Consider the following 243504-nt stretch of genomic DNA (forward strand, 5'->3'; position numbering starts at 1 on the left):
TGTTTTTTTCTCAAAAACTGCCACCGTTCATCATAGTAGTGGGAACTTGTAGAATATTTTTGGTTATTCACAAAGTTATTTGAAATACTACTTATTGTCACTTTTACCTTTGAATTAAAGCCATCACATATTGATTGTTGCTTCCCCTCCCCCCAAACAGCATGGGCGGAGATACGGGGGGTGTACCGCATCTAATGTATATATGGAAAAAAAAATTCAATTCTATACTACAAGTTTTACTCTATACTACCAGTAGTTCCCACTACTATGATAAACGGTGGCAGAGTTTTTGAGAAAAAACTTTTTGTTTGATTCTTATAAGTGGAAATCTGATTTTTATAACCGATTTTTTAAAACAGCATTTGGTTTTCGTTTTGCGGATTTGATTTTTATAAGCTGTGGATACTGTTTACAAACTTATTTATTTTCCGATATGTATATAGGAATTGACATCATCATCATCATGCCCCCCCAGCAATAATGACCGTGCCCCCCCCCCCAAGACTCCCAAGTCTATCCCCGCCTATGCCAAACAGTAACAATTACGGATTTGTAGTAAAGTGCCTTCCTTCCATGAATGACAAAACTTATCCGCTAGAGATTTACGATTTAAAAAAGAAAAAAACGGAGGTGTTTTGTCAAAGAGGTTACTGATAAGTGAATCTATCTACAGCAGTGTTTCCCAAAGTGGGCAATATCGCCCCCTGTAGGCGACAGAAAGTTCCAGGGTGGTAGAAGCTACGGGTATAATATAGGATCTTATAGGTTGGCTTGAGTTGAGGGGGGGGGGGTGGCGATGAGAGAGTGATCGAATCAATATTCTGAAGTGGACGATGGAACAAAAAATTTGGGAACCTCTGATCTACTTTCGCTTTCGGACAACACAGTCATGGGTCATGTCATGCCCCCCCCCCCCCCCACCCACATTCTGGAGCAGAACCCCTAGGGTGGAATCTTTGGTAAGTCCCGGTTCTGACTTTTCAATGGTCCCTCTGGAGTGAATTTATAGCGTGAAAAAAAAAATGACGAGAATCTCATCCCGGCTCCCAGGGTAGAGCCCTGTTATCCCCACCCTTGACAGAAAGAGAGTGTGTGTGCGTGCGGGAAGGGGGGGGCATGAAAATTGTGCAGTAGTAGTACAGTTACTGTGTAACATTTTAGCCAGTCTACATTGACAACGAACGATGTCTAAGGACAATGATATGCTATACATGTTTAAACTAATTTAAAATTTTATAAATTAAAAATAGTCAATAATAAATTAGGTTTTTTCGGATTTTATTTTAAAACATCACAATCTCACCCGAAGCCCCCCCCCTCCCCCCCTCGCGATGAAATATAGTCACCAAGCCATCATGAACTTTTTTTTTGTATCATGCATTTTCTCTTTTTTTGACTACGATTTGTAGCAGCTTTTTCATCGCCCATTCAGCAATTTAGCAATAATTAATTTATCCGAAATTGCGTCTTTTTTTTGGCTACAATTAGCGACATCCCGTCATTGCGATCACAATTTCCAATATTTTTTGTCGACGTGACTCGGTTATCCTAACAACAAAGGTATATAATTTTCTATTTTAACCAATAATGAAATTTCTAAATAAATCGCAACAATTTAATATCATTTTTCATTCTGTTTGAATGAAATAATCAGTTTTGCCTGCGGACCACCAATGTCATCGTCGCGGTCCAGAGTTAGTCCGCGGACCATAGATTGAGAAACGCAGCTCTAAACTAAAGAATGAGACGGAGAAAAATGATGAAAAAAAGTATGAAAATTAATCCATTAGTTCTGACTTAGGCCTGTAAAAAGTTAATGGACTGAAGAAGGAAAGAGTGAGGGAGGTTGTGAGAAATTGTAAGTGAATCTAAACGTAATCAAAATAGATTGAAAAGGTGTAAAATCAATGAATTTCTCACTTGAGTTACTTTTTACAACTTTTTTTTTGAAGCGAAATTCATGGTCCACGTAACTGGGAGATTTACAAGGCTCGGTGTCTAAGGAGCGATGAATTTTATTATTTTGCATTTCTTACATTATAAATTTAATTAAAAATCAGTATATCGGGCAAAAGAACTGAGGACTTTATGTATTTTTAAAATACGTGGGATTCTGGAAAAACGAAACCAATAAAGTAGAGCATAATTTTCTTTTAGTGAAATGTGGATATTATAGGACCCTCCGTCACAATTTGTTTTTTTACGCCGTTAAACATTTATCGTCTTCTTTTTCAATTGAAAAAAGTGTTAGGTATCAAAATAATCCTCAATTTGAATTTGAATCACATTGTCAAGTAAGAATATTTCTGTATGAATATCAGATACGAATATTTCTTTATATAGAGTTTTTGCAACAAATAATTTCAGAATTAGTGAAGAAATAACTAATAAATTGATGAGAGAAATAATTTCGTATTTTCTGACAGAAATTATTTCACAATCAATAAAAGAACAATTTCGTAATTATTGAAAGAAATTATTTCAAGACATATTGAGAAGGAAAATAATTTCACAATTACACCTAAATTGTGAAATTACAGAATGATCTAAACTGATTCCAGATTAAAATTAATCTCAGAATTAATAAATTTAATCAGTAATTGATCAAAAACTTTTCCGGAATTAGTGTTAAAAATGTTTCCAGAACTAATCAAAATTGATAGTTAATAAAAGAAATAATTTTAGAATAAATAAAAGTCTTCAATTAGTTTTGTCCCTTTTTAACTCGAGAACTCAAACCTCTTCTTGAACATTACAAGGGGGCGCCAAAATGCGCACTTGAGTGCGCACAACCAAACATCTAGTTGCAGCCCTGTTTCCACCAAGTATCCCTGCGCACAGATATTGCAGAGCTGTGGTCCTAAGGGGCACACTTGCAATTTTTTCAATGAGAAGCGGGCAAAAAAAGTCCAAATTTATTGCCGAATGCTTTTAATGGTAAAATATATAGTATTTTAGTAGTAATTCTTAGGCGCCAATAAACCTGGCTTGAGCCGGACAGGAGAAATCTGATGCTCCGGGAGCTTCACCACTGAGTTCACTCTTTCTCTGTGTAAAATAACGGCAGGGATTGTCAAAATATATCCTGGCCCCGGGCAACAGAGTAAAATTTTGTTTCCAATCGCGGCCAATCTCGCGAATCCCGGGGGAAACGGGAAAACCCGTTTCAGAGGGCTGCAAAGCCGTGTTTGCACCGGGCCGCAAAATACTTTAGCCCTTCACTGCTCGGGGCCCATCGATGACCCGCGGGCTTCGTTGTAAGTTTCTATTTTACCCTCCGTGTCTGAAAGGTTGGAGATCCCTGCTGTAGTGTAATACAATATTCTCCAAAAAAAGAAGATATAGAAAGCGCGTTATATATAGCGAAGGAGAAACAGATATGTCACAAAAAGCGCAATTAAAAGTAACATTAAAAGTCGATAGAAAGAGATCGGCAAGATGTCCGACAAGGAAAACCTTAAGCCGTCGTATATTCGACTCGGTGTGGCACCGATATTCTTTGTAGAATTTTAAGTTTCAGCAGCTGAGAGAAGTGGGAATTCGAAGGAGAAAAAAAAAAGACCCACCTGTTTCCGCAGGAAGCGAAAGAGACCAAAAGGAGATGGATGTGCAAAAAGGAAATGCATTTTACCTTTAAAGGAAAAAATATATATAAAAAAAAGTAAGTATACCTCTCTTTATTTTCGAGTTTTACCCCCTGGTTTACCCTCTTTTTAGAGTTGGTTGCCCCACTATCCCAGTTCTCTCATTTCTTTTCCCCCTTTCAAGTTTTCTCATTCTTATTTTAGGTTTTGTACCCACCAAGGGTATGTACAGTGTGTGTGTGTGTATTTTATTCTTTTCCTCGTGGATGCGTCTTGTGATTGCGTCCAAATAAATAGAGAAGAAAAATTCTATTTCTTTTGATGGATCTTTTTTTTTTTTTACTGTTCTTGATCAATTTCCTCGTTGGGTTCATTCACTGGAAACAGTGTATCAAAAAATGTTATCTTTTAAGATTTTATAACCTTTCTATATCATATGAAGCAGCGGGAATGGAACATTTAAATTTACTGCTGAATTCCTGCGATACACAGGCGGCTAACGAAGATGATTCGTACGGAAATTATGTTCGTTAGCCGAAACTCAGTTCCCCACAGGTTTCTATGTAAAATCGTTTAATTCGTTCCGGATGCCACCTTAAATTTGAAGATAAATTTGATAAAAGTTTATTTAAACGATTCATCATGTTATATATAGGGTTTTTAGTTTTTATTTTATCACTGTATGTACAGTTTTTAGGTATTATAATTAGCTTTTTAATTGGGGGTTGCTCTATATATATTTTAGAAATATATGACATCCATATTGGTACGGGCATCTTTTTCTCAGCCGACTCATTGGGCATTTTGCCTGCTGGGGCCTTGTATTTGTATTTGTGAAACCCTAAGAACATTATAAAAATCTCAAGAACTAACCAAAGGCTGGGATGAACGGCTTCAGACAACACAAAGGAGCATGGAAAGATGCGTGTTAGGCATGACCCCCCACAAGGGGTGGGCTGGCAAGGCTCCAGCCCTAGGGTCCGGGACGATTTTCATTATTTTTTTGTTTTTTCACGCTGTAAATACATCATAAGAGGGCCCGTGAAAGTCTGGTCCGGGGGCCCGCAAAAGATCCCAGCCTAGGGCCCTACTCCAGGATGTGGGGGTCATGATGTTAGGCATCACAAGGAGAGACAGAAAACGAATCACTTGGATAATAAGCCACACAAAGGTATGCGATATCATAGAAAGAATTAAACGTTTAAAATGGGAACGAGCTGGACATATATTGCAAGAAGACGAAACAACAGATGGACCACAAGTATTCTGGATTGGTATCCCCGTGGTGTTAAATGTCCGAAAAGGCATTCCTTAACAACAAGGCCGTAGCGAGGGGGGACTTGGGGGGTCTGGTCCTCCCCCGAAATGTGATAAAATGACCGAAAAAAGAGGAAAAAGATGGCCAAATCTATTGTTCTGTCACTTTGGTTCCCCCCCCCCCCCGAAATGAAAGTGATCCTCCCCCGAACGAAATTTCTGGCTACGAGCCTGCCAAATAAGATGGGTCAACGAGATCCAAAAAGTGACTGGAGTCAACTGAATGGCAAAAGCATCCGACACAATAAAATGGAAAAATTTAGAGGAGACCTTCATCCATCAGGGGATTGAAAATGGATGTTGATGACACAAAGTTTTTACTTGGAACATATACAGTGTCATCTTCTTCCATACCTTCAGAATCTTTCAAGGTAAGCTTGTCAGAAGCCGAATCTTCACCAGAAGCTGGCCTCTGTCTCTTTTCTGGAGGAGAATTTAAAAATCTGTCAATTGAACTTCTCTATTTTTTTTCTAATGTTTTGGAGTTGCGCACTCTTCTCCAATCAAGTCACACAGTCTGCTCATTTCATTGAGCACTGTCCAGCAGAAGTACAGCCTTTAAGGGCACGTTTTTTCTCTCTAAAAATACGTTTCACTTGAGTCCGAACATAACCCTACATACTGCAGCAGGGCTAATAGGCGGAGATAGACTTCAAAGGCTGGGGGGGGGGGGACAGGATGATGATGTCAATTCATGTATATGCATATACAGATCAATCGTCTCATTGATGCTGGGGAGGGGGGACGATGTGTCTCCCATGAACCTCCTCCGTATATCCACCAATGGCCTCTAGGCTAGGATCTTTGGTGGGATCTTGATCAGATTTTTGACGGGTCGTTCAAATCCACTAACAGTCTGGGGCTCTTGCTTCTTCTGATTCACAGGGACTTCTCACTGTAGTGAATTTGTAGTGGGGGAAAATAAAAAAGATAAGAATCATCCCGAACTAGGGCCCCTGTCAGCCCCACCCTTGTGATAGCTATGGGTCCGAACACTTCCATGACCAAATTTGTGAATAAGCTTATTGCACAAACGAAAACATTATCACCTGGAATGACCAGACTCATCAGTTCGATGCTAAAAGCCTTGCCACTGCAATGAAAGCTCAAGTTTCGACTTTAAAAAAAAGAATCCTAGAGCCTCTTCAGCCACCTCGTTGGGAATTTTGCCTGTTGTGGCGTTGTATTTGTATTTGTATAATGAAAATTCAAAATTAATGAGAGAAAAAATCCCAGAATTGATGAAAATTAGAATTAGTAAGCGATTTCAATCTTGTAATTCATCGTCATGAATCTGAATAAAGCTGGGATTACACTATAAAAGTTTGATAAAAGATTTTTTTCCAAAACTAAGTGCAATTTCAGCTTAAAAACAGACAGTTTTTATTTATACGCGAAATTCACCAACAATTAGTCACCAGTGAGTGAGTGAACGTATGAATGACCAAGTGACAACCTTCTCAAGGGCGTGGCTAACAGGGCTCCAGCCTCTGTTTCATTAATTCAGAATTTTCTTCAATCCTGGAACTTTTTTCCCCATTAATTCTTAATTTCGATCTATTATTAATTCTGAATTTTATTCATTTACAGAATTTTTTCTTCCATTCATTCTGATTTTGCATTTATATGCTGGAATTTTTTTCTTTCATTAATTCTGAATTTTCTCCAAGTCTAGAATTCTTTTCTTCCGTTGATTCTGGATTCATTGATATACTGAATGAACGCCAGAACTTTGCCACTGGACTTATCCCATTGCCGAGATCTCTTCCAGCCGAGCTTCGTGAGGAAGAGTCCGGAACCCTCTATTTTTTAAGTAAAAAGAATAAGAAAAAAAAAACTAACAAACATACGCAATTTTTACAACATATTTTCCCCGGACAATTGGGTACTTGGTATAATTTGGGATAATTTGGTACAATTGTTGTATTGCGATTAACAAATTTTGTGATTATTGCAAACGAGATGGGGTTGGGAGTTGGAGAAAAGTTCCGGGGTTTCGTTAAGAAGGATGAATGTACATATATATTGGAATGAAGGCACATTTTAGAAGTTATTGGAGGGGCCCATGCCGTCTCATCAGTTATCTTACACTTATCATATTATAAGCATTGATATACTGGAATTTTTTCTTCCGTTAATTCTGAATTTTCTTCAATTCCAGAATTTTTTCTTCCTTTAATTCTGAATTTGCGTTCGTGCTGGAATTTTTCTCCTTCCGTTATATAATTCTGAATTTTCTTCAATTCTAGAATTTTTTCTTCCGTTAATTCTGAGTTTGCGTTTGTGCTGGAATTTTTTCTTCCGTTAATTATGAATTTGCATTGATGCAGGAATTTTTTCCTTCCGTTAATTCTGAATTTCCGTTGAGATATTGAAATTTTTTCTTTCGTTAATTATGAATTTTCCCGGGACAATTACAATAATTTTTTTGGTCACTCATTCGCTCACGTGCTCACTCATTTGCTCATCTGTTCACTCACTCGCTCATCTGTGCATTCAGTTGGTTATCTGGTTGATCACTTGCCCATCTGGTTGATCACTTGCCCATCTGGTTGATCACTTGCCCATCTGGTTGATCACTTGCCCATCTGGTTGATCACTTGCCCATCTGGTTGATCACTTGCCCATCTGGTTGATCACTTGCCCATCTGGTTGATCACTTGCCCATCTGTTTGCTCCTTGCTCACTCATTTGCTCATCCGCTCACTAACTCCCTGACTCACTCACCTGCTTTTATCCACTCACACATTAAGTCACTGCCACTTTGTCGATGAATTGTTTGTCGGTGAATTTTCCTAGTGATGAAATGTCATGTCAGTGAATTTTCTTTTCGGTGAATTGTTTGCGATGAATTTTCCCCCACACCGTTTTTTTTCGGTTTCAAAGAATCGATATTTGCGGACACAGATCTAACTGGATACTTCTCATAAGAAGTAGGAGAGAATAATTTAGAGAGAGAGAGAGAGAGAGAGAGAAAGAGGGGAGAGTGTCCGTCTTAGCAACTGATGAAACGGATACGATACTTTGATAGAGATTGGTGATCACGTAACACGAGAGCCAAACTACCCAGTGGTGAAATGTTTTGTTTTCCCGTATCAAGTGTCACAGAATGAGACATAGCAACCGCTTCATAAGTCAAAATATGTAGTATAATGGATGTTCTCTATCCAAGTCTTCTAACAAAAGTAAAATATCAGTGATTAAAGCATTATATAATGAACTATTATTAAAAAGTATTTGTGACAAATAATCCAACTTAGCCTGATTGTAACAATATTTGCATAAATGGCTCTGTCTACATCAGCGATGTTTAACCTCTTTCAACCGTGATCCAAAATCACCACAAAGATCAGCTTTGTGACTTACAGGACTATTTGTTTTTCGATATTAGTAAAACCAATGACGTAATAAGTGCATTTATCACAGGACTGTAAGTGGATTCGTACGACTCGTCTAGGAAGCCTCTGCGGATCAAGTTTGGGACGTGACCCATAGCTCAAATAATCCCGGATTTAACTGGATTTGGACGACACATTTTGGAAGCCCTTCTAAATCTAGTTTGGGTCGTGATCCATAGCTTGGAGTTATGTGGATTTGGACGACCCACCTCGGAATCTCTTGCGAATCAAATTTGGGTATCAATAACTCAAAAAATCCTTGACTGTAAGTAGATTCGTGCAACCTCTCTCGTAAGCTTCTGCGAATCAGAATTGACGGGACCCATAGTTCAAGAGTCCCTGGCTGTTAGAGGATTCGTACAACTCATGTTGGAAGCTCCTGCGAATCAAATTTGGGTCGTGACCCCACAGCTCTAAACCCTTTACTGTAAGTGGATTCGTAAGACCCATCGGCGAAGCCCCTGAGAATCAAGTTTGGATAGTGAACCATTGCATGAAAATCCCTAGCAGTGTGAGGATTTGTACGAACCATCTCGGAAGCCTCTGCAAATCAAGTTTAGGTCGTGACCCATGGCTTAAGGATTTCTGGCTGAAAGTGGATTCGTACGACCCATCTCGGAAGTCCCTGTGAATTAGAAGAAGCAAGAACCATAGCTCGAGAGCCCCTGGATACTAGTGGATTTGAACGATCCATCTCCAAAACTCCTGTGACCAACATTTGGGTCGTGACCCATAGCCCCCTGGTCTATATGTTGAGCATTATGAGAAGAATATAAGTTAGGTCTCTCTTGAATAAGTGTCGCGATGTCCACACAGAACACTATCGATGAAAGATTGAAATTCATAAAAGGGGTCGTGAAGTGCTTGTTGAAGGTCACCGACGAAGAACGGCTCGAGGCGATATGCTCTGGAAAATATGCGAAGTTATTGACCGACGGATTTCTAGATGCGACTGGGATAGCCGTCGTTCTCATCTCCGAACGATCGAATGGTTCGCTGTTCGTCACGACTGACGTCGATCATCAGACCGTTCAAAATCAGTCTCAGAAATCATCAGCTTTCTTTTTGAAAGTCAACGAGGATGGGCCGATCGATTCGGTGAAGAAACTGACCGAATCAATTATGTGTGGAAATCTTTTAGGCGATGCTCTGCAGCAATGTAAAGTCTTTTTGCAGCAGGTAAGCACTTATAAGATTATCAGAGACTCAATGACAGTATCTGCCCGCACCGGGCAAAGAAATGCGCTTGAGGGGCACCTTAGCAGAGCCGCCGTTAGCGGGGTGTGCGACAGGTACGGTCGCGTCGGAGCCTGCGCTTTGTGAGGCCCTGCACTCACGGTAAATTATTGGAGACTTTCACCAATTCTTAGATTATTTCTTGCATTAATTCAGAATTTTCGCCAATTCTGGAATTTTTTACACCGTTAATTCTGAATTTTCATCGATTCTGAAATCTGTGTTCCTTTCATTAATTCTTAAATTACAAAGGCATTACAATTTAACTAATATTATTGCTCATAAAACATTTATTAATATCCTATTATATTGATTTTTCTTATGCGGTGCATTAATCAAAAACCAGTCAACAATGTCAGTAGAAGAATCACAAAAGTTGCGTTTTTAATTTGATAGGTGGCAGCAGAAGTTCCATTTCCATGATGTTTCCTACACGTAATATAATACTGTACCGTAAACTTATTTTCAATATTCTACAGAACGCATATTTATGCTAATAACGCTTTATTTTTACCCGTTATTGGTTGTGGACAAAAGTAACTAAGAAAAGGGTCGCAAGGTGAAGTCTTCAAAAAGTTTTGAATAAATTATCACTGATTCTCCTCATTTTAAATATTCCCAAAAATATTTAAAGAATTCGATGGAGTTATTGTGGGCCACTCAAAAAAAAAAAGTAAATATTAATACTTTGAACGCCAACATAAGGGGCCGTTCAAGTATTACGTAAGCAAATTTTTAGCCATTTTTGAAAAAAAAACCCACTGTTTTTATAACTTACTAGCTATAATACCCGGCGTTGCCCGGGTACAAAAATGGAAAAAGAAAACATGCTACGAACTTGTATAACGACAAAAATGAAAGAAAAACATTTTGCAACTTGCATAATTACAAAAATTAATAAGGGAACATGTTTCGAACTTGCACAATTGCCAAAATGGTAGAGGAATGCGGATTTGTATAATTACAAAAATGCGGGAGATAAATCTGGATGATCGATATAGATTATACCCTGTAATCTAAATAATAAGGATTTTGGCCAAATGCGCCTAGTTATAATACCCGGCGCTGCCCGGGTTTTCTTTCATGAGGTTTTTTTGGATCACGTGATACCTCCCTCTTTCTTTGAGGGACATACAAACCGTTTTCAAGTTGAACCAATATGGCGACTTCCTACGCGACTTCCTGGGCTTCGTATATCTCTAAGCGAACTCAATATTTCCAAAATCGAGTATTGAATACAATTTTTAAAATTATTAATGTGACAGAAAACAACACAAAATTTCCGCATTTCTACATTAAAATCGGCAATTTTAACACTGATTTCTATGGGGCATCATCCTTTGCCTTAGGGACCGTTCAAGTATTACGTAAGCAAATTTTTAGCCATTTTTGACCCCCTCCCTTCTTCTTCTGGAGTCTGGTTCATAACTTTTATGTGAAAAAAATTTATTATTACTGTTTCTAAGTTGTTTAGTGCTATCCAAAGTGTGGACTGAGTTTTTTTTCTTTTAAAAGGCACTATCTCGTAAACTATCTTCAAGAAGGGTGTTGCGATTTCAAGTATTAGTGACAAGAAAGTTTTCCTCTTTGAAAGGCTCGCCGGGTTTTGGGATTTTTAAGGATCCTCGGAACACCAGTTTAAAACACATGACCTAGAGTGTGTGAGCATGGGAGTAATCTACAGATCGTGGGACCAGGTCAATGACTGACCAAAAACGAGTATCCTTGAGAGCGAAGGACCAGGTAGGTGAGCGACCAAAAGAATAACCAAGGGTGGGGGTCATGCACGTGTGGGACCAAAACAGGGTTCAAGCAAGTGAATGGCCAAAAAAGTAACCTATAGAGTGTTTGAGCATGTGAATGGCCAAAAGAGTGTGTGAGCATGTGAATGACCGAAACAGTGACCTATAGAGTGTGTGAGCATGTGAATGACCAAAACAGTGACCTATAGAGTGTGTGAGCATGTGAATGACCAAAACAGTGACCTATAGAGTGTGTGAGCATGTGAATGATCAAAACAGTGACCTATAGAGTGTGTGAGCATGTGAATGGCCAAAAGAGTGCGTGAGCATGTGAATGACCAAAAGAGTGACCTATAGAGTGTGTGAGCGTGGAATGGCCAAAAGAGTGTGTGAGCATGTGAATGACTAAAAGAGTATGTGAGCATGTGAATGACCAAAAGTGTGACCTAGACAGTGTGTGAGCATGGGGGCCATGTATTAAGTTTATATAGATCAAGGGACCAGGTCGATGACTAACCAAAAGTGTGCTCTTGAGAGCGTGAGACTAGGTCGGTGAGTGACCAAACGAGTGACCTAAAATGTGTGTGCAAGCATGTGAGTGATCAAAAAATGTGACCTAGAGTGTGTACAAGCATGTGGAGCGGCCAAAACAGTGAGCAAGTGAATGACAAAAGAATAATCTAGAGAGCGAGGGACTACAGATCGTGGGACCAAGTCAATGACTGACCAAAAACGAGTGCCCTTGAGAGCGAGAGACCAGTTAGATGAGCGACCAAAAGAATGACCAAGGGTGGGGTCATTCACGTGTGTGACCAAAACAGGGTTCAAGCAATTGAATGGCCAAAAGAGTGACCTATAGAGTGTGTGAGCATGTGAATGACAAAACGAGTGACCTATAGAGTGAGTGAACATGTGAATGGCCAAAAGAGTGTGTGAGCATGTTACTAGGTCGGTGAGCGACCAAAAGAGTGGCCTACAGAGTGTACGAGCATATTAATGGCAAAATGGGAGAATGGCAGCAGAATTGGTGTAGCCCACAGGTAGCAAAACCATAAATCCGCCTTTGATGGAACCTCTGTACACTTGGCAATGAGATCTGGTTAAAATTTTCGAGATTAAGCATGCAGATTGGTAGGCAAGCATTTCTAGCCAAATAGAGGGGTCTCAGAAAAATCACTTAGCTCGGGAGCCTGTGATGCCCTAAAGACGTAGGATAGACGTTGTATACGCAGAGCCATCTTAAGAGCATCATGGGCCCAAGGACCAAGTGTTTTTTTGAGGCCCTACCTGGCCAATTCTCGAAAACTTCACCTATTTCTCGTTTTTCTGAGGCCCCCGGGCCGTGCCTGGGTTGGACCCATGCGTTAAGACGACAAGGTGTATACTCAAGCTGTATTTACCATTTATTTGTAGCCATCAATTAATAAGGTAATTTCTTTAAATCAAATGTTAAAAAAATCGTAGAAATTATTTTCCATTTTTACCAAGTAAAGAATCATTTTTTCATCAGTAAGAATAATTATGGAAATTCTTCCATTATTCCCACATCACCGTCTAATAGAAAACTATCTCTTAAATCACATGAAAACTTATTGTCAAGTGCTCCCACTGTCGTAAAATTATATTTTCCTGTAATTTTTAGGGCTTGCTGCAGGCCGTGAGTGATCCCGATTTCCTTCGAGATGCTAGACTGAGCCGCCTTATGAAAGAGCTTCAGCCGCAATTGCGTTCGCTGAACAGCCTCGTAGACATTGTTTCTGCAGAGATCACCGGAAGAACGGTCCTGCCAATGCCCGTTCTGTCACAGCCACCGATGACAAACAAGTAAAAAATAAATTTATATAATTCACAATTTTACTATAATGCCACGTCGGCCAACTTCAAGATTTCGGGATTCCACTCAATTCTAGAAACCCTCTGAGCCCAATTTAAATAGGCTACATATTTTCTAACTAACGTATATCAATAAAAACTTTCAATAATTTCGGGCCCCTGTTTGATTTGGAACCATTTTCTCTGGACACCATTGGATAACCCATTAAGACGCCACTGGTTTTAAGAAATAAAAAGAGATCGAAGATAACGCTTTTTCTGCTTTTCAGAGCCGCAACTGGACACGAAAGTTTACTAGGTCCCAGACGGGCAGGAGCATTCATTTCGGCATTCTTTCAATTATGTTGAACAAAAGAAGGAAAATTGTGAACTCACCGCCCCAATTGTTTAGAGCTAGGGGCGAAAATCCAGGACTCGGTCGATTGCCCTCAGTCTGATTTTCGTCATTGTAGGTGATGGGGATATCGAAACTTCTCAAACATGTTATTCAAGCAACCGGTAATCGTATGTAAGAAAATAAGTGCAATTTGGAAAGAGTGAAAGAAATTGGAGATGAACAAAAGTGCGTAGAATTGCGCGTAACCAGAAAAAAAATGTAGTGACCTCTGCTGCTGACTTGAAACATTAATTTCTGAACTGATGCATATTATAGGAATATGTTTATCTCTTCTTTTGGAGAAATTTATGTTGTAAGTTTTGATGAAATATTATATATGAATCACAGTTGAGCTCAATTATTGGGAAATTTAATGCAGACAAATATTGGTTACTGCTTTTTTTATTTTAATTGTATACTGTGGTAGACAAATTTTGTTCTTTTTTTTTTACAGCAATTTCAGTTTCGATTGTTTTGCGGGGAAAGATAAAGTAGTTTCGTTTTTTAGCGTCATCTGTCTTTGATTTTGGAGATATTTTCTGATTTCACACGAATGTATTTCGGTCATATTTTTTCCCCATTTTTTATCGTTTTTTTTTATTCGGGAAATTAATTTCTCAATAATTTACAGAATACTTGATCATTTTTATAAGTTGTGCCCTTTTATAAAATAATCGGATACAGTGAAATATCGGTTAATACGATGCTTCGTCTGCCTTCATGAGCCTGTGCCATTGAAATAAACGTTACAAAAACGTGATACTAGTTGCAAAGTGCAGTACTTTTGTAATGCTTATTTATTATGTTTTTATTTATTTTATTTACTATGCTTATTCGGAACGTAGGAAACTGGGTTGCGCAAATCTATTGCCTGGGGCCAGATCTATTGCCTAAATCTATCTAGTGTGCCGAGGGCATGTAAAAATTTTGACGGTAAACATTTTGTTTTATATGTCTATATCATGGGCGGAGATATGTTTTTATTTGTTTTTATTACACCCCCCCCCCAGCTTCAAAGGTGGAGTCGACTGATCTAATGTATATATGTACATATGAATTGACATCATCATCGTATCCCCCCCCCCCCAGGAATAATGAACGTGCTTCCCCAGACTTGCAAGTCTATCTTCTCTCCTATGATGCCCACACCAGTGATTTTCAAACTTTTGTCGCAGGCGGCTGCCTTGTCCAATTCGTAATTCGTATTAATTAATATCTCCAGCTCACCACGACGCTCCTCACAAAGGTTTGTGGCACCCCTAGGAGAAGCAACGCACATTTTGAGAAACACTGACCTATACGTTCACTTCTTATGTGATGAATAAATTTTTCATATACATATTGAATATATGTATTCGTCACAATCTTTAACCCTCAGAGTGCTTCCATCATATACAGACGATATAGTATCCCGCTCAATCATTCTCTGTGATGTTTCGAATTTTTTCTTAAAGATGAAATTCTTTAAATGACGTATATACATATATAAGACGTACTTATAGTGTTTATGTCTAGTTTTTATTATTGTTATTATTTCTCTATTCTCTGACAGGTCTGCTTGTACTGTGTGGGAGCCTCCCACTGGGAGGATGCACATCAGTGGCGCCGACATGCAGGGCCGTCTTAAGAGCATCGTGGGCCCTTAGGCCAAGTGTTATTATTAATTATATATATATATATATATATAAATAAAAATAATGTAATAAATTATAAAACAATATTAAATTATCGAAAAATTCAACTACTCATTTTTCTGAGGCACCCGGGTGGGCCCATGCGTTAAGACGGCACTGACCCTAGCTTGAACTATAATAGTAAAATCGGTATTCCCACTGTTTGATTTAAATTGTTGGTGCTGCCATCTAGTCTCAAAATTAGAGATTACTAGAGCCGGGAAGTTCAGGCATTAAAAATGGTCGAAATAGGCAGGCAAAAAGGCACTAAAAATGCCTAAAATAGCCACTTAAAAATGCTATCAGGAATAGGTCAATTCTAGGGCCGCCATTACCAGACCCAGAGTCGGTAGAGAAAATGATCTGTGGGGCTCACTCGAATTGCGAATAATTCTCGTTTATTTGTTGTATTATTTGGAATAATCATTATCATTTCTGTAGTTGAAACATGGCTATCTTGTTCTATTTTTGTAAAAAGAAAAAAAAACATTTTTTTGATATTACCACGCATGCGGGACTCCGAGCGCGAGGCCTTGTGTGACCGCATCTGTCACACACCCCCTGAGGGCGACTCTTGTCAATTTAATCGAATACTAAATATTCATGTTTAATAAATAGCCACGATTCTTTTCAGAGCATTTATGGTGCAAAAAATAAAATCAAAACAACATGGGCCTCAGAACCTGTCTGCTCCTACCCCGCCTGTGGGGGATTTCTAATTTTCCTGTGCTTTTCTAACACAAGCTGCGTTCATCTGAAACAAAACCCACTCTCGTCTAACACCATCCAATCAAAGCAAAGTTAATACATGCCAACACCAATCTCTCAGATCACTTGGTTGCGTCTAAATGGGACTGGAAGGGGGGTGAGGTTGGTCGACAATTAATACTTAGTGTTGGAAAATTTTAAAAAGAGCAATTCTTTTGGAGTTCTCAATGCCCAAAATATCCATATTTTACAGATTATGGCGTCTGAAATTCACTAGTAAACTTAGAACTATGTTAAAATGGACATTTCTGGCACGAAAAAAAAAAGGAATTTTTACCAAAAAAGTTTGTAAATAGGGGAAAAAAGGCATTTATGGCATTTTGCCTGAACTTCCGGGCTCTGGAGATGACTAATACAGAACCAGGGAAGAAGCAGACTAGAAATAAAGTGTGAATTTCCACTGTTCTAATACACTGTTTTTGCTGTCAAAAGGAAGAGGACTAAAACCGTGATAATGAATTTCGAATCAAGAAGAGGCAATTTTTATTCAGCGTAGTTCCCCACGAGAAAATCCCACAGACTGAACTGAATGGCAAGCGCAATTCTTTCTGAGGAGCATAAGGAGCCATCAAAATCAAAGCACCTAGAATGAAGCAGACGACAGCGCAAGTTTTCGTTCACAACAGCTCCCTACGATCCAAAGACCACAAACTGAACTGGATAGCAAGTTCGGTTCTTTTCTAAGAGCATAAGGAGCTGTCAAAAAAAAAACACCTAGAATCACTGAGCTATAAGTAAACTTACTTTAAAAGAGCTTTACTTAAAGCTCAGTGCCTAGAATGAAGCAGACGACAGCGCAAGTTTTCGTCCACAACAGCTTCCTACGATGTATTAATAAACACAAGATTATTTTTTTTTCAACTTATTTTAGTGGGACCGTCAGGAAATTTTTGGGGCACCTGCTCCGGTTCACCACTTAGTGTTTGCAAAGTACTGTTCTTTCTTAAGTATACTTTATTTTTTAATTAATTACTGAAAATTTTTCAAATTTCATCCCTGTCCAGGGTCGTTTAGTTCGGGAACGAGAAAATAATTTTCGGAACTCCTTCCCTGAAGGACCACTGGGGGCTCCTGGTGGGCTCCTCAGTAGCTTCCACACTTTTCTGGTCAATCTTATGGTCGTTCACTGACCTGGTCACTCCTATGCTTACAAACTCTCAAGATCAATCTTTTTGGTCAATCACTGCTCTGGTACTTACATTATGTAATGTACATAGATCACACTAATGTAGTACATAATGCACATAGATCAGTCGGCTACGTATGCAGAATTTTTTCGAGGGAGGGCTTTTCAATTTTTTCCTTCTAAAGTGTGTGGGGGGGTAGTCCCTGGTTTAGAACCAGGGCCGTCTTAAGAGCACCATGGGCCCCCCGGGCCAAGTGATTTTTCTAAGGCCCTACCTGGCAAATTTTCGAAAAATTCAACTACTCATTTTTTGAGACCCTTTCTCGAGACCCCATTCTCGAGGCCCTCGGGTTGCGTTCGGGTGGACCTATGTGTTAAGGCGGTACTGCCGACATGGAGAAAACATTGGGAGGGCTGAAAGTTGCTAGTCGTTTCGTATACGCGGGACTCAAGCGCGTACGGAGAAGAGGGAGGGTGCATTGCATTTTTTTTCAGAAATTATTGGGAAGGGAGGGGGGCTCAGTCCCATTACAAAATTTATAGGAGGGGGAACGCAAATGGCCTCAGCTCCTACGTTCCAGCACCTATGTTGCATATGGGATTGAGTAGTAGTAGAGTGAGTAGAGTAGACTCCAATCACTAGCGTGTAAGTGATTTTTGGTTCAAACCCAGATTCTCTATCTGTATCACGAATCTGTATTGAATTTGCCATGTCTGAGTTTGCCATCTATCTTTCACAAAAGAAAACTGAAAAAAAGAGTTTTTTTTACACTCCCGCAGAGAGAGAAGCATTTTTTGTGACGCATCTCCCGCAGCCGCAGCCAATGGGTTAAAGGTGATATTTTCGGAATGAGGAGAAGCACTGATTTCTACTTGAATGATTTTTCAAAAAGACTTCCCGCCGCTTTTCTTTGCAATTTCATTGCATATTATTTTGTCTCAATGGATTATTTTCCGGCTCATGGTTGTGAGCTAATTCCTAATTGAAAATTTATTTTACCATTCTCTCATCGGCGTGAACTTTCCAACATCTCCAACTAACGCATTCGTTCGTTTTGCGATATTTGTTAATTTGTTGTTAAAAAAACAGAGCATCAATTTATTTTTTCTGCTGAAAACGAACTTCATACCCATAGAAATGAAGATAAATAAAACTTAGTGATACGACTCATCATCATCATCATTAATCGACTCATTTTTTCTTTAAAACGATTCAGCGTGAGGTAATTTCTGCATAGTTTTGTCATTGCACCAAGAATCAATGATGCATTATGCAATCCATCATCATCATATCTATTTCGCATTAATATGGTAAAATGTAACATATTAAGCCGGGTTTTCCTAGGAATAGATGTTTTGCACCGCGTGAACCGAACAGTATAATTTCACGTCGGCAGCAACGTGTTACATAATCACGCTACGCGTTTGTGTTTTCCTAGCGGGGCGCATCAGATCATGGCGGCTATATTATAGTATATGGCTTCAGCATCAGCTCTGTCGTCTGCATGCTCCGGTTTTAAGGGAAAGGAAAGGAAACACACAAGAGTGAAGAGAACATCGGCAAAACCGCGCGGCGTACAACGCATTTCACTCCTCCACAAGCAGTCAGCCAATCACGCCCGACGTAAAGCGCTGCCTTGAGGCGTATTGCGCTCTGTAGGAAAACTGCTGCTGCAGTTTTGCTGCTTTTCTTGTTGGTGAGTGGACGGCGTGTCGCACTGGGCGAATCACGTTGCGCGCGGCACAGGAAACCTGCTCTGAAAACCCGGCTTTAATGCGTTTGTGTGCGGATAGGTGTCGTAAAATGTAAGACACCTCCTGAAGCGTATTTTAAAACGATATGCATTTTTTCAAAAGTTGCTTCGCTGCCCTCTCGGAAGGGATAGTTGGCCCGCGGGACAGAGTTTGTGTACCCATGCCGCCCCCACATCCTGGCCAGGATTTTTCATGGCTCTGCTCAAGATTTTTTATGGCACTTAAACAAGATTTTTTGCGGGGCCCTCTAAAGTGTAGTATAAAAAAATATAAATCCCGGGCCCCGGGACCAGAGCCCATATAGCCCTCCCTATGTGGGAGGGAGAGGCTCATGCACGGGACTACAACTTGGGAAGGCAGGAGGTGTCTAATGCAGTGGACGCTGGATCAGGTGACTGAGTTAACTTTTTTTCTCGCCAAAAATTATGGAGAATCGGAAGCCAAAACACACCCTAGCCACGGGCAATAAAGCAAATTTTCTTAATCAGTAGCTGCCGCAGTGCTGTCTTAACACATGGGCTTACCTGGAGGTTTCAGAGAAATGAGTATGTTCAATTTTTCAACAATAATTTGCCAGGTAGGGCCTCAGAGAAATCACTTGGTCCGGGATCCCACGATGCCCTGAAGACGCCCCTCCCCGAATACAGAATAAAAATTATTAAAGCTAACGAATCCTCGTTGTCCAGGGCCGCAACAACCAGATGCTTATCGTCATCCAGGGAAAGCACGCATTTTGGCGTCCCTTTGTAACATTGAAGGTAAGGTTTGAGAATGAAATTTGTGCCCCCTCTGGTCCAGCGCCCGGGGCACGAGACCCGCCTGCTCCCCCCTAGTTGCGGCCCTGTTGGAAGAGAGGTTAAAAGATAAAATTTGTCCCCCCTCCTGGTCCGGTGCTCGGAGCACCAGACCCGTCTGCACCCTCAAATTTGCGGTGCTGCCCATGGGCAGGGTGGGGGGCTGACAGGGCTCCAGCATCAGACTATTCTTATCATTTTTTCACATTATAAATTCATTGTAGAAGGGGCCCGTAAAAGTCATGTGGACAGGCCCGTTGCCGGAAATTTCGTTCGGAGGGGGACCAAAGTGATAAAACAATAGTTTGGCCTCTTTTGTTCCCTTTTTTCGCCCCCTCCCCCCACCACGGCCTTGCACGTGGACCCCCCTAAAATTTCCAAAACGTTCGTGATGAGCTGCTCCGAAGCTTATGTCTTCAAATACAAGATAGATGTCAATGCAATTGACAATGACATTGGGAGGAAAAACAAATGAGTCTGAGATGCGGAAATTTTGTTTCTATCAACTAACTTGATTAACTAATTACTTTCGGATTTATTTCACGTGATACTCACAAAATTTGCAGTAAGGATTTATTAATGCTGATGACGAGAGGCGGGAAGTCCACCGGAAAACCACGATGCCGACACTTGCATGATTTTCAGTGCGGCGCCCGTTTTGTATGTAAACAAATGCTCAGTGCCAAAAAATGCGTGAGACGCGATGAAATACCAATGTCAACTACACGACAAACAAGTAGAAAAAAAATTGATTATAATTTTCAGATTATGCCTATCAGTTAAATTGAACCTAAATTTGCTTTTTAAGTATTTTATTACATTAAGGGGGTCACACATTTTGCATCTTCTCCCTTTTGTTGAAAGCTGGCATAAAGCCTAGACGGGCACTGGTCCCCATGTAGAAGACTTAGCAGATCCCCAGAGGAATACGCAGGGCCTCTAGGTTGGGAATTTGTGCGGGCCCTACAAACCAGACTTTCTAGGCCCTTATAAGTAGCTGAACTAAAGCCTCGTAGACAGGTGCTGGTTTCCCATCTAGGACATCCTCCTTCAGAGGAGTATGCAGGTCCTCAAACCAGATTTTTTAAGGGAATTTTATGATTAAGCTGGGGCCAAATCCTCCTAGGATAGTACTGGTCCCTATCCAGGAGACTTAGCAGATCCCCCAGAGGAATACGCAGGTCCCCCGAACCATACTTTTTAAGAGGTCCCCTGTAAGTAAGTTGTGCCAAAATCTCCTAAACTGGTCCCTATATAGGAGACTTTGCAAACCCCCAGATCTAAGCCTAAGGAGCCCTGTGTACTAACAGGGCTCCTTAGACTTTGAATTTTTAGCACGGCCCAAAACCAGACTTCTAAAGGGCCTTTCTAAGTGAACTGGGCCAAAGCCTCCTATGCTGGTACTGGTCCTTATCTAGAAGACCTCAGAAATCTCCAGAGAAGTATGCAGGGGCTCCGAACCAGACTTTTTAAGGGCCCTGTAAGTAATCTGGGCCAAAGCCTTCTACACTGGTACATTTCTGAGATAATTAGTAGACCCCCCTCCCCCAAAAGCATATGCAGGACCCCCTAGGCAGGGATTTTTTGGTGCGGCCCTCTAATCAAGACTTTTAAGGGTCCCTATAAGTAAGCTGGTCCAAAGCCTCTTGAGCTGGTATTTATTCCTTTCTAGGAGACTTTGCAAACCCTAGAGGAATATACACACAGGGTCCTAGGTTGAGATTTTTTTGGTAGAGCCCCTATAAGTTAGCTGTGCCAACACCTCATAGACAGGTACTGGTCCCTATCTAGGAGGCTTAGTAGACCCCCCAAAGGAGTTGCAGGGCAGAGAGTTGCATGCAGTTCCCCCAAGGCTGAGATTTTTCTAGTGGGCCCCAAACTAGACTTTCTAAGCAACATTTTTTTTAATTCACCAAAAAAAAACAAAAAAACTCTAGCATGATAAGTATTTTAGTGCATACGGCATCTTTTTATGTCAATTAATTGATTTGTTATTAACTTTTAAAATGTGTCTAGAACTTCTCATCCACCCAGTATAATTGTTTGAAAAAAAGCTTTATTTACGTTGGTTGAAAATTAAAATTTAAGAGTTTCCAACATAAATCAATTATTTTTATATTTTATTTGTTGCAGAGAAGAATGGCTGAAAACAACACAAGAAAATATAGAAATGTTTGCAGTCTTCTGGGAAAGCCAATTGACGGAATCCCTCTCCATAGCGATACTGAAAGAATATTCGATCCAACTTGAACCTAAAGAAATTTTTTCATTTTGGACGTCTCGCTTAAAATCTTTGATATCCATTAAAAATCAAGTAATAAATTTATTCCCCCTCAGTATCAATTTGACATTTTAAATACATGAAACATGTGTATGGCTAGTGTATAGTTTTTAAAACCAGTATTTCTTTTCTTTTTTTTAATTTTTCAGCTTGTTAGAGAAAATATGAGAACAATACTTGATATCTTGAAAAGGCGAAAAAGTCACTGTTATCAATCACTGGAAAGCCTAATCATTAGAATCAAGGATGGTAAGATTTTTTTAAAAGTTTTTCTTGAATCTAGATGGTCATCTAGAACAGGGGTTTGCCAACCTTTCCATACAGGAGTGGTATGTAAAGCCTCTACACCATGCCACAGCACGGATTAAATAAGGAAGGCAGGGTCATGTCTCTAGTGGTGTAGATGGTAACATGCTTGCCTGGTATGCAAGAGGGCTTGGGTTTGAAGTCCCAGCAGGAACAAGATTACTTGTCTTTCCAAGTTCACCTCGGCATAATACCCAGAAAATATCTGTTTCCTTGAATTGGTACATGTTGGAATGTGTGTGTACATGTAATGAACTTGACGTGAAATTTGTTTCTGTGTAATGTTTGTTATAAGTAGTGTTGCCACCTGCCATCAATCTTTTAACTATGAGCGAAGTGCAATGATTAAATAATTGTACCGTTGTGGGCTTGTTTCTCTCTGTGGCAAGACTTTTTCACGGGAAGATCGGTTCTGATCATTTGATCATTTTTGTCACACCATGGTCATTTTCTGCACACGAGGGCTAATTAGACCGGGACCTACAATTTATCGCCGATTCCGAACGGCAGGCTTGTTTTTTGTATACTCATCGAGAGGTTGGTGCGCTAACCCCTCGATGTGGGACTCCCAGCGATAGCAATTTTTTGCTGCGGTCAAGTCGACGTTTCTTGTTGTACCCCTGTGTCAGGAAAGTTTTCTGACAAAGACGAACCGGGTATCGAACTCGCGACACCTCTAAACATCCTTTGGTACTTTAGGCGAGCATATTATCGACCAGGCTACCGCACCCTAAGATCGGTTCTGCCTTTTTGTCTACTTTACATAGGTGGGCAAAGAGGAGGAAATAGTAGCGATCACTCCCCCCCCCCCCTCATTGGAAAATTATATTATTGGCTTATTATATACGAGACAGCGGATGCAGACATTTGCCCCTCAAATCACACATCCTCTGTGATTTGCCTAGCCCATTCAAGAATCTTGTACCTGCTTACGCTACTGAACCTCAATTTTGTATGGTAGGTCTTATTTACCGGTCAACTGGTCAATTTCTCCTTTTTTAAAGAGTTTGAAGCTAATAATAAATATTTTCCTGGTTGAAATTTTTTATGAATACATTGAAACTCTCTTCACCATGTTCTTAACACTGTATTTTTAAATCATCAAAAAAGAATTATAATTGATATAATTACTAATTATAGTTTTCAAGAATTTAAATAATTACACAGAAAAATGTAACAACAGCATATGTTGTCATAGCCAGATGACTGGTTAACAATAACCATGAGATAAAATTTAAAAAAAAATGAAGAAAAGTTATGAGATAAGCCGGGCCATCATAATAGCCCTATCGTACCGCTTCCTTTGTGCAGAATGAGATACTGAGTCCCTATATAGCTTGAAGTATCTCCCTACTGATTACTATATACTTACTTTCTAATACTGGTTTGAGAACTAGCTTCTCACTGTGCAGGTCTGGGTTTGAATCCTAGTTCGGGCATGGATGTTTACTAACACTAACAAGTTCCCTGGACGGATCATGCTGATCCCTTGGGAGTACGTGAAAAAAAATTTAAGAAAAAAAAAAAAAATCATAGTATCAATCTTATTAGCATGCGGTCCCATATGCACTTGAGGCCTCTGGACTTGTGCATTAGCGCCCTGGAGATAACATTTGTCCAATGTGGTTTTTGTTTTGAAAACAAAGATGTGAAGAAAGCATCAGAAGAGAAGGTACAGGGGGGGGGGGGAGGGGATATATATATATATATTTCAACATAGTGTATGTAAAATGAATCTTCTATTGATGCACATACGTAATTTTCATTATTGAAATTGATTGTGATTCAAAACCAAAGCATGTTTGCTCAGAAAAAGATGACAAAACAAAGGTGAAACAAGAAGGTAGTTGAAACATTATGGGGAGGGGGGGTTATATATCCCGTAAAAGTGAGACAGAAGGTCTGCATATTGAGTATTACAGAGGTGGCATGTGCATCAAAAATGTTCTGAAAAGGTTGGCCAACCCCCTGTTCTAGAATAATGTTCTTCAACCTTTCTACAACTGGGGACAGGTGAAAATAGTTGAATGATTTCACAGAGCAGCTGAAATGGTAGAAACAGTTTGCGGATCAACAAAAAAATGAAAAAAAAATAAGGGAAACAATTGTTCGGCAAAAAAAAAAAAAACAAAAAACAAACAGAACAAGTGACATAAATGGTATTTTTTAAATTTACGTCAGCGTGCACACCAACATTGTGTTATTCCCCTTTGCCATAATAAAAAAAGAATAAATATATTTTTTTAAATTGCAGGTACAGAAGAAGCAAAATTGATTTGTAAGGAGTTAATTTATCCAATGAAGTTACTGGAGAATATCGACAGCAAAGATGTACCTCGAATGGACAAACTGATGCCCTTGCTGATAGGTGGTATTGCACACTTTTGGACATTTTGTCAAGCACGTGGATGCCTTTCTTCTGAATACATGACAGTGGCTCTCTTGAATTCCATTTCAAACCTGTTCATAAGATTGGTACTTTTCTTTTTCTTATGAGAAATACAGTAAAAGTCTGATATAACTGTATAACTTATAACAAGAATCTTGCTATAACAAATGATTTGCAAATGATTGGTAAAAGCATAATGTTAAAGATAGAAAATATTCGGTTATAATGAGTTGAAAATTAGAAAGCTTTCGCTATAATATCAAAAAAATTCTTGAAAAACCTGTTTTTCTTTTATCAAAAACATAAACTGAGGATGACACTCATTATTGAAAGTTACTCCTCATAAAAATTACTCCTATGTACTTCTGATTACTAAGACTGGACATAAAAAAAGTCACATTTTCAATCCCCAATTTCTATTTGTAGGCTTTTCCACTATACACATGGGATATATGATGAATATATACAACTTTTTTCTCTCCCAGTGACTAAGTTACCATGGATCAATGTCTAGGCTTATTTGGCTGGCACTTGCAGTATATAAAATCATGTGACGATTGGTGTTTTTACGGATTCTTCATGGCACCAGTGTGATGATGGTTGTTTTTCACGGCACCAATTATGCTGTGGTGCAAAATTGTTGAGTACTATTTAAGTTGACAGTACCCCAAGAAAAAAAACTTTTGGCCTGGTGATCATATTAGTGGGGTACCATTTTTGAGTTGTTACCATGTCCACAACAACCCTTTGTGTGTCTGTGAGTAATTCTCCTGAATAAATATGTACTACAGCATTTTAACCCAAACAATTAAGTCACAAAGAAAAAGGAATATATCAACACACAGAGTCTCAAAATTATTTAACTCTGGATTAACAAAAATGTTTGTTTCCCTTATTAAAAAAAAAACATCGACTCAGAATATACAAAAGGCGAAAAATCGGATTTTCAAGTATAAAAAAAATATATACAACAGATTACGAACAGTGAGAGAGAAAGAGAAAAAAAAAGAAAAGGAATCTTATCTTCCTTTTACACGTACCGAACGCGTTCGTGTGGGAACAAGAAAAACTGACTCATCAAGATGGCGATAATATCTTTGATTATCAGTGGATCATTAGGTGTGTCTCTGTCACAAAAGAAAGAATATATTATTCAAAAGAACACACATTTTCTCATTCAATTTAACTTGGAATTTCCCAAAATTTTACAGGAAGATTCAGAAAAATTCGAGGAATTTGTTATTGAGTTCAAAAGATTGAGATGTCAAAGCAAAGCATTCAATAATTTAGATTTTCCGACAAACACATACAGTGTGATGCATAAAGAGTGTGTGTCCACTCTATACAAACGATCTGTGGTTCAGATCTTGGGCATTTTATGAATATCAGATGGAATGATAACACAAGAAGAAAGGAACTAGACAACCACGAGATTCGGCTCAGCTTTCCACAATAATATAAAGACAGAAGCTCAAATATTTTCCACGCGACAAACACAATTATATTTACATTTAGCAAATTTCACTTATTTGACATGACAATTCTGGGTTGAAAATATGTCAGGCTTATTTGTCAAGGGGGGGAAAGTGTCCTACTTTTCCCACCGTGACAACTGTTATCTAAAGGGCATTTTAATGCAGATAAAGCAACAATTTTTAACAGTTTATAACTTTTTTTTTATTTGGGTCGTATGGAAACAACTTGTGTTCCACAGAGTATGCTACGAGGCTTACAAACGTAACTAACAAACATGTGATTCAGAGAAGCTCTTAGAATTACAAAACAATACAGGTTAAACAATACAACATACATTTTAAAACAATACAGGTAATACAAAAGAAAATCAAATCAACATGTACAATAACAACAAACAGATGCATTGAAAGCATAATGTGGCACCAGTGGATGCCATAAGATAGGAATCTTCAACCTCTTTCAGTCGCAAGCATTGTCTGTATCTATCATCAAAAGAAAAATTTTTCGGAAGTTCCACATACGAATGCAAGAAAAATCAGGATGATTTCAATCTTAAAATGCAATTTGTATAAAATATTTGATTGGAATGTTGATCAAGTGCTCGCGGGCATGAAATCGGACACGAGCATTTAGCACTCTGGGTGTTTCAGGGAACACAGTGATGCTCACATGCAATGGGTTGAAGATGCCTGCCATAAGGTATCAATGCAAATATTAAAAAAAGAAAAATTTTACACAATACATACATTAATAGATAAATATATGACCACACATATACATGAAAACAGTGAGTAAAGATTAAATTCAATAATAATGAGTAATAAGAAAAGAAAAAATATTAATTATAATAAAAAATGTAATTAATATTATTAAAAAATCAAAAAACAGCACTTGCAAAGAAAATGAAAATGTACACATGTACACACTGTATATACAAGTAATAAAACAGTAATTATTTTGCAAAGACAATTTCTACATGTAATTTTAGAATGTGAAGGAATTCCTTTGATCGGACTAAATTGGACAATACAGGTGGCCAAGAAATTGACAGTTTCGTACGTTCTCTTTTGAGATGAACCCTCTCCTTTGTCAGATTTTTGCATGACAGAAATCTGTAAAAAATAATAATTTATAACTTGACAGAGCAAAGAAAGAGGAAAGAATCCCTTATAATGAGAAATCTGTTATATCAAAAAATTTCTTCATGATAGTGAGTTGACATTATCACAGACTTTTACTATACATTGTTTTTGGAAAATTATTCATTTATGATTTATAAAAGTTATTTTCTGTTGTTTTTTTTTTCAAACCACCAGAGCCAGCAATATCTGAATGGCGCAACATTATTCAGGGAAGATTTTGATGATGGTAGACAAAAGATTTATATAGTATTTCAAGGTATAAGAGTAATGACTGCATGTTATCAAAGGTACAAGCATGAAGATGTGGTACTCAAAGGTTCAAACAAGCATATGAAACCTTGGAAATTTGATGATGAGCGTTTCCTCTGGAGGCTCAAGGCTTACTATTATAGGTTGTTTGAGATAAAGGTTAACATGAATTTTCTTAATAAAATCAAATTTTCAAATTTAGTGAATTATGTTGTGTGTATAATTTGTATATGGGTATGCAGTAAGTCAATGGTGGCTCCTAGTGGCATCAGGTTGTTGTATTGATGAGTGCCCATTCAGTGCTTTGAAATAATTCATTTCTAGATCATTCTATCAGGGCTTCACAAATCCCAGGCAGTAGGTTGTCAAAACAACTAGAAAATAGTCATTGGCCCCTTAAATTTTCTTTATTTATAACCATTTCTCTTGAGCAAAAAAATTTGCTTGTCTCTCCTAAGAAATTTGGCTGGTGTCTAAACATTTTTTTATTTGTCAAGTTCTGTATTCTGGGGAGCTGCAGATAAAAAATAATGAGGCCAAGGGCATAATGAGGGTGGGAAAAGTTTGGGAACCACTGCTGTAGATGATAATTGCTCTGACAATTCAAAAATATCCATAGTATTCACTGGATTTTCTAACATTAACTTGCTGAGGGGTTGATGGTTATAAATGTAAAATCAAGAAGCATAGTTTAAAAACAAAAAGAAGATAAATTTAATATAGTAAAACACATAAATACAGTTTCTTGTTGAAAAAGTACAGAGTATACATATTGCAAGCTAATTTCTGCCAAGTATGTATTTTGAGTTACTTTCTGATCAGTACGTATTGCGAATTTTAAATGCTGGTGGGTGACATTTACTGATAATTTAGATGCTGAATGGCATGACATTGATGTTTTTTTATGTATCAATACAAGATGGATCCTCATGAGCTACTGATTTGTTGCTTGTCTCATAACTTGTGGTCCTGTCCACATTACTCAGGAGCTTACCAAATCACTCAAGGATAACATGTAGCACACATAAAAAGGCCAAATATAACCAAGAATGGACCCCCCTCCAGCTCATAGATATTTGATATCTACCTGTTTGTGTGGGAAGAAATAGGACAATTCCTGCAGTTTAAATTTATTTTTTTCCATTCTCTGAACAAAATTTTGTGTTTAACATATTTATAATTTTACAACAGAACAACATAAAAATGTTTTTTGTTTTCATTCTATTAATGAAAAAATTATATATAAATTATTCCCCCCCCCCCCCCAGAAAATATTTCAGACTGCCATGCAGTTTTCTCAATTGGAAAGTATTGAAGTTGGAGGTATTAGAGGAGATGTAGCAAAACAACGCATACATAAAATCCTCGGTGACTTTCGTGAATTGCTTGCACTCTTTGATAGAGCATCTTATGACATTCTCATGCCAGAAGCTCAAGTATGTAACTTAATAATGTATGAAATTGCTTGGTTTTCACAGATAAAATTTTTATTTTTATGCTTTTGAAAATTGGATTTATTTATTTTTTGTTATTCAGTAATGCTATTCATATTTATATTCATGTGTGAACCGTGCTTCTAGAATTTTATTTGCATCAATTTAAAATTTCATTGATGTAAAAAAAGCCTTTTTTGTTAACATTTAACATTATTTACTTTTGTTAAATTTCTGAAAACCACAAATTTTTAGAATTTTTTGTAGAAGGCCAAGGATGATGTCATTGATGTGTAAAGTTTAAAATAAAAATATTTCTTTTTACAAAAAATTAGCAGCATAAAGTCTTTTCACTTGAAAAAATAAGTTTTTTTAATCATTAACATAGAGCTGGTGTTGCCTTGAATGACAAATATCCAAACTGCTAAGCATAATCGACCTCATCAATACTTGATAACTTGTCTCACAAATATCTTTCTTTCTTATTCAAAAATAGTTTTCTTACCTACAGTTAACATCTCATTCATGTAAAATGGCTGGACAAATCTAAAAAAAACTAGGCGCTAGAACAATTTTTTAGGCACCCAAAAATTTTCACCTGAAGATAAAGGTCCAAAATAATGCTTCTTTTGACTTCAAGGCAAAGTGACCCTCTTTCATGTTGGCAGATATGCTGCTATAAATTCCAAACATTTTGTGCTGCTCTCAGCCTGCAGTTTATTAACTATACAAAGAAAATAATAGGCACCAATACCAAATTTTTAGTTGCCATGGCGACTTGGCATCTGGGATTTGTCCAGCCCTGGTGTAAATTTTACATCTCGAAGATGTCAACTATTTCTGTTGACAAAATGTTAAATGAATATTGAGATATACTATTGTTCTTTTACATAGAAAAACCATTAACTATTAAACTGTGGCAGCACAAATAATCTGGATAGATACTTTTTTCAATTATTCAACCACTTGATTGCATTTTCCCCAAGATGCTTTGATATGATTTGATGCAATTTACAAGACTATCGCTTAATGTATTTAGAATTATTGAAAAAAAAATTTTCTTATTTTTTAGGAGTTCAGGAAAGACCTTCTTAAATATAACCAAAAAGTACATGAGCTGGAGTATTATGTGGTGTCTGTAATTATAATGGCTGTGCAAAGCTGTCATACTTCAGGGTCTATGGTTCAAGTGAGATATGATTTAAGATACCTCTAGCTGTGTTGGAAATTTCATTTGATGATTCAATTTATCCTATCGACTTCTTTTGCAATAATTGTTATAATTCAATAAGTTATTTTGACCATTTTTTTTACCCGGCTTCATGTTTTAGTATTGAGCTGTTATTAAATTTTTTGGAAAAAAAAAAAATTTCATTCTCCCATGCAACATAATTTCAAAATAGATTTGCGGTATCAATAAGAACAAAAACTTGCAAATATTCACTGTTAAAGAGAAAAACACCTGTAAAGTGCTACTAATTAATTCATTAAGGAAGAAAGAAAATTTTTACTAGCTTATGTGTAATTTTTACTTAGATTCTAATATCACAAACATTAGTAAATAAAAAATTAAATATTATAAGTTGTTGATTAGCAAGCAAAGGTTATAAATATTATAGCCTGATGACAGTTTTGAATCTATATATTATTCCAACACCTTTACTTATATGAATAGAATAGTTTGACGATAGGCATCACATGTATGAGTATATCTAGTGGCATTGATTTGTTGTCTGTCCATATTATTTTCTCTTATTTCTCTTTTTTTTTTTAATTTCAGGTTTTGAAGTTATTTTCCTTCATGTTGGTACGAGAAACAGTCTGTAAGGAAGTTATTAGAATGACAGAAGAATTGATATTTTCAACTGCAAAAGCAGAAATTAATAAAGTTTTGAAAACCTTCAATGATGAAATATCCAACATGAAGGATCCTTTATTAGAGTCCCACACTTTGCAAGTTTACAAAACCCTTCCTGCAGCTTCAGCGTTAATGTTTTGGGCCAATGACTTAATTCAGATTTCCATGAAACCTGTAAATGATGTTCTGCCTGTTCTTGAATTGTAAGAGTGCTTTGTTTTATTATTAAGAAAGTTATCTCTCTCTCACTCTCAATTATTTCTCTCTCTCTAAAAGACAGTCGTCTATGCAATTATATTACTCTCTGGTTCCGATGCACTTTGCATACTATTCTTAGTGTTAATATATTCCATTCATAATGATATGTTTCTCTCAGTCCCTTGAGTATCGTTATGTAGGTATTTCACTGTAATTAACATTTTTTGATAACGAAAAGAAATGTGCATTGTTTTACTAAAAGTCAAATGTTTTGCATAAAAGACAAGCATTTCTCTGTTTGGAAATCATTAAAATAGTTGATACAGTAAAATACAGATAGATATAGTTACACTTGTGAAGAAAGGTTTTAGTTAAAGGTTTAGTTTTGGTTCGCTGAACATTTTGTTTTTAAAGTATTTTTTTTATGTGGGAAAATATTTAATATGTATATATAGAAAAATGTATATTATGAAAATTAAATTTTTTTTGTCGAAACTCACCAATATCAGCACCATAGGCAGCTGTAATATGCAGTGTAGTGAAAAAACATTGTAAAAGTTTCATGTTTAAAATGAAATCCTGCTAACAGATTAATATGTGAACTAGAAAGAAAGAGCAAAAATATGAAAATTTGAATAGGAATTCAAAAATGAAAAAAGTTATTGCCAATGTCTGGGTACACCATGAAATTGGCTTAACACAGAACGTTTCTGGGAGCATTTCTTGGCCTCCATAGCCTAAATAAATGCTCGAGCATTTATTTAGGTTAGACATTGGCTATAACTTTTTTCATTTTTGAATTCCCATTTGAATTTTCATATTTTTGCTCTTTCTTTCCAGTTCACATATTAATTTGTTTGCAGTATTTCATTTTAAGCATGAAACTTTCACAATATATATATATATATATATTTATTTATTAATAATCTATGTAAGTACTTTTTTAATTAAAATTATAATTTTATTAATTTTTTTGTTACTGATAATTATGAAAAATTCTGTAAAGATTTTCATTCATACAATGTTTATAATTTATTTTTTTTTAACTTATGCATTTAGGTTCCACAATCCTGAAAGATTCAAAGTTTTAAAGGAAAAGCAAAACAAAGTTGAAAATAGTATTTTAAGGTTCGATTGAAGCCATTTTGTGTAATCAAGACATGGAAAAACTATTTATTGATGCAGTTATTAACAATATGCTTAAAATTCTGTATGACCCATCATTTTTTTATTATTGCGTTTTGTGCATTTATTTCTGCTGGAGTTTTCTTGATTTCTTTGCGAAGTCCTTATGCAAATATGTCAAGCAAATGTACAATTAAATGCATTTGTTGATATAATCCTCCAAGCAGGATATGAGACTTAATGTTACAATACGCCAGTTGGCATTTGTCAATTCTATTCTTTTAAGTAAAATGATTGCGCAAATCGAGAATCACTTGTCAACAACTGAACTTTTACATTAGGCTTCTTCTTCTACAAAAGAATATAATCGTCTGATGTTATACATGATATAACTTAGTCAAGTCTTATCTCATGCATAAGGAACTATACTTAATCCAATTATATGTCACTGAATTTGGTTCAAGTTGAACACAATAAAGAATTCTTATTCCTAAAAAAATCATTCAAATTTTGATAAATTTTATTAATTTTTTTAAGATCTTTTTCTTTTATATGACCGTATACAGCAAAACCTCTTTTTTTGCAGTCACCAGCAGGACAAAGAAATTTTCCATAAAACTTTTTATGGAATCAAAGGGGTGATCTTTAATCAGGGATTTGAAACACATACTTTTATTAAACAGTGAAAAACATTATTTGACCATAAAAGAAGTATGTGTGCATCTGAGGGGTGTCCGTTAAGAGGGGTTTGAAATGCATACTTTTATTATACAAGGGAAAAATGTTATTTTACTGTAAAAGAGGTGTTTTTGTTAAGAGGGGGTTTGAAATGAATACTTTTATTATACAAGGGAAAAATATTATTTGGCCATAAAAGAAATGTGTCCGCATCTGAGGGGTTTTACTGTACATCATTCATAGGGTGACTGCATACTGTATGACTTGTATTTTATGGTAAATAATTATTTATATTTGGCTATTTCATTATTTTAGTAAAAAGGTCTTTTTGTGAAGTTTTTAGAAAGCTAATTTCAGTTTATTAAATATTTGTTAATCTTAAAGAAAATTGTGTGTAAATTAAATGTCCGTCTGTTAAAAATATAGTCACCCTAGTTATTTGTCTTTTCATATATTTTCTTATTTTTTGGTGATTTCTTTAGAAGATTTTTTTAGGAAAGTAAATAAAATTACGAGTTCTATGTTGTACTAGGTTTGTAGACAGAGTTTTCAGAGAGTGGATAAAGTCAATTTCTAGTTTGATTTGTGAAATCGAAAATGAAAACTTGGTCATCAGAAGTAAGGAAAGAGAGGAAATCAAAATTGGTTTTGATTATAATCAGGTATTTTTTCTACAATTTGATATACAGTATTGCTATGTCATACACCAATAACATGCCAAGTTACTTCTCTTTAAATTAGGGGTTCTTAACCAGGGGTCTAAGGACCTGAAATCGGGAAGCTTTTTCTTGGGTTCCCTAGAAAACTTTCATGGGCTTTCATTGGTTGAAAAAAAAACTAATTTATTTTACGTAATATGCAGAATATTATTTCCAAAAACAGTATGTGGTCTTTATTTTAATGGCAATGGTTCTCAAACTTTTGTTACCCACAGCTCCCTTGCACAATTCATAATTAATCTACGATTTCCCAGAAACCTTATCAACTAATCCTAGAATAGTTCAGTAGATATTTTCACTCATAAAAGAACCACTTCAGAACATAAATAAACACACAGATCAATATCTCCAGCTTGCCACAATGCCCCTGTCAAAGGTTGACAATGCCCCAAGGAGCAGCAATGCACATTTGGAGAAACACTGGCGTAAGGGTTTGTGCACCACAAAAGGTTAAAAACCCCTAATTTGAATACATGCTTATTTTGAATCTTCAAATGACAAAGTTATATGACAGAAATTCAATTTTTTCCCCCCTTTTAGATTCATGAACTAGTTCAAAATATATCCACAATGGTTAGATTCAAAGAAACGACAGATATACCTTGTGATGCAATCAATATTTTCAAGATGCAGAACCAGTTATTGGTATTGAGAAATATGTTACAAATCATAGTGAAGCAATACAACTCTGTTAAGCAACTTCTGCTTGTTGTTGAATATCCATTAATTCAACCTTACATAGAAAAAGTGGATGAACATTTAAAGCCTATGGAGAAAGATCTAAGCTGGAAATGTCCAAGTAAATATATTTGAACTCTGTCTCCCTTAATAGTGATAGTGAAAATCATCAGCATCTGTTAAAGTGAACCCAATCTCAATTTTAAATGATGTAACCGTGTAAATGCAAGTCCTCGCAATTATTCATATGCAAATTTTACCTTTCAACTATATAGTATTTAGCTTTTTTTTTCACAGAGTACAGTCGATGTTCGTTTTTATTTGAAGAAATTCTTTAAGTCAAAATACAAATATAATTTTTTTTCAAATTCTAATTCACTTCCATTCTTTGCTAGAAAGTTGCCAGAATTTTATAGCATGCACTACTATAGGTTTTAGTTTTAAATTTTTTTAGGGGATGGATTAAAGTTCTAATCTCTGGCAATCCCCCCTTAGTTCAAATAATCATTACAAATTTTTCCATTCAATTTCAAAATAACCCATATAGATTTCATTGAGTGCTAAAATCGGTAGAATTTTATTGTTTACAGTTTATATTATTTTCAACCCTTTGACTGTACAATGTTTCTTCCGTACTACCTTTACAATCATAATCATATCAACTATGATGGTCATCACCTAAATGTTTTTTCATAACTATAATTTTCATCCTTTTATGACTCTAAAACTGTATTTCATAAGCTATACAACAGTCAGCATGTATATTATTCTAAATTTTTTCAATAGATATCATGGATTCTCTAGAAGAGCTAACCACCATGGTGAATTCTATGAATTTGCTTGCATCTAAAACAAAAAAGAACTTGAGAAAAATACAGTCTATCACAAACATGTGGAGCAGAAGACTTGTATTTGACTCTAATGACAGTGGTGGAAAATATTCAAAACATGTCTCACCTTTGCATGCAAAAATCTCAAAGAACACACTGATAGAGATAGAGAAAGATGCTCAGCATATTCATGTCTTGATAGAGGTGAGCGTAGAATTAGCGGGTATTTAATTTTATATTTTCACAATTCATAGATAAAGCTATGGTATTGATTATGGGGAAAAAGTAAAACAATATTCAACTAACTCTATTTGAACTAACAGGAATATAAACTACTTGTATATTCACATTTAGTATGGCAAATTAATTTACTGTTTTTTCTTAGTTCATGAGATTATTATTAGTTCGGATCAGAGGGTTGGCAAGTTTATGCCATAGCCGAAAACACAGGAGACAATAATAACACAGGAGTATACCATTGATTAGCAATGAACATAGAGCAGTGTTTACCATCTATCATTTACCCAAGTATCCCCTTGGTCATACACATTGAAACCAAAAACCTAGAATCTGTCACAATAAGGGTCAATGAATAAGCTCACAGGGTATTGTAATTCTCAATTTTTTAAGATTTTTGTTGAATTTTTTTATATTGGGAATCTCTTTAATTAAAAGCAAACATTACAATTGTTATTCTTAACCTCAGATAATATAAGAACTGTTTATAAGGATTATATAAAAAAGGATAGCAAAATCTTAGTAAAACATAAGAAATTTTGCCATAGGCAAGGTAACAAAGCTACCACAGCCAGGATGAAAGCACATAGTAGAGAAACACAATTGTAAACCTTGTATTTGAGTTTTTGTAGTATTATCTTTTCCCTACTGCTCAAGTTGATAATCATCACAACCAAAATTTAAATTCACCACATCACAAAAAATTATGTTGTTTAAAACTTTGAATATCTTACGCACAAAAGAACTGAGAATGAAAAGATAAAAAGTAAAGCTTTTTTTGGCATTTAACTTTTTGTTTATTAAGGAAATGAACTTGTTGAAAACATGCTTAAACAGTTTATTTCGAAATATGCACCACTTACACAACAATCTCCTGCAAGTGATATACCTCTTCAATACAGAGTGTTGCCTTGAAATTACGACAAACTCAGAGGGGTGATATTAAATAAAGAGGAACAAAAATTGCCATAGAGTATGTACCACAAACCATGTTTAGTTGGTGAAAATTGCAAAAATACTTATAAAAGGTGTGATGTCAAGTGGGACGAAAAGGCCAAATAATATGTAGAAAAAATATTATTTGACAGCATGATTACAACACAGCCTGTGGTGTACAATAATAAGTACAAAATCTCCTGTAATCATTTCTCTTCATCTGCTTTCTGAAATTGAGCTGTGCTGCACAGGCTGTATTGTAATCATGCCAAGGCCATAACTAGAGGGAGGCGGGGGGGGGGGGGTTGGTGGCAACTGCCTCAGGCGACAAAATTTGGGGCGGCAGTTTTAGGTGGGAACAAAGAACACCATTACAAAATTATCTAACTTGAAGCTGTGGGGGGGGGGAAATAAAATAATGTTCGCCCTGAGCGACTAAATCATGTTTCCCCCATTCGGCAAAAATCATAGTTATGGCCCTGAATCATGCTGTCAAGTAAATAATTTTTGTACTTATTTATTTTAACTTTTTGTACTTTTTTAACTTTTTGTACTTATTTAACTTTTTGTACTTATTTATTTTAACTTTTTGTACTTATTTATTTTAACTTTTTGTACTTATTTAACTTTTTGTACTTATTTAACTTTTTGTACTTATTTATTTTAACTTTTTGTACTTATTTATTTTAACTTTTTGTACTTATTTATTTTAACTTTTTGTACTTATTTATTTTAACTTTTTGTACTTATTTATTTTAACTTTTTGTACTTATTTATTTTAACTTTTTGTACTTATTTATTTTAACTTTTTGTACTTATTTATTTTAACTTTTTGTACTTATTTATTTTAACTTTTTGTACTTATTTATTTTAACTTTTTGTACTTATTTATTTTAACTTTTTGTACTTATTTTTTTAATTAGTATTGTACTTTATTTTGTACACCACCCAAGCTCTGTTGTAATACAATCATGCTGTCAAATAAATGTTTTTTCTATTTATTGTTGGCTTTTTTGTTCCACTTGACATCACACCCTTCATAAGTATTTTTGCGATTTTCACCTGAATGTGGTTTGTGATACACGTTCTATGGCAATTTTTGTTCCTCTTGACGTCTAATATATCCCTTCTGAGTTTGTCTTCACTTCAAGGCAACATCCTGTATAAAATATTTAACTGTAGACGATGTTATATGATCACAATTTTTATTCCATATTCCTTATATGTATATGTGAAATATCATTGTCTGTGTTATTTTCACATAAATTAATAAATTTCCAGGTACAGCCATCCTCCAGAAATGCTTTGATACATCTCTGAGATTTGATATGGGTTTTTTCTTTTGATGTTCAATGTATATAATATTAATAGAAAAATTTAAAAAAAATGAATAGCGGAAATGGTATCCATAAGAATTGCAGCTTTTTTGATTGTAACTACATAAAATTCATAATGTAACATGTATTTTCAATTTTGTTTAAATTTTTGTTTTTTTCCCCCACTTTTTGCCACTGTTCCAGCAAAAGTTCTTTTTACTGGAAAAATCCAACCCTGCTTCAGATTATTATTAAAATTTTTTTAACTTTGCTTCTATTTCATGCGTGCATCCAGATAGTTGATCACTTTCACAAAATGATATTCTGTGATAATTTAGAGATATGTGCAGTCGAATCCTGTTAAGACTAGTCTTGACACAATCTTGAATCAAAAATATTCAGGTTTTCATATTGAAAATTGAATATGATCTATTGTTCTAAATATGTTTCTACCATTTTTATTTTCATTAAACAAAGGAGGATTGTCATTTGATGTGTCATTAATGATGTAATTTTTTTTTAAAAATGTGATTGGTTCTAGGAAAATCAAAATTTGTTTGATGCTGATATTGAAAGTGAAGGGTGGATTTCATATTTGAATTATGTTGATGAGCTGGTATGCATTTCACTTTATGAATTTGTGCGGCGAAATCTTCAATTTCTGTTGAAGCAAACTGAGACCAAGTTTCAACATGAGGTATAATGTTGATGATAACAATTTTATTAATAACATTGAACAACATTATAACAACATTTTTTTGCAGCACATGAAAAAATGTTGTCATGAATATTATACTAAGTAGTTTATAGGTGCTCATTTGAATGATCTATAAGTACATAAAACGATTATGATATGACAGAGAAAACTAAACAAATGAACTTAAATTGATGCTTTGATATTGTGTGATAACTATCTAGTGAGTCAGTAAGTGTGTGACACATGGTTTAATCTCTACACACAGGTTCCTTTTTCAGAGATGACTGTAGATATTGTGGATAGAAAACTGTGCCTTACCTGCTTCGGCAATGATCTGACAGAAAGTACCATAGATTGCTTCAAAAACAACTTCGATAGCATCATTATGAGCATATTTCAAGCTACCTCAAAAGTTGAAAGAATATCGAAACATAAGAATAAACATCAATATATGGTTGGTCAAAATCTCATTGGGATCCGTATTTTTAATTTTTCTGATTTTTTGTGTGTATTTTTTTTACATATATTTCAAAATATATGCTTCATTTTATTTGCCTGTGCAGACCTGTAATTATACTAGACCACGCAGGATTTTGACTTCTGTGCAGAATGACAAACTCTGTGCGAGAAAAATCATTTTGGCCTTGCATACACACTCAGCTTAGAGAAAACATTGACCATAATGAGGTTCTACTATTCTATGGCAGTTGAGAAATCCTATTTGATGTACAAATATAAACAAGGCCACAACAGGCAAAATGCCAATGAAGTGGCTGAGAAAAAGATGTCTATAACAAATATAGATGCCATATATTTCAAAAATACAGCAACCCAATTAAAAATACAATAATAAAAAATATATATATGATAAAATATAATACAATGGCGATAAAAAATACTTATATGGTTGTCGTATCTAAGTATGGATAGCTTCTTGATTCACCCCAACATGTTTATCATATTTCTTTTTAAGAATTAGCACAGCACAATAAAATGCAACACTTGTGATATATATTTTGCTTTGTTCCAAATTGTTGGGCTCATTTCCCAATAATCAATAAGCACTTTTGGAAACCTGCCCGAGTAAATTTCTGGAAGTAGAAAAACAAATCTTCTCTTACAGCAGCAGTCATAATGGTGACAACGGAACGAAACTGACGCTACAGCATCATCAGGGGCATTTTGAAGTAATTTATCATTGTTACAATTAGAAATGTTACCTGAAGGGAGGAGGGAAACCCAGTATTCCATAGTATCTGCCTAATCCATAATCCCTGCACTTCCTACATATATTTATTAAAGTGAGAGAGATATGTTGGAATTTTTATGATTTAGACTTTATCAGTAGAAAAGATTTTTATGGTATCACACTCAATCACATTTGCATGATTTTCACTCTGATCTTTTTCCTTCCTTTTAGCAAGAAATCTTGGAACTGGAAGACCTATGTGAAATGCACCAAGAGCTAAACAAGCGAGCATCTGAAACAGCTAAAACAGCTATTGAACATCTATTCAAGTTACACCAGTATTCATATTTATGGAAAGAAAGTCAGGAAAATGTAATGAAAGCCCTTGAGGAAAGCTCTAAGCAAGAAGTTGGTTACCTTTCAAAACTCAGCCAAATAAAGGAACAGGTGGGGAGAAAGTTTTTTTTCCCTTTTTATATTGTAGGAATAGCTATAAGTGTGAATATACAGTGCAGTGGTGCTTCAAAATTTGAATCTAATATATCGCTGAACTTGTTAATATCATTGTGAGTCAATGTCATTCATATAACTCACAAGCTATCCAAAAAAAAGTTAAATGCTCCATGAGCAATGCATCAATATTCTATACCAAAACTGTGCAAAAAATGTGTCTAAAAATAAATTTATTTATACCTCATCCTTTGTAATTTTGCCCTAGAAACATGTATCAACTTAATGGTATGTGTCTGAAAGAATTCAAAAGGATAAGGGGAACAAATGATACAGATTCAAATTTGGGCTACACATTGGTACAAGCTATATACTTTTTTTTTAAATTTAAGTCAGTATTTTCTCTTTCAGACTATACACAGGAAATTATAGTAAGTCAAACCAGTAATTTCATACATGTACTTGTTCAGTTCCAGGCAATTTCAAGTGTTGAATAGCTCAGGCATTAAATTTAGAGGCACCACTGTGAAAATTCAGGCATAAGATAGTCAGACCAACTTACAACAAAGTTAGAATAGTGAAACTATTCATTATATCCAAACTTCTTAATATCCATACTGGCCTGAAAATTCATGTGTTTAAGTGAAATAAAATGATTTAGATGCATCACATTTTTCAATAATCTGTGCATCCTTAGAATAAATAGAAATAAAACTAATATTATTTTAAAACAAGTTAAAAATGTAATTAAAATCTTGTATATTGAATCTATATCTATATATATAAAATTGATTTTCTGTGTGTGTGTGTTCTCTATACAAATCTACAATTTTAGATCGATCGTCGCCAAATTTTGCATATATACCAAATGGGACCCGACTTGAACGATAGGCTACTTTAAAATTTCGTCAGCCCAGGGCAAATGCCCCAAACGGGCAAAAAACTGTCGGACAACAATGGTTTTTGGGCCTCAACAATCACTTTCGGAACGTTTACTTTGGTTACCGTGGTTCCCTAGCAATGAGTTTCAGACGTGTATATGCCTTTACAATGGTTTGTCACTTCTTTAATGCTGCCAGTTATGTATAATAGTTTATGCCTTTATAATGGTTTGCCACATTTTCAATACTACTATAATGAGGTTTCTTGAATGACGTCATAATCATCATCAGCATCGCTTTGAGGGTCAGGAAAAGGGGGATCCTCATAGAAATCAGTGTTAAAATATCCGATTTTACTGTAGAAATGCGAAGATTTAATGAGGTTTTCTGCTGCATCTGTAATTTCAAAAATTGTGTTGAATTCTTGATTTTTTTTAAAAATATATAGAGTTCGCTTAGAGATACGAAGCCAGAAAATTGAATATGAAGCCATTAGCCGAACCTACTTTCGAGTTGGATATTCATGCAATAACACATTGATTTCAACTTTACATTTATTCTCAAGAATGAAAATTAATGTCTCTGCATTGTATTTTAGCATTCAACTGCATAAATTCATATAATTTAGGTTGTTTTAAAATTAATTATGGACCCGTAAAACAGGGCTGTCTTAAGAGCATCATGGGCTCCCTGGCCAGTTGGTTTTTCTGAGGTCCTACCAGGTAAATTCTAGAAAATTTCAACCAAATGTAATTTTTGTGAGACACCTCTTCTCTTGAGGCCCACGGGCCGTGCCCGGATGGGCCCATGCGTTAAGACAGCACTGCCGTAAAGTGCATCGCGCGCGAAGAAATTCCACAGCTTTAGCTAAGCATTTTTGGAAGCTTAAATAGGCAGATGGATAACCTGAAGTTCAGGGGGGGGGGGATAGAAATACCCAGCGCCCCTTGAAAAAGGAAGAAAAATATTTCCATTTCTTCGTTTCTTTAAATCCAGATTTGTTTATTTCATGAGTCACGCAGGAAGTCGCCATATTGGTTAACTTAGGTACGGTTTGTATGTCCCTCGAAGAAAGAGAGATCACGTGATATCCAAAAAGCCTCATTGAAGAAAGAAAACCCGGGCAGCGCCGGGTATTATAGCTAGTATATATATAAAATTGATTTTCTGTGTGTGTGTGTTCTCTATACAAATCTACAATTTTAGATCGATCGTCGCCAAATTTTGCATATATACCAAATGGGACCCGACTTGAACGATAGGCTACTTTAAAATTTCGTCAGACCAGGGCAAATGCCCCAAATGGGCAAAAAACTGTCCGGCAACAATGGTTTTTGGGCCTCAACAATCACTTTCCGAACGTTTACTTTGGTTACCGTGGTTCCCTAGCGATGAGTTTCAGACGTGTTTATGTCTTTACAATGGTTTGTCACTTCTTTAATGCTGCCAGTTATGTATAATAGTTTATGCCTTTATAATGGTTTGCTACATTTTCAATACTCTCAGCAATGAGCCTTTTTGAATACACGTTATAATCATCACCATCATCGCTTTCATGGTCAGGAAAAGGGTGATCCTCATAGAAATCGGTATTAAAATATCCGATTTAACTGCATAAATACGGAAATTTAGTGGGGGGGGGGGGGGTTCCTGCCACATAAATAATTTTAAAAATTAAATTGAATGCTCGATTTTCACTTGGAGATACGAAGCCCAGAAAATTAAAAATATGAATAATTTGCCGGATCTACTTTTGAGTTTGATATCCATGTAATAACATTGCTTTCAACTTTTTATTTATATCTTCTCAAGCATGAAAATTAAGTTCTCCGTATTGTCTTTTGATATTTATTTGCATAAATTCATATAGTTTAGGATGTTTTTAAAATTAGTTATGGGCCCCGTAAAGTGCATCCAAAAAAATTCCACAGCTTTAATTAAGCATTTTTGGAAGCTCAAACAGGCAGAAATAGATAACTTGAAGTTCAGGGGGAGGGGATCGAAATACCTTACACCCATAAAAAAAAGGGGGGGGGAACTATTCATTTATATGTTTCTTTAAATTTAGATTTGTTTCTTTCATGAGTCGTGCAGGACGTCGCCATATTGGTTAACTTAGACATGGTTTGCATGTCCCTCAAAGAAAGAGGGAGATATCGCATGATCCAAAAAGCCTCATTGAAGAAAACTCGGGCAGCGCCGGGTATTGTAGCTAGTATGTCATATAATTGAATTCGTCTACAAAAATATTTGCCATTGTTTTTTTTCCTTAATATCTTGTGGACATTAAATGTTTTGCTTTTTTTTTCAAATACAAAATCATTTTTGCCTAATAAGCATGCAAATGTAATGTCTTTTCCTTTACCAAAAGCCTGGTCACTGGAACATTTTTTCCTCATTCTTTTCCCGAACCATTTAAAAAAGAGCTGCTTTCACACCATATTTTCCTGCACACCATATTTTCCTGAGTCTTTCCTTTCTGATGATCCGCAACCTTTAAATTCCTCTCTGTTCGTCCTAACTGCTAATAAGAAACTTCTTTTTTATTATGACCTTTAACTGTATAGAAGAATAGTTTTTGAAGTAATGACACATCACTACTAAACCACACATGCAACTCATCTACATTCCTCTGCAGAACTTCAAACGAATTGGTACATGCTGGAATGTATGTGTCGTGAACATAACGCAAAGTTTGTTTCTGTGTAATGCTTGTTATGTATAGTGCTGCCATCTCTGGCATCAATTTTTCTAACTGTGAGTGAAGTGTTTTCATTGAATAATTGTATCGTTGTAGGCATGTTGCTCTCTGTGGCAATTATTTTTAACGTGAAGATCAGCTCACATTTGCTCCTCGAAGTTGGAAACATGATAACATCCCTATGACCAACTCCCAAATCTAGTTAAAAATTTACAAATGTGACCTGAAGGTGTCCTGTAAGTTGGATTCTTGGGAGGAAAATAACCTCAGGGTCTTCTTCCTAGTAAGGTTTTCTGCAAGCAAAATATAATATTACAGAGAAAAGTAAAAAAGAAGTGAAGCAAAGAAGCTTTTACAATACTCAAAAGAGCCTTACTAGAATGTCTTCCAGGTAATAAAAAAGGGGTATTATCTGTTGTACCTACTACTACTAAACCAGACATGCACCTCATCCATATTCCTCTGTGGAACCTCTAACGAATTGGTACGTGTTGGAATGTGTGTGTATGTAGAGTGAACCTTCTGTGAAGTTTGTTTGTGTAATGCTTGTTATGCATAGTGCTGCCATCTGCAATGAATTTTCTAAACTATGAGGTTTTTCTCAGCTCATAGTGTGTAAAGTGTAATGAATGAATAATTGTACCGTTGTAGGATTGTTGCTCTCTGCTGTGAGACATTTTAACAGGGAGATGGGCTCGCATTTGGGAACCGCAGAAAACAACTTCAGCCAACCACCACTGCTGTGACAGCGGGGTTTGAACCCAGATCCTCGCGATGTGAGTCCATCATTATGACTACTTGACTACCACAGCAGTATCTGTTGTACCTACATATTGTAGAGAGGTAAATTTACCGTAAGAAGATTTTTAAACACGATTACATAGAAATATGTGAAAATTCATGTTTACAAACCAGTTGAAAATTTGTTATGGACTTAGGTAAAATTGGTGTTCATTATAAGCAATCGAAATAGCGAAGACAAGAAATGGAAAAACTTGGAAAGACATGGAAAAACTTCATTATGTGTGAAAATTTGTAATATTCGTTTTTTTATGCGTGAGCCTGACTGTATATCAGATGTTACCTTTACTATGTATTTGGAAGGCATACTAGTTGAAGTTTATATTTTTAATTCAAAAAAATTGTATTTGTATCAATTTCAGATTTCTTCCTGTACCAATCTGTCATATCAACTCGATAGCTGTGTACCTTCATCAGTTGAAGTATGCAGCTGGTTATCAATTGACCAGAAGCCATTCAAAGCCACACTTCTAAATCTACTGAGGCAATGGATAGTATGTTTCAAAGAACACCTGGAGAAGTGTGTGACAGCAGAAATGCAAAAATTGAACTCTTTCATTTCCGAAAGTGAAAGAAACTTGAAGTTTCCAGGAAATGGTAATGCTTAAAGTTAGCTTCTGATTATAAAATTTTAATAATATTTGAATAACAAACTCTAACCCAATCAAATACAAGCCAATTTATATTTTTAAATGAAATCTATTCCTAACTCAGTCAATGAATGTAAAATATTTTCACCAGTGAAGCTTGTATTCATTTATGTTATAAACAAGGCTTATTAAGATTTTGTAAAAAATGGAAGTTGTTTAAACTAAGTTTGACTGGTTTATTTTCAAGACTTTTTGGGTATCATTTTGGCTGTTCTGTAGATGAGCTGTCAGGAGGATTTCATGAATCTCAATCTCTGGTTGACATGATGTCACATGTTCTTTCTGTCACTGAAAAAAAGATGACGCTGGATGAGACATGGAATAAGTTAACGGATGCCATTCAGCTTGCATGCGAGGAAAGCCATTCAAAACAGTTGAGGAAGGCATTGGTATTCACGATGTGATATTTTTCATTTACAACAAGTTTGTAGAAACAAATGAAAACAGAAAAATTAAAAATTCTTCTCATTGTAATCTTTGCATTAATTCGGTTTTTGAACAGTTAAACAATATATATTTGTTGATATGGCTGAAATATAAGCATGTATATTGATTAAAAAATCATGAGTGTATATCATACATTTTTAGCTTTAATTTGATCTAAAGTCTATAAAATTAGCTTTATTTCTCATTTACATAAAACCATTATTTAATGCATTATCACTTAGGATACATAATTTTTGTAATCATGAAATAGATACAAGATTTATTATTTTTGATTAACGAATGAAAAAATTTTATTTTTTCCACTTTTTTGTGTAAACGAGAAATCTGAAGGTAATAGGTTGTAATTTTGCTGAGCACTGAGAATTTTATGACTTTCAACTGAGTATAGTACTTTAATACTTGGCAATGTAATTAAACTATAAAAAGAATTGTGTCATTAGTTTGTTTGTTTTTGTGAATGAACGCAAAATTTTTGATCAAAATTTTTTTTATGAATGAATGCAAAATTATGTTTGAGAGTAAATGCAAAATTTCTGATGTAGAAATATTTTATTTGCAAAATTTATGTATCATCACCAAATACATAAAATGACCACTAGTTTAATTTATGGTTGAATTTGTATTGGAAAATTTTCATTTTCAATGTGTCTAATCTTTTTCTTTGTTAAATTACAGAAAGCTCTCCATGAAAGATGGGATGCATTAAAAAAAGAAGCTGAACAATGTCATTTACGAATGAGACCATTCTTGGTTCAAGAAGCTACAAATATCCGCAGTGAAATAGCAAAATTGAGTGAAAAGCAAACAGAGTTTCATCAAAAATTTATAAATTCTAACGCATTTGATAGGAAATGTTTGGATAGTATTAATCAAAAGATATCTGCCCTGGAAAGAGAACTTAATTTGCTGAGAACAGAGGCTGAAACATTAACATCTAGAGCTCATATTTTTGAGGTAAATAAATTTTTTGAACAAGAGCCATCTATTTAAATCAGGGGTTTCCAAACTGGGAGGCAGCAAAGTTTCCAAGCGTAAGAACTTCCAAATTTTTCAAAATATCCTTAAGTTCTTTTAGCAGTATTCCAATTGAAATGGGTTGTGTAGTCCAAATGCCACTTTCGGCATTTCATTACAGCTAAAAGTTTGAAAATCCTTGTTTTAGAATATCCATTTGAGACCGTATTAAGTGCACTTCAGATGATACTTTTGCTCTGCTGGTTTTTTTTTTTTTTTTGCATATACTAATGAAACTTTTTACGGATGCTTACTGCATAGCCAAAGTTGGTTTTCTGTGATTTTTCAACTTTGAATCGTGAATAGGGGCCAATTTCCACTTAAAAAAATTCCACCATAGAGAGCAACAGACCCTAAAATGGTACAAACATTTAATCATTATACTTCATGCTAATTTGAAGTATAGATGGTAGTTAATAATTATAAATTGTTAAATTAATTAAATTGTTAGTATAGATGGTACTAACATCACACACAAACATTTATGCACACACTGTTCGGCCACAATTGACTTCATCATGAAAGCTGAAGAGTTAAACTATTGTAAATTGCCAAGAAGGGCAGTAGAACGCGAGTGATGTTTCGCTCGAATGAAGAGAGTGTATAACCTTTTCATTTCGTTGTTGGGTGAATTAATATATTTTATTTAGCTCTTTTCTCTGGCTGGATGGAACCCCTTGTTGGGCTGTATTTGGTTTGTGGGCCAGAAGTTGTGCACCCCCAACTTAAAAGAAGCAGATACTTACTTCAACTACTTGATTGTACATGCACCTTGTACACATTCCTCTGCAGAATTTCTAACAAATCTGTATTTCTCAAAATATGTGTTCTGATTGTATATGTGGTTCTTAATGTATTAATGTTGTGAGAATTGCGTTTGTTCAGTGTTCTTGCTGATGCAGCCATCTGTCTAATATGCTTTGCAGTAAAGATAGTAAATTAAATTTTCATGTTATGTAAGTATCATGTAAGTCTTTCTGCTCTCTGCCGAGAGACTTTTTCATATAAAAATGCGGCTCACATTTGGCCTCAAAGTTGCAAATGCTTGTTATTCATATTTCATAATATAAATTATTTTTTCAAATTATATAAACACCTTCATATCAACTTTTCCTCAAGTTCTGTATTTTGCATTATTTAAAATTAAATTTTAAAACATTATTTCCTAGGTTCATATGCCCGAGTTCACTCTGATACGTCAGTGTGAAAATGAGCTGACTTTATTAAGTGAAGTGTGGAATTTTTATTTCAAAGTGCAGAAGGAAATGTCGGATTGGAAGATTTCAGTATGGACAGAACTTGACTTTGATGCATTAGAAATGCAGTGCAAATCGTGGATGCGAGATATCAAATCCTTGAACAAAGAAGTTAGAGGATGGGATTGCTTTATGTTTCTCCATGATGAGGTTCGTAACATGTTGGTTTCCTTGAGAGGCATCCAAAAGCTCAAGAACCCTTCTGTCTGTGAGAGACATTGGAAAATGCTGACAGAAGCTGCTGGGGTAATTTCTTGTTTTCTTCATTGTAAGTCATATTAACTGATGTGAATGCAACAAATAATTTTTCAATGATATCAGTCATACTAAACCATTTTGTTGGTGTGTGTATAATCACATCTTTTTAACTTACTGATATTTATAAGCCAGTATATTCTTTTTGCATTCAAACCACAGGTTACTTTGGAGATTTCATGCAATGAAGGTATGACACTCGACGAACTTCTTTGTTTGAAACTCCATAAATTTGAAGATCTTGTCGAAAGTATTGTGGAAAGGGCCGCCAAAGAAGCAGTCACAGAAAAGAGTTTAAACAAACTTGAATCTTTGTGGAACTGTTTGAAATTTGAAGCGAAAGTCAGCGCAGAGTCTGGTAGAAAAATGATAAAAATATCTGAGAGTTTTATTGAATCTTTGGAAGATGATCAGGTAATTTTTTTTCCCTGAAGCAAAATAAAATTTTTTGTTTCCATAAAAATTTTCAAAAATATGTAAGGTAATTTCAGTATTTTCTGTTGATTCTATCAGATATTAACTTCATTAAATCAGATAGAAAAATGATTTACAAAAAGGAAAAAAATTCTAAAGAGAAGGTTTTCTCTAAATTCATTTTTGCTCAACGTTTCCAGTGAAACCTGTCTATGATGGATATATAACCTGTCTTGAATGAAACCAAAAGATGAAATGGAATATTATTTTAGTCTCTCAACGTTCCATTTTATGAAGGTTCCACTGTATATGTAATGCACGATGGAATAACTTTCACTAATTTAGAAGAAATTTTTTTTTCAAATTTTTTTGTAATTCCGGTTTTATAAAAGTTACATACCCTATAATACTTACTTCAATTTAAAAGTTACGTTAATATAGTAATACATACTTACTATAATACTTACTTCAATTATAATACTTACTTCAATTATAATACTTACTTCAATTATAATACTTACTTCAATTATAATACTTACTTCAAAATAAAAGTTACATACCCCAATAGTTACTTCAGTTTAGTTTATATGCCATATAGTTATATATGTTACAGAACAAAAATCACACAAGTCTGGACACCACCACTAATTAACCATATATGCACCTCTCGAACATACATTCCTCTAAGGAATTTCTCATGAATTGGTGCATACCAGAACATTTGCTTGAACGTTTTGGCATACATGAACGTTACAACATGAAAGTATCATGTTGAAAGTCGGCCTGCTCTTTGCAAAGACTTTTTTAAATAGAGGACTGGCTTGCATCCATGCCTTGAAGTGGGAAAATTTCAGAAAACAAATTTCAGTTGACCACCACTGTGTCCCTAATGGGTAAGAACCTGAATCCTTGCAATGACAGTAGAGAATGATGCCCACACGACCGCGTAGTAGCAGTCTGAACACTATTTATTGGACTCCCACTTCACATATTGCCCAGACTTTATACATTGACCACCTAGCAAAATGATTTATCAGTCACTGGTAATTTTTTAAAGCGTCTGGACTAAGGCTGGACAAATCGCCAAAAAAATCTAGATATCAGAAAAAAATTTTAGGCACCAAAAACGTTTTCACCCGAAGAAAAAAGGTCTAAAATAATGCTTCCTTTGACTTTTTCAGGGCATAGTGACTCTCTTCCATATGTTGGCAGATATGCTGCTATAAATTCCAAACATTTTGAGCTGCTCTCAGCCTGTAATTTAATAACTACACAAAGAAAATTTTAGGTGCCAATACCAATTTTTTTAGTCACCATGGCGATTTGGTACCTGAGATTTGTCTAGACTTCTGGCATTGACCATAACATAGATATATACAGAGTGTCCCAAAATGGATTGACAAGTCTTAAGATAGAATAGCAAGCAAATGGTGATAGTTATTCAAGTCATTTTGCAGGAGATTAATGTGTGCTAGGAATTATTATCAGTATGATTCTTTGTGTCCAAACCGAATATCACTGATACGTGGCTCTTCCACATTTAAGGCTGTTAATAAGTGGAAAAAGTTTTGGAATCCCTATCACAATGTTCTTGAAATGTCCACCATTCCTGCCAATCACTTGTCGTGAGTGAAATGTGAAATTAGCTGACACTTACTGCAATATCGGTATTGGAATATTTTTACATTCATTACTTAACATTTGTGATGCAAGAGTGGTGGGATTCTGTTGATGAATTGAAAATTTTCATTCTCATCATTGCAGAAACTTCTCTGCTCAACAGTAAATTTGTATTTTGCTAATTCAGGTGAAGCTCCAAAACTTGCTGTGTTCAAAACATGTTGACCATTTCTTTGAGAAGCTGAATTATTGGCAAAATACACTTTCACAAGTGGAATCAGTGGTTTCAAAACTGATTGAAATTCAACGCTGTTGGTCTCAAGTTGAAATAATTTTCAGAGGCTCTGAGGACATTCAATCTCAGTTGCCTGATGATTGTAGAAGGTGAGTTAATTTCATCCTTCATTAATACAAAATATTAGATTGCTGGAATGAAATCATGAAATACTTCATAAATTTTTCAGTCTCTTTTGAATAAGAAAGCTTGTCTCTAAGTATGAAAAAATAATTTTTTTGCCACCTTAATTTGTGAAAACACATCCATAGTGAGTCATTTTTTGCACAATAAAGATATTTATCTAGAAATGTGAAATTTTTGTTTATTAGTTACAATCCATGTCGGAAGTCTATTATCTTTACAGAGTAGCTACTAGCTGGTCTGTCACTCCACGAAGTGTCTAAACTATGAGCTTGTAAGCAGATTAGGCCAGACACTTCACATAGACACTACTTCACCAAACACCAACTCTGGCCATATCGCTATACTGCAATTTACTGCCATTAGTGAGATGGGTTGGAAGTGAAGGCGCTGTCTATCGATGGTCGCCTCGAGTTCGTTAGGGAAAATATCTTATCGATATCCTCCCTTGGGTTTGAACCCGGGACCCTGACAACAACCTTCACGACGGTAGACGAGCATCTTACCACCATGTCACTCGGGCACTTCACATAGACACTGACACATGCAGGGAGGGGGGAGGGGTTGAGGTTCAACCTTCCCATGAGCTGAGATTGTACGTTATTTTGCAGTAAAATATATTACCATGGCCCCTTGAGAAAATCATACGTACACCTATGCAAAGAGGTGCCAGACTTTGAACTCGTACTGTAACATATGTATTTTTTATTTAAAAATATGTTAGGTATTTTATCACACAAGATGCAGAGTTATTTTCAAAACACACAGTAGCGGAATATGAAATAGATATGCTGGTATATTAAAGTTTAACTTTTTCCAGGACTATTTTTGTGTTAAAAGTGGAATAGGAAGATCTTTCTAAATTTCTTTTATTTGCCCTTTTTATAACTTAATTTTTTTCTTTTATAATATACGCTAGAACCCTGCGAATTTAAATCCAGTTGTTCAGAAAACTCACTCTATGCATGCGACTAAAAAATGTGAGTGAAAAATAATGTAAGAAAGCATCCACCCATATGCATCCAAGTATTTCTGTTGCCAATAAATTGTTTTCCAATAGATCATGCAAATAAATAAATAAATTTAAAAGAAATAAAAAAAAAAAATGAACATTCACACAAACTTGAAATAGCTTGAAAATTTTATGAATTTAGATAGACTTTTTCCCTTATGTTTAACTGAAAATCTGATTTCTTTTCTTCCCCTAAAGGTTTAATAAAGCTGATGCTGACTTTGAAAGCATAGTAGCAAGTATGAGTAGTAGTAATGAGACCATCATATCTCTGTCTTGTGAAAGTTCATATCGAGATAGGCTATGCCACTTGCATAACGAGTTAGAGATATGTGAGAAAGCTCTTGCCCAGTATGTGGAGAAAAAGAGAAGACTTTTTCCCAGATTTTATTTTGTGTCCACAGCTGATGTTCTCGATATATTGTCATGTGGCAAAGACCTGAAACAAGTAAATTTTTCCCCTATTTTTTCAAAATTTTAAACATTTCCATTTTTTCTATCGCATATTATGGGAGTTTATTACAGAACAATCAAAATTATATTTATTTGAACTATGTAATTCAATGTATTATTTTAAATACAGATTTTGATGCCTTACTCTGGATATATTTATGATTAAAAATGTCGATATACTTGAGTTCAAAGCTAGTCAGTTCAATTCGCAAAACAACTGAAACAAATGACAATTTGTATTGATAAAAATTTTGACAAATTATTTAATCAATTTTTTTCAGATAAGTTTGCGTTTGCCGAAACTCTATGACTCTATTACTGATCTTGTACTTGACGATGTTTCTGAAAATTCTTCCATGACTGTCATTAGCAAGGATGGTGAGAAATTGAAACTGATCAGCACTAGCAGTAACACATGCCTTCCTGTTGAAGAATGGTTAAATAATTTGCAAAACCTTATTTCTGATGCATTAAGAGCTTCTATGGCAGATGCAGTAGACACTTATGGAAACCAATCCAGGGAGAAATGGATAATCAGCTACCCTTCTCAAGTGGTGCAATGTGTGTCACAGATATGGTGGGTCATGGAAGTGAATTCTGCAATTCTTAGAGCCTGTCAAACACATAATGTCATTCCGTTGAAGGAGTACAGCAAAAAACAAGTCAGTATTGTCCAATGAGAAAGTTTTGAACTTATCATTCTTAGTTTGTAATATGGTGGAAGATAATTGCCAGTGACTGGTATCATAAAAGCTTTTATTGTATCTAGATTAGTTTTTTGTCCATGAACACTAATACAGTGAAACCTTGGTATAACACTATTCTGTGGGCCAAGAAAAAATATTGTCGTAGAGGGATTATCGTCATATCAAGAAGCAACACTATCATCACATGCTATGAAATTTATGCTGCTGTTGGCATATTTTATAAATTGGCATTGTTAATACCACCAGATCAGAGTTTTATTCGCTGGAAAAAAATTTGATTAGTTGATAAACGAAATTCATTAGATGTATTGTCCCTGTAAAGAAGTTTATTGTCATACACTTTAGTGTGCTACACAAAAATAGCAATACCGAAAACTATAAGTTAAGGCAAATTTAGTTATTCAAAGTTATAGGTAAATAATGCTTTTCAGTTATACACTTCTCTCATTTGTGCATCTTTTTTTCCTGTTCCCTTAACCCATTGACACCTGTTGGTAAGAAAATTTGCATTCGAAATTTTAATTTTTTCCTTTTGCCAGTAATTGGTGGGAGTGGTTCCACTTAGTGTTTTTATTCTTTCTAAAAATCAAAGTCATCTTTAATGGGTTAAACCGATGCATAAGTAAGAGATCACTGTAAAAATGTTGTAGTGATTTCAAAATCTCCTAAAAATATTGTTATATAGGAGTTTATCATAGTAAAGGATATCATTGTATCGAATAGAGTTTAACATTAGGCTATGATAAATTCCAAACAAGATTTGAAAAATATTGTTGTAGAGGGATTTATTGTTTGTCGAGTATTGCTGTAGCGAGGTTTCACTGTAATAAGTATTTTTATATTTAACTAGAGTATAGTTTAGATGTGCATCTAAAATTAAACTTCAATCTGAGTAACATATTTTCTTATTGAAGATTCCACATCTAAGCAGAGGTCAAACAATAATTTAACAAGTTTTATTTTACTTATTTTCCTGTTATGAATGGCTGTTTAGTCTGCAGAAGTAAGAGAAATTGAAATGGAGAAATCTTAAAAAATTATTTTACTGAATCTTTTACTATTTCAGGCTGAGCAATTAAACTGTCTCATAACCATGCTGCATGGAAACTTGATTCCTATGGATAGATGCAAGATTATGACTCTCTGTACACTTGATGTTCATTCGCGAGATGTTGTTATGCAACTGATTGCTCAAAGAGTTGTAAGAGAATCAGATTTCATCTGGCAATCTCAGCTGAAACCAAAGTGGCTATCTGAAAACCATGAATGTAAAATAGACATATGTGATGCGTCTTTTGATTATGGATATGAATATCTGGGAAATTCCACCAGACTTGTAATTACACCACTAACTGATAGGTTAGTATAGTTTATTCGGCATAATAAAAATGTATGATAAATCATTGTGAAGTGTCGGAATTTCATGAGCAAATGTTTCATAAGCCACTGAATCATATCATTTGGGTATAGGTTCAACCCTTTAATTGTGTTATTAATCAGAAATTGCTTGTTTTTTAGCCTTTGTATTAATATTTTATATTCCATTTTATTAAAGGCATTATTAGAAACTAACATTAAAACATTAAACATTAAAACCTATATTAAGTTGCCTTTCATATTTTCAATGTATTGCCTTTTTCTCCTGACTTGTGCAACATAGCAAAAAATTATTTTCTATCTAATAAAATTATTAATCTACAAAACTTTCGAAGAAAACGTAACTGGTTGAGTTAACTGGTCAGTGCTATTACATAGCTGCCAAGTCTCCCGAATTTTTCGGGAATCTCCCGATTTTTAGCTTCATCGCTCGACCTCCCGAAAAGTTCTTAAATCTCCCGAATTTTTACGAAAATCACAAAAATCCCTAATTGTCCCTAAAAATTTCCTACTTCATTAAAAAAAATCCCCGCTTATGAAAACAATCCCTAAGGAATTTCTTGTGGGGCATGAAGCCTCTTTTTTCCCTTTCGAAATGACGTCACACGTCGTAAATGGGGAAATTACCTTTTTAAAGAAGTTTTACAAACCCTCTGATGGTAACAAGAAAGTTGTTTGTCTTATCGTGCAGGGAAATGGCTTAGCAGCCAATAGTCCTGGATAATAATTGAAGATTATAGTGACGCGCATATGGTCAAAATTTCTTTTGTTGAAGTTACGTACGTGATAAGCAAAAACATATTTAATCAATTTTAAAGATATTTATTCCGATGAATTTCCTTTCATCAAACGTTCCAGAAGAGGGCCGCCTTTTCCTTTTTGTACAAGTTGTGTTACGGACATCATCAGTCGTGAACTGAAAAAAAAAAACATCAAGCAAGTGTCAGAAAAAGTCAGTGTTCTTCAAAAATTGGCGGTGTTTTCCTTCATCTTCCGATGATTTTGGGGTCATTCGCGCAGAATGTTTGGTCACAGCGTTTCTGATTGAACACAATATTTATTTTTACATCATTGAAGTTTTGGCCTCCGATTTCACTTGTTTTTTGCGTAGGAATTTTATTCCCAAGGGTTTAACTTCCATGTGTGTAAAATCCCTATTTTAATTTGACTTCAGTTTTTGAGTAGGGATTTTATTCCCTACGCTTTAACTTTTATGTTTGGAAAATCCCTATTTTATTTGGAAAAATCCCTATTATATTTATTAGTGAGTGGTTTTAGCATAAAATACGGGTTTGCGCGAAAATCTCCCGAATTTTCATTTTCAAAAGTTGGCAGCTATGCTATTATCATTCTATAAAAAAGCAGCTTATTCATTCCAGTGGCCTATTTTGCAATAGTCAGACAATAAATTTATGACACATAAAAATTTATGTTTGTTGGGTTTTCTGGGTATTAAAATGTGTCTATTCACTTAATATGTTATAGTTATTCAATACAAGGTGGTCAGATCAAATGTCCCTAATTTCAAACAGTGATTAAAAATCAGTAATTCCACTTAGGGTAATGATATTAGAAAAATTTGGCTGCTCACAGACATCCATTCCCGAGCCAGGATTCAAACCCAGACCTGCACAGTCAAAGACTAGTGTGCTAACAACTTGACTGTTAGGTGGCGATGTTGCTTTCGCTTAATATATTTTTCTCATCCTTTCCAACTTGTAAAGTGTAGAGACTGCTAAAAAAATAGGGACATTTGATTCAGACACCCTGTATATTAATTTATTCTAAGCAATATTTCACTTGTAGGTGTTTCATCACTTTGACACAATCATTGCATTTGAACATGGGCGGTGCTCCAACTGGTCCTGCTGGAACTGGTAAAACTGAAACAGTAAAAGACTTGGGTAAAGCATTAGGTATTCTGGTCTATGTATTTAATTGTTCTGAACAGATGGACTACAAATCCTGTGCTGCAATTTATAAAGGATTAGCACAAGCAGGTGCTTGGGGATGCTTTGATGAGTTCAACCGTATTGCAATAGAAGTGCTGTCTGTAGTAGCTGTTCAGGTGAGTTATTCATTTTTACTTCAAACAAATTAAGTTGTGGATAGTGATGCCATGTAAACCAAAGCTTAAAATCAAATACTGAAGCATGCAAAAATTTTTCTATGGTATAATTCAAATATTGTCAATACATATATCAATTGGTTTTAGATTGTATTTGCTTATCAAAAAACAATATACTTGTGTTTGTGTAAAAAGTATGACCGTTACCTGATTAGTGAAGTTAAACCATACCTATCTCACAATTATTAACTACATTGAGGAATTTTTTTCTTTGATTGCTTAAAAAGTCAAGGCTTGACAAATCCCAAGTACCGGGTTGCCATTGTAAATAAAAAAAATGGCATTGGTACCTAAAATTTAAATATGCATGGTTATTATATTGAAGTGCAAGTATAACAAAATTTTTGGAAATTATGTCATTCACCTTTTCCTGTGTTAGTAGACAAGCCAAATACCTGAAAAGTTGGGGAAAAAATCCATAATTTTTGGTATTTTTCCTCAAAAAAATAATATACCATATGGTTGGCTCTTAAGAACTGTAGCTAGTGCCTAAATTATTTTTTGATTTTCAAGCCCTGGCTTATACAATAAATCTGATTTTCATTTTTTTCTGTTTTAAGCTTATGATGTTTCACAAAGCTGTTGTGAATTGGCTTAACCCTTTAACTGCCATGGGCATATATATATATATATATATATATATATTATTTAATTACCCCTACTCTTTGCGATTGAAAAAGGTTGGCACTGGAGTGCAAATCATGTAAGATTTCATTGGCACTTAAGTGGTTAATGATTCATAATTTTAGATCTTCCTCAAAATGATTTTTAGTTCTTATATCTCTTCCATTTAAGAAATTTATGAATGTTAATGGCATCCTTTTAAGTTTCAGCAATCCCGCCTATTTTCAGTCATGTTTGAAATTTTTCAGTGAAAGTACACAAAAACGCATATCAAAATAAAATTAAGATTTTATAAATATCAGCATGTATAAAGTCCTTGAGTTAAAAAAATAAATCTGTCAGTTAATGCTGCTTGATTATAACATTAAAGAGCAAATTTCAATAGGTAAAAACTATTCAAGATGCTCTGAAGCAAGGCAAAAGGATTATTCATCATATTGGTGAAGAACAAGAAAGCATATTGAAACCTTCTGTTGGTGTTTTCATTACCATGAACCCAGGATACGCTGGTAGAACAGAACTACCAGAGAATTTGAAAGCTTTATTCAGGTAGCATGTTCTTTTAACCCTTTAACTGGTAATTGCCTGTTTTCTTCTTGTGCATGAAGCATGACATGGTGTGGAAAATTTATCAAATTTACGCAGGTTTTCCTTATGAATGTAGTTTTTTTTAGATTCGAGTTGGAATTTTAAAGAGTGTTTCTACATTGAAACAATTTTTATTAAATTTATATCATGCAATAGCTTTTATTTTTCTCTTGTTACAATAATTTGATTGACTCTTTCTAGACCATGTGCAATGGTAGTACCAGATTGCCAGCTTATCTCCGAAATTCTTCTGGTTGCTGAAGGTTTTTTAGAAGCAAAAACTTTGGGATGTAAATTGGCAATGTTATACTCTTTATGTCAGAGACTCTTGAGCAAAAGATCTCATTATGACTGGGGCTTAAGGGACATGAAAGCAGTGCTTTTAGTTGCAGGCTGTCTGAAGAGAGAAAGACCTAAAATTCCAGAAGAACTTGTGAGTCGATAATTTCAAACTTTACTTTTGGTTATGCCATTAAGTGCATCATTCTGATAAATTTGAAATTTCAAATCTTTAAACTGAAAATTCTATTAGTAAAAAGTAGTGAGATTTTTTAATGATTTTAATCCATTAATCAAATTTTCATAATTTTTTTTAAAGTAGCTATTCAAATTAATTTGATTTGGAAATCTGTGGAATATGCAGATTACACTGAGGAAAATAAAGGCCAGAAGTATCCCTTTCTTTCTGCTATGAATTAGTTCTGCAAAATAATCGTGTAAGATGAAATCTCTTAAAGCGAGTTGAATTTAACATGGGGGGGGGGGTGTTCTTCAGAATTATAAGAAAAAAATAAACCCACAACTTCTAGCAACAAAATTGATTTTTTAATGAATTGACTATTTAAACTCTTGGATAAATCTCGTGAATTTATGCTGATTAATTGATACTATCAATTTTAATTTTTGCTTCTATCTTCAGTACTTCTGATTGAATCTAGTGAGCGTGGATATTTTCTTTCCTGTAATGTATCTGGTATGATAACTGGCTGATAACTTTTTTAAATGAAATAGTCAGGATTCAGGTGAGAAGCAGCATTCTCGTGTCGTTATGGAAACTTCAGTACCAGGAGAATATGGAGAATATTGCCAGAGAATTCCGAATATTCAGTGCAAATGCGAAAATTCTAGTTTCATTACAATCTAGGATCTTTTTCTTTCGTTAAAATTCTATTAGAATTGTCAATGCTATCAAAAAAATGTTGATTAGTGAGATCTGGTGAATTAGATTTGAGCATTTGTCAGACTTATAATAAATCAGTCTCATATAAATCATGAAATCCAATGGATTTTGTCACTTTATCAACCTTTGACGTTTATCCCATTTTGTGATTTCTAAAATCAGTTTTTCAAAATCGTGTTATAGTGAAATCACACGAAGTGACAGATACCTGTAATTGAAAAATGTAGATCTAACAGAAGAGGCACCCCTAGAATCAAAAACACACAGAAGGTAGAAGCATGATTAGCTAGTAATACATTTAGTAAAAGATTAATATGCATTATAACACTTATGATGTTAAAGAAATAATATTTTTTCAATTTTTGTATGCTACTGTTAGGTATTAGTGGAAGCCCTCAGAGATTTCATTCTTCCAAAGCTTGTCATAGAAGATGTTCTTGTATTTCAAGGACTCCTATCGGATCTCTTTCCAGATGTTATTTGTACTTCCAAGAAAGTTACAGCTGGAAAAAAAGAATCAATTGAAAAAGCAGCTCATTTTCTTAATCTCCAACCTACAGAATCCTTTATTCTTAAAGTATAATTAATTAATTTTTTTGTATTTCTAACATGTAAAATGTTTTCCAGTCACCATATTTAACTCTTACTTATAAAGTAAAATGTAAATGTATTGTACCTGAAGCTAGGGTGAATAGACTTAATGAGACAAAACCGGGACATCTAGCCAAATTTTCTTTCCAAAAAAGTCTGGAGAAAGCAAAATTTTTAGAAATCATGTCATTGTGTATATGATGTAAGAGGTCATAAAATCTCAGAAAAGCCAAAAAAAGGAACATTATTTGGAATCTTTTCTCTGGAAAAAAAATACTTGGCTCCTAGAAATTTTGTTGCCACCTGAAGTTTTTCCTGATTTATCAAGCCCTGATATAATTTAAAAAAAAAACTTCCTTGAAGAGGAAAAAAAATTGAAAATTGACAAAACTGGGATTTATAATTACTGCAGCTTTCTGCATACAAAAAGAAAATTTTAGGTCAACAATTGCTAACTGGTCTGTAATGTACTTTTTTATATTTTTTCTTCACAATTTCAATTTTATGTCACTTTCAAAGTTTTAAGTAATGAAAGAATGTGGTGAACAAAAAAATTGCAAAAGGTGTCCAAATTTCACCATGTTGCAACTTTAATGTTTATTATGCTCTTTCACTACTTAAAACTTTGGAAATGACAAAATTGAAATTGTGGAGAAAAAATATGGCAGTTGCTTTCATTCAGTGAGTAATTAAGAATCATTAGACATCATTTATCTCTCATGGGCTACTTAATTCACAATTTGGAACTCCACAAGCCACTAATGTGTTTTTCTTTTAGAGGAAGATGTGAAAATCTGTTATACAAATTTTCATGAAAGTTTCACTTTATTACTATAAAATAGACTTGCTTACTTTACAAATATATCAGTGGGATATTTTTTTACCACTTCTTCAAAATGAGATTATGGATTTTTGGCTTTGGATTTACTACTGGCTTTTTACCCAAATTTGGATATATATATATATATAATGAAATTGTGTAGCAAACATAAAAGTTTCAAATAATATCCAAATTTCTCTGCAAACACAAAATGTTTGACAATATACAAAATAATCGTGCAAACCATCAATTATAGGTTAGTGAGCACCGACTTATGATATTTTTGTTTTTATATGACATATGTATATGTTTCTGAAATAAAAATTTTGTTTATCATGATTTCAAAAGAAATAAATTGTTGATAATATGTTTCCTTTTGCTAAGGTTTCCCAGTTACAAGATTTGCTTGCGATTCGCCATTCAGTCTTTATAATTGGTGAACCAGGTTCAGGAAAAACAAGTATTTGGAAAACTCTACTTCAATTTTATAATGATACCAGCAAAGAAACTAATTTGTCGTATGATTTAGATCCAAAAGCAGTCTCTTGTGATGAACTATATGGAATTGTAAACCCCTCAACGATGGAATGGAAAGATGGTTAGCAAACTAATAGAAATATATGACAAAGATATCATCAAATTTTTTTTATGCATGTCTGTTCTGAATGAAACAAAAATGAAACCAAGTTACACATGTTCCCTCCAATTAGGTCTGTTGTCTTCACTGTTAAGAAGCCTGGTTAACTCACCTGAGAGAGGAGTAAAGTGGTTAATCATGGATGGTGACATTGATCCTGTGTGGATAGAATCATTGAACAGCGTTATGGATGACAATAGAGTAAGATATTATATTTTTTTGCTAACAAAATATTTTTTGGATAATTTTGTTTTATTATAATGAAGTAGTACCATTTTTATCTCATCATAATATAACTCTTTGTATTTTCGCTTCAGAAATCTATACGGTTTTTTTTTAGTTTCTCAATGGCTGGCTATGCTTTCGTCATATCTCTTCAATTATACGTCGATAATAATTGATTTTTTTTCTGTTTATGAAGATTCATAACATAGTTGATGCTGGTTTTTACGAATTCATGTGGACTTGAAAAATAGTTAGTAAAATTGAAAGTTCATAAAGAACAAAGAGGTTAAAATCTTAATAAAAGAAAATATGTGTCATTTGAGTGCGAAGGACTAGTTCATAAAAACTTGTCGGGTTATAAATTGAAGTTTCATAAAAATTTAGCAGCTACTGTCGTACATGATGAAAAATCATTGGAATTTTTTTTTTAATTTGCCGTGCATTTCGACATACACTATGGCAGGGCTGTACAAATCTCAGGTGCCAGGTCACAATAGCAACTAAAAAATTGTTATTGGTGCCAAAAGGTTTCTTTGTGTAGTTGCTAACTTGCAGGCTGAGAGCAGCACAAAATGTTTGGCATTCGTAGCAGCATATCTTCCAACATGAAAGAGGGTCACTATGTCCTGGAAACAGCAAAAGAAGCATTATTCTAGACCTTTTTCTTCAGATAAAATTTTTGTGACTCCAAAAAAATTTTCCCGGTGCTATTTTTTTCAATTTATTCATTTAGTGTTAGATTTTAATTGTTAATTTTTCTCTTTTTTGAAAACTGGCCAGGCTATTTGTGCAATAATTCTATTTTCCTTCTGGAAATTACCAAAAGTGTGAAATACTAACAAAGTTGCTGATTACAGCCAAAAAATTTGTCAACTGTTGCTGAAATTTATCTAAAAATGGCCAATGGTGGGAACTGCAAGTTTCAATGAGTAAAAATGTAATTCACCAAAAAAAAAACCATGTGTTTGGCAAATGTGTGATATGGATATATTTATATGACTACAATTATTTATGATTGGTTATTATCATAATATAGGAATCGTGAAAAAATAATCTTGATTCTTGATTTCAAAAATTCAAATAAGCCTCGTTGAAAGTAAGGGGAAAAAAATGGAATGGCCAAAATTATGAGAATATCCTATAAAAAACAGGTCATGTGGTCACTCTACTCTTTTAAGTTTCTGGCCCACAGACTGGAAAGGTTATGCACCTCTGGTATGTACCAATTTTACTTTGTTCAACATTAATTAATTCCATTTTTTTTTTCGAATGAAGGTTTTGACCCTTGCAAGTGGTGAGAGGATTTCATTGACACCATCTATAAGATTAATTTTTGAAGCAAGTTCCCTCAATACTGCAACTCCAGCTACAGTTTCTAGAGGCGGTGTGCTTCACTTGAACTTGACAGATATAGGTTGGAATTCTTATGCTGTTTCATGGATTGAGCAAAAAGCTCTGCACACTGAGAAGAGTAATCTCATGCTTTTGTTTGACAAATATGTGCCACCTTGTCTTGAAGCTGTTTCAAAAAATTTCAAAACAGTCACATCATTATCTGATATATATTATGTACAAGTAGGTGTATAAATAAATCATATGTTTTTTTTAATGTAATATTTTAAAATGAGTACTACTCAAAATATATGATCAATGGTTAATTATGGTTCCTAGCATATGGTTATTTCATTAATTAAGGTTATTTGTATATGATTATTTCCAAAGCTTTATCTTTAGTATTCATAGAAGACTTCAAAATGTTACATCTGTGTTTCTCAATCAGTGTTACGTGTGCACTTTCCAGAGGCTCCGTGGCTGCTCGAGGAAAAAAGAAATGAATCAGTAAATTTGATGTTAAAAAAAGTCCTAGAGGGCTCCATCATAGAACTTATGTACTAAAAAGGGCTTCATGAGTCAATAAAGGTTGAGAACTGCTATTGTTTTGGTTACTCACATATTTGCACAGCTTCGTGGTCATTCTTTTGGCCACTCACTAACCCAGCCCTTCGCTTTTTAGGTCACTCCCCTGCTCACATACTCTCTAGGTCACTTTTGTTCAGTCATTAAACTGGTCCCTCACTCTCTGGGTCACTCTTTCAATCATTCACATGCTTGCACATTGTTTTCGTCACTCACATGCTTGCAAACTCTCTAGGTTAGGGGTTCTTAATTTGTGCTCCTTGTCTTTTTCCAAGGGGTTTGGCTGCAGCTTCAGGGCAATAAAATAAATCATTGGAACTGATTAATGAACTAAAAAATGAGGTCTACGGGGGCTCTGCTATAGAAATTATAGAGTAAAAAGAGGGTGAGAACTGCTGTGTTACATTATATGCAATAAAATTAAAATTTCATTGTGTGCATCAAGTAGATTTTTAATAGCATAAGCTATCACTGATACTATTCATTTCTTATTTTATGCATTTAGATTTTATTATTTTTCTTTTTTGTTCCAAGCTTCTGTGAAAAAATGCTTTGTAACGATACTGATCTTTGTTTTTAATTATTATTTAGTTTTAACCTGGAGTGCAGAACAACATGCAGTTGCCAGATATCTTAATTTATCATTGCCCTGAAAAATTATTCCGGGATACTTTGTGTTAATGGCAGTACTTCACATAACAAGCATTACACCGTAACAAACTTCACGTTAGGTTCACAAAACATTCTAATTCTTCACATTCTAACATGTTCCAATTTATTATAAATTTCACAGATGAATGTAGACAGGGTACACATTTGATGTAGTAGTAGTATATTTTGAAAAAATGTTCTGGTTTTTTCTTGCCTAATTGAAAGGTTTGAAGCCGGATTCACGCCTGCTCTGAGCTTACCTGTTCCAAAGCCAGTTTGTGAGGTTTGGCCAAGGTGATTTGACTCAGAGCAATATAGCGTTGTTAATGTGGAACTGGCTTTATGAAATCAAACTATTTTTTAATTTTCAGTAGTCAGAAATACTTTATGCATTTTTTGGTTTAAGCTTTCATAGCTGAATAAATAAATGTAACTTTTTGTCAAACATCTCAAAAAGCAACATCATTCCACTGTTGATCAACATCATTCCTCACAACAAATGTCAGGAAAATTATATTAAAAGTGATGGAGCTAAAAGCAATTTCAGCCATTCATCAAGAATATTTTATAATGTTTTTATGCTCAAGTTCCATTTTGTCAATGAGGCATTTTGTCCCCATTCTTGTGTATAGTTCTTAGTATGTGTGAATATTCTGAATATTCATGCATACTCGGAATGGGCATTTCAGTGCTTACAGATTTGTTAGAAATTCTTCAGAGGAATGTACATGTTACAGTAAATGTGATTATTACAGTCATTATACATAATCACCAACCATTTCGATAAGTTTGCGAATTTATCACATGTATGGGTGATTATGTGTGATTCTCAGCTTTTATTGTTAAATATGATAAATCACCAATGAATTACTTAAACTAACCGGACATTTTGCTCAAACTTTAGTCAAAGATGATGGATTCGATCACACAGTGATGTTAATTATGTTTCAAAATGTTGATAAATGTGAAGAAAGCTAACATTACTAGGCTAATAATGATTTCACAGAATTTTTTTTTGATAATGATTTATATGTGTTTATCCTTATAATATTTATTTTCATTTAAATAAATTTTTATGGCAAAATGTGCAGTGCACCCATCACGTACAGGAGATACTGATAAGTAGTATAATTTCCGCATGATTTCTTCCATATTTATCATACTCACCAACTTCACTCGGGAATTATGCATAATAGCCGGTAAAGTAAAAGTGATAAATGTGGGGAGATTTGTCAAACTTACCTCGACAATTTGTGATTATGCATAATAACAGGCAATTACAGGTAATCACCGATTTATCGCAATAGTGGTAATTGGCATTAATTGTTTTATTGAATACTGAAGTGCTTCCAAAATGCCAAAGAAAGAGGAGTTCTTTTAAGAAAAATATTCAGAAGTTTGGTGTTTCAGATTTGTCATACATTCTGGTTTGCTTTAATGACTTTAGGAATATTCCTTTATTCCAATTGTGCTCAGTTTCAAAATCTGGCAAACATATGCAGAATTTTTATAATAGCTAACTTTAAATACAGTATAAATATTAACATGTAACATTTTTAATGTTTTTTTCATTTGTATTCTCAGATGTTGTGTAGTCTTTTGGATTGCTTCCTGATCAAAGAGAATGTCCCTGAAAATTCATCAAAGGAGCTCTACGAATTGTATTTTTCTTTCTGCTGTGTCTGGGCTTTTGGATCATCACTTTGGCTACAGAATCAGAACTCGCTCTCTCAGAGAGAAGAGTTTTCTGCATGGTTCACTTCGGAATTCAAAACAATAAAGTTTCCTGTTTCTTCTGGCAGTGGTGTATTTGACTTTTACCCCAGCAGTAAAAAGTGGTGGCCTTGGAGTAAGAAAGTTCCAAAATTCGATGGCAACATTGATCTTCCACTACAAGTATTTTTGCAACTTTTAGTAGTTTTTTTTAGTTACAATTTTTATAAAAAAAAAATTAAATTTTTTAAAATTCCTATTTAATTTCATGCTGGTATTGTATTGGTTGATAAAAGTCTTACTTTAAAGATTAAAAGACTAATATGTGCTAACTAAAATTTTGATAAAAATATCATAAATTTAACAATGTACATACACTTTGTAATTTAAATGGTTATAAATTATTTTTTTGTAAATCACCGACTTCTCAGCAATATGTTTTGGTACATTTTCATCATAGATACAAGCATGAGAGTTTTGATTGAGCATTATTCAATAAATTGTGGTCCAATTTTTAGAGAACTTTTTTTAATCTTAGTGAGTTCATCACTGACCTCAACGATAATACGCACATAATCTTATTCTCAAAGTGAGAGTTGAACTTCCTGAGGTTAAAAATATAATATTTGAAGCAAGAAAAAAAAGCAACCCCCATGTGTGTGCATACAGGGACTGAAAGAGTCAAGAATTGATGAAGTCAACTGTAATTGCATAATTTTGAATTTTTTCTCCCAATTTCTATGTCACTGCAATATGCTTAGTTGATATAAGACATTGCTTGATCATAACTATTTCATTGCTTCATTTTAAAGGGTGTTTTTGTCCCGAATGAAGAAGAATTCAAGCTGGAATACTTCACAAAGCTTTTGATTGAATCTGGTAAATCTGTTATGTTGGTTGGTGCTGCTGGGTGCGGTAAAAGCTCTATTATAAGAAACACCATGTCTAAACTGGATATTGAGGATTTTCAGCATGCTTTTATTCCTGTCAATTACTACACAGACAATAAAGAAGTGCAGCACCTTTTAGAAAGATATTTAGAGAAAAAAGCTGGAAAACGATATGGTCCTAAAGGCCAAAGAAAGCTTATATACTGTATTGATGATTTCAATGTACCCCAAGTTAGTAATTTGTTTAATGAATAATTTCTCTATGCATTTAAGTACTGGCTTCTGTTTATGTGCTAAACTTTTATGTAACTACATTATGTGTCTTCATTATGTGTCTTCATGAATTTTTTAATACAGTGATACCTCGGCTAACGAAGATCATTTGTACCAGAATCACATTTGTTAGCTAGAATGTGATTTCTCATATATTTTTATGGACAGTTGTTTAATTTGTCCTAGGTACAAAGCTCAAAATTTGAGGATAAGTTTTATTAAACACTAAAGGGGCGAGGTAGTACAGGTCAATAAGATACTCACCTAAAGTACCAAAGGATGTTTAGAGGTGTTGCGAGTTCGATACCTGGTTCATCCTTGTCAGAAAAATTTCTGACACGGGTACAACAAAAATGGTGACGTGGTCGCAGAAAAAATTGCTACAAAAAAAAGGGAGTCCCCTATCAAGAGGTTAGCACACTAACCTCTCGATGAGTATAAATAACAAGCCTGCTGTTCGGAATCAGCAATAAATTGTAGGTCCCGGTCTAATTAGCCCTCGTGTGCAGAAAATAACCGTGGTGCAACAAAAATGATCAAATGGTTAAACACTAAAGAAGCACTGTAAAAAAAAAAAGATGCAAGCTAACCAAAGGTGGAAATGAACAGCTGCACAATCAGGTGGAGAATTTAAAGAAAGAAGAGAGAGAGATTTCTGAATATCTGTTTATTTTAAACTACTTACACCTCAACAACCTCATTCGAGTTTGTAAGTGTCCTCTTATGTGGTCAGCTCATTTCTGTATCTCATAATGTCGAGACTGTTCAGCTTGATGATAGGAGCAGGGTTCCCAGAATCTTGGAAAGTCAGGGAGAATCAGAGAAAGTCAGTGTAATGAAAAATAGTCAGGGTAAATATCAAATATTTGACAAAAGTCAAGGAAAATTTCTGTAAGGGAGGGGAGGGAACAAACTGTAAAAAAAAAAAATAAATTGAAATTTGGAAACTGTTAAGAATTTAAATTATATTTGTTCCAGAGTTTTTTGGTCGGAAGTTTTTGAGTTTTTGTCAGGGAAAATCAGGAAAATGATCCAACAGATTTTGCTGGGAACCCTGTAGAAGTATTACCATATGCACTGAAACCATTGAATTCCAGGCTCCTTTTTTTATGTATTTTCTCTTTGGCTCAATCTTCATTTAAATTGAAATGGTCCAAAAATTTTTTGAAAAAAAGTGGTGTTATACCTAGAAAAGATTCCGAGGTGGACATAAATTAATCAGGATCAAGTGAAAGCAATTCTGATGAGGATTGGTGCAAAATTTCAGCTAAAACATGTCAGTGTTATGTTAGAGCATGTACATCCATGTCAACAAAAACTTTTGTTAGCCAAGGTAGAAATATCACAGAAAAAGTCTTTGTTAGCCAAAAAATTTGTAAGTTGAGGCATCAATGTACATTAGAATCTCTACTTGAAGCTGTGGTCTGTAATGGTCAATTGATAAAAAAATTATAATTTGATTATTATGACAGAGTCAAAAAATTTTAAGCATTATGTCCCATTTGAAGTTGATGGAATTTGGTCTAATATTGTTATTACATTTTTCCTCATTTAGATAGACTCATACGGCACAGTTCAGATGTACACAATAATAAGACAACATCTTGATCACGGACATTGGTATGATAATCAGAAACTAGCATTAAAAGAAATACAGAACTGTCAATATGCTATATCATTCAATAACATAAAAGAATCTGATGCTTGTGATCGATTGAAGGTATGCTATTTGTTGGAATATTAGAAAACTTTCAGTTTTTCAGTTGAACTCTGTTAATACAATATTTTAAGAGAATATGCCAAAATTCTATTTTGTATAAAATTTTGTGTGCAAAAAGTCACTTTTTATTAAATGACACCTCACAACAGACTCCTCTCTCAACAGACCTCACACAAAATATTAAAAATGTTTTCAATTGCCTTTTTGATTTTGTTATCAGGCCTAAACAAAAAAAAAAAAAAAAATCTAAGTAAATATATTTTGCCTAAATCACCAATCTCAAATATTTCAGAAGCCAAGTGCATTTTCTTACCAGAGCTAGTAATTGCGCATACAAAATTTTAGGTGCCAATACCAATTTTTTTTATCGCCATGGCAAGCTGGTGCTTGAGATTTGTCAAGCCCTATTTGTTATAAAAGAATTAATTGTTACCCTACTTGGAAAAAAAAACCTCCATAAATTTGTAGTTTAAAAAAATCATATTTTAAATTGCTTAACCCTCTAGCTGCAGGCTACATGAATATTGTGCTTCACTTATTTTAGAAAATTTTGCAGTGTATGCTGTTATTCTATTCTATATACATAAGCAGATAAAAATACCCTGGGATTTTTTACAGAAAAATTCAAAAACTGCACGTACCTGGAAGGTTAAAATACTGATTAACATAAAATTTTATCTTTGCTTAAATCTTTAATATTTCTATTATATTATTTTCGAGATAAAAGAAAACAAATATTTTTAAAGTTTTTGAAAAGTCCTTTTTATTATCTTTTGCTTTTGTTGATTGCCTTCTTCACCTAAGAAAAATTGATCGTATGGAGTTCAGTTGTTTAAAATTTTCCTGAAAGAAGGCATTTACGCCCTACCCTCTCAAATGCTTTCAGTAGACTTTTCTATTTTCCAGAGGGAAAAAAATCCACATTGGAAAAAAATGGGTCACCTTTCAAAAATTTAAATCTTGTTTCTTGTGGTTCCCCTGTCCACTGTATTCTCTAAGTAATAGGCAATAAACAAATTACTTGGTTTCAAGACCTGACTTTGACTTGATGGGGCTCTGGGCAAAAGAGGTATTGGGGGCCCCCCTCGACTGTGGTCGAAGAGGTTTGGTATGTCAGCAAATACAGTCCATGTTGTTTGTAAACACATAAAAAAAAGGATATGGTGTGCTATTTTAAATGAAAAATGTAAGGTGAAGTTCTCCATGAAATACCTTACAATAAATGTTTTTTTCGCACTTTCCTATATGAGCAAAATCATTGATAATGTTATCGAAATCTAATTTTTGAGTTATCTCAGCTTCAGCACATAATAAAGCTGAAGACTACAGTTTTCCTTGTAAAAGACTTGAGTGAACTGATAATTTTATCCTTTTTAAGAAGAATGATCTTTCTCTAGAACAGTTTGATATTGGTGATGTTGTCAATGATGATTCAATGCTGTCTCAACATTTGGGGAAACATCTCTTCCAAACCTCTAGCATTATTTAAACCAACCTGACCAATGATGAAAATTGTTGCAGCTCGTTCTGAAAAAGTGTTCGCAAGATCAGATGCATAAAGTTTTGCATTGCACATATACAGAATCTTCATGAAGATTTGAGGATTTCATGTTGATCAAACATGCAAACTTTCTTGTAATCATTTCATAAATCATTTTACGGTCAAAAAGATGTGAAATACTGAGAAATCGAACAAAATACTGATACACATTGAAACATATTTTTGTCATGCAATTAATATTGCAATAGGTGCATTGTGCATGCTATTTAGACTCTGTTGCTGAGATTGGTATAATATTAAAATTGATATTCAACAGGGTTTGCTAATAATGAGTACTTTTAAAATAGTATATGATATGATTTAGGAAAAATTCTTTGATTTTCTAAAATTTATTTAAGTAAAATTTATAAAAATTTGGGTCAAATATGCACTATTATAAATTTGGAGCCCTCTTAAAACATGGTGCACTGGACAAATGCCCATGCGGAATCGGGCCCTGCTTGGATGTCTACTCTAAAATAGCTATCAACCTTCTTTATGCTTATTTTTATATCTGTCTATATTCATTCTAAATGTATGCCTTTGCTGTGACAATATGCTTGAAAGACAATTTCAGAAATGTGTTTATGCCATCTGCGATGATTATGCGACTTCAACAGATAGAAATGCTACCATTTTCCCGAGATATAGGCTTTGTGTCAAGATGAAAATGTTAAACATTTGATGTGGAGCAGTGTGTAAATAAAATATTTTAATATTAATGGATGTTGTAAATGTGAGCGAAAGTGTTATGACTTAGAGTGACAGTTTTATGACTCTGTGCTTCTTTCTTTTTCTTTTAAATTAAAATTATACCTCGCAGCTAATAGCAGTGTTCTCTGTTGTGATTTTTTATCATCAAGTTACAGGTTTCATTTGACAAAAAATATCAATTAAAAACTTTGATGTTTTGTTTTGAATCAGATGAATAGAATAATCAGTATATGTAAATAAACCCTTTTATATTTATTTATACACCTAGGCTCATTTATTTTAGAAGGAGAAAAGTGATATATTGCATCACTATTGTGTTTCTTATTTTATTTCAGAGACATTTCTGCATATTTTCTGTTCCTCAACCCACTAGCCAATCAATGGCAACAATCTTTGGAACACTCATGCAATCGCATCTTAATAGAATTCAAGAGCAGCAAGAACAAAAACATTATAAGGATTTGTATCGTATGAGTAGACTTATAACAACAGCTGCAGTTGCTCTTCATCAGAAAATATCAGCATTGTTCCTTACTACAGCGGCTAAGTTTCACTACACATTTGGACTTGGAGATTTGATGAATGTGGCAAAGGTTGTTGTTTTTTTGTGAATATGAATGTATAAATTTCTTTTTTTTTCCAGTTACGCAAAAAGTTGAAGTCCTGCTTAAACAAGTTTTATAAATATGATATTTCGTCGCGGCAAGGTGGAACTATTGATTTGTGGGCTTATTTATGCTTTGAAGGGGTTCTTTTACGTGGGGAAATAATGAAAAATACCCACCAAACTATTCTGAGGGGCTGCAGATGAACCATGAATCTGGTTAGGGAGCCATGGACGACTAAATTTTGAGAACCACTGCCTTAGCAGGTTGGTGGCCTGTAACCAAAACCATTAAATCTAACATCTACTGTCAATAGTCAGATTCTTTTTTTCATAGGGTACTGTCTTTGTGAAAAGGGTCATTAACATTTTGCAGGAAGTGAAATAGTCTAGTTAACTTGTCACAAAAGAAATGAAATGCCCAGTTTTAGTTTCATTATTATGTATTTTGTAAAAGTCCATTTTTCAGATTCAGAATTTTGTGAAGGGTCTGGTAAAACAAACCCAAATTTTGGCTGGACAGACCTCTGTAGACAGATTGAGAGTAAAACTGAAATTCATGTGACTATTATTTGTCAATCTCAAAAGCATTATCTTGCATCATGATTGCATCAGACCTCATGATGCTTTAACACTCTGCAAAAATTACTGGAATTTGGTTGGAAACTTCCATCCAATTCAATGATTCCCAGCCCTTCCTTATTCAGAATGCAGCTTCTTTTTTGAATTGCTACAAAATAGCTGTGATCTTCAAATTTTTTGGGTGATGAGAAAATGGCATAATAACAATCATTTGACTGCAACCCAGAGGAATTTTATTGGTGTAGAATTTGTTTATTGCCAGACATATATATTAAGATGCATACACAATTATGACATTCACTCACATACATATCTTTCTTTTCCACCTAAAAAATTTATGGAACTTTTACTTTTACTTGAGAAAAATTATCTTCAAAACTATTCGGTAATGAAGCAATTTCGAACCTATTTTTCTTGAAAAAAATTTATGTTGATGATGATAAATTACTGATTATGCAAAAGAAAAATTGTTGTTGTAGGGCATATTAATATGCAAACCAGATGATTTACAAAGTGATCAAGAATTTCTGAAATTATGGCTTCATGAGTCTTACAGAGCATACGGTGATAAAATGGCTGATAGAGAGGATATGGAGAAATTTAATAAATTATTACTCGATGTTCTGAAGCGAAACATGGTGAGAAAAAATTTTGATGGTTATTTTTCAGAGTTTGTGAAAAAAATGCAATTATAGCTTGCATACTAGAATGTCAAATTCAAAACAATTTTTATTCAAGGACTTTGATGAGCAGACTTCACATTCTCTTCTGGACAACGTACCAGTTTATTGCCATTTTGCTCAAGGTGTTGGAACATCCAGTTATCAACCAGTCACTTCCACAGTGCAGCTGCGAAAAGTTGCTCAGGATGCTTTGGATGCATATAATGATATTTATCCTCCCATGGATTTGATATTATTTGATGAGGCTCTAAATCATCTGTGAGTTTTTATTTCAATGACACATTATAAAAATTTTCATAATTACAATGATATACAAATTGGATTCAGAAGTGATGTAGAGTGAAAATCGTATGCTATTTTCTCTCCTTTGGATTGCACTCCACAACTTATTATGGGCACTGCTTATTCAAAAAGGAAAGACAATAACATGCAATGCAAATCCTACATCATTTCTGAGACACCCTATATAAGAACAGTAATTGATATAGTACAGGATGGTTATAATTAAACTGTCTTTACTCAGACCTATACAGAACATGTGGTTGATGCATGTTTTTGAAACTTTAGTATACACGTTATATGGACCATGGGGGGAAAAGAATATTTGCTATAAAAAAATAATGGTTCAAATTTTGACTACCATGTGAGAAAATGGCTCATGAAGAACAAACACAAATTGGAAATTCAAAACTTTATTTAATCACGGCATTTGTTCAGTGTGCATTACATTTGAAAAGGTTTCTCTGCAAAAGAGCATGCAAACCCTCAACACTATACTTACATAACACAAATATTAAGGCATTTGCTAATTTCACTTCCAGTAGTGAAGACAGGCGACATCACCATTAGAACAATAAACATGTATCTCAACATAACTAACAACATAAGTATGTTAGGGTCACATGCATACAACATTCAGCCAACACATTCTGGCATGTGCCAAATCTTTGGAAATTGTTCAGAGGAATGTTTATGAGGTGCATGTATGGTTAAGTGTAGTAGTAATTATATACTCCGGGATAAACTCTCTTCTCGTTTGAGATGTAGTAGCTGATCAAGAGATGCATGTATGAAAAATGTACTTGGTATTTGTTTAAAAAAATGGTGGGCTGTGTCTATGACACAGCCACAAATTTTCACCTGAATACATTCTTTGTACGTTGAATCCTGTGGTATGTACTGGCTTAAATATCTAACAGACAATACTATTGTCGTAATAATTTAAATGGCTTGCATTGCAAACATTTCAAAATATAGCATAAAATAATTTTGTTACACATGAGGGCTGTGTGCCCGGTGCCCAGACTGGAAGAGGTATTGAAACCAAAGTGATATCATTGCACTTGTTTTAATGAGATCTGCCCGCATATATCAAAAACACTGATATATTCTGAATACTTACTGAGATATGAGCATTTAAAGAATTTTGTTATGCAACCTCATGTGAATGCACCCAATATCATCAGCTGATTTAAACTTATTCACGTCGAAAATTCAGTTTGTATTATTACTACATCCTTTTATCTTTTTGGTAGTTAAAATAAAATTCAGTTTAGAAATTAATGCCCTTAATTTCGTAATAGATTTTTTTTTTAATTTGACTGAAAAACTTGAAAATTTGGGAAAGTTATTCAAATATTATAAACCTTTTAAAAGAGCTGAATCTGATGCATATTGAATTATGTAAAATTTTTTTCATGTATAAATCACAAGTACAAATATATTATTGCTTACTTTTTCCTTCTGTGGTGTATATGTTGCTGCCAAAGCCTGATACATCCCTATATATATATGGATCACTAAGATATCAATATTCACACACACAGATACCTTTGATTGTTGGGTTTGCCATAGCTAACCATAATCATTAATTATGGTTAATTATATCCATAATCATTAATTTGATTAATTATGGCTAATTATAAATGGCCATAATAATCACACAAAAAACATGTCAATGCGGTGATGACCCCGAATCATAGGGACCGATACAGGGATGTATCGGGATTGATATATAGGGGCCGGCAAAAGCCTGAATTTTGGGCATTGGTCAGGTCGACTGGGCTAGACCCATCACGAGTTGGCCAACTTCGGGCATTGGCGGTAACATATGTATGTATTTTTTCTTTTCCTTTCTTTGTTGTTTGCAGTTGCAGGATCAGCCGGATTCTAGAATTAGGACTTCATGCACTTTTTATTGGGGTTGGAGGATGTGGCAAACAATCACTGACATCTTTAGCTGCTTATTTGAGCAATCTGCAACTTTTCCAAATTTCATTGCACTCTGAGTATACTTTGCATGACTTCAAGGTAAAATACATTCTTAATTGGGATTTTACTCTAATTTTTATATATATATATAAAAATTTAGTTTCTGCTTCAGCCTCTTAACCCTTAAATGTATTATTTTTTTTCCAGATTATAATTTTTTTCATAGTTACTGACACATATAGAAAGCCAGGAAAATCATTTAAAAAAATCTATCTTGAATTGTACTGCTTATGCAGGGCCTTGAAGAAGCTATATGGAGCCTCAAAAATCGCCCAGAATATAAATTTATTGAAGTAATATTACTTTCCAGATATGTAACTACCTTTTTGTGATTCAAACAAATTGTAAGGAAACAAATGCAGGTTACAAACGTCAAGGTAAAAAAAAAAAAGAAATGCAAACAAAGCCATTTTAACAAATTAACGAAACCACAGCCACACATGCTCTGCAACAAACAAACAGTTCTTGTTATTAATTGGGGCATCTACCAGCCAATTTAAAATATAAAATAGAAAGAAAATTACCTCAGCAATAATGCGCCTATGTGCAAAGGCGATTCTGAATTTTTATCTTCAAACTGGCTGCAGCAATGAACGGTTAAAGGACCCTCTGCAAATATGCAAAACAATGAATTTAAGGGTCAACATCGGGACTCAGGGTTTCTGCTAATAACTACAGATTGATAACTATACCTGAAAAAAAAGTTAATATGATGAGACCACAGGCTCCATTTGATCGAATGACACAACTCAGTTTTTTTCCACTGAAATGGTTACAAAATGCTCAATCATGCAGGTTTTTTTCCCCATAGTGAAACAGGATTTTTTTTTTCTTTTAAGCCGAAATCCTGTAATTTTTTTTAAATTTAGCGATAGTGAGAAGTTAGAATGAAACTGTCTAATATTTCATGAATTACGATAATACTTTTTTTTTAATGTACGGTATGTTTTGCAGATCCCTTGAGAAAGTCAAGAAAAAACTGAAACTGGACAACTGAAAGAAACTAACCAAAAACTTGAAGTTTTTTTTTATCTTGCATTTATTTGCCTTCTATGTTGGAAGTACATCGCAAAAACAACATAACACATACATATGTCATAGTGGCTACTTCAGCCCAATTAGGGCCATGTAGTTTGGTTAAACTTTATCTTCAAAATACGCCAAAAATACACTTTCTACAAAAAAATTGATAACATAAGCCAGCCCTGATAACTAAAAACTAATTTTTTCCTATGTTATGTGATGTTGGTCCACTCCATACTTTGTAAAAGTAATTACAATACCCAAATGATAACATCCATGATTCCAATAAGCGGTATCTACTATATTTCAGAACTTGGAGAAACTTCTGCCTATTTCTATAATGCTGGGAATATTTTGAAGCAATGCGAAGCATGCTTTTACTAGCCTCTGAATTGTTAAGATACTTTGGTTTTCTGCTGTGCTGCAAAACTATTTATTTTTTAATTCAAATTCCAGTAGATCCCGCTTTGGATGCCCCTATTCTAGTTGTTTTCTCCAGTTTATAAACTTATTTTTTCCAGAGTCCCGATTTTGTTTCTCATGTTAAACCATTTCCTATTTATGACATTTTCCAACATAATACCTTTTTATTGCATGGTTACATAAATAAAATCTTAAGCAGGTTCCACTGTGTTAAGTTTATATTAATTCTTTTTTGGTGCATGCATAATCGCAATATTGTATATTCATATCTCAACTAATGACGGTGCTAAGGAAGGATTTAGTGGTTCAACCTATTTTTCTTTCAAAGCAATATGCAATAAAACTTCTTTATTAATAAATTAATAAAGATTATGAGAAACATGGCCAAGTGTTTTGCAAGATAAACAAAAGTTTTTAACAAATTTTGACTTTATAAACAAGCAATGTTTTGCAATGTGCGCAAAATGCAAAAATTTTAACTTTATAAATGAGAGATTTCTAGCAATACAATTTGTTATGCAGATCAAACCTCCTAGATGATAGGAGGTTTGTCCTCCTAGTCTCTTATAGACTAGTCATAGTACGTATTTGCATTGTCTGTTGAGTGTCATGAGATAACTTTCTAAAAAACCAACAGTTTGCTTTCTCTCACTGTGGGCAAGACCATGTTAACAAGTTCAAAGACCAAGGACTAAGAATTTTCTGAAGCTTTTTATGTTATTCTGATTCATAAAAGACCACATTAAAAAAAAATTGTATGTATAATGAATATTAATGAAAACCTTCAATAGTTAAAGAGCTCTTGTTTGATGCCGCTGACAAGAGTGGCATTCATATCACAAGCTCACAAAAGATTGTCTTACCCTTTCTTGTTGTGTGTTGATGCAAGCTCAGATTTCAAAGTGAAGCGAAGCCTTTTTTCTTTTGTATCATTTCAAAATTATTCAAGACTTCAATATACACTCCCGTCCATAAATTAAGGATAATTCAGAATCACACGGAAATCGAAGTCTAAAGTAAAAAATTCACCTGTAGAATTATCACACACATCTGCAAGAATGATATGCAAATTTCAGGAAGCCACCAGATGATGCCGATAGTACGTCACAATGACGAGAGTGTAAGAGGGGGGTATATAAGGAATGGTGGCAAAGAAGTAAAATTGTTCACAAGAGTTCTGTAAGGCGCTCAGTGCCATAAACGAATAGTTATGACACAGAGGACGCATGTGGATGATTTTTTACGTGGTAGAATTATCGGCCGCCTGGAATGTGGGCGTACTCAGATGGAAGTAGCCGAGGAACTTGGAATTGCCCAAAGTGTCATCTCTAGGCTTTGGCAACGATTCCAACATAACGGAAATGTCAGTAGACGTTACAGTACAGGTCGCCCACGAGTTACAACGCCGAATGAAGACCGGTATTTGGCAGTAACTGCCAAAAGAAGCAGACAAAGCACAGCATCCGACCTGTCTCGTCAGCTATCTGCAGCCACGGGTACCACAGTTTCAAGGCAAACCGTGTACAGACGTTTGGGAGATATTGGTCTATATGCTCGCAGGCCTGTCAGATGTGTTCCGCTCACGGCAACTCACTGTCAGCAGCAATTAGCCTGGATTAGAGAACATACAATGTGGACATTGTCACAGTGGGCTTGTGCGATGTTTTCTGACGAGTCCAGGTTTAGCTTGCAGTCTGATTCACGTCGGACTTTCATATGGAGAACGCCAGGTACCCGTTACCACCAAGACAACATCATTGAACGACACCGTTACGGTGGTGCAGCATTGCTCGTTTGGGGTGGAATTATACTGGGTTCCATAACAGATCTGCATGTTCAAACCGGAACCATGAAAGCCCAAATTTATCGGGACATCATTCTGGAACAACATGTATGTTTGTTTAGGGGTGCCATGGGCGCAGAATTTGTGTTTGTGGATGACAACTCCCGTCCTCACCGAGCAAACATCATAAACGAATGCCTTGAATCTGAGGATATAACCCGTATGGAGTGGCCAGCATTCTCACTTGACTTGAATCCGATAGAGCATGTGTGGGATATGCTTGGCCGACGAGTTGCAGCCTGTCAACCACCTCCTACATTTGCACCGGAACTTCAGAGAGCATTGCTTGGTGAGTGGAGTGATCTTCCCCAAGATCAGAGCGATAATTTGATACTCAGCATGCCTAGGCGTTGTACGGACTGTATTTCATCACATGGGAGACATACAATGTATTAACCATCATACCAACCATGTAATAGTAAGTTTTTGTAAAGGAGATATTTTTTACAATTGCTCCAGGGAGCAAAAATTGTAGTTTTTATGAATGGTATCATACATACACCATCGTTTTTGTTCTTTATCTTTTGTTTAATAAATGGGCTTTATGAATAAGTAACGTTTGTTTTGTTTCTGAATTTTTATTTGCCGGAGCTGGCATTATCCTTAATTTATGGACATGAGTGTAAACTAACTAAATATTCAATTGTATAAAATAAATCCACCTGCAATTTATCTTTGAAAAGAATCATGGTTTGCATAAGGATGATAGTTGTGGAATGAATCATTTGAATTTCTATTATTGCTTACAGAAAAGTTTTGATATACAAGTGTTTTGGATTACGAGCACGTTCAGGGAACAAATCATGCTTGTAAACCAAAGTTTCACAGTAAATGCTAACACTGTGGTTCCCAACTTTGAGGCGCAAATGCGAGCTGATCTCCCCATTAAAAAGTCTCGCCACAGAGAGCACACAACAGGCCTACAACAATACAATTATTCAATCATTATACTTCACACATAGTTAGAAAAAATTGATGGCAGATGGCAGCACTACAAATAACAAGCATTACACAGAAACAAACTTCATGTCAGGTTCACTACACATACACACACATTCCAACATGTACCAATTCGTTAGAAGTTCCACAGAGGAATATGGACGAGGTGCATGTCTGGTTCAGTAGTAGTAAATGCTAACAGGTTTTCAGTTCTCTGTGTGCCAATGTTTAATAAAGTTAAAACTTCCACTAATGCTTTTCAGTGAAATCATTTCAAGTTCATTCATTGAAAAAAAAAAACCCCAGAATATTCTAAATCTTTTTCTTTTTTCCCCTCATTCATTATTCATGGTTCTTTATAGTCTGTAATGATTTACAATGCAATTTTTATTTTGATGCTAGAATGATTTGGCCTCTCTATATCTGAAAGCTGGACTGAAAAACGTTGGAATTTTGTTCTTGGTGTCAGATGCTCATTTAATCGATGAAAACTTTCTCATCCCATTAAACAGTTTCCTAACTGCTGGTGAGATCTCTGATGTGTTTTCTGACTCTGATGTAGAAAACATAATTTCTTCTGTGAGATCTGAAGTTAAAGCTGCTGGAATTTTGGACACGAAAGATAACTGTTGGCAGTTCTTTGTTCATAAAGTCAAAGCAAAGTTAAAGGTGAGCACAGAGAATTCATGATTGACTTTTTACATTTTTATTTGAGCATTTACTAGTTCTCAATGAAAGAGAACAGAATAAAATTAAGTAATATTCAGTCACATAACACTTGTGGGTTTTTGAATGTATAGAAAGTTTTTTATAAAAATAAAACTTTTTTTTATGCATTTTTGTGATTTTAAAATTTTTGCTCCTTGCAAACATTGAACTAGGCAAACATGTAATTAAATGTGATTAAGCATTGTGATTATATTCTAATGCAATCACTACTTTTTTTTCAGATTGTGTTCAGCTTTTCACCAGCAGGACGAACATTATCCATTCGTTGTAACAGATTTCCTGGCATAATGACTTGTACTCACATGAACTGGTATCACTCTTGGACTGAGAAAGCGATGTTATCAGTTTCTAAAAAGTTTTTATCTGATATACCAATTTTAAAGGTAAATCATGGCACCATGATGTAAAATATATTTATCTTATGCAATGATAATCTCTGGAAATGTTTGAACTCTTTTGCCTAATTTGAACACATTTTCATGGCTAAGGGGCTGATAGTAATATAATATTGATTCAGGATTGAATATTTTTTTTAATTAAACCTTTATGTGCGGAGAGAATAACCTTATAAAGACTTATAAAATATTTGTTCAGAAATGCACACAGATGCAAATTGTCTGTATAAAATTGTCAATAACATTTTGTTATTTGAAGGCATTTCTATAGCAGAACCAGTAATTGGAAAAATATATCTGCAAAATTAACTTATTTTGATTGCCTTTATAATGCTCTATCTTTTATAGCTTTAAAAATAAATTATCTGCTCTTGTGTGACAAATTCAAAGCCACATTCTGTCCAATAACTTTTTGTGACATTCTGAATTTAAGCGATTCTAATTAATTAATTTTTTTGTGTACCAAAATAGCCAGCATGCTGGGGAATTTGAGCCACAAATTCTGGAAAATTTTTAAATATTTTTATTCTAAAAATCCATTTATTTGGCTGAATACATATTGGGATATAATGGAATTACCTTTTTAGCACAAATATTGTATATTTTTAACGAACATCATTGGATTTTTTTTTTGCTTCCTACATATTGGAATCCTTATTAACCTTTTACCAGCCAAATTGAAATTTAGATTAATTTTTATAGTTTTCCCCATTTATTTCCCGATTCTGATTCTTCAGTTTAGACATATCAATCAAAAAACTCATGAAGAAAGATTTTTCTTGTATTTTTTCTGCACTTGTCCATGTCCGTAGAACAAAATAAAACCATTAAAATTAAAAACAAAAAAATTAAATTTTATTCTTCCTTAAAAATAAGTTATTGAAAAAAATTGAATCGATAGCATGTGTTGAAATGATTGAAGTTTTTGTTTTGCAAATTTAGTTTGGAATCTTGCACCTTTAGGAAAAGAACAAATCAAGTGTTTTCATGTGCGAAAATTATTTTTTTCTGATTAATTAATCTGATGTTCCAAATTGGGAATATTGGCCATTAAAAGATTAAACCTTGCTTCCCCAAGCATGCCTGTAACAGGCCAGATCGCCAACATTCAAATAGCTGGTGTCCCTCGAGTTTTATGGCATGGGGAATACTGTATTTCTTTTTAATCAAGTTTAAAAATTAAATTGTGTTCCAGAATAATTTTTAATCCCATGTAATATAAAATTCTTAAAGAAAGTGTGATTGGTAAGTTAAACGCTGAACATTAAATTTTATTTCAGTGTAAGTGGCTTCCTTTTTTTTGTTCTTGAATGGAAACTACTTAAAGCTTCTGTACAAAGTGGCATATAAAAAGTCTCTGTATTTCTACAAGAAAAAAAACATTTTTTTGCGTATCTTCTTTCCAAAATTTGGATTTTTTGAGTCATTTGCTGTGGACACTCTTCTTCTATACTGATGCTTGTTGACTCATAAAATAAGAATAACGTGATGATCACATTATTATAAAATAGCCAAGAATATTTCTAACCAAAGAAATAAAAAACTTAATGATTTGTATTCATTTTGTATAACAAATTATAAACTACCAATATGTATTATATAGGCCTTTCCCCAAATTTTTGATAGGAACATTCAAAGGCATCTGTTTGCGAATTTATGACTTTTGCTTACACATCAGTACAAGAGATGAACAGTTTAATGCAAATTGAAGAAAAAAGAAATTTCGAAGTTACGCCAAGGTGTTTCTTGCAACATCTGAAGTTATACCAAAGTTTGTTGGCAAATAAGCATGAAAACTTACAGCAACGAGTTCACAGATTTCATAGCGGCCTGAAAAAACTTAAAGACACTAGCTTAGAGGCATGTTTTGGTTTTTGATACTTGAAAATTTTAAGCTTTTTAATTTCAATCTATGTTAGTTTGAACAGTATTATTATTGTTACTCAATCTATTTTAAGGTTGACAAATTGAAAGACAAGCTTGCTAAGCAAGAGATAGAACTGATGCAAAGAAAGAAAGACAGTGCCACCCTGCTGGAGACAATTCGCACTGAGACAGAGTTGGTCACTCAAGAGAGAGCGCTTGCTGCAGATGAAGAAGTCAAAGTGTCTGCAATAAATGAGCAGGTGTTGCAAAGAAGAAAAGACTGTGAAGATGACCTTTCTAAAGCCGAGCCAGCTTTATTAGCTGCAAAAGAAGCTTTAAATACACTAAATAAAGTATGGTGAAAATTTTTTAAACTTCAAGTGTGTGTAAATGGAGTAATATTTTAAAAGTTTAATGCAATCTTAAACAATTTAAATTAAATTTTGATTTAAATGTGTTTTACCATTTATAGGCCAATTTGACTGAGCTCAGAAGTTTTGGTGCTCCACCACCAGCAGTACGAAATGTAACAGCAGCCGTCTTGGTTCTATTAGCAGATGGAGGGAAAATACCTAGAGATCTTTCTTGGAGAACTGCAAAACTTATGATGGCTAAGCTAGATCAGTTCTTGGACCAGTTGATAAATTTTGACAAACAAAACATTCATGAGAATTGCATCAAGGCATTGCAAACATATTTGAAAAGCCCAGAGTTCAAGCCTGAAATTGTTGGTGCCAAATCTCAAGCCGCTGCTGGTTTGTGCTCTTGGGTGATAAACGTTCTGAAATATTATGAGGTTTGTGCTATTTTTTTTCCATAAAAGTATTGTATCTTACATTATCCTCATAGTGCTGCTGTAGTGGTCATAGTGATGGACTCGCATCGTAGGGACCCGGGTTCAAGCCCCACCACAGCCATGCCGTTAAAAAGTCTTGCCACAGAGAACAACAGGCTTACAAACAGTACAAGTATTCAGTCATTACACTTCACTTCTGGCATCACTGAAAAATCAGACACAACACTAGGTACACACATTTACACTTCTGGCACAACTCACTAGGTAATGCATTGCCATGGGGATAGACCTGAGTTGTGTTCGGTTTGAGAAAAAATTATCCTCATAGTTAGCCAGCAAATTTGGCAGCATGAAATCAAAAGTTATTTATTAAAAATTCTCGCACATTGTGTATGGTGGGATCTCTCATTTTCAGTTTCAACCTTCTTGTGGCATGACTTTCAGCTTCTGTCACAATCAGGGTTTGTTTGGTTTAAACCACATTGGTTTAAATCTTGGTTTTAACCAAGTGGTTTTTGTCAAAAAATCAAATAAAAGTTGCCTAAATATAATTTTTTTCCCTTGAAAAATATCATATTGGTTCATTATTAGCCAAAATGTTTCATTTTTGCCACATTTTATATCCTTGGGGTACATTCTGATGGTATATCTTAAATGACATAAGATTTTATGAGTGGTTTTTTTTCAAAAAGTCTCATAAAAGTGGCCAGAATAGACATATTTTTCATATGAAGCATCTTAGTTATTTAAAGTGAGAAATTTTGGCTTTTATATATATAATTCTTACAACATTTTCTAACCTTTGGCTACATTCTGATGCTCTATCTTTCGCAAATTCATGAATAAGGATTGTATCACACATCTAAATGTAGTGGTGTATTATCTCACAAGGTTTCTTTTTCCCTTCACAAAGAAGCAGCTACAGTAGTGACATCATCATGCTAGGGGCAGGTGGTCCTATAATCCAATAAAGACACCAACTGTCCTTAAAGGACAAAGACTAGTGTACTAGTAGTTACATTACCTCACATACATTTTCATTTTCTTTCCCATAAGAAGTAGCACATCTCCTACTGTATATCTCCCAGTCTTAATATTCAATAGTTGTTTTTTTTATACTTTCACGCACACACTGTTAAGCCCAGTTAATCAAGGTTTTACTGTATAGTAGTAACAGATTTATGAAAAATAATCAGCTATATACAGGGTGATTATAATTTAAGTTTTGATTCTCCTAAACTATACAATAAGTATTGATCAGAATGACTTGAAAATTTGCATGGATACTCCTGAAGCAATGGAAGTTTCTTTCGCAAAAGAAGAAAGTGCAAAATGTGCAAGTAGATGATGCTGTACTTGGCGAGCAGTATAATCTATTTTGTGCAACCACATCATTTCGGCACTTCCACAGCATCAGTGTGTGGATAGAACTTCTATCAAGATGCACATTGCAATACCAGCAAAGCAGCTGCTGAAGACCCATTTTGACAGGATGCACCTTAACCCTTGCAACTTCTGGCTGTGGGGGTACCTCAAAATGTTATAAACAGTGGTCAGATTGCAAACTTTGGTGAATTGCAATCTCCAGCACATTCCCTATATGTTAGAAGTTCCTCAGGAATATTAACGGGGGGAGGGGGGCGTTTGGTTTAATAATGCTGAATTACAAGCACATCCACATTATGACCATGGGGCATACTCCGATTCTGTTGTTGAACAAGAATTTTTGTGCTTTTAACCTTATAGCCAGAACACGTGGTGGACAACATATTTAACATTTCTTAAGTAAGTTGTAGTTATTTGTTCAATTACTTCATTTTTAATTGTGAAATGCTATAATTAAGGTATTCTGCCATGACTGGCTATCGTTTCCATTCTGCAAGCAAATTTCCCACATGTTGGATGATGTCATTAATTTTACATTTTTAAGTATTTTTTCCCCCTTTATCAAATAAAACTGAATTTTTTCAGGAATATTCATGTCAATTTTCGTCATTCTGACAATCGTTCTTTTTTTTACAGTGTTTTGAAATCAGAACCTTAGTTATAATCACCCTGTATATCGTAAATTATTGCTAATTAATCTGCATTATTTATGCTTCATTAAATACATTATATTCACCTAATTTTTATTACTTTTTGCAAAATAGCTTCCTAATTAAGTATACTGAAAGTAAATGGAGAAAAACCTTTATATATTACTAGCTACAATACCCGGCGCTGCCCGGGTTTTCTTCAATGAGGCTTTATGAACCACGTGATATCTCCCTCTTTCTTTGAGGGACATGCAAACCGTGTCTAAAGATAACCAATATGGCGACATCCTGCGCGACTCATAAAATAAACAAATCTAAATTTAAAGAAACATAGAAATGAATAGTCCCCTCCCCCTTTTTTTTTGATGGGTGCTAGGTATTTCGATTTCCTCCCCCTGAACTTCAAGTTATCCCCGTCTCTGCCTGTTTCAGCTTCCAAAAATGCTTAATTAAAGCTGTGAAATTTTTTTGGATGCACTTTACGGGGCCCATAACTAATTTTAAAAACATCCTAAACTATATGAATTTATGCAAATAAATATCAAAAGACAATACGGAGACATTAATTTTCATGCTTGAGAAGATATAAATAAAAAATTGAAATCAATGTTATTGCCTGGATATCCAACTCAAAAGTAGATCCAGCTAATTACTTCATACTTAATTTTCTGGGCTTCGTATCTCCAAGCGAATTCAATATTTCAAAAATCGAGAATTCAATTTAATTTTTAAAATTATTGATGTGGCAGGAACCCCCCCCCCCCACTAAATTTCCGTATTTATGCAGTTAAATCGGATATTTTAATACCGATTTCTATGAGGATCACCCTTTTCCTGACCATCAAAGCGATGATGGTGATGATTATAACGTCTATTCAAAAAGACTCATTGCTGAGAGTATTGAAAATGTGGCAAACCATTATAAAGGCATAAACTATTATACATAACTGGCAGCATTAAAGAAGTGACAAACCATTGTAAAGACATAAACACGTCTGAAACTCATCGCTAGGGAACCACGGTAACCAAAGTAAACGTTCGGAAAGTGATTGTTGAGGCCCAAAAACCATTGTTGCCGGACAGTTTTTTGCCCATTTGGGGCATTTGCCCTGGTCTGACGAAATTTTAAAGTAGCCTATCGTTCAAGTCGGGTCCCATTTGGTATATATGCAAAATTTGGCGACGATCGATCTAAAATTGTAGATTTGTATAGAGAACATACACACACACAGACAGAAAATCAATTTTATATATATAGATATGATTAATAATAACATTTAAAGAATTTTCGAACACACAGTAATCCATTGAGTTAAGCAAAAGTAATTAAATTGCAAAAGTTGGTTTTTGTTAAAATGTAATAAATATTTATTGATTAATTAGCATTGGAATAGTGTTAATTACATTAATAAACATTTTATTTTAGTTAATTATTAGAAGTTTGAATGATTTTTCAGGAATTTCATTGTTTTTAATGTTAATACTATTTAAAACAAAAAATCAGTTTAAACCAAAAAAACCTGGTTTAAACCAAAAAAATCAGGTTTTTTACCAACCCTGGTCACAATCCATTCTATATATTTTTATGTTATAATGCATGTATGCAATGCAGTACTTCAATTATTGAATATTATACCTAGAATCCCAAATCATTTTAAAAAGTTATCATTTCTATCCATCGAATTCGTGTAATTTTTTCACATGGTAAAAATGTGTTGCTGAAATAGTTTTTCGTGAATATCATCACCTCAAAAGCCATAAACTTTAAAGTGAACTTAAAGTTGACGGCTACGAAAATAAGCATTGAACTGCCTATGACCATTCATTTTAGAGTGGACACTTATGTGGCAATTTATTGTGTTTCTGCGAATTCCGCGACCTTATGCATTATGTGTGATGTCTTGCATGAGCAAATGTGTCCTATATAGCCTATAATATATTATCATTATATGAGTGCTATTATTTATGTGCAAACCGTAGGTTTATTGTGATGTTGAACCTAAGAGAAATGCATTAGCATGTGCGAATGCAGAGTACTTAGCCGCTAAAGAAAAATTGCAACATGTCCAAGAGAAAGTTCAAGTAAGTTTAAAAGAAAACAGTTGAAAATTCATGAGTAAATTTATTTCATATTACGTCCTCAAGAAAAATTATGCTTATAAAATTTAACTGTAAATATGAATCATGTTCTTTTTCCCCTCATCAGAAACTGGAAGAACGCTTGTCGATTCTAACATCTGAATATGACAAGGCAATTCTCGAAAAAGACAGCTGTGAAGCTGAAGCCCATCTGACAAGTTCAAATATTGAATTGGCAAAACGTCTGCTAATGGGGCTTTCATCAGAGCAAGAAAGATGGGGTCATTTGGCTAAGCTTTTTAGTGATAGGGAGAGCACGCTTGTTGGTGATGTTCTGCTCTCTTCTGCTTTTGTTTCATATTTAGGCCCTTTTCCTAAGCACTACAGGTGGCAGCTCTTGCAGAAAAGTTGGGTGAATTATCTACTGAGTAAGGTGGGCTTTCTCTCTGATACACACTACTATACATTCTGTTTGAGAATATTATGGTTTTAAGAATTTTTTTTTTTTTTTTTTGCAATTGCAAAAAAAAAAAATAATAATAATGTTTATGAGCATTTTATATGCTTTATTGTAACTAATTATAAATGTCCTTTTAAGCTGTTGTGAAAACTCCAAGCAATCAAAAAATTGAAAAAAAGTCTAAAAGTTTTGTGTGATGTAAATTTATCCTTTATTGCCCCAGGGAGAACTTCCTATCAATGTTGTGGAGAATGAATTCGATCCATTACCTTTGCTTCTTCATAATGAGGACTACACCATTGCATTGTGGAAACAATGGAATTTACCTGGAGACAGGAATTCACTTGAAAACGCTGCAATATTTGATGCTGCATGTGAGCACAGAAGATGGCCTTATGTAATTGATCCCCAAACTCAAGCAATATCTTGGGTAAAAAACATGTTCAAAAACAACCTTTTGGTTTGTAACTTGAACACAAAAGGGTAAGTTTAATCAAAACTATTGAAAACATTTTTTTTGATTGGTTTATGTATACTGTATGTCAAAGTGCCCAATGGAAAGAAAATTTTATTTTTTAAAATAATTTATTAATCAAATTTAATTAATCAGTTTAGGTCTATCTATACTAAGACGACAGGAGTCAAGTACAAATATGTAAACTTCAGGTCTTGATTTGAAAAAAAAAAATCATTAAAACCATTTAAAACCGCTAAACCTGAAAATCCACACATGTATTCCTCTGGAACAAAGATTAAAATTGATTGAAATTGACAAATAAAATCAATTGTTATAAATATTTATGGTAAGGAAAATTACCACACCTGTAAGAATGTGTTTTTTAAAATTTTAATATTAATTTTCTAACCAATCATTTTTTCGAAATCTTCTTAACCCTTCATGGTTTTACTGTATTAGAAATGCTGCAAGACAGATACTTTATTTTACTAATTCTCTATCTACAGGTATATAAATTTGCTTGAAGAAGCTGTTACCTCTGGACGAATTGTTCTCCTGGAAAATTTGAAGTCTGAGATCGACCCAGCTCTTCAACCATTCATAGTTTGTAGGCTTGTTAAGAAAGGGAAGTGAGTATTCAGTTGATAAACTACACATCTTCATTATTCAGTTTGGTTCAAAAAGAAAACTATATACTGTATATGGATAATTTATATAGATTTTATTATACAAAAGTCTGAAAAACTTTCAATCTGAATCATTAGTTATGATTAACTTTTTGTTTTCACTTATGCAAAGACAATAGAAACTCTCTATCCAGGAGTATTTTCTTTGAAAACCTCTCAAAGTGTATCTTGAAAGTCAAATCTCAGTGATAATGAATATTGCCCAAGTGGTGCAGAGGTATAAGTCTTCCACCATGAAGGTTACCATCAAAGTCCACAGGTTCTTATCCAGGGAAGAACATCTAAAACAAGTTCTTTACCTACCGAGCCCAGGGCAACCACTGATAGATGGCACCTTCATTTCTCACCCAACTCCACTGGTTGGAAATTGCCACATGGCAATATGACCGGAGTTGGTATGCGGTAAAGTAGTGATGGGGGAATAGAAACCTGAAAACTTCCTGTTTTTATTGAAACTTTTTTTGCAAAAGTTAAATCTAGATCCTTTTGCAGAAAAATTTTATTTTGGGTTTTTTTATAATGAAATTATTATTATTCCTCTTTTATTTGTTTTTTTCTGTAAAAACTCAAAAACTTTATCTTGAATCCCCACATATTTTCCTTATTATAGGGATGATCAATATTTTTGATACATTCATCCCTTTTAAAATATCTTTTAATGCAGGTTTTTGAAAGTAGGAGTCAAGGAGATTTCTTACAATCCAGAATTTCGTCTGTTACTGCATACGAGATTGAGTAACCCTTGTTTCTCCCTGGAACTTCAAGCTCAGACAACAGTTATAAACTTTTCTGTGACACCTGCAGGTTTAGAAGACCAGTTGTTAGCAGAAGTTGTTTTTGAAGAGCAACCAGAGCTAGAAAATGACAAGGTGACATATATTTTTAAGTTTCATAGACCTGTGTGCCTGTTCAGTTACACATTTCTATAATTTTATAGCATAGTTTTGTTTTAAAATCATGCTGGCATTTTCGTTTGAAAATACAGTAGACTCAATAACTTGGCTGTCCAGTAATCCAGTGTTTTTAGGCCAGTTTTCTTGGAGCATAGAATTTTTGACTGAATAGCATTCCATAAAACTTCCGCTACACATTCTTAAAGTAAGTTCCTGAACAAACCAGAAGATGTAGTTACTATAAACCTTTACACAGCTGCAATCCATAGAAAAAAGGTGTTCGCCTAATAATGACTTTATTGTCTCCTCTAAAGTTTGAAAACAACGTAGAAAATTGTTAGGCTTCAGGTGTTGGCTTCCTGACTTTTCCCTATTGATGTTAAGTTGGAATCAACATCTTATACACGTACATGCACATTCCAACATGTACCAATTCGTTAGACGTTCTGTTGATGAGGTGCATGTGTGGTTTAGTAGTGATGTTACCATCGCTTCAAAAATTATACTGTTATACAGTTAGAGTTAAAGGCCGTAAATGAAAAAGTGTTAGGTATTGAAATCGGTTCCTGGAAGTTTCCTATCTGCGGTTTTGAAAAACAGAGAAATTGAAATGTTTCAGATAGTGAACTGAGAATTCATTAGAAGTTCCGCAGAAGAATATGGACAAGGTGCACATGTGATTTAGTAGTAGTAGTAGTAGTATTGCAAGTTATGAAGATTTGTTTCCAGAAATTGAGTAATTTCTTAATATCTATAATAATATCCATATATAAGAACCCCCTATTTTTGGGACCAAATTTTTGGCAAAGAGGTTCCTTATAGACGTTAAAATATAGTAAATGGGCTTTTTCAATTAACTTTCAGTAATCCGGTTTGATATGTGTAAGATTAGCGAGAATCTGTTGTAGATCTTTATTTGGTCGGAAATTATACGAATTGGTGCAGTTAGAACTTATCTTATTACCTTATTCTTATTTCCACTTTCAAAATGCAATATGAAAGATCATGTGTAACAATGATAAACATTCCATATGACCTTTTCTCATTTTTGTCCTAAAAAATATATTAACTGCATATTGCATAAATTTTCACGTAACTTTGTGCTCAAGTTCATACGTATGAATTTTTATTCCCCAGATCAGTCTCAGTCGAAAACGTAATGAATATGCCATAACTTTGAGGAAATTGGAAGATAATGTGCTCACAAGGCTTTCACTTGCTGAAGGAGAGCTTGTTGGCGATGTGGACCTCATTGAAAATCTTGAAAAGACAAAGAAAACAGCCGAAGACATTCATCAGAAAGCGTTGGAAGCAACGAATACAGAAAATTTGATCAACAGAGCTCGTGAAGCTTACAGACCAGTTGCTGAAAGAACTGTACTATGCTATTTTGCTGTTAAAGCTTTGGAGAAGCTCAATCCAGTCTATTTATTTTCTTTGAAGGTTAGCTATTTTAAATGAAATATCAAACATGATGATGACCTATTAATAACATAAATTTGACAACAATCTTAGATTGTTGCGTAATCAGCTCGAAACTGTTGTGAGTCTAATTTGCTCTCGTGTGCATGAAAACAATAGTAGTAAGAGAAAAAGTTATTAAAACACAGTCACATATTGAATTTCTTAAATTATGCATTTTTCTTTTATTTCATCTATACATTTAAAAGATTAATTACAAAAAGCAAATAGGAAAGTAAAATATCAGTTTGTAGGTTTTTATCTATTGCTTCCGAGAGGTCGGGGATGAAGAGGACGAGTTGAGAGGTATTAGAGAGGGATTGTCTAAAGCTTTGTTGATGGAGTCTAAGTGGATTCTTTATTTATGCACTGTAGTATAGACCTTTTTCTTTCTGAGTTCACCTTGGCACAATACACAGAAACAAATCTTTCCTCCACACGTTGGGTTGAAAAAAAATCAAAAATCATTTCACCCTCACTAGTATCTTCTTAGTCTTGATAATTTGACTGTTTTTTGCAAGTTGTAAAATGCTCTTAGTGAGAGAATATGAATATATATATATATATATATATATATATATATATATATATATATTTTTTTTTTTTTTTTTTTTTTTTTTTTTTTTTTCTTTCTGTAGGCTTTTAAAGATGTATTTCATAGGGCAGTGGAATCCTGTGAGGTTTGCAATGAACAAGACAAGCGAATTAAATCATTGATTAGCCATATTACCGAATGCATCTATAAACACTTCAGGCGAAGTTTATTTGAAGAAGACAAGTTCATGTTTGCTTGTCACCTAACGTTGCAGGTAAGCAGAACTTTTTTGCCCTATTTATTTCAAGTGTATTCATAATATTATTCAGGTTACCACAGGTAATAAAGCAAAATTTTTTACCAAAGGTTTTCTAGAAAACGATTGCAGTGTTATGTATTGTGGCTGCTGTGCAATTGTACAGCTATCATGATGAACTCACATAGCAAGAATCTACGTTCAGACCCCTTTGGCAGCACAGCGTTGGTTGACTGAATTTGATTTTCTGAAGGAAGACAGATGGCAGCACCAATAGAACACAAAGCAGCCATAACTCTGACAACATAAATATTTCAAGGCCACACATACACTCAGAACACACATTTCGGCATGTACCAATTTGTTTCAAATTCCCCAAAGAAATGTTCATAATATGCATGTAAGCTTACGGGTTAAGTAGTGCACTACAGGCCGGTAGCCAGAAATTTTGTTTGGATGGGGGGGCTGATCAAAATTATAGAACAGTAGATTTATAGATTTGGCCATCTTTTTCGCTTTTTTTGGTCATTTTCTCACATTTTGGGGGGACCAGACCCTCCAATCTTTCCCCTCCCCTCGCTACGGCCTTGGTGCAATAGTCTTAATAATCCGAAGTGAACATGACCGAGACCACCTCAGATTATCTGAAAAGTAATGAAAAATGACATTATAAGAAGAGAAAGGGGAGGGAAAGTTATATACTATTACCTGTTCTGTCCTTAATTCAACTACTTAGTTCATTACACAGCTGCCAAGACCAATAACCTCTTTTTTAAGGGAGGCTGACAGGGGCTCCAGTCCTGGGGACTTGATATGAATGTCATTTTTTATTTTTTCAGACTAAATTTACTACAGAAGGGCAGGGCTGTTAAAAATTCTTATTTGGGGGGGGGGTTTATATTGAACGACATAGGGTAGGGATCAAGAGACCTTAAAACTGGAATTTCTGTCATTCCTATGAAGAATGAGAAAAAAGAAAACAAACTTGCTCTTGGGAGAAAAATGAGAGGTTTTGAGAAGGAGTTTCAAAAAATTTTAACATCTCAGACTGTCTAGAACCTCATTTCAAGACTCTACTTTAGTAGTGCAGAATATTTGTTTTTCACTAGAAGTGAATTTGCAGAAATAGCTGAAGAGCAGTAGTTCTCTTCTCATAGTGTGTGCCATGGCTTTCAGTAGTGTTATGGATGTTGATGATGTGCCTATTCAGTGGTTAGAAATGAATAAGTTGGGGCGTGGAGCCCAGGTTGATAAGACACTCGCCTAAAGTACCAAAGGATGTTTAGAGGTGTCATGAGTTCGATACCCGATTTGTCCTTGACAGAAAACTTTCCTGACACAGGGGTACAACAGAAAGGCAACATGACCGCAGAAAAAATTGCTACTGCAGGAAGTCCCCAATTGAGGGGTTAGTGCACCAACCTCTCAATGAGTATAAAAACAAGCCTGCCATTCGGAATCGGCAATAAATTGTAAGTTCCAGTCTAATTAGCCCTCGTGTGCAGAAAATGACCACGGTGCGACAAAAATTATCAATGATCAATGAATGAATAAGTTGATGGCAGCTCTAAAAAAATTATGCATAACACTAAATATGCACTCAACCTGTTTGGTACACATGCACGTCTTGCCCATGGTGATAGACCAGAGTTATACTCAGTTTGGGAAAAAAAGAAGAAAGTGGTTAGGAAAACCAGAGTTTACCTGATTTATACAGTCGATATGAATGCCATGGGTATATGAACACACTGACAAAAGGGAACAATGAATGGCAAAAGTGTGCAAATCACTGCCCTAAAGACATCTGGATTTTGCCCTAGCTGTTCATATCGGCTGTAATAATAGTTTGTGAAGGATATCCAAGATATACAATAGTGTCTCACAATTTGACACTAATTTGTTGCTAAATCATGTCAAATGACCAGACAATATTCTTCTACATTTGCTTACCCAGAAATTTTGTGAATGTACATGTGCAGTCCTGAGGAATGTAAATGCTAAAATTCCGGGATATCAAAGTGCGAGGTACCATTGTTTTTATTTGCCACAATATTAGGAACCTGAAACTGCCCAGTACGAGTTGTTTGTAATTGAAATCAATTTTTTTTTTTTTGCTGTTCTGATACCTTAGTTTGGTGATTTGGTTTCTGTTTGTTTTCAGATATTGCTGCAAAACAAAACAATAGCTTCATCAGAAGTTGAGTTTTTCCTCTGTCCTGCAATCATGGAATGTGTTTCTGAAAGTCCTGTAGATTTCATATCATCACAAGCATGGTCTGCGATCCGAGTAATACTGCCACCTTTTTTTTTTTTAACTTTTTTTACTTTTTAAAAAAATCTAGAATGTATTATTTTATATTGAATAATGATTTTCAACTTTGTCACTAAAAAATTATGTTTGTTTTATTGCTAGACATTAAATTCACTTGATGCATTCTGCGGGCTGGAACAAGACATACAAGCTTCTCCAAAGAGATGGAAAAAAATCATGGAATCATCTTTCCCAGAACGAGAGGCTCTTCCCCAAGAATGGAATGAGTCTCTGAACTCATTTCAAAGATTATGCATATTGAAATGTTTGCGACCTGATCGCATACTTTGTGCTCTCAGGTAATGGCTTTTTTTGGATATATCAATGTCTGTGATATAAATATTTTTTTCGTGATTGTGCCGTCGGCACTTGCTTTTACATTTTTACAAACTTGCATAGACTTTGAAAAATTAATTCAGTGACTGTTAATCTGGGGTCTGCAGAGAGATTTCATGAGAGAGAGGAGGGGTTTTGTGTGCTTGAATGAGAAAATAATTGACTCATTGTTGCATACTGAATGTTATTTTGTGAAGGAGGTCCATGGTCTTCAATTTTATAGGCACGGGGGATGTTCATGGACTTGAAATGTATATTCTATGAAATGAAAAATTCATTTATGTCTGTAAAATATTTACTAGTTGAGGATCTTTACAAATATCACCCTTAAATAATCCAGTGATACCCTATAGCAGTGTTTCCTCAACCTGACACGATAGACCATCCTTGAGGTGATAGGTGCTCAGAAATTCTTAGAGAGCCATAGGTAAAAATCAATTCAAAACAAGCCATGACATTCTGCTAAAAGGGAAGTGGACAGAGAGCTATGAAAAAAAAAAATTCAGATGTGAAGAAATAAAGCTTAATAAAGAGAAATATATTTAGGACAAACGTGACTACTTTCAGAATTCAGCAGAACTACCCATAGAACCAGGACAGTCTTATGCATATCCCAACACACACACGCACAGCTTGGGGCCTCATTATAATGAGATCCAATCCTATGTTTTTCAAGAAAAAGTAAATAAATTCATTTGAAGGCCAGGTACTTACTTTCAACCTAGTATGGAGGCCCTTGATGTTGTTAAGGTGACCCTGCCTAAAACCAAGGCCATCTTAATGCTGGGTCATGCCCTGATGGACCTGATGTGCATGAGGAGTATTTATGGTAAGATCTAGTGCTATGATTTTCTAGAGAAAGTAATATGTAAGATATTACTTCTAGTTAAGTACGGAGCACACATTTTGCCAAAGAAAGTATTATCACAAACATAATTTTACCTAAGGGGACAAGATAACTGTGTATAGAACCAAGGCAAGACCCCCCCCCCCACTGAATCTGGAAATCAAGCTAAATAATGAAATTTTTGTTCACTATAAATTTGCTCAAAAAATTATTCTGATAAGTAGGAAGGGTTCTGCTCCTAGATCAGTGTGAAGAGAGTGGAGGCTGTATAAGATGGACAAAGAAGAGGGGAAAAATGGTCCAAATGGAATTGATGGGCAGAAAAATGTTTAAAAAACCTGCTTTAAAATGCTGTGGTGAGCCCTTTAGTCACTTTTTTAGGGAATATGCTAAAGCAGTACATAAAAGAATGGAATTTCTTTCAATGAAAAAAAAAAAAAATCAATAGTCAATGCTTGTGCTGATGTTTGCTGTTATTGCAGAGGTTTCGTTCGTGATTGCTTGGGATCGGAATTTGTTTTGAATGCTCATTTCAATTTGAGCAGTATTTTGGGTGAGTGTAGCAACCAAACAGCTGTCTTGTTCTTCCAATGTGTGGGTACAGATTCACTGAAAGATCTAGAGCTCATTGGCAAGGAGACTGGACATACAGTCGAAGCAGGAAATTTTCACATAGTGTCTCTTGGACAAGGACAAGAAATCTTAGCTGAGTCTGCTGTACGTATGAGCATGACTAAAGGTCATTGGGTATTACTGCAGGTAATATATACATATATTCATAATTATTATTTTCATTTTCAAACAAAAAAATATTTTTTTAACCCTTCATGGTTCTGTGTGAATATACATGGCAAATACATGGTCAAAGTACCCATCATACTAACCACTTTTCCCAATTTTTTTAAGTATTCTAGAAAAAAACATTCTATAGAGTCATTTGAGTAAGAAATACAGCTATATAAGTGCTATACCTTTTTTTTTTTTATCTAGAAAGAGTTGATTCCTTGTCTGTGTAATGTTTTTGAGAACTGTTGAAATTTTGTGTTCATAGATTTATAAAATTGCACCAAATTCAGGAAATTGGAATTCAAGCTAACAACTATTCAACTTTGCTAAGCAAGATTTTATCAGTATCTATGATAAAATCTGTGCTGTTATCTATGATAATGGTAAGATCCATGATAACAGCATGGCTTGAAAAATCAAAAAAATTTCAGGCACCAGCCAACTTTCTTATGAGCCAAGAATGGTTTTTATCTTTAGAAAAACTCTCCTAAATAGTGTTTTTCCCCACTTTTTCTGGGACTATATCCTTTTCCCATGTTAAAAGACACTATCACATGAGAAATTAAAAATTTTTGTCTTATTCATAGACTCCAATTTAGCAATCACATGCTGAAAATTTTAGGCTCCAATTCCAATTTCATAATTTCTATAGCAACTTGGTGCGTCTCAAGCTCCGGATAACAGTAAAATAAAGGAAAACTGTTTATTTTACCCTTTATTGGTCATAATAACTGATTAATTAATCCACTCCAATTAATTAAATTGCTGTGTTGTTTCAATTTAAAAAAAAATATGCCAACAATATTTATTTCTGTATTTGTAAGAAAAACTTTTCAATATGTTTTTAAGGGGAGGGGGTGGGGGTGAACTCCATACAAGGTTAATATTGACATTTTTTTTATGGCAAATATAGGGTTTTGTCTTTTTCCTATTTCTTTTCTAGAACATTCATTTGGCATACAAATGGTTGACTGAACTGGAGAAACTTCTTGAAAAAATTTCCGAATGCTCAACATTGAATCCCTCTTTCCATATCTTCATGAGCATCGATCCTCCAGATACTCTGAGTCATTCCCATCAATTCATTATACCCATAGGGATTCTGGAATTGTCACTGAAAATAACATGTGAGCCTCCGAAAGGATTGAAGCAGAATCTGCACAGAGCACTGGAAAATTTCAGTCAAGTAAATTTCTCTCATTATTTTTGATATGTAAAAAACGTGTACATGCAATGTTTTATACTGTAAAAAGCATGACTGAATTTCAATCACTTCCAACAAATTCTTCAAGTAAATTGGCTGATGCAGTGCGTATCACAAAGTTATAAAAAACTGTAACATAGAGAAAAACTATGTCATTCTCTGCTATTCATCATACAAAGTGTAAAAGACTGGATACCAAATGGAGATGAAGACGGAGTTTCGAAAAAAAATTCATGGTGACTGAGATCTCAGTATCCTGCTTGCGATGTGTTTAGTTATACATTCTATCATGTGTCAAAACCGAATTACTTTTGAATGGGGAAAAAAATGTAGCTCACAAGCTTTTGCTGTTAAGCTGGGTTTTCCTAGGAATAGGTTTCTTGCGCCACGTGAACCGAATTAGACCATTTCGCTCCGGCAGAAACGTGTTACATAATTAAGCTACGCGTTTGTGTTTTCCTAGCATGGCACATCAGATTAGGGCGGCTATATTATAGTATATAGGCTTGGCATCAGCTACTGTCGTCTGCATGCTCTGGTTTGAAGGGAAGGGAAAGAAAACACATACGAGTGAAGAAAATATCGGCAAAACCTCAGCGCACGATGCATTTGACACCTCCAGAAGCAGTCGGCCAATCACGCCCGACGTAAAGCGCTGTCGTGAGGCATATTGCGCTCTGTAGGAAAACAGCCATGCTGCTTTTCTTATTGATGAGTGGACAGCGTGTCATGCACGGTCATTCACATTACATGCGGCACAGAAAACCTGCTCCTAGGAAAACCCGGCTCAAGTAACAAAAAAATAATGACTAAAAGAATGTTGATGCAACTTGTGAATTAAAATATTTTTGTTTCACAGAAATGGAGGTACCTATTTTTTTTGCAGCATACCCTTTGATTGTTCTCTGATTGTCATGAAAAAAAGTGCTTAGATTTAATTTTTGCAAAACTTGGAAACCCAAACACAGTATTTTAATTTTACATTCATTCATGTCTTTATTTTTCAGCCACCCTGTCTGGCAATTTTTCTGTTGTGGTTTTTTATTTTGTATTTATAAAAGCAAGAAAAACGATCAGCAATGTTTAAGAGAAAAAAAAAACTTCTATTTTTCAATGAATAGATCCATACAAAACTTAGCTGCATGGCTCATCAGGTTATAGGTCAACACTTTTCCCTGGGAGGGGGGGGGGGCATTTTTTCATAGCCTGGTCCCTTCATGCTCTGTGCGAGAAGCTACCTCATCTATGAATTTTTTTTACAATACGAGTTGATTTATGTATTGACATTTCTGGAAGTATTCATACTACAGTGAAACCTCGCTACAACAATACTCGACATAATGATAAGTCCCTCTACAATGATATATTTCTCAAGTCTTGTTTAGAAATGTGGAAATTCCATTGTTAAACTGCGACCTATAAAGATAATCTCTCTACAACTATATTTTTTCTTGGTTCACAGAGTATCGTTATATCTAGGTTTCACTGTATAGATATTGTTTCAATGTATTTTTTATAGGATATAGTTGAGTCATGCTCCAGAGAAGTCGAATTCAAGAGCCTTCTCTACTCACTATGTTTATTCCATGCTATGTGTGTCGAGCGAAATAAATTTGGATCACTAGGTTGGAATTCTCAATACCCTTTTGGAGAAAGTGATCTTATCATAAGGTATAAAATTGATTGAAGTATATATATTAATGTGTGTGTCAATTATCTTTCAACTGGCAATAAAAGATACATAGCAATTTATAATTTCCTTGAAATTTTATACAAAATTATAGAGACCATTTTTCTGTACATTCGTATACATACTAACTGATCAGTAATTTTTTTATTGTTATTTGACAGAAACATGACAAATTAGTACATTTATTTTATGAACTATCTTCAAAGACAAAAACAGTAACACAAAACAAAAACACATAAAAATAAACATAAATTAATAACATTCGTTCTGCGACCTCAAGGGACTACGGTGTCCTTCTAGCAGGTCTATAAGAATAGTCTATTATCTGTTAGTAAAATGGCAACTGTCATACATCGTTACATTTTTCAAACATTAGATAATTTATGATTCAGGTTTTTATGGAATTGATTTTATTTAATTTTTTTTTAAATATGACACAACGCTTTAGTTAATAGAAAGTTATATATACACATTTGCATTTTATCTTATTAGTGTGATCAATATTATATATGCATTTTTTTTTAAATCAATACATATATATATATATATATATTAATTTTCAAATGTTACTCATGCAAGAACATACAAAACAAAAACAATAAAGCACTGTGCATTGTTTGTAAAGATTGACTTCCATGTGTATAAAATGGTTAAAATTCCAAAATGTTAATTTCTTGCAACATAACAATATTCACAAAATAATTAGGGCCAAACAAAGTCATATACATGAATACTGTAAAAAAATTATCTTGTGAAGATAGTTTATAAAATAAATACAGATGCTTGAGACAGAAGCTTGATAAATTGATATAATGTATTAACATTATGTATTAATATGTATATCATAATGTATTAACATTATGTATTAATATGTATATCATAATGTATTAACATTATGTATTAATATGTATATCATAATGTATTAACATTATGTATTAATATGTATATCATAATGTATTAACATTATGTATTAATATGTATATCATAATGTATTAACATAATATCAATATAATGTATTAACATAATATCAGTATAATGTATTAACATAATATCAATATAATGTATTAACATAATATCAATATAATGTATTAACATAATATCAATATAATGTATTAACATAATATCAATATAATGTATTAACATAATATCAATATAATGTATTAACATTATATCAATTTATCGAACTTCTGTCTCAAGCATCTGTATTTATTTTATAAACTATCTTCTCAAGATAATTTTTTTACTATTATATCAGTGCAAATGTGATACGCAACTACCTTGAAAAAGACCTGAAGTCTAACCTGCCATTTGCTGACTTGATATATCTACTTGGTGAAGTTTTGTATGGGGGCCACATCACTGATAATCAAGATAGAAAAGTATGCACTGCATATTTGAGGAGATTTTTCTCGGAACAACAAGTAAGTACTTCTACAGTTCACATATGATTTCTGCTTCCCCATTATACTTATAAATTATGTTAATTTACTTCTCTCATTTCTGTTGAGATTGTTCATCTTTTTTTACGTGAAGTAACATGACACTTTTTCTTGTTTTAGTATGACTCAGATGCAAGTGTCTGCAATGAATTCGGGATACCTGCTTTCACTGAGTTCAGCAGATGTCATGATTACATTGATAAACATTTTCCAGAAGAAGAATCTCCCTCAATATTCGGCTTGAATGTCAATGCTGAATTTGGACATGTGGTTGATAGCTCTGCTCAACTGTTGCATTCATTACAAGAACTTCAGCCATTGACAGAGAAGAGATCAACATCGCACCAACTTCACGCTAGAGAAATTGGAATTGCAACACCTCCGATAACAGTTCTAGAAGAAAAGGTTTATAAAAGTTTTAAAATTTTTCAGTGTATGAATGCAACAAAAAGATTTTTGTATGCACTGTGTGTTTTCACTTTATACACTATTTCCAGTATCAATTACAGTAAAACTCCATCATAACAAGTGCTCACAATCGCTGTAGAATTGTCGATATGACAGACTTCTTTTCATAAACAAATTTGTATTTTTTGCTCTGTGGCGTTATAAATTGTAAAAAAATTCAAATGTCGTCTATTTTTGCATTATAAATGTCTTTTAGATAATTTTGTTTTAATATGAACAAATGAGAATATTTTTTTGGGTCTCTCAGAAGTTGATTCTCCAAGACTTTTTTGCATAGAATTTTGTATTCTCAAAATGATTTAGCCAATCAACTAAATAACTAAAATTCTCACTTCCATTTCTTCATAGACTTTTTTTTTACTGATAAGAAAGTTTTTTTTAACACAATTTATTCAGTCATTTGAAAACAACTTTTAATTGCAAGTTCCAGTTAAATGATCCCAGGCTGTAGTGTTTTAGTCACTGGAACAGAAAAAAGTTGAATAAAATTGTCACATAACCTATGTGTGCAGTCGAAAAGCCTAAAAATGTAAAGGGGAAGTAAAAACCTTACTTTTTTGGAATGTATTTTTTTGTTAGAAGTACCTGAGAGAGTGTGTGTGCGATTTTTACAAGGAGCATGTGTAATAATAAGAATAGTGATCCATCCTTTTAGTTCAGTTCTTTGGGGGGAAAGAAGGAAAAACTGAACTTTTTTGGAGAATTTTTTCGACATTATAGCAAAAGCTTCATAATTTATATGGAACTCATTATAACCGAACATTTTTTTAAAAAATCTTCAACATTAACTATTTGGCAATCATTATAGCCAGATTCTTGTTATAAACCCTGCTTGTTATATGGGGACTTTTACTGTGAGGTGTATTACAAAAGATACCATACTTATAGTTATGTATTATAACTGACCTTGGATTGTGCGCTGTATGTTCAAGTGCCATTAGTTGTGATCAGAGCAGTTATTGAAAGGGGATGCTGTTTCTTGAAGGAACACAGCCACTCGTTTTATTTTTTCCTGCATTGCAGTGTACTACTTTCGTCAGACGTTAATGAAAGCCGATCTCCCCTTTAAAAAGTCTCACCACAAAGATCAACAGGCCTATAACAATATAATTATTCAATCATACTTCTCTCATAGTTAGAAAACTGATGGCAGATGGCAGCACTGAACATAACAAGCCTCAGACACAAACAAACTTCACTTCAGGTTCGCAACATGTACTGTATAACTGCACATTTCCAATATGTATCAATTCGTTAAAAGTTCCATAGAGGAATATGAAGAAGGTGCATGTGTGGTTTAGTAGTGTACCTTTGTCTACATGGTTTGTCTTTATCAACAGCAGTCATTCCTTGAACACTTGTACCGCCGCTCACTTTGAGGACTTTTGACACTTTGCATAAGACCCGCCATCTAAAAATTATTCCTCGATTTAATGCAACAAAGCCCAAAGATTACTATATCTCAATGTTTAGCTGGTATATAGATTCACTATTAAATTATTAGCAAATTCATTGGGCCAGTGCTATAAAAATCACCCTTTATTTGTTTTTCCATGTCATGGTTCTGCAGTTTGAAAAAAAAAACTTTATTTAAATCGTCCATACATTTATTGAATTTTTTCATATTTGTTCAGTTCATTCAGTTTGAATGTTAAAGTATTTCTCTTTATGGACTTTTACAAAAATTAGGCTCAACAAGTTGCTGAAGACATCGAAGACAAGCTACCAGATCCTTTTCCTGTGGCAGATCTCTACGCAAAATGTGATTCCACTATACCATTTGTAGCTGTTGGCCTCCAGGAATGCTTAGTTTTCAATGACTTGCTGTTGACTATGCAAGAGTCATTAAGCCATTTTGGACGAGCTATCGTGGTAAAAAAGACAAATTTTTTAAAGGGAAACCTAATTAGAGTACTTTATCATTAAGGATTATTATTTAAATTAATGAAAAAAATTTTCATTCAAATTTTAGGGAGAAATACCACCTAGTTCCGAAACTGAAACTCTGAGTGAGGCATTTATATCTGACATGGTCCCAGAAACTTGGTCAGTGAAATCATACCCTGAAATCACTCCTCTTAGTGCCTGGCTTTCTCATTTTTTGAAACGTCATAAAGGTAAAAACAGCAGTATTTGAAGTAATGAAAACTAGATTTTTTATAATTGTGTATTTATTATAGGGCTGGTCCGATTAATAGATTAATCAGGTCAGTTAATCAATCGATTGTGAATCACAGTTAAAAATTTTAGTTCAGTTAATTGGCTCAATCAATCTGATCAAAATTTGATTAAAATTTTTATTAAAAGTTTAATTTGATTTATTCATCTAAACCAGGGTTTCCCAAACTTTTTTGTTTCAACTCTCCCTCCTTCAGAAATTATTTTCTCTCATTGCCTCCCCTCCTCTCCGCCAACTCAAGCTAACCCATACAGTCCAATGTTATACCTGTAGCTTCTATTCCCTCTTTTATCCTTCCATTGCCCACTTTGGGAAACACTGAACTGAACCGATCAGTGTCTCAAATCATGTTGCTATTCATGACATTTCAGATAAGTGACCATATTTAAAGATATCTGAATCAATATTTTGATCAAATGTTTCAACATGGGGAAATTGGAAGTTGATTCAATGAAAACTAGTGAAGATTTGAATTTGTTTCGTGGAAGTTTTGGAAGACGACAAAAATTTATTGTTTCCAATGTGTGAACAGCAATTTTCTATATTTTTAAACATCAGTTTCTCTACCCTAACAGTGCCATTTGAAATCAGTTTCAAAGGAAAAGTGGGAGAATGAAAATTGGAATTAGTTTCAAAACCAGTGACTAACCTAAAATAACTGATTTAGAAGGAAAAAAGAGACAAAAACAAAGTCAAGTAATTCCAGGATATGGCAGGTATTTTCAGCATATTAAACAGTGTCAAGCATGTGGCCTTCATTTCTTAGTGTATTTCTATATTTGTTTACGTCCATTCAGTGGGTGAAATGAATAGAATTTATTTTGCTATGAATACAAATTTTTAACTGGTTATTAAAAATATTTTAATTGATTTTAAAATCAGCCCTAATATTAATACATGTGATTTTGTGCATAATACAAGGTAGGCAAAAATTCCATGACACTTCAAAAATCAATGAAAAAACGAGCCAGTTTATATTATTAAAAGTGCGGTTTTTTTTAAACTGGAATACTTATCATGATATAGTTTTTTTTTTTTTGATAAAATAAAAAAAAGTTCAAAATTTCACTTGCAGAAGGCACTTTATCACGCAAAACTCGACATTACCTATAAAAATGTAAAAAAATACAGATACCCTGATTTAACAGACTCTGATTCACAAAATTTCTTGCTTTAATAACAATTTTTTTTCTGAAATTCTTGTGAAAATAGGAGTCAAACCCCTCTATTCAACAAATTATAAACCTCGATATATACATAATATTTTTTGAATTATCTGAAATTATTTTTCTTATTCCTCGTCACCCAAAACCACACTTGAAACATTTGACTTCCCAGAAATTGGCCTTCGGTCTTTAGAGATAAATAAAAAAGGGAGGGAACACAAAAATCTATTCCTTCTTGAGTTAAAGGGACGATAAAGAAATTCTCTCAGGATATGTGTGGTAAGATTTCAGCAATTCGGTATAACACCAATACCAAAAAACATTGTTCTGTCCACATGTTTAGATTTTCAGTAAAAAAGTAAAGTTACCTCAGGTTTGTGCTCTCTCTCTTGTGCTCGAAAAGTAAAAACTGGCGGGTCATATCTGAAGAGAAAACATTTTCAGATTGGCAAAATAATCACAATTTTGACTGAATTTCATAAAAACGTTGGACATATCAAACATACTTCTATCAAGCAATTTTTTCATGCATTCTGATTTTTTTTCTTACGTTTATGTATTTTTTTTCTTTTAATTGTTATCAAAAATAAGTTATAAAAGCAACCCCCAAAGTAAGATTTTATATCCTGGACAGATCTTATGGATCTCTTGGGAATACATGAGGATCACGTTATTATATTTAAAGAAGAAAAGTAGCTTTTCAAATTTTCAATTTCGAGTGTGTTTATGCTCTTAATCAATTTGACCCCTGTTTAACAATTTCCTTGATTTAACAAATAAAAGTGTCGATTTCTTCCAATTCATTAAATCGAGGTTTGACTGTAATGCATAATTAGTGTTTATTATGATCTGAGTTACATAAAATAAGAGCATCATTTGTAGATTGGCTATCATCTAAATGATACTAATTTCAACCCACATATCTGCTGACATTGATTGCGAAAAAGTCTAGATCACTTCTGTGATTCTTTTCTTTAGTTCCTTGATACTGGTTACATATGAGGCGCAAGAAAAAATCAAGGAGAGTTTAATTGAGGAGGTTATAACAGAGGTCCATGTCACCCAATCCATGAGCCATGATATTATTTATCTGTTGTACCATCTACACCATAGTTTCCCAACCTTTTTTTCCACGTTGCCCCCTTCAGAAATGTTTTTCTCCCATCATCCCCCCCCCCCCGAATGCAATCTAACCCATGGAATCCTATGTTATACTTGTAGCTTCTACCGCTGCCCTGGAACATTCTATCACCCCCAGGGAACGTTAATGCCCATGTTGGAAATCACTGATCTACACCATACTTACCAACTACTACAGATTTTCTGTAGTTTCTACGAACTTATACCATAAAATACAGAGCTACAGCATATCATGAAAAACTATGGAAATCTGTGTTATCGAAACTTCTTTTGTTCAAGGATTTCATTGCATTCCCTTATCCTATCGAGTGCAAAATGACATAACGGAAAGCCATTATCTCCAAAGAATAAATATCAAATTAATAACAAATCAACAATAAACTTAAAAAGGTGCGGTTTGCACTAAGATAACTTACCATTTTCTAGAATTTTTCAACTGTATCAGATAGTTCCATCCTATCACCTCACAATGACCGAATAACAAAAATGTGCGGTTTTATATCAAAGGAAAAACAATTGAACATTTAGCAATTAATTATGTGAGAAAGAAAATACAGTTTTCCTGTTTTACCAACACCCATTTACCATATGTGCTGTTCAACCAGACAGGAATGTATAGCCATACTAAATAACGTCTACATAATACCACCATACTTGTAAACTGGACTTTTTCCTCCAATGTGATCACATTAAGCACCGTGGACTGTATTTTATTAATTTTTTTTTAATTTCCAAGAAAAAGTCTACAGCATGATAAGTATTTTAGTGCAAACCACACTTTCCTATGTCGATTGGTTGATCTTCTAATTTTTTAAACGTGTAATGGACTTTTTGCCCATCCTGTTTATATACCCGTACCAAATTATTTTAGACTAAATTTTTCCATATATAGTCAAACCTCGTTAGTGCGTCATCCGGTTAACATGTCACTTCACTTAACGGGTCACTTTTTGGAAGTCCCAGTTGTCCTCAGGCAGGAATTGGCACAGCTATGGCTTGCTCCGTTTAACGAATCACTCCGCTTACTAAGTCATATTTTTTCTCTCTCAAGAGTGACTCATTAACAAGGTTTGACTGTAAATGTACAAAATATTGTTTAATTGATTCCATACTCTTACCGGAAATAGATGATCCATAGCATAATATCATGCATTCTATTTTTCATATATATAGCCTTACTCAACTGGATGGCTGTAGATTTTCAATTGCCTCCTACGATTTGGCTCGGTGGCCTGTTTAGCCCTCAGTCATTTCTAACTGCAGTTATTCAATGTGGGGCTCATTCTCAAAAGCTCAGTCTGGATAAATTTTCCCTTCAAGTTGAAGTAACGAAAAAATGTGTGGACGATATAACGAATGCTCCGAAAGAAGGCGCTTATATCACCGACCTTTTTATTGAAGTTAGTATTTAAGAATGCTATTTTTAAAAACTAAGGATCTTTTAATAGATCAAAAATATCAAATGAAATTCGGATGATACTGATTTAAATGTTTCTTGACTATTCTAGGGTGCTCAGTGGGAAGTTACAAAAGGATGTATCGTGGACTCTCAAAACAAAGAGCTTTATAACCCTATGCCAGTGATACATGTTAGGCCAATCTTGACGGATAAGTTGGATTCAAGAAAATGTTATCCATGTCCGGTTTATTCCACAAGGCAGCGTGGATCTACCTATGTGTGGGAATTCTTGCTACCAACAACAAACCATGTGGATAAATGGATAATTGCTGGTGTAGCGCTGCTACTTAATATTTGACATTATATTTTATATTGAATTGTTTTGTGAAAATTTACGTATTATGTAAATTTATATGAGAAAAAAAGAAAACGTTCTGAACATAATATATTAAATGTGATTATGAAAAAAAAAAATTCATATTATACCGCATTTCTTGGTCTGTCTGCGCATGGGCTTAAGCACAGTAACCAGAGTATAGAAGAACTGCATGTAATGTGGTGGTAAATTTTGGACGGAAACTTCTGTAGGCCTCTGTGAGGAATCAAATCACCATCCTCTCACAATTTGCAAGTAAATAAATGTGTCCCTTTGCAACCACTTGCTCAGATTATGAGAGGACAGTGATTCCATTCCTTGCAGAGGCCTGTGGAGTTTTCATTCCTGAATTTATCTATATATGTTTTGCATTCAGTTCTTGTATACTTTATGTGAATAGTGGAAAGGGATATGCACACACAAGCTGACCCAAATTGTTTGCACAGTATACCGAGTGCATAGGTAGCAGCACGTATGACATTTTATCGGTGAAGCATTGATCCTAGAGGTTTATTTCCAGTTAGAAAAAGTATCCAAATAATGTGTAGTACTCAGATATGCCATTCATGTTGCAAGGGGATGTCTAGTTATCAAACTAAAAATGTTAACTCTTTATACAGACATCCTGTGCTCAATAACCCAATCAGAAAGTTGTTGCCTGGTCTCTCATTTTCCAAATTTAAATATCTCTAAGAGTATTGCACTTGGAAACTTGGATTTTTTTTTTTTTGGCATCAGGAAAGACAGATCAACAACTTTGTAATTGAGTTCTTGAGCACAGGGTGTCCTTATATAAAGTTTTTTTTAATGTTTTAATAACTATACAACCCCTTCAAACATGAATACAATATCTGAGTACTTCACGTTATTTGAATACTTTTTCCAATTGAAGGTATACTTCTTGGATCAACGGTTTGCCAGTAAAATGTCATATGTCCTGTTACCTATGCACCCTGTATATACGACTGCTGACTTAAGAAACGTGCAGTAACTTGAAGGGTCGAATACATTGAAAAAAGAAAGAAATTGACTCTTTGCGTAGACTCAGTGTGCTAAGAGTTTCAGTTATTGAAATGTAGATCCCACTCTGAAAAGTGATTTGAGAAAAAATTTCATATTTTGAAATGCAATATTTATCAAGACACATGTAAATATGAAAAACGACTGTTTTTGCAACTTATCACTGTGTTGGCAAGTTTTCATTTGCTGAAAAGGTGCCATTTTCAGGAACTGTACACAAATAGGATGAGCTCAACCATTTTATTTTTTTTATTCACAATAAATACATTTTTTCACTATTACACTCATTGCCATAAAAAAATTTTCGCCCAGAAGAAGACAAAATTAAACGAAATTTTACACATGTAAGTACTACGTTGATATAAGTAAGTGATTAGAAAATCCAAGAAAAAGGATCATTTATTTCAGAAAAAAGTACAGATGAACAGAAGTTTTAGTACTCTGTTGGACCCCCCCTCTAGCGCGAATGCACGATGCGATACGAGCGGGCATTGAGGTATACAAGTTCCGTATGATGTCCCGAGACATCTCGTTCCACAGTTGCTGTAAATGCGCCTCTAGTTCGACCAACCTCGTAGGGTGTCCAACTTGTCGTCCCAAATGATCCCAGATATGCTCGATTGGTGACAAATCTGGGGATAGAGCAGGCCAGGGAAGGGTGGTAATGTGGCGGAGGCAGTCTTGTGACATCCTTGCTGTGTGTGGCCTAGCATTGCCTTGTTGAAAAATGGCTCCTGGGAGCCCTGCCATGAGTGGCAACACATGTGGCTGAAGGATGTTATGGACGTACCGCTGGGCTGTCATTGTGCCATGGATCAATATTACGGGTGACCGTGTATCGTAAGCAATGGCACCCCATACCATGACACCATCTGTGGGAGCGGTGTGTCGCTGTAAAGTGAAGGCAGGATTGAAGTTCACCACGGGGCCTCCACACACGAACACGATTGTCATCACTGCTCAAGTTGAATCTCGATTCGTCGCTGAAGACGACCTGGTTCCATTCCGTTGCAGTCCAATCCCGTCGTGCTCGACACCACTCCAAACGGAGGCGTTGGTGGGTGGGTGTCATTGGCAGCACACGTAATGGGCGCCGTGATACCAGATGTCCTTCAGCCAGGCGCCTTGCGATGGTTCGGGAAGACACAGGGGCCCGTAGTGAAGCTGCTGCCTGTGTCTGGATAGCGGCCAATGAGGCAGTTGGCTCTACGCGTGCGTTTCGGATGAAGTGACGGTCTTCTCGACGACTGGTCTGTCGAGGGCGTCCTGAACCTGGTCGCCGTGTAAATGACGTCTCTTCTGTCCACTGGTCGCAACACCTCCTCACAGTAAAATCAGAACGGCCTAGTTGACGAGCTACTCGCCGAGCTGACCACCCAGCTTCTATCATCCCGATGATTCTTCCCCTATCGAACTCAGACAACTGCTCATATGGTCTTCGACGGCGGCGTAACGGCATGTCTACCTCAGCATTTCCTTTGCAAACGATTAAATACACTCCAGCAAGCTCTGCTTATCTGTTTTATACTCCAAGGAGAACGAAGTTCAACGCCCTCTAGTGGCATTACGCAATGCGCAATCACGCTGCATTTCTAATCATTTGCATATCTGCCCGACATGTACCTTCAGGCCAACTTTCGTTTCGATCCCATAATTATTTATTGGTGCGCAAATTTTTATGGCAATGAGTGTATTTTGACAATTACAGAATTTTTACAGCTTTGAATTTTATTTACGTTTCCGCAATTTGTGAATGTCGCCCTCAAATGCTGAAAACTTTAAAGTCAAATATTTCCATTAATATTGCTTTTAAAAATATGCAATTTTTTGTAAATTATCTCTCAGAGTTGCATTTACATTTCTCTAATTGGAAGTTTTATTGCACAGGGTCTGCATAAAAAGTTTATAGTAAAAAATTATTACCATAAAAATACATATATACAGGGTGATTCAGAAAAGATGGGAAAAACTAAGGGGTGATAGTACGCATTAAAGAATGCATGGTCTAACACGAAACGCAAACGTGCTAGCGCGTTTCGAAACTGTCACTCTGCAAACGTTAGAACGCCATTCCTGTTGAAATTTATTGGGAGAAAAAGAACACACCATGCATAAAAATGTAACCAGGGGAAGAAGAAGAAACCGTATGCAAATCTGCATCACAGTGAATAAAAGGTGTGGACGCCAGCCCTGTGACGTCATCCCGTACGTTACAACTGTTAGAACGGTTGCACGCTGGAATGACTTCGCAGGGCTGGCGTCCGCCCCCTTTATTCACTGTGACGCAGATTTGCATACGGTTTTTTCTTCCCCAGGTTACATTTGCATGCATGTGGTGTAATAATGCGGGATCTACATTTTAACCCCCCTTTGCTTACAAGGTATTAACCGGAAATTCGGATGATTTCTATTTGACGAATGGGAGATAAATATGGTAACCTTGTCCTAACCTTACCGCACGTAAGAAAAAAAGAAAGAAGTTGAATTAGAAAAAAACAAATGAAAGGAAAACAGTATTAAGTACAGAAACAGATAAGAGAGAGGATACACAGATAAAAGAAAGAGTAGGTATACGAAGTAGATTTCTTTTTTCACCCTCACCCTACCTGCTCTCTTTTTCTCTTATCTGTGTACCGTAGAAGGATACATCATATATGTGGGGAAAAAAACCACAAATAATATTGTATAGTAGAAATAAAAGGAAAGTAAAAAGAAACAACACGCTTCGTTATATAGGATTTCCAACAGACTCGAGATGAAGAAGAGAGAGCGAGCTTGTTTCCGTTTATTTCGCAGGCATTTGGACGCAATATTACGTCCTTGATCGTGAAGTGGTTAATAATTGAAAGTTTTTGCACACGGGGATCGTATAGAAAGTTAATTTCTTTATTTTTTTATGTATAGGCTACAACCACTCAAAACAAATTTTGAGATTTTACTTTATTTGAAAACTTTTTGTCATTGATAGCACGTTTCATGTCAGCGGTTGCAGCAATATCTGCAGTGCAAACAATTTGGGACAGCCGGTATATCAGTCATTTTCTAGCATTTCGGGAAAGCGGAGCGGACCGACCCTCTGCACCACCACCCCCTATCGCTACGGCTTGACAGGAGACAGCCCCCTCGATAATACAAGCACTTCATCATAGCCCTGGATTGCAAATTCGTTAAATTTTGTTTCCAGTAAAATCGGACCCAAACGTAATGAAGGGAGGCAAAAAAAAAAAAAAAACTCGAAAAGGTTGAGATCAAAAAATGATGTTAAAGACTGAAGTTTTTTCAAGAAATTTTTCCCGCATTTTGGAGATTTAGAATTATCCAAAACAATTCATCAGCGTTTAGGTAAAAAAAATCCTGAAAATAACATTTTTCAGCTTTGCTTTATTCAAATTTACTATTCGAGCAGTGCCGATGTTACATACGCCAGTCAACTGTTTGCGTAATTGCTTCTTTCTATCCCCCTAATGATTTTACTCGTGGTTTACTCAGCTTTATACATCGAACACAAATAGGCTTTCCACGTACCTCACCCCCCCTCTCGCAATTTTTAGCTTTGAACTTCGTTATTTAGCCCTCCCCCATCTCGTTTTCGTATTGTTTACTCATACAGCAAACCCCAAAAAACCTTCCATAATGGAAGAGTGCAAAAAGGTAAAAAAATATATATACGGTTAGGATACGGAAAATTGCACCAACTAGATTGAATGGGATGATCACGTATTTTTCTGTTTTCATAGCCTTATTTCTATCGCTGGGATTCATATTGAATGCACGTTATTGTATGAATGGGCATTTCTTGTAAAAAGTCTGTTCGATCAAGTCGAGTTTTTCTTGAAAACAGTGAAATAATAAGGGACAAAAGGTGGCGACAAAGCAAAAGAGAAAAGAAACGTAAGTCTAAAGATATCCTTTTTGTATTATCATTCACGAAAAATATACTTTATTTGCCATTTTTTTCTGCCAATTATCCTGGAATATAGTCGAAAAGATCTGTAACAGCTGCCGGAGATTATGTTACATCGTTTCTGGAAGTTTGCATTTTGGCTTGCGGGAGGAGAGAATCGTTGTTGAAAATAATGTACTGTTTTAGGTCATCTACAGCATGACAACCCACGAGGGCTCAGAGCCGTCTTAAGAACTCATGCGTCCCCGTGCCAAATAATTTTTCTGAGGCCATACCAAACAAATTCTCGAGAACTTCAACCAGATCTCATTTTTGGGACGCCCCGAGGGCCTTAAAACGGCACTGCCGGGGCTTGCTCCTCATAAGACCAGGCCCTGGGCGAATGATTTTTTTTTTTTTGGAGGGGGGGGGGGCTCTTCTGTGCAGTCTTTTTTGAGGCGGAGGCATGTACAAGGGAAGAGTTCATGTGGGTTGTGCCTAAAATACAAATGGCAGCCAATTTTGGGTACTGGGCACGTGCCCGTTTGCCCATGCGAAAAACAGAGGCTGACAACCCCTCTTACCTACGGAATAGTAGAAAAGTTAGAGATCTACCATGGGACACGTACCTTCTCGGGGCCCACGGAGCAGACATGTTCTTGGGGGGACCCCTAAACAGGAAAAAATTATGCAAAATAAGTGTAAATTTTTTGAGAGGCCTTCCATTTGGCTCGGGGGGCCCCGTTGCCCGCCCAGCCTAGTTACGGCCCCGATGGGACCTACAAGATCAACTTAATACTTTGTTGTACTTTCCAAACTTTTGAATGAGTAGACTTACAAGGAAATCAATATAAGTGGCAGGCCCGTCGTTTTGGGGGGGGGGGGGGTAGGGGGAGCCATTGCCTCCCCCCCCCCCCGGTTTTTGAAAATACAATATAAAGTGTACAATACAAATATATATACATTGAGCACACGTGCTTTGCCTCCCCCCCGGGAAAAAGTTTGAAATGACGGCCCTGAGATAAGTGGGGTCGCTCTTGATATTGTCCATGAACGCATAAAAAATTCCTTGACCTAGGAGTCAGTCATGTGTTGGACCATGATCCGTTCTTCACATAACGCGTCTTCAACTTTTCAGACATTGTGTACCAAATTAAAATTTTTCATAGGGCCCGCGGGCTGACGAGTCATACTGCGGTACCGTTAAGAATTTTATTGTCCAGATCAATGCTCTTCAACGGTGGTCCGCTACTATATAGTGAAATGAGAAGAATGCTTTGCGAATTTCTTGCGAACGTTATAAGCGTGGATCCCGCTTATAACGTTCGAACGTTTTCTTAGAACGTTTTCTCGCTTATTTTTGTGTTCCCAACTTTTACTAGTACTGAGTGAAATTTCTCCCGTTTACGGTCTTTCCTCGCTTATAACGAGGGCCGTCTTAAGAGCGCCATGAGCCCCTGCCTTGGAAACTCCCCTAGAAATACCTGCTTACCAATTTACATACTTGGTATCAAAAATTGTACTCAGATCCCGTTTCGAATTCCCCGTGTGGGCCATTGCGTTAAGACGGCACTGCTAATTACTTTTTTGCGAAGGTTTATTTTTCTCTTTAAAAAAAGCCGTTATAGGGGGATCGACTGTGTGTAAAAAAAAAAAAACCCCTGTTCAGCCGTATCAGTAATATAAACCAAATTAAGAAATCGAATGGAAATGCTTTTATACCTCAGAAACAGTGGATGTCCAACTACGCAGAAAAAGGAATCTTGAACCTCAATTCGTATATTGGGTGCCGTATATTAGATTATAATGGCTCATGCCAACACCCCCATAGACCTTATCTATAAAGGGAAGGGGGTTTCTTATACCCCTTCTCCATCCATAGGCTAATACGGAGAGGCAGTATGGGTATCCCCCCCCCCCAAAAAAAAATTAGCATAAGTGGAGGTGGAAAATTCGCCCCCGTTCACTATTGATCCGCCCCTGTGTTCGAAGAGCCTGTATCCGCTTATATGCCCCCCCCCCCCACCATCCTTATTATAATCATTATATTTTCGTCCATATATTTTGCTTAAGGGCACCCCGTTAGCTAGCTTACTTGATTTGATAACTTCAGAGCAGTGATGGGCGAATGTGAAAGATGTTTGTCAATGATTTTCTTTTTTCTGAAAGATGTTAATACCGTCATCCGGACCTTCTTACTTTGCACCTTCAGGTTTGCCCCAATTCTGGAAAAAGGATTAAACGTCACCTAGTGGCTATTCTGATAAATATTTCCAAGATGTTTTGATTCTACGCGATATTAGAGACGTTATCGGTCACCTCATGTATTTCCGTTACTGGTGTATCCGTCATTTTGAATGTCGTTTGCTAAACATATTATTTGTGCTGCTCAATTTTAGCAGGAATTTCTGAAAGGGAAAGTTGAATTTTCAGTTACACAAAATGGCATCCGTAACTCAAATATATGAGTTGACCGATAACGTCTCTCTGTCTTGTCGGGCTGAATAAAAACTGGAAGTATTCAGCAGAATAGCCGCTCGGTATACGGTTGAGAACCCTTTTTTCAGCATTGGCGCAAAGTAACTACTGCAGGTGCAAAGTCGCCCCGGATTACGGTACGTCAGAACCATAAATGATGTCGCCTTGTACATTTTTGAATGAATTAGCATTATATTTGCTCTTCTTTCCGATATTATATAGAAGAGGAAATGCGTATGAATGTGTGTTACTTTAATAATACCTCTGCTGCCCCCTATGAAGTAAAACCAAAACCGTTTGTTATTAATTCTTCAACTAAAATTGACTGTTAAACCGGTGTGCAGAATGAAAGCGGCGTAAGATTTGTGTAGCAAAAAATACCGGTTGTTATGTTTTTCGCAGCAGCGCTTAAAAAACGGATTTTGCGTTTTGCGACAAACATAAAAACATATTTTGCTGCGAAAAACTACACTTGTGTGCAGCAGACAGTATTATACATTCCACATGTTGTTCATTTTTATGCTGCAAACCGTTTTAAAACCAACAGTCAGTTTCATTTGAAAAATTATAACACACAGTTCTGTTGTTATTCGATAGGTGGCAGCAGGGATCCCATCGCAGTGAGAATTTTCGCATGAATAATAGTAGATTTTTGGAGATACTATAAGCAGGAGGTTTGAAATTTTCCTTCTATTATTTTTTTTCCGCCGGTACACAAACTATTATAACCATGAGTGAATCATAAAATTAAAAAAAATCTAAATTTTTATACGGTCCCTTTCTTCTCTAACTTTGAATGAGAATGTTGTCACCCTGTCTATCCTGAGAGGCCAACAAAAAAAGTTCCAAGTTTTTAAGCGCAACATCCGCTGAGATTTTATTTATATTTATTCATACAATATTGTTGGACCGATCCCTGAGGGGGTACCAGGCATTACGGAGGCTGATGGGGAGTTATGATCTATATGAGCATATTTGAGTGGACGCCTGGAGCATTTGAGCATTTTTTAAATTGAAATCATGCGCCTACAACGAACGGTTGATGAGATAAAGACCGAATTAGGTTTTACAGGACACCCTGTATACATAGGGTTCTCAACCGGTGCTCCGTGGAGCCCCAAGGGCTCCGTGTGCGCCTCCAAGGGGCTCCGCGGCGACTCAAGGAAAATAAAATGAATCAGTAAATTTGATTGATAAGTAAATAAGAGAGCCCTACAAGGTTCTGCCATAAAAATTATGTACAAAAAAGGGTTCCCAGAGCCAAACAGGGCTCCGCCATAGAAATTATATAAGGAAAAGGGCTCCGCGAGTTAAAAAAAAAGGTTGAGAACCGCTGCTTTATATGATTGTTTTTAACACATCGCATTAACTTATTTATAAATTATCAATTATTGTTATTACTGTGGCACTTTAATCCGTAAGGTTTTTTATCGTATTGACGGTATGATTTATGTCACGGCCCGGTACAGGCCCGTCATTTGAGGCCCCGGCTTTTGAAAATACACTAAAAATGGTATATACAGTCAAACTTCGTTAATGAGTCACTGTTGGGAGAGCAAAAATATGACTTAGTAAGCGGAGTAAGCCATAGTTGTGCCAATTCCTGCCTGAGGACAATTGGGACTTCCAAAAAGTGACTCGGTAAGCGGAGTGACGTGTTAAATGGGTGACGCACTAACGAGGTTTGACTGTATATATACATACATTGAGTACATGTTCTCCCCCCGGCCCCGGAAAAAGTTGAAATGGCGGTCCTGGCCCGGTAGTCGAGAAACACGTCCTTAGGCTACTCAAAAAGTAATATCTTTAACCCTTTCAAACCCTTCTTGGACAAAATGAATTTCTTAAATTCAGAGAAATAAGTTCAGACTTAGAGGGTTGTGTAAGTTGTCAATATGAGTTAGAAATATGGTAAATATGAACTTTGGGGGCTTTCATCAGAGGGCAGCACTTGGAGTTGAACTTCCAGGGGGTTTTTAATATGACCTTCAAAGAGAAAGTGCCTCAGAAAAAAAAAAAAAGTGTGATTTATTAGATAAAATTTAGCAATAAAATCCTGGAAAAATTGTACGTGAATAGGAAAATACCCTGTGTCATCTTGGCCGAAGAGAAAAATTGAAAATCTGAAAGTAGCAACAATTGCCTGACATTTATGCTTTCTATGCATTTTTTTAGTATCAAAAACGCATGCGCATCTGGAAAATTCCGAAAAATGAATGCTCGGGTCTGAAAGGGTTAAAGATTTCTTGGAACGTATCAGACTCAGATGCATTCGAGCTCCCGACACTACACAAAGAGCACACTTTTTGTGTGCAGTTCAGGCGTGCCAACTTTTGAAATCCAGAAATCCGGAGATTCTCCCGAGGGAGGTACCCCCCCCCCCCCACGACACTCATGGACTCGATCAAAAGTTCTGCATTGCCCCTGAGAAGAATTTAATTGCATGTCAGTCTTTCCATGCAGAATAGAGAAATCACATCTACATACTGTTCATAAAGTATGTGTTTTCTTTTGTGGATGCTATCAGTGATTGATAATCTTGGGTATATGAGTTCTTAAAGGCTTTATATTTAGCTGTATATAGTTTAAAGTTTTATATTTTCTTTCCAAAGATGTTTAATCGGAAGAAACGACTTAAAAAAATTAAAACTACAAGGCTGCGGACGAAAAAATGTGTTTACCGCGCGGCTGTTAATGGAATACAATAACGATTATACAGGAATTTCGGCAACCAAGGGCTTCCCCCCGATAAATGATTGCCGATAAATGCTACGAAAACAAAGTCGCGTCTTTGCCAGTTGCTTAAATGCGGTCACAGAGACTTTTTTTACGGCTGTTCTCTCTCTCTATCTCGATGGAAATGACTACGGCTGTACTCTATGGGTGTTTACCCTAACGACGACGGTAATCGTTGACGCCACGACAACGTGAAAGCTCGCGTAAAATCTAATTTTCTGCCAAAATCCGGAGAAATTTTAACAAATCCGGAGAGCGGGAGGAAGGATGAAAAATCCGGAGTCTCCCGCCTAAATCGGGAGAGTTGGCAGGTCTGGTAGTTCTATTTTCCTTCAATGCAAATTCTAAAAAAAAAATCTCGGGAAGTTTTGTCCGAGTATACATAAAGAAAAGTACCATACCAAGGAACCAGAGTTCCTTGAAAATACCTGGCTAACTCACCCGACATCATTGAGCACAAAAGTGTAATTATTACCAATATTATCACTATAGCCACTCGCTGTTCCCTATCCTGTTTCCTGCTTCAACGATTTCCAACGGGACATCACTTGGAGCGGAAAACTGTTCTTTGCTAAAAGATGGGCGAGGAGCCCCCCTTTCCTTTATAAGTGTTTCCCCAAGGACGCACCACTCAACAAGGACTGTTGCCATTGTACAGATTATATAAGGTGGTAAGTTTCAAACTAATTGTCTAGCGACACGATCTACGGCAGTGTTTCTCAACCGCCGGGCCGCGAGTGATTAGCCGTTTCATTTTTCCTCATTCATTTTCCGTTGGTCGTGTGTTTGACCGGGCCTTCAACTCATAAAAATGAATGAAACCGGGCCGCGGGCTTGAAAAGGGTTGAGAACCACTGATCTACGGGCTCTCCCGAATTGTTTGCACAGCAGATATCTCTGCTATCGTTCACTTTAGAAACATACTTTCTATTACAAAAAGTTTTCAAATATCGAGCAGTTATTTAAAATCTCAAATTTGTTTAAAGGAGGCTGCATACACGTGGAAAAGTAACGAAATTAACTTTTTATACAGTCCCCCGACATGCCAAAACTTCCAAATATTGAAATGTAAATTCTGCTCCGAAAAGTAAATTGCAAAAAATTTCTTAATGCAATATTTATCGAGATATTGAATGGACAGGAGTCCCGTAAGTCCTAATTCGGTCTTTAATCTCATTAGCCGTTCGTCGTAGTTGCTTAAAAAAATGCTCAAAGGCGTTCAAAAATACGGTTTCCCCCATCTTCTTACTTCTGTTTAGAAAGTTGTTGCCCTTTCTCTCCTGAGAACAACAAAAATTATGTTTTGGAAACTTATCATTATGTTGGCAAGTTTTCATTGGCTCAAAAGTCGCCATTTTAGGACTGTACTCAAATACACACACACACAATGAAACGCTACCATTTTTTTTTTTTTAATATAATTACAGAATTTTTGCAACTTTGACTTTAAATTTACGTTTCGCGTTTTGTGAATCACACACTCAATCATTGGCAACGAATGCTGAAAACTTCCAAGTCAAATATCTCTGTCAATACTGCATTCAAAACTGCACATTTTTTTTTTTTTTGGAAATGACTTCTCAGAGCTGCATTTACATTTCACTAATTGGAAGTTTCAGCGCACGTAGGTGTTGTGACTCCAACGTGAAGCTCGTTTCTGCGAATTGCTTGTTATGTGTAGCGCTACCATCTGCCATCAATTCTAACTATGAATGAAGTGTAATGATCAGCGCCGTCTTAACGCATGGGCCCACCCGGGCACGGCCCGGGGGGCCTCAGAAAAATTAGAAGCAGTTGAATTTTTCAAGAATTTGTCAGGTAGGTCCTCACTGAGATCACTTGGCCCGGGGGCCATGATGCTCTTAAGACGGCCCTGGTAATGATTGAATAATCGTACCGTTGTAGAGAGAGGCCTGTTGCTCTCTGTGGCGAGACTTTTTAACGAGATCGGCTCGAAGTTTGGAACACCCTGCACGCTCAAAAATTTGATCCAATTCATATTTTCTAAGGGTGGCACATTGCTCAATTTTTAGTACACGATTGCAAATAAAATCATTGGAAAATAAATAAAAATTGAACGAGAGTTACGAACTTATTTTATTTCCACCACGTGCTTTTACCGAATTCTGTCAGAATTTAAAATCTGAAAAGAATGATTTTCATGTAAACTTTACATTTAGAAAAAATTCCTTCACGAACTGTTCGCAGACGACACATATTTCACTGGAATTTTTCTCATTAAGCCTAATTCACTGAGGATTTTCTTGGCTGTAACATCCACGCTCCAGAAATCGTGCTGCGTGTTGCGCCGCACCTGGAAACAAACACAAACAGTTTGCAAAACAAAGAAGAAGAAAAAACCTACTAAATTCAGAATACTCAGTTATCTAAATAATCTAGTACTTAGCCCATTCTAGCTTCAATTTCGCTAGTCATAACGTTTGTTTGAGCAACAAAAATAGGGACTACATTCAGAGAAAGTCTGAGAATCTTGGAAATCCGCGTTTTTTCCACTCGCTTTAAAATGCTGATGAGTGTTGTCTAGTCGTGTCATCTAAAAGAGATGTTTCCTCTAACATCTATCAGGGACTCACGATTTTTTCAGAGTGTTTTACGGTTAGAATTTAAAGCAACGCAATAGACGGCGCAGGCATGGTATCAAAGTCCAGACGCCAATTGATAGCCAGAGTTCTGCTTCTAGCTTCATGTGCTTGGGTGATTGTGATTTACTTGCTGATGTTCGAAACGCCTACGAAACACGACGAGTCTAATCAACAACGAGATCGGACCGATGCGAAACGTCTTGGAGTGTTCTTCAACTCCGATGGTGGTCATTTTCAGCGTATTTCTTTTTCGAGTGATCCGGATGGCCCCGGCGAGATGGGCAAACCGGTCCTGCTGGCCAATGTGACGGCCGTGGGAAGCGAATTAGTACGCGATGGGTGGAGGAAGTATCGCTTCAACAAGTTCGTGAGTGACTCTATATCGATCCGAAGAACTCTGCCGGACTATAGGTATAAAATATGTCGAGGGTTGAACTACCCGATTGCGAAATTACCTCAAACGAGTGTCATAATATGTTTTTACAACGAGGCTTTGAGCGTACTGCTCAGAACCGTGTACAGCGTGTTGAAGAGGTCTCCGGAAGACCTACTAAGGGAAGTGATTCTCGTCGATGACTTCTCCGACTCGTCTGAAACGTATCTGGCTTTACAGGAGTACACGAACCGAATACCCAAAGTCAAGGTCATCAGAGCCAATAGGAGGGAGGGCCTCATCAGGGCTAGACTTCTCGGCACATCCGTTGCTCGAGGTCCCGTCTTGACTTTCCTCGACTCTCACTGCGAATGCCTGGAAGGATGGCTGGAACCTTTGCTCCACCGGATTCACGAGAACAGGACGAACGTCGTTTGTCCGATAATCGACGTCATCGACGCCAATACCTTCGAGTACGTGCCTCGGACGAAGCGGCAGATCAACGTCGGTGGTTTCGACTGGGGTTTGAATTTCCGCTGGCACGCCATACCGAGAAGGATCTCGAAACTCAGGAAGGGGTTATGGACTCCGCTGGAATCTCCCACGATGGCGGGAGGTCTGTTCTCTATAGACAAAGGATTCTTCGAGTACCTGGGGACCTACGACGATCAGTTCGAGCTTTGGGGCGGCGAAAACTTCGAGCTGTCGTTCAAAACCTGGATGTGCGGAGGAAGGTTGGAAATAATTCCGTGCTCAAGGGTGGGACACGTCTTCCGCGAGAATACCCCCTACGATCTGCAGGAGGCGGCGAAAGCCCTCGACAGAAACCTGATGCGTTTGTCAAAAGTCTGGATGGACGACTACGCGAATTATTACTACGAGAGGATTGGTAGCGCTCACACGAACCTCGTCGACTTCGGAAATGTGTCGGCCAGGATCGAGCTCCGCAGAAAACTTCAGTGTAAAAACTTCAAGTGGTACTTGGAAAATGTGTATCCGGAAATGTTCATTCCGGGAGATGCCGTCGCTACCGGATTGATCCGTAGCCTCGATGCCAAGCAGCAGAAGAAATTCTTGTGCGTGGACAGTCCGACCAGGAGGAGAGACTACGGAAAACCCGTTCGTCTGCGGGCGTGCAATAAGCTGTCGGGCACGCAGTATTGGCAGCTCAGCCCACACGGGGAGATACGCAGAGACGACGTCTGCGTCGAATACAACGGCAAGGAAGTCGTTGTCAATGGATGCAGCGAGTCACATACCCGAGAGAGTTTGCTGTGGGTCTACCAGCCGAAAGCGAACAAGATTGTGCACAGCGGCGGGCTCTGCATGGTGGTGGCGACTGACAGAAAGGGTGTGTCCATGAAACAATGCATTGACGACTCTAAGCAGAAATGGTCGTTTCAGAACTACAAACCAATGAAGGTCAAGAAGACGCGCGCTTAACGCAGTTACGGTTAGCACGCATGTAGAAATTGGTGTTGTTGGGAAGAGGCTCACTTCTCTCTCTCTTCATCTGATACAGGCTGTCCCAAATTGCTTGGACAGCGGATATCTCTGCAACCGTTGACTTCAGAAAAATACTTTCAGTTACAAAGAAGTTTTCAAAAGACGTGTGCAGTTACTTAAAATGTTTCAAATTTTCCGGGGGGGGGGCATATGTGTGCATAAAAAGTAGAAAAATTAACTTTTTATGTAATTTAATAATCAAGACCCCCGTGTCTTGAAACTTCCAATTGGTGAAATGTAAATGCAGTTCTGAAATTTCATTTACCAAAAAAAAAAAAAAAAAAAATGTGCATACTTGGTTTATTAATCTGTACATCAGACGTGGTCCAGACACTCTGTCCCGTTACCCTGTTGGGTATTGCGACGTAACCTCGATAGGACTCGAACCTGCAATCCTCCGGTTTAGGAGAACGATGCCTTATTCATTAGGCCAGGAGGGTCATTCATTAATCTGGGTTCCTTAAATATCGAAATGGCTGTCTTAATGGGGCCCACTCGGGTGCGTTCCGTTGCCCCCAAGTTTGTAAAAGAGCTTTTAGATTATATTTCCCAAAAACTTTTTGTTCAATCTCCCCCTGAACCTTTTTTTTCTCATCGCCCCAACTCTCAAGCCAACCCATAGAATCCTATACTGGGATATAGCTTTTATCACCTTCCCAGATCATTCCGGGGAGCGGCGATGTTTCCCACTTTAGTTAACACTGTTCTAGATTATAAGATTTGTTAGCATGATTTTTGACAGTAATTACGTAAATTAGCGGGCTGATAATTCCAGCCACATGGGGGTTTCTGAACGTCACTTGCCCGGAGGCCCAACATGCTTATGAGAAGCCCCCCCCCCCCTCTCCTCCAATGGGCCTTATATTTATTTAGCAACCGTCTTTAGACCACTGAGGGTGGTCGTATCCGTTCTTGACTTTATACCACGAGACTAGATAGAGTTATGTGTTTCGTTGTATTTTTAGTGCTGTACACATATTGAATGGGAATGAGTGGTTATTGTACAGCCATATCAGCACACATACTGTAGAAATTTTAAATACCGTTTATAAGTTGAGTGTTTTGTTCCAGGTCGAAATGAAGGATCCAACAAATTGATGACTTCTTTCCCGAAACAAAAGCGTCACCACTATTCTTCCCCCCTCAGCCAACACTATCTGGCAGATGGCAGCACAAGCAAAATCTATGGCAGATGATGTTTCGAGAACAAAACTATGATCTTACAGCACGATTTGACATCAAAGACATTTCTGTCGGGATTAATATTCGAGTGCGACCAAAAGATACAACACAATTTCGGACTCTTTATGTGGATTACTGCATGACTTACCAACATGATTCGCCGGAGAAAAATCCGATTGTGCCAGTTTGTACTTCTTTCAGTGATATGTGTGTGGTTTGTCATTGTATGCGTCTTGTACCGTAGTCACAATCCTCATGGGTCTACTCCCATTCATCCTATTACGGGCAATCCAGTGACTAACCATGTTGGTCATGTCCTCACAGCATCAAACATTGGAACAAACAGCTTGATGATCAATGTGCAGTCACGGGGTATAACGGAAAATGTGTCTTCGAATGAGTTTGGACTTGGTCCAGGTGAAATGGGTCAGCCAGTAATAGTACGTCTAAGAAAAGGGCAGGAAGTTCTCGTCGAAGAAGGGTGGAAGAACTACGAATACAACCAGCTCGTGAGCGACAGTATTTCCGTTCACCGAACGTTGCGAGATCACAGGCACCACAAATGCCGGCAGATGGCGTACCCGACGGCCGAACTGCCGCCGACCAGCGTCATCATCTGCTTCTACAACGAGGCTTGGAGCGTACTCCTGAGGACTGTGCACAGCGTTCTGGACAGGTCACCGGAACACCTCATCACCGAAATCATCCTCGTCGACGATTTCTCCAGCCTCCCTCACTTGAACGAACCTCTCGACGATTACATGAAGGACTTTCCAAAGGTGAAGATTATCAGGTCGAAGAAACGGGAAGGTGTCGTTAGGGCACGGCTCCTAGGGATCGGCGTTGCCCGAGGCCAGGTGCTGACATTCCTGGACTCGCACTGTGAATGTTCCGAAGGATGGCTGGAACCGTTGCTGTACCGCATACACCAGAACAAAACGAACGTCGTTTGCCCCATCATAGACAATATACACCCCCAGACCTTCAGCTATCACCCTAATGGTCTCTATATTGGGATATTCGACTGGACCCTCAATTTCCGCTGGCTGCACGTGAACAATACGTTAACCGGATCCAGCAGTGACCCATCGTCTCCTATCGAAACGCCGGTCATGGCCGGCGGACTCTTTTCGATCGACAAGGATTACTTCCTTCGACTGGGTGGATACGACAGTGGGTTCGACCTTTGGGGAGGTGAGAATTTCGAACTTTCCTTCAAGACTTGGATGTGCGGTGGGAAGTTAGAGATCATACCTTGCTCACGCGTTGGGCACATATTTCGTGAGAAGCCTCCCTCAACATGGGCCGATAGGGCTGATCCGTTACGGAGGAACCTGCTGCGTTTAGCCAAAGTCTGGATGGACAGCTACGCCCGGTATTACCACGAAAGATTGGGACGGAAGATCGTGGACGCCATTGACTACGGTGACGTCACAAGCAGGATCGAGCTGAGAAAAAGACTGAACTGCAAGACTTTCAAGTGGTATCTGGATAACGTCTATCCGGATGTTTTCCTGCCGGAAAAGGCTCTCATCTCCGGATTCATCCGTAAAATCGACCCGGGTGCCGAACACTTATGTATCCAGGGTGATGATCGAACGGATCGTGGGCAGGTCCATCTCCACTCCTGTAATCCGAAGGAATACACACAGTTCTGGTTTCTGACCGAACGGCACGAAATACGCAGGGCCGACTCGTGTCTCGAATGCAGCCGCAGGGGACGTGTCGTAGTGCAGGATTGCTTCGCCAGGCTCAAACGGAATCAGATTTGGAATTATGATCCGGTGACGAACGCCATCCAGTTCAGTGGCAGCAGCTTGTGCATGACCATGGAATCGGACCGTCATACGATAAACATGAAATCGTGTTCTGGACGCTCAGAACAGAAATGGTCATTCCAGACTTATAGGTCACTGAGAGAACTTTAATGATTGTTTGTTCAGAGCCAACGCTTTGATTTACCCAAAGTGGCTCGATCTTTAATACAGCTTTGGTTTTACCTTTCAAAACTTGTGTCATAGACGGTTTGATATTATTCTCGAATTCTTACCAATCGAGTGAGATAACGGACGCGAATGCAGGGCAGTAGCCAGAAATTACTTTCGGGGGGGGCGATCAACTGTTATTTGTTATTTCGGGGGGGAGGGGAGAAATCAAAGTGATAGAACAATGGATTTAACCATCTTATTCCATGCACATGTTACGGTAAATGTGATAAATCCGGTTATAAAGCATAATCACCGAAAATTTTGTTAAGTTTGATAAATTTCCCTAAAACCCAAAGTGTCGTTGTATATATGATAAGTCGCACTAAATCCATCACATTTGCCGGTTATTATGCATAATCACCATTTCGTATTGGTAAATATGATAAATCGGATAAGATGTATGATTTAGATGATCATTAACCGTGATAAGATTTACTATTTAGATGACCGTACTTGTGAATCAGAGTCTGAACCGCGCGGACTAACGAATCTGTCCGAACATCCCCGAAACAATTCCTATTTGACAAATTCTGAAATCGGACCTCGATATAACGAACTCCTATTTAACAAATTTTACGATCGTAACCCGATATGACGAACTTTCATTCAATAAATTGTTCAATTTACCGAGTTTTTACAGGTTTTCGTGCTTACGCAATCGGACAACCCCTCTTACAAACTCTTACTTAACGAAATCTACAATCAGACCCCGATATATTCAGTTGAGAATTTCTTTTTCATATTTATTAACTCATCAATTGCATTACAGTACATTATACATAATCGCCGGTAAAAGTAGTAATGTTTTTAAGTAATTATCAAATTTACCAACGGCGCTACACGCGTTTGGGTTTTATGCATAATCGCCGGTAAAAGTGATAAATTTATCGACGCTCATTGAAAGTTTTTCGTTGATGTTTCCTTTTTTTTGGGGCAAAATTGGGACTTTTAATTCCGGGCATGTCGTTTTGTATCTTGATGAACCTAATAATCGAAATCAACATTCGTTTCAAACTTCATAGCAGATAACGATGGCATTACATTCATGAATGCGTAAACAATTGTTTCCAAAATAATAATAATAAACCTCCAATAACTGAATCACACATATAGCAAGAGATGCTCGTATACTGCACGTGCAGTTTGATTATAATTGAAGTTCCCGTACTGTGAGTAGTTTTTCCCCCCGAATACAGTCAGATTTTTAGGATATGTTAATGAGGCAATGGGGAAAGAGATTTATGGGGGTGGGGAACAGTTCAATTTTCGACCACCAGGGGAAAAGTGGCACTTTTTATTGCATTTTACATTTGCCCATGGTCCATATAGCGTATTTACCAAGTTTCAATGGAATGAATGCTCTAGAACGTTACATAGGTCAGTGTAGTGTCAGCATACTGACGGGTGCTACGTTGGTCTGAACAGCATCAGTGTACTGACACTGCTCCGATCTATGTAACGCCCGTTTTGGTAGAATTCGGTGTTCCATTGTAACTTGGTGAATACGCTATGGGGCCGACGCGAAGATGCAAAATGCCATAAAAAAAGTACCGCTTTTTCACCTGGTGGTAGAAAATTTAACTTTTTTTTAAATTTCATAAAATCTCTCTCACCCATTGTCTTGTAGAGCCTCAATGTTCTTATATGTATTATTATTATTATACTTTGCACATTGGCTCTCTCTTAACAAGCACGCTCCGGTCACGTGAAAGAATCTCAGTACATTCTGTACTGAAACACGAGATGATCACGTGACCACCATGTGTGTGAGAACATCAATTCAGCTCCAGCTCTCACACGAGATGCATCCACGTCGTCTTTCTCTCTCTTAATATATGTACCGTGTAAATAATAGTATCTTCTATGTAGCATCATAATTAAAGATAACGGATCTAAAACTACGTGTCTCATTCATACGGACTCAGATGCGCTACCGTCACCACTTAGCAAAGCAGTCTCATTAAAATATCCTAAAAATTTGGCTGTATTCGGATAAGCAGTTTTTTGAGGAAAAACTACTCACACAGAGTACGGGAACTTTAATTATAATGACCCTGTATACATCAATATATTTCTTTAATTTTGTCGAAAGCGTGCAATAAATAAGTAGGTTCCGTTATGGGAAAGAGCCATTTTTTTGGCTGTAAAAGTAAATTATTATGCATTTATATATATAATATATGAGAGTGTGTGTTGTTTGTATTGATCTTTTGTTTGAGAAATAAAATGGTCTTATTATAATTGTGGCCGGCACAAAAGTGACTATTACAAAAATTACTTCTACTTTTAAATGTACGGTAATTGAAAAGCGATTGAAGTTCAGCAGAAGCTCTTCATGGTTTGAAATCTAAAATTTCTATTGACCTAGTGGGTTAATTTCAATAACACATAAAAACGTTTAAATAAACAATTTATTTTCCCAATCTCTTTGGGAACTTTAATAGAAATTATACAGTACAGTATATCGAACCAATTTTTTTGCATTTGCAGGGGCGCACAACCTTTTCAGTCAGCGGGACGGATTATGCAGGCATTTCTGACGCTCGCGGGTCAGAAAATGGAACATACAATGTGAAAATACAGGGTGTCCTATAGGTGCTAATGCGGCCTTTATCTCATTAACTGTCAGTCGTAGAGGTGTATTCTCGGTTTAAAAAATGCTCAAAACAAGTTCAAAAATTTCCCTGTAACAGTTTTTAGTTTTTCGAGTGAAAATACAGTGTGTAATTTATACGGTTCCCTCGTCCTCTAACTTCCAATTAGAAAGTTGTTGCCCTGTACTTTCTGAGTCCAACGAAAAACCCAAGTTTCAAAGTGCTGATATATTCGAATTCAAAAAATCGGAGTAAAGTTAGAAGAGAACAGCGTAAATGAGGGAAAGGAGCGTTGTGTGTGTGCCCACGTTAGTTTTTTTGTTGTTCTTGCATAACTTTTCTCCGTGCAATAGCGAATATTGTACTTAACAGCTTGGATTTTTTTTTTTTTGATAGTCTCAAGAGAGACAGGGCAACAGCTTTGTAATTGGAAGTTAGCAGAGGTATAAAAATTTAGGGTTTTTATTTTGTGACACACTGTATTTTCACTCTCAAAACTGGTACGGAATAACTTTCGAACACATTTTTAGCGTTCTTTTAAAATTTAATACCTCTACGATGGATGGTTGATGAGATAAAGGCCGCATTAGCACTTACAGGGCACCCTGTATAATCTGTATTTTACGGGATATTCCTGTAATTTTGGCCGTAGCTACAATTTCGTAAAATGTCCAGTTTTTTTGCTTGTATTTTAACCCATACAGTGGCAATCCCGAGCTATCTCATCTTATTTGATCTACTTTATTTCGGCAATTCCAAAATATCTCGGGTTCTCTTACAACTCTCCCAAAACGTCAACCCTGAGTCCACATACTGTTGAAAGTTTTCTTCTCCTGATAACATGCTTACCTTCTCCCCATCGAGCTTATTTTACTGGGGGGAACATCCAGCAGCGTGACGGCAGCGACATCAAATGCCTGGCAATTTGCCCATAGAAATGTACAGTTCGGTCTCTAAATACTGCGTTGTAAAGATTAAAAAAAAAGATACAGAACTCATCTAAAGATGAAAAAAGATCAAATAATTTCTTTAATTAATGCTGAAAAATTTCTTTTATCAATTCTGGATTTTCCTCCATGAATTATTGAATTATTTCCTTTATTAATTATTATTTCTTTCATTACTTCTGGAGTATTTTCTTTCATTAACTCTGAAATTATCTCTTTTATTAATTCTGAAATTATCTCTTTTATTAATTCTGAAATTATCTCTTTCATTAATTCTGAAATTATCTCTTTCATTAATTCTGAACTTATCTCTTTCATTAACTCTGAAATTATCTCTTTCATTAACTCTGAAATTATCTCTTTCATTAATTCTGAAATTATCTCTTTCATTAATTCTGAAATTATCTCTTTCATTAATTCTGGAATTATCTCATCGATGCTGAAATTATTTCTTTCATTTATTGTTTTAAATTCCTGTGGATGCCATAAGAAAATAACGGGGGATTGTGTTTGTTTTCACCGAGTCACGTGATCTTCCGACGAAAGATGTGGTGGGTGGGGGGGACACCGTTCTCAGCACTGCCAAAGCGGAGACCGCTGACGTCATACTCTCCCCAGTAATATAAGCTCGATGCTTCTCCTCTGTTCCGTCGATCGACTGCCAGTGGGCGGAGTCAGCTTTTGTTCAAAGTTGTATAACGGGGTTGAGGAGGGGAAGAGAAGGGATGTGTTTTCCCCCTTTCCCTTTCGAGGTAGCATGCGATTATGCTTATAGCATTAATAACAGAAAAAACTATAGTTTTTTTCCCTCTTGCTTGTTTTTTTTATTATTACTATTTTGTGTTGCGGGGGGGGGGGGGGGGTGCAAAGCATTTGTCAGCTCACGTAATCAGAAAATTACGTTATTCTTCTTGGAAATATGTGGCAATTTCTAGAAGGTTTAGTGACTTCCACTGTGGCAGTTATAATGCAAATCAGGAAAATTTAAAATTTCAAAAACCGCTTGAAGCGTTAACGAAGCCGAAACTTGAATTTTTATTCTTCTGCTGAAATCAAGGCTTCAGATTATTTCCGTGACTTAGAAATTATATTATGATGTTTATGATTCCAATTATCACAATTAATTTTTGTCATCAATTATATTAATTTTACAATAATTTCGATGAATTTTAAATTTTTTCATTGAGACTTACAGTATTACCCTCTATTTCCCGTCATTGACGTTTTTGAGCAATTTTAGCAGTATTTGGCAACTTTACTTACCTTTGACAATTTCTTTGGCTGTAATTGGCCTTTTTCCGTCTCCAGCCTCTGACATTTTTTTTCTTTCGATAATTGTCGATGTCTAGCATGATCCTTATTTCCCGTATTTTTATTAAGGAAATATGGTAAACCATCCACCACTGGCTTTTCCATAGTAGACACGACCATACTTTTCAACAACTTACTTTACCAAAAACCTTTCGCGGGCCGGATGGAACCCTCTGGCAGGCCGCATTTGGCCCGCGGGTTGGAAATTGCGCACCCTATCTCTGAATGTTTCCACGTTTATCCATGACGTGATGAATTTTATTTAGCAAAAAAAGATATCATTTATTTCTTTCCTTTCGTTCAGTCTTCATAAGGGCTCACCTTTTTTGGGTATTCTATTTCAGGTGACTCGCCCCCACGAAAGAACATCATGTGATGGAGCAGTCGGAAATCGAATCACGAGATATCAGTGGCGTAATATACGGGTGATAGAAGCTACTTTAAACTGTCCGTTTGAATACAGTGAGCAGCTAAAGATCAAAATTTGTATAGAGCTGGTGCCGCGGTCAGCACTCGCAAACAACCAACAAGCATAACTAGAAGCCTGTATTCTGGTTTGGGATCAGGGATATGCTTCGAGGAAAATATTTCATAAGCAAAGGGTTCCTCTTCATCTCTGGAGCGTGGCTTTTAATAGCTCTAATGATGGGACATGACTATGAAGAGCTTTTCGGCCCCAGTCCATCCTTGGGGAAAATCATTTTCCAAGGAGTGCGAAGCACCGTCAGTCGTTTGGTGACGACGAACGCAACGAAAGCACCTATTCGTGCGAATAAGCTCAATAAGAGTCAAGTTGCAACTCCGTCAGCGCAGGGGCGAAAAGGCCCCGGAGAATTGGGAGATCCTGTAAGAGTTCTGCTCACCAAAGAGCAGGAGAAACTAGTAGCAGAAGGATTCAGAAATTATGAGTACAACCAGTTCGTCAGCGACATGATTTCCGTCCACAGAACTCTGCGAGACTATAGGAACAAACGCTGCCGGCAGATGGTGTACCCGACGGCTGAACTGCCACCGACCAGCGTCATCATCTGCTTCTACAACGAAGCTTGGAGCGTGCTCCTGAGGACGGTGCACAGCGTTCTTGACAGGTCGCCGGAACGCCTCATCACCGAAATAATACTCGTTGACGATTTCTCAAATCTCCCTCACTTGAAGGAACCTCTCGACGATTATATGAAGGACTTTCCCAAGGTGAAGATCATCAGGGCGAAGAAACGAGAAGGTCTCATAAGGGCGCGTCTTCTCGGGATCGACGTTGCCCGTGGTCCGGTGCTGACATTCCTGGATTCGCACTGCGAATGTTCCGCAGGTTGGCTGGAACCGTTACTATACCGCATCCACCAGAACAGAACTACAGTCGTTTGCCCCATCATAGATGTCATCGATTTCAAAACGTTCGCCTACCAACAGAGCTGGCAGTCTGCCGGGGTCTTCGATTGGACTCTCAATTTCCGGTGGGTGCTCGGACTGAACGGATCGAAGATCGATCGGTTCTTGCCCATGGAGACCCCTGTCATGGCTGGCGGTCTTTTCGCTATCGATAAGGAATTCTTCGAGAAATTAGGAACGTACGACCGCGAATTCGACATCTGGGGTGGCGAAAATTTAGAGCTGTCTTTCAAGGTTTGGATGTGCGGCGGAAAATTGGAACTCATTCCTTGTTCCCGAGTGGGACACGTTTTCCGGAGGAAAGCTCCCGATTCGTGGGACGACAGAGTGGTTCCACTGCGTAAGAACGTCCTGCGAGTGGCAAAGGTGTGGATGGACGAGTACGCGCAGTATTACTACGACAGAATCGGGATGGCGGAGATAAACGCGACGGACTGCGGTGACGTCACGAGCAGGATCGAGCTGAGAAAGAGCTTGAACTGCGAGAATTTCAAGTGGTACCTGGACAACGTTTATCCGGACGTCTTCCTGCCGGACCAGGCGATCGTCTCCGGAGTGATCAGGAAGATCGACTCGGGTAAACGAGGTTTGTGCATCCGGGGCGAAGATCGGGTGGATCTTCTCGGTAGACCGATCTATCTGCAAGCCTGTAACGGGAACGTGTACACTCAGCTATGGCAGCTGACGGCCCGCGACGAAATCCGCAGGGCCGACGCGTGTCTGGAGTACGACGGGAAGTCCGGAGTTTGGGTCGCCGACTGCTATCGCGAGCAGAAACAGAAACAGCAGTGGCGTTACGATCAACTGACGAGCGACATCGAGTACAAGGACAGCGGGTTGTGTTTGGAAATGGAAAAGGATATGCGTAGCGTCAGTTTGAGGAAGTGTTCCGGGGAACTGAAGCAGAAGTGGTCGTTTGAAGGACGCGATTTATCGAAATTCAAAAAGGCCTGAGTAATGTACCCGCGAGGATGTTTCAGAAAGGATTCCCTTCCCTCCCCCCCCCCCATTTTGAAACGACACAACCTGGAAACTGTGATAAAAAAGATGAAACAAGTAGTTCTTTTAATGGGCAGGACAAGAATTTCAATTAAACCGGTTTGTGAAATTAGTTGCAATCTTGGTTAATAGATGGCGCCACCGTCTTCATCCGATTCCTTTCGTGCTTTGTATGATTTTGTCTTCTGCTAACTTCAGTCTGCTTTCGAATGGCCCCGGCGCTGGTTGCTTCTTATGGAGTTAGGATGAGCGCCGTGGACCTGCATGTATCCGTAACTGGGTGGCCCTCTTGGCTAGGATGCTGAAAGATTTCTCAAACATGGTTCCGTCTACCGCATAAATCCCATCTGGGCACAGAGTGGGAACCATGTTCTGGTGTGGTGTGTGCGCGCAAACATGGGTGAAATCACAAAACGATGGATTCGAATTGTTCGTCTTGCTCAGCAGTGATATGACAAGAATGGTGAAGTTTGAAGCAAATTTTTCTGCAAATGCCTCCACTATAATGGATGCCTCATAGATGAGCTCTTCAAGATGATCCAACATTTGAAGACTCTTGCTGTAAACAATGACATTCAAATGGCCCCATAGAAAGAAGTAGGAAAATAAAATCAACTGCGACGCCATCTATAAGTTAAATTTGTAGTTAATTTTGCAAACCGGTGTATTTAAAATTCCAGACGCACCACAAAACATACCACTTTTTTCATCCTTCTTTCCGTAGATAGTGGTTTACGGAAAAGTCCCTGCCAACAATTCACCGATACATCCCCCATCGTCACGCAATTCACAGCTGGGAAAATTCCCCGACAATAGTTCGTGATTAGTGAGTGAGTGATCGAGTGATTGAGCAAGTAAATGCATGGTGAGCGAGTGAGTGACCGAATGAGTAGGCGAATTAGCTAGCGAAATACATAGTGAGTTAGTGACCGTACGAGTGACTCAGTGAGTGGGTTTGTGAATATTCGCATGAGTGACCGTATGAATGACTGGGTAAGTGAGCGAGTCAGTAACCGTATAAGAGAACCAGTGAGTGATCTGTTGAGTGAGTAAATGAGAGATTGAGCGAGTAAGTGACGCAGTGTGTGTATTTGTGTGTGAGGGAGTGACATTAGGAGTGCCGCTCATTTGCTCATCTGCTCACTCACTAACTCCTTGAGTTACTTGATCAATCACTCGTGTGATCACTGGCTCACTCACTTGCTCATCCAATCACTCACTATGTATGTCACTTTGACGATGAATTGTTTTTCTGTGAATCGCGTGGCGGTGAAATATTATCGGTGAATTTTCCGCACACGGTAAAGATAGTGGATACCGAAATCATAAGAACCTCTTAGACCGGGATTACAAAAGTTCTTTTATAAAATTCGAAAATTCAACCAGTAAGATCATCGGTTGCATTTGCTCAAATGTAACCTATGAGGTTTATTGGCTGGATTTTCCAAGTTTTATAAAAGTTTTGTAAAAGCTCTTTGATAAAACTTAAAAAATTCAACCGATAAGAGTACCGGTCACATTCGAGCGAATATGTAACCAACAGACATTGTTTCTCTTCAAGTTTGGTAAAAGATCACTTATCAAACTTTTACAGTGTAATCTCGTCCTTACTGGGAACTCTATGTCCAACTTATTGACTCTAGTCGTCCAAGTTACTTATTGGACGACTAAAGTGTAAAAATTCGCTCATCTGCATCAGAAATAAACAATTGGAAAAGTTGTTTTTATCCTTTTTACTTGCAAGCGACATAAAATCGAAACATATTATTATACGTACATATCTGGTGGCATGAGCTTCACGCTGACTCATGTTTGTGCAATGCTTTGACTTCGTATTTTCCCAATCTCGAGGGATAAGGCCAAGAGAACCGAGTCTGTATGTTTGGATATGATTCAGTTCTGAACACCTACAAGCGGGGGTGGGGAAGTAAAACACAAAACGACACGCATATGAGTTAACAAACACACTTTACAGCACAATCGTACAAAGACTTACAGATAACAATTTTTTTAGCACAAACATGAAAGTTAACGTATTACAACATCTGAAGCGTTTTCACTCTTCTTCGCAGAAAGTCACCAAAAGTGGGAGAATCATGTCTATTTTTAATATTTTCAATCTCGTGGACAATTTTCATATTGGAAGTTAAAGGACAGAGGGAGCGTTTAAAAATTTAGATTTTTCTTTTCATTTTGTAACACGCTGTATTCTCACTCTCAAAACTGGTACAGGGCAATTTTTGAACGCCTTTTGAGCAATCTTTAAATTGAAACTATACCTCTACGACGGACGGTTGATGAGATAAAGGCCGCATTAAGCACCTATAGGACACCCTGCATATTTTCGTTTTGCACATCCCCGTTTTAGCACACGGGGTCTATATAAAAGTTAATTTTGCAAAAGGTTGTAGAGATATCTGCTGTGCAAACAATTCGCCTGTATAGTGTATACTTCACGGTAAGTGTGCTAAATCGGTTATTTCAAATTCCCTTTATTTAAGATTTTTATACACAGTTACAAAACATTTAGGGGCTAAGTAAGATTATGCATACTTACCAATCTTTTCGGTAAGTTTGATAAATTTATCACTTTTATGCCGGCGAATAGGCATAATGATCAAGTGTCGTTGGTAAATGTGATAAATACTTGAAATTTATCGCCTTTATGTGTGACTATGCACAATACCCTAGTGTAATTGGTGAATTTGATAAATATGAACAAAATTCCAAATGAGTCTGGTATTTGTGATTGATATAGTCGGACACCGATATAATGATAACAAATTTTACGATCGTACCCCAATATAATGATGACAAATTTTACGATCGTACCCCAATATAATGATAACCATAGGCGTACGCAGAGTTTTTTCAAGGGGAAGGGGGGGGGGTTTAAAATTGTCCTGCAAAATAACACTATAATTTCGTCTTGAAGGGGGGTTAGATCCCCAAACCCCCCCCCTTTGCGTACGTCAATGATGATAACAAATTTTACGATCGTACCCCAATATAATGACATGTATAAATTATCATTACACAGTACATCATATAGTACGATTTATCATGGTTACCAACGACGTGGAGCCATGGTCCCCACATCCTATAGCAGGGCCCCTAGGTTGGGATCTTTTGCGGGGGCCCCCCCGACCAGACTTTCACGGGCCCCTTTATGATGAATTTATAGCGTGAAAAAACAAAAACATTGTGAAAATTATCCCGGGCCCCAGGGCTGGAGCCTTGTCAACCTACCCGTTGTGGGGGGGGGGGGGGAGCATGCGTGGAGCTTGGGTATTGTGCATAATCACCGGTAAAAATCATAATTTTTTCAGCACTTATTAAATTCACCACCGACGCTTGAGTGCTATGCATAATCGATGGTAAGAGTGATAAATTTAGGGGAAATTTATCAAACTTACCAAAAAATGCTCGGCGATTATGAATCATAACTGGATTTATCACCTTTACCGTAACATGTATATTTCTTACAAGACGAAAATTTCGATTCCTTTTCTTTCTTTCTAGGTAAGAAAAGTGAGAAAAACAAATTGGCACAGGCACAAATAATGTATTTTAATGTTTGTTCAGAGAAAAAAAACCATGCTTTGCTCACTTTTGAGTTTGCTCTGCCGAGGATTCGTTTAGATTGAGTGACTGTTTCTCTCCTTGTGATGCGACCGACGAACTCGGTGACTCCAGACTTTCGGTAAATCGCACTTCCAACTTATGAAGCATAACAAATAGAAAGAATAAATAAATAATGAACACATACACTGTACGGTCGATACGGACAGTGTGCTAACCAATATGAGGAGACATGCGGATCATCGTCGATTTTGGGGTTAAGATGGAAATCCGCTCACGTTCTTTGGCGCCATCACGTTCCCGTCACTCTGGACTAGGTATTCGGGAACATCCCAGGAAATTGTAGAGTTGTCCTCTTTCAGTTCCAGAGCTGCTAATCTTCTTTCCACTTTCTGCGTTAGAAGAAAATCTGAAATTAGTTTGGTCCCCGTACAAGAACAACAGGACGCTGTCTCGTGACCAGTGTCGTCTTAACGCATGGGCCCACCCGGGAAGCCTCACAAAAACGAGATCCGGTTGAAAGTTTCTATAATTTCTAAGGTAGGGCCTCAGAAAAACCTCTTGGCCCGGGGGGCCCCCATGATGCTCTTAAGACGGCCCTGCTCGTGACCGCGTCAAATCAGCCGGATCATTAGTTATTCTTTATAACGTCTTTGCTCTTTTATTATCACATTCAATAACACATTCTTTTTTTAAAAAAAACCCCGTAAAAACACACACCAATGAAATATTTAAATCGTAAAATGCGTAAAAAACACGTAAAATATAAAAAATTATTACATATCACATTAAGTGTCATCATAATCGCATTAAGTTATGATCATTTTTGTCGCACCACCGTCGTTTCCCGCACACGAGGGCTAATTTTTTCTTTTAGACCGGGACCTACGATTTATTGCCGATTCCGAACGGCAGGCTTGTTTTTTTATACTCATCGAGAGGTTGATGCGCTCACCTCTCGATGTGGGACTCGATGCGGTAGCAATCCTTTTCTGCGGCCATGTCGTCGTTTCTATTGCACAAGTTTCTGACATGGGCCGAACCGGGTGTCGAACTCGTGACGCCTCTAAACAGCCCTTGGTACCTTAGGCGAATATCTTATCGACCTGGACTACCGCGTTCATCATATTACGTTACAGCATATTATCACACACACACATTAAGTTACAGCATTATATATCACACTAATATACTAAATAACCACATCAAGTATAATATCATAATCACATCAAGTTATATCACAATCACATTAAGTTATATCATGATCACACACACACATTAAGTTACAGCATTATCACACCCTTATAGCATGAAGTTGTAGTACTCGATCATTTTCCCAAATTGCTAAAGCTCTCGTGATATTGAGAATTGCTGCGTCAAAACGGCGGCGTCCAATCAGTTGATGTCAAAACGGCACGGGTTCAAATCTCCCGCGTCCAAACGTAATGCACCGTCATACAAGTACTACTTCCACCAACTAGTGCTTGGAATAAGCATACAGGGTGGTCATGGAACAACTTCCGATATACGAGCCCCTAGCGGTCGCAAAAATCAACGAATGAGAATGAAATTCAAGAGATATACAATCAAACTCGGTTACAACGACATCGGAGACTCCACGAAATTCCGTCGTTATAACCGAGGTGTCGTTACAGTCAAGGTTGACGTTTTCGAGTCCACCTCTCGTTTTTTGTCAAAAAATTAAATCAGATACAACCAAATGCAGTGTAAGAAGGGGTTTTTTTTTTTTCGTTGTGATAATGGTGACCATAATTTGATCGAGAAAAATACGGAGAAGCGGGACCACATGAATACGGGCAATTGCCAATTCTTGCCAAAAATCGGCGAAATCTGCACTTACAAATAACCTTGTACGAAATACAGTGCTTACAGCATGTCTGTAAAATGTATATCACGAGAGAAACAATTGAAATTGAAAATTGCAAATATGTGAGAGGAATATTTATAAGCATACTAATCATTACGCAGTTGATGAATATTATGCAATTCAACTTCATCTCCGATTCCAGTAAAAATTATGGTTAAAAAGCAAACCTCGTCGAAAAAAAAACCAGTGCATTTCTTATGACAAAAAACTCGGGAAGGCAAAAATTACGAGAAAACACGGAAAATTTCTGGTACGCGTGGTTTAATTGATCATGTTGGAGTGTCAAGCGCTCACACATGCACATTTCTTTTTCCTTTTCAAGAGGCAGAAATTTCCTCAATGTGATGAGCTCCGATTCTATGAATTTCTTGGGGGGAAAAAACCGTTAAAACAGCAGCGAAAAACGACGAAAATTTGTCGTTATATTCGAGGCCGTTGCCTTTTTACCGCCGTTATGAGCAAAGGTTCATTGGCATTAATCTCTATGAGAACCAGTCCATACAGCCAATTACTGACGTTATAGCCGAGGTATCGTGACAACCGAGTTTGACTGTGGGTGGTTTTTTTTTAAGTATGCGCTCAAGAACGAGAAGAGAAACAAAAAAAAACCTAGTTCTTGCAGTTATAATTACAGCAGCAAAATTTCGCAAAATTCAAATAGCAACATTATTTATGCACTGCTAAGTGGCTGTTGCAGTGAAACGGAACCTGCAAGCACCATAATCGCCGGTGCACAACGCAGACAAAGAAAGATCTCACCAAGAGGTTTAGTGCGCTAACCCCTCAGTGGAGGACTTCCTGCGGCAATTATGTGATCTGCATTGATTGTTTCTACATGTTTCTTTGTCTGCGTCTAGCTCTGCCGTACCGGTACCGTTTTAAAACCATTCGTGCTTCTTCACTGCGCCGATCATTTTGCAATGCATAAAAGTGAGTGTTGCCACTTGAATTTTTCGAAATTTTGTTTGCTGTGACCGTATCTAGAGAGCTAGGTTTTTGTTTCTCGTGTCATTCTGGAGCGCATATCCCTGAAACGACTGCACCGCGGCCACTAGGGGCTCGTATATCGGCAAAGTTATTTTATGAACCACCCTGTACTTAGCTTAGCATATATCGCAATGAAAAAAAAAATTGGGTTTGCTAAATCGTTATTTTTATGCATTTTCAGCGGCGTTATGTGAGTCATGTTTTATATAATTCACACATTCGTTGATATTTCTCTTCCTTGAAACCGGAGGGTATACAATCGGAGGCCCGCGGGCCACTTGCGGGCTAAATAAGCAATCTTGATCCCACTGGATCCTTGTATAATTTGGTAACATTATAATCCAATTGCAACATTTATTACAATTGCAACATTACAATGAAATTATTAGAGAAAATTGCGTTTTTTTTAAATGATTTGTTTGTAAAAGTGGAAAGAATGATCTCGTTGGCTCAGATTGACAAGTTCGGCTTCAAAAAGGTGCTTGAATGAGCAGGGCCGTCTTAATATCATCGTGGGTCCCTGAAAAAAAGACTTTCTAGGGACCCCCTACGTTTCTAAAAATACCAGCCCACCAGTTTACATACTTACTCTTGAAAATAAGACCAAAAGACCTCATTATCATGGGGACCCCCTATGGATCTGAGACCCCGGCCATGGCCCCCACAAGGGGTGGGCCGACAAGGCTCCAGTCCTGGGGTCCGAGAGGATTTTAATCATTTTTTTGTTTTTTCACGCTATAAATTCATCATAAAGGGGGGCCCCCGTGAAAGTCTGGACGAGGGGCCCGTAAAAGATTCCAGCCTAGGAGCCCTGCTTCAGGATGTGGGGGCCATGGCCACGGCCCCCGCGTTAAGACAGCTCTGCTCTCTCATCGGTGCTCTTTATATTTCAGTTCGACTCATAATGATTTCTACTTCCGTTAGTGCGGCTCAAAATAGATTTCCCATCGTTCAAATAAGGCCCAAAGTACCTAAACGTTTGAACTCCGCTGTTTTGAATCGAACCCGAAAGAATAATATCGTTATAATAACTATTCCAGTGCATAAAAATTGGCACTGTTTCCAAATGAGAGCTATCACTGAATTGAACAAACATGTTTATGAACACTGTAAAGCCGGTCGTCCACTGGAAGCGATAAGCACCTGTATTCGACTTGACTACTTGAAAGCATTAACTTAATCACTTCATCATTGACTACTTGATCACTTACTCAAACTAGAACCCCTAGAAGAACCAAAACCTGTATACGTTGACCGCCTACGGTGGCAACAAGTTTCAGGGCTAACTTTCAAAGTTTGTGATCCATTAGCCCTTTCCTAGAAAAACGGTTCAACTTAAGCTGCTAGTTTCAGTTTTCGCCTTCACCTGCTGCAATGAAGCATCAGTGTCGTCGGAGCCAGGGATGCTGTGGGTGCACGAGCACCCAAGGTGATTAGTGACACTGGGTCCTAGCATTCTTAGAATTGATTCAGAAACCAAAGTTTCCTACATGAAGTTCAAGACGAGCACTCACGGGTTCGAAACACTTCCGACGCCCTTGGGGCACAGGTTGGTAACACACTGGCCCAGCCTGGCTCAATGTTCCTAGGTGAATATTTGCTTCCAAAACAATTTAATACGCCAACATATGTTGTGACTGTTGGCGTTCTTCGACCAGTATGTGGTCAGACTGATAGGAAAGGAAGACAGCTCCTTTGACTTGTGATGGAGACTGGAAGACTCTGATTGTTCTCTTTGACCAACCCTTTCAGCCTCCATCGTTTGGCCATCACTCCCAATGGAGGAGTGACCGCCTTATTCACCCATGAACAACCTTGGAACGTATTGGGCCAAGCTGGACAGAGTGTGACCTTTAAGGCCCGTTTACACGAGGCAAGCGCTTTAGTTGGTAACTTAATTTCAACTTACCGATTCTTCTTGAAACTGTCCACACGATAAGTGGTAAGTAGGCGCTCATTGGATAATTTTTACGGAGGTGAGCGCAGTTAGCGCATGCGCGCTTCAGTCTACTCAAATCCACGGAGAGAGACAGACGCACAACGCGCGGGAGAATAATAGTAATAATTTTTTATTTATCTGGCATTCAGAGAGGTGCTTTTTTTAAAGCTCATAGCTTTCGTAACGATGGATGAAGATGATCAGGTAGAACTTACGAATACTGTGATCAGAGCCACATTATATGATATTTTTTTTAAAGAATATAAATTTATTCATTTTCACTTACTCAAGGGGGGGGGGGGGTATAGTTATATGATACACATTGAGGACGATGTATATTCTGACTCCAATTGAAGAAACGGTTGATAATATTTAAGTTCATTTAATTTTAAAAAAACTATTTACATAGGTTAACAATATTAATCCCAAATAATAAAAAAGGAGAAACTCTTTTCTCACTTGCGCGAGAGCAAGAAGTAGGTCACGCAAGGGAAACAGTTCGCTTGTCCCCTTTTTTCGCCTCTGCCACCCACGCAAGGGGGCGAGAGATGTCGCCACAGCGAAAAAAAGAATACACAACATATTATAAACTTAAGTAAGTCATCGAGAAGAAATATGAGACTTCTCTATTTCTCCTCTAAGTTGTAAATACCGATTATATGATATTTTAATCGATGTTAAAGAGGAGATAATTATGAATTATGTAAGCCGAAAATACGGGAGAAGATTCTTGGCATTCGTAGGAAATTCTAAGGGTTAAAAATTAAATAATCAAAATTCATTAAACAAAAATTATTTCCAAATTTTCGAAATCATTATTATTTTTTAATTTGATCTATAGAGATGATATCTTTATGTTAAATATTTGATCGTGTATTTTTACAACAGATGGTAGCAAATTCGTTCTGGACGAGAGAAATATTCGAAACCCCCCTCTCCAGTTTTTAATATATAAATTCTCCCCACCAGATAAAAAAAATTGAAGATTCAAAAATATATAACTCCTGACATCACGTCGACAAAATATTCCATAGCTTTTCCCAACATCGAATAATTTTAGCTTGTTTGAATAAGGTAATTTCCATTTCTATAGTTCAACAAACATTCATGGCGAAGATATTTTTCAATAAACTTGAAGATTGTGTCCTCTGGCCACCTCACCATCCAATATTTCGGCGGAATTCTAGCGAAACTTCAGGAGACGACGGAGTATGAACAGGTTCACGCTTGAGATCAAAATAAACCCCTCCGTGAGAGAGCAAAAAGACCCCTCCAGAGCGACAGGTCACGCCCACTGGCGCATGCGCATAGGTCTACTTAACCGGAAAAAATAGAACCGTTCTTATCTCACTTACCAACTAAATCACTTCTGCACTTGCGCGCTTGCCAACTAAAGCCGTGTAAACGGCCCTTATCGTCTGCATACATTGTATCGTTCTTGGCAACTAAAAATTAAGTTACCAACTAAAGCGCTTGCCTCGTGTAAACGGGCCTTTAGCTGAAGACGGGTGGACTTCTTACAGAGGTAGTCGACTCAGCCACCACCCCGAATAAGATTATGGGGGGGGGAGGGGGTGTTGGCTCAGCAGGTTTATACTGTACTATAATTTTTAAACTATATTACTATATATATATTTGCCCATTATTTACGTGCCTGCTTTTGCTTGAGTGATCGTGCAGCGAGAGCTTCTTCCAGATTCCGAAGCGTTTGCATCTCGACGCGAAGCTCTTTCTCCTGTTGCTTGAGCTCTAGATCTTCCTCGAGGAATTCGGCCGCCGTTTTTAAAACCTCGTTCAGAAGGAGCTTCTTGATGAGCGCTTCCTCGCGCTTCTCCACGAATATCTCCGGCAGGCCCTCGATCTGAGTGAGTTCCTTCATGGAGGCCACGAGCTTCGAGACCCTCGATTCCATTTCGTGTAGACCCCTGCGTGACAAAGACAAAAAAAAAAACGGGACGCTCTTCAACAAAGAAAAAAAAAAAAAGAATACAGAAAACAAGAAACATTTTACTTGAGAATTGTCTTGATTATGATAATTTAATAATTAGCTTCACTTCACAGCCTCGACACCTGCTTATCTGAAACGTTTAAAGCCTCTGTGGAGTGTCTACCATCATGGAAAAATCACGAAATTTTTACGAATATATTTTTGGATTTTTCCTAGCAAAGTCAAGGACTCGATTTCATTTCCGAAAATCATCACCCCCACCCCCTCCTTATCGGGCTTCCCATCATCGCGAAAGCCCTATAGATATCCGATAGATCGTGCAGTGGCGGTCGGCTGAGGTTGGTTTTCCTATACCGTTCTGACTTTGAAGCGTGAAATGTGAGCCGTTCCTCGTTTTAAAACGAAGAAAAAGTCACTACAGCGGGCAGCAGAAACAACCATGGGGTTTCTATTGTCGATCGTCATTGTGACAAATCTAGACGAAATGTTTCATTTTGAGTGAAAAAGAGCTATTCGGCCGAACAACGAGTGTTCAATCGCCAAAGTCACCAAATAACGGTAATATAATTAGGTACAGCATTTAAATTTGGTATTAAATTGTCAAGGTCACCAAATAACGATATTGAAGTGCCAACGTCACCAATGAGAAGTCTCTATTCGTCAAAGTCACTGAATAATGAGTATTGTTAACTCGTCACAATGCTATACAGGCACAAGCACACCGCGCATCACACTGAAGTACCAAAAGCCATGGGCTAATAGTTGCAGATTTTTTCCAGTGAAGCAAATAGAATTCCTTCGTGTATCTTGGACACTTTTTTTTTATATGAGACACTACATTTTATCTTATTATTTTCTTGCCACTGCACTTCACCGGGCTATAGGCTTTCTTATGGGTGTCCCAAATTATTTGCACAGCCGTCTACATCTTAGTCTCTGCAACCGTTGACTTTAGAAACAAACTTTCAATTGCAAAATGTTTTCAAATGACATGCAGTTACTTCAAATCACGAAATTTGTTTGAGTGGTCGTATGCATGAGAAAAATAAAGAAATCAATTATTTATACAGTGCTAAAAACCCCGTATGCTAAAACTTGCAATTGCTGATATGTAGATCCCGTTCGGTCTGAAAAAAGTCATTCCCATAGAAAATTCGTATTTTCAAGTATTACGTAAGCAGATTTTCATCCATATTTTTGACCCCCCCCCCTTGTCAGCAAAACACTGACACCACCCCCCCCCCCGTCAGCAAAATTTCGTCAGCAGCTTAGAATATTTCATATCTTTAAAAAGGGGTGGTTGAAGTGGCGTAAGCAACCTTCAAACCCCCCGTCCCGTCCCCCTCGTCATCAAAAGTCAGCAAATCCGAACCCCCCCCCCTCCCCCTCGATGCTGACGTAATACTTGAATGACCCCTATCAAATATATAAAATCACGATGTTTCGGCAACTTATCACTGTGTTGACAAGTTTTCGTTGGCTCAAAAATTGTCATTTTCAGGGATTGCATACAAATATATAATGAAACTCTACCACCTCGTGAATTTTTTTTAAATTAACAATAAATAACAATTACGTTTTGGGACAATCATTTTGACAATTACAGGATTTTTACAACTTTGAATTTAATTGACGTTTCTCAATTTTTGAACCACACCCCCAATCATTGGCGATAAATGCTGAAAACTCCAAAGTCAAATACCTCCACTAATATTGCACTTAAAAACGTGCAATTTTCTTGCAAATGATTTCGCAGGAACCGCATTTACATTTCACTGCAGTAATTAAAATTTTTAGCACGCAGGGGGTCTGCGTAAAAAGTTGATAATTTTTTTGTTATTTATATGTATTCGATTCCCTTGGTGGAAATTTAAGACATTTTGAGTGGCTCTCGACGTCATTTGAAAACTTCCTATAATGGAAAGTATGTCTCTAGTACGTTAAGGGTTGCAGAAAGATCAGCTGCTCAAAAAATTTGAACAGCCCGTATTAGATCCGATCCAAAACCACGTTAACCCGTGGCTTTTGTCATCTCAATCCCTTCGCTAATAAGCGATTGGCAAGAAATTCGGATGACCTCTATTTGACGAATCGGCGATAAATATGGTAACCTTGTCCTAACCCGACAGCACGTTAGAAAAAGGAAAAAAAAAGAATGTAGAATAGAAAAGGAAGAAAAAAAATGAAAGAGTAAAACAGTATAACAGGTAAGTTGATAAGAATGTAGATAGAAAGTACATTTCTCTTTTCACCTTCACCCTACTACAGTCGAATCCCATTTTAACGAATACCGTTATAGCGGAAAATCTCGTTTTAACGAACACTTTCATAATCCCCCTTTCAAGTTTATATAGGAGCAATGCAAAAACCTAGAATTCCTTTATAACGAAGTGATTTCTCCGGTCTCTTGAAGTCCGTTATAACGGGATTCGACTGTAGTTCTCTTTCACTCTTATAAAAAAGATACATCATGCGTGGGAAAAGAAATCACCATCATGGTACACAAAAAACCAAGAAGAAAATAAATTACAGGGTTGCAACAAAGATCCGGGATGATGAGGAGAGAGGAAAGAAAACAGAGAGGACGTATTTGAATTTATTACACTGGCGTTTGGACGCAATATTACGTCCTTGATCGTAAAGTGGTTAGTGGTGAAATCGGTTGAAACACGCAGCAAAGAAATCAATCTAAAACAAACATATACAGGGTGTTCCCCTCTTACCGTTGTCCAATAGCTATTTCCTGAACCGTTGGGTTTTACAGAGAGAGAGAAGACGCCCATCATCTTAACTGCCGTTCAAATTAAAAAAATATATTAATGAAAAAGTTGGGGAATTTAAATTTTAATATGGTCCCCCGTCCTCTAACCTCCAATTATAAAGTTGTTGCCCTGTCTGTCCTGAGGCCAACAAAAAAAATTCCACGTTTTTTTAATTTGAACGGTAGTTAAGATGATGGGCGACATCATTTGTGAAACATTTTTCCTAATTGAAAGTTATCTCCTTAAAACTCAAGTGATTCGGGAAATAGCCATTGGACAACGATAAGAGTGGACACCTCGTGTATTCGTCATAAGAAAGGTGTATATACCAGTCGCATTTCCTTTCGATTTTCTCTTGGACCTGTAGGAGTGTGCGGTGAAGATCCTGTTCTTTGTCCAAGACGGATTTCTTGACGGACAGCATCGCTGACAGCAGCGCTTCGCTCTCGCGCGAATCTGCTTCCAAGAGACTCATTTTCTTCCCTGGAAAGACACGCGAAAAATCAGCAAATTTTGACACCGAATGGCCACAAACGTCCCGTTTCAAAATAGCACAGTCCCGATTTGTGAGTTTTTCTGAGCGAATTTGGTTTTGAAGAGGAAATATTTTTGTTCTTATATATTGTCTGGAATCTGGTTTGGCGAGGAAGTACAGTCGAATCTCGTTATAACGAACTCCAAGAGACCAGAGAAATCCTTCGTTATAAAGAAATTTAAGGTTTTTTCATTGTTCCTATGTAAACTTATCTGGGGATTAGAAAAGTGTTTGTTAAAACGAGATTTTCGCTATAACGGTATTCGTTAAAATGGGATTCGACTCAATTAACTTATAAATGTTTGAAAATTAATCAGGACATTGGCAAGAACACCAGCAGATAATCGCCAAATATGGTGTCTCTTTTTTCTCGTGTTTTTAATCCGCCTTTCAAAGTTTCAATTTTAGCATTTCTTTAGTTATATCGGTTTTATATCGAATAAATATTATAGGCAACCAAGAGTTGTAAGAACCCGATTTCTAATGAAAATCGGTGGGGTTGCCAAGGCTGCCATTAGTCCTGGCGCGGATTATGAGATGGCATAGGATTACCAAAATCGCAGTGTATTAACAGATCTAAGAAGTCATAGCTGCCGCCAACTTGGCTCTACAACAATAGTGGGGATTGTGCCTACTTTTTGTGAATAGTAGTGGTAATTTTGGCTCAGGTTCCGGATAATACATAAGTACAGAAATATTTGTGGTATTTGGCTATATGATTCTATTCCATCGTACAGATAACTGGTTCGCCTAGTTCCAGAACAGTGTCTGGACAATATCGACTCCTGAGGAGCAATCAAATGGTCCAGCGCGGTGGTAGAAGTTACGAAACTAGAAGTTATAAATAATATAGGATCATATCGAGCTTATATGTATTGCTGGAGGGAGCATCCAACAATTGAACTGTGCATTTCAATGGGGAAATTGCTAGGCACGAACTGTGTTATTCACCGAGTCACGTGATTTCCTTGCATTCGATGTCGCTGCCGTCGCATGCAAGGAAATCACGTGACTCGGTGAATAACACAGTTCGTGCCTAGCAATTTCCCCATTGAAATGCACAGTTCAATTTCTAAACATTTCGTTTTAAAGATTAAAAGAAAAGGATAGAGAACTTTTCATTATAATGCTGAAAAATTTCATTCATTAATTCTGGAATACATATTACTTTCATTAATTTTGGAATTATTACTTCCATTAATTTTGGAATTATCACTTTCATCAATGCTGAAATTATCTCTTTCGTTAATTCTAGAATTTCTTCCTTTATTAGTTATGGAATTATCTTTCGTTAATGCTGGAATTATCTTTCGTTAATGCTGGAATTATCTTTCGTTAATGCTGGAATTATCCCTTTCATTAATTTTGGTATTATCTCATCGATGCTGAAATTATTTCTTTCTTAGGATTGTTTTAAACTCCTATTTATGCCATAAGAAAATAACGGAGATTGTGCCGATATAAGTTTGATAAAATCCCTTTTATAAAACTTGAAAAATCTAACCAATGAGGTTATTGATTACATTCTGGAAAATGTAATCGTTGACCTTATTGGCTGTATTTTTCAAGTTTTATAAAAGGACTTTTATCAAACTTTTATAGTGTAATACCTGCCTTAGACAACTGGTTATATTGGCAAGGATTTCAAATCAACAGTTAGCGCGTAAGTCTTATAAAACACATTTTAGTCAGAAATTCCTCACACGGTTTACACTATATAGCCATAAGTCATAAGACCCTTTGGAGTTTAGAGACTTTTTGCGAATTTCTAGAGAGATATAAGACGGATTGTTCTGAAATTTCGGTCACGTAAACCTATGCTTTCACTCACAATTTTTGCAGTGAAAATTTAATCGCAAGTACATTTAGTTGCACTTGCGACTTTAGTTTTTGCTGTTCTTTCACAACTTTTCTTCGATTTATGAATTCAAATATCTTAGTGAATATTGTACTTGGCAATTTGGATTTTTTTTTGGTGGCATCGGGAGAAACAGGGCAACAACTTCTCGATTGGAAGTTAGAGGACAAAAAGACAGTATAAAAATTTAGATTTTATATTTTTTGACACGCTGTATTTTCACTCTCAAAACTGACACAAGGTAATTTTTTTGAGCGCCTTTTGAGCATTTTTTTATAACTGGAAGCATACTTCTACGACGGACGGTTGATGAGATAAATGCTGCATTAGTACTTGCAGGACAAAATGTATCATATATATGTATATGATATATTTTATTTACAGTCATAACCAGAGGTCAATATCTAGTGGTACATGTGTTAGGAATAGGTCTGCATTCTCAAAAAAAGGGGGGGGGGAGTGGCTAAAAATTCAGAATAACTCACTGATCTCAGCGATCTGGTCCAGAACCTCTCTCTCCTCGCTTTGAATTTTCTCCCAGGGACCGTCTTCGGCACCCGATCTGAGGCGAGGACCCTCTGTTTCCAATATACCGTTCAACTTCCGGAACCTCGTCTTGAGCTGCTCGTTGCGACTGGACTCTTCATTTAGTTTCGCTCGTAAGGTGATCACCAGCTCGTTCAATTCCCTCAGCTGCTCCTCGTGCCTCAACCTCGAGGCTTCGTGTTCCCGCTTCAGCGACTCCAGTTTGTTGTAGTTCCTAGGCGAGACACCGGAATTTCATTAAGATGCCTAGAATGGCTCGCAGTCACTTGAAACAGAGACCCTTTACCTATTTCAGAGACACGACCCATAAAACTTTCTGGTTTCTTCGAAATTAGTGCAAAGAGTGACGCAATAAGTTAATTTACAACAGGACTGTGTAAATGGATTTGTGCAACTCATCTAGGAAACTCCTGCGAATCAAATTTGGGTCTTGAGATACCTCAAAGTTTCCTGGCTGTAAGTGGATTACATGACCTATCTCGGAAGTTCCCGTAAATCAAGTTTTGATCTTAACCCGTAGCTTAAGAATTAATGGTTGTAAGTGGATTGGTATGACCCATCTCGGAAGCTCCTCCGAACCAAATTTTGGTTTTGACCCTACTTATACCTCAAAAATTCTTGGCTGTAAGTGGATTTGAACGACTCATTTCGGAAGCCCCTGCGAATCAAATTTGTGTCGTGAAACATAACTCAAGAATTCCTGGCTTTAATGGTATTGTATACGTATACTGGGTTAGCCTCTGATCTTGACGCGTTTAGGGAGGACACATTTTCCAAGGAGGGGAAAAATAAAAACTTGCTAAAATAGCGCAAGAGACGCCAACGGAAAATGCCAACCTGCTCCTTTTCCCTGCGACCTTTTCACCGAAAGAAGACAAATGGAATCGTCCATCGTGACGTAGTTAGAGGCCAACTCAGCTTGGGTGTACAGTACTTTTATGACCTATCTTGAAAGTTCCCCCGAATCAAGTTTGGATCTTGACCCATAGCTCAAGAACCCCTATTTATAAGCGGATTTGTACCAGCCGTCTCGGAAGCTCTCGTGAATCAAGTTTGGGACGTGACCATTGCTTGGAAGCCCCTGCGAATTACGTTTGGGTCCATAAGCCATAGCTTAACAATTCTTGGCTGCTAGTGGATTTGTGATGACACTTCTCGGGAAAACCCCTATGAATCAAGTTTGGGCCGTCGCCTATGAATCAAGTTTGGGCCGTCGCCTATGAATCAAGTTTGGGCCGTCGCCTATGAATCAAGAATCCTCGGCAATATAGTGGTATCCCCGCCTGTCACGAGGGAGACTGGGTTCGATTCCCCTCCGGGCAGACGCAAACTTTTGAGCGCTCCAGCGACGCAGTGGTAAGATGCTCGTCTTCCATTATGAAGGTTGCCGTTAAGGTCCATGGGTTCGAATCCAACCAAAAGAACATCAGAAAAGTTCTTTACTTATCGAACCTGGGGCGACCACCGATAGATGTCTCGCCTTTATTTCCCACCCAACTCCATTAGTTGGAAATTACCATATGACTGGAGTTTGTGTGTGCGGTAAAGTAGATGGCTCGAGAATTCCTGGCTGTTATTACTGGATTCGAATCGACCCATCTCGGAAGCCTCCATGACCCAGGTTTCGGTCGCGCACGACACATGTTAAGAACCCCCGATTTAAAAAATGCCTTTAAAAATATTTACGAAAAAGACCACGCACTCTCAGCACGTGCTATCAGTATAATGCTCACGTCAGAAACTTCTTGGTGGAATCTTGAGACATGGCGAAGACGGCTATGACCATAAACAGAGGCGCCAAACAAAGGAATCTGCAGCAACCGCCTCCACCCCATTCATTATTCGGCCGGATTGAGTGCGAAATTCTGTCGAAATAAGTGCGAAAAATGGGCAAAAACAAAAAAATTATGTGCAAAAAATGTGCTAATGATACTATAAGAAGCTTAAATAATAATAATAATAACTGAAAACATAAAATAAATGAAACAAAACTGCAGAAAAAAGGCTAGTATTTGAATATACCACGATATATTTATAGCGTTACTGTCAAAGTCCGGCCAATTTGCGAATTGGCCAAAGTCCGAATTGCAGGAACGATTCGGACTTTGGCCGGAGATCTCTGGCCAAAGCTCGATGTGCTGATGTAAGACGGCCCGGTAGGGGCCAAATCTTTTCCCTTTAATCGCCAACGGGTGATAAATGTCTATATATAGCAGCTGTATTGGAATAGCTCTATGTCACGAGAGAGAGAGAGAAAAAAGTGAAATTTGAGAGGAAAAACTATAAAAATAACTACGTAAACACACGCACATGTAGGTTTTTCTTCTGCCAAATTTTGGAGAAAAAAAATAATTACCGCATCGTGACTGTGGTTTGATGGGTTGCCCTAACTAGCGTGGACATAATTATCACGAACAAATACGCCAATTTGATGATGATCCCGAATCATGTCTTTTGTTATCGGACTTTGATCAGGGATCACCGGCCGCTTTGCGAACTGGCCGGCTAATGCCCGAATTTCAGACTTTAACCGGGTCAATATTTAACGAAATTTGCCAATTCGCGAAGTTGCCGGCCCGGTCGCAAATTGGTTAATTTAGTTCTTTGGCAGTAACATAATACTCTCAAATCTTTCCAGATTTCATACATGTTAAGGTAAAAAATTATAGACGTGACGTGATTATACTAAATAACATTCCAAGAACACTGAATAATGCCCAGGTCCACATGATAATAATCTTGATAAACGTTGCACTGTCATTGACGTGATGAATGAAATGGTAATGGCAATGATTTTGGTGGAGGTGGATACCAGGGGTTCACAACCTGTGGCCCGCCAAGGGCCACATGTTGTGAACCCAGGGCGGTTCCGGTAGAAAATTATTAGTGCACACAACACGAAAAAAATGCTTAGCACATCACCATATTTCTTTCATAAAACAAGGGGAATTAGGGTTCATACGGTACAATTCCAATTACTGCAACAAAAAAAAAGTTGCCAAGTGCAAATTACAGTTGCCAATTACATCCTGAAAAAATTTTCAAAGGCAAAATAAAGTTGTTGCCAATTACAGTAAAAAAAAATTTAACGGCTAGTAAAGATGCCAACTATCGCTGAAATTCGCTAAAGTTGCAATGGGTTGAAAAATGCAATTCACTTTTAAAGCACGTAGACATTTGACAAATATGAAATATACGACTATAATTGATTATGAGATAGTCATAATTATCATAATAGAATCTATAATTCATGGAAATAATCGTAACTCATGATTTCAAAAAACTGAGCAAGCCTCGTTGAAAAAAAAAAAAGGCGGGACATTTTGAATAAAAGTTGGGACGGAAAAATCACGGAGTATGGCTCATAAAATGCAGGTCGTATGGTCACCCTATGAACACGAGTATCTGGCTCACGAGCGGCAGAAATACTGCATTTTTTCAACTACAGAAAGAATTTTTCTACTCCATAGAACATGGAAGGATGACGTCACTCTCCGCACGAAGATTTTTAACAACTGGCTGTTGCGAAGAGGAATTGTTTGGAAGGAGGAGAAAAATTCAACTGCCTTTGCGGGGAGAATCGAACCCACGTCCGGGTGAACGCGCACTAACCACTACACCACAAAGGCAACGAATCTCGTAATCTTTGCTTGGAGCTCTTGTGCACTGAAAAGGCCTATACATGGACGGCCGTACCTGACCAACACCTTCTAAAGCAGTGATTCCCAACGCGGGCGTTAATGCCCCCCTGGGGGCGATAGAAGATGCGGGTATAACATAGAATTTTATGGGTTAAATGATTGCGTTGGGAGGCGATGGGGGAATAAAAAAGATTGGGAAACTGTTCTAAAGCAGTGACCTGACTCAGGCCAAGCTCACAACTACTCCACCAACTCTGGACATATCGCTATTTACTGCCATTAGTGAGATCGGTTGGAAGTGAAGGCGCTGTCTATCGGTGGTCACCTCGAGTCCGTTAGGGAAAATATCTTATCTATATCCTCCCCTTTGGGTTCGAACCCGGGACCCTGACAACAACCATCACGATGGTAGACGAGCATCTTACCACCATGCCACTCGGGCACGTGAGCTCACAACTACTGACGCTGCCACCAGATGTCGACTTATGAAAGGATGACGTCACTCCGCTATCTATACGAAAGTTTTTTTCTCTTTTCCAAAAAATCCATCTTCGCAAATAGCCGGTTGTTAAAAAAAACCTTCGTCTATATTGAACACGTGATCGAAGAGAAATTTACTGTCTCATCATGCGGAGAAAGATATTTATGTCGGAAGAAACCTTTACTTTCTCAGTTCGTCCTTGAGCTCGGAAATTTCGCACGCGGTGCTCAAAGCTTGGTGCTTGAATCTCAAACCACACTCCGAAAAACTCGAAACGTCCTCATCATCAAGCAAACGGCGCCCGGTGACGAAGCTGCAAAAAGAAACGGCGCGTGTAAAATGGTGGAAATGAATTTACCTCTAATTTTAATTATTAGCAAAACAATGCATTACACGTATATAGGAAAAAGTTCCCAAATATTACATCATTGGAAAACGTATTTAAGTGATTTTAGGGGCGATAATTTTCCGAATCTGGCACCGGTTTTGTTAGATTGGCTCTAGTTTGTGAGATAAAGTGAAAATTAAATTTCTCAATGGCAGAATATGAACACCATACAAATCACGTTATTGAGAGTATGCGTTATCCCAAAAAACTAGAGCCGATTCGGAAAATCAATGCTAGATTCGGAATCAGAGCCCAAAATATGACTATAAAATCGCTGTAATAATGATGATTTGCCAATGAGGGGGTCATTCAAGTATTACGTCAGCGAGGGGGGGGGGAAGGCTACTGATTTTTAACGACAAAGGGGGAGGGGGGGGGTTTGAAGGTTGCTTACGTCATCAACCACCCCTTTTTGAAGATATGAAATATTCTAAGCTGCTGACGGAAGGGGGGGGGGCGATCAAAAATGGCTGAAAATCTGCTTACGTAATACTTGAATGGCCCCTGATTTGCTGTATTTTTTTTATATCGCACAGTTTCAACGTGATTTGTATGCTGCTTATAGTATTATTATTGGAATTTAATTTTCCCAAACCAAGGCCAGATTCAGAATCAGCAGCCCTTCGAATATACCCTAAAATCACTGAAATGTCTTTGAGAACAAAATCAGTGTTGAGCTGAGTACATGTCGATAAAAATAACCTCTTGAGTACAAAATTGGGCATAAGCATTCATTGGGCATTCTTGTGTGTTTCAGTGATCACCAACAAGAGCTCGCAATAAGAACAGGCATATTTAATACTACAGGGCCTATTCATCATAAGTTCGGGCCTCGGGCAAAGATGAATTTTTGGGCAGTCTTCTTTGAGGCAGAAGTGAACGCAGGGGGAAGGAGGTATATGGGCTGTTCCTAAAATACAAAAGGCAGTCAATTTTAGAGCGCTGAAAATTTGTAGGCCCCCGGGCACGCGTCCTGTTTGCTCATGCTAGAAACAAGCCCTGGCTAAATACCCCCAGACCGGGGAAGAATAGCTGTTTTCTGTAGTTCCTAACTTCGAGGCGCAAAGGCGAGCCGTTCCCCCCCCCCCCTTCTAAGTTTTCGAATCTGACAACCCTATTCTTCAAGCACTGACCGTAGTATCAACAGACTAAGCAGCGGTATCACCGCCAATAATTTTGATGCGATGCTGGTGACCTGTAAAACTTAAAGCCATGTACACAATGTGCCTCTAGTTGCGAGAGTATATTAAAAGTTACATTAGATTAGATGCAAGTAACCCTTGTATGCCTTGAAAATATTTTGTCTTTGGTGGATTTAAACATGGCTCGCGAATCACACAGTTAGAATGAAAAACCTACAAGAGAAATACGCATAAAAATTACCCGTTGTGAATTCGCTTGCTGGGAGTGGGCATCGAGTGGCGGCCCCTGTGTTTAGCGATAGGCGGCCGTGGCTCGTACAGCGTGGGATAGCTGCTCCCTTCGATGCTATTGACATCCTGAAATGATCCACCAACACACACACGGAAAAAAATTCTCTTATAAACACTCAAAAATACATTCATTTCCAAGAAAATATTCTCAAATTTACGATTTTAGTACAGTTGGAGCTCGTTTTTTCCGAACTCGGGACGGACTTGGAAACGAAATTTCGCGAATGGGAAACACGTTGGAAGTAATGGTAAATGCGTGTGAGACCACATAGGACTGTGTAGTTTGTCGCATTTTGAATAATCCTATGATTTATAACATGCATGCGTGGGCCAAATGTGGCCCTTGGAGCCACTTTGATGTGGGTCCACGACCTCAAACGTGATTTTGTGAAAATGAACTAAGCGGGACATTTGCAGATCGCTTAAGTGACCCGTGCTTGAGTTCCATATTACTTTAGTGGCTCATAACACATCCCCGAATCACCTGAGCGGCCCGCGGCACGTTTATTGATCACTTAATTGGTTGGCGGCGGCGGCATATTTCCAGCTAGCTCACCTCCAGCGGTACAGTTTCACATCATTTAGGTGGCCTGCCGCACATAGCCAGATTACTTGACTGACCCTGGACATATTTATAGATCATTCAAGTTACCCGCGGCACATTTATAGATCGCTTAAGTGACCTGCGCCACAGGTACAGATTTGTTAAATGTCCGCGGCATATTAAAAGGTAACCGCGAACACAGTTATAGAGCACTTAAGTGGCTCGCGGCACAATTCCAGACCATTCAAGTGCCCCGTGGCGCATTTACAAATCACTTAAGTGACTCGCGCCACAGTTTCAGATGAGCTGAATGACCCGCGGCAACTTTTACAGACCACTCGGTTTAAGAGAAAGAGATCGAGAGAAACTTTGCAGAGAGATCACTTGAGTGACCTGCGGCGCAAGTTCCAGATCACTTAATTTAGTGGCCCGTGTGATACGTGGTCGAATCAATGAAATGTCCCCCACACTCTCTTAAAGGTTAAACACCGTTGATTTATAATGTCTACATTGGGGGAAGGGGGGGGGGGAACGTAAGTCATGGGGGTCAAAATTTCAGATTGTAGGGCGTACGAACCGGCAGCTGAATGGACCCGTAGCTATGACACGCAGCGGTGTGTCCGACCCCATCATCTCTGCGAGTGTATTCGTGGTTCGGTCCAGAATCGTCGTCGTAGTCGTCATCATCATCGTAGCTAGAGTTCAAGCTTCCCTTGATCATGATACCTTCCTGGAATTCATATGAAAAGAAAAAATGTTCACTTCACATTAACACTTCTCAGTAGAGGTTTAAAGAATGCGTCATAAAAGTACGTGAAAATCTATCTATAGGATATTACGTACTCTGTTAGACAAAAACTTCAAGCAATGGCGTGTGTGGATTTTCGCGTCACGAAGTTAGAACAGACAGGTGTGACGCCGCTAAACCACACATGCACCCCTCGTCCATATTCCTTTGCGGAACTTCTAACGAATTGGTACATGTTGGAATGTGCATGTACGTGTTGTGAACCTGACGTTTTTGTTTCTGTGTAATGCTTGTTATGTGCAGTGTGAGAGGCCATCTCTGCCTTCAGTTTTCCTAACTATGGGATGAAGTGTAATGATTGATTAAATGTATCGTTGTAGGCTTGTTGTTCTGTGGCAAGATCTTTTAAACGGGGAAATTGGCTCGCATGCACGCTTCGAAGTTGGGAATCACAGGAAATCAATTTCAGTCGACCACCACTTCTTCTTCTTCTTACCAGGCAGGGACCTGGCTCTGTCCCGCTAGGGATATTAGCCATTTACTCGGCTCCACTGTGTGTGTTCTTGCCCGCTGGTGGGGTTTTTCGGTGCTTTTAGTGCTCCAGACGTTGCATCCCCTGTTCCACCATGGCCCTAACCCTCTTGGTGACCAGCTAATATCCCCTGTGGAGGCAGAGTGGGGGGGGGTCATGGTTGGTTTCGGGTCTTCGAGTTCGTCACTATGACCACTCGACCACCACAGTGCGACTGCTGTGGTGCAGTTGGTCGTGACCAGTAACCCCACGTAACCAAAGCACTTATTGCAGGGCTTTTAACCTTTTGTGTTCCACGGAATTCTCCACCCCATGCCATAGTAAGATATATGGAATATTTTCCAGGCCCATGACAACTGGTGAGTTGAAAGTGTGTGATGTCTATTTGGACGGGTGTTGGATGGCTAGGCGTGGATCCGCGGGAAAGGCGATAGCCACTCCCAAGAGCTTTGTGACAAAGTGTAAAAAATTTCATATATATACGGGATGATTCTATGAACCTACACACAATTAGTCTCCTGGATCACTCTGAATCCGCGCTTGGAGATGCTCCTTCCCCGGGGGGTTGGCAAACTTGGCTCGAGCTCGGATCTGGTGCTGGATAGGATTCTTCTGGCCACTGATGCTTGTATTCATTTGATCTCGAGGAGAGTAAGTTGGGCTCAAATCCTCCGCAATCCTACCCTGTGAGGTCACAAATCTTAAATGAGTTGCGATGAACGGAAGAGAGAACGTTCGGTTAGTTAGTGAAATAAGGAGTTGTTTTCTCACGGACCTCTGAAGTCTTTTAAGGAGCCCCCCCCCCCCGGTTAAGAATCCCCCTATAACTTGATATTTTAATTTACTTTAGCATTCTTCACAGACCAACCTATACATAGGTAATACAATGGTGCGCCCGTATTGCATCAACCTATTTTCCCTTAAAAAAAAACAAAAAAAAAACTTATTTCCTATACAAAAAAAAAAAGAATTAATTAATAATAAGAATTAATTAAAGGACGGACATTGAGATTAACACCAACCTGAACGGGTCTCGGACATGGCTTTTCACGGAAATGGCTGGAAGAAGCCGGCAGATCGTTGTCCTGACTGCCCAAAGCTCCAGAATCCATCTTCCTCCTATCCTTCGGGGACTCTTTCAAGAAACCGCTTTCCAAAGACATTCCGGTGACATCCTAAAATAGCAAAAATGCTTCAACTTTTTTGTACGAACATCAATTTTTTTACACTCATACATTTCTGTAGAAAAAATGTATATGATTTGCGTTTCGTCACACTATGATGTGTGAATTTTTTTAACCTGCCGGGAGCACTCTCGCATCTTCAACCTGTTGCTCGTGAGGAGTACCTGCACCCATGTCCAGTCTGGTTTGATATTAATTCGCAAGTATTTGTTTCCAATGTTTACCACCCCCCCCCCTTCCCTCACAAAACCAAATATAATAAGGGCTGCCTCATGACGTGCCACAGTCATTACCATCTGACGTCGTCACCCTGACAGATCAGATTAGTTGTCATTGGCTACGCTGGTATTTCAAAGTCGCTTTAGCTAAAAAGTGCAAAAGCCGTCACGTCTAACACCTGATCCGAGACCATGTCCACTGAGCTAAGGCGGCAAGAGCAACTTTAAAGGGATGAGACAGCTCTTACTATATAGCAAATATAGTAATAAATAATATATAAGCACGGCTTGGCTCAATGTTCCTTTGGGAATATTTGCTTCTGGAACAATCTCTGTGTTGTGACTGTTCGTGTTATTTGATCAATGTGCGGCCAGACCGATTGGAAGATGGGTGGCTCCTTTGACTTGGGGTCGGGGCTGGAAGGTCCTGACCGTTCTGTTCGACCAGGATTTCCAATACCTTCCAGCAACATTTGACGATCGTTGCCTATAGTGGAGCGGCCACACTAATCTTAAGACTATCCGCTCTACGTCAGTACTTGTGCGAAAAATATGACTGCGTGAGTGGAAATCAATATTATGTATATTATCAAGAACACCTGTTTTACGACAATATGAGCTTGGATTATTAACTATTTGTTGATTTCTATTGATTTGCTGCTGCTGATTTTATGCACGTGATTGGTTTTAATTTGGCACGTTTCATTTTGATTTGATTACAATAGCCGTAACTCACTGGCGATCTGAACAATTACGCCTGCCCACGTATAAAAACTCGTATTTGCTGACAGTTATGGCCGGCGATATAATTTTTATATCCGATAAATCTTCAGAGACACCCGAGTTCCCATGGGGCAATGTACTGAAATCACCTCGTGTGATAGAGCCTCGGCCTCACTACTCGCCCATGACCAACCTTGGAACATATTGGTCATATTGCGCATCATCCAATGATGCGTAAGTAAATGAATAGTACTTTGATAATGAAAAGCAAAATCGCCTTCCTTTAGTTTAGTCGCAGATTACGTTGTACAGTGCATTCAATCAAAAATTTCTCTCTCTCACAACACTGACAACCCACTATTGACGAATATCTAACTGTGAATTTTTTTCTGTATAACCCGTATAACATAATATAATTCATTTGTTAATGAATTATATTATGTTATACGGGTTATATAACAATGGGATGCACAATTGTTGCTAGTATAATGACCGCCCCCCCCCCCGTCATAGCTACCCTTCCAGTGCAACGATCGCTGGGATAAGTCCCAAATTCTTTCACATAACGACTGTAATGTGTCCTTTCGATATAACGACCAAGCAATATAACGTCCGTTTTCGAATGGAGAAGGGGTGAGGTCGTTATAACGAGTGTCGACTGGATAGTCCAAACTTATTATGTGTTCATCACACAGACGAACGCATGGGTTTTATCTTATTGATCATGTATCTGGCCAAAACTGCTGAATTTAAAAAATTTAACTAAGAAGAACATCATCATCTCCGAAGACATATTGCTGTCCAGAGTTTGGCACTGAAGTGACCGAACCCTATCCAGAGAAAAGACATTGAAATGACCGAACACAGAGTTTCTAGAGAAAAGACACCACAATACTGTATCAAGGGTAGGGGGAATATGGTTAAAAGTGTGAGCATAGGCGATTTTATTTATTCATTTATTCACGTCTCAATAGGCAAGGATTGCCCAATTACAGAGATGGACAAGAGAAGAAAAAATAAAAAAAACGCAAATACAACAAACTACAAAAAAAAACAAAAACGAGTGGAATAATAGAAATACATGATGCCATTGAGACGTCATTTCCAACATGTACAGTGTATATAGCCAGGGTATGTATTTTTCTTTTCTTCCCCCTATATGAACTTTCACTCCGATAATGCTTTTCTTGTGGACAGAGCTTTTTAAATTGAACTCGCTATATATTATGAATCGATTAGTCATATCCACAGCGACATCATTAACAAATTTGAACATTGCAGGTAAAAGAAGCAAAATTCCATTTTGACGTACATGAGGAGGAAAAACTTCGCATCTGCGAGGGACTGGAATGTCGAAGTGAAACAATGGACATCAGGTAAGAAAGTTCATGTGAAAAAGAACAAAAATAATTGTTTCTTAACCGGATTTATCGGTTATATTAATCAAGGTGTGAGATCATATTGCGTTTGCACTTTATCCTTTTTCGAGATGGCGGGAGGGGGGGGGGGAGGCGGCGTGGTGAGGATGATGTCAATTAATATATACGCAAATAAATTAGATCAGTCGGCTCAACCTTTGACACTGGGAAGGGGCAATGCCCTCGCGCCCTTTCCCCGTATCTCCGCCCATGCACCAGCAGAACGTCGCATTCTGCGTGAAAACCGGCTATGAGGTGTGGCTAGCACAGCGCGGGTGATTTAAATGGTAGATTTTGAGTAGCCACACCACAAAACTGGTTTCTGCGCTGCGGAATTCTGCTGATGTGGAACTGGGCTTAACAAAGACGTAACTATGAACTCGATGTAAATATGTTAAGATGTTGAATCAGTGGTTTCCAAACGTTCTGGCTTCAAATACCCCTCAATACACCAAACACATGGCTCCGCTCTGTCCCTTGCGCGAACCCCATACCGACCGACCTGATAGATGTAATGCTCATCAATCCACTCTGGTTTCCTCTCCGTCGATTTAACACGACTCACCTCATCCATCTTTGGGTCAACGATGTTTTACATCGCCTCCTGGGCTGTAGGAGCTGAGTAACCCGGATTGATCCTCTCCATTCCCAGAGATGCACCCCACCGAAAGCTCTCACGGCCGCCCCCCCCCCAAAACAAGACACTAGGTCAGATGGTCTGTCATGTGATCCTCCGGGATACTTTCTTGTGTGCAAAAGGTATGCAGTGACCTGTACATCCGTTGTACGTTGTCTGTGCCGCAGTGGTGACCTGGAGAGCCCACTTTCAGGTCATGCCAGCACTCGGGACACCTCGAGAGCTCACATCTAGGTAACCCCCCCCCCTAGGTGCAGCTAAACGGTAGAACATAGCACTACCAAAAGAAGGAAGGAAACGACTCCCTCCCCTTATGGCGGATCATCGGGCACAGACCTGGTAATCCACCCCCACTCAAGGTGACAAGCCAAGTAACAGTGATAGAAGTAGTAGTAGTAGTAGTAGTATCCCTAGTAGTAGTAGTAGTAATAGTACCACACGCTATCCTGAGACTGACCGGACACCGGTGGCCCAAATCTCGATACAACGATACTTTGGGGACAAAGAAAAAATATCGTTGTAGAGGAATTACCGTTATAACGAGAGGTGTTTATTTAACATTAGACTATAGCCATTTCTAAGCAAGTCTTGGTGAAATATCGTTGTAGAGAAATTTATTGTTTATCGAGTGCCGTTCTAGCGAGGTTTCACTGTATTTATTCTTTTTTTCTTTGACTTATATCATAGCTTTTTATCAACCAAGGTCCATCATGTGTTGAAGTGAATCCGTAGGCCAGAATTTCTAACGTTTCCCCCCATATTGATTTCTTAGTAAAATTCAGTGTCAAAAATGTTGTGTCACTGTCGTCCTTGTGACAAAAGACACCCCAGTCATCTTTCGCTACCTGGGCTTTGTACCATGGGGTGTCTTAACGTATGGACCCTACCGTACATGCCTCGGGGGGGGGGAACTTCAAGTGCATCCAGGGGCCTCGTAATAATGAGATTTGGTACTCCGATTATCGAGAGTAAGAGTGTGAATATAATGCGTCCGTATTTCCGATTCCTGAATCCCTCGTCGTCACAGATTGGTTAAAAACTCGAATTTCAAGCTAAAAAAAACTTGAAATTCGGGTTTTTAACCAATCGGGTTTCCGGAATCGGAAATATGGACGCACTATGTTCACCCCCTATCTTAATGAATGATTATGGAAATCGATTGATGGGTACTTAGAGCAAGGAAGGGTCCTCAGGACATCTCTTGGCCCGGGATCCCATGGTGCTGTTAAGACGGCCCTGGCCGTGGACCTATGAATCGGTTCTGAACTGCTAGATAGATAGTTATATCCCAGCCGGAATTCAAACCAACCTGCACAGCCGAATACATTTGTGCTAGCCACTTGACTGTGAGAGAGGCGGATACATACTTCATTACTTTAGTTTGTTTTTCTGCCATATATGAATATTTTTCACATACCCCCCTGAATAACGCGAACTCCCTGGGACACGGTTTCTGTATGTCGGGACTGAGAACCACTCTTATGCCACAGTTTCTCAAGCATCTGATTCTCAATGTCAAATGGTCATGTCTAAACTGTACGTCTAAACTTAAATTATTACGAAAGTTATCCGAGAATTAAATAAAGGGCATTTGCGTCATATTTTCTATCAGTAATTTTGAAGCGGTAGGCATTTAGGTATAAAAATTGCGTAGGCCTACTTCTTACCGGGAGTGAATCTTGTTCGCGGCACGTTCCTTCCTCGTGGTCCCCGACCTGGTCTTTCACGACGTTGTCGTCACCGGCTCCCTTGCCATCGTCGTTGTCTCTCTTGATCTGCTGGTCCTGGTCTCCGGGCATAATCGGGCATTCGGACTCTCCGGTCCTTACCGAGTGCATAGGCAGATCTTTCAGCTGTGGCCGTTCGCCCTCGACGAACGCTATTGGGCTCGGCGAATGCCTTACACCATCCTAAACGAACAAGAACAGAGCGTGATCGGTAACTACCGATGAAGGCAGAGAAGTCATGAAAAGTCAAGACGTTGAAGTCGGAAAATGAAAATAGAGATAATAGAGGTCCCAACTGTGTGTGTGTGTGTGTGTGTGTGTGTGTGTGTGTGTGTGTGTGTGTGTGTGTGTGTGTGTGTGTGTGTGTGTGTGTGTGTGTGTGTGTGTGTGTGTGTGTGTGTGTGTGTGTGTGTGTGTGTGTGTGTGTGTGTGATTCGCAAAAAATTTGCCGAGAAACCCAGAAGACAATAGTGGTTTCATGAGCCGTCCACGGGCTTGTTCATTCAGGGCCGCCTGAACGCACGAGTCTACAAAAAATACTCACGAGATATCACTTAGACCACCATAACAGTAAAAGTAACAGTAAAAAAGAAAAGTTTTAAATTTTTTTGCATGCCCGAATCGGGCACGTGTAGCCACTTCCAGTAGCGAAATAAATTTTTTTAATGAATTGAATTATTAAAAGCTATAAATAAATCTTATCAATTCAGGCCATTCGAATAAATTTAGTTACAATACTTTTTACTTCCCTGTCTTCAGGTTTATTCAAGTGAACGGATGTTTTTCTTCATGAAGAGCCTGCTTTGGTAACTATAAGAGCCCGGATTCTATGCGCTAACAAAATATGCACTGAAAAGTGGTAAAACATGCACTAAAAAATGGCAAAAAATGCACTAAAAAGTAAAAAGATATGCACTAAAAAGTAAAAAGATATGCACTAAAAAGTAAAAAGATATGCACTAAAAGGTAAAAAGATATGCACTAAAAAAGTAAAAAGATATGCACTAAAAAGTAAAAAGATATGCACTAAAAAGTAAAAAGATATGCACTAAAAAGTGGCAAAACATGCACTAAAAAACGCTGAAACATGCACTAAAAAACGCTGAAACATGCACTAAAAAACGCTGAAACATGCACTAAAAAACGCTGAAACATGCACTAAAAAACGCTGAAACATGCACTAAAAAACGCTGAAACATGCACTAAAAAACGCTGAAACATGCACTAAAAAACGCTGAAACATGCACTAAAAAACGCTGAAACATGCACTAAAAAAAACCTGAAATATATGCAAAATAGATCTTCATTTAAAAATGCCATGATGTGACAATTTCAATACTTCTAATTCGTAAGTCTCCATTTTGTGGGATTGAAATACTAAAACTACAAACCAAATTTTGCAGGTGTTACAATTTCTAAAATCACCTTTTCAAAATCACTTCATAGCGAAACCGCGTAAAGCAAGGGATACTCTACACCTTTAATTCCGAAAAACTCCGTGAAAACGAATGTTTAGTTGAATACTAACCGGTGTCACCGGTGTTGGACTTCGTGTTCCGATGGCAAGCTCTTCCACGCGTGGCGGTAGGTCATCATTTTCGTCGCTGCTGCTGCTGCTGCTACTTGAATGGTCAGAGTCGCAATAATACATATCCTTGGCTCCTTTTTTTACAGGGGGGTTGGAGAGAAAAACTAAATAAATTCAAAACAATCACGAAACGTGGCCAATAAATCATTTCAATTAAAAAATAAATAAACGTCAAACTCATCTATAATTAGTTCAGTGAATCAAAAAAACGCAAATTTTATTATTCACAGTAAGAAATGCAGTTCGCAACCCTGGGGGTCATATGGCCCTCGTTGCGGTCTTGAGATAAAGTAAAACTCTGTTATAACGTCGATAATCTCTGTGATCCATACTGATTCCAATAGAGGATGATGTTGATGAAACTTTACTTATAACGTCGATGAAAAGGCAACTAACTCGGATATAACGATAAATTTTGTCGTCACTTTTGTTTCCGTTTCAATGTCGTTTTCCCAAGAAATTCGTAAAGTTAGAGCTGATAACATTTGTTCGTCTGTTGTTCTATATCTATCTATCGACGTTGATATATATTATTTAGCGCAGTGTTTCTCAACCTTTTCAGCCCATGGCCTTGCGACATATTTTCTTATTGTGCCCCCCCCCCCACACCCTCATCCAAGAGCGAGGATATAGGAGGTGGGTGATGATGATCACTCCCAAGAACAGAAGTATATGAGGGAAAAACTAGGTCTGTGTAAAATACGGGACGGTCCAACGAACCTACACAATAACCGCGGTTACCCTAGAAATCAGTGAGCTTCCTTCTTGTGGGTGTTTTATGCATTTCATGGGTTCCCAAAAAAGTGAAGGACCCCCCCCAGAAAGGTTGTTGAAACATCAGGTTCTTAGTTGGAAACGACATCTTACATATTTACATTTGAAAATCATCGTACCAGATCTCATTCTGTAGGATCCCACCATGGGGGGAGGAGGGGAGGAGAGAAGAGACCCCGGGTCATGCTCACAGGCTCATGGGATGAAATGGCTACGGACAGCTCTGTGGATTCTGAAAGCAGTGATATTTTTCCAACATATTTTACTTGAAAGCTTGATTTCTTCACGTTTCTCTGTGGCTCCCCTCTCTTCCAGCACTTGTCGTGTCTCCCATTTCATCTGATTTTTTTTCCGTGCTCCCTAGAATATCCCAGGACCACAAGAGGGCCCATGCGGCTTCCAGGTTGAGAACCACTGATCTAACGTCGAAGAAAAAAGATTTATTGCATGTTTGTCGTTCCAACTTGTTTTTCTCGATCAAATTGGTCGCCCTAATCATAAAGAAATAGAAAGGATTCGATTGCCTCTGATTGTATTTTTTGTCACAAATGATCGTGAAAACATTAACCTCAGTTGTAATGACACCATGGTTATAACGACAAAATTTCAAGGAATCTTCGATGTCGTTATAACCGAGTTTGACCATATTCTGTGTGGGAAGAAAAACTGAATTATACGGTAATTCTCTATTTACTTACTTTCACATACACACCGACCACACACAGTCCGATCTATTTATTACCATAGGGCACATGGCCCCCACAAGGGGAGGGCGACAGGGCTCCAGCCGAGGACTATTCTTATCATTCTTGCTTTTTCCACGCTATAAATTCACCGTGGAAGGGGCAGGTGAAAAATCTGGCTTGGGGCCCGCGAAAGATCTCAGCCTATGGGGCTTCTAATACAAAATGTGACGGATATGACAGACCAGGATTTTCAATTGACACTTACTCAAAGACACATCCCCACTACCTTGAACAGGCATCGAGGGAGGTAAGGTCTACTGCTACACCATAGCAGCTCGTTATATTCTCATTTGATCAGTTTTTCTCGCACCACGGTCATTTTCTGCACACGAGGGATAATTAGACCGGGACCTACAATTTATCCGATTCGGAACGGCAGGCTTGTTTTTTATACTCATCGAGAGGTTGGTGCGCTAACCCCTCGATGGGGGACTCCCTGTGGTAGCAATTTTTTCTGCGGTCATGTCGCCGTTTTTGTGGTACCCTATGTCAGGAAAGTTTTCTGACAAGGACGAACCGGGTATCGAACTCGCGACACCTCTAAACATCCTTTGGTATTTTAGGCGAGTATCTTATCGACCTGGGCTACCGCGCCCTTATATTCTCACTCGGAGTCTATGAATATATATTTCCCACCGCTCCTTCCTTCTTTTTTTATATTCGAATTTGCCACCCTGAGCTCAGCCCCCCCCCCATACTACTGGGGCCCCTTCATGGTATAAGCCCCCCCCCCATACTACTGGGGCCCCTTCATGGTATAAGCCCTCCCCCCAGAAGTATGGGGAGGGCTGACATGGCTCAAGCCATCACCTCCTAGAGATACAGTACGAGACAATGCTCAAGCCCGATAGCCCGGACGATTTTTTCCTTTTTTTCACACTATAAATTCACTATTGAAAGAACCGTGAAGAATCTGAACAGGGCCCGACAAAGGTCTCAGCCGGGGCATAGGCACCAGAACCTAGGACCTAATGCCATTTGAGTCCCCCCCCAATAAATTTTGTAGGGGGCCTTAGCCCCTCCCCCCTCCAATAATTTCTGAAAAACAATGCAATGCACTTTCCTCCTCCTGCGTACGTGCTTGAGTCCCGTATATACGGGACAACAAGCAACTTTCAGACCCTCCAATGTTTTCTTCATGTCAGCGCCTCTGGCCGAGGGAGGGGTTGTTGCTGAATTTAGGAAGGGGAAATACTCCTTGCAAATACGCCTATGTTATGACTCCAGTTCCCCTTCCTGGGACCTCTTGTGTAACCCCCCCCCCACTAATAACGATTAATGGGGGATAATGATGATTCCCCCTTAAATGACACTACTATATATAGACAAAACCATATTTACGGGGGCTTAGCGGGCTATAGACCAGGGCGGCAACTTAGCGGCAGCAAATTTTAGGAATGAGTGGCCAAGAAAATTAGTGTGTATAATAGGAGAAGGGTGGCAAAATTTTTATAACTCTCGACAAACGCGCATCGGCCCAGACAGCTGGGGACTTGGTCACTGAGAGACCAAAAAACTGACCTAGAAAGTTTGCAAGTTCGTAAGTGAAGAGTGACTGACCTTCAAAGAGTGACTGAGAGCATGAGCAAGCATGTGAATGACCAAAAGAATGGCTAACAGAGCGAGAGACCAGGTCAGTGAGTGACCTAGAAAGTGTGAAAGCATGTGAATGATCTAAGCGGTTCTCAACCGGTGCTCAGGGTGTCACTTGAGGCTCCGTGAGTCTACTTCCTAGGGGCTCCACGGCCACTCGAGAAAAATAAAATAAATCAGTAAAGTTAAAAAAAAGGTGGGGGGGGGAGCGTAGCCCCCGTAACACCGCAATTATATACTTTAAAGAGCTCAGTGAGTGTCAATAAAGGTTGAAAACCACTGACCAAGAGCATGTGTAAATGATCAAAAGAGTGACCTATGAAGCAAGGAACCACATCAGTGAGTAACCAAATTAGTGGCCTATACCGTGTGCAAGTATGCGAGTGACCAAACCAGTGTGCAAGCATGTGAATGACTGAAAAAGTGACTTGGAGAGTGAGTGAGCATGACAGTGCCCAAAAAAGTGACTTCAGGGACTCTGTAGACTTTATACTCACAGGAGTGAGGGGCAAGCGAGTTATAGAACAGAGTGGGAATTCGAGAAAATTAGACTAGAATGGGAGAAGGGGGGCGGCAAAATTCGTGTAGAGCCCCACAGGCGGAAAAACCATAACTGCGTATAGAAGCAGTATAAATTATACCGCTACCAAAGTACCAAAACAATACTTGAAGAAGCCTTTTGCAATGAAGTTATCAGAAAGTTTAATTTATGTTTTGTACATAAATTATAAAACTTTCTGGATAAACTTCATTGTAATTCAATCGCGAATGTCAATGAAACGATAAAATCTTTATACGAAAGACTTACTGAGAGTTATAATTTCCGTCCCTGTTGTGTTGTGCTGATGATTTACGTTGGTGGGAATCGAAGAAACGCTTCTGAAACTCGATGGAGAACCCGGAGATACCAAAAAGAAACCGCAAAAACTAATCAAGGTGGAGTGAACGAGAAGAATAAAAACATTGGGGAAATCACATTTCGATTCAATTTTATAGCACAGACTTGTTTGAAGGGTTGCCTTGGCAACCATCATGGACGAAGTCAACATTATGATTTCTTTGACCATATCTCAACGAAAAACAAAAAGATGCGGGATATTGTCAAAGTTGATAAATGTTGGCAAATTTGCCAATTTTCGTTGAAAGTACCATGAAAAAATAATATAGAGCTGTACAGGGTGTCCCACAAATTTTAAAAATTCATGAAAATTTGAAGGAATCGGTACATTTGAACGCGGCTTGCTAAAAATATATATATTTATATGTATGTATTCTCGCGAAGGGGGATTTTTTTTTTTGGGGGGGGGTGGGGGGGACTAGCTAAAATTTTTGTCGATAGAGAGCCAAGGAAACCGGTCCGGCATGAATGATTGAATTTAGGGACCGCTCAAAATCAGCGGATTTTTAGCGATTTTTGATTTCCTCCCTTGTCAGCAAAATTTCGTCAGCTCTGTCACCTACTTCCTAACGCATATTGGGATCAGAGACGTACCCGAGGGGGCCGTAGGAGATCTCGTGCCCCCCCCCCCTCCAAGATGATCAAAAATTTATTTTTTATTTTTTAATGCGAAAAATATTTAAATAAAAAATTAAAATTTCTTAAGTAAATACCATTGTATGTTATTGTAATCATTTCTGTTAATTTTAATGTCATTTGAAAGCTAAGAACTCACAATTTCCCTTCAAGACATTCATTGTGAGCCGCCATCTCTAAGCCATACTGTATATGCTCAACCCATGGCCCGCGGGCCAAATGTCACCTTATCTGATGTAGCAAGCCATCTCAAACCTAAATTTGTAAAAATGCACTAAACGACACATTTACAGATCACTTGAGTGACCCGCGGCACAATTCCAAAACACTTAAGCGGTCTGTGGCATATTTAGAGATCCCCTAAGTCGCATGTGACACAGTTTTAGAATACTTAAGCCGCCCCCCCCCCCTCCAGTGCAGTTATACGTCACTCAAGTTACCCGCGGCACATTCCCAGACTATTTTACTGATCCGCGGCATAATTAGGGATTATAGTCCACCGATCACGAGAAGAACACTAGCTACGTCACGTCGGACGATTCTATTATTTACTTTTAGGTAAAGCAACTACCCATCGAAAATAGTGCATTAGGAACGGCGCTTTCCCGTTTGGCGTCTTTAGCGCTATTTTGGCCTCCTAGAAATTTCACTAAAAGCGCCACGGCAGTGCTCTCGATAACATCGTCATCGCAGTGTTTTTGTTGCGTAAACACCGGCTGTTCGACAGTGTCGTCTTAAGGCATTGTCGCATTAGATTCACAAAAATAAGATCTGGTTGAAATTTTCCAGAATTTACCTGGTAGGGCCTGAGAAAAATCACTTGGCCCGGGAAAGCCCGCGATGCTCTTAAGACGGCCCGGATGCTCGAGCACTTACGGCACATTATTTTAATACAAAAAATATATTTTTTATTCCCCAGAAGGGATCGAAAACTCCAGCCTTCTTTTAATAATCAGTTCCATGCATCAAGCTGAAGCCCCGAACACTGCTCGTATAAAACATTTTCGACCATGGCCCCCAGAAGGATGAGATACTACACCGCACTACACAAAGAACTTGCTTCGAATGTTCTATGCCCGGATTCGAACCCGTGGACCTTGATGGTAACCTTCGTAGTGGCGGACGAGCTGAAGACGAAGGATGGGCTGACAAAATCCAGCCTATAGGAGAATTCTTATAATTTTCTTTTTTTTCCCCCCCACACTATAAATTCAGAATGGACGGCCGGTGAGAGATCCCAGCCAGGATCCCTGCTGCAGCATGAGAGGACCATTCTTCCGATGCCCTTAAACATGGCCCCCCACATCTTTCAGCCGGGCTCTCAGATTGGAATTTCCGACGGGTCACTCTAAAATGAATTTATAGTTGTAAAAAATGATTAGAATCATCCAGGGCTGGATCCCTGTCAGCCCTGCCCTTGGGGGGACATGCCCTTAAGGTGGCTATAGACGTAACTGCAAACTTGACAAGCAGGCATGCTCAATCTTTTTATTTGTCACCTATTTAAAAAGCCCATATATGAGTAGCTTCTGATCGAGAAAGTAAAAAAGTAAAAAGACACACACGATGATATAGGTATAAGGGAAGGTAAACAGAAGAAGAATGGCTAATTGCTAGCAGGTGCCATTCTCTTGCTGCGGTATAGAAATTAAACCGAAGAAAATGCCATATAATTTATAGTAGTAATAAATTATCATTATATTAATAATACTCCTTTTGTATTAAATTATTAATTTAAAGTAATTCAACAATTAATTAATTTTATTATTTTAGGAATTTAATTATTAATTTAAAGTAATTTTACTCCCTTTATTACTAAATGATCGCTACTCCCTTCCAAATTTTTTTCTGTATCAAATATTTCAGTTCAAAATATTAAATTTAATAAAAATTCAAGTTTTTTAAATTAAAAATTTAATTTAATTCCAAAATTTATAACAACAATTTTCGAGTACATCTTTTAACAAACGCCAACACAAAAAGCGCAGCTCACTCAAGCGTGAAGAATACCCTCATAACAGAGAGATGCGCCAAGACGGCCTTTACTGGCAACCCGGGATAATTTTTATCCAAGGTTTCTAGAATATATAGAAAGTCCCCGCGCCGAAATGGACCCTCTCCAGAGAGTGGGTTCGTGTAACTCTTCTCGTGATCTGAGGACTATACTTTAGTGTTGCGCGGCACACATAATTGAAACCTTCGGTCATTCCCGCCAGTAACCGGGAAATTCAGAAATGAGCTGCCAATCGTGTACACTGCATTTCTCGTGACTCTGATTTGCATGTTTCTAGTAATTTGCTTTCGTGCAGTGCCCTCTATCAAAAAAATTGAAATAAATATTTTTCTGTACCAAAAAAAGTTTCCTTTTGTAAGACTAACTTTTCCTCAAAGGATCGAATTATTTTTTTTTAATTTACCAATTCCTTCAATATTTATGAATTTTTTTAATATTTGCGAATTTATGAGGCACCCTGTATGTTTCCTCTATTTATACTCTATCAGGGCCGTGACCATAGATACTTTGGGACAAGACGCATTTTGGCAACCCCGTGTAATGTAGGAAGAGGGGCGTTTAAGGTTGAGCTTGGCACCCCCACCCCCAGTTCAGCGTCAACGCATCAAAGCCACGTGCTCTTCCCCAGTTGCGAGCCTGTATTCTACTGTATATCAGTACTACACAACTTAAGGCTATATGCCCCCTCTTGTGGTCCTGAAATACTCCAAGAGAGTTAAGGGTGAAAACCAATTTGAAGGGGAGCCATGACAGACGGGGGGGGGGAAAGCACTGTGAAAGAAAAAAGGAGTTCATGTGTAAAGAAATGAAGCTTCAAGTGAAATATGATGACAAAAGTGTGGCTACTTTCAGAATGAAGCGGAAGTGCCCATCGAGCCAGGGCCGTCTTAACACGTGCACCCACTCGGACACAGAACGGGGCTTTGAGTGCGTAGGAGCAGCCCCACGTTATAATAAACTAAAAGAAGGGACATTTTAAAAAATCCGTAGGCACTAGAAAGGGAAAAATGCTCGTCGTCTTGGCCTCCACAAGGGTGGTGCTGATAGGGCTCTAATTCATTGGCCCCGGGACGATTTTCATCATTTCTTGTCTTTTCACATCATAAATTCGCCATGGAAAGGGCCCGTGTAAAGCGTGGCTTGGGCTCACTAAAGATCTTAGACTAGGGGCCAGGGCCGTCTTAAGAACATCATGGGCCCCCGGGCCAAGTAATTTTTTCTGAGGCCCTACCTGGTCGAATTCTCGAAAATTTGAACCGGTTCTCATTTTTGTGAGGCCCCTCTCTTCTTGACGCTCCCCGGGCCGTGCCCTGGTGGGCCCCATGCGTTAAGATGGCTGGTTGGAGACCTGCTGCTGGATGTGGTGGGCCAAGCTAGTTATACCTAAAATGACCATACATCCCGTATTTTCACATAATTTTAACCATCTTGACTATTTTATAATTGCGCATGCCCCCCCCCCCCCCAGAATGGTGGGACTGACAGGGCTCTAGTGCACTGGCACCGGGACGATTCTCAACATTTTTTATCTTTTCACATCATAAATTCACCATGGAAAGGGACCCCCCTGTAAAGCGTGTCTTGGGGCCTACTAAAGATCCCAGGCTAGGGGATCTGCTGGAGGATGTGGAGGGCCAAGCTGGTTATACCTAAAATGACCATACATTCCGTATTTTCGCGTAATTTTAGCCCTGAGGCTCGGCCCCGTACTCATCATTTTCCCCCCACCATCACTGCAAGAGGGGGGAACCCTCCAAAAAGGTTCCAGCCTAAGGGCCCGGTTCTAAGATGTGCGGGGCCATGCAATTACGACTGCAATTAAAAATGTTCATCTCATATATTTAGTGATGTTTTTGAACGTTTTATTCCGTAGAACTCATTTTAATCCACTGCAATTTGCAGCGGTGCTTCATTGCCCCCGCCATTAACGATTTCCCAGTGATTTTAGCAATAGTTGACAACTTTACTCACTTTTGGCATCATTTTTTTGGCGATGTTTGAAATATGTCCCGTATTATTATTATTTTTTTTAATTCACTTTAAATCAATGTTCGGAAAAATATAAAAATTAATAAAATTCATAAACTCGTAATTTCAAATTTCCCAAAAAAAAATTCAATGTCAAGGATTGTTAAGGTGATGAATTTGAGGAAAAATCGGTCCACATTTGTTTATTTATTTGATTATTTATTTAAAAGTATCATCGGCCGTTGATACGCGTTCAATTAATCGAGTATGGCCCGACCTTATCAGGAAGTAAACAAACAACTTCCCCCCCCCCCCACTCCGACTCTCCTCCGTCGTAGATTAGGTGCTCCTTCCGTCTTGTTGTTGCTCGAATATTTCCGGAAGTTTTGAATTTCAAAGATGTTACAAACTAAAGTAATATAATTTTTTTTTATAATTATTATATGATTTTGAATTTACGTTAATAATTTAAAAAAAAAAGAAACCCCGTGAAGTTTTATGTTATCAAATTTTTGTGCTATTTCCACCCCCAATGTAGATAAGGGGAAAACCTCTATATCTCATTCTAGCCAAATACTTGTATTTCAAGTTCTTGCGATAACCTATCGTGAAATTTCCAAGGCCTAGTGGCGCTTGAGCACCCTTAGTATTTTTTAGCATAGACCCGAGCACCCTAAATAATCGGTTTCTTACATGAAACTCCAGATGAGCACCCATAGATCTAAAAACCATGACCCCCCCCCCCCAGAGCTCTGTCAGCTTCACCTTTATCTGGGCCATGTGTAAAAAGCTTCTGACGGCCCTGCCTGAGCCCGGATCCGCCGCCCCCAAAGTTAATGTGAATTGTCCATGGGTCCTCTCTATAGTAAATTTATAGTGTAAAATAAAAATTAGATTCAGCTTGACAGTTAGCCCCCACACCCTGTAGCCGGGTCCCCTAGGCTGGGATCTTTTGCGGGCCCCCACGGTCAGACTTTTAACACTTTTTCTGTAGTTAATTTATAGCGTGAAAAAGTAAAAAAAAATGATGATAACCGTCCTGCCCCCCCCCCCTCCACAGCCGGCTAACATTCAGGGGCACATTTATGGTTCTTCCGCCAGTAGGCTACACAAATTTTGTCGCTGTTCTCTTATTCTAGTCCTAAATTCATAATTTTCGTAATTACTCTTTCCCCGAATTCTCCACCCTGTGCTACAACCCGCTTGGGCACCTATCTAAGTACCTCTAAGTACACCATTGTCTCTAAATCTATTTTTTGGTCACTCGCATACTTGCACACTCGCTGGGTCACTCTTTTAGTTGCTCGCTGACATGGTTCCTTGTTTTTTAGGTCACTCTTTTGGTCATTTAAACGTAAACCACATGCTCTAGGTTAAACTTTTGGTCATTCACTTTCACACTCTCAAGCAAGGCTAGCGGGGGGAGGACTTGGGGGTCCAGTCCTTCTAAAATGTGAGAAAATGACTGAAAAAATGAAAAAAGATGGCCAAATCTATTGCTCTATCAATTTGGTCACCCCCCCCCCCCTTCGAATGAAATTTCTGGCTACGGGGCTGCTCTCAAGGTCTTTCACATGCTTGCGCACATTCTAAGTCATTCTTTTGCTCTCTCACTCATGTTTTCTCAAACTCTCTAGGTCATTCACATGCTTCCTCACGTGCAACGTTCTCGGTCACTAATGCCTCAAATTTGCAGCCGCTCTAAACATTCCACCCATTAAGCCTCCTGTAAATAAGCCACTGCTTACATTCAGCCTTCACGATATAGTGGGGAAAGAGGGCTTTTGACATGGCTGTAGCCAGAAATTTTGGGGGGTTACAGCTGGGGGTGAGGCATCAAAGATAGAACCATTCCAACATTTATGCTATCCTTCCCCAACTTTTCTCCGATTTTTGAATTTGAATATCTCCGTAAATATTGCACTCAGAAATTTGGATTTTTTTTTGTTTTGCATCAGGAGGAACAGGGAACAACTTTCTTGTTAGGGTACAAAGGGAGGATATAGAAATTTTGATTTTTTTTTTGTTTCTGTATTTTACTCTCAAAACTGGGCGCAGGGTAATTTTTTAACTCTTTTTGAGTACTTTTTAAATTGAAACTATACCTCTATGATGGACGGTGGATGAAATAGAGGCCACATTAGCACTCACAGGACACCCTGTATATTTTATTTTCTCAGGGAGGGAGGGACCTTTGAGTCTGGTCACCTCTTCTCCCCACAACAAGGATTTCTGGCCTCTCTCAGCCAGGGCCCAAAATCGCCAAAATAATCTACTTCGCTACTTTTTTTTAATCTACTCAGTTTTTTTAAGTAAGTGAAACCACTGGAACAATAAGTAATATGTTTATAACACGGCTGTGAGTGGATTTGTACAACCCACCTTGAAAGTCCCTGCAACCAAAGTTTGAGTAGTGACCTATAGATTGAGAACCCTGGGGCTGTAAATTGGACACGGATACTGTTTTAACCAAATTTGTAGACAAACATTTGTCTGAAAAAGAGGGGTGGCTGTGTAAATAGGAGGTTTCTATTAAATATTTTCAAATGAAACCTGATTATCATGTGACTGTAAAACAGGGATGACTGTTAAGAGAGGTTTTGCAGCAAGCAACGCTTTTAAGCAACAATAATCAGTTTTCAAAATAACTGGTAAGCTGCAGTTAAGAGCTTGGTCTTGTTTTAACTCTTTACCAGCCATAATGGCCGTAGATGGCTCTACAAGCAAACAGCCGAATCGGCCGGAGACAGCCGAGATGAGGGGTATGGGTACATAAGATTATTGTGAAAGGGCAGTTAGGGATGATTGACAACTCTTGCCAAGGGTATGAATGAGAAAGACAAGCTTAGACTCTCCATGAATTGAATTTCTAAAGCTCCTCTCAAGCTTCACGATAAATCTCACTCTTGTTTGTAATAATAAAATATGGGAACTGAATGGTAAGGAAGGATGGGAGTTACGTGAGCAGTTAAAGTTTGGACAAGTTCATTTCAGAAAATAAAACTATGGTAACACACTATATAAACACTGACCTTCCAGTATCCTTCAAGAATCAACGCTGGAAAGCTGTGGAAATTATGGGGGGGGGGGGGAAGAAATACAGTGCATATTCCAAGTTAAGTGTTTCCAACGATTTTTTGTGAATGAGGAACTTGTTGGCCCCACATCACAATGTTTTGCATTGTTCTGCAACAAGCCCTCAGCTGACTGGAAATTTTCTGTGCTAAAATTCCCATAATAGTGTTTTCTATACTTTTCTTAAAATTTTTCCACTTTGTTCGGCGATGTACATTGCAGATTTTGGCATATTCTCCTTTGGGCTTGTTGGCGACACTTTGGCAGGGATGGGGGGGGGGGCATTTATTTGTGTCCACTTTAGATTCAGTGGGGGAGAGGATTTCCTTTTATCAGATTGCCAGTGCAGATTCAAGGATGCAGGAGTGCTTCCGTAAAAGTGAAAAATAATGGTCGTATCCCATAAAATATGAGACATATTGGGGAAATGGCTCGGAATTGATTGGCATCATCTCTCGTGTGCCATTGCTGAAGAAACTTGGTCTTTAACGAGTAAAACTATAACAAGGGGGGAATTGGGAAGTAAACTTTTATGTACCCTTTTTGAAAATTTTGGTATTGATCAATTTAAATCTTGGAGAGAATTAAGTGTGAAATATTTTTGGTTTGGTTGCTTTCCAAAAAAACTTATCAACAATCTTTGATTTCTTAATTTTTGCAGGTTTTGAGCTCATTGCGATTTGCTCGCAACTTCTGTGCAGCAGCAAAACCAGCAGCTGGTACAAAAGGAAGTTTGGGAATGAGCTTTGGTGAGACAGTATTTCAGTTAATTCCTGTTACATTTAAATGTCACTTGTAACATACGTTTTGTATTAATAGTGATAAACAAACCTTTCCATTCCTTAAGATTTCATAATTTGGTGAATAAAATTTGCGCATGTGGATTGAACAGTCAACGCTTGTTATAATTACCACACGCTGTTATGACCTTTCCATTATGCCAACTAGTACAATAAGTCTAGTATATTTTCCCCATGTTGTTTTTCTTTTGCAATATAACAAGCCTGCAAATATCACTCAAGTGGCTGTGAAATTTGCATGTGCTTGGTTACAATGGAAATTATGGTAAATTTCTTTTGGTGGTACTTAGATCATTCAGTCGGTCTGATATTCAGCTCAACACTTAATCACTGAACGTCTTTTACAGACAGCTAATGCTGGGAAAGCTTTGCATGTTCTGAGCCAAACACTTGATTAACTCATAAGGTAGAACTAATGCAATCCCCTTAAAACGATCGCACACTTAACGATAATCTCTTGTTTAAACAGCCAAGCTAACCTTACGTTCTTTCTATGCCATAGTCGCTCACTATATTTCCATTCGAATTTCTGCTTTGTGCTGAAAATGTCCGACGGCCCCTTCCCCCAGCAACCATTTATTCAGACTCCCAAGGGTCTGTAGAGCACCTTTTGACAACTAACATGCAGTATAAGAAACATAGCGAGAAATAGAACTTTTGTAATCATTTATTTAATTATCTTGAATGAATAACAATGAGCTGTCATAATCAATCCATTGAAATCTCAGTATAACTATACTCTGTGACCAAGGGAAATAAATATTGTTGTACAGTGATCATTATATCGAGACGAGAGGCAGCAGTTTAACATTAGACCGAAGCATTTCTAAACAAGACGTGAAAAATATTGTTATATATTTGTCATATCAAGTATTGTTGTGTAGCAAGGTTTCAATATACTTATAAAAATGTGAATAGAATGTCACAAAAATGAATAAAAATGATTTTCCCTCTACTCTCCACAGGATTGTCGCCAGAACAACTGGAAATACAAGAGTTGGCCAGAAAATTCTCAAGAGAAGAGATCATTCCGAAAGCTGCTCATTATGACAAAACAGGCGAGGTCAGGTGAAGTTCCTTCCTGTTCACACATAAACCTCAATAGAAGCCTATGAGAATGATCAGCAAAATGCTCATCTCAATATTTAATCTTTATTTTTTTTCCTCTTTTAAGTACCCTATGGACTTGATCAAGAAAGCTTGGGAATTAGGATTAGCCAATGCTACGATCCCGCAGAAATATGGTAAGTTATAATTAATATTTATATAATATTTCTGACTGATATTTCCCTCTCAATGCAGTTTAAAACATTTATGTATTTTGCTTTTAACTTCTGCAGTACCACACGGCTTGCCGATTAAAAAATTGGCAATGGCACCTAAAATTTTTGCATATACGATAGATAAATTGGAATCTGAGAACAACATGAAAGCTTTGCAAATTATAGATGCATGTCTGTCTGTCATGAATGAGCATAGTCACTGTAAAGGCTAAAGAGGCCAGTGGCCATTATTATGAAGTGAGAGCACATGTGTGTGCCTGGAGAGGAATTCAATGTTAACTCTGATATTGTATATAGTAACTGAATAAAATATCAACTAATGATACAAAATGACCTGTATAGTGTAGATTTATTAGTAGGTGCATGATACTGTCAACATGGAGGAGGGGGTTGCTGGGCCTAGTACAGGTCAAAGTAAACATTATTTTTGAACTTTTTTTTAGGGAAATGTGTACTTGGCTGTGCACAAACTTTCTTATTTGTCAAGTCTCGCAGTAACATACAATGTGGTAGGAAAATGACTGTGCTGCGACAAAAATGATCAAATTGGTTCCAAGGTTGACATGTATGGCGACCAGCTGCAAACAAGAGTGCAAAAATGCAAAGCAACTCATTTCAACTTTAAAAAAGAAATTGTTTCCAATGCTGTTGATTTGTAGCACCATCTACTTAATTTAGATCCCTTTTTATGTGTTATGTAGAGTTTTATGATACACCTGAAACACCAGACACATCCTACTTCTCATCTTATGGAGATATCAAAGTGCCCACATAGGAATGGATATGTCCGGAAATGAAGGGGCACACTCTCTCGTTAGTTATCAAAAATATATTATGATGTACCGCCACCTGCAAATGAAATTTTGAACTATTTTTTCAAAATTTATCACCCCCACTATACCGTGACAAATATTTTCAGGCAAACCTCACTTTTTATGACATTGGTTGATTCTTTATTAGTTTTTAAAATGTGTGATAAACTTTTCACCCAACTGTATTGACAAATTGGAAAGATTGAAACACTGGCACAGATATTAACATTATATTGTTTTTCAGGTCATTGAATGGTAATCTATGGCTTTGTTCACCTTGAATCATACTCACTTTTACTTTACACGTTTTTTTTTCTATGCAGGTGGAACGGGTCTCAACAATTTCGACAGTTGCTTAGCAGTTGAAGAACTCGCATATGGGTGTACTGGGGTAACCACAGCTATCAGTGCTAATGAGCTTGCAGTATGTTAAGTTTTTTTTATAGATGAGACTTATAAAACAATGAAGCTTGGAAATGAACATTTTAATTGAAATACATTCACTGTGTACGTATACCATGATTTCCTGTGTATGATCCGTAAATGCAAATTTCATTCACAAATAGTGAAATATTGAGGAATAGTGGGGGATCTCGCTGGTAGCATTTTCATCAAAGAAATGATTTTTCTTTTCACATCTGTACACGATATTTTAAAAATTAATTTTTAATATATATAATCTTATTCCAACCACTCGGTGGGGGGGGGGGGGGGTTGCAGAGAATGTGCAGTGGTATGTAACCCCCCACATCAAGAAATTCAGACTGTTTTTAATATGTAATCCATGGATTATATGCAGGAAAATTTGGCAGAACAAAAATTATGTATGCTCAATTTTGTCTGCTGGCAAAATGTGACCTCTGGGAAAGTGTGATTTGACCCCCCCCCCCCACGCAAAAAAAATTATAACCAAGAGAAATATGAGTAAAGAATGACTGGTAAAACTTTATATAGAGTCCCTTACATTAAAAAAAATTATTTACATTTTATTTTTTAATAAATTTAAAATGGGATACGTGATAATTACAAGTTATAATTGGAAAATTCCATTATATAGTTTATACTGTTGATGTCTGAACAACTGTGCCGTCTTAATGCATGGGCCCACCCAGGCATGGCCCAGGGGACTCGAGGGAAGAGGTACCTCACAAAAATGGGATCCAGTTGAAATTTTCTAGGATTTACCAGGTAGGGCCTCCAAAAAACCACTTGGCCCGGGGGCCCATGACACTCTTAAGATGGCCCTGCTGAACAATTCTGAAGGTTGTATCAAAATCCAACGAAGGTTGGCTCCATGAAGATTGATACTTCCGATTGTTGTTTCTCTCAAGTTGAGACTTTGAGGGTATTAAAACGTCATTTCTCAAGTTTTTGAAATTTGCACATTCATGTTTCTGACATAAGGGGGACGATATGATACAGCCAAATAATTTAAGGGTATGTTGTCAATACAGGAGCAATTAGAAATAAAGGACAAATAATTGAAACCAATTTTTGAGCTTTAAGGTATTGGAACATCTCATCCTTATGTAGATATTGTTTTCTTTTGGGTTACAGTATTTTTTTCCCTCAGAGTTTCATATTTCTTTTGTATTATAGTTATAGCCTAAACATTAACTCATTTTTGTGTTTATTTACACAGCTAGATTTTCCCGTTTTTGAAAAAATACATTCAGAATATATATACACTGTTTCTAAAATCATAGCATGTAATTTTTGTCTTGTGTAATTATAACTTCCCACGCTTAAAAAAATGGTGTATTTACGTAGCAAACTCCAGTTCATTTGGCAGGAAATGAAGAACAAAAAAAAGAATACTTTGGCCGATGCACAAAAGAACCCATCATGTGTGTAAGTCTTGTTTTTTGTTTGCATTACTATGATTACTCATGAGTTTTTAGTACCATAATGAATTTTTTTTCCCTCAAAAAAATTATAACTTTGTGTCTTACCATTTTTATGTATTTTTCTTTGTTCAGGCCTACTGTGTCACTGAACCAATTGCTGGCTCTGATGTTGCTGGAATTAAAACAAAAGCGGAGAAGAAGGGCGATAGCTACATCATTAATGGCCAAAAAATGTGGATAACTAATGGAGGAGTGGCGAACTGGTAAGAGATTTTTATGTGTCTCTCTTATGGAAAGGGGGGAGAGAGTTTCAAGGCAGAAAAGTTTCTAAATCCCCCATTTCTGTCCCAGGATTTTTTCACTGATGTAAAGAGACCCGTTAAAGTTTGTTAATGTCGATTCATTTAAAATTAAATCGATGAATGCGTACAAGGTGCATGTACGTTTAAGTAGTTGTAGGGGTAGTTGTATGGGGTGTTGCGAGAAAGATGGGCAAAACTTTTAAGACTTTTTTATCATGGTGTATGTATCATTAATACATCAGTGTAAATGTATTATTGCTGATACAAACATTTTTGAGGAGGGAGAAAGCATTTAGTACATGTTTGAAATTTTTCAAATAATTTCAAATTATTGATGGTTTTTATACATACTTTTTGTAGAAGATATGATTTGATAAGAAAAAAAACCTTATATTGTAGATTTTATTCAGTACACACTCAGGATCCTGTTTTCCAGCTTTGAGGCATGAATGCGAGCCAGTCTCCCATTTGAAAAAGTCTCTCCGCAGACAGCAGGCAGACCTGCAACACGATACTGACTTAACATGAAAATTAGTATGCTTATTTTCCAAGCATTTCCATCTTTACTTCAAAAAATGGAAGACAGATGGCACCATGAACTCGAAACACACGCAACTTGACAATATAAATATGTTAGGACCACACATACACTCAGAACACACATTCTTTGGCATGTGTCGATTTGTTTAAAATTATACAAATACAAATACAACGCCACAACAGACAAATTGCCCAACGAGGTGGCTGACTTAAGAACATCATGGATCCCAGAGCCATTTTTTGGAGGCCCTACCTACTACTGCTACACCACACATGCCCCCCCCCCCCCCCGCGGAACCCCCAACGAATCGGTATATGCGGGAATGTACGTGTAGTGCAACCTGACGTGAATTTTTTTTTTGTTTATCTGTAATGCTTGTTATGTGTAGTGCTGCCATCTGCCACCAGTTTTTCTAACTATGAGTGAAGTGTTATGATTGAATGATTTATCGTTGTAGGACTGTTGCTCTCTGTGGCGAGACTTTTTAACGGGGAGATCGGCTCGCATTTGCGGCTTAAAAAGTTGGGAACCACAGAAAACCAACTTCAGCCGACCACCACTGTGGGGTTTGAACCCGGATCCTCGCATCGCGAGTCCATCACTATAAATAGAATTAAATAGATGAATGTGTACAAAGTGCATGTACAGTTAAGTAGTTGTAGTATACATGGGGTCCCCAAAGCAGAATGTGCCAAAATCTGCAACATACGACGCAAAACAATTACAGCTATTGCAGAACACTTTGGAAGAATTTTCAGAAAAAGTGCAAAAAAAAACACTGTTCCATGCTTGGGGATTTTTACCGCAGAAAATTTCCAGTCAGCCGAGGGCTCCTCGCAGAACAGTGGTAAACATTCTGCTTCTGGGCATGGGGTGTTGCAAGAAAGATTGGCAAAACTTTTATGATTTTTTTATCATGGGATGCATGATTGGAAATGAAATTGTAAAATCATAAGAGAGCACAGCAAACACTCATTTCGCCAACGCAAATGGTTACTTATAAGTTTATGCTTAATTCTGGGGCCTTGACTATGTTCCGTGACAGAGTTTGTGAGAATTAAAATAAATGACGAAATACTTGATTTTTATACATATTTTTAATTATTGATTGAATTACTTGAATGTAGTTTTCATGATTAAGAAATAAACATATATGTATACAGAATAATCACAAACTAAAATTTATGAATTAAAATGGTTATTACCACATTTTCACAATGAACAAATTTAGAGTTTATATGACGTTAAAAACGCTGTCCCTAAAAAAATGCCACAATGTCTGCACAGAAATTTTTGGCACCGTTTCATTAACAATACTGTCCTGGGTTCGGTAGCCCAGGTGAATAAGATATTCACATGAAGTACCAAAGGGTGTTTAGGGGTGTCGCGAGATGGATATTCAGTTCATGCATGTCAGAAAACTTTCCTGACACAGGGGTACAACAGAAACGGTGACAACCACAAAAAAAAATTGCTACCGCAGGGAGCCCCACATCAAGGGGTTAGCACACCAACCTCTCTTTATGTCAGTATAAAACAGGCTGCCATTCGGAATCAGCAGTAAATTGTAGGTCCTGGTCTAATTAGCCAGTCATAAGTAATTATTAGTTAGTCTAATTAGCGTGTGCAGAAAATGACAGTGGTGCAACAAAAATCATCAATGATTAACAGTATTGTCCTCCTCAGAAATCCAATGTTGTATAAGAACTTGAAAATCTTTCTTGGAATTGCTGATGCTCTCTTCCGAAACGCCATTCTGATCTGAACAGTATGGTCCATATCAGACAGAATATGCTTTATGCAAGTGGTGTGATGGAGCCATTTGTCTCCATGGAAACTTTAACAAGTAAAATAAAAAAGTGGAAAAAACAGAATGTTGCAAATTTGTTCAGACACATGGAAATAATTAGCCAAAATGTACTGTTAATGGAATGAGTCAGATGCACTTCTTTCTCTGGGAATGATGATGAGCTAACTGAATGTGGGAGGGGGTTAGAAATTGCACCACCATGCCAGTTAAGAGTTAACATTTTTACTGGTAAGATAATTATGGACTGTGATAATTTCCTCATCATTGTTGGCTTCCCCCTTTGCATACACAAATGCATGCAACATTGTGCTTTCTATTTATTTTGTGTTTTTAATTCATAAGCTCATAAATTGAATTTTTTTGAAAACTAAATGATCTCTTATTTTATGGTAGGTATTTCGTATTAGCGCGCACAAATCCTGATCCCAAATGTCCAGCTAATAAGGCATTCACGGGCTTCATCGTTGATGCAGATACTAAAGGCGTCACAAAAGGTAGAAAAGAATGGAACATGGGCCAAAGAGCATCTAACACATCTGGTGTCACATTCGAAGATGTAGAAGTTCCCGCAAAGAATGTACTGATGGGAGAAGGACATGGATTCAAAATCGCCATGGGTGCATTCGACAAGACCAGACCTCCAGTGAGTTTATCCCATTTATCAAAAAATATTCTGTGTTATAGAAAAAAATTATGAGGAAAAGCCATAATTTTTTTCCAAGCGCATATATTTTTTAAATTTTTAAACATAAAGGGCAAGTAGCAAAAAATATTAAAATTCCATAGCATAAAATTTCAATGATTCAAATAGATAATTTGCATTAATTGTTATGCTAAGTGACAAGCTCACATGGGGGGGGGGGAGAGTTAGCTCAGGGAAGTTATAGTTACTTGCCTATAGTACCAAAAGATGGTCAGAGGTTTCTCGAGTTCATTAGCTGATTAGTCCATTGAACTTTCCCTGATGTGGAGGTACAACGGAAACAGTGATAATATGACAGCTGAACACATTGTTACTGCAGAAAATCTCCCACAGAGGAGCACACCAACCTCTAGCCAAGATATATGGAAAAAAAACCAATTATGTTGAATGCTGCTGTTTGGATTTGGCAATAAGCTGTATGCCTCAATCTAATTTGTCTCATGTACATAAAATGACTGTAGTGCAACCAAAATTGATATAAACTCACTTTTTAAAGGAAAGTTCACAGAAAAAAGCCAGGGAGACAAGGGAAATTCAAGTCATATATTCAGTATCATCTTCACATATCTGAGAATCAATTAAATTGGCTGATTTGAATCTTTTCCTTCCTCTATATTTTAGGAACCTTTGTGTTCTACAAACTACATTCATCTAGTTAGATCTTTATGCTACACCAAATCTTGATTTATTAAAAATGTCGGATACTCTAAGCATATCACTCGCACAGATTATATTAGTTTAATGGAAATATAAATAGACCATGAAGTAATTTGATTCTTTGATCACGTGTGTAAAATTTGAATAAACAGAGAGAAAAAATTAAAGAATTCCACATCACAAAACATGATGTAAGCTTATAAGCAACAGCATATTTTTTAAATTTCTGAACTAGCAGAAAAACATACAGAATACAGTATTTGTATTTCATATTCAGCTGCCAATAATTAAATTAGATCAATAAGCAAATGCTTAATTTTCATTATTGATATCAAATTCATAGACAAAACACATTTGCTACTGTGAAAATTACTTTTTTTTATGTAATTCACATAATTGTTCAGTATTTATTTTAGATTGATATTCGTCTTCTCTGAATGTATCACAATGAACTTTATTAAACTTGATTTGCCTAGCATGGGCCAGACTCCAATATTCAAAAAGCTGGTGTCCCCCAAGTTATACAGCCAGTTATTATTATATATTAATGAGGGGGAAGAGAGGATATATGGTATATGTGTGTGTGTGCACAATTTTGTAATGGGACTGAGATGTTTGAAGAAGTGCAATAGGATATTCAAGATCTTGGTTTGTTTTAAAATCAATGTTTGAATTCTTTACTTATTTTCCATTACCAGGTTGCTGCTGGAGCAGTTGGTTTGGCCCAAAGAGCATTGGATGAAGCTGCTAAATACAGTTTAGAGAGGAAGACGTTTGGAATGAAAATTGCGGATGTAAGATCATATATATTCTATTTCCCATGTTTAAAAAGTTATAAAAATATATCAAGATTCTTTTGTGAAATACATATTTGATATTTTTACACTGCATTTTTTTAAGTCTCTTAAGTTGTTAATCCTATAGCATTTTTATTATTATTAGTATCAAGCTATTCAGTTTCTACTTGCTGATATGGCCATCGGAATAGAGACTTCTCGTCTTGCATGGATGAAAGCTGCCTGGTTGACCGACAATGGACAACGAAACACATATCATGCTTCAATTGCTAAAGCATTTGCTAGCGATGTTGCTAACAGATGTGCCTCTGATGCTGTACAGGTAAATATGTTTTTAAACATTGTTTTCATGTTAGCAATGTAATTGATATTGAATAGAAAGTTGATTCACATAGTTCATGATGAAACTTATGAATAAATACCTTTTAAACAATCACAATATTTATTAATATAAGAAAAATGAGTCATCTTTATCTAAATACTTAACACTATGCTGTGACATATTGTGACATTATTAGCAGCACCCTTTCTCACCTTATATGGCTTAAATTTTCCCTGTACAGATCATACCGATACAAAATGTAAAGATTACGCAACAAATTGAAAAATTGGGGTTTTTTTTTTGCAAAAGAGTGTATATTTATGAATCAAGGTGTAACTCAAAATCATTTCTAAGTGTATCAAGTAAGATCAATGTCAAAAATAATTACTTCCACAAATGTAGGAAATTCGGTTTGATAGTAATATGTTATCACAAAAACCATATATTAATTATGCATTAATGGTCCATGAGTACATAAAATGATAGTGGTGGGAATTGAAAATTTACGCCTTTGTGTAATTTCAATAAACTCATATTAATCAAGTGGTTTGGCATCATATCAGCATGAATGTAAACTTCTTTTTTTTTCCTTTCGCAATAATTGAACGCTCATTTCATTTCCAGATATTTGGTGGCAATGGCTTCAATTCTGAATATCCTGTAGAGAAGCTGATGCGGGATGCAAAAATATACCAAGTAATTTTCAAATTTATTTGTCTCTATTAGATAATTTGATTCCTTTTTATCATATGAATTCATACTCTACCATTGCTACTATGATAGATTTGATATCTTCTCTTTCTCTCTGTTTGTTTGTGCGTCACGATTTTTCATGAGCCTCCCTAAAGTTAATTTGTAATGAAAAAAAATAAGATTCGTTGGAAGCCTTCCCAAAAAGAAAGTTATGGTTCATGATAAAACCGTTAAATGACAATTAGAAATCACTAAACCCTCCTTCAAAATGAAAACGTCATAAGCTTTCTTTTGATTTTCAGCAGGTGTAAAGTAAAGGGTATTATAGAAAAATTTTACATTGAGAAATAATTTTTACAAAATATCTAGGCTTGTCAGTGTTAAAATAAGAGGCTTTTATGGAGACAAGATATCTCATTGCTGCTTAAAAGGCTGAGTCGTTAAGTCACCCATATGAAGTCAAATTTTATTCATTCTTCAGGAAAAAAGCAACACAAAGCTGTGTCTGTAATATAGTTGCAAAATTGGTTTCAGAAACTGCCACGATTAATTCTTAGCATGTACTCGCTTTTCGCAATTCAGTGGCTTTTATTTTTGTTATCTCCCCCCCCCCCCCAAGGATGTGTGCATGGATGTGTGATTAGATATGTTTGTTATTAATTCTCTTTCACATTGGAATTTATGTTAATTTTGATCTGATGTGGTGGTATGATTTAAAATTTTTTTCATTTAAATTGCAAGATATGTTTATTGCAAAAATATTCATGGGCCTCAAGAGTGACAATTCATTGACAAACATATTTCCCTTGAATGAAGGTATATTAATCATGGTAATCAAAGTAAATTTTTCAAAAGTTTGTGTGGAAGTCAAAAAAGCCTTGTTGGCAGACAGTTTTCCACAAATTTTAGACATTTAGACTTCTGGCTAATTTTAAAGTTGTAATTTAGATTGAGTGTTGTTTCTGTATTTGGTTCTGATCAGTCAAGAGATTCTGGAGATATCGAAACATTGCATAAAAACACAAATGTTATGCTTTTGAGCTAGTATTTTCAGATATAGAGAAGATTACAGATTGATCCTTTGAGGGGAAAAAAATATATGTCCACTTTGTATTCAATATTGAAGCCTTTATTGTGAATTGCCAACAATCATAATTATTTCTTATTTAGATCTATGAGGGCACCTCTCAGATTCAGAGGATAATCATAAATCGAGAGTACATGAAAAAACTTGAACAATCGACGTGAAGACTTTGCTGGACAGTTATGTTGGGACCTGCACTGGCATGAACACTTATACATTTTTCTTTTAATTGAGAGAATAAATGAGAGAATGTAATTCTATTTGGCAACTTTGAGAATATAATATGTTTATGTTCTGGATTTTTTTTTTTTTTGATTTTAAAATATTTTGTAAAATGAAAATTAAAGTATTTTTTTAATTCATAAAAGGCTTCAGCATGGTTTCTCTCGCGTCAGAAAAATATTTACTGGTTAGAGATATTTCAGAGACTGTAATTTCCTGCTTATAATCCGTGTACGCTAATTTCATTCATTGATAATGAAATATTAAAGAATGGAAGTTGTTGGTCATATGCATTTGAATGAAAAAAGAACCCAGGTTTTTCTCTATCCCGCATTAAAATGCCATCCATAAATCTTTAAAAATAATTTTTTTACAAATTTTTAAAAACTGTTGTCTCTATATAGCAACCTGCGAGAAAAAAAAAGTTTGCAGGTAATATACAGTCAAACCTTGTTAGTGCGTCACCCGGTTAACACGTCATTCTGCTTACCGGGTCACTTTTTGTAAGTCCCAATTGTCCTCAGGCAGGAATTAGCACAACTATGGCTTACTCCACTTAACGAGTCACTTCGCTTACTAAGTCATATTTTTGCTCTCCCAAGAGTGACTCATTAACGAGGTTTGACTGTATATGCAGTGATATTTAATTTCCATTTAGAAATTCAGGAGATTTCAGAACTTTGTGAGCATTGTTATCTGTATGTTGGAAGTAAAGGGCACCACATGAGCCAAAAGGGGAAGTTCGCAGGAGAGCCGTTTAAAGATGTATTTCTTTCTATGGGATATATTCTTTTTAGTATGTCTTTCTATTGAGCTCGCTTGTTTTATATTGCGAATGTCTGTTATTTATTGTAATAGGACTTCGTACCCTACAATAAATAACGAAATAATGAAGTAGCCTACAGTAAATTAATAGCGTTATCCCAATATTAATGAAAATGGTCATTACTTCTGGCATACAGATACAGTCGAATCCCGTTATAACAAACTCCAAGAGACCAGAGAAATCACTTTAACGCGAAATTTCGTTTTAAAGGAATTCCAGGTTTTTGCATTGTCTATGTAAGCTCATCTGGGGGATTAGAAAAGTGTTCGTTAAAACGGAATTCGACTGTATATAAAGAGCATATATGTTTCTACAAGTCATTTTTAGAGCTGTAATTGCTTAGCAGAAGTAATTTGGAGTTGCTGCTGAGGAACTTAGTGACTGATTGAGTGCACTTTTGAAGACACCTACCTTCAACTTAACTGTGCATGCACCTCGCTAGAAGCCTTGGGAGGATCACCACACCCCAACGGGATAAATATGTCAGTCTGGTGAAAAAAAAAAAGATCAAATTCCACTCCTGACCAGATAGCCGTGCGCCTTGAAAACGGTACCGGCACTCGCACGAATTTGCGGGAACCATTTCTCGGAGACTAAATAATGTTGGCTTGTGTACAAGGAAGTCTGTAGAATGCGAGCCCATCATCGTCGACAAATGTTACGTTGGTATAATACAGTGATTCCCAACGTGGGCGTTAACGCCCCCTTGGGGGCGGTAGAAGCTACGAGTATAACATAGGATCCTATGGGTTAGATTGCTTTGGGGGCGATGTGAGAAAAAAATTTCTGAAGAAGGGGCGATAGGACAAAAGAGTTTGGGAGACTGGTATAATAGCATATTCTTTGGGACCAGCAAGAGTGGTCCAATGTCATGTTCTCTGACGAATCACGCTTCAGCATCAACAGTGATTCTGGACACCAGCTACTGTGGCTAGAGCAGTGAACTCGTTACCATCAGCAGAACGTCCAGGGAATTGATCGCTATGGCTAATGAGTAATGGTGTGTTCGGGTATCGTGCACAATGGCTGAACTCCGCTTCATATCTTTGATGGAGGTATCGTAAAATCAAAACGGTATTGCACCGGCAATCTCCTGGGCCATGTCCGTCTTTTCCGTGGTGCAGTAGGTCCAGACTTTCTGTTCATGGATGGCAATGCCCGTCCGCATAGAAAAAATGAAATGTCCGACACACTAGCAAGTGATGAAGATATTGAGCGCATGCCATGGCCTGCATATCCGCCGGACTCAAATTCCATTGAGCACGCGTGGGATGCACTTGGTATTGCTCAAAGACACAACCCTCCTCGAACAATACAGGAACTCAAAACCGCCTTAAAGGACGAATGGGACAAAATCCCTCATGCTCTCCTCAACAGTTCAGTGAACGGCATTCACAACTGATGCTAAATGTACATCAGTACCCGAGGAAGTCACACTTCATACTGACAGACCCATATCTGTCCTTATTTCCAGCAGAACGAGCACTTTTTCGTAACTGTGTACAATTGCTATAAGGAGCATCTTTTTTCCTTTTGCATATCTTTTTCTTTTTTGCCATATGGCGATATCTGCTTCATTTTGCATTATAAAGATATTTTGGGATGTCTACTAAAAATTAACCGAGTTTCATTTCTACGAAGGATGTCTGTCATTACATATGACGAAAAATAACACTGTTCCTTAGCTTTTGTCAAACAGTATAGAGCAGTGGTTCTCAACCGGGGGCCATATGACCTCAGGGGGGCCACGGCTACTGATACGGGGGTCACGAAGAAGTTTGTGGAATTAAATTTTTTTGGTCGCTCTGACTAAAAAAAATTTAATTTCAAACAAAAAATGCATAGAATATATTTTTCGCAATTTTTCCGCTATTCAAGTAACATTAACATGAGGAAGGAAATAAAAAAAGCGTTGCGTGTAATATCGGTGGGTTTACGACTTGGGGGTGACAGTAGGCCCTGACACAAACTGTAGAAGAGGTTTAAAGCAAAATGGAATAACTGTAAAGACAGAAAGTTGTGTGTGTTCGAAGACGTTTCATTCAAAGAGGACTGCCATAAAGAAAGCAGACAAAGATTTGTTGACCATCCATTGACATTCTTTTGAGTGTTGGTAGTAAATGCAATCCAAGAAGTAGATGGGTGAAAATTGAAAGCTTGTAAAAAACCCCATCGTTTTCATGCAATTACACACGGATAGCCATCTAGTTTAGCTCAAAGCTATCTTCAACCGGCACTGAGTGGTCTGATCATTGATCATTTTTGTCGCACCACCGTCATTTTCTGCACACGAGGGCTAATTAGACCCGGACCTACAATTTATTGCCCATTCCGAACGGCAGGCTTGTTTCTTATACTCATCGAGAGGTTGGTGCGCTAACTCCTCGATGGGGGGACTCCGTGCGGTAGCAATTTTTTGCTGCGGTCAGGAAGGTTTTCTGACAAGGACGAACTGGGTATCCAACTCGCGACACCTCTAAACCTGAGTGGTCTGATGGGGAATATATTTATAAAAATCGAATAAAGAGTGATTGCTCTGGGGCATTTTTTTATGAATTTTTGGGGAGGGGTGTGCCAATTGTACCCATTGCCTCCACTGAAAAGAAATAAAGTCGAATTCAGTTATAACGAACTCCATCCAAGAGACCAAATCATACATGAGGAAAAATACCCGCGAAATTATATTTTTTAGAACTACATTGCTATATAACTTAAGAAACTGTAATTGCATAAATTTACTGTTGTTTCAATCGCAAGTGTTCATATGCCATTCATTTCAATTTAACAGGAAAAACGTGATTTTAAACATATTTAAGACGGTCTTAACGTCATTTGGTTTGCTGATTGGTTTCTATATGCAATCCAAGCAGATAATGTATTGGGACTTCATCTTTAAAGATTGACACTACATCTTTAAAGTTTTCTTAATCTATACTGTAATGCTTCCTATTAACTGCCCTACTATCTAAGCCTGCTGCTGGCCTGCAACATCCCAAATAATTTCAATGCATTTTTCCTATCCTTCAAGAACAATGTTGTGTACATCAGGAAAAAAAATTATAAAATGGCGTATGACCACATTTAAAGCAATTTAAATCCGTTTATTTGAGACTCACTGCATCTGCTGATTTGGGGCCATTCAAGTATTACGTCAGCATCGGGGGGGGGGGGATCAAAAATGGCTGAAAATCTGCTTACGTAATACTTGAATGGCCCCCTATTTATATTTTCCGATGGGCTTGAAATCCTGATAATGAATCATTATGTTCACATGAACAGTTTTGTCACTGCTTTACGCAATGACAAAATCCGTATATACCGTGTGACTCGAAATGTTACGCCGTCCGCTAATAGCAGTTTTTTTTTTTGCCTTGTAGCATTTGCCGCGAATTCACAATGGCACTAACAATTTTAAAAGGGAATTAAAATTAATTTAATACTCTTAAAATACTTTAAGAAATTCATTTTTAAAAATATTGTTGGTGCTGCTACCTACTTTCAAAATCAGAAGTACCTTATGTGGTGATGACGAAGCTCAGGTATAAAAAACTAAATTCTTCATTCAGCTTTGCTCCTTATAAAAAAACTTATAAACTGACCTGAAAGATCAAACTTCCAGTTCAGTAATTTTTTCGAGACCCCAAGGAGACATCCAAAACAAAAGACCTCCAAACAAGCAGACGACAGGTGAGATCGTAAAAAGTGAATTTTTCCACACTGCACTTTATAGTAATGTGCTACCATCTAATGTCAAATTTAAAAGTGACTCATGTGGTGATGATGAAGTTCAAAGTGAAAAAAACTATATTCTTTATTCCACTCAGTTCCTTATAAACAAAGCTCTTGAACTGAACTGGAAATTTAAACTATAAGTTCGGTTATTTTATTTGAGCATAAGGAGACGTCCAAAATAAAGAGCCTCTTAATGAGCAGACGACAGAGAAGAAGTCGGTTCCCTACAAGCTAAGCTCACAAACAGAACTGGAAGTTCAAACTGCCAGTTCAGTACTTTTTTCAGGACACAAGGAGACGTCCAAAACGAGTAACCTGAAGAGAAGCAGACGACAGAAATTATATATTACTGGAGGGAGCATCCAGCTACCGCGACTGCAGCATCAAATGCAAGGAAATCACGTGACTCGGTCAAAACAAAGTTCCCGCCTGGAAATTTTTCCATAGAAATGTACAGTTCGGTCTCTAAATATTGGGTTTTAAAGATTCAAAAAAAGGATGGAGAGAAGAACTCATCTAAAGAGAGATGAAAAAAGATTAAATTGTTTATTTCATTAATACCGGAATCATTTCTTTCATAATTTCTTCAATTTTCCTTCATTAATTCTGGATTTTCCTTCATTATTTTTTGAATATTCTTTCATTAATTCTGGAATTATTTCCTTTATTAATTATTATTCCTTTCATTACTTCTGGAATTATTTCCTTTATTAATTATTATTCCTTTCATTACTTCTGAAATAATTGCTTTCATCAATTCTGGATTTGTTTCTTTCATTAATGCTGGAATTATTTCTTTTATTAATGCTGGAATTATTTCTGTCGTTGATTCTGAAATTATATCTCATTAATTCTGGAATTGTCTCTTCCATTAATTTTGGAATTATCTCTTTCCTTCATTCTGGAATTATCTTTCATTAATTTTATTATTATCGCTTTCATTAATTCTTTCACTAATTTTGGAATTATCACTTTTATCAATGCTGTAATTATCTCTTACATTAATTCTAGAATATTTTTTTCTATTAATGCTGAAATTATCTTTTTTTAATGCTGAAATTATCTTTTTTTAATGCTGAAATTATCTTTTTTTAATGCTGAAATTATAACTTTCATTAATTTTGGGATTATCTCGTCCATGCTGAAATTATTTTTTCATTTATTATTTTAAACTCCTATTTATGCCATAAGAAAATAACGGGGGGGGGGGGGGTCCGTGTTTGTTTTCACCGAGTCACGTGATGTTCCGACGAAAGATGTTGGGGGACACAGTTCTCAGCACTGCCAAGGCGGAGACCGCTGACGTCATACTCTCTCCAGAGGCTTGATTTATATACTGTTGGTGCTGCCATTTAATCTCGAAATTTCAGGCAACTCATGAGATGATGAAAAAAGAAAGATAGAGAGTTCTTTGTCATTTTTTGGTATGAAATTTTTTTTATGAGACATTTGCAATAATCGATTTTATGTAGAAAAAATAATTATTTCTTTCCACTGAAACATACGGACAATATGGATGATCGAACAAATAAGTGAAAACATTGGTTATGTGGTCTTCAGATAGGGTTACCAGATTCAAAACTGAAAACGAACCTTAGGCAGTGCCGTCTTAACGCATGCTTCCCCCACCTCGGGCCGTGCCCGAAGGTCCTCAAGTGAAGAGGTGCCTCAGAAAAACGAGACGTAGTTGAATTTTTCGAGAATTTTCCATGTAGGGCCTCCAAAAAATCCCTTTGCTCGGGGGGGGGGGGGTGGGGGCCCATGATGCTCTTAAGACGGCCCTGCAGCCCTACTCTTGTGGAAGTCATGGAATTCCAGTAATTGATTCCTTTACTTCTATTAATTTACATTAATTACACAAAAATAGCAATAAAAGATTCGAAAAATGATCAAAGTTGTCGAATTGCAACGTATATTTGATAAAGTGATGATGAAGCGCTTTAAAAGTATGACAAGAATTTATGTCTGTTCAATATGATTCGAGCCACGATGAAGTGTCAGCAGGTGGACCACGTGCTAATTATTATTAATAATTTATGAATTTTGTAAAATTAATTTAAATGTCATTCTCACTCAATGGATCGTGTTTGAGTACGATCCAGACTATCAACGCGCTCCTGAAATAATGAAAAAAATTAGTGTAATAAAATGCGTTCGCTCTGAAAAAAAATTCCCCCTCCAAGATTTACATTCGCAACTCGAAAAGTTTGTAAGTCGGGGAGCAACTACATGAAATGTTTTTAGAGGGAGCCGCAAAAATTTTTTTTGCATTGGGCCGCGAAATTCTCCTGAGCCCGCACCTGTCTCCGATTTTGAATTTAAATATCTCAGGGAATAATGCAGTTAAAAACATGTGATTTGTTTGTTGGGCGGGGGGGGGGGGGGGGGAGATCGTACAAAAATTTACATTTTTCATTTTGTGTACACTGTATTTTCATCCTCAATACTCGTACAGGGTAATTTCTGGTCACATTTTGATAATTTTTAAAACTAGGACCATACCACTACGACGAACGGTTGATGAGATAAAGGCTGTAACAACATTCCAAGGAGAAACCATTGAATCTTATAATGGCCATAATATTACCAATAGGCAGGGCCGCAACTAGTGGGGGGGGGGGGGAGCAGGCGAGTCTGGTGCCCCAGGCGCATTACAAAAGGGGGCGCAAATTCAACCATTCAACCTATCCTTCAGCATTACGGGGGGGGGGGGTGCCTAAATGAGTAGTTGCCCCAGCTAACCAAGTATCCAGTTGCGGCCCTGCCAGTGGGTATCTTATTTCTGACGATTCACCGTTGTATATATTGGGTATTTTTTCTTTTTAAATACATTGTCAAGTTTGTAATTTACACCTGGTAGCATTTCTTTTACTTCTATGGATCAAACTACACAGTTGATCTACTAATGACCCACAAAAATCATGTCCTTATTCTATAGAACTTGGTTTGCTTGGGGCCCATCTGGTCACTTTTGGCAACCAAGTGACAATTAGATCTGGTTCCGATTTTCAAGAGTAAATATGCAAATAGGTAGGTAGGAATTTTTAGCTATGTAGTAGTGCCTCTCTCAGAAAAATAGCTTTGTATTTGGGCGTATGATAATGTTAAGACAGCTCTGGGCGTACTTTATGAAAATTGTGAAAAAGCTAATCGAAAAACTTGGCAATAATGTGAAATCTAGTTTGCAACATTATTAGATTCTCATCTTTCGTGCCATTCTTGTGATAATGACCTTCAACTATACAATCAAGTGGTCTTATAATGTCAGGATCTTCTATCAGATGATGGATGTTGAAAAAAAATCGTGCATTAAAAAAAAATACCATATGATATCTTTTTGTGGTGCCCCTTTTGTACCGATGCCCTAAGCACGTGCTTATTTTGCTTAATGGTTAATGAGGCCCCGTGACTGCGCACATGATTTCTCTGGAATGAATGTTTCAAACAAATATTTAAAAAATTTTCACACGTATTTTAGTTCATTTTTTTAACTTCATAGTATGGCTACAACATGAACCTATATCTTTGATACATTATTGAAAACGATGTGAAAGGTTGAACTTTTCAATTGTGATTCATTTCTGTGTGGCTACTCCCTCATTATATACTACTTTTATCTGCACGAAGAGAATAAAATTAATAAAACTGCTTGCTACCACTTTTTGGAATTTGTATCACTACAAGAGAATGCGAATTTTGGAAGCTACAACTGACATTTTCTCAACGAAACCATAATCATTTACACAAAATTAAACTAATTTGAAATAATACAAATTTCATCCAGTAAAGAGTAACTTGATGACATTGTGCCGCCTTCAAGCGCAGAATTTACATTGATTGGAAATAATTTATTCCATTTTTTTTACTGTATTCTATTACGTTTATTTTGCTCTTTCGTTATTTTCATAAACTAAAAATTAATCAAATTAAATTCAAACATATTTATATACTTCAGACAATTTTTGAATACCTATCTTCTAATGGAAAACCGGGATGGGGGTAGAAAATTATTCATGTTCGCAAGAGGGAGCCATAGGAATGAGAAATGGTTGAAAGGGGGCCATGGACAAAAAAAAGTTTGAGAACCACTGGTATAGAGATTGAACAGAAGGAGGAAGCAAGGAAAGATAAATTTCTTGAGGCATTTATCATAGAGCAGCATTTCCAAGATACCATTCTACTGTTGCTTTACGCTCCGTCCAAAATCGAGGCAACGAGCGCCTATGATAACCTTCAAGATAACTTCAAAATGAACTTCAAGCTATATGGGGGGGAAAAAAAGGTTTGTCTTTTTTTTTTTGTTTCCAGAAAGAAAGCGGTCGTGTCCCTCCACCCCCGTCTTAGGCCGGTATTACACAAAAGTTTTGTAAAAGTTATTTTATAAAACTTGAAAAATGCAATCCATAAGCACATCGACGAATGTAACCAATAGGCTTATTGTTTTTTTTTTTTTTTTTGTAAGTTTTGTAAAATATCTTTTATGAGACATTCGTACTGTAATCCTGGCCGTATGTAAATGAGAAACGGTCTTATTATTACTCAAGATAAGGCCACGCAAAAGCGTTGTTATCGCCCGGCTGCATATCTTATAATGATGATAATAATAAGCGTTCGTCTTTGACCTCCGAGAATGAAAGCGAAGGGGTTTTAATTGCTATCGGGTCCTCATTTTTATTGATGAAAACGGAGGGGAAAGAAAAAAAGTTGATTAGAACTTCATGAATAAAACATGGCGACGAGGTGCTTCTTTTTCCGTCTAGGCGGAGATGGTGAGCACCACCAAAAAATGTTTACTCTTTCGACCACCAAGGCTTTTCCGCCAAATTCGCTTTCACTTATTTATTATTAATGTAATTGATGCTGCCTGTATTAAGGCCATGGTGTCACCTTGTTGGGCGTCCTTGATACACCTGAGGAGGGGCGAAACCACACGCGCGCGTGTATTTTTTAATTAGGGGTGCAGCAATCGACACAGAAATTGATAATCCTTGAAAGACGCCCTATTAAAAGTAGAGCAGCCATCTTCGACGTGGTGCTCTTCTGAAACACTTGGGACTGCTCTCTGGTCGAGATTAAACCACATTATTCAAGTTGCACTTATAAGAATTCATATTATACTAGCCCTAGTTTGAGCATGTGTCAGAGTCGTCACATGACATGCTCGTGTGTTTTTGAGTTACGTTAACAGATTCCGAAATGACTACTATACTAGCTGCGCCCTTGTGAGTTTTTGACGGGGTTTCCTACAATGGTTTTTGAGTGAATTTATAGTTAAAAAAATTGTGCATGTAAGGTGTTGATCCCCGGGCCTCTAGGCTGGAGCCCTGTCAGACATTTCCCTGAGGGTTCCCATGCATATTGCAAACGTTGATGAGTTTACATGTCATTTAGTTTATATGCCGGTATTCCCCTCTCCCTCTTTTCGGAAGTCGTCACGTGGGTTGAATGGGTGGTTGGCTCAAGATAGCCGACGAAGGCGCTAACAGCAATTTTCGCGGCACAAAAATAATTCCGGAAACATGAACAGACAAAAATGGCGAATTTTCCGAAACGTAGGTTGAAATGACATTAAAAAATAGATCATGTCCTTCCAAAGGAGGACGGTTTGTAACTAGTTCAGACATCACTGGGGTAGTTTATTGAAGAATCAGGCAATGTCTTCCTTCTTCAATTAAAAAAACAAACAAAATGATAAATAAATTTTGGTAATTAACAAAAACCTTCGTCGAAGCACTGGTTGTGTGGTTCTGTTTTGGTTGGAAAACAAATGTTCATTGGTGGTGTAGTGGCGCCATCTCTTGCAGTCATATGTAAGGAACATAGCCAACAATGGGTGTGCATGCTTCCTCATGTCCAAGTTTAGGAATTTTTTGGTAAAGCCGGGTTTTCCTAGGAGTAAAACTTTTGCGCTGTGTGCAGCGTGAATTTCAGGTTGAAATTCAGGTTTTTTCTCTCTGACCAATCAGCATTTTTACGCTGCGTGCGCTGTAGAAACCTGCTCCTAGGAAAACCTGGCTTTACCCTACTTGGACGCTTTCGCTCGCCTATATCGTGTATGTAAATAATTTCACATTGGAACTCTGCGGCCGGCTCTTAAAAATCCTACTGAGCTGAAGCAAATTTTCCATTTCGGTGGTACCGAGGATTCTTCTTATTTTAGATATATAAAGCGAGCACATTCACCTGCGTAGACCCATTTTTTCTCTGCGCACAGAATTTCGGTATCTCTGCGGAGTTAAAAAATATCATGCTAAATTATGCAAATGCTAGCTTATGGGCAATTTTTTTCTCCGCAGCAAAAACTCTGTGCACACGGAAGTATTTTCATAATAAGTCGTTGTCAGACTCAAAACGTCTATATTCTGTTAACTTAGTAACCATGAAAAAATGGCGTCTTTCTTAGTTACTTTTGTCCATAACCAACAAACGGGTAAAAATGAAATTTTAATCAGCCAAAATATGCCTTTTAGAAAATGGTTACACGGTACTTAAACCAGTGGTCGGCAAACTCATTAGTCAACAGAGCCAAATATCAACAGTACAACGATTGAAATTTGTTTTGAGAGTCAAATTTTTCAAACTTAAACTATATAGGTAGGTAGATTGTTATTAACTTGATTAAGGTACTCCTAAGCTGGCCTTTGCTAAAAGAGTCCTCGATCTGATTGAGGTACGTTCGCTGAGGTCGACCCCTTCCAACTCTCCCATCCACACTCGTCTTGTTTAGTTGTTTCGTCTAACTCCTTTCGTTCGTCCTCTCTATATATATCCAAACCATCTCAACATACCTTTTTCAATCCTCGACACTACATCTTTTTTCACTCCACAACGCTCCCTAATATTAACTTAATAACCTTTACTTAAAGTTTATTAAGTTATTATTTTACTTGTTGTCTTACGGATATCCGGCTCCCTTTACTGGGAAATGTGCGTAAGACGGGTTTAATGTAAGCTCGTCCGACGAGATGTTAGCAGGAGGACGTCGTCGATGAAAGCCCAAGGCGGGCCTTCTTGTGGGGCAGAGGCCATAGGAGAATCATCTTCGGATGGTCGCCCCTGGTGGATGGCTCCTAGCAGTGTTGACCGATGTTGGATGTGGATGGAGAGAGGTGACCATGGAAGAGTCGTCATGAGAGGTGGTAAGGTGGTGGTCCAGGAGCGTCGTCTTCAGATGTGTGGGTCCCTGGTGGATCGTTCCTAGCAGTGTTGACCGATGTTGGATGGAGAGAGGATGCCTCGGGAGAGCCGTCAGGAGAGGTGGTGGCCCAGGAGCATCGTCTTCTATGATCTGGCATGGTAGAGGTTGACGTTCCTTATTATGGAAAACCTAGCATGTCCCCCCCCCCCCCCCATGTTCTGAGAGGAGACCCCTCTTTTGCGTCTATCTAACCCCGAGTACCTTAGGGAGAAACCTCGTTTTCGACAACTTTTTCCCGAACCAACTGTTTCGACCCAAAATCCAGTTTTGATTTGTCGCGGGAGTGTCACGTGACAGCGGCGTCAGGCTTTCGCTTTTTTTTTTCGGCAAAAACACGTGAAAAAGATGACTCGATTGGGAGAGGAAGGTGGGAGAACAAAATGGCCAAAATGTGTGTCTAAACATGATTTTTCAAAAATCTGGAATTTTTTGCGCCCGCACGTTGTATTTTGTGGGAGAGCCACACTCAAGGGGCCAAAGAGCCGCTTATGGCTCGCGAGCCGCGGTTTGCCGACCACTGACTTAAACCATTGATGATGGATGCTTGATTTCGTACACAAAAGATATTCACTGGCAACTCAGATAAACACTCTATGATTCAATGATTATAGCATCATGATTATTTCAGTTAAAGCATGTCAGAGTTCTTATTCTGGTGATGTTCTTTATTCGTAAATATGCCTCCCAATAGGATGACAGTGCTCCAATTTCGTGAGTCCGAACCATGAGTCAATCGGGCACGCCACAGTAACCCTTGACTCCCGCATCCGGACCACAAGTCAGACTCCTCACGATCACTTTTGGCGACAACTGGTGTTTCAGTTTCCCAATTTCTTGTATTTTTCGCGGAGAAATATGGTCAGCTTGGAGGTGGAAAAGTAAGCCAAAGAACAGCCAAAATTATTGGAATATCTCGTGAGATACAGGTCACATGTAGTCACCGGATATATAACAGCTTCTGGCCTGCGAGAGGCAGAAATACCACGCTTCTGGTCCGCGGGCTGAAAAGTTTACGCACCCTTGAGCAGTACGTTGATGTAAAAAATAGAAAGTTGGTTCCCAATACTATATGGCTCGACTGTTATGTTACTGCCAAATCCCGAAGTTGACCACTTCGCGAACTGGCCGGCCCATGTCCTAATTTCGAGCTTTAGTCGGCTACTATATGTCGATCCCAATATATCTTAACATACGAATCACTAAGACATCGATACAGTAGAACCTCTCGATAACGGACACCCATGGGAGACCAAAAATTTTGTCCGCCAACGGGGGAGTGTCCGTTAACTGGGAGGTACGATATACAGTAGACCCACGTTTATACGACGTTTGGCTTCGGTCGCAATCAGTTCTTTTAAATGTTAATGTTGATATGTAACTGTGTGCGCATGTAAAAGTGAGCACCGCGCGGTGCGAGTTATGCATAATTTTACCAATTGTCCCAATAAAGAAAAAGCTTGATTTGAAATTTCACTATATTTATACCAATTTCACCTGCGATTATGCATAATTCACAAATGGAAAGCGTGATAAATATGAAAAAAAAATTATAAACTTTCTTCTCTTCATACATTAAGCCAATTAATTATTTTTACCCATACATGCACTACATGTATTTTGCAATAAAAATTCTATTATATTAAAGTTTGAAAAAGACACGTGAAAACATTCATTATAGCATTCATTATCAATCTTGTAATGTTGGCTTTCTTCACACGTACCAACATGTGCAAACAAAACTAACATTACCATTCGGAATCCCCGTCCTGGACCATAGTTATGTTCCGTTAATCGAGTAATTGATTGCCAGGTTATCATATTTACCAATACGAACTTGGAGTTATACATTGGAGTCACCATTGAATATGATGAATTCTCGATTAATTGTCAAAAATTAATAAATTTGAATTTTGAAGAAAAAAAAATAGTTTGTCTGATTTTACTGTCCGCTAACTGGGGGAGTGAAATATATTAAAGACGGGACCGGGGATCAGAAAAGTGTCCGTTAGGGGAGACTGCACTGTATTCAGATTCCTTCGATCGTTAGGGTTGCCATAGCTAGCTATAATAATTATAGTTAGCTATATGGCTAATTATAAATACCATAATCATCACAAAAAAAAACCGTTGTAGCGATAACACCGAATCGATATACAGGGGCGAAACCCCGAATTTCTGACACTGACCGGATCGACTGGGCCAGCCAGTTCGCGAACTGGCCAACTCCGGGCTTTGGCAATAACATAGATGAAATGTCAGCCCGCGGGCGGGATCATGTAGAGATCAGCGACACAGGCTTGGAACTTGTAGAATGAGGTGATGTCGGAGAAACATGGTACAACGTCATCCCACCGAAAGAAATCCAAGGTTCTTCTTCAAAATATGACCGCAGGAATTCCTTCAAACCATGATCTCAGGTGCAGCTCATGGGCCGCGGTTAGGGGGGGGGGGGACACACAACTAGATTTTTTTTTGTGACCTCAATAATGGAGTATTTTTTTTGCTGACTTTTCATTAGTGACCCACGTGTGACCTTATACAATAAACACACCACCTGCTAAAATTGGGTCGCTTTATTTATTACTTACACAGACGAGAAGAAAGTAGCCGCAATTGCTCTTTCGGTTCACGGGGAAAAGGTTATCATTTTTCAAGAACAAATTTCAGTAGTGGTGGTGACGACGGTGGTGATGAGTGATCACCTGGATATTTCGCCGTTATCACACCGCTATTATTATCTTTGAAAGAAGTTTCGCCAAGCCTTGGGCCATTTTTCATGCCTAGGTGTGTGTGTGAGGGGCCGCGTCTTTCTTCTTCTACCCGAGAACTCAATTCGGAATGTGTCTTTCCTTTTGAGTTTCTATAAGTGAAATGGAATATTTCATTCGCTTTTGAATGAGAATCAAAAGCTCTGCATGAGAATCATTCAAATACTAATCAAAGCAAGCGGTAAGATTTGCGACATGGTATTGGAGAATTGATATGACAATACTCGTGGCCGTGTTCTTGCGGCCCGGTGTTGAACACTGTTTCGTGAATTGACGAGAACAATAATGTTTCGGGAAGGGGTGAAAAGATCCACTACTATACAGTCGAATCCCGTTATAACGAACTCCAAGAGACCGGAGCAATCACAAAATTTCGTTATGAAGGATTTCCGGGTTTTTGCATTGTTTCTATGTAAACTTACCTGGGGGATTAGAAAAGTGTTCGTTTAAACGAGATTTTCGCTATAACGTTATACGTCTGTACTACAGAACCACTCATGCACGTCGTCCACATTCCTCTGCGGGACTTCTAACGAACTGGTACATGTTGGACCGTGCGGGAACGTGTTGTTGAACCTAACGCGAGGTTGGGCACTGTGTAATGCTTGTTATGTTTAGTGCTACCACCTGCCATCAATTTTTCTTCTAACTATGAGTTAAGTGTCGTGATTGAATAATTGCACCGTTGTAGGCCTGTTGCTTTCTGGGGCGAGACTTTTTAACGGAAAGGATCGGACGACAATTTACGCCTCGAAGTTCGGAACCGCGGAAAACCAGCTTCAGCCGATCACCACCCTGGCGACGGCGGTGGGGTTCGAACCCGGGTCCTCGCGTTACGAGTCCGTTACCATGACCACTCGACCACCACAGCGGCCATGAAGCTCAAAAACTCTGCCTTGTAAAATGAATCAGAGTTCACGACACGAATTTCGGAACATTCACTAGAGCCGCTGTGGTCATAGCGGCGGACACTCATCGCGGGAACCCGGGTTCGAACCCTGTCGTCATCGCAGTAATGGTCGGCCGAAGTCGTGTTGGTCCCCGTGGTTCCCAAGTTCGAGTCGCGAATGCGAGCCGATCTCCCCCTCCCCCCCTTTAAAAAGTCTCGCCGCAGAGAGCAACAGGCCTACAACGGTGCACCTTCACTCATAGTTAGAAAAAATTGATGATTGCAGATGGAAGCCCTATAACAAGCATTGCACAAAAACTTCACCTTAGTTAGGTTCACAACACATACACGCGCATTTTCCAGCGTGGTCCAGGTCGTCTTCGCGCGATCACCTGCTTCAATTTCTTCATTAAGACAGATCGGTGGACCATGATCTGGTTACGTTAACTCACAGGACAATTTGTTTGTTTTTAATGAATCTTCAAAAAGTCCAGTGACATCTGGTCCTTCCATCCTCACGTTTGCCTGAGTTGCACCAACTAAAACGCGAAGACTTTTGGGTCCATAGAATACTTTCGCAAGCCAGGAGTCCTGGCAAAGTGAAGTTTTATGAGCTACCCCCCCCCCCCCATCTAGCTGGAAGTTACCGTCTACCAATTTACCTACTGATTCTCGTAAATCCTAACCCCCCCCCCCAAATCCCATTATCATTAATCCCTCTCTAGGGGTTCTTCAAGTAGTATTACGTCAGCATCGAGGGGGGTTGAGGGGGGTTTCGGATTTGCTGACTTTTGATGACGGGGGGGGGGGAAGGGTTTGAAGGTTGCTTACATCATCAACCACCCCTTTTTGAAAATATGAAATACCCTAAGCTGCTGACGAAATTTTACTGACGGGGGGGGGGGGGGCTCAGTGTTTTGCTGACTTTTGCTGACGGGGGGGGGGGTCAAAAATCTGCTTACGTAATACTTGAATAATACTAATTTACGTAATAACGAATGTGCTGTGCCGGAAATGTGAATGTGTGCCTAACAGTTTGAGAGCTTATGTAGGTGTTGTGCTAGAATTTTTTAGTCCTGCAACCTGCAGTTGTGCGGTCGTGTGGGCATCGCGCTGGACTCTCATTCAGGTGCGAACCCCGTTGACGCCACAGTGGTGGTCGGCTGAAGTTGGTTTTCTGCGGTTTTCCAGCTTCGAGGCTCAAAACAGTCTCTCCGTAGAGAGCAGGCAGACATACAACACGATACTGACGTTAACATTAAAATTCAAGCATTTCCATCTTTACTTCAGAAAATGGAAGAGAGATGGCAACACATGAACCCGAAACAAGCGCAACTCGACAGCATAAATACGGATTGCAGTGGGGCCACACATTACTCTCACATTCCGGCATGTGCTGATTCGTTAGAAATTCCGTAGAGGAATGTGTACGAGGTTATAAGTAGTAGTCATGGCCCCCACATAGGGGAGGGGGCTGACAGGGCTCTAGCCCTGGGGCCCGGGACAGTTCTCATAATTTTTTGCTTTTTCACACTATAAATTAATTACAGAACGGGCCCGTTAAAAGTCTGACCGAGGGGCCCGCAAAAGATCCCAGGCTAGGGGCCCCGCTACAGGATGTGGGGGCCATGGTAGTAGTATTCCTGCCATCTGTGCGAATGAGTGAGGTTTAATGATCGAATATTTGTACCGTTGTAGGCCTGTTGCAGGCTGCGGCAAGACGTGTTGACGGGGAGATCATCTCGCATTCACGCTTCGAAATTGGGAACCACAGAAAACCAACATCAGCCGACCACTACTGAAACACACACGCACCTCGTCCATATTCCTCTGCGGAACTTATAGCGAATTGGTACATGTTGGAATCTGTATGTATGTGTTGTGAAGTTTGCTTCTGTGTAATGCTTGTTATGCATGTGTAGTGCTGCCATCTGCCACCAATTTTTCTTATTATGACTGAATAATTTTATCGTTGTAGGCCTGCTGCTCTCTGTGGCGAGATTTTTTTAATGGGGAGATGGGCTCCCATTCGCGCGTCACTTGAGGACCAACAACAAACCGACCATGACCCTCACCCCCGCTCTGTCCCCACAAGGGATACAAGCTAGTTATTCAAAAAGGCATGGGTAATGGCGGGAAAAATCTGAAGTATTCTGAGGTATTCCTGCTTCTCACTCCAAATGCGATATCACCGATGACTTTTGGATGTAATGTGTTCTGTAACAGTGTGTGTGTGTGTAGAACCGACCAGCGCTGATCAACGTCCAGACCAAGAGGCCGCTTGAGGACCGTTAGCCAGGTGGTCCAACAAGTTCATAGATGCGCACTTCCATCCCACTTTTACAATTCTTCGCGCCAGTTTAGAAGAACCACGAAGAAGAGTACGATAGACTCTGACACGGCGTTTCTCAACCTTTCTGGATCCATGGACCAGTAAAATATCTCAAACATTTCGACGGACCACCAATTTACAAGTTTGATGCTACATGAGCATACAAATAATATCAGAGTTGCATACAGTTGAACATTTTTCATTTAATCAGAGTTTAATTTTCAAGTCTCCCTGCGGTCACGCCTGGTTGACGGATCATAAGGTTGAGAAACGCTGGATGAGTATCATCATCGGTTATTCTGGTACTTGAGACTTTACGAGTATCATTTATTGATAAAATAACGGGAATGAGAACATTAATGAGAGGAAAACTTTCATGGGAATCATCGAGTGCCAAAATATTTCAAATATTTAGGTAAGTCTCTCTTTCCGCGAACAATCAACCTTCAGGAACGCGAATCACAACGACGCGATCTCATTGGGATCCGATATTTTCCAAAGAAATCTCGTCAAAAACTAAGATCTATTAACACAGTTTTTTGTTATCAAAGAACACACACAAAAAAAAATTCCACTTTCATTTTAGCGGCAAAAAAATGCAACCTGAATGCAACAAGGCATGGCACGTACGTCTGCCATAATAATATCAACTCCCTTCCTTAAATAATAAGAAGCAGCTCGACTGGTTTTCTTTTTCATGTGCGTCTTTTGACTGAAAAACAACGAGAATTCAACGAATGGGAAAAGAAAAAAGAAGAGACAAAAGGATCCTTGAAAAGATCAAACACGGGAGTCACAAGATGGCGGTGGGTGATCATCATCATCATCATCATTCATTCGTCTTGACTTGACCCACAGAAGAAGAAGCCATTCCTTTTGCTTCAGATTTTTTTCTTTTTGTTTTCTTTTCTGCCGCCGCTTCTTTTTTTCTTGCCATATTACAGGCAGGAGCTGCCTGAAGAAAGTCTCATCCCATCAGTTAACGTCCTGCAGATCAGACAGAGCCCCATCAGATCCTTCCCATCATGATTTCTCTACGTTTCCTGTTCATCTGCACCACCCTCGCTGTTTTCATCAATGGTGAGTGTTTTTTCCACATCTGTTTATTTATTTCTCGCTTATTTATAATTAATATCACGAATTAAATAAATGTGAGTGTAGTGAATGCACGAAATTTTATCTGCCCGAATCGAAACTTATCGCGAATATATATGTTTAAGTCGAAGTATATATTCAGTCCCAGAACTTTTTCCGTATTCTAGTGTTGAAATTTTAACTTAACTCCTCGACGTTTTCTTCCTTCGGAGTTTTTCGGGAATGAGAGAAATTTAAAAAACAGTATTCAGCTGTAGAATTTAGTGATAGAATTCACCATTCTGAAATAGAATGATGAATTCTATCACTAAGCTCTAGCATGCAGCGATAGAATTTAGCATTTAGCAATACCAATAGAATTTAACATTCAATAATAGAATTTAACATTCAGTAACATAATTTAATATTCAGCGCGATAGAGTGAATTTAACATTCAGTAACATAATTTAATATTCAGCGCGATAGAGTGAATTTAACATTCAGCGCGATAGAGTGAATTTAACATTCAGCGCGATAGAGTGAATTTAACATTCAGTAATAGAATTCAACATTCAGTAATAGAATTCAACATTCAGTAATAGAATTCAACATTCAGTAATAGAATTCAACATTCAGTAATAGAATTCAACATTCAGTAATAGAATTTAACATTCAGTAATAGAATTTAACATTCAGCGCGATAGAGAGAATTTAACATTCAGCAACACAATTTAACATTCAGCAATACAATTTAACATTCAGCAATACAATTTAACATTCAGCAATACAATTTAACATTCAGCAATACAATTTAACATTCAGCAATACAATTTAACATTCAGCGATAGAGAGAATTTAACATTCAGCGATAGAGAGAATTTAACATTCAGCGATAGAGAGAATTTAACATTCAGCGATAGAGAGAATTTAACATTCAGCGATAGAGAGAATTTAACATTCAGTAATAGGATTTGACGTTCACAAATAGAATTTAGCATTTAGCATTAGAGAATTGCGCGGTTATTTTAATAAATCTTTCTTTCTCCCACTCTGAAATCGGAATTTCCGATAAGTCGAATTAACGATAACTCGAATTTTTTTGTCAGATACATAGGAAATTTAGCATTTAGCAATAAAAATCAGCATTCACCAATAGAATTTAGCAGATTCATTTGTCTGTTTGCAGGAAGTGAAGGACTTTCTCGCGAAAGGACGAAAAATAGAGAGAGAGAGAGACTCAAAAATATCACTGCATTATTTGACAGTAAATAATCTCTCTTGAATACACTTCATTTATAATTCGTTTCATTTCTACGATCATCATAACGTGTACGCATCCGTTTCCATAATACAGAGTATGCACGTCTAGTTTATTTCTGAATATTCTTCTCATTCAATAATTAAAATTGGAATAACTTATTTTTCCGATTTTCTTCATCTTTAGTAGTTTGACATCTTTTACTAATCAGATATTCGTAAATATCGCTCGTTACTTTGATAAATATTTCTTTTTTCTTACTCTGAAATCGGAACTTCCGATATCTTCGAGTTATCGTTAGTTAACGATTAGTTAGCTATCATTGAGTTATCATTGTCTAAGTTTTTTGTCGGCCGCTGTACATTTGACTTATCGAGATTTGACTGTATATTTAATTTTCAATTTCTGTTATTTGAGATTTTATCATCAGAAATAAAATCCAAGTCGCCAAATTTAAAAACTTTGATATAATAAAATTCCATTTCTTTCTCCGTATTTTATTTGAGTATTTTCGAATTTCCGTTCTCTTGTAGAATTTGAATGGATTGTTAAGTTATTGGTTCTTTCCGAAAGTTCTAAGATTTTTCTTGCGTTTTTTTTTTAGTTCCATCTGCGCCAAAATTGTTTTTTAATATATTATTATTTTACAGTGAAAATCCGCTACAACTATACTCGATATAACGATAAATCAATTCCTCTACAACGACATTTTGTTCGAATTTTGTTTGGAATCGCCCATAGTCTAATGTTAAACTCCTCTCGATATCCTTTACTACAACAACCCCACCCCCCTATAACGGTATTTTTGTTTGAGGAGATTTTATACCCGCTACAGCGACATTTTTCTTCATTTGGTTCGAAAAAAAATATCTTTCAATATGAATTTTTCAAACTCTTCACGGATTTTAATTCTTCCGATGACGTTTAGTAACATCGGTAGTTGGTACCACCTCATCACCCGAAAGTGCTGATCAAATTTTCGGCACCTTTACGCTTTGCGCGATGCACCAAAGTATACTTCGATAAACCTCTTTACAGGGGCAATACATTTAATCGAATCAACTAATCAATTAAATTTTTTTTCGGCGAATAAATACTCAAAAGCGCATTTTTTGGTTGTATTATAACAACGATGATTTGGAAAAGATGCCAACAGCAGCAAAAACTTTATGGCATGTGATGATAATGTTGCCTCTCGATGTAACGGTAACCCCTCATTCACGTCATTCACGTAAAAAGCAGTGCTTCCCAAAGTTTATTTATTTATTTACACATCTCAACGTGCTGAGTCCAATTACAGAGAGATGGGAAACCACCACGGAGATTAAAAATGCCAAAAATACAATGTAAAGGAAAAGTAAAATAATAATAATAGTTCGTCAAATTTACACGTTAAAAAAAGTGGGCAGTATCTCTCCTTGGTGGGCGATAAAATCATCCAGGGGGCGATTTGAAATTTTATCATTGATGAATCAAATTTGCGTATGGGATGCCATTTTTTCTCTTGAGTAGTAGCTCACATGTGCTATGTATTGTACGCAGATAATTACGGTATGACAAATTATCAACTCCATAAATTCATAACTCCCTAAATTCAAAACTCCGTTTTCAAAAATATTCACACAAGATTTAGCGTAAATTTAAAAAAATAATAATATGAAGTGTCTAAAATATTGTAAAATTCTTGATCAGCGTTAGTGAGTATCCAGAAAAATTTGATATGTACATAAATTTGATGCGATAACAGTCAAATCGAACATATCGGTAGGTTTTCAACTTCCCCGTGATGACACGAAATCTTTATTTTTAAGTGATAAAAAAGCGATATTTTTTCACACATAGCCGGTACACACACCTTCTAAAAATGATGAAACCTTTCAGCACGAGCCCGATTAGTTACCAAAAAATGTCAGTTTGACACGAATCGGATTAGTAATGTTATCAGGCAATAACGATAACTTGTCTTCCTGATGACCTGCGACACGTGACTTCGAAGACATAAATCATAACAAATGTTCCTTCGTGTTAGTTCACTGGAGCGTACGGAATAAACTTATCTTTCAATTACACGTAAAGCATAAAATTTTTATCCAACAGCAACAATGGAATTTATAAAACTGGGCAGGGCAACGAACAATATATTATCCATTATAACCGTCATAAGAAAGAAAATCCTTACTATACGAGCACTAAAAATAGTCACGGACTCTCTCATTTGATACTTACACAAAAATGCTATTGCCGTAAACCGCGTGGAATTTAAAATTTCAAAGGGTGTCTGTCTAACTAGTTTTCATTGCTAAGAATCGCTGTTTTTTTCTCAGTCACACTCGAGTTCGTAACTTGAGATTTTGCACGCGAGTATGAATTAACATTGTGGCATGACGTAGAAGTCATTGGCACGTGCTCTTTAACCGAATTCTATATATATAACAAACACTGTACTTAAGAGGAGGTTTCATACCTTTTAACATGGTGAAAAATTATGTTCTCTCTAGTAGAAATATCATTAAAAATATTACTTATAACCATTGGTTTATTTCAAATTAATTTTTCCCACATATTTTTGATTGTATATGTACTATCTTATGTCGGTATAAAGTTTTATAGTATCTCTAATACTTGATTTTTTTGCAAATTTTCAAAATAATGCATTAAAAACAGCTCGTGCGCATGACATCAATGTAATTGAATTAAAAATTGATTCAAAATATGAAGTAAACTATTCAAAAAATTGAGATATTTCATTGACTCAATCTTATTTAAATTTTAAATTTTGAAATTCAAAAAAGTTTTAATTTAAAATAAGGTTGAGTCAATGAAATCTCAATTTTTTGAATAGTTTACTTCATATTTTGAATCGATTTTTATTCATTTACATTGATGTCATGCTATTTTATCATGTGAGCAAGATGTTTTTAATGCATTTGTTTTGTGAAAATTGGCAAAAACTTAAGTATTAGAGATATATGGAACTTCATACTGACATAAGATAGTACATATAATCAAAAATATGTGTAAAAAACTTGAAATAAATCAATGGTAAAGTAATATTTTTAATGATGTTTCTACTAGAGCAGTGATTTCCACGTGTATGTTAACACCCCCTTGGGGGCGATGGAATGTTCCAGGGGGGAGGTAGAAGCTACGGGTATAACATAGGATCCTATGGATTAGATTGCGTTCGGGGGTGATGAGAAGAAAAATTTCTGAAGAAGGGGGTTGATGGGACAAAAAAGGTTGGGAAAATATGTACTATAGCAGTGGTTCTCAACCGGTGCTCCGCGGAGCCATAAGGGTACCGTATGAACTCCCAGGGGTTCCACGGCCACTCGAGGAAAATAAAAAAAAAACCCAGTAAATTTGAAACAAAATAATTATAAATATTTTTCAATAATAAAACTAAGTCAGTAACTTTGATGAATAAATAGAAAATACGCCTACGGGGCTCCGCCATAGAAATTATATACCAGAAAGAGCTCCGGTCAAAAAGGTTGAAAACCGCTGTGCTAGAGCGTAGTTTTCGCCATGTTAAAAGGTACGCGATCCCCCTTAAGCAGTTGGGAAAATCCACGTCCGTTCAAGAACAAACAAAACTTTTGGGACCTATTTTGGGATTAGGTACCCATTCTACTAGGTTAAGGGGTTCTTAACTTTTACCGGCGGCGACCCAAAATACGCTACACGATCAACTTCGTGAGCCATCAGTCTATTTTTAATTAAAAGTTCTCATCAAATATTTCTGACAAAATATTTAGTTTCGAAATCATGTCTTAACTGATAGGCCGGCCTACAAGGTCAAATCCTAGGGCCCCCAAGTCAAACAGGGAGCCAAAATAGTTCAAAGCTTCCGCCAATTCTGAAATTATTTCGTACATTCTGGATTTATTTCACTTATTAATTTTCAATTATTTTTTAATTAATTCTTGCAATCGTTTTCCGTCACAAACACACTTCTGGAATGAATTTTTTTTTCTTCACTAATTCTGGAATTACGATACTCTCATTAATTTCGAATTTTCATTATGTCCGAATTTAGTGTTTGTTTAATGCGTGTTCACATTTTATACAGATACTTTTCAGCAGTCTTGTGCATTCTTTGATAATTTTATGAAGTTTTGGAGAAATACCGACATCTCTCCAAAAATACTGCATATGGAATCATAGCTTAAGAGGAACCCAGCCCAGGCTGCAGAGATCGTTAAGACACCTCTTCTAAAACAAAATGGTGCTACAAATAGATTTATAACCGGATTATAAGTGGATTTAGTGGATAAGTGGGACCCATAGGTTAAGAACCCCTGCGCTAGGCCTTTCCAGAAAAACATTGTGTGGATGAGAAATCGTTCAAGACTTTTACCTCCGATTTTCAAAGTATACCCTATTTTTTTCCACCGCAAAATGGTTTTTGCTATTTTTCGAGTGTTTTTGAAATTCCATCTTCCTATAACTTAACTGTTATGTGGTCAAAAATGTCCGAAATCATCAAAATTTTGAAACATCTCAGAAAATATTCATTCAAATATGATAAAGAAGACTAATCAACTTTTCGTGACGATCGGATACAAAGGTTTTGAACCATCTTCAGCTGCGATCCAAAATCAGCAACATCAGCTTCTTCGCGACCCATGGAACTATGTGTTTTTTCGAACTTAGTGGAGCCAGTTACGCGAGAAACAGGACTGTATGTGAATTTGTACGACTTACCTGGAAAGCCCTTGCGAATAACTCAAAAATCATTGGCAGCAAGTGGATTTTCACGACCCATCTCGGAAGCCCCTACGAATCCACTTACATCCACGGTTTTAGTCGGGACACATACCAGCTCGAAACCCCCCCCCCCCTCCCCGGATGTAAGGGGATTTGCACGACTTCATCTCGGAAGTCCCTGTGACACAAGTTCGAGTCGTGACCCATAGGTTAAGAACCTCTAATCTGATAGGTAAAAAATCAGCAAAAGTTGATCGATGAAAATCAATTGATCAATTGATCAATATCAATCATAACTAAAAATATCCATAAAGTGAAAAAAAAAAATCCCAAAATTTATTAAAATTTCACTGTAAAACACAGTAAAAACACCAAAAAAAACCCAACATTTCCTCGTTTATAAATATTCATAGCATCTAAAATTAGTCGTAATCGAATGATGATGACATCACATTCTTTTTAGGATATAATTTATCATTATTATTATTATTTCAAACAGTGGAATCCACATGAAAGAGGACCTCGATCATGAAGAGGTCGTTGACACATTAAAATTGTGTAAAAAAAGAAAAACACTTGTTCCAAATTTCAGCCTGTTCTTCAGAAAGGAAAAAGTAGAAAAAATGCTTTTTTCTTGTCATTTTTCCAAGAGATGTTAGTTAACAAGTTTTCGCTGATGATCCTTCTGAATGTTCTACTCATTCATGTCAGTAAGTAAGTACTGAGAGACAAAACGCTCAACCCAATAACAGCTAGTTTCAGCCCCTTCCCTGACCTCTCTCTCAGAAGCTCCATCTTTTGTTACTCGTTTCCCAACACCATTAAAGAGTTTTTGACTTTATTTTACGAGGAAGTGCTAAAATATTCACACCCGAAGGAGAAAGTTTACGCGAAGAAAACAAAAAAAAAAAAAGGAATGATGTCAGAGGTTACAGATAGTTTACTCGGTAAACATATATGAGACACAAGTTTACCAACTTTCTCCGTTCCGAAAAGACAATAAACTATGTCAGTTCGAGAAAAGATGTTCAATGGCCTCAGACTAACGTCTTTAGCGAAGCCTTTTCCAGGATATTGTTTTCCGTTTGTATCGTAGTTACGTGCTTGGAGTAGTATGAGGAGATAAAAGAGTCTGGTGATGACTCAGACACACAAGAAGGACGAGACTCTGAATGTTCGGACCGTGGGAAATCGAGCCCAAGGACTTTACGTGGATTTATCAATTCTGAGAATTTACTGAGAGATTTAATGTTCTCTCATAGAAATAAGCACGAGGATGGGTTGAGGTTGCCGAGAGGCATTTCCACAAACTTTACTCCTATTCGAGTACGGGTGAAATTAGCATGCCGTGATTGGTCGCTACGAGTGACGTAGGTGGCGATACGTCATAAGGGGCGGACTTCTTTGCTAAAACTATTATTCAGAACAGGCATTTTCAACATCACAGTGCTCCTCCTGAAGCACCCAAAATGCTCTATACCCATGTCCAGTTTCCATGCTCTCGAGCACTTAATCGTCTCAATTAAACACCTTGTTCAAATTGCATTCAAGGAACAAAATCACACTGATTTCAGGCATACGTGTGTCAAACTTGCCGTAAGGGTGCTATTCTTTTGATGAGGAGTACAGGCAGTGGTGCTCACGAGTAGAAAACGTTTGAAGACCTCTGATTCAGTATAATTTCTTGTGATTTAGCTTAGTTGGTTATGCGTCAAACAGTGGACCCTAAAGCTTCTGATTCCATTAAAATCTGGTAGCGTCAGATTTCAAAATGCAGAATTAAAATCATATTTTTTATGAGCATAGAATTTTGTTTTTCCTCCGAGAGGAAGATACTTCCTGAATTTCGGGTGTTTGCAACTACTGTACTTAGAAATACAATAAAACAGTGTATGTTTGACACTTAGACACTTTCATACCGCAGTAATGTACTTGGAGTGATGGGAGAAGACAAAGAGGAAAGTCTGATGATAACGCTGAGACAAAAAAGACGGGACTAGATATGCGGTCCGCGGAAAATCGAGCCCAAGGACTAACATGATTTATTAGTAATGAGAATTTACGGATTCAATTTTGTGTGTAGAAACAAACACGACAGATTATGTTGAGGTTGGCTGAAGTATATTCTCTTTCTCTCTCTCTCATTCTTTACTCCTGTTCGAGTACGAGAGAAATTAGTATGTCGTGATTGGTCGCTAAGAGTGACGTAGGTAGCGATACGTCACGAGGGGCGGAGTTCTTAGCAAAAAATATATTTGAAGTATAATTTCTTATCCGATTTAGCTTAGTTAGTTAAGGATCGGAGACTGGACAATAAAGTCCCTGATTTGAGTCCAAGAAATCATGGGCAAAAGCTGTGTAACAGGGGTGCACAACCTTTTCAGGCAGCGGGCCAGAAACTGGTGTATATTGAGTGACCATATTACCCGTGTTTTACGGAACTTCCCGTATCATTTTGGCCGAATAAACTTTTTTTTACGAAATATCCTGTTTTTTACCTTGGTTTCAACGAGGCTTGCTTGAATTTTTTTGAAATCACAATGAACCTGGCATCGGAGGTCCCGTGTTCGATTCCCGCAATCGGCACTGTGGTATTCGGCTGAAGTCGGTTTTCTGAGGTTTCACAATGATTAATATTTCGGCCATGGCCTCCCACAAGGGTGGGGCTGACAGGGTTCCAGTCCTGGGGATCAGGACGATTCTCAATTTTTTTTTTTTTTTTTTCATGTTATAGATTCATTACAAAGGAGACAGTGAAAGTCAAGTCTGAGGGCCCGCAAAAGATCTCAGCCTAGGGAGCCCCTGCTCCAGGATGTGGGGGGAGGGGGGAAGCACGATTCCGGCTATTACTTATCGAAGTTGGCTGGCAATAGATTTTAGATGTCCCTGTTGCAGGTACGATTTTCGTTTCTAGCATCAGATCAGGAATAAAATTTGCAATTTCAACGGTGCCATAAATTTTCACCGAGCCCAAAAATTTGTCATTTTGGTGGCGCCATAAATGTTCAGGAATCAAACAGAACGTAATAACAGTTACTTCAAAGAAATTATAAAGATTCCAATATTGAAAAAATGGTTTGTGATTCGAAGGGCATCTTGATTGTGTAAGACCTTCAAAAAAACATCAAATGATGACGGAACCATCGCAAATCGTCCAGAAATTTCCACGAGAATCAGTGAATGGGTTTTCGAAACGAATAACATCATATAAAAGACCAATCTATCAACTAAAACAGAAATTGCCTTAAACTCCTTGTGTCCATTATTTTTCTATTCAAATAACGCAGAATATTCTAGAATGACCAGAAAATCTAAAGTCTTTTATCTCTTTTCAACCTTGAATGAGATGTTGTCTTTCTTCTTCCATAACCTCTTCGGAGATAGAATTGCGACATGAATTCTTACATATCGTACGACGGACGTAACGATTGCGTGATCGTTTGCCTAATTAGTTGACAATCAGTTCATATCGTGTGCGTGTGTGTGTGTGTGCTGATTGTACTCAGTGTCCGTGAATTCTAGTCCGTTTCCTCATTGGTTACGTTTCACCTTGTAGTATTCAGCCTTTTAAAATATGAGCCAGGAAAAATGAGCGTTCTTTGGAATTTCCACGTCTATGCGAGTGAAATGATTGCTCATGGCCAAGGATTCCCACTTCTTTTTTTTTGTACATTCGGAGCCCGATTGGGAATTAGATTAGAACTTTGAATATGGTCCTTGCGATTCAATTCGAATTCGACGACCCGTTGAAGTTCCTGTGAAACACCGATCTATTAAAGTGATTACTCTCTGGTTCGACCCCATGATGCTCTAAACGGGAGGGTTGTACAACTTTCGGCCCGCGGATCACATGCGGCCCCACCAATGGGTTCCATCCAGCCCGTGACCATAACACAATAGCTAGGTTTACCATATTTCTTTCCTGAAAATATGAAAAATCGGGATCCTTACGCGGTATCACCAATTATGGCGAAAAAAAATTTCTCAGGCAAGTGAAGTTTTCAATTAAAGGAAAAAAAAAATTTCAAATGAAAGTAAAGTTGCCAATTACAGCCAAACAAAAAATTGTCGAAGGCAACTGAAGAGGGTCAATTACAGCAAAAACCAAAATTGTGAACGCGCAAGTAAAATTGCATATTATAGCCAAAAAAAATTGTCAAAGGCATGTAAAGTTGCTGAAAGGACAAAATTGCTGAAAATTCGGCAGTGGTGGAAAAATAGAGGGCTGCAAATGTAAAAATGTCATCAACCGAAAAAATGTATATGGCATAATTAGAACGTAGAGTCTTAATTATCATAATATAATTTATAAGTCATGACAATAATCTTATTTTCGAAAAAAAATTTTGAATTTGACTTGTCTACAACAGCGAGTAACTCCCGCTTTAAGGAGTTTTTTCAATATTTTCTTTCTTCCTTTGTTTCTGCTACTGATGAAGGAACTTCATATAGTTCTGAAAACGCGTATAGCCGTGTTCGTTTTGGAATTTTGGGTAAACCCAAACGTCTACTATTTAATCGTATTATCTACTACCGTCTCTTAAGTAGCACAACTGGATCCAGTGATTTCGATTCAGATCTGTTCCGGAGACTTCGATGCATAAATTCCACGGTCAAGGCCAAAGGTAATCACAAAGACAAAGCAATGTATTCTTACGATTTCAACACGCGTTTTCTTATACTGTCCACGCAAATACATACGTAATTTTTCGTTTGCGGAAACGTCCCGTTTTTCTATTAGTAATTAGTAGATCGAACAATGTTCTAGGTCTATACCTAACCAAGAAAGACACGAAACACTTATTTGATCAAGTTTATGAAAATTTACATGAAAAAATTCATGCAATTTCAAGTCAGATGTTCTGATTTTTTTGAAACAAGGGGGGGGCATTAAATAATTTGGCATTTTAGAACGCATTCAATATAGTTCATGAAAATTTTTTGCTACTGATATACTCAAGAATTATTATTCTACTATTTATTCTGAATTATTATTCTACTATTTATTCTGAATTATTATTCTACTATTTATTCTGAATTATTATTCTACTATTTATTCTAAATTATTATTCTACTATTTATTCTGAATTATTATTCTACTATTTATTCTGAATTATTATTCTACTATTTATTCTGAATTATTATTCTACTATTTATTATGAATTATTTTTCTACTATTTATTCTGAATTATTTTTCTGCTATTTATTCTGAATTATTATTCTACTATTTATTCTGAATTATTATTCTGCTATTTATTCTGAATTATTTTTCTACTATTTATTCTGAATTATTATTCTGCTATTTATTCTGAATTATTTTTCTACTATTTATTCTGAATTATTATTCTGCTATTTATTCTGAATTATTTTTCTGCTATTTATTCTGAATTATTATTCTACTATTTATTCTGAATTATTATTCTGCTATTTATTCTGAATTATTATTCTACTATTTATTCTGAATTATTATTCTGCTATTTATTCTGAATTATTTTTCTACTATTTATTCTGAATTATTATTCTGCTATTTATTCTGAATTATTTTTCTACTATTTATTCTGAATTATTATTCTACTATTTATTCTGAATTATTATTCTGCTATTTATTCTGAATTATTTTTCTACTATTTATTCTGAATTATTATTCTGCTATTTATTCTGAATTATTATTCTGCTATTTATTCTGAATTATTTTTCTACTATTTATTCTGAATTATTATTCTGCTATTTATTCTGAATTATTTTTCTACTATTTATTCTGAATTATTATTCTGCTATTTATTCTGAATTATTTTTCTACTATTTATTCTGAATTATTATTCTGCTATTTATTCTGAATTATTTTTCTACTATTTATTCTGAATTATTATTCTGCTATTTATTCTGTGAACTTCTCTCTCTCATTAGTTTTGAATTTTCAACTCTCTATATTCTGGGACTTTTTCTCCCATTAGTTCTGAATTTAAATCAATTATGAGATTTTTTTCGTTGATTCTGAATTTCCATCAATTATGAGATTTTTTTCGTTGATTCTGAATTTCCATCAATTATGGGAGTTTTCCCCATTAATTCTGAATTTCCATCAATTATGGGAGTTTTCCCCATTAATTCTGAATTTCCATCAATTATGGGAGTTTTCCCCATTAATTCTGAATTTCCATCAATTATGGGAGTTTTCCCCATTAATTCTGAATTTCCGTCAGTTATGGGATTTTTTTCATTATTTTTGAGTTTCCATCTCTCTCGACACTGAGATTTTTTTCTTTCATTCATTCTGGGATTTTTTTCTTTCATTAATTCTGAATTTTCGTCGGTTCTGAAACTTTTTCTTTGGTTGATTCTGGATTTTCCATTTGTGCTGGAATTATATCTTTCAATTATTTCTTATTTTTAATTCATCAATTTTAAATTTTCATTAGTTCTCAAATGTAATTTTCATTCCTAATTTCAGGCCCCAATTTTCACCGTTTATTTTTCAGGAAGTTATTTATTTCATCAATTTAAAATTTTATTTAGTTCTGAATTTTCATTGATTTAAAATTTTCATAGTTTTTGTGTTAATTTAATTGTATCTATATTTCTTAGTAGATATTTTTCAACATTTTCCTACATATTCGTGATATTTCATGAAAGTTTGGATGACCGATTCCCCTCTCCCACAAAATATGTTTAAATCGGGGCTAATGGGCCCCGAAATTATTTCCAGCGTCTGATAAGGGCGGCCCTGGGCTCTTGTGTACGGTACATTTTGTCGACCTCTTCAATAAATTCAGTCGTTCGGCATTGTTTTCGCAGGGTTTTTTTTTTTTTTCTCTGCAAATTTTAGTGCTAATATTAATTTTTTGCAAACATGTAACCAAATGTATCAAGCTTCATGGGGCAGGATATAGATCTGAAAATCTCCAACCATTTCAGTATAAATTAATGTGCATTAAAGAAAAACAAAATCAATACGTGACATCTATCGTCGACTTTAAACACTAATTTCTGAATTCATGCATATTTTGAAAATATATTTTTCTCTTTTTTTGGAGAAATTTATGTTGTTAGTTATTATTCTAATAAAACTTGTAACAGTTGAATTCAATTTGATAAAGTAAAATATCGGTTAAAATAATTTTTTTGTACCACGATCCAGTGGAGTCTGTTTTGAGCTCATTCTAGTTTCGATATTTGCGCGTTCTAATCAAAATTAGTTTTGGTTCTACTAGCGGCATCTATTGTCAACTATAGATAATAATTGTGAATTTATATGTATTGAATATATTTTTTTATTTTAAAAACAATTAATTCATTTCAAATGTATGCTATTGTATCATTTAATAACATTTAAAGCAATTGAGTCTACTTAGAACAAAATTAAAATATCGGTTGATATAATTTTTCCGCCTTTGCAAATAATATCATACAAGTTAATTATGTAATTATTAAATTATCGACCACCATTCAATTATTGCGGTTCGTAGAACGAATTCAAGAAGCCAAAATTTATGAAGACACTGCAGCAGTAGCCTTTTTCGATTAAAAGAAATCTTTTGATAAAGTTTGGCACAATGGGCTGCTGTTTAAGATAATTCGCATGGGAATGCCGCATAACATCATCAAATTTGTGAGCAATTATCTCGACTCGCGCTCCTTCCGAGTACAGATAAATGACTCAATATCTAATTCTAGACAGATTCGTTCATCAATAGCTCAAGGAAGTGTGTTAGGTCCCATCCTACACAATTTTCATATGAATGACTTCCCAGTTGCCCCAAAGGGTTTCATCGCTCTTTATGCCGACGATAGTGCCCTTTGTTGCACGGATAAGGACCCTGGCAAGGCCCTTTCAAACTTGCAAGAAATGGTAAGATTGGTCGAGCGCTGGTGTGTGCGAACCCGTGTTGAACTGAATGCAGATAAAACCAAATTCATGTGGTTCACTAACAAGTCCTCATTACTACAACAAGCACACATAGAGGTACAAGGAGTTATAATCAACCCAGTCATTCACGATAAATATTTGGGGGTGATAATGGACAAGAGATTCGGTTTCTCCCGGCAGTGTGTTGATGCCATCCGTAGGGCGACCGTGGCCTCGGTCATGCTCAACAGACTAAGCCACAGGCACTCAAGTCTTTCAATTCGAAATAAAATTATTCTGTATAAGATGGCAATTAGACCGATTCTTCTGTATGCTGCGCCTGTCTGGTTGTTCTCGAAGAAAATGAATATCATCGCTCTGGAGAGATTTCAGAACAAGACTCTGAGGAGATACACCGGACTACCTTGGTACGTTAGAAACGTTAATATCAGACGTGATTCCGGAGTGGCTGATGTAACGTCATATGCAAAGAAACTGGCAAAGAACTTATTTGATAAATTGAACGATTCTGAATTTCAACACCTTGCGGAGATTTCATCATACGACAGTAGACACAAAGCACGATTAAAAAGATTTTCTACACATGCCTCGACCTGTGTTGCCAGGTCTATGAACATTTGAAAACTACGAAATTAACGCGCTTGAAGAAAAAAAAAAACCCCTGGGGTTTCAGGTCAACCTACGTCTTCACCCACCTTATTAGAATCTAACTATCATTGCAAAGCGCAGGAATTGGCAGTCATTATGAAGGGGGTTTGGTGGATTATAACTATCCATTGGAACCCCGTTCCACCAATTACGGTTCTCGGTTTCGGTTTCCAATCCCTGAATAATTATCAAAAAGTTTTATGCCAGTTGCAAGTGCATGTCGCTTCGCTTATTTAGTCCCTGTTGTGAAGTTTTCGTTTTTCGGGGCCCATCAGAAGTCGGGGCGCCCTCCATTAAATCCACATCTGAGCCCGGGGCATGAATTTTTTTTATAGTCTTGTACGCTTGTAATTTATTTTTCATATTTCAAATAAACGCTTTCCTCCGGGAAGTTCCGTATAGCGAATCATATTCGCCGGGCCGGGGTAAGTTGCTCATATGGACTTGTACGTTCCAGGATCGGGAAATTTCGAAGTGACGAGAAGCCTTAATTTCTACGGGGATGATTTTTCAAACTTTCTTCGACTTTCGACTTTGTTTCGCTTTTCTAAATTTGATTATGAGCAAAATGCCTTTTTTTGATACAACTTCATTTTAACCCCCATTTTAAGCTGTTGTCGATAAATTTGAATGATCTGTATCGGACGTGTAGACGATAAATATGGTTGCCTTGTTCGCACGTTGAAGAAAGGGAAGAAATAAAACAAAAGCGATGGATAGTTGTAGGAACAGTACAGATAATAGATAATTCATAGGAGAGTTACTAAAAGATGTAGATGGTGCTTTTTCGCCCTCACCTATGGGTTCTCTTTCTCACTTCCATGTACAGTATATAATAGAAATATTAGTTCTGAGAAAGATACATATTATACGTGGGGGAACGCGGTGGAGAATGAGGAAAAGCTGAAGAGAACAGAGGGGGGGAGGGAAACGCACACACAACTTTGCTTCATAGGGTTACAATAAAGCTTCACGTGAGGGGGGGAAGGTTCAAGAAAACACCCTGAGTGAATTATTTATACTTAACCGAATTTATTTATACTGTATTTCACAAGAAAAGGCTTGAAATTCAATCCACTGCTATAAAAACATTTCCCCCCACCCAGACCAGTCGAACCATCCTCTTGCATGATTTGATTCATGTCCTGCTTCCGTTTACCCTTCGACCAGCGCCGTCTTAACGCATAGGCCACTCGGGCACGGCCCGGGGGCCTCACAAAAGTTAGAACTGCTTGAAATTTTCAAGAATTTTTCGGGTAGGGCCTGAGAAAAACCACTTGGCCCGGGGGGTCCATGGTGCTCTTAAGACAGACCTGCCTTCGATCTTTTCTGCGCGCACGCACACACATTTTCATTCCAAAATCAAAAATAAAATATATTTGAAATTAATATTCTTCATCTCACACACAAATTAGAAATTTATATCCAACCACGGGAATCGCATCTAAAAATTATTCCTGCTTCCCACCAAAATGCGCAAAAGTTTTCTATAATTGACAAAACAGCCGAACAGTATTTTCGAAGCGCCAACGACCTGGTTAAAAGGGTGGTCCCCCCCCCCCTCTTTTTTATGGTCATATTTGAGGTTCCCTTTTTATGTAATTCAATAAATCAGGACTTCAAGCAGCGTCTCATACACACAATACGAAAAAAAAAGACGATTACGTTTTGTGTCATAGCTAAACACCGGAAACAAAGCGCACGTACATAATAATAAGTAATACCGCGGTTCCAAATCGCCTATTTTTATGGCGGCGACACCCTTTTGCTGATTTCATACACGCATTCCTTACGGTGGAATCACACTCACACCATCCCACTTGGTTAGACGAAAAACACACGCAAAAAAAAAAAAAGGTCCATTTGACCTCAATATCCGTGACTTTTTCTGGGAAACAAACGTCTTTGCCGTAAAAGAAGTGTCTCTTTCTTTCGTCGTTCTTTGTCCGCCGCCATCTTTGTCTACCGATTGATTACACGCCGAGTAAAAATTTAAGGACCTCTTTTTTCCTTTTTCAACCTTCAACTTTCTCACAATTCACTTTCACTAGACGTCCATTCCAGAAAACAAGGACCAAACATGGAAAAGAAGAGGACTATAATGTCCCCCCCCCCCACCTTCTTTGTGTGTCCGAGGACACGAGTTTTTTTTCTCGTATGTTTAATGAGATACGATTGTATTTTTTGTGATCGGTTTTGCCATTTCTTTTTTTTTCATTGGTTTAAGGTCATCGCATTGAATTTCGAAAATGGTCGACTATAAATACATCGGGGGAAGGGGGGGGGGGCTTTAATTTTTATTTTACAGCGTGACAAGGTCAGTAATTTGCAGCTAGTTATGTCCCGTTTTTATATTTGTGTCACGAATTTTCTCCTTCGATTTCCGTATACAACGCAGAGGTGCATTCTTTCTTTCTCATGGTTTTTTTACCATCCTTCTCCCCAAGGGCGTAGCGAGGGGGGGGGGGGGACTTGGGGGTCTGGTCCCCCCCCCCCGAACGAAATTTCTGGCTACGCCCCTGCTTCTCCCATTCTAGTCTGATTTTCTTGACTGCTCTTTCCTCAAATTCACCATCCTCTGTAATAATCCTCTCCCCCCCCCCCCGCAAAAAATACATTTGTGTTTCTGTGCCACTCTTTTGGTCACTCCCATGCTCACACACTCTTCAAGTCATTCACATGCTTACATATTATTTTGGTTACTCATATGCTTGCACACGCTGTAGGTCACTCTTTTGATTGCCAACTGACATGGTTTCTTGCTGGGTCACTCTTTCGTTTATTTATACCTTTACACATGCTTTAAGTCATTCTTCTGATTATTCACATGCTTGCACACACTCTAGGTCACTTTTTTGGCCATTCATATGCTCACACGTGCTCTAGGTCACTAACTGACCTGGCCCCTCGTTCTGTAGATCATTCTTTTGGTCATTCACATGCTTGCACGCACTCTAGGTCACTGTTTTGACCATTCACAAGCTTGCATACGCTTTAGATCACTCTTTTGGTCATTCACATGTCCGTTCATGTTCTAAGAAGTAACTCTTTTGCTAATTCAGGTGCTTGCGAACTCCCTAGATCACCTTTTCAGTCACTCGCAGACCTAGCCCCTAGCTGTCTGGACAGAGGTGGATTTATTGAGGGTTGTACAAATTTTGAAGCCCTTCCTTCTACTAATTTTTTGGCCAATCTCAAATTTGCCACTTTCCTCTGACCTTGCTGCCCTAGGCTCGTCAGAGTTGCGAGTCTATGTTTAAACATCTGTTGCGATTTATCAAACTTTTACTCTTCAGTGACACATCGAGGTTAGGTTCGATTTCAGAAGAGATACAATTCTACCTTTAACATCTGTCAGAATCACCAGTCTAAATTTAGCCATCAGTCAGAGTTATGAGTCTAGAAACATGTGAGAGGAACGGGTTTGGGATCGAACACTCGTCGAAGTTGTGATTCCACATTCAAACATCTCTCGGGCCGATATTACTCTATAAAAATTTGATAAAATCCCTTTTATAAAACTTAAAATATCCAACCAATGAAGCTCATATGTTACATTCCAGCAAATGCAACCGATAAGCTTATCAGTTGAATTTTTCAAGTTTTATAAAAGGACTTTTAGAAAACTTTTATAGTGTAATACCGGCCTCAGAGTTACGAGAGTCGAGATATAAAAAAAAGCTCACCACAGTTACGAGTCTATGTTTAAACAAATGTCAGATTCACGAGTCTGGGGATTTGAACACTTGTCAGAGTAACAAGTCTGTTTATAAGCATCTGTCAGAGTAGTGAGAGTCTGGGTTTGAACACTCTTGTTGAGTGTTACGAGTATTTATACTCACCTCGTAGCATCGGCCAGAGTTACGTGTCCGAGTTTAAGCACATGTCAGAAGGACCAGTGACTTATGACGCTTGGTTCTACGCGATCTAAAACATTGGAAACATCTGCTAAAAAATATGGTTTATTTCCCTGATCTCAGCCCTGAGATCGGGTTTAAATAAATGAAATAAATTCATTCAAGTAAAGGTAAGCCCGCCAAAAATCTTGTTCTTGGGGGAAAACGGGGGCCTGGCAAAACAAAAAAAAACCTGGCCCCTTTCAGTTGTTTTTTCATGCCTGTGTGGGTGTAACATCCTAGGCACCAAATGTGACCTTTACTTTCCCTCTTTCTTTATGTATTTCAGAAGGGAGGATTAGATTATATGTGTGTTTGCTTGAGGTGGGAACCATCCTAGGCAATCACAAATTCAAGTGTGACTTGAGAACCTGTCACAAGAAGGGAAGGGGGGGGGGAGAGGGGTGGTAGGAATTTCCGTTGTGCTTTACGTGACTTTTTTTCTAGAAGGTGGGAGGCAAGAAAATCTCAAGATAAGTGTCTTCAGGTACGCGAAGAAAGGGAGCCGATGGGCGAAACCAATCTTTGTATGAATAGGAAGGTTACGCCCTGGTGGCAAATCAACGGTAAAAATGAAAGACGGTCTCGTTGTCGACAGCGCCCTTCAGTATCAGAGGCAACCGTAACGTCTACGTCATAGGTTACCGATATGACTCAATGGATAGTGAGGACATGATTGACGGTTCCTTTTATAACGGAACGTGCTTCTCTTTTCCTAATGTAAAAAGAATAAAGCTCATCTTGTGCTTGGTGTATTGGGAGGGGGGGGGGGTTGCAAAAGAATATAATATACAGTAATTGGATTCGTCTCAGAAATCTCAGATGTCAGCATGTGTGATATGATTCCCATGGGAATAGAAAATTGAAAGAAATAATATGCATTTTTGCAACAAGTCATACACCACATTCGTTAGCTTTCGCAGATGTCTAAACCCACACTCGCAACTCTGGCGTGTGATTCAACTTGCCCCGGCTGACCAGGGATCTAGTTGCGGCCCTGCATGCAATTGCACAAAAATTTAAATTTATCACGTGAAATCAATCTAATATGCGACAATCAATTGAAATATGCGGTTTGATTGCGATCCAAAACTAGCTACCACAGTATCGGCCATCAACGTTGCCAATTTTGGCGTGGAAAAAAGTCGCCGCGTTCGCGTTGACCACGCTTATGGAAAATTAACCTACTCATGCACTTCCACCTTCTGCATGATACCACGCTTTCGGCAGATGATGATTTCGAAAATATTCTAATATACTTGTAACATGCTTTGTTACATCAGTTTTAAACAAATATTTGGCGAGCAGGTTTAAAATGTGGGCACTGCACTCATATGTAAGCCCCGAAAAGCCGAGCTCTTCATCCAGACCCTTTCCTGGAGTGAGGATATAGATAAGATATTTTCCCTAACGAGCTTGAGGCGACCCACCGATAGACGGCGCCTTCATTTCCAATCCATCTCATTAATAACAATGAATTGCAACATAGCGATATGGCCAGAGTTGGTGTTTGGTGAAGTAGTATGTGATGAGCCGGATGTGCCAATAGTATTGAAGAATGACTTTGAATGAACGAGAATGACTTTAATACACTCTTTGATAACAATTACGCAACTTATTTAGTTGGACTCAGAAAAAACTAGAGCAACAATTTTCTAATTGGTAATTAGAAGACAAGGGAGGGGCCGTTTAAAAATTTAGATTTTATTTTATTTTGTTCCACACTGTATTTCCACTCTCAGAACTGGTACGAGGTAATTTTTAAACGCCTTTTGAGCATTTTTTTAAATTGTAATCATACCTCTACGACGGGTGATTGATGAGGTAAATGCCAAATTGGCACCAAAGGTACACGAAAGTCATGGTTTGTACCGGGAGAACCACACACACTTAGTGTTGCACCGTCGATAGAATGATTGCTCCACTCAAATATAGGTGCAGATTTGACTCGATTTTCCATTTTAAATAAAGTCCACTGGGAGCACATAGAAACTGGAAGAAAAAAAGAAAGGAAAAGAGAGAGAAAGTGGAAAAAAGTTTGTATCTTCAAGAAGCACAAGAGGTGATGAGTAGCCAGCTGTTGCCATTTTTAATAATTTTTTGTAGCTTGAATAACTGCATTCCGCTGCTAATTTTTTTTTTATGAATTTTTTTGGGGTGAGATCAATTCACTAAAATTTTTTCATAATTTTTGAGGACGACAGCCTAGGGACCCCTTACCTTGTTAGTTCATTTTTACGAAATTAAATTTAAGGTCACAGGCCACATTTGGCCAGCTGGCCACGGGTTGAGCATGCATTATCTACACCTTATTCATTCCAGAAAAAAAAATTCAGGTCGGTCCTTGACTTTTGACTTTTACAGATACATTGATACAATAATTGATGAATTCTCTTCACCGCAATAACCGATTGCAATGATTCCGGAATGTTCACCTTCGAATTATTCATCGACAAGGAGGTCGCGAAGACCCGAGGGCCACGTCTTTTGACCTTAATTAGGACCGTACGAATCGCAAAAAGGTCTCGGGGGGGAGAGAAAGTCACGCTCATTCCTTTTGAAAGGTCATCATTTCTGCAAATGGGTTATCGGAGGAGGGATGGAACGAATTCCGATCGTGACGATCTTTTCAAAACTCATCTCGGGCAATTACATGCTTTTATTAACTGCTAACGTCCACGGGATTGTACTTATAACGCAACCTTGTGTTTCGAGACACGACGGATTTGCATACGCAACGGACAGAAGTTGGGAACGACGTCTGGAAGCGATTTCGCAACTTTCATCTGAGCAACAAAATATAGTTCTTAATGGACGCGATGTTCTCGTAGCACATCCTCAAGGCCACATTTTTTTTGCTTATTTTTCGTGAAATTCCAGTCCGTTTTCTGTGCGTACGTACGTACGTACCCTTGAACGACCTCCAACGTTCCAAAATAACTGTATGTTACCCACACCGCCGTCTACACCTAGCGTTATTTCGAATATCGAGATCAAAGGGCCCATTTTGTTTTTTGTTTTTTTCTGCACGTCACCCAGTAGTGGCCGTAATAAGAGAAGAAACCTGTTTCGGCCTTAAAGGCCGGCCTAGTCCCTGCTGCTCATGATATATGATGTTATGGTGGTGACACGTCCCGTGAATTATTTGTGAAATGATAGAGTTTATAAGCGTAATGTCACGTGGCGGTTCGTGTGGAAGAGCGTATCTGATATGATTCGATTGTCATCTCATCGACTCAGAAGCGTATTTCAGGGGGCGGGGAATTAGCGGGCTCTAGCCCAGCTAAATGTGAGGGATGATTGATTAGTAAAATGGGAAAAGAGCGGCCAAACACACACACACAATAAAACTATTAATCCACCTCTGCGAAGAGAGCAAGTTCCTACGTCAGTGAGTGACCAAACGAGTGACCTAGAGAGCGAAGGTCCATGTCAGTGAGTGAGAAAGACCTACATAGTGGGGGAGCATACCGGTGAATCACCAAAAGAGTGGGCTGGAGAGAGAGAGCACGTCGACCTAAGCGGATGTCAAGTTAGCGAGGTCTCACTTGATCTCACCCTCCCCATTCTTGAACATCATTTCTAGAGAACAAGAGACCAGGTATAGATGAGCGACCAAAAGACAGAGGCGTATTTACAGGTACGCCTCTGTCTTTTGGTCGCTCATCTACCTGGTCCCGCGTTCTCCAGAAATAATGTTAAAGGATTCAATACAGCGCCGTAACTAAGATTTTTGCCGCCGCCCCTCCAACTTTAAAATTCGATAATTTTATGATGGTTTTCTTTGTCTCCACTTAAAATTGCCACCCTCTAAATTTTGCCGCCCGGGGCAGTTACCCCCCCCCCACCCCTTTTAGTTACGGCCCTGTTTATAAGGTAAGGGCCAGGGTGGTATAAAATCCGGCTCTGCACAAGCAACTCTCGTGAACGTTCCTCGTCTGAATAATTTCTGAAAATTGGCAGCTTTTCGACTTGTGCAAAAAAACCCCCATAGATTTCGACCGTGAAGTGCTGCCATCTACCTTCTGGATCGGAAGCAAAATTGGCAGGTGTATGAATTATGCCGTCTTAAATACGTTTTTTGTATCCCAAATCATTGTAAAGTTGTTGTTGAAATCATTGTAACGGCCCTGATCATAAAACCGATGACTAGTATATAATAACACGCTTTTTTGGACTCATTGAACGCACGAATTTCATAAACACACGAATAATCATTTTTTGATTGTTTCTCTCTCTCTCTCGCAGTTCTCGGACAGAGGTCGTCATCGGACGCAGTGTGCAAGAAGAAGGACGGGCTGTTCGCTCACGAACAGTACTGCGATTACTACTACGAGTGCGTCGACGGCGAGGCCTACCTGCAAGCCTGTCCCAACGGCCTCGCGTTCTCCGGCAAAGGCCGCGGCCTTCTGCAGAACTGCGACTACGCCCACAGGGTAGGATGCCCTGATGAAGTCAGCGGAAGAGTCATGGGTCGTAAGTATCTCATCATCCGCGTCATCATCATACTTTCTTCCATTTACAGAAAATTCATCATTTCACACAATTACCAATTGGAAAATTCACCGGCAAACAATTCACTGCCATGAAATTTACCGATGGTAGAATTCACCGATAACAGTTCATCACCGAGGGAGTGCACATGTGAGTGACAGAATCAGTTAGTGAATGAACTAGCAAAAAAGCTAGTGAGTGAGTTACCGTATGAATGAGCGAGTGGTCGAGTGGGTCCAGTGATCATATGAGTGACAGAGTGAGTTTGTGAGTGACAGAGCGTGTGAGCAACCGTTTGAGTGACCGCATGAATGCCTCGCTCACTCATTCATCTGCTCATTTGCTTATCTGTCCTCTCACCAACTCCCTCTGACTCACTTGACCAATCACTCGCTTGCTCATTCACTAACTTACATGTCACTTTGCCAATGGATTGTTTGTCGGTGAATTTTCCTGGCGGTGAATTGTCATGTCAGTGAATTGCGTGGAGGTGAATTGTCATTTCGGTGAATTTTCCGCACACGACTTCCTCAGTATCAATCCCATCCAAAGTATCTATATATATATAACCTTAAAATTGATGACTGCATGTGACCACAGAAAAAATTGCTGCCGCAGGGAGTCCCCCATCGAGGGGGTTAGCGCACCAACCTCTCGATGAATATAAAAAAATAAGCCTGCCGTTCGGAATCGGCAATAAATTGTAGGTCCCGATCTAATTAGCCCTCGTGTGCAGAAAATGACCGTGGTGCAACAAAAATGATCAAATGATGACTGCATGTATACAGGGTGTCCTGTAAGTCCTAATTCGGCCTTTATCACATCAACCGTTCGTTCATCGTAGAGACGGATGGTTCTAATTTTAAAAAAAATGCTCAAAATGTGTTCAGAAAATCACTCTGTACCAGTTTCAAGAGTGAAAATACAGTGTGTGGCAGAAAATGACGATTTTGATACGGTCCCCTCCCCTCCTTAACTTCCAATTAGAAATTAGTTGCCCTGTCTTTCTTGAGGACAATGAAATAAGTTCCCAAGTACAATATTCACTAAGACATTTGAATTCAAAAATCGGAGAAAAGGTTTGGGGGGAAAGAACGGCATAATCAGCTTGTCCGTTAGTTTTTATGCTGTTCCCTCCCAACGTTTCTCCGATATTTGAATTCAAATGTCTTAGCGAATGCTGTACTTGGAAACACGGAAGGAACTTATTTCAGTGGCCTCAAGAGAGACAGAGCAACAAATCTCCAATTGGAAGCTGGGGGGGGGGGGGGAGCGTATTTTCTGCCACACACTGTATTTTCACTCTTGAAACTGGTACAGAGTGATTTCTGAACACACATTTTGAGCATTTTTTTTTAAATTAGAGCCTCGCCTCTACAACTACCACAGTTGATAAAGGCCGAATCAGGACTTATACGGGACACTCTGTATATGCGGGAGCGGGGGTTTTACAGAAATTACTTGACTTTTTGAAATGACATTACTCGGAAAAGTATGGAACAAGTGGTACACACGTTTTACGGGCAGTCCATGGAATTCTGAACAAACAGGTTAGCGAGAGATTAATTACAATTTCAACTTATAGTTGACGCCACAGTCGTTCAAACTCGACTCTGCACTATTCTCTCATGCCATTGCTGAGCAAGGCGACCATTTCGAATCCACCGTGATGTAATATGACCCATGTTTGCGGCAGGGCCACCTTGGGAACATCATGGGAACATGGGCCAAGAGATTTTTCTGAGGCCCTCTCGAAAAATGCAACTACTTCCCATTTTTCTGAGGCCCTTCTTCTCTTGAGGCCCGGATGGGCCCATGCGTTACGACGGCACTGGTTTGCGGAGGACAATATCTCCAGCAATTTAAAGGACCCTGGTGCCACCTAGTAGCCTAAGTTGCAACTAATTTCACAAAGTGGGGTGGTTTGAATGCTAGGCCTGTCTAATGCACCAACTACTATACTTGTGTTTCATCTTTCTGCCTATCTATTTTCGAAGTTACGTCATTTCAAAGTTAGGGAGTCCTTTACAGACCACCCTGTAAGATATAATGTGCCCTCAAGCGTTCGTAATTATGCCGTCAGATATCTAACAATTTTGCCGTTGTTTCTTTTCTCCTTAACTTTAGAGAGTCCAGCCGGTAGCGGTAACTGCCCTTGGCTGTTCGGGATCTTCCCGCACCAGAAAAGCTGCACCAGGTACTGGCATTGCTGGAATGGTACCGGTACCGTACAGATGTGCCCTTTCTCCCTCCTTTACAACGAAGTCGAACATGCTTGTGATTGGCCCGACAAAGTACCCGGATGCCAACAACACCGTAAGTCATATCAGATATTATTCTCTAATGAGTGCAAATTCGATTGAAATGTAATCCATGTCCATGTGCTGTCCCCGTGTCCTTTCGGTGCTGTCTTAGACCGTTTATCGATTAATTAATTTATTTATTTATTATTCATTTGCAGCATTGTGCAAAGGTATCACCAACAACGTCCGCGCCATAGAGAATTCCTGCGTACGCTACTGGCTCTGCGTCGGAGGCTACCCGAGGTTGCAGAGGTGTCCAGCTGGATTGGCTTTCAGTCCCGACGAGCTGCGATGCGAATGGGCGGACAATGTCCCCGGATGGTGAGTGTTACGTTATTGTGTCTTTATAAATGAGGATCCCTCTATAAAATAGGGAGGCTTCTTAACCATAGGCACACACGCCTCTTGGGATCCTGGGAGAGATTTCAAAGGGCCCGTGAGCTTAGATGAGAGATAACACAATCTACTCATTGTTTTTACATTGGTATATACTTTGACCTTTGAAGAACGGACATACCCCGCTTCCCATCTCATAGAGATATCGAAGCGTTCCCGGAGGATGGGTGTATCCGGAAAGTTTTATTATAAAAAAAAAAAAAAAAACATTGTCGCCTCATACGAAGGCAACCAAAAAAAAAAAGAATATATATATATATATATATATATATATATATATATATATATGAAGACGATCGTCAATCTAAAATCATATAACAAGTGATTAAAATCGAAAAAACAAACGCCAATAGACAATCGAAATTATAAACAAGATTATACGATGATAGCCCTCCCATAAGAATCTGGCCATCGTCAGTTAATCTAATGATTGTCAATAATAAATATAAAATTTCGAATCGCAGAGTAAATCATCACAGTCATCCATTGTCCAGCTCCCACATATCAGTTCGATTGTCGGTATCGGTCTAGTATCGGTCCGCCGTCGTCTAGGCCGCAAGTTGTAAATCATTGCCTGGCTGCCGCTCTCTCGCGAGGGCGGGTGCGTGACGTCAGTAACTCCTCTGAGTCTTGGCCGCAAATCGTACTGTCTCACCTGACTGCTGCACTCCCTTGATGGCACATACGTCGGGTCGGTGCCTCCTCTCGGTTCACGTGCTCCTCTGGTTTTGTCGTGCATATGGTGAACGTTCTGCTCCAGAAACCTGACAAGACCTATGAGGCGGTGAAAGTTCGTAGGACTACGAAGGGTCCTTATCTTCCAGGCTAAGGAATAAGACTCTGGCATCTTACCAAAGTGGAACTGAGCCGTCATTGGACACTGCGTTGCATAGTGCCAGAGAGATTCAGAAGCTCCACAATTACAAGCAGAGTGAGTTGAGCGCTTAAACCGTTCGAAGTAGACCCGAAATGGACCGTGCTCTGTTACCACTATTATCTTTTCTCTGGGCCAAACATAATGGTGCCAACGGACCCGTCGTTGGACAAAAATTTATTTACATTGGTATATACTGAGTATTATTTTGTGAGACCTTCATGACTTCCGTTTTATTGGCAGAATGGAGTTCGTGGACTTTATCTTATACTCACAAAGGGCCCATGATATGGACACAAAAGGTTAAGAACCCCTGCTCTAAAAACTTTAAGCCTATTATGGTCGTTGTTGCATGCGAGAGCGTGTTTCGTGACGATCTCTGTAAATTTTTGTCTTTCTAAACCAGTAGTTCTCAACCAGGATTCCACGTACCCTTGGGGGGGGGGGGGGTCCTTGGCGAGATTTCAGGGGAGATCCGTGAATTTTTACGAAAAAACAGATAACTTATTGTTAACTCTTTGAAGGGTGGTGAGACAGAATGGTGTCCCACCTGTTTACATGCTTTTCTATGGGTTTTGGGAAAATGTCTGCCTTTCAAAGGGTGGGCATCATTCTGTAAAAGGGTTTGTGGCCTTCCTCTTACTAGTAGGGAGGTCTCTGGCTTTCGTCTTATTGACACAAAGGGTCTGTAAGAACCCTTGTTCCTAACTGCATAGTTGAGGAAGAAGTAGAATGACCATATGACCCTTAATTTCACGTTTTGTGGCCGTGCCGACTTTTTTTTTATTAATATTATTATTTTTATTTTATTAATTCGTATTTTCGAGAAAGCTACTAGAATTGTTATTATTACCTGGAATTGAGAATCAATTATTATTTCTATAGTTTATAAATCATATCACGATACATATGGGAATAAACATTCATCTCATATGATCATTCATTCATGAGGTTTTTTCCGCGAACTGCATTTCAATTAACTGCGATTTGCAGTAACCCTTAGTTTCCCTCTCCCATTGGTTACTTTTCAGACACTTCAGCCATAATTGGCGATTTTTTCTCCACCTCTGGCTGCCATTTGGCGAGTATTACTCTGAATTTCCTGTATTTTCAACTGGATACTTTTGAAGGTTCCTGATTTTTTTCATAGACCCTTGAATAAATAAATAAATAAATATATATATATATATTTTTTCTTATACTAGCGAGCCACCCCCGGCACCTCTTGACGACGACGAAGACCAGCAGCAGATATCGCAACAGCCGCCATCGACGAGGAGGCAAAGCGCCGCAAGAGCCGCTGTCAGCGTCGCTGAATAATAAGTTATTGAAAACAGCCACCACCAACACCACCACTGGACTGTAAACCACGGTTTACCACCGCCACCACCTGCAAACAAAGAAAATCTCAAGGGCATTTTTTATACTTTTTTTTAAGACACGATTGGGGGGCGGGGGCGGGCGGAAGGGAGGTTCATCAACCCTTTGACTCATTTGCACTGAAAAAAAAAAGAAGAAAAGGTTTGCGAATGTAATTGAATGTGTGAATAAAAAAGTTATTTTTGTGAACATGCTATATGTGATATATATATTTCATTGAAAATTCCTGCGAAAGATTCTGACCATATTTCCTCGAGACGAATAAGGGAAAATACAAGACATCGCCAATTATTGCCAACCATGGCCCCCACATCCTGGAGCAGGGCCCCTAGGATGGGACTTTTGGCGGGCCCCAAGACCAGACTTTTCATGGGCCCCTTTATAGTAAATTTATGGCGTGAAAAAACAAAAAAATTATGAAAATCGTCCCAGGCCCTGTCAGCCTCCCCCTTCTGGGGGCCTTGTTGCCAACTATTGCATAAACCGCTGAAAAATCGCCGGTGGCTGGGGAATGAAGTACTACTTCGAAATTGCTATGGATTAAAGTGAATTGCACGAAGCAGAGCATTCACAACATGACAAATACCAACACCTCCTATAACTACAGCTAGCTATAGATGGCGTTGCAAATACGCGTGAGATGAATATTCTCATTTACAGTCGTGATTATCGCAATATAATTTATAAGATGGAAAAATAATTTCATTGCTTGTAATGAAACAACGAATTGCTCGATGAAAATACTGTAGGCCTACGTGGAAGAAACAGCAGATTTTCACGAGAATGTTGGAATGGCCGAAATTACGTGAAGAAATGGGAATGTCCCGGGAGATATGGAATGTATGGTCACTCTGCCCTACCAAGACAACCTAAACTGACCGTATTTCCTGAGGAAAATACGGGAAATTTCCAGCAGTCGCCAAAATAATGCCAGCAAGGAGCAAAGTTTACAATTATCGCTTGATCCTGCGGAAATAGTCTCAGAAAAGCTGCTAGACTAAAGAAAAAATTCCCCCTTTTTTAGTTGTCTTTTGTGAAAGATAATAGATGGCATTCAAACTCAGACGCTTCATAGATACGAGTTTAGGGTAGGGTTACCAGGTTCAAAAACTGAGAAAGGAGAACGCCTGCGCACGCACCGTGTGACGTGACTTATTCTAATCTTCTCAATAGATGGCGCCACTATTTCGATCAATAAAACCGGCCATACCAATAATTTCCCCCAATTCTAAAACAAAACTACTAAAAAAAGCAGAAACAGAAAAAATTCTGGACATTTCGACGGCAATTGGTGTGATGCGTGTGGGGAAAAAAACATAAAAACGCTCATATCAATGAAGAAATACATGTTTCAAAAAGAGGAGGAAAAAAAGAAAAAAAATTCCGTAAACCTGAAAAGGAGGACAAAAGGGTGAATTTTCCGAAAAGTAGGAGGACGCCTGAAATGACTTCAAAAAGTACATGTCCTCCAAAAGTATAACGTCTGGGAACCCCAGAGCCGAAACCAGGGGGGAATGGCGCTCGACCAGAAAGGGGCACAGAATTCACACTTCATGGCAAGGAATGCCAAAATGCAAGCTTTTGTCCCGGGTGACAAAGTATGTAGTTGCGGCCCTAGGTAACACTATAACTTCTGAAAGTGATAGACTGGCCACGAGAAAGAGCTCTGAGGGCCAAATGTGGCCCGCGGGTCATGCGTTGAATACCCCTGCCCTAAGTGAATACTGATATTTTTTTTAATGATTTTTGTTGTCCACCTATTCTTGCACAAAACTTGTTCTCACTAAATCTGAAATTATTTCTTTGATTAATTTTGTGTGTGTGTGTGTGTGTGTGTGTGTGAAATTAGTTTTTATTTTTTTCATTTAGTCTAGAATTAATCGTTTGGTTGAATGTTTTCAATCATTTTCTGAAAATTATCGGCGGGCCACGATACAAAGCTCACAGGGCCAAATGTGACCCACGGGCCCAGTGCCGTCTAAACGCACGGGCCGTCCAGGGCACGGCCCGGGGGCCTCACAAAAATGAAGCCTAGTTGAAAATTTCGAGAATTTACCAGATTGAGCCTCAGAGAAATCACTGGGCCCGGGGGCCCATGATGTTCTTAAGACGGCCCTATGTGCGGACTATACGTTGAAGACCCCTGAACTAAGTGAATACTGAATTTTTTCTGAACTCGAAAACTGTTAGAGAGGATATGGTTGCTGTAGTATTTTATGCTCCACGTGGTCTCGTCCATGGACCCCACATCTTTGAGCAGAGCCCCTAGGCTCTGGTAGGCCCCAGGCCAGGCTTTTCACGGAGGCCAGCTATACTTAATTTACAGCGTGAAAAACCAAAAAAAAAAACTATGAGGATTCGCCTCGGGACCACCTTCCAGCCCCACCCTTGGGGGCCATGAGCTCGTCTATCGTCCCCTTCCGGTTGGCAGATGATTAGGTCAAGTGTTTGATAGCGAGTGTGCTTGTGAACTGTGTGAAACGGTTGAAATTTATATCAAAAAGGGGGAAATGGCTATATGTAAATACGAGTATAATATGATGCGTCCGATTCCAGTGCCGTCTTTACGCATGGGCCAACCCGGGTACACTGTCTGTCTCAAGAGATGAGGCCCTCGCCCCGTGTTAATACATTTCTGTGCCCGAAATGCCCAGTAAAAATTTTCATGCAAAAATATAACATGTAAAAATTTTCACCGGGCCTGTATTTTTGCCATCCTTATTTAATTACAAAGAAAGGGTTACCAAATTTGTGTTACTTTTCATAATTTCCACAACAGATGGCGCCACCATGCTAACAAAAAACCCGCCGCCGCAATAATTTTCCCCAATTAAACTGAAACAGAACCACTAAAAAAATAACGTATCGATCTGTCTCCCTCGCTTATGATGAATTTTCCAGAAAGTTTGTCAGTTTTATTACTTTTACTGCACTAGGGTTACAGACGTCCTCCTTTTTGATGTCATTTCAAGCGTCCTCCTACGTTTCGGAAAATTCGCCCTCTTGTACTCTTTTCCTGAGGTGACCATACTTCCCGTATTACCCGGGACAGTCCCGGTTTTTTCTGCTTTTTTGGCTGTCCCGACTTTTTTACAAAAATGTCCCGGTTTTTCACGTATTTCCCACGAAGCCACTTGACTTTTTATTCTTCAAATCGACGGTTAAAATTATCTTTCCAACACAGAAATTATCATAATTACGATTACAAACAAGAATATACATCTCACACATTTGTCTTTTTTTTTTTTTTAATTCACTGCAATTTGACGTGGTGCTTCATTTCTCACGATTGGCGTCTTTTCTCTGATTTCAGCATGAGTTGGCATCTTCGCTTACTTTTGGCATCATTTTTGGCAATAATCGGCGATGTCCCGTATTTCGAAGCTCAATTTCCCTAGTAAATATGGTCCGCCCAGATTTGGTCATTTTTTTCCCCCTTTTTTCGATCATTTTCTCACATTTCGGGAGGGGGGAACAGACTGCCAAGTCCCCCCCCACTCACTATAGCCTTGATATACAGTAGTTTTTATGGAGTTAAACAAAGAACATTTGAAGAAGCAGACGACAGATTAAGAGATTCCCCTCTTTCCCTCTGAAACTCCGGAATTCATACTGTTCTATTCATATCATTGATGCTGTCATCTTATCTGAAAAATAATAACTATTTGTGTGGTGATGACAATTATTAAAAAAAATAAAAGCAGAATATACAATTCAGTGTGGTTCCTTGCGAGTAAAGCTGAAGAACTGAACTGGATGTTCTAATTCACGGTTCACCTATTTTTTTCGGTACATAAGGAGGTGCTCAAAACAAATAGCCCCGGTAGAAGCAGACGACAGGAGAAAAGTAAGTTTACTCTTTTTTTATTTTACTATTGCTGCTGCCATCTTATTTTGAAAATAGTAACTATTTTTCAGGTGAAGCTTATTTTTTAAGAAAAGCAGAATACTTCATTCAGTCAGGTGCCTTGTGGTAGAAGCCCATGAACTGAACTGGATGTTTTAATACACGGTTCAGTTATTTTTTTTGGTACATAAGGAGGCGCCCAAAACAAATAGCTTTGGTAGAAGCAGGCGACACGTGAAAAGTGAGTTTGTGTTCCCATTTTTCATTCTACTGCTGCTGCCATCTTACACAACAAATAATAACTATTTATAAGGTGAAGCTCATTTAAAAGGATTACACTTTTTACTTCAAAAAAGTGTTATCTCAGCTCAGAAGAAGGGGGTGTCCCTGCAAGTTCACCATATCTACAGACAAAATGTTCGAGAGTCCAGATTCTGCGCCCTGATTGGGCGAAACGAAGGCTGCCGGAGCGCTGTCTGTTTGGCTACTTTTCCTTTGCTCACCTAGTTTTTCTTTCCGTCTCGTATCATTCTTTATCAGTGATGGGAACACGTGGGAAATTTCCCATATTCGTGGGAAAAATTGGCCAAAATGTGGCCAAGTGGAAAATTTCTTAGCATTTGTGGGAAATTTTGAGAGTTCATCAAGCAAAAGTTTTCTGAAAAAAAATAAAAAATATTAATGCAGTACAATATTTTTCTATTGCAAAATACTTGACTAATTCAAGATTTACGGAAGACTGGATGTTGTGAAGATATTTATTATTTGAGATGTTAATTTTTTAAGGAAGGAAAAAACTCATCTTTGCCTCTACCGGGAGTCGAACCCGGGTCCCTCGATTGCCGGACGAGTGCTAAAATGACCACTAAGCTACAGAGGAGATAGAGATTTTTTTTCGCTAGAGCGTATATATGCCAAACGGAACCGTGCAATGGACGGTGCAACCGATCAGCTAATAGCTCATGGACGACGAGCCACCAGATGGCTATATATATGACATGAATGTCGCTCTCCACTTGTTAATACGAGGTATACGGAAGACTGGATGTTGTGAAGATATTTATTATTTTAGATGTTAATTTTTTAAGGAAGGAAAAAACTCATCTCTGCCTCTACCGGGAGTCGAACCCGGGTCCCTCGATTGACTAATTTTCACCGGTAGATGGCAGCACATTTTTTGGAATGCGTGGGGAAATATTTAGTCAAAAGGGAAATTTTTGCGAGAAATTTTGCTGGAAGAGGTTACCATCACGTTCTTTATACATTTCTCTCGGAAAATTTTCGCGCTTTATTTTTCTCCTTTTCGATTTTTATCTTTTAAATTTTTAATCTTACGCTTAATTTTATTAATTTAACAAAAGGCGCTTCTAAGGACCAAATCACATTGGTCGCAATGAAGGATCTTCCTAGTAATTACTGTTGTAAAGTAATCAGAAATGACGAGGAAAAAAAAACCGTTGTTTTTGAGAGTAAAAGATGTGACAAACAAAAAAACCGCTATGGTACTGTATAGCCTTTCCGTTATACTAGGGGTCTTCAACGTGTGGCCCGCTGATCATTTTCTGAAAACATTGAAAAACGATTTATTCCAGAGAAGTAATTGAAGAAATAATTTCGAAATCAATGAAAAAAGTAATTTCAGAATTTATGCAAGAAGAAATAAATACTGTAATTTCGGAATTTATAAAAGAAATAATTCTAGAATAAATGAAGGAAATAATTATAGGAATGAATGAAAGAAATAATTCTAGCAATGAATTAAAATCTAATATTTAGTTAAGAAATTATTCCAAAACTAATCGAGAATTCAGAATTAATGATAGAGATAATTCCAAAATTGATGAGAATCCTGAATTATTAGAATGAATAATTCCAGAATCGATTCAGAAACAAAAAATTTCCTATGTGAAGCCCAAGACAATCATCCACATGATTGAAACACTTCTGAAACCATGGAGAAGTGATCAGCCCAGTTTCCCATACTTTTTATTTTTCCTCCTTGTCAACCAATGACTTCTGAGGGGGGTGATGAAATGGTCCAGAGGAGCGAAGGCTGTAACGAGATGCCTTTGAATTTCCCTATAGATTAATGATTTAAAACTCATCTCGCCTATTGCTTGCTAGCACCCAAGAGTGCTGTTCAACAGCCCAATTGGAAACCACTTCAAGAATTAACATTATGCTGGGTTCAATCAAAGTAAGGTCATTGAAAGGAGTAGATTTCTCTCTCCCCGCAGAAAAAAATTTCTGGCTATGTAAGAGAACTTCAGATCTTAAACAGCTACCTGAGACGCGGGTGGATGTCTGGCCAAGATTTTTCTGAGGTCCTACCTGACTAAAAATGGTCTGCCTATGAATTTACATGCATACTAAAGAAAATTTGAAGACGATCCCGCCAGGCTCGAGTGAGTTTGTGTTAAGATGACACTGTTCCACCCGTGTAAGGCATACATAGACAAGTTCTGGGGGAAGGGCACGATGATATGCAATATATAATGGTCGCCATGGCCCCGCAAGGTTAGGTAGGGCACGGGACAATCATTTCCCTTCATGCTACAAATTCACTGTTGAAGGGCCCATGAAAAGTTTGGTCTGCGGGCCCACAAAATATCCCAGCCTAGGGGCCTTGCTTCAGACTGTGGGGGCCACGATGGTCCATAATCACCGGATTTATTACATTTACGGTAACTTACACAAAAAATTTATAGGTTACCCCACATCAATCAGCTGAGATCTTTGGCGTCCCATCCCCCCCACAGTAAATTTGTTCTGTGAAAAATATAAAAAAGTTAAAAGAATCATCTCCTGAGCTCTGTCAGACCCGTAATTGTGGGTGGACATGGGTCACCTGCATAGGCGGAGATAGACTCTTGAACATCTGGGGGAACACGTTGACGTCAATTCATATATTATATATGAATACGACTGGGATCTCAGGGTCGCAACCACGGCCCCCCCCCCCAGGCTCTAGCTCTAGGAATCGAGACAATTCTCATAATTTTTTGCTTTTTCACGCAGTAAATTAACTATAGAAGGACCCGTGAAAAGTCTGACCGGGGGGGGGGGCGTAAAAGATCCCAGCCTAGGGGCCCTGCTCCAGGATGTGGGGGCCATGGCTGCAACTACGGGGGGGCAGGTGGATCTGGTGCCCCGGGCGCTGAACCAGAAGGGGGCGCCAAATTCACCTTTTAACTGTTTCTTCTACATCAAGGGGCGCCAAAATGCCGGCTTGCCCCGGATGACAAAGTATCTAGTTGCGGCCCTGCTCGGGGTATACACCTCGCAGGAACCAACTTTTGCAAGAGCCCTGGGCATGGCCCTCACGAAGGTGGAGCTGACAGATCTCCAGCCAGGAATATGGACGAGATGGCCTGGGACGCTTCTCAGTATTTTTCACGTAACTTCAGTGCTGCGCTTGTTATGCATTCAAGTGCTGCCATCTACCTTCCAAATCAAAAACTAGAATGAAAAATTTTTCTGCAAATTTCAAACTATGGCTGTATTGGATGGAATAATTTTCAGAAGCCATTGTAATTTCTGATTCATTTCATCTAGCTGGAACACAATAAATATGTTTACGTTTATAAAGTAAGTGAATATAAAGCCCAGGATAAAAGCTTCAATGACTAAACTGCCTACGTTATTTTTCACCATATTACTCATGACATATACAAATCTGAGTTTTCCCCAGTTAATTTTACTCATGCTGCATATATGTCAGAGAGGCACCAAAATTATGTTTTGCACGGGTGAGAATTCTGTCTCAAGCCTTGCCTGCTCCTTCACATGACTGCACATGGACAATAATATATATTTTTTTAATAAAGGGGGCCCCACCGTGAAAAATTGTGACTCGGGTGTGCATAGAAAACAATGACCTAGGCAAACCACATTCCTAGATGTGGAAGCTCCTATACCAGTCGGTATAACTGCTCTATCTCAAAGCAATGTAGCCTAAGTGGGATGACCGTTAAAAAAAAGGGACAGGTCCAGGATGATTTATTTCATAGGTTTATTAGATCATCTCATATTTTATGATACAGACCAATGTTCCTCATAGTATTCAGATCTTGGAAGGGGTGATTGCCATCCTCAGGAACTGTGTCTGTTTTGGAATCAGCTATAAACTGTAGATCCCAATACAATTAACCCTGGTATGCAGAATATGATAATGTGACAAAAATGGTCACTGTAGCTGCGAGGGATGCTAGCTTGTTACCTTATTATTTTCATTATCAGAGTGTCTACCACATACAAAAAAAAAAAAGTTTTGTGAATTTTTTTTTACCTCTGCTTGTCTGCCTAAATAAGCTTTGCTGGAATCTTACATCAAATACCTTTCAAACAAACCAACCGCGACCATGGTCTAGACAAGGTAATTTTAATTAATGTGCAACTGGAAACCATTTTCCATTGAACACTAAACATGCCAGTGAATGGCATAAAAAGAAATGACATATCAAGAGAATGAATAGTAGAAAATGAATAATAGAAAACTTGGAAGCAAAACGAGAGACTGAAAATCTGTTAAAGATGCTGGAACATAAAATACATGGAGCAATCACCAATCAGTTAAAGATAAGGGGTGAAAACACATGTTCTGGAATTGAATTTTTTGTGAAAATAAATTGTAGTTTATTTTGGGAAAAAATAGCTGGAAACAGCGATTGAAGGTTTTTTGTTCTGTGGATGAGCGGCAATTTTCTCGTAGTTTGACCCCATTTTATACGTTGTTGGAAACCTAGGCACCGAATCCTGGGGACCACAAGCTAATTCCAAATACTATTTGTAGCCCAAAGAAATAGAATTGCAGGGAGGAAAAATTATGTAATGGAAAAGTCAGCTTTTATTGTGACATAACTTCAAAATTTCTTAAGCGAAAATTTTGTTTTTGGTACAAGATGGTGCCGATTTGAAGAATTTCGGCATTTTTGTAGCAGAATGTAGCAGACATTGAAATTGTAGCAGATTTTCCACTCCTGCATCTTTAGATCACTATCGTTTTTTTAATCTGCAAAATGTAATATTTAATATTTAGAGACCGAGTGTACATTTCTATGGGCAAATTGCCAGGCACGAACCGTGTTATTCACCGTGTCACGTGATTTCCTTGCATTTGATGTCGCTACAGTCGCAGCGGCTGGATGCTCCCTCCAGTAACATAAGCCAGGTTTTCCTAGGAGTAGAACTTTTGCGCCGTGTGCAGCGTGAACATGTAGATTCGTTAAAAACCTGAAATTCAGGGTTTTTTTTTGGCCAATAAGCATTTTGACACTGCGCGCGCTGTTGAAACCTGCTCCTAGGAAAACCCGGCTTTAAGAAAACTTGAATTTCAGCTTTTTAACCAATCAGCGTTTTCACGCTGCATACGGCGCAGAAATTTTACTCCTAGGAATAGGTTTGTTGCGCAGCGTGAACCGAATTAGACTATTTCGCGCCGACAGAAACGTGTTACATAATCACGCTACGCGTTTGTGTTTTCCTACCGAGGCGCATCAGATCAGGGCGGCTATATAAAGTATATGGCTTTGGCATCAGCTACTCTGTCGTCTGCATGCTCCGGTTTGAAGGGAAGGAAAAGGAAACACACAAGAGTGAAGAGAATATCGGCAAAAACCGCGGCGCACGACGCATTTGACTCCTCCTTTGACTTTTGAAGATCGGAGACACCCCGCTTCTCATCTCACAGAGAGATATCGAAGCGTTCCCGAAGGATAGGTCGTCAGGCGTATTGCGCTCTGTAGGAAAACAGTCATGCTGCTTTTCTTACTGGCGAGTGGACGGCGTGTCAGGCTGGACGAATCACGTTGAGCACGGCACAGGAAACCTGCTCCTAGGAAAACCCGGCTTTAGCTCGATGTTCCGAAGCAAAGCACGTTGTTTATATTCACAGGTTTGAACGGCCTTGACCACGCTTCAAAAATTCGTTCCCATCCAGCAAAATATCGCCATGAAGATACTCTGGAGCACAACTGACAGCATTGTACGACGTTGTCGCAAGCGTAGGGTGACCATACGTCCCGTATTTCCCGGGACAGTCCCGGTATTTTCTGTATTTTTGGTCGTCCCGACTTTTTCGCAAAAGTGTCCCGGTTTTTCCCGTATTTTACACGACGCTTACTTGAATTTTTATTCTTTATTGAAGTCAAAGATTGAAATTATTTTTCAACTAATAAACTATATTATGATAATTACAACTATAAATGAGAATATTTATCTCCCACATTTGTCTTGGTGAACGTTTTTTTCGTGAAATTCATTTTAATCCACTGCAATTTGCAGTAACGTTTCATTCCCCGCCATTGTTATTTTACCGTAATTTTAACAATATTTGGCAATTTTTCTCGGTTTTGGCGTCATTTTTGGCGATAATTGGCGATGTCCCGTATTTGGAATCTCAATGTCCCGTATTTCTCTCGAGGAAATATGGTCAGCCTACGCAAGCGCCCCCATTCTGGTACTGCGATTAGTTTGAATATTGATGATTCCCGTAGAAAAAAAGTGTTCGAAGATCCGTATACACGAAAAATAATTCGATTTTTTTTACTTTTCTTTGATTTTTTTCTCATCAAACCCGGCGATATGCAATTAAAATCCGGAAACCCTGTAAATGTTCAAAAATTCCGGCATTGCCGGACCAAATCCGGAGAGTTGGCAGGGTCGTCATTTCAACTTTTTCCAGGGGGGGAGGCAAAGAACATGCACTCAATGAATGTACGTACGTACGTACCTACATACATACGTACCTACCTACC

At 37.6% G+C, this 243504-nt stretch overlaps 5 protein-coding genes and 3 pseudogenes across 10 annotated transcripts; 6 read left to right on the plus strand and 2 right to left on the minus strand.

Annotated features, from left to right (window-relative positions):
- The first annotated feature begins 20211 nt into the window (after positions 1 to 20211).
- LOC149068784 (dynein beta chain, ciliary-like) lies at positions 20212 to 106432 on the plus strand. The gene is made up of 60 exons (XM_089250586.1): positions 20212 to 20338; positions 21736 to 21916; positions 22033 to 22132; positions 24444 to 24664; positions 27371 to 27604; positions 28714 to 28881; positions 29951 to 30067; positions 30659 to 30939; positions 31994 to 32062; positions 33270 to 33399; positions 33997 to 34255; positions 34921 to 35168; positions 37995 to 38150; positions 38416 to 38604; positions 39571 to 39786; positions 44535 to 44769; positions 45042 to 45211; positions 45945 to 46223; positions 47453 to 47785; positions 47957 to 48208; positions 50016 to 50212; positions 51457 to 51706; positions 51993 to 52373; positions 53485 to 53777; positions 55602 to 55863; positions 56933 to 57096; positions 57337 to 57568; positions 60111 to 60324; positions 60437 to 60564; positions 61864 to 62163; positions 64741 to 65052; positions 65682 to 65990; positions 67588 to 67752; positions 70342 to 70599; positions 71672 to 71830; positions 71931 to 72133; positions 74026 to 74185; positions 78777 to 79043; positions 79325 to 79486; positions 81125 to 81358; positions 81457 to 81717; positions 81837 to 82160; positions 86177 to 86278; positions 86403 to 86708; positions 86959 to 87218; positions 87699 to 87821; positions 88543 to 88747; positions 89909 to 90214; positions 90871 to 91041; positions 93185 to 93310; positions 93437 to 93633; positions 95000 to 95276; positions 96247 to 96489; positions 98027 to 98178; positions 99453 to 99618; positions 99757 to 100041; positions 101794 to 101976; positions 102077 to 102221; positions 105763 to 105989; positions 106098 to 106432. The coding sequence occupies exons 2-60, from the start codon at positions 21773 to 21775 to the stop codon at positions 106344 to 106346; spliced, it is 12759 nt and encodes a 4252-aa protein (XP_089106712.1). The 5' UTR covers positions 20212 to 20338; positions 21736 to 21772; the 3' UTR covers positions 106347 to 106432.
- Positions 106433 to 111133: 4701 nt separating this feature from the next.
- Positions 111134 to 200814, plus strand: LOC149068785 (putative polypeptide N-acetylgalactosaminyltransferase 9 pseudogene; annotated as a pseudogene). 3 transcript variants are annotated; one of them, XR_016195116.1, is made up of 3 exons: positions 111134 to 111275; positions 129330 to 132458; positions 200798 to 200814. The product of XR_016195116.1 is annotated as a putative polypeptide N-acetylgalactosaminyltransferase 9 pseudogene, transcript variant X1 (transcript). The 3 variants fall into 3 exon arrangements; XR_016195117.1 differs by lacking the exon at positions 200798 to 200814 and adding an exon at positions 114343 to 114419 and having other exon boundaries at positions 111223 to 111275; positions 129330 to 133148; XR_016195118.1 differs by lacking the exon at positions 200798 to 200814 and having other exon boundaries at positions 129330 to 133150.
- Positions 111146 to 126368, plus strand: LOC149068786 (putative polypeptide N-acetylgalactosaminyltransferase 9 pseudogene; annotated as a pseudogene). Of its 2 annotated transcripts, XR_016195115.1 has the most exons (3): positions 111225 to 111275; positions 114343 to 114419; positions 122035 to 126368. The product of XR_016195115.1 is annotated as a putative polypeptide N-acetylgalactosaminyltransferase 9 pseudogene, transcript variant X2 (transcript). The 2 variants fall into 2 exon arrangements; XR_016195114.1 differs by lacking the exon at positions 114343 to 114419 and having other exon boundaries at positions 111146 to 111275.
- On the plus strand, positions 118995 to 121243 carry LOC149068787 (putative polypeptide N-acetylgalactosaminyltransferase 9 pseudogene; annotated as a pseudogene).
- On the minus strand, positions 141412 to 144980 carry LOC149068788 (uncharacterized). The gene is made up of 2 exons (XM_089251220.1): positions 144809 to 144980; positions 141412 to 141694 (listed from the first exon to the last, which is right to left on the minus strand). Exons 1-2 carry the CDS (start codon positions 144952 to 144954, stop codon positions 141412 to 141414), a joined length of 429 nt encoding a protein of 142 aa, XP_089107346.1. The 5' UTR covers positions 144955 to 144980.
- Positions 147344 to 166801, minus strand: LOC149068789 (uncharacterized). Its single transcript, XM_089251221.1, has 8 exons — positions 166602 to 166801; positions 162621 to 162754; positions 161033 to 161275; positions 156208 to 156360; positions 154483 to 154635; positions 153312 to 153427; positions 151725 to 151853; positions 147344 to 147632 (listed from the first exon to the last, which is right to left on the minus strand). The coding sequence occupies exons 2-8, from the start codon at positions 162741 to 162743 to the stop codon at positions 147344 to 147346; spliced, it is 1206 nt and encodes a 401-aa protein (XP_089107347.1). The 5' UTR covers positions 162744 to 162754; positions 166602 to 166801.
- Mcad (Medium-chain acyl-CoA dehydrogenase) lies at positions 171620 to 186402 on the plus strand. The gene is made up of 12 exons (XM_089250623.1): positions 171620 to 171723; positions 175046 to 175133; positions 176150 to 176247; positions 176359 to 176428; positions 177603 to 177703; positions 179050 to 179130; positions 179259 to 179389; positions 182173 to 182422; positions 183838 to 183933; positions 184082 to 184258; positions 184883 to 184954; positions 186122 to 186402. The coding sequence occupies exons 1-12, from the start codon at positions 171709 to 171711 to the stop codon at positions 186197 to 186199; spliced, it is 1257 nt and encodes a 418-aa protein (XP_089106749.1). The 5' UTR covers positions 171620 to 171708; the 3' UTR covers positions 186200 to 186402.
- A 3913-nt stretch (positions 200815 to 204727) lies between the features above and the next one.
- LOC149068791 (protein obstructor-E-like) lies at positions 204728 to 233093 on the plus strand. The gene is made up of 5 exons (XM_089251076.1): positions 204728 to 205082; positions 227704 to 227931; positions 230077 to 230265; positions 230411 to 230573; positions 232728 to 233093. Exons 1-5 carry the CDS (start codon positions 205028 to 205030, stop codon positions 232840 to 232842), a joined length of 750 nt encoding a protein of 249 aa, XP_089107202.1. The 5' UTR covers positions 204728 to 205027; the 3' UTR covers positions 232843 to 233093.
- Positions 233094 to 243504: the final 10411 nt, after the last annotated feature.

This window comes from Pholcus phalangioides, unplaced genomic scaffold (genome assembly GCF_987345545.1).
Source record: "Pholcus phalangioides strain wild (caught in Gottingen) unplaced genomic scaffold, Ppha-v1.0 ptg000024l_1, whole genome shotgun sequence".
Lineage (NCBI taxonomy): Eukaryota > Metazoa > Arthropoda > Arachnida > Araneae > Pholcidae > Pholcus > Pholcus phalangioides.

Excerpts from the sequence above, each read along its gene's own strand:
- LOC149068784 (XM_089250586.1), top strand. The coding sequence starts at position 21,773 with ATGTTTGCAGTCTTCTGGGAAAGCCAATTGACGGAATCCCTCTCCATA. Across the intron at positions 39,787-44,534 it reads TCAGCCAAATAAAGGAACAG|ATTTCTTCCTGTACCAATCT; the intron begins GTGGGGAGAAAG and ends TATCAATTTCAG. Across the intron at positions 57,569-60,110 it reads CTAAAATTCCAGAAGAACTT|GTTTCCCAGTTACAAGATTT; the intron begins GTGAGTCGATAA and ends CCTTTTGCTAAG.
- LOC149068788 (XM_089251220.1), bottom strand. The coding sequence starts at position 144,954 with ATGAGTCTCTTGGAAGCAGATTCGCGCGAGAGCGAAGCGCTGCTGTCA. Across the intron at positions 141,695-144,808 it reads ATCGAAAGGAAATGCGACTG|GGGTCTACACGAAATGGAAT; the intron begins GTATATACACCT and ends TTTGTCACGCAG.
- LOC149068789 (XM_089251221.1), bottom strand. The coding sequence starts at position 162,743 with ATGTATTATTGCGACTCTGACCATTCAAGTAGCAGCAGCAGCAGCAGC. Across the intron at positions 161,276-162,620 it reads GTCCAACACCGGTGACACCG|GATGGTGTAAGGCATTCGCC; the intron begins GTTAGTATTCAA and ends TTGTTCGTTTAG. Across the intron at positions 156,361-161,032 it reads GCGAACAAGATTCACTCCCG|GATGTCACCGGAATGTCTTT; the intron begins GTAAGAAGTAGG and ends TTGCTATTTTAG.
- Mcad (XM_089250623.1), top strand. Across the intron at positions 179,131-179,258 it reads CAAAAGAACCCATCATGTGT|GCCTACTGTGTCACTGAACC; the intron begins GTAAGTCTTGTT and ends TTCTTTGTTCAG. Across the intron at positions 184,955-186,121 it reads GGGATGCAAAAATATACCAA|ATCTATGAGGGCACCTCTCA; the intron begins GTAATTTTCAAA and ends TTTCTTATTTAG.
- LOC149068791 (XM_089251076.1), top strand. The coding sequence starts at position 205,028 with ATGATTTCTCTACGTTTCCTGTTCATCTGCACCACCCTCGCTGTTTTC. Across the intron at positions 205,083-227,703 it reads CCTCGCTGTTTTCATCAATG|TTCTCGGACAGAGGTCGTCA; the intron begins GTGAGTGTTTTT and ends TCTCTCTCGCAG. Across the intron at positions 227,932-230,076 it reads CAGCGGAAGAGTCATGGGTC|AGAGTCCAGCCGGTAGCGGT; the intron begins GTAAGTATCTCA and ends CCTTAACTTTAG.